Source organism: Amphiprion ocellaris, chromosome 10 (assembly GCF_022539595.1).
Source record: "Amphiprion ocellaris isolate individual 3 ecotype Okinawa chromosome 10, ASM2253959v1, whole genome shotgun sequence".
Classification (NCBI taxonomy): domain Eukaryota; kingdom Metazoa; phylum Chordata; class Actinopteri; family Pomacentridae; genus Amphiprion; species Amphiprion ocellaris.
The window spans coordinates 28,027,349-28,280,269 of record NC_072775.1 but is presented as its reverse complement, the minus strand read 5'-3'; the positions used below and the strand labels follow the sequence as shown (position 1 = coordinate 28,280,269).

Sequence of the window (252,921 nt, the reverse complement as noted above, 5' to 3'; positions counted from 1 at the left end):
CTCGGGCACATGACCACATAGCAGCCCGCTGTTGCTCGAGCGCAGTGGAATTGATGGATTTGTCCTTTACTGACAGCACTTAGCACATTGGCTAAACTGAGTCCGGATTTATTGTGATTTTGTGACGCCATGACTCAGCTCCCCATGACATCTAACAATTCAAACCATTAAAACCTCAAAAATATGCCACTTTGGGTTCAATCGTTGACAACAAATGGACCGAGGTGAGTAGCAGAGAAGTTTAAGGATGGAATAAAACCCAAACAAACATGGAGTCTGAGCCCCATTAGTTGGCAGGTTTTGGGGTTTAGAAAGTTAACTGGTTTAAAGTACGACATAGAATACAATGGAATGCAATCAAAATACCTTACATTTAAAATTACTACAGTGGGCTTGGCCCATTGCAGTACAACAATGCCTTTGACATGTTTGCAGCCTACAGAAGCCTCAACGACAAGTCCCTTGTGGATGGCCTCAACTTCAGTCTGAGCAACATGCAGTATTCTAACCAGCTATTCCAACCAGTCATGGGTAACTAAACTCATCAAGATGTTATTTATGAATGCAATTTGCAATTTCACACTTCCAACAATGAAAAAGGATCAAAATCGTTGCAGCAGAACCAAAAAGACTGTCTGTCTTGGCATTTAAACTTATGGTCTTCAGACCTAAAAGACTCAAGTCAAAGATTTCACTCGGCTACCTCAAGAGGCTTTATACAAAACAGATTTCAATGTAACTTTACTGACAACACTTAGCACATTGACTACACGGTGTCTGGCTTTATTGTGATGTTGCAACAGCGTGACTCAGCTCACCATGACATTAACTATTTGAACCACTAAAACCCCCAAAATGTGCCACACTGGGTTCAATCATTGACAACAAATGGACTGAGGTGAGCAGTAGAGGAGTTTTTGGATGGAATAAAACCTAAACAAACATGGAGTCCGATCCTTGTGACAGCAGGCTTCAGTCAAATATATCACAGCGTATATTTGGTTTCCTCTGAGAGGCTGTGACAGTTAGATATGATTCATCACTGAGGCCACCATGCAGCAAACAGCCGGGCGCTGTGTGGCAGTCGATCGCCTGGAACCTGGTCCAGATGCTTGTTAACAGAGGGAGAGTAATGGACCACATCACCCGGCTCGCTACTGATGCAACACAGGGAGGCTGGAAAATGGAGGACGCTCCCCCAACACTCCTGTCACACATATAGTAGCTCCACTGTGCAAAAAGACTTATTGGACTCGATTTCCACAGACATCTGCCAGATATTGATGACCTAATCTACAGCAGGACCTTTGCCATGTACAGTTAGTCATAGGAAAGATTCAATGCTGACGGGGATTTTATGCGCCAGAAACCGACGCAGCTCGGCGGATGAGTAAGTTCATTTCTGTAGTTATATTAGCTGATGAAGGAGTCACTAAGTGTAGGTTCATGCCCATAGTTTCCTGGTATAGTCTGGTTTACAGTTTTATGGTTCTTCCCGTAAATCGCTGGAAGTCCCCCCCCCCCACCAGAGTTGTGTAGCGGAGCAGTCATGGGAACTGTGGTTGAGTCTTAATTAGAGAGGCTGCGATGTGTCTGTGTGTCGATGAGCCGAGCTGGATTAATGACACCAGAGTAGCTGAAGTGGTTTCATGTGTTTGAAATATGATAATTGCAACCTAGTACCTGTTGGCTCTAAGAGATAAAACCAGTATTAGAGTTTCGAGGGCAAACAAAACATGACAACAATCAAAAACGAGAAAAGTTCATGATCTAGGACATCATGTGAACATCTCGCTGCTGTAAATAAAGCAGAAATCCAGCAGCAAATACAGAAAAACAGGCTTTTTTCACAGTTCCTGTTCACAAACCACTTTGGTCCGAATCCAGAAAGACGAGTCAGACAGTAAAACTAAGAAAAGTGTTCCCACAAAAGCCTCAACTGAGTCAGAGGACTTTATAAAATAGCAGCCTCATCTCATGTGGTGTCTTTTAAAGACTCACTTGCTGAGGTTAGCTAAACACAGCTGTGGCATTTCAGGACAAGCAAATGTGTACTTGTCTCAACAATAAGCACTTTGGTTCTTGAATTCCAAACTTTTTTTTGTACTTTTTGCTTCAGCTGAAATGTGGGAAAATGCACTTATTGAAAAGAGAAATGTTCTTTTTCTTAATCTTATTCTTCCCAAATTATACTTAACGCAGTTTTGGAAGCATCATAGATTAACTGAACTTACATAAACACAATCAGATATTCAATCTTGTCATTGTACAGTATACAAATGTACAGGTTCTCATTGTTTTGTGTCATGAAATAATGCAACAGACAGTTCAAGGCATCAGTTCAGGTGCATGTGAAGCTCATTTATCTGAAAAAATCAGCATATTTCTGACTTTTTATGATGAGGATCGAATGAAAATTAATTATCTTGCCTGCTTTCTTTGTTTTAAAGCTACAATATTCCGTATTTTACAGAAAACAAAGTTGTCACCCAAATATGCATTGTTTTAGTGTCTTTCAGTTCATTCTTTTTTGAAAAAGTGTAAACTCAGCACACTCATCAATCAGGCAGCTGTTTCAGTCCAAAGCTTTGTGTGAAAAACCCACACAAGCCCACCGAGAACTAAACCGCAGACGAAGCATTAGCAACCAGCTGTTGAACATCGCAAAGCAATTAGTCAGTCTCTCAGGAATTTTCTGTTCTGTGACTGTTGCAGCCAAAAATGCTTGATTTTTCAGGCAGCATGTGTCAAAATTTTGGTTTCATCTTGTGAAGTTTGATGGGATTTTTGGCATCAAATTGCATAAACTGTGAAAACTTCAATGGCAGCAGCATTTTAAAAAGAACAACAACCTTGCAGTGATAAAAGACAGAAAGTAAATACTAGCTTTTGGTTCCAGTTGTAAGTCTTTGGTACATCTAAAAATAAACCTTTGATTAAAAATAGCAGCCAAGGAACTTGACTACATTAAATGTGGAACTTTACATTAACTTTACAGAATGCATTGTTTGCAAAAATCCATATTTCTTCATTCTTTTTTAGTATTTTTTTTTTTGGCAAATGACAAATGTTCACTGTCATGGTCCAGTTATATACAAAAACTTTGTTGATTAAGACACTTCTTGTGGAAAAGATGTTTTAATTTTTAAAAAGTTGAAAGTAGCAGCAAATTTTGAACAGTTTTCTTTGATTTCCATTCATCTTACTGTCCGGCATTTTGGTTAGTGGCTAAAAAGACAGATATTTGGTATTGGTGGAGACCAAAACTGAGCTAAAAAGAGATCTAATATTGAATATAAATTCATCAGGTAGATATAAACACAACTGCAAATAAATACGAACATTAATGTTACATTTAAAGGCTGTTTTATGTTGACTACATTAAAAAAATCATTTTTTTACAGAACATATGTGCATTGTTTGCAAATATTTGCAACATTTGGTGTTAAAGCAATTCAGACTTCGACTGTTTGCTCATCTCTGCCATTTAATGTGCGCTGCGACGTCACGGGATGTGTCATACTCCAAATATACATTTCATCTGGACACTTCTTGTAGAAAGGTGCAGTAATTTTGAAAAAATGAAAGCTCTTGGAAATGTTTCACTGTTTTTCTTGATTTTGCTTTAATTTCTATGATCACGTAGCTATTGATTAGTAGCTATACAGCCAGATGTTTGGAGCAGGTGGATACCAAAAAAGAGCTAAGAGGAGCAGAAGTAATGGACTTCACATCATCAGATGAACAACATAACTCCAGATGAATGCCCTCCTCTATCTACCTTTATACTGAATATATATATACTGTTGTTGCATTACACTCACTCTGTTTCTGTGTCCTTTCTCCGAGTGTCCCTGGTCCCTGAGCTGGATGCTTCAGATCTGTGGTTGTTCTCCCACCAACTGGTCTAGTCTCCATCATGTCCACTGTGGGATGCTGTTGCTGACCTTCCTCCAGCCCACTGCTTCCTGCTGCCCATTTCCACCAATCTACTCTGCATTGCACTTACTATACTTGATGTGCTAACCTACATACTGTTTGAATTTTGCTACCAGCTATATATGTTATATATTTAATGCCAGAGCCATACACCATAACAGTAAACCATAAATCAGTTTCCATGTTAGCTTGTACTTTGTATGTATTATCTGTCTTATCATACATGTATCAAATTGTGCGTCTTATGTTCCTTGTTCCCCACCTCCCTCTTCCCCCATCCCTCCCCCTCTCTACCTCTCCACCCTTCTACCTCTCTACCCCTCTACCTCTTCTGTCCCTCTCAACCCGCCGGCCAGCAGGCTGATGGGTCCCCCCACATAAAGAGCTGGGTTCTGCTCAAGGATTTTGTCCCTGTTAAAAGGGTGTTTTTCTTGCCACTGTCATCTTAGGGCTGCTCTGGGGGGTTCAGGCATATGGATTCTGTAAAGTGTCTTGAGAAAATTTGACTGTGTAATATAATGTATGTAAATAAAATTGAATTGAATTGAATTGAATTGAATTGAATTGAATTGAATTGAATTGAATTGAATTGAATTGAATTGAATTGAATCAAATTGAATTGAATTGAACTGAATGCTAGCATTGCTTTGTGTCTGTAGTACAAGTTGTAGGTCAGTTTTTGCTAAGTCAGTGAGCTAGAGTTGTGTTACACTTTAGCTATGCTGCTCAAAATCAGGCAGCTTTAATTCTAGGTGCCTTTAGGTTTGGCAAATAAACTGATTAACTGAGACAATCCTTTATTATGGCCCAAATGCATGTCTGTTTTAGAAATAAAACTAATAAAAGATTCTTTAGAAATATTTCAATGAAGAATGTCGAATAGCGCTGAACAACATTTAGCATGCTATATAGTTCAATTTGGGCATTTTAAAGACCCACATAAGAAAACAAACAATAATAAAAAGTAGTTTTACATTCCTCTATATATCTGAATTAGTGCATATTTGCTTTACAGTGAGGGGTTACTATCATATCAAGCCAAAGTAACATCACTGAGCCATATGGAATTAGCATCAAGCATTTCAAGCTTCATCTGAGATCTGATTTGCAGCCCTGACACTGGTTTTTACTACATTTATACATAAATTATGTGAGATTTTTATTAGTCTGAGATGGAAAATAAGTGCTGTAAATCAGTTTTCTGGGTAGAAATCCCCATAGGTGCAGCATATATCAGGTTAGGAGAACATATTTGTAAGAGAACAAAATCTCATAAATGTGACTGGCCTTGCATGAAAGACAATATCAGAACTACGTCACTGGTTTCACAATGGTCGCTTTTGTTTATATAGGACGCATGAGAGTCCAGTATCCCAGGAACACAGAAAGTTGGCTGGAAGGTGAAAGTTTACACTTCTCTGAATAATTTGTGCCTCAGGTCCTTCATTTTCAAAACACTTTAATCCTGTGAAACCAATTTTGCGGCTTGTGGTACGCCAATAAATCATCATTTACTCTATTTTCAGGTCATTAACCTTTGTTTTTCTAGAGCAAATTGAATTAGGACTCTTGTGCTGCTCTACCAGCCACCCGCTTCACATTCTCACACATTCACACCTTCGAAACTCACCACATATATGTACCAGTGGCTGCTCTGAAGCTTCACATCAGCTTTCTTACCTGTTTAAGCTGTATATTATTTTACAGTTTTCTGGAAAAACCAACAACGTACATAATAAGGCATCTGCTCACCTCTGAGTAATGTCTATGTAGAGTTTCTCAAAGACATCACGTCTATCAAACTTTCCTAGTAAACTGATGAAGATGTTAATCACCAACCATCTCTTGACTAGGATTCAACAAAATCCACACATAAATTTCTGAATAATATGTGCAACTGTAGTCACAGGAACATCAAGCTGCTTGGAGATGGTCTTATAGCCTTTACCTTTAACATGTTTGCCTATAATTTTCTTTCTAATCTCCTGAGACAACTCTCTCCTTGTCTTCCTCTGGTCCATATTTAGTGTGGTACACACCATGTCACCAAACAGCACAGTGACTACTGTAACCCTATAAATAGGCTGAATGACTGATTACAAGTTTGTAGACACCTGTGATGCTAATTAGAGGACACACCTTGATTGAACATGTTCCTATGGTCACATTATTTTCAGTCTTTTCTAGGGGTACCATCATTTTTGTCCAGGCCTGTTTCATGAGTTTATTTTTTTAAATAATTTTGTTAAACCACGGTTCAAAAGCAATGTCTGATTTTCATTGGTTAATTTTCATAGAATTTTTATTTATTATTAATTTTGTCACATTCAAATTATTTCTGCGACCATTGTAGGTTTTTCTTTAACCAAGGGGTACCAACAATTTGTCGACGTGTGTGCATGGTGCGTCGAAATGGTGCGTCGCATACAGTCGAAAGACTGTATGCTTCTTTACACAGCGAGCACACTTAATTTATTGGATATCTCACAAATTAATGCAGCGTAAACATCCACAACAGCTGCTATACATTGACTGGAAGATCGACACACTGTCACAGAAATTATTACAACTTTTCAGGAGTTTTGCAGCCCTCCGAAAACCTCTGACAACTGCTTCTGTAAAGACAATTTCTATGCCGTCTTCGCTGATCTGTTCACTTGTCCAGCACTAAAAGAACAACTGAGAGCTTAAGTTGCATAGCCTTTACCTTCCAGAAAATTAATTGAAGCACTATAATTTCAATGATTTTTCTTTTAGCCCAGTAATAATAATATAGAAAATCTTCCACTTGGAACACCGTTAGAGTGGTTTTACCTGTAATATCTGCTCAATGCATGTTCAGATATTGGCCATGAATGCAAAACATTTTATTTATTTTTTTCTCATAATGTTTGCCTTGGACTGGCACTGAACTCTACATTTTTAAAGCTCCTGTTGGTGCCAATCACAGAAAAAAATCAGCCTCAATAAAAAATAAAGGTTTTTTAGTTGGTGGAATATCAGAATTACACTTGTTAAAACAAATTTGCACCAGCATGTAAGTGGTTTGCATTGTTCTATCAAAGCAAAATTGTACTATTGAAGACCACATGTACATATCAATGAGCCTGCAACATTTCAGGACTTCGACTACATTACTTCTCAAGTTATGACTCTTCAAACATTATTCTACAGAAATCAACGCCACAACAATCAGCATGACCCCATCTTCTTTAAGAATTTTTACTCGAAAATTAACATTACCTATGACTTTAAATTTTACACATGATCAACTCAATCAATATTCACTACTTCAAAGAAATCTGTCATTCTGAAGGTGGTCAGGCATGGAGCATTTGGTAAATTAAGGCGGAATAATCCTTTGTAAAGACAATTTCTCTACTATATTTGCTGATAATGTTCACTTGTCCAGCTGAGAACTTTTACTTCCTAAACCTTTACTGCGATAACTGCTGGAAAACCATCAGAAGAGACAGGAGCAAATACATACATCACATACAAGGAAATTTGTTTAACAGAAGAGCATATTCTTATAAATTTTCTCTCTGGGAGGTGAATCTGACTGAAGAACTGCATATGTAGTAATGAATAGATGCATAATAACCAAGCAAAATGTTCTGATTCTGCTTCAGCTGAGAAACTTATACAGGAGCTGCCAGGAGCATTTATTTATACTGAGGGAAGCTGCTGACCTGAAGCTGCAGATGAGCACAAAGAGCCATGCTGTTGTTATTAGAGGTGAATGATACCGCTTATTTCTCACAAATCAAGTTGTAATTCTCAAAACTCAAAACTTTTAGACAGATCTTCTTATTGTTGGTCACTATGTAGCATGAACCTGAACAGACTGATCCAAGTCACATCCTCTTCTTTGAAGATGAGCTTCTACTGTACCTTTTAGAACACCGTGCTGCAAAACTAAACTGTCACAAAAACTCATTTGTTGAAGATTTATCAGGATTTTTATCAAACAGTAACTTACTTACATACTTCAACACACTTCTATTGACTGATGCAAAAATATAAACACTAGCACGGACAATACTCTAGTTTTTAATGATTTTTAGTAATTCCATTGCACTTTTTTTCACTTTTACTGTACCCAATTCATAAGATTTACACTAATTACAGCTTTAGCTTATATCAAAGTCAGCTTTATTGTCAATTCTTCAATATCTACATGACATACCAAGGACTGAAATCATGTTACTCTCTCTCTCTTCGTGCAACAGCAGACATTAAATAAACACTTAGAAGGTTCTGAGATTTTAAAAAAATCATATAAATTTAGAAATATAATATAAAAAATAGATTTAAAAAGGCAAAAACTAAGTAAATTCAGAACTAGAAAGCAAAAATCAGGCAAACTAAGAACAAAGGAAGCAAAACTAGAACTAAGCAACAACTAAGAAAAGCAGAAGTGAGTGTAATGTAAACATGACCATGAGATAAAGTGGCAGATAGTTTTTACATTTGCTCTTTTAATTCATTTACTGTAAGATCTTCTGCACTGTGTGAACTTTGTGCACTTAACAATAACTGCTGCATGGATGCTGCTCTGTTAGTCTAGAGATGAAAAACTGCTTCTCAGCTCCTTCTGGGGATATACAGCTATGGTCATTATTATTAAAATCATTATTATCATTTATTAATGTTGTCTGAGTCTGTTTATTAAACTAATTAATAAATAAAATGCTACCCATAATATAAATTCTCCTGAAACTGGATTTTTTATTTATTTATTTGTAATGCGTGTGATAATAAATAGGAATATTGCGAGGTTATGCATTGTTAAAAAGTTAGCATTTGGCTAACTTTCATCTGCATTCACAATTAAAACAAGCACAAGTGACAAAACAGCACTAAACAAACACACAATACAAACTTTCACACAGTAGAACATCCCACACAAACTCACGCTTCATGTGAATGTGTCAAACAAATCAACAGACATCCTCAAATCCATAACCTGGCACAGATTTTAGCAGTTACTGCAGAATACTTCTTCTTATTCAACTAAGTTCACATCAGGTTCAGGCTTCACAACTTTTGAGTTGGATTCAGAGTTCACTGTGTTTGATTTGAGGATTACTGAGTCAATAATTAAGCAACAAATCACAGCTTTGGAGGTGGCGGAGACCAACTACCAGAAACAAGAATGTAAACAAGCGCCAGTGTGAATGATGTAATATTATGGGCTGTTCTGGCAGAGTTGTCTTTTTGTCAAGATGCTGTGAGATGTTCAAAAGTGTGGTTTCGGATGTCGTCAAATACTTGGGCTAAAATCATCAGTTGTCTTGCCCAGAGCTCATTACATCTCTCTGGTTGGGCTGTTTTCATACCAAAAATCACGTAATTTGAACCAATTTTAAGAGTTTTTCTTTCCCGACAGTGTCACTTATTTCAGCTATTGCTTCAAAACACAACTTTTGTTAACCACATAATCGGTACTCGACTCTATTGCTTCACATTTACAGCTGAAAAACGGTTTTAGGAGTTCATCATTTCTCAGTTTAAGGCTGCACAATATCATTTTGGTGCGATGTGCACATTTGCAATAGTTGCATGGCAAGAAGTGTTTTATGGCTCTTATCCAAGTTGTTTTATCCTGACTAGATCCTTGCTTGTGTTGTATCTGGTCTCAGGTGTACGTCGCTTTGGATAAAAGCGTCTGCTAAACGAAACTGTAGAATTGTAGAAGCACAAATTACCTCAAAAACATCATGTTACAGCTTTTTTTGCGTTTTTTGCAAAAACACAACACACTTAATTCTTGATTACTGTGACTAATCTGCAAGAAAAGACTGTCAATAACATTTATTACATTTTAAGGTTTTTTGGCTATGTTAAGTTTTGCTGTTTCTAAACTTTATCTACAAAACGATACGTTTTTTGACATGCAGGCTTCAAACGTGCATGGTGAAACAAGCAAAGAACAGAAGAAAAACATTATAAAAGAAGATTTGGTTGCAAAATCTAGAGCAATGTCAATCACACTGAAGTATTTTGCCTACAGAAAGGATGATGTTGATGAAACCAGGTTGCCGTCTGCAGCATCTTGCAGTCACCACCATACAAAGCAACACAACTGACTTGTTCAACCTTTGAAATCATGACTACAAATCCCAGAATGATGAGATCTGAATGTCATGCAAAGCAAAAAATATATATTTTGAATGACTTTGCCATCTGAGAGAGATTCCAAACTGCTTTTCTATCTTTTATTTATTTATTTTATTTATTTCTTCGTTTATTTTTGTAGGAACAGGGCACAATTAAAAGTAACTGCACCAGAGTTAGAGAGCAGCTAATTGGCATCTGTTGCTCCTGGGCAGAATCAGAAAAAGAAAACAACCACAGAACAATAGAAACCCCGCATAAAACAATACAAAACTTATACGTACATCAAGGTGAGATAAATAAAACTAATAAACACAATAAATAAAAGGTAATTATTGGTGACAATTTTGTGCTTGGGGCTGATTTTGATGCAGATGTTCTACAAAATCACCCCAATTATTCATAATGATTAATCTTTTTGAACAGAGTTGTTCAAGTCATCTGGTTAAAATTCCTGCATTTTTTTTAAAATAATATATCTTGCAGAAAACCTGAATATCAAAATGAAAGTTTTTTTCAATGTTATGCAGCTCTACAACAACTGACCCCAAACCTCATAATATATCTTGCAGAAAACCTAAATATCAGAATGGCAATTTTTTCCAATGTCGTGCAGCCCATTCCCAAACCTTCATCATTTTTGTAGCTAAACTGAACCGAACTGCTGCGTTATGCGTCATGGTATAAACAGATTTTACAACTGTGTTTTTAAAGTTTTAGAAGACATAAAAAGTTGATATTTCCTGCCATATAAGTGCATCACACAGGAAAATGTTCAGCTCTGAAGGGCAGTGACAAACAAAGCATTAGGTAATTTATTTTGAGGACTTTTTTTCTACATTTCAGGAAATTGGACTTTAGCATGACAACTAAACGAACTGTGACTGACAAAAAAAAGTAGGTTCAAAAACTGTACAAACTCCATGTTGAGCTCAAACAGGAAGTCAGAACTAAACAAAAGGACAATGAAGGTGCAGAAACACCTGAGGACGGTCCGATCACGTCCAGTCTGGAGGCTTCAATGTGGCTGATGAAGACCACATGGCTGAAAGCTGTCATCTCCTTTCTGAACCTGTCAACTCGATGTGTCGGTCAGATTCCTGCAGCCAAGTCTGAGAGAAAAAAAGCTGCTTGGATACACTTTTTCCAGACCAGCAGAAAAAAAACCTGAAAATGAGCCGAACAATAAAGGTCCGGGGGTCCAGCGGTATTTTCATAAATACTAACTTATTCTGTTGCAATGTGTAAAATTAAACATTTTAACTGTACTGAAGTACACTAAAAATAATTATTTTTGAAATCCTTGTTAATGTGGGGCTGCACAGTGGCGTAGTGGTTAGCACTTTCGCCTTGCAGCTAGAAGATCCCTGGTTCGCGTCCCGGCTTTCCCGGGATCTTTCTGCATGGAGTTTGCATGTTCTCCCTGTGCATGCGTGGGTTCTCTCCGGGTACTCCGGCTTCCTCCCACAGTCCAAAAATATGCTGAGGTTAATTGATTACTCTAAATTGCCCGTAGGTGTGAATGTGTGAGTGCTTGTTTGTCTTTGCATGTAGCCCTGCGACAGACTGGCGACCTGTCTAGGGTGTCCCCTGCCTTCGCCCGAGTCAGCTGGGATAGGCTCCAGCCCCCCCCCGCAACCCTAATGAGGATTAAGCGGTGTATAGATAATGGATGGATGGAATTCAATATTAAAGCTAAGACTCTACAATATTATATATGCTGTAAAAAAAAAAAAAAAAAACTGTGACAATCTGGCAGCAAGAGTCAATAACTGGAGAAAAAGCTGTGAGAACATTAACAAGGATCCATCCATCCATTATCTATACACCGCTTAATCCTCACTAGGGTCGCGGGGGGGGCTGGAGCCTATCCCAGCTGACTCGGGCGAAGGCAGGGGACACCCTAGACAGGTCGCCAGTCTGTCGCAGGGCCACATACAAAGACAAACAAACACTCACACATTCACACCTACGGGCAATTTAGAATAATCAATTAACCTCAGCATATTTTTGGACTGTGGGAGGAAGCCAGAGTACCCGGAGAGAACCCACGCATGCACAGGGAGAACATGCAAACTCCATGCAGAAAGATCCCGGGAAAGCCGGGACGCGAACCAGGGATCTTCTAGCTGCAAGGCAAAAGTGCTAACCACTACGCCACTGTGCAGCCCTAATATTGAATTCAGTCAGGTAATTTGGATTATATATATATATAACATTGCAGGGTCTTGACCTTAGCTTGGATCGACATCTGTTGCTTTAGACGTGCTATAATCAATGACGACATAATTAATGGTGAAACCGGCTACGTTAGCTGGATTTAGCATCGCTAGTTAGCTTTACACACTGCAGTATAAGACAGACTCTGTTAATCAACCAAAGTGAAAGATCAATAAAAAAGGACTTAAATGGTTTACTTGTCAACAATTAAACTTAAAGAAGTATAAATAATTTAGGTATAAATGGTAAAACAAACAAAAAAAGGCAAAATGTTTGATTACAATGGGATGTCATGTAAAATGTGCTTTTCACCACTAATAACTTTCACTAGTTTTTCTTTAAATTAGCTGTTCTGTATTGCATTTAGCATAAAATCCTGCTGATTAATGCTCATTTTCTGTTCTAATGACTAAAACTTCCCCATGTAAAGACCTGCAGCTGCTCTACACTTTAAATACTTTAAAACTTTCCTGTAAATGTTGAAGTTCAGCATTGGACCTCGACTCCCTGACGAAGACTCGCTGCTAAAATCCCCTTTGATTATTTTCATACATCTGACTGGTCAGATCATCGGCGTGTAGAACTGCAGGTGGGTTTGTTGTGCAACTGAATTGTGAAAATTCTTTGATGCTTTTAGGATTTTGAGAGGCAGTGTAAGTCAAAGTAAACTCAGTGGGAGCAGGTGTATAACACGTTTTCATGTTGCACAGAAAAAAAGATGTGTTATTGGATCACCATTCAGGCTTGTCGTCTTGGTAAGAGGTTTGAAATACTGTTAACTTTAGTCACGGCGAGTACAAATGGTGGTTTTAGAAATGTGCATTTCTAACAGTCTTTATTATACTAGAATTTCTACTACTTTCATATATTTCAACTTGCTATAGACAAGATACAAGCTGTTATCAGGGAAATCTTCACTGTTTAAGAGTAAAAGCACACATGCTCAAAATAACATATATACAGTATTTATTGTGATTTTAAAGTTCCTCTAAAATATTTTACTTTTTACACACAGAGCGTTAATCTCTGAAGCCCAAAACCTGCTACTGTGTTAAATTTTCTTTAAAATTAAGTCACAAAATTGAACCATAAAAATAGAAATTTTGACTTTCCAATGAACTAATCATCCATTATGAGCTGCTCCATTTGGATAATTAATCAAATCTAAGCTTAAAATTGTGCTATTCCGTCAACATCTTTATATTCTACATGTCTCATTAAAAAAATCACCAAAAATTTTAAGTTTTCATTAATTAGATTCTGTAAAAAGCTAAAAATTCGGCCATGAAGCCATGACTCACTCAGCTGTGATTAACAGTCAGTCACTCAACAAAAATTCAGCAACTTTTCAGCTGAATTGCAGGCAGTGTTTACACAGAGCAGATAGTAAAACAACAAATAATTTACATTATGTAGATCATTTTTTCTCAAGTATTGGTACCTGTTGTTTACATTTTTTTTGTAAAATAAGGAAACCAAGAAATTCAACTTTTGTTGTTTTCATGATTTATGGCATTATAACTACATGACATTGCAAAGAAGACATTTGAGTTTTGTCTGCTTCTAGTCATAGTTGTTTTGTTTCCATAGAGGTGCAGGACTTTATATTGCAGTGTTTAGCAAAAAACAATTTTTTGGAATTTTTGACATATTTTGATTCATGATGGACATTTGTTGCTTATTAGGACAGGTTTTATGTCACTTTAGCCAAACTGTGTGTCATTTTGGACAAGTTTCGAGTGATTATGAGCAATTTTGTTGAGTCATTTTTGACCCTTTTGCAGCTCTCGATAAATTTTAAGTCAGTTTGGAAAATGTTTCATTTTTGACAAATTTCGAAGCATTTTTTTTGTTTTTGCTTTAACAGCTTTTTAGCTTTTCAGAACATGCTTTTATTATTTTAGACCAAGTCTGGGTAGTTTTGGGCATATTTTAAGTAATTTTGGATACTGGTTAGCCATTTAATTTTATATCATTTTGGACTTTTGACATTTTGGATAGATTTTAAGCCAGTGTGTAAAAAGTCTGATTTTTGAGAATTTTGGTGTTTTTATTTATTATATATTGACTTCTTCTGATCACATTTTTGAAATTTTGAACCAAGTTTGAGTCACTTAATAATTAAATCACTTTGGATATTTTCTGCCATTTAGAAAAGATTTAAAATCAATGTGGACACATTTGATATAATTTTGGACTTTTTGCCATTTTGGAGAAATTTTAAGTCAATCTGGAAAATGTCTGAGTAATTTTTGAGAACTTTGTTTTTGTTTTGTTTTTAATTATATAATGACTTGTTCTAAACACAGTTTTTGTCATTCTGAACTAAGTTTGAGTCATTTTGGACATATTTGAAAAAAATTTGGATATTTTTTGCCATTTAGGACAGATTTAAAGTCAGTGTGGACAAATTTTATATCATCTTGATATTTTTGACATTTTAGATACATTTTAAGCCAGTGTGGAAAATGTCTGAGTAATTTAAAAGAACTTCTGTGTGTGTGTGTTTTTCCTATACAGTCATGGAAAAAAAAATATTGGACCACCCTTGTTTTCTTCAATTTTTTGTTCATTTTAATGCCTGGTACCACTGAAGGTGTATTACCTGAAGAATGCAATGAACAGGACAAAAAAGTGTAGCTGATTACATACTGCTTTATATATTTGATATGCTTAAGCTTAATTGTATTCCCAGGGTATAGAAAAGGCCATTTCATGTCCTAAGCAGCGCTGCACATGCAAAGGCCTACAGTGGTTTCCTGCTTACATTCAAGCCGTAGCAAAACTCAGAAGCTGTCAGCTCTCACATAATGCCTAAAACAAAAGAATTATGTTAAGCCACTAAGGCAGCCATCTTGGCACTGCTGGAAATTGGTATGAGTGAGAGACAGGTAGCGAAAGTTCATTACACCAAGAAAAAACAAGCCAAACATGGTACTACCAAATTGCTAGCTGGTTGTGGCAGGAAATGTCTTTCTACTCCCCGAGATGACCGTGCACTCATCCGTTCCTGTGTCAGGAATCGTCGTCAGATCTCCAGGGACCTTAAAAATGAGCGGGCACTGTGTAAAAATACATGACTTGTTCAGCAAGGACAGTTGGAAACCGACTTCTTGAAGCTGGTCTGAAGTCACACATGGCGTGGAAGAAGCCCGTCATCAACGAAAGGCAGAAGAAAGCCTGATTACTCTTGCTGGGGATCACAAGGATTGGACTGCTGATGATTGGGCTAACGTTCTCTTCAGTGATGAATCCAATTTTCAGTTGATGCCCACTCCAGCCAACTTACTGGTTAGGAGGAAGCCAGGAGAAGCCTACAAACTAGATTGTCTTGCACCTACAGTAAAACGTGGGGGTGAATCAGTGATGATCTGGGGTTGTTTCAGTATAGGTGGAACAGGACAAATGTAACTGTGAAGAGCAAATGAATTGGGGCTGCTCTTGAAAACAGTCTTCTTCCATCAGCTGGAAACCTCTTTCCTGCATCGAATGACTGGATTTTCCAAGACTCTAATGCCCCTTGCCACACGGCAAGGTCAGTTAAAGCCTGGATGGAGAACCAGAACATTGGAACTATGCCTTGGCCTGCTCAATCACCAGATCTAAGTCCATTTGAAAACCTGTGGAAAATCATCAAACAGAAAATGGAGAACCACAAGCCCAAAAACAAAGCAAATTTGTTTGAATTTGTGCAACAGGAATGGGTTGCTGTGACAGTACAACAATGTCAGAAGCTGGTGGACAGCAGCCAAGACGCATGGCTGCAGTCATCAAAAACAATGGTTATGCAATCATCCTGTGTGTATCATGTGACTAAAACAGACAGAAAAGAAAACATGGAATGCCTAAAGCACTATTTTGGCAGTACAGCTATTGATGTAAGAACTTAAGTGATTTTGGTTATTATCAAGAAAACCATGGAAAATGGCTAGATATCAGCTCTTAAACTCTTATGACCTATTTTTGTTGTTATCATTGTATTTATCCAAACAAATGCACCTTTAGTTGTACCAAGTGTGACCAGAGGTTGTCCTGGCCACTGTTGGGCACCACGCTAGCGGTGTAGGTATCACGATTGCTGGGCGGTGCCATGTGGACCTTTATATCCAGGTGTGCGGTGGTGGCGCTTGCTCTCTTCCGCTTCTCGCTTGCTCCCGTGGTGGCTGTGGCTCGGCGTGGCAGTGTTGTTGGGCGAAACGGTCTCTCTTTTGTTTGGTGTGTGACAGCACAGCTTTTGTGATCGTCGTCGAGGCGCGCTATCTTCTTCTTACACATGAGCGGTCTGCTGTCTTCTCCTTTGTTTGTGCGTCAAGGCACATGTTGGTTACACGATTTCCACTCCTTTCAGCATGGCCGACTGCTGGGGCCAGGGGGAATTGGAGTGATCCGCTGGAGCCCTGCTGTGTATGGCTACCTGCCTGCTCTGGTATGTAGTCGGCATGTTGTCTGCCTGCTCATTTTTCTCACTCACCTCCTCACTGATTAATGCTAGCATAAGTTCCAGGCCGTGTGTTTGAGCTGTATTTCCGAGGCTCACACCCCCCCGGTCGCCTAGGGTTTGCTGCACCTGGTATGTATTAATTTGGTTCTCCCAAAAGATTAAGTTGGTTTTATTTAATTAATTCATTAAACTTCAGGTTTGTGTTTTTTTAGCAGCCCGGTATAACTGTCTGACCCGCTACCTACCACCACTCCCTGAGCTGCACTGCCTTTTTGGTTCTTTGATTCTTTTCTTTTGTACAATTTTGGTTTTCATTTGTTTTCCTTCTGTTGTGTTTCCGTTAATTGTAGTTCTGGTTGGTTAGCTTGGAGCGGACTCCGCCTTGGTCCAATACGGCTGATTGCTGCCTGGGCCTGCTCTGTGCAAAGGCCTGATTGTGTCATAGGCTGTCCTGGGACCTATATGATTGCCCATGCCTAGTGACATGGGCCCAATGTTTTAAGGCCTCATGAATTAATTTGTTTTCTTTGATTTTGTTACTTGGAAATTAATTTAGTAATTTCCTTTTGGGGGGGCTGCACAGTGGTGTAGTGGTTAGCACTTTCGCCTTGCAGCTAGAAGATCCCTGGTTCGCGTCCCGGCTTTCCCGGGATCTTTCTGCATGGAGTTTGCATGTTCTCCCTGTGCATGCGTGGGTTTTCTCCGGGTTCTCCGGCTTCCTCCCACAGTCCAAAAATATGCTGAGGTTAATTGATTATTCTAAATTGCCCGTAGGTGTGAATGTGAGAGTGATTGTTTGTCTACATATGTAGCCCTACGACAGACTGGCGACCTGTCTCGGGTGTCCCCTGCCTTCGCCCGAGTCAGCTGGGATAGGCTCCAGCCCCCCCCCCCGCGACCCGCAAGGATTAAGCGGTGTATAGATAATGGATGGATGGAATTTCCTTTTGGCATTTTTTTCATTTATCGTATTTGGTTTAGTTTTCTTTTCTGCAAGTTTATTTAGTGTCATTTATTTAACTGACTAGTTTATTAACTGTTTCTCTTTTTTCGTGTTTTTAATTATGTTTTTTAATTAGATTGTTACTCCCCCTTGCCAATTTTAATGAAGGTGTTAAATTGGTGTGTGACATTGTTATTTATATTTTTGTTTATCTAAATTTGTTAATAAAATTGGTTTAATTGGGAACCGTCTCGCCCCTGTGGTATTTGAACCTGTGTGACCTTGTTTCGTAACAAAGAAATAATAAAAGTAAACCTTAGCTAGGATTTCCGGGGTGTAATTCCCAGGTGACATTGTTGCAGTTAATATCTGGTATAACCCTATCTTGCCACACAGGTATTAAAATGAACATAAAATTGAAGAAAACAAGGGTGGTCTAATATATTTTTCCATGACTGTATACTGACTTGTTGTGAGCATGTTTTTGTAATTGTGGAACAAGTTTGAGTAATTTCAGATATATTTTGAGTATGTTTTGCAATGTTTTGAGTAATTTTGAACAAATTTTGAGCTGTTTTGAATAAATTTCTGACATTTTTGACAAAGTCTGACTTGTTTCAGGCAAATTATGAAGAATAATGATACAGAAAGCTCCACAGTGCAACTTGACAGGATTAGACCCTGCAACAAGTTTGTCACAAATGAAATCCTGGAAGTCTGGTTCTGTGTTTTTAAGACATGCAGCAGTTGCAAGGGGGAAATGCCATCGTAAGGATGGCATTGACTGCCTTATTTCACTCACTGTGACTCTTCCAGGGCATAAAAAAACACCACACAGACATGTTAATGGGGGAAAAACCTGAGAACATAAAAGCGCACATGGATCCTTCCCTCCTCCTGAATTGCTGCTCACCTTCTCCTCCTGGCAGGACTAAACATTTACAAGCAGGTGTGGATCTGTGAGAAACTTTGACTGAGCGCAGATGGCAGGAAATTCCAGTGAAATGACAGTGGCTCGGTCCAAAACCACAGGACAGAGTGAGCAGAGCCGTGGACCAGATACAACAGCAGCAGCAGCACCTATAGACCCGATTTATACCACTGGCCTGCCAGCGTCTTGAAATAGGATCGGCTTCACAAGGTGTCTGGTAAAACTCTTCTGCGATGGTCTGGTCTGGTGTGGTGGGTATCTACTGGCTCCAGTGTGTCTTTCCAAACAATTTTTGGGTGGTATTTGGTCAGAGGAAGCTTGTAAAAGCACAATATGTTTCAGATCTAGTGGTTCATTAGTGCTGATGTTTGGTGAAACATCAGTATTTCAGCCGGGAGATCAGTCTGGACTCTTCTGCGGAGCTGATGTCATGGGAGAGTCCCTCAAAAATCCCTTAAAGTATCATTTTTGTTTGGATTTAGAAATATTACAAAATTAATTAATTAATTAGCAACATAATTAATCTATTACTGGTGTCTGTCACATCCACATTAACTTCTGTCCCACTGGCTTGTTTAACCCCTTTACATATAATTTATTCTTCCTGCTTTCTCTTAAGTAGCTGTAAAAATCATCTTATTCCTCAGAGACCGACAGTCTCATCTCTTTCCAACTCTTCAGTTTAACATATGTGATATCTTTGGAATCTGTAAAATTAGTATGTAAAACTTATTTTTTGTTTTTTTTGTTTTGTGGATTTAAATAACTGGATGCATAACCGGTTTGATATGAGGTTAACTCTATGCAATTTGTCATTCAGCATTTGATTTATGTGTCTTTCTGAAAACCTGCAATCTGTTTCTGAGGTTTACTTTTCTATAGTCATAGAAAAAACGCTGTTCACTTGCTATTAGAAAATGAATTTTATGGTATTTGGCATCGTCAAACAAATATATTGAACCTTGTTTACACAGAAAAAAACTGCAGCTCAGATGCAAGAAAAGTTGCATTACTGTTGCTTGGTTTTAAACTTCATTATTGAAACTGTTTCCCATGACGTTCTTTATTAAAATGTTGCAAAAAACATGAATACAGAATAAATAAGGCCATTACCATGGCATAATGATGCAAAAAACTCTGTTCCAAAGCTGTTCTTCACTTAGTTTAGTTTCAAAAGCTATTTTGAATGAGGTTTTCTCACTTCTTGAACAGAAATGGGCTGAACAAACAATGAAAATATTGCTAAAATTGCAATTTAGCCAAAGGCATTATCCAAATTAGAGGTCGACCGATACATCGGCCGGCCAGTGTTTTTGGCCGATATATGGACTTTTTCCAAAATCGGCCATCGGCCGATTTTTACAAATAAAAAGCCGATTTGTGATCAGGCACCCGTACGGGCAGCTGCCGCGACCGCTTTTCCCTTAGAAGGACCCCCGGCACTCAGTGAGCGGAGCGTGAGCGGAGCGTGAGCCAGGCAACAACAAGCCTCGCTCCACACCTGCTTATACAACAGATAAGAGATTTGTTTCTTGGTAAGAGAGAAAATGTAATTTTGATTTAGCCTTTAAAAGTCTTTTCTGTGTGATCATCAAACTGTAAAAGTTAGCCGTTTAAGTTTTAGCATCAGCCTCAGGCATACAAGCAAGTGAAAAAGTGAAAGTAAATCTGTGGATGCACTGTGTGTATGTGTGTGTGTGTGGTGAGCGCCTATGCCCAGAGCGAGGCTGCTGCACGTCCCTCATCTGCACACCCAGCGTCCGTATGTTTATATTATCTAATTATACTAGCAGCCTCGTGGGTCCCATATTAGTGGGCACCTCTGATTTCCACAGACACCTGCAATAATCTCTTCAATCACACTGCTAACGGTGTCATGTCATCCTATCTAAACACTACGCTGAGCCATCACACATCTACCCTGTTTCTTCCCAATCAATGTATAAACTTCAGTTCAGTGCCAGAAGTGGAAACTAAGTACTACATTAGCACTATACATGAGTTAGTCTTAGTTTGATCCTGAAATGGAATATAGTGGTTAAGAAAAATCTGTGTAAATAATGTGTTGTGCAAGATTGCTCACATTTCATGTGAGAAAAAAAGCTAAATACTGACTATATAATACAATTATTATCATACTGTAAGACTAAAATAGTGACACAAACTTTTGTGTTTTATTTTGTGGTTTATCTAAAGATTTGTAATGTTTAACTGCACTACGTTATTTAATTTAATTAGCATTTGTTACAGTTTTTATTTTGTGATCATGTTTATCATTTTTACTTGAACAAGCAATTGCACTTTCAGGTTACTTTTTAATTGTATTTTTTGTAAACTTTAAGTTTTTTTATGTTATTGTACTTTTTCACTTTTTGTGTTCAATAAATGTTAGAGTTCTACTAGTGTATTTAATTTGTAATATATACATGTATATACTTTTAGTGTTTAAATTGCCTTTTGTAAATGTGCTTTAAAAAAAAAAAGGATATCGGCCTTAAAAATCAGCTTCTACAATCGGCTTTAGCTATCGGCCATCGGCTGAAAACTTTTTTAAAAATCGGTATCGGCATTGGCCTTTGAAAATCCCATATCAGTCGACCTCTAATCCAAATCATGAGCCACAATTCATAGATAAAGGTCAAATGTGTCACAACATCCACCTTTAAAAAAAAAACTTTATTATTATTCTATTTTTTTCAGAATCTTATTATTTTAACTAATATTTTACGATACCGTGTGCATTAGTCTCCAAGTCCTTTTTCTGGTATCACTTTTTATATTCTATGTAGTTTTCCAATCAGCATGTAAAGCACTTTAAATACCACCCATTTGTTTTGAAAGGTGCTATATGAATAAAATTTGATTTGATTTAAAAATTAAGCGTAGTGTTGTAATCAAGGCAGCCTATAAATCCTATCCTTTAAGGACACATGATTGTTTGGTACAGATCACAATAAAAACCACATCATTATTTTAAGAATTTTGTTTTGCGGTAAATAAGAAATGCAAAAATTACCGTTAACAATAAAAATGTGGCTTATATCACAGTATCTATCAAAATTATTGCAATATAAGCATATCATTTAGCTTTAAAACACAATTCAGGCTTCAATGCAGTCCTCTGTCATTTGCAGCTGTGTGACATATGCAACATTCGGTTCAGGATGAAACTTGATCGGTTTATTTCCTGCATCCAAACAATTGTTCATGTACATCGTCACACTCGCCTACTTCGACACCTAGTTCCACTCTGACTGCTTTAGCCGCAGTTGCTGCAGCTGGGTCATGCACCAGAAACTGGGCAGATCTTTTTTTTTTTTTTTTTAAGCAGCTTCAGATTCTGCAATTTCTCTGCTCAAACTGTTCAGGTCAACCAACCAGCCAACAAATGCGGCTCACAAGAAATTTCTACAATTTTACCTGCTGCTCAGCTGAAATCTTTCGATGTGCATGTTGTCCCTGTGCACACATTGATTTTCTCTGGCTTCCTCTGATAGTACAAATGCCTGATAGGATAATTAGTGATTCTATTTTGGCCACCTTTGTGCCAGCCCTGTGACAGAGTGACAAACTTTACCATCTCTTGCCTGTTGTCAGTTGTAAAATGTTTCAAATGGAAAATGAATTACAAGAATGTTAATTTATTTTCTTATTTCATCAGCTGTATTAAAAACCTGACTCTAAAACCAAGTTACATCCTTAACATGTTGTCTCCAAACAGGCAGTAACACTGATGCAAGTGAACTTTGAAGAAACAGTTCAAATGTAAATGGAAATTAGGCTATCACAAGACAAAAAGAAAGCACAAAAACAAACTGCATTAACAACAGAAATGCATGTTTACATGGTTTTAGGTATTTGTGTAGGCATGCAAGTGAATGTATTAAAAGGAAAAGGGGGCCCACTGAGGCTGCATATCTGAGGGGTCCAAACCGCTGCTTCCTCCAAAGGACAGTGAAAGTTTTGGAGTCGTATTGCAAATACATGCAGAGGAATAAATGAAGCAGAAAGTACAGTGAGAAAGAGAAAGAGGCATATTAGGTTACTCAAAAATGAATTAATAGTTTAAACACGCACTTGTTCCAATCGTTACAACGCTCCAAAACAACCACTGAAAACTCACACTTTACTTCCAGCAGAGCCTCTGCAGCCTTCGACCCACTCCTGCTTCTATTTTCTCTTAACAAAAACTTTGAAATGTAAATTCATTTTCCTCTGAGAACCGATGGAATGTGGCAAGCTGTGTACGTCTGTTTTGCAGATTCTGCGAGGCATCATTAATCTTGACAGATCTCTTTAATTTAACTGCAATATTTGTTATGCTTGTATGTTAGTCTTAGGTTCCTCCCAGGAATAATATTTAAACTTTATTGCAACAACTCCCTCTGCATCGAGTCTGGTCCTCTCTTTAGTGTCCCAACACAAACTAATGCAAAAACAGTACATCATGTTGCAGCTGGCCATCACTGCATGCCATGTAAGAAGTACACTCTTAGTTTGACATAAAAAATTTCTTGTTGTCGCAGGACAGTTCCTCTTTGTTGTTAAGTTTATGTAGCAATCTGTTTGCAGGGATCTTGTTTATTGCTGCTACATTGATTTAGTCAAGCTCTTTGCTCTCTTTGCTTCTTGTGCTGCTGCAACTCCAGCCCCCCACTGAAGGCCTCATGGGAAATAAAGAGAATAACTTTATTGTGTTATTCTTTATGAAAGTCTTGTGTCTTCATCTGCAAAATTACTTCAGAAAAAAAAACAATAGCTGGCAGAGGCTGCCAAACTCTCTCAACCTGAAGACAAACGTCTCATCCTTAAAACTGCACTGACTTCAATTTTTTTTCTTTTGTCAAAGTGGAATCAAATGTTAATGTGAAACGTGGAAAAGATCACTTCACGGAGGATTATCACCAGCTCTGCAGCTCACCATAGCTCTCAGAGGTGTTTTGATCTATTTGATGAATCATTGTTCTGGTTTTTACAGCCTTCAGCTTCACTGTTTTGATTCACTCTTGCTGCCTTGTGCTGTTTTAGTTGCAGCTGGGTATTTTTAAGTGCTTTAAAAATACAGCAAACACTACCTGCTAAGCAACAAACAGCAGAAAGTTAAAGACAAGTTATCTGACTTCTCTCAGGAGTTGGTGGAGACCAAAAACAGAGCAAAATGTAGAATGGATATTAGATTTATATTTGTTCGTGAATGAAAAAATTATTCCACATTTATGCTGATGTTGTTCTGTGTCTGTTAGATGTTTACAATAACATTTTTTAAGGAAATATTACATGTTGTTTTTTCAGCTTGTTTTGCTGTCACCTAGTGGCTAAAAAATAAATAAATGCATAAATTATTAAAGTACATTTCTAAATAAGTTGCATGAATTTTTATTTTAAGTGAAAATAACAATTTGGAAATGGTGTTTTATTTTTTCTTAAGTTGTTTTTTTGGTGTTACTGTGGCAATATTCGATTAATTATTTGGACCCCGACACCTGACAGCAACAGTTTTAAGGTAGTTTTAAGTTACTGTCCTCAATCTGTTGAGTTCCTTGATTATAGATACTTAATTTCCATATTGTGTTTTATAATAAGCTGGATTTATGCAACTAAATACAGCAATTGCATACACTTTTTGCACATAAAACACGTTCCAATATGTCCCATCCACCCCTCTAATGCACTTTTTCAATACAAGACCAAAACTCCAAAAGTGATATGAAACATTTCAGCTAGAACTACCTTTACTTTTCATTCAGTTTGCTGCTATAATACTTTTAAACACATACCCATTGTTACTTTCATCAAAGGATCTGAATACAATTTCAACAAATGTCCAAATCCATGTCTCATTCAGCAAAGACCAAGAAGAAGAAGAAGAAGTCTTTGCCCGCAACTACATCTGCATTTAGACAAACATACACTCACTCACACACACACGTTTATTCAATAAATTTGTTTCATGTATTGTGCGAATAACCTCAAGCAAGAATCTGGAGTTTATAACCATCCAGTGGAGATAAAATACCCTCCATGTATTAACTGGAACTCCTATTATCCCTCTGATTCATTAAACTGTGCTAAGAAGAAAAGCTCTGCAAGTTGAAATAATTTCCAGAGTAAACATGATTTAAAAAAGACTTTGGCCTGCACTTAATACACACCAGAAACAATGTTGAAACAGTTACCTCTGATACTTGCAGTGGGTCCTATTACCCAGCTGCGTCACCCCTGGGTGTTACAAAAGAGCACACACCTCCGGCCAGGAATAATATTTCTGAACCGGACCGAAATGAGCTCTGCATGTAGGGCAATCACTGTTAATGTCCGTGAACAGTATGCGGGGAACTGGACAGCTGAGAAAAACAAATGACGAGCCATTTCATCAGCATCATAAAACAGCAGTTCGGACAAGCATGAGATTGGATGTGACAAATCCAGACTCTGGGCTGTTTTTTCAAAGACACACTAACAAATATTTACATACAAGAAAGCAAAATTCATTTCTTGCCTCACGCTAATGCATCCCATATGGTGAATTCCTCAGCTGCTTTGAACCCTTAATGAAATACATTAGGTCATATTAATGGAACTTTAGCAACAAAGCTTGTGACTCTAAATAACCTCTGTGGGCCACCGCAGGGAATTGCAGTAATGAGTCGTTTCCATCCAAATGTTGCTCAAATTCTAATCAAATCTACAAAACCCTCAACAAAAGAAGTTTTGAATCAGCAGATTTTTCCATCAGCATCGATACGTAATCAACTGACTCTGACACGACTGCTGGTATCTAGCCGCCCAACTGCCTACTTGAATATTTAATTGGTGTCTTTTGCATGCGGCATTTTTCATTTTCTGACAATTGTGTTTATTATTTTGGGGGTTTTCTTGCATTTTGGGAAACACCCAAAGTTAGAATAAAGCCTTGATGACAGCTTTGCACAGTATCTTGAAGAACAGGTTCCAACTCAAGACTACCTCCAGTTAAAATTAGGTTTTTTCTTAACATGTCCATATGGTGTTTTTTATATGCTAGAAGATGCATGGTGAACAAAATAAGCATGGCTGAGCATTTCCATCTTAAAGGGAAATGAAGCACTCAGTCAAGTTAGCATAATTCACTACGTGTTTCCACTCTATTCAGAAGGTACATCATGAAAAAAGTAATCATTTAAGCAGGAAAAACAAGATTATTTTGTGACTTTTCCCCAAAGGTAGCTGCCATCTTGGAGAACAACAACCAGTGACATCACAGGGTTGGATTGCTTTGCAAGTTCAGCTACAAGGTGGTAAAAGACAGACAGTGAAAGACACAGCCACAGATCATCAGAAGACTAAAGGGAAGCCACTACTGCATTACTACTGGGTGTAAAAAATTTCCTTTCCAGGATTAAAGCCATGGGTAAAACAGTTCACTATCATAATCTGCTGCTGATGGGCTGCTAGCTAACTGAAGAGAAAGATCCTTCTGATGTACTCTGACTCCAGGGTTTGTAAGGAACACTTTTTGTTTTTGTTCAGTGAACCAACAGACTAAAGCCTAATGCTGTCCCATTGGTGTTCAGTTTCATCGGCTATAATGTTGATCTGCCAACCATCCAACATACTCTGAAAACAGCCGTACAGTGGCATCAGTTCGCTGCAGGAAAACATTTAACAACAAACTAAAAAGAGCTGTATTCACTGACATCTGTAGGCATTTGATAAGAACATCATCACTTACAGCAATAAAGTTAAACACACTAGATGTTTCTCAGTGCAAAGTAGGACAGACTCTCAAGTACGGACAGAGAAGTACAAACTCCCGAGAACAGGAGATCACATCTTGGTCCATGCGCGATTGGGACAGCCTTGTCTCTTTATATTTTAATGTATAAAAAATGAATATGTAGATATTTTAAGGTTAAGACCATTACAGTCTTTAATGTTTTCGAGACATTGATTTTTTGACAGCACATCAGTGGATCGACAACTGAATACTGAAGCATTAGAAAAACTTGCCAAGGACACCCATGTTGAATAAGACCACATGTTTTATCTGAACATACCTGGACAAAGACTACATTGAGAAGAAGGCAGTGGAGTCCAGCAAGCTATTCGTTTTCTGGCCCAACAGACTAAAGCCTGACGTTGTCCCACTGGTCTTCAGTTCCACCAGCTATAACCTTGATCTGCTGACGGTCCAACATACTCTGAAAACAGCCATGCAGTGGCATGAGTTCACATCAGAGAGATGGTGCTTAAAAAAAACTCTAAAAAGAGTTGTTATTCGCTGACATCTGTAGCTGTTTGATACGAATACTATCACTGATGGCAATAAAGTTCAACACAATGTCTCTGAATGTCTCTCACAGAACATGTTTCACTCTGAACAACCTTGTCCTCCAGCCGACAGATTTCCATCGCATCTTTGCAGCATGAAAGTTACCTGATGCGAGCTTGGCTAAAAAAACATCCGAAAAACTGTATTTCTAAAAGTAGTCATTCATCAAGACTCACTTTAGCTAATCCTAAGGTATTTCCAATTCCGTAATCTTAGTCATATTTCTTCCCTTTGCAATGTGTGCAAAAAGCCTTTCAGCTCGCTTTTCCTGTAAAAAAAAAAAACACGAAAAACCGTCAAGCAGCAAACTAAAGTTACCTTTCCATGGTTTCCACATCACTGTAGCTCAAATGCTTGCACCAGTGGGATTACAACGGTCTACTCTGGTCCGTAAACTTCGTCTTGCTCAATTTTAATAGAAACACTTTCCACACAGTTCAGAAATGCTTCAGTGTATTGACTTGAGTTTGGAATACTACATGGAAACCGTGCAATGGTAACTTTAATTTGCTGCTTGACAATAGCTTTTCATACTTTTTTTTTTTTTTTTTGGTAAGCAAGTTGCTCATCGTGGGGTGTTTTGTTTACCAACCTTGTAATATCACCGGTTGTCGTACTCCAACACGGCAGCTGCCTTTGGAGAAAAGACATTGAACAATCTTCTTTTTCCTGTAATTTGCTTACATTTTTTAGGTTTTTTACATACCTTCTAATCAGGGTGGAAACACATATAGTGAATTATGCTAAATGGGCTGAGTGCTTTATTTCCCCTTTAAGACTCTCAATGAAGCTCCTGAAGTATAATGAACCATATTAGGGTAAACCCCAACATAATTTCCCTCCTGACAACTAGATATCATCTTTTAACTAAGCCATTTATATTTTTTTTCATTTGCAAGCATTTTAAACTGTTTACAAGAGTCATATGGAAGGTTATTCTTTTTTTTTAGTTATTTATCATTATTGTGCAAGATGATTTGTTTGTTTCATGGAAATAAATATTCTACTTATAACTTTGATAACTCCCCACAGAGGGGAGTTTACGTGGGTTAAATCAATGACCAGAGAGGGATTCTGACAGAAATCAAAAGTTAATTGTTAAATTTCTTGCTTTCGTAATTTGTTTGAGACCATCAGTTGGGCGGTGTTTAGGTGTAGTTGTTGGTATACCACAAATAGCCCCATTAAACTACTACAGTAATCCATTTATGGCAGGAATCCCTTAACTAGGCAAAGAGAAACAACAGCCAATCATTTCTTGAAGAAAAGACGAACAGTGAGTCTGGAGAATTTCAAAAAAATGTAAAGTTTCCTCCAATTACCGCTGTGACAAAACACATTCTCGTAAAGCAGAACCAAGAGTTCCCTCCACTGCTAAAGTTAATCAGAGCCTCAAAAACCAACAATTAACAGTAACTCAGATTAGAGCTGACGTCAGTGTTTCCCAGAGTTCCAGCAGCAGACACAATTCAGCATCAGCTGTTGGAAAGGGATTCATGGTGGAACTGCTGCAAAGAAACGACGACCGAAGGAAACCAAGAAGAAGAAGAGAACTGTTCAAAGCAAGACACAAAATAAATGAATGAATTACTTCCCACAAGTAAATGAACATGACTGACTGTGATAATGGCCTTAAAAATGCTCCACTCAAAGAAAACATCCCTGTAGAGAAAATCGCTTGGTTTCAATTTGGATAAATCTGACATATGAGCATATAATTTTACTCTATTTCAGGTAATTTTTGGTCTCACTCCTGTCTGAGCTGCTGCATTGCCATAACTAAGTGGAGACTAGAAGGTTCTCTGTGCACAAGTGACTAGCTTAGCCTGCATGTGAGGTGCTTCTGGAACATTGCTAAATTATACTGTCAATAAGCAGAATTTGGCAAATGAAGTGTTTTGGGCACAGTTTGATTCATGTTTTGCTACCAAGAGATGCACTGAACTCTTGATTATTTTAAGCTATATTTTGATGCAAATATTTTGTACATTAGCAAGAGTGTAGCACTACTTGGAAGTGAAAGTGGTGCTCTTGTTTGTTTGAATGTAATTTTGACCTTAAGTCAATAGATAATTGCAATATAATAGCTATAATCCGTGAATCAGGGAGGATTGGTTGTGATTTTGCGGGTTAGGGAGGTTTGCTGGTGCCACTATTGGAGACTTATTCCATTTAACCAGAACAGCTACCACAACATTGTGCCATTCAATCTGGTTTGGCTTACTGGGACCATCATTAGTTTTTCAGTAGGACACTGAGCCAGAACCTCCTCCACACTCTGTTTGACCAAGAGGCAGAGTGATGGAGTGCTGCATCAGATGACCTCCACAGTCATCCAACCTAAACCCAGCTGAGATATTCAGGATGAGTTGGAGTGCAGAGTGAAAGAAAAGCAGCCAAAAACTGCTCAGCATATGTGGGAACTCCTTCAAGACTGGTGGAAAAAATCGAACTCCTTCAAGACTGGTGGAAAAGCTTTAGGTGTCAACCTCATGAAGCTGCCTGAGAAAATGAAGAGTGTTTATACTTTTTTTTGGTTCCCTAAATGTGTTATTTCTTAGTTCTGACGTCTTCAGTTCTGTTCTACAATGTACAATAGTAAAAAAAATCCTTGACTAAGTAAAGGTCTGGTCTGGGGGACGGCATGGCTCAGTGGGTAGAGTGGCTGTCTTGTAACTGGAGGGTTGCCGGTTCAATCCTCGCCTAGAGAGCTAATGTCGAGGTGTCCCTGAGCAAGACACCAAACCCCTAACTGCTCCTGATGGGTTGTGGTTAGCGCCTTGCATAGCAGCTTCTGCCATCAGTGTGTGAATGTGATGTATAATGTAAAGCGCTTTGGATATTGTTTCCGGCATAGTAAAGCGCTATATAAATATTTACTATTTTTTCTAGTAAATGTTAGAAATTTGTTAAAAATGGCATCAGCGTTCATTGGAGCTCAAATTAACATATTCTAATAACTTTTATTATCGGAGTATCTGTCAACAACCACAAAATTAGTGTCATAGAAAACTAGCAAATATTCACGAGATTAGTTTTTTTGGCATTTATGCCTAAAATAACACTTGAATGATGATATTGTGCAATTTTTTTGATCAACAAGGTTGCCTAATTTTAAAACATAACTACACAGCAAAAATAAATAAATAAAAATAAATCAGTAAAAATCGCTGGAAAGTACATTTGTAATGCATTTTTTCTGGCATCATTGTGTCCAGAAAAAATACATTAAAAATAGTCAAATAATGTTTAGAAACTGTAAAAATGGTAAGAAGAGAGACAAATACCAGAGAAATACCTAAATTTTTAGCTGATTTAATTAGGTAAAACAGTGTAATTTCATGGTCATTCACTAAGAAGACAAAAGCACTGTTTGTAAAAATACACATTTTTGATGTGGACATTATGTAGGCTACAGCTTTGATCTGTTTTTTTGTTGGTTTCTTTGTTTTTGTTAGAGTCAAGGCATAAATTAATACTTTTTACATCCAATATAAAAGATATATCCGTAATTCAACAAAATAGGGAATACTGTAAAATTACAGTTTAATTAATTTCTCATTTATTAATTTTTCTTTCAAACAACAGCAACTTCATGAAAAACAACAGTGTAGTTTTGCAGTTCAACGGTGGAAAAGAACATATAACTATTTCTACAAATACAGATTTGTGACGTGGAAATCCGTTACAGTTTTGGTCTGTTTTTTATGGATAACATTTAAATGAATATTTTCTAATATTTGACTAGGTATTATATGCAATTTAACAAAGCAGGTAAAAAAATATATATAATGGTGAGCAAATAATTAGTAAAAGTAGTCATTTCTACAATGTAATCGTTGCTGTCAAAGTCAAATTTATTCATGAAGCACATTCAGGTCTGAAAACTGAAGCTAATGCAGAGGAAACTTAAACCTTCATTCTTTCTAACAGCCACCAGGACACGAGACTCCTCTGGGTGCACAAAGAAGTTAGATTGCATAGAAGTCTATGAGAAAATTACTCTACTTCTGACTTGATTTGTTTTCTCAGTAAGCATGTTTCTGATGAGTTCATGGTCTCAATTGTTAGTTTCAAATCTAGTTCAATACAGCATGATGTTTGTTTTGTAAGTTATGGTCCTATTTAGTGGAAAATGGACGATGACGTTGGGTGTGTTTTAGGGTGAGGCTACCTTGTGATTGAAAAGTTCACCGCTCACTTTTTCTATCTGGTTTCAAAAGAACAAAATGGCAACAGAAAAACGGAAAACTTGAGGCTTCAAAACGGGAACCTTATGGTGGCTGTGTCCATCTTTTATATACAGTCACAGTAAGCTGCTTGTACTCCAGCCACGGGTCGTTGTTCGGGGGGGAGGACGACCCCTTGGGAGTTAAAACCGACCATATGTTGCAACCGAATGTCACATTTTGAATCCATTGCTTACATTTTTGAAAGTCATCAATAGATAAACAGTCCACTAAAACTGAAATGCTTTTGTTATTTTCTTCCCCTGGCGTGAAACTGCAGCGAACATACAGTACGACTGCCAGGCCAAACAAATATTTTAGGTTGAAACAAACCTTGGCCCGCTGCTGCTGCTTCCCACTCGTAGCACCATGCTCCATTTGAACAAACAATCCAAGCATCTGGCGAAATAATCAGTGAGTCATTGGTATAGATCAACAACCTGATCAACCTCCCAAAGGGTCATTAATGCAATTCTGCCAAACAAGTCTTGTTTATTGCCCTTTTAATAGCCTTATATATAACATTAAATGAGGTAAATAGTAAAAATTAACCGCCTCGACCCTCACTGCACACGCCAACAAGGCCTGAGAGTTTAAACTCGGCAGCTCAAGCTCCATCCATGTTGGTGATACCAGGAGACTAATGATTAAAACAAGCCTCCTCGTCTGTTTGACTCTCAGCGAGCCTGATTTCCACCCCCTGCGCAGCACTTTTCATTCCAGCTACATTACATAAATCAGCGGACTGCCGAGGAGTGGAAATGAAGAGTCCCATAAGTAATAAGAGGGAAAAATATCACCAGGCACCATTCTGCTATGAGCTCACTACGGTGTATAGCTGCCTCTGTATTAATTGCCTTCTTGAAATCCTTGTTGCACAATCAAAACAAGTTCTTGTGTAAAACAATAGTATGGAGGTAAAATTAGACTTCACAATAAAACTTCCTAGCAGCAGTGTGAGAAGCAGTTTCTCCTTGTTTGTCATCATTTCACATTCCATATTTACATCCACCAAACAAGTCATGTCCATTTACAGCAACAAAAACTAGTTAATCCTCCATCGTGCTGTCACAAGGAAACAAGTGATATTAGAGGATTTAAAACGTTTTCTGTAAACTTTCGCGTCTAACAGAGAACATAAACAGCGCAGTAGGGTGTTAAACTCGCTGACAGAGCTGTGAGAGACGCCAAAAGTCGGTTTCGGTGCAGTAAACTGCTGTTATCAGCTCTTTCTTACCGTTACTGTCGGTGGATCTACTCAGCTGCTCCTGACAAGCTCTCTGCTGCCTCGCGGTCTTCTTCTGCTGCAGCTGCACGCGGAATGGACTTCCCACCGCTCACGAGCTGCATCTGCCGTGCTGCGCACGCACACGCACGAGACCTTTTTTAAGATCCAGAATTGATAATATTTATTTGGAAAAGTCGCCGCTATTATATTAATACTGTTTTTTAAGCATCTGCTCTGTAGTATTGTGTCTCAGTATTAGAATATTTCAGCAAATGTAGGCTATATATATTTATATCTCCACGAACTTGTAAAGACTGCGCATGTCATGGCAGTCTTAAGTTTCGAATTTTAAAATCTGCTCTGTAGTATTACGTTTCAGTATTGTAAAATAGTTAAGGCCTTTGTATGTGCCATGATTTAGACATGGCACGGTTTTAGTAGATAAAAGAGTGAACTGTTGAGGTTTGATTATTATTCATTCATTGAACAGGTGTTTAATGAAATACAATAAACTGCCATTAATGATCTGAGCCAGTGTTGCTCTTATAAAATGTTTTATACATATTTGTTCACAAGTCAAAGTCATCAAACCATCTCCTGATGTGGATCTTCAGGTATAAGATGATTTATTGTACAAAAAATGTTTACTGTTAACATGTTTGCGAGTATTTCCTGCACTCCTGTGTCGTTGCGTTAAAGTGAGCAGAAGTCACATTGTGTAAAACATCATCTATTGATTGTTAACACCTGCTGCTCACTGGTCAAAGCAAGACGTTACACCTAAAATAGCTCCAGCTCCAGATGTTTGCAAGAAAGACCATAAATCACTTCAGACAAATTAATCTCCCAAACCAATCCATAATAAAGAGTTTTATGGCTCTTTCCCTGCGTATGGTTTACCACTTTCCTACATAATAACTGACAGTGACTTAATATCGAGCGTCACTTCACTTCATGATATTTTTATTTCCAGCTGTTTCCCTGTAATTTTGTGCTCGGTGTGTTCGAGGTGCACAGTTCTGACCTTACACTGACCATATTCTGGTTTTCTGGTTTGCACAGCTTCCACCGGCATCTTTGTCATCGCCAGCTCTGTTTACTTTAAACCGAAGTAAAAATTAATGACGCACGTCTCATCATCGCCAGCTCCGAGTCGCAGGAGGTAGTCTTCTCCCTTGTTGCTCCCACATTTGTACACATCTGGGCCGTCCTCGCACAGCTAAGACTGACAGAAATACACATAGGGCGCAAGCAAGCAGAGCAACCTTCCATCTGTGTGTGTGATTGTACGTTAAAAATGCAAGTCAGAGCTTCACTTTTGATTTCCGAGATGATGCATGGGACTGTAAACAAGTCTTCTGGGACGCTGCTCCAAACAGAGCCAGATGGACAAAAAACTATTCACAAAGGAACATATTCTCCGTGAAAAATTGGGACATGGGTTTTTCATCGGCTAATTAGATCCAGAAAGCAGCTGGTATTAGTCTCTTCTGATTGCTGCCCTTTCTCCAAAGTCATTCAGAAATCTCGACGATTGAAGACGTGGCTCACATAAAGCATTAATCCAGTATAAACTGGGCATCCTTTAATGATCTGAGGCTCATTTTCATCTCAGCCAATGATGACACTGAAATTACAGTTTGTAGAGTGAAATGAGAACTTAAATTTACAAGACTTTTTTGATGAAAGGTTTTGTGTTTTGTAAAAGTTATTAAAAGATTCTGCAGACATTCTGATTTTATTACCTGGAGGGTGGGACCCACTGAGAGGCTGCAAGATCGATGAAAGAGGTCTAAATGTGATGAAAAACAAAGGAAATAAGACACAAAAAGAAAACTTTGCATGAGCAAAAATATTTTTTTCTCTTACTACACAAATGAAAATTTCTTAGTTTTTTTCACTTTTCTCAGATTTTTCTTTACATTTAATTTGAAATGCTGATAATTTTACCTCTTTTGGCTTCTAATTTTTTTTTATTAGTCCTAGTTAAAGACGTATAGGTATAAAAAATTATTGTCTGATGAAAGGAAAAGACATGTTCAATCTGTGACAAGGGTTAGGAGGCAATATGGCCTAATTTTTAAGCCAAAAATGTTTGGGAAACACGGCGATAAAATGACAAAAAGAAAATGAACTGGTGTAATAATAGCACAATTGCAATTGCCTTGTAATTTGAACTTCCTTTGTAAGACAAACTCGCATAGTCCTGTCACACAAATTAGATTATCTTTTTTTTTTTTTTTTTTTTTTTTTTTACATTTTGACAGCTTTACTTTTATTGTGAAATGCTGATGATTTTACCTCTTTTGGCCTCTAAAAGCATCCTATTTGTCCTAGTTGGAAACATTTCAGTGGAGAACATCGTTGTTTGCTGAATGACAAGGCATGTAAAATGTGACAAAAGTTAGGGAGGCGGCTTCATCTGTAAGCCAAAAAGGTTAGGAAACCCTGTCATAAAGTGAAAATAATTCAAATAAAACAGCTGTAATTAATAACACAATGGCATTTCTCTTGTAATACAAACTCCTTCATGAAGACAAAATTCCAAATTTCTGTTACACAAATGAAATGATCTCTGTTGTTTTGCACTTTTCTTTAAATTATTTTTACTTTTACTGTGAAATACTGATAGTTTTTCCTATTTGGGCCTCTAAAAACATCCTATCAACTTTAGTCAAAAACATTTAAGTAGAGAAGATCTTTGTTTGGTGAATGACAAAGTTATATACAAGCGCTTAAAAGAGTTGATAGGGCTTCATTTTTAAGACTTACAAGCCAAAAAGTGAAGCCCTGGCAGCTGGGTCAGAGCCTTAGAGTCTCCCATAGTCACGAGAACCCTGTTGAGCTGGGCCAGGTACTGGATGACCATCACCTCATTAGAGCAAGGAACCGCCTCATTTTGGTTCATATTTCCACATAGAGTTTTTCTTCTGGAACACAGCTGAGACATCAAATACTCCATTTGTCTTATTCCTTCTGGGACGATCTCTTGAGGGAGCCCATGTATTACCTCTTCATGTAGCAACTTTATGTCGCAACGTCTTTAATGAATACCAGAGTTTCTGGGGAAATAATTCTTAAGCAGTAATATAGAGAAACTTCATTGCCGAAGGGTTGCTCTTCCTTTGGTTTCAGCAAAGAGTCGACCTTTTCAATGATGCCGTGTATCGACTCTGCTCTAGAGAAAATGCGGAAAATTGAGGCCTTAGCAAACTGCCTGGTGAAAACGTCTTAATTTTTCCGAGAACTCCAGTTAGAGGAAGCTTCTCACTAGCTTTGGAACTCGCTGATTTTTCTTCTGTACTGAGAAGTTCTTCCATTACTGACTGGCTGATGTCTTCAGACACTTCCTTGGTTTGGTCATGTAGCAGACAATGATTCCACTTGCCATCACTTATCACATATTACATATCTGGTTCCCTTGGTTACCGGATATGACGTGGGTGCACTCTTCCGGGCCCCTGCAGACTTGGGGTGTGCACCCCTACTTTGCGGTCTCAGTCTGCTGTGCCTAGTCTCCGTGGTAAGTCAACCAGTATAAGCTCTGCTAGAAAAATGCTAATTAAGTTTAACCTCCGTACTGAATAATTTCTTTTGTGTTTTTAGCATTCTAAGTCTCAGTCTGCCGTGTCCAGTCTCCCTGCGTTATCTGGAGTTTACCACGTGCGCAACTGTGAGAGAAAAAAGTCAGTGTGTTTTATCAGCTCCTGCAAATAAACAGCAGATTTGGTGCCAAAGGAGAACATGCTCAGTGCTTGATTGTCCACACAATGCAAGATAGAGAGAGTATACAACCGCTACTCTCAGAAATGTTCATCACATCGTAATTAATGTGTCATATTAACAGTCAGTGGCTCCATCAGTTCATCCACTGCTTTATGAATGACAACTTGTGGTATGTTGGACATCAAGCTGTCCCTTAGATTTAAGGTAGGAATATCAAGGAGTTTTGGTATCCTTGGTGTTCCCTCTAGTTCTTCCAGATCTTCAGTGTTCTGTAATTCCTCTTTGGGCAGTATGACTTGGTGTTCTGGAGCTCAAGTTGTGTCATTGTTTGTTCCATTTTGTGAGCAAACAAACTATATCACTGAGCCTCTTCGCAGGGGTTGTATATTGTTTGAACACATCCTCATCATAGGACATGTTGGAAGATGGAGAATTTACATTTTTCGTGACTTCTTCCACAAAGGTTTTGGGAAGGGTTTTCGCCAGATTGGACGCAATTTGTACCTCTGTCAGTTCAAATGCATTGGTTTCAAGCAATGTTCTCAGTGACTTGGTGCAATGAGCAATGATCTATGAGCTCCAAGAGAAGCTCAGCCAGCAGTACTTTTTCAAAGTCAGGAGAACCAGATGCCAACAACCTCTGGATCTGTGGTTCCACACAATCCAAATATGATATCCAAAGTTTCCACGCTTATATCTGATTCCATTTGTTTGCTCGTGGTGATTTGTTTGAGTGTTAACTGTTGGTATAGTTCGTTGGCTTTCTCTCGACTTTGTCCCAGTTTTCTCTCCAGGTTTGTCAATGGAACTCGCAGTAATCAGATGAACCGAAAAGTGGAAACTGATGCTGTCTGACCCCTATTTAAATGCAGTTTTTAATGCATTACGTCACAAAATGAAGGGCTCTGACATCATGTATCAAAGAAACTAACCGTTCAGTCAGCCCGGTCCCCTACCAGAAACTGTCACTTAGCAACTGTTGGTATACAGCAGCAGCACCATTCAGCAGGAAAAACTGCAAACGTCTCGTCCACTGAAACAAATTATTATTATTATTATTATTATTATTATTATTATTATTATTATTATTAATAATAATAATAATAATAATAATAATAATAATAATAATAATAATAATAATAATAATAATAATAATAATAATAATAATAATAATAACAATAATAATAATAATAAAAATACTAAAATGAAGTGAGAGTCTGTGAGAGTCTGTTCCACACATCGACCATTTCTTGAGTAGCTGCGTATCGGAGAGAAACTGGACAAACAGCTGTTTGCTACACTTCTGCCGATATATTCCAACAAATCAACAAATGGAGAGAAAATAATCGTCAGATTTTTACAAAGATCAGATGGAGAAACATTTCTGTTTCACTTTCAGTATGAGTCAGAACTACTGTACATCCAGTCAAATCTGAGTTTTTTTCCCACATTTCATTAGTTCCACATTTAATCAACAATATCCGTCCTGAAACACCAGACAGAGTCTTTCCTCTGAGTTTATTGAATACCTGAAGCATCATACAACAAAAGAGATTCTTCTTAGTTAGTTTAAAACATGTTCATGCCATTTTGGACAAGTTGCTGTTATTTTTGGACAAATCATGCCATTTTTACCAAATTTGTGGTCATTGTGGACATCTTTATCTCATTGTAGACTCATTTTGAATCATTTTGGACAAATTCAGAGGTGTTTTGAACCTATTCAAAGTCATTCTGGATCAATTTTGGACCATTTTGGACAGGTTTATGTCAACATGGACAAATGTCGAGTAATTTTTGAAATGTATGATTTTCGACAAATTCTGAGCTTGCACTAAATTTTTAAAAAATGTCCAAATTGGCAGACACCCTTCCAAAATTATTTGAATGTTTTACAAGATCACATGAAATTGGTTTCAAAGTAGTGTCCAAAATAACAAAATCTTTCCCACAACTGCTCAAAAGGTGTCCCAAATGACACAAACTTGTCCAAAATATTTTTGTCTGTAGTGTCTTCATCAAGACACTGGAGATATTGATTCTTAAAATGGTTTTCCAGCTGAGATGTCTTCTTTAAGGGTTGAAATAGAAAAAAATGCATCTTTCTGTTCCACAAATGAAAAAAATCTGTGTTTTGGACTTTTCCCAGATGTTTCTTGATTTTTACAGTGAAATACTGATAATTTCACCTATACTGGCCTCTGAAAACATGTCATTTCTCTTACTGGAAAACATTTTAGTAGAGATCATTATTGTTTGGTGGATGACAGAAGACATACGCAATCTGTGACAAGAGATTATGAAGAAATATGGCTTCATTTTTAAATCTTACAAGCCAAAATGGTTGGGAAACACTGTCATACAAGACTTAACAGTTGTAATTAATTGTGGAATTGCGTTTCATTAAGGTGTGCTGGATTCAGGGTCCTGCTGGGTTTACCTGTGTCCACACCTGTACAACAGATGTCCTCAGTGAGTACCTGCCTCTGTAGATCACCTGACTTTTTTATGTCACCTTCCTGCACACCTGTTACTCATATACTCACTATTATATGTGTCATAGGGTTGTTGCATTGACCCTATTTCCTAAATGCGTTATTTATGTGTGTTTAAAAACCCCATTAGGTTCCAGAAACATCTCATCTGTCACTATATGGAAGAGCCTCTCCAACAACCTTCATCTTCTCGTTATAAACACAACTTTATCTGTGCATGAATCTCTGCAGGAGATCAGAACAGCTGCTGCTGCCAAAACCCCACATTATCCTAATGCACCGTTATTTTACATAAAGGCTTTTTGTTTCAGGCTGGAGAGAACAAAAGCTCACAGCTGCATGTGTCTTACATTTTGTAGTCTGACAGAATGTTTGCATACTTCATGAGGACACACAGTAATCAGTATTCAGAGTGTAACTTACCGTGTACAGGACGGTGTTCTTGCTCATTATTTCTACAGAGTTCCTCTTAGCAGTAGTGACGCAAGGTCACACATTTGTTTATATAACACAACTGGAAAGGTTATAATATCTTGACCCCTGCCACATTTAGCTGTTTCACATTATTCCCAGTATCACCAGTTATTTATTTTTATACTCACACTGCCACCTCCTGGTCAGCTGTAGTAACAAACCAGAGTTCTGTTTCTTTATTTTCACAGCCACCAATATTTAAATTAACATGATTTTATCACAATAATCAGTTAAATCAGTCAGAAAAATTAAAATATGTTAGCTCAGCAGTTATTATCATTACTATTGTTGTTGTTGTTGTTATAATCAAGGGGTTCCATCCAGAAAGTGGTCTTCTAGTTTATCCAAAGTTGCAAGAAATTCCAGCCTTTTTTTTATATGATTTTAATAAAATATAAACTGTATTTTATAAGGTTTTTCCATATTTGATAGTATAAGGTTTTGCAGACATTATCACTTAATCACCTGTAGGATAAATAGGGCCCAATACATAGTTGCAAGCTAAATCTAGTAAGTTCAAAATAGCAAAAATATGACTTTATTCAAGTTTTCAGTGTTAAAGTCTATAACTTACATTTATTTTGTAAGGCAAAATTAGATATTTCTATTACTTAAATCAAATTACATCTATGTTTTCCTGCTTTTTCAATTTTTTGCTTTACTTTTAGAGTTGAATCATTTTAGTTGAAAATATCTTTGTTAGGTGAACTGCTCAGAACTATAAGATATGCAAGCTGTGATTAAAGGTCATAAGCAGACAAATTTAAAGTTTCTGTGGCTGAAATGAGTGTCTGAATATCTCCATTGATTAATAGCCTTTAGTAAGATTTTAAAAACATATTTCTGATAAAAGAATTACACAATATCAAATGTTTTTAAACTAGTTTCTGATCTTTTTGTTTCCTGTTTTATTGAAATACTGCTAGTTTTACCTCTTCAGGCCTCTAAAAATGTCGTTTTATTCTCTGTAGGGAAGATTTTAGTATGAAACAACATTGTTTAGTGAATCACAAAGTGAAGTGGTTGGGAGAACACGTGGATTCTTTTTATACAGAAATAAAGGCTGAATTATAGGCAGGTAAATTTATAAAGCTTCTTTGCTTCAATGAGAATCAGTAATGTTGCCGTGTAACAGGTGTTTTCTTTCTTTCTTTCTTTCTTTCTTTGTTAAATTGACGTTTTTTTTTTTAAAGTACAGGCTGTGTGGGTAGTGTAAACATTTGTGAAAATGACAGAAAAACACGGTATAAAATGTAAATTAATCACAGCTGCAAAGATGACTCATAGGCTGATTGGCATTAAATCACTAGCTACAACAAATCTGAGCACTAATATGTGATCAACTGAACAAAAACCTACATACATGTATTTAGAGCATTCATCAGTGGCTCGTTAAAACATGACAATTGCTGCGCAAATGATATGTAGAGAAATAAACGTGCCTTTTAAAAAATTTATAACATATTCTTGTTTTATTCGGTTTAGCAAAGAAGTAAGACGTAAAAAAATGTGTTTGTGATTTTAAAGTGCTAATTTACGACTGCTTAAAAACGTGTTCGCTCGTTTGTTGAAAGTAACGTTAAAAGCAAGAAAAATACGAATCAAAGCCGAAATCTTTGCAGGCTTTATTGTGAAGGCGGACGGACTGGTTTTCAAAGACAACAAGCGAGTATGTTTTAAAAAACAGCGTATTCCGGATCAATCGGTGTTCTGTATATAGGGGAAAAGATACCGACTCCGCCCGTCCGGACAGCGCAGTAGTGCACAACCAGCACCTCCGCCGCCACTACGCCATTCACCCGTTACATGAGCTCGGCGGCTAGAAGAAAGCTAGCTCTCTGTTCACGGGGGCGAGCAGCTTGTGTTCCAACCGGACGACCTAAGTAACAATTTGAGCGATTTTCCCGAAACCAAGATATTTTGCTCGTAAAGGTCGTGGTGAGTATTTTGTTCCCAGACATTTTTATTTTTTCCTTCCATTTTGTTTTGTTCTTGGATTTTTTTTTTCTCCGGTGCTTTTTCTATTTTGCGAATGGACAGGACGCAATGTGCTGGCTAGCAGGCTCGCTAGCTTAGCTAACTTGGAGACGCCCCCCCCCCCCCCCCCCCCCCCCCAAAAAAAAAAAAAAAGCCATAAACGCTGAATGTGGTTTTTGGATGCACCGTAGCAACAGTTTCATCTTTTTTTGCAAGTTTGTGTTGCTTTATTTTTGTAGCGTTTATTGTGAAGACTTTTCCTTGACTGGACTGATGATTTTTGGCACGCTTTTCAGCCAGCCGGCTAGCGTTAGCGCCAGCTAACTCCGTTGGTTTGATAGCCGCAGCTTCATCCTGATCAATGATTTATTACCGATTATCGACTTCACGTGTATCTAAATCTTTGCAGGTTTTGATTTTTGCAAGCACATGAACTGGTTTTACTGCTGTGTCTTTTTTCATGCCTTTCAAATTAATGGTTGGCTAACGACAGCCTGCTAGCCGGCTTTGAGCCCCCAGGCTAGCGCAGGGCCTGTGTTCACACTGTAGCCTGGTGGTGGCGCTGTCGGGGTCCAGGCGGGTGTGTTGCGGATGGTTTCAATAGTATGTCTGCAGAGCCGAGGGCTGTACGGAGAGGGCTGTTTGTTTTATAACGTTTTGTTCGTTTAACGTTTAAACATTTGTATTTATGCATGTCAGGAAGTCATAGAGCTAATTTACCTTTGCGTGTCTGTGTATTTAACTTTTATTTTTATTTAATGTTATTGTATAAAATAAATATATATCTGCCTCCATAGTTGTCCGTATGTATTGCCTCTTTCCAACCTTTCATATTGGTCTATTTGAGATCTTGACACGACAAAGGCCATTACAGATTGTCCAGATGCAAATTGTTAAGGAATTAATTCCAGGCTTCTTCATGGCAGGTATTCGGAACTTCATAAACATGGACCGTCAAACGATAACCAACCATTTCCCGGCACTCAGAAAATACTTCACTTCCGTGTATCGGTGCACCTTCAGAATAAAAGCATGGCTCAAAACACTCAGTAAAGGCGAACAAATTTCATGTTGCTTAACACGATTCTTAGTGCTATTTGGGTGAATTAAACCTTTAAAATCTTAGGTAGGACACGAAGTAGTACTTTGTGTGGAATACTCGATGTGGTCCTGAAAGTACAGCCTCCGGCTCTGTAGACAAACCTATTGGGGCCAAGTTGAAAGTGGAAAACTCATTGAAAAAACTTTAAATTCTATGTAAATGTTTAGTGAAATCATCCTGTAAAGCGAGCGCGAATAGCCTTTTAAGTTTTCCATGCTGCTTAAATGAAGATGAAAAATCTAAGCTCTAGAGGTTTCTATATGGTTAACGATGATGATGATGAAAGCACATATTTTTAGTATCATGTCCCTCATCAAATTATATGTAATTTGTATATGTGAAGGCGGTAATTCCTGATGATTATAACATGTCATTTCAAACTGGCACACCTGTGTTTAAAGCTTAAATAAATGGGACTACCCATGATTGCAAAAACTCTCGCATCAGTTGTTTGTTGAGTTTAATAATGTTGCTCAGCTAGTCGTACTTGTGGAGACGCCCCAGTCTGTTGGCAGTCTGACACCTTGGTTATCGTCACTCGCTTTGTGTAACCTAAGAAAACCTCAGATGACTTGTTGGTTTGACGTGTTCTTGTTAAAAGGTTGAAATCTGTAGATGTTACTGTCAAAAGGGCCTCAGCTGTGTTGTTGATGCAGTATAAACTCATTTTAAGGAGCTGCTACACACACAAAACACATGTAGACCGACTGGGGCTAAACCAGTGCACATTTTTAAATTTTTTTTTAATCGATGGATATCAATGTAATGGTTCTGTTTTCAGTCCCAAGATTCTTCTTCAAGTCTTTTTAAACTTGAAGCTGTCATTTACTCTCCCACATGATTTATGTTAAAACTAATGCATTTAAACATGTGTTAGGGTCTAGTTGTAGTCCCAAAGTGGCTAGCTGCAATAAGATTTTTTTTTTTGGAGTCGCTGTTACTGTGTTTGCCTCGTCACTGACTCCTGTACACACTCTGACCAGGTAAGATGGTACACGATAACTCTGCTCAGCTTGACTGAGGTGTGTTTTCTGTCACCTCAGTATAAATCGTGAGGGGTGAAGGTCGAGACACCAGCCCAAACTGAAACCAGCCCCCAGTGTCACACATCAGGCAGACGACATCCCTGCACACAGACGATATGGAGTGAGTGATGAATGTTACAGCCCCCCATGTCAGCCGGGGGGCTACTGTTGATGCTGTTTTCATGTTTACCTCACACCTCAAGGCTCTGGGATTCACACCCTTTGTTGTCTTAGACTATTTATTTGTCCCATTTAGTGAACATATGGATCTCAGGATGTCATTTATAGGACACTACAAGAACTTCTATATGTAGCCTTGACGATCCAACTAAACATGGTATTATTAGTTCTTTATTGATGGAGATGGATAGCTTTTCTTGTCAGAAATTTAGTGTCTTTATACAAGATTTAATGAGACTGGATCACCTAGACTGAGGTTACATAATGGAGCTTAAATGTTGTGGTCTGTTCTTTGCAAATGATGCATTATAGATAAATAATACAGATTTTTGAATGTATGTAACTGCAAAATGAGAAAAACAATTGCCTACCTTAATAAAAGCACCAACAGACTCACCCAAATTACCACATAATCAATTCTGAGGTGAGGATGTAAAGTGCTGCGATTTTTTTTGTTTGTTTGTTTGTTTGTTTGTTTTATCTGCCAGCTCTAAACTCTGAGCGCATCAAGCTCAAGCATGAGAAAATTAGAATTTTGTGTTATAAATGCCACTTTTAAAAGGCCTTTATGTTTGTGCAGCACCTGTGTGCTTGTATGATGGTTATTGTTAACTGTATAATGGGAACTTAGGGTCAACTAATTAAACTGCATGCTGTTCCCAAATCCTTTGAATACCCGCCTGATGTCTAGAGGATTAGAAAAAGAGCAACTATTTTTTTTTTTGTCCATGAAAACCCCTCATTCTGCATCTTCAGATGAACACCTGTGAGAAACGGATCAATGGTTGTGTCGATACTTTGCAGGAATGAATTGACCAACAGCAGCCACTTATAACCAGCGGCGCCTCACACAAAGATGTCCCCACCTCATTCTTTCCATCAAATTAATCAAGACGGATGATGAACATTTCTCAGATGCTTTTGTTTTACATCACGCTACTGTTTAAACCACATAGCAAAGCTGCGTTCGCATTTTTTGGATGTTACCTCTCATTTACCGGAACTGCCAAAACAAAGACCTATTTATTTTTTCATGAATTTAGAGGTTTATCTGCTACTGTACATTTAGCTCTTTGTGAATGCAGTTTTTATTTTACTAGTTTGGTTTGAAACATGATGTTTTCTAATGAGCAGGAATCATTTTTGAAGGTTTTGCAGGCTTCTAATGTGATCTGAATGCTATTTTTCAGTGTTTTTTTTTTTTTTTTTTACAGTGACGTAGTTTTTTTTTTTTTACATGGAGGAAATAATACAACCTTTAAATGTTAACCAAAGAAAGGCTGATGACAATTTAAAGCATCAGAATAACAGCAGTTTTGCACTTAAAAAAAGAATAAACAATAACTTCTCTCCAAATCTGTTTTTGTTTCAACCTTTATTTCCCAGGAAACCCTGCTGGCCATGTATGCTGTCATCCTGATTCACAGTCTCTAAAGTCAGAGAATCCACAGATTCTAATGGCAGGAGCAATTCAAAACTGTGAGCATTTCCTCTAAATCTGCAACTGTGTGTCTTGTGTGTCTTTTCTGCCAGCCGTTCACCCTCATCCTCCAGCCTGATGGCGAGCAGCAACGTCACCAACAAGACTGACCCACGCTCCCTTAACTCCCGGGTCTTTATCGGCAACCTCAACACCCTGCTTGTCACGAAGGCTGATGTCGAGGCCATCTTCTCCAAATACGGCAAGATCGTTGGCTGCTCTGTCCACAAGGGCTACGCCTTCGTACAGTACGCCAACGAGAGGAACGCCCGAGCTGCTGTCGGCAGCGAGGACGGGAGGATGATCGTCGGACAAGTACTTGGTGAGGATTCGACCTTTGAACTTTATGTTTAAAGGTCTGTTTATTACAGTCCTACAACATGGACTTCAGTTAGTTTCCCTCGCGACTGTACTATCAACCACATCCTTGAACACAAACTTCAAGCTTAAACACAAACTTCAGTGTTTTAAGTTTGTGTTGAAGTAACAACTTTATGTGAATTCGATTCTCCAGTTCATGTGTTACCTCGACACTTGTACAGCAAAACTGGTTTATCCTGTTCGTAATATTACAAGAACCAAAGAAGGAAGACCAAGATAAGGAAGAGCAAAACTACCCTGCTCTGACCTTTAATGCTCTCTGTAATCATTGTTCCATTGTTTTGGGAACTGTGTTTTTGCTACAGATGGCATCATTGTTTATGATCGCAGCACACCTTCAGGAGATGAATCAAAATATAGGTTAATGACAGCCGTGAGATTGATGATATTCTAATGAAAAATCAGTCAGTTGACAGAGAAAATTAAAGGCATGAAGGTTCATCTTCAAGTACCAACCATGCTTTCATTATGATTTAAAACGCAAAATTCAAAATGAGAGGCTTCCACTACTAGTTGAAATTAATTAATTTTGACAGTATTACCTCATAAGGAACAGCACATTTGTCAGTCACATATGCATATATAACATAAGGATTATTTTTAGGGTTCCAGAGAGCAACCAAACTTCTGCTGAGTATTATTAATTTTTAAAAAATTGGTTGCCCTAGTGTTCTTCACATTTAACAGATCTGTTTGCGTTCATCTCTGGGTGACGAGAGCTACCTTTACTCTAAATTCCACATCATCCTTATGGAAAAGAACAATAACAGTGATCTGCACCCTTTTTTCTCTCTACAATTGTTTACGTGGGAGGTTAAGAAATTGTGAATGTGTATGGGGACAGACAAAGGTAAAATCAGGGTGCGCCTAGATAATGTGGTGGTTCGTTTAAGTGGAACAATGCCAGCGCATTGGCCTTATGCCCTGATTCGTGGACAGATAGTTGGCATGATTTACAATTGAGCATATGAGTGTTGACTTTGGTGCACATTGTTTTCAGACAACACCCAGCACGAAGCAAAGTGTGAACTGGATCTGTAATCTGCTCTGTTATCTCTAAACTGGTGGTAAAAATGCTAATGCCTTTTTCTTGTAATCTAATCTTTCCGCTTGCTTTAAGTGTGTGTACTTTAGGGCTAGACCCAAACATCCGAATATTCGGTCGTTACGGTTGTGTCCTAATAATTACTTTGAAATCCGTATATTCGGATCATCCCCCCCCCCCCGTCATTAATCAGGCCTGAATATCCGGAGCCCAGAAATTGCTTTTCGGGCAACGCCTAGCGTACTTACAGGTAAATCATGTTTGGTTTTGACAAGCGTCTCTCACAGTGCCAGGAACTAAATTGGATGGTTTGTGCGTCACTCTGTCTAATTAATCCTTCACCTGTCTTTTCTCAGACATCAACTTGGCAGGTGAACCCAAACCACACAGATCAAAAACCACCAAGCGCTCTGCTGGAGACATGTACAGGTTAGTTTCACTGATGTTATCTCTTCAGTGCTCCACCTGTAAGCAGCGCCTCTCAAGAACGAAACCACAGAAGAGTGTGGTTGAAAAAAAAAAATGTCACCTTACTGGATAAGTCACTGGAAAGAATGCAGCAGGAGTGTTGTTTTGTTGCTTCCTTACCGTAACTCTTATTGTTTTCTTCTCTCTGAACAGCAGTTCCTCATTTGACCTCGACTATGATTTTCAAAGAGATTACTATGACAGGTGAGTGAAACCTCTGAAAAGAAGCCCTTTGTCAGAAGGACTAATCACATTTTTCTGCCACTTGTCACTCAGTAGTTTCCATAAGTGCACTTAAACATGTTATCTACACAGCCCGTAGTTTTTTTTTCTGTCAGAACTGTCAGTAACATGTAATGTCTGTATAAATCGGTAAAGTTAATATATCACCACAGCTGTAATCCCAATACAGAGTACTTGTGTTGAGGTTTTTAATGACATCTTTGTCTTGTGTCTGGTACAAGAATGTACTCGTACCCGTCCCGCGTCCCGGCTCCTCCTCCTCCTCTGTCGCGGGCCGTGATCCCGTCCAAACGTCCGCGGGTCAGTCTGAGCGGAGGAAGCAGCCGGAGAACCAAGAGTAGCTTCTCGTCCTCATCCAAGAGCAGCCAGAGAACATCTTCATCCAGAACAAGTGAGTGTCTGGGCTGCCCCGTGCCACATGTACAACATTACCTGAAGCTTTATAGATGTGTTTTTTTAAAAATCGGGTCAACAAAGATGTGAAAATCAACAGTGACTTTATAAAGTCTCTAAAGAAAAATGGTTACTAAGACCTAAAGCCTGCTCTGTGAAGCAAGTTCCACATCCCTGGGGTATCTTTTCTTTAACTGTCTTCACTAAACTTTCCAACTTACGAAGCTGGTTATCAACTCTTTAAGTCCACCAGGGTGTTTGAACCTGGATAGAACCAAAACCCAAACATTGACAAGTTTACTGGCACCAGAGTGGCATATCTTGCAAGCTATTACAATACTGCTCAAAAGTTTGGGGTCACCAAGACGATGTCATGTTTTCCATGAAAACTCACACTTTTATTCATGTGCTAACATAATTGCACAAGGCTTTTCTGATCATCAGTTAGCCTTTCAACACTATTAGCTAACACAATGTAGCATTAGAACACAGGAGCGAGGGTTGTTCGAAATGGACCTCTGTACTCCTATGTAGCTATTCCATTAAAAATCAGCTGTTGCAAGCTAGAATAGTCATTTACCACATTAACAATGTCTACACTGTATTTCTGATTAATTAAGTGTATCTTCATTGAAAAAAAATGCTTTTCTTGCAAAAAGTAGGACATTTCTAAGTGACCCCAAATTTTTGTTTATAAATAAAAAGACTGAAAACACATAACGCAGACTAAAAGTAGCTGCAGTCGCCACACCAGGGAAGAAAGCTGCAAAAATAAAGGTGCAAACTGTCTAAGTTAACAGGCTTATTAATATCACTACCAAATTAGGGCACAAGTAGATCTGACTATAGCGACAGCTGTGTATTCTATTAAATCAGTGTTTCTCAAATAGTGCCCCTCTGGGGCGGCGCCGAGTCATGTCAAGGGAAGCGCTTGAGACTGGGAGGAGAAGGTCCGTCTACACGGAACTAATTAGCTGAACTATTGTTTTAGCATCAGCCTGTTTTTCGCGGCGTACAACAATACTGAAATTGCGCTGGCTCATAGACTATACGCACTGGCCGTTCGGACTCGGAAGTACAGACTCCCGAGAACGGGAGAGCACATTGCTATTGTGCAGTCGGAACACCAGCATATTTGATCACGTCACATACTCGGCTCATCTACTCTGATTGTTTTTACCAGCGATGTCAAACATACGGCCCATGGGCCAAAACCAGTTGTCTTGATCATAAAGTAAAATACTAGATTGTTCAGTTGCAGATACATGTGACTGTTTTGTGCCTTTGTAGATGAACTGTGATATGGCAGTTACAATGCATGTGTAAATGATGAACTGAGGCATAATCAGGGTTCCCAGGTGTCCTGGAAAACCTGGAAAATGATTGACCAATTTTCCAGTCATAGAAAACATATGGAAAATGAGAAAAAAAGGTCAAATGTCCTGGAAACGGTTAACTTATCCTGGAAAAATATTTATCCTCCCCCTGTCAATGCAAATGGGTTAAAAGTTATGCGCATGCATGTCTGTTGTTGCCGTATCTTCTCGGCAACATTAAAGCCTGTTTTATGCTTACCGCGTCCACAAGGTCCATGCGGCTCTGTGCGGAAAAATTGCGTCATTTTAGCAGCTACGCCCCCACGAGCAGCCGTTCTCATACAGAAAATTTCATCACGGTGACATCGCTCACTACGCCTCCTAAGTCTTAGTGGGTGGTAGACTTGCAGACATGGCAACGTAAATTTAGCGTGCACGCGCTAGTAAGCAAACATGGCTAAATTAGCATTACAGCTATCGATCAGTTAATTTGACTTTATTTTGTAACTTTTAAACAAATCAAATGCAATTCAGCGGGCTTGACAGGTTGATTATACAACAAAAATGGGCAGTAATAGACAGTTTCAAATGTGTGTTGTCCTCTTATTGCAGGAGTAAATGTCAACAGTGAGTATAAAAAACCTGAGCTGTGCAGTACACTGACATGAAACAAAGGAAATAGGTTTTCAGTGATTTATTGAAAATATACAAATATTTTTTAAAGAATTGCACCAGAGAAAGTAAGAGAGAAGAGAAAGTTGAGTTGGGAATTACCCAGATGAACACTGTAACTCCAGTTTGTCATGCTAGTGAAGTGCTACGCTGTAATCTGTGGGTGTGTTTGCATTGTTCTGTGATACATTTGTCATAATTATTTTTAATAGATAAATTATAGCCATAGACTGCACATCAAATGTCTTAGTAATAAATATAGGAACAATCTGGGTAAATGCAAGTTACAACTGTAGTAAAGAACGCTTCCAAAGAATGAGGGGGAAGGGAATGTATTAGTGAATGACGTGATAACCTGTGTCTGTACCGGCTGGAAAAGTCCTGGAAAATAATTTCAGGGAAAGAGTGGGAACCCTGATAACAGGCTACTGTTGAAATTGAATTTGTTTTCCATAAGAAATTTCAGGTTCATAATGTTTTGTAAAAAAGATAGTTCATTAAATGTGAACATTTTCAGAATGTACTTCTTTTGAACTAAAACAAAGGGGAAAAGTTGGAGTTGTGGTTATTTATAGATTATTATGCTGTGATTTTACTGGTGGGGCCCACTGGAGATCAGATTGGGCTTTATGTGGTTTGACACCCCTGAGCTTTACTGTGAAAAACGACAAAATGGAGTCAGATAAAATAACACAGCCCTGCATATTCACATTTTCACAGTGTGTGTGTGTGTGTGTGTGTGTGTGTGTGTATGTATGTATATATATACATATATATATGTGTGTGTGTGTCCTTCGTAGTCAAGTTACTTTAGTGAAAAGTGTTAAATACTGGCGAAAGACTGACGAAAAGATGGGAAGCACACACTAGCTGGCAGTAATTGAATGTTTACTGTGAGCACTGATTGATTAATTTGAGTAAATGTGATTGACTAAAAAGTCATAATGTTCATTAATTTATTCGATAAATGATCCAGATGCACTTTATCCTCTTCTGAAAAGGTTGGACTTTACTTTGTGGTTAAATGGTTGAAGTAAAGTGATACAGGTGCATTTAATCTGTTGGAAGATGTGATGGATACAGAATAAATATTTAATCAGATAGTTCTTTCTTGAGAACTGATTGCAGCAAAATATTCAGCAACACAAGAAAAGCACTTAGAGAGTGCAGTACTCCGCCAAAGGTGCTCAGTCGTAACATTTCCAATGGCTGAAATCTTGAAAAAATTTGTGGCAGAAATCACGGCAACATAGAATATGGCCATTTAATACAGATGTACCTACTAAAATGACGTTGCGCTGAGCACTGGCTTGTGTTATACATGTGTACGTTTTGTAGCAGGCGGCGGGAATTGATGAGACTCAAACACACCCACAATTGAATTAATTATTCCTTGTATAACGTCGGACGGATAAGTCCCAATAAGTCCGCAGCAGTCGATATGTAGTATGACCGCAATCATGTGATCTTCAGAAGGCAGCTGACGTGGCATTCACTTGTTGTCAGAGTTACAGTTACGCCGTGCCGCTATCTTGCAATGATATAGAAATCTTTAACAAGTCCGTGGAACCAGACTATAAGCCACATTAGGGACACATTAGTCCTTATTCTGCCTCAATCATCAGGGCTTTCTGCTCAACCATTTTGTATTTGCTTGAAACTTTGTCATAAACTTTGGATATTTTAATATCTGTAAAATTTTAGCTTGATATATCAAAAACATTCTGAGATATATATTTTTGTTAAAATTACTCATCTTTGTTCACTTTCTGCACATTTTTCTGCACATGGACGACAGTAACTCAGGAAATTTCTCCTGTTGTTGATTCGGGATCAGCAAAGTAGATCAAACAAAAAAAAAAATAAGCCAACATGACAAGTTGCATCTTCCAGCGCAAATTAACCAAATAAATTGATAATGCAGAAGGCAACTAGTCAAACCATGTTTAGTTGCATGTCAGTCAATACAAAACATCAGCAAAATACAAAAAATCAGAGATAGTTGAGCACAAGTTGCTCTAAAAATGTGGAGATTTGAGACTAAATGCAACACTTCTGACAAAATCCTCAAATAGACCTAAATGAAGTTAACCTTAAAAACTGCTGCACATTTAATTGTATGAGGATGTCAGAGTTTTCTTCCTGAGCCTGACATATTGAAAATTTGAGTTTTTGACCAAAATGTGCAGTTTCAAGACCTCGTGAGAAGCATTTTCCTGTATTTTCCGACCCTTGGAAGACGATGACTTACCGAAGAATCGTCAGTTTTGGAAATTATGTGTTTGAAGTGTGTTGAAAACGAAGCACTTAGATGTCTTTATAACTGACCTCCTACCTTCATTTTCTCTCCAGTGAAAGCGGACGAGCTACAGACCATCAAGCGCGAGTTGACCCAGATAAAAAGCAAAGTGGACGACCTGCTAGAGAGCCTGGAGTGCATGGAGAAGGACCACAGCAAGAAGTCGGGTGAGAAGGAAATCGCATGTTTGTAATGACAGCCGATAAATGCAGCAGTATTTAACTGTAGGACACTGTAAAGTAAAACCTCCAGTACAGAATGACCTCAAAGTTGGAATCCCACTATGAATTTTGACCTGCTTTTATTGATCTTTAACTACAGAAACCTTCAGAGCTGCAGTTTCTTTGTCTCCTTTAACCTCATTAAATAAAACAGATGATTGTTTATGAATGTTCCTTTTTGTCTGGCAGAAGCTAAGAGCATAAAAACGGAGCCGGGAGAGGTAACTTCACCTCCTCACCCGAGCAACAAGAAGGACGACGGGGTAAAGAGGGACAGGGAGAGCCAGGACTTGAATGACTCAGAGGAAGAGGAGGAAGAGGAGGAGGAAGAAGAAGGAGAGGAGGGAGACCTGCTGGAGGAGGAAGAGGTGAGAACAAATTTGAAAAAAATGTTGGCAGCTCCAGGTTTCATAAATATGATACATGAATCGATTAATTCGTGTCGAAGCGAGTATGAGCAGAAATATTGCTAATTTGGTGAATTGAGCAGTTGTTGGCCCTCAGAGGAGATTTTCTGACTATTTTCATGGCATCAGGGTTTTAAAAGAATCAGGTTTTGTTCCACTTATTTTTAGTGCTGGGACTTTAACGAATTAACTTCGATGAATTAATTACAGAAAAAATGACACATTAAAAGAATAACGTGTTTAATCGCACCTTTCTCGGTTCTCTAATTTCAACTTCAGCTTTATTGTCATTCAGCATTGTAGGTAGTTAACAGTTAAACAAAATTCTCTCATCCGGTCACATAGCAGAAATAAAAGTGTCAATACTATACAAAAATTAAGAAAAAATATATGGCAATTTTAAAAAGACTGAACTAAAAAAGACAAGCATACACCAGACATAATCATACGTGCACACAAATTTCTGGCACACTGGTAACGCTGATGCACGCTCCAGTCCAGAAGGTGGCGATAATGCACCGAAATTCTGTTTGCTAGCCATGAAGAAGATACACAGGACGCACTGAGTGATGTCAGCGCACAAGAAAGTTCCGTGAACTGTGAAGGAAGACTGAATTGAGCTTGTCAGGCAGAAAGTTTTCTTTTAAAAAACTTCCCGATGGCAGCTTGGATGAAAGCGTGGTTGTGTGCAAATTGTGCAATAAAGAGTTTTCTTATCACCACAGCACTTCAAGCTTGCTGTTAGCACCAGAGCTAACGTTAGCTGCGATGGCCCTGGTACCGGCAAACTGTGTAGCCATCCCATAATAGACCACTTTTCAAGACACTGAAAGTGCTTGACTTTACAAAAAGTCTTAAAATGTTAAATGTAATTGCACTTTGAGTTTGCAGTAATCTGTTAATGTGGTGGACAGATGAAAAATGCAGATAAATATAAATGAAACAAACATTTTTGTTGTTTAAATTCACGTATACGCCTATTCATCAATTCAGTCCTCAACCAAAATTTATTTGAGTTATTAGCCACGATGAGTGCATCACTTTATCCGCCTCTCTTCTTACTCTGATGCACCCATCACTTTTGGAAGGGGGTAAATCTGGACTAATCAGACCACATGACCTACTTCCATTGCTTCAGAGTCCAATCTTTATGCTCCCTAGCAAATTGAAGCCTTTTTTTCCGATTAGCCTCACTGATCAGTGGTTTTCTTAGAGCTACACAGGTGTTTAGTCCCAATCCTTTGAGTTCCCTTTGCATTGTGCATGTGGAAATGCTCTTACATTCACTGTTGAACACTGCCGTAAGTTGTACTGTTGATTTTTTTTATGATTTGATTTCACCAAACATTTAAGTGCTCGCCAATCGCTATCATTTGTGTTTTTATTCTGACCACATTTCATCCTGGAAGATGATGGTTCACTATCCTTCCAGGTTTTAATAATGTTGTTGGACGGTTCTTAACCTGATTTTAGTAGTTTCAGAAATCTCCTTAGTTGTTTTCTTTACTTGATGTAGGCCAATAATTTGACCTTTCTGAAAGTAATTAACATCCTTTCCATGACCACAGCTTCTTACTGTGTCAGAGTTAAATAACTTGTTGCCAGCTGAAACATAATCACCCATCCAGTAATTAGGATTGGGAGATTCTTACCTATTTGCTTAGTTAAATCCAGGTGGTGACCTTTTTTTTTGGCCAGACAGTTTACAAAGCGTTTGTTTGTGCTGATGGAATCCATCTACTTGAATGTTGCAGATGTGAGTTTAGGTGTAAAATTCTTGCACTTCAGCTTCAAACCGTCTTTTGCTCCCAAACTGTGCAGGTGAAGAGTCAAGAGAGGGGGGAGGAGGACGAGGAGGAGGAGGAGGAGGAAGAAGGGGAGCATGTGGAGGGAGACGACGATGCCGACAGCGTGAACGGCGATGAGGACTCGTAGGACGACGGCAACGCATGCAGCGAACTCGCAGCTTCCAGTAGGAACTCGGACTCCTGTTTTAACACTCATGTTGAAGATAAAAAAGCAAACATGTACACAGACACACACACAAGCATGGTGCGCTCACTCTGTTCAAACATTGTCCCCTCTCTTTCTTTCTTTCTTTTTTTCTTTTGATGAACTTTTTGCCCGTTGTCCGGTATCACTGTAACAGGAAGAACTAGCTGTAGGTCTGTGTTTTTCATTGCTTGTCTTCAGGTGAAGGCAGGAACATCAACTGTGAATGTTCTCAGAGACGACAGCTCGACGGACATGTTTTAAACGCCGGGATGGAAAATTCAGCTCCAGAAAAACGTTTTAAATTTTCAGTGTGTTCCTTTTTTCTCATCAGTGAGTTTGAACTTGTGTCTGTATGTTAATGTCAGTTTTTTATACTGTCAGTTTCATTTCAACTGTAAAGGAATAACTTGCAATAAAATATTAAAATCCAGTGCATGTTTATGTTTTCTTTCCCACTTGCATAAAGTTTATTACATTTGAGGTTGATTTTCTAGCTTTGGCTTACAGTGAAGATAATCCAGTCATGCTGACAAGTTGGAGTAAATCAGGTTATTCAGGTTATTCAGATGTATTTAAAAAGCAAAACAATGGCAGGTGTTGAGATAATAAATGTAGGGAGTCTGGAAACAGCCTTCATTACTTAACAGAGCTCAACCTGCATAACTGGTTGGAGTGGATGTGTGACATTTCAGATGTTGGCAGATAATTTGTTTACTGCAGTTGTGATTGTCTAAGGGCTTGTTTTGTTGCACTGTTGAACACTGGAATTGTTTTTTACAGAGATCCCAAGAGCTTAACATACTGCAACCCATACAGACCTGCAAATATAGAAAATAGGTCACTAATTTGGCTGCACAATGGTGTGGTGGTTAGCACTTTTGCCTTGCAGCTTGAAAATCCACGTCCCGCCTTTTCTGGGATCTTTCTGTATGGAGTTTGCATGTTCTCCCTGTGCATGTGTGGGTTTTCTCTGGGTACTCCGGCTTCCTCCCACAGTCCAAAAATATGCTGAGGTTAATTGAGTATTCTAAATTTCCCATACGTGTGAATGCGAGTGTGATTGTATATGTAGCCCTGCGACAGACTGGCGACCTGTCCAGGGTGTCGCCTTCCTTTGCCCACAAGTCAGCTGGGATAGGTTTCAGCCCCACAGCGACCCTAGTGAGGATAAAGCGATGTATAGATGATCACCAATTTGACAGCACAGGAAGAAGATGTGAAAAGTAATACAACAACCAAATCCTACAACGTATTAGGGTGAAAAAGTGCATCTCATATAATTAGAATATGATGGAAAATGTTCAGTAATTTTCATCAGATAATCACAAAGTGAAAAATATGTATATGTTTTATAGTCAGTACAAAAACTGAAATATGTCAAGCCTTTTATTTGTTTTTTTACTTTAACAGCTCACAGCTGATGAACCCCCCCAAAATCAATCTGAAAATATTAGAATATTTCACAGTGATGTCATTGAAGAGCCCCTTGACACTCCTGCCAGTCCTAAGAAAAGTTCTAAACATCTAATTAACTCAAAATTCTCAGTCTGTTTCAGTATACACAAGCAGTCTTAGGAAGACTGATGATTTGACAGCTCTCCAGAAGACAGTCACCGACATCATTCACAAGGAGGATAAGACTCAAAAGCACGCTCAAAAGCTGAAAGCGCTGCTGTTCATTGAGTGCTGTGTCAAAGCCCATCATCTCAAGTCTTTGCTTGAAATGATGGTCAAGAAAACCCAAGCTGGAGCCAGAACATTCAGAACCATCAAACATGGGGGGGTCGGGGTCTGAAGCAACTGCCCCTTTGTTGGAGGGAGAGACTACTCGAAAAGGTATACTTTTCTCTCTCCTACGTTTTTACGTGTCTCTCAGATGTTGCTGTGGAAATACTTGTGTAGGTATAGTTGATTTACATAGCTGATTTTAGTGGGGTTGAGATTGTGAGTACTGTAACTAACATTATGGGACACACCAGGTGTGTGTGTTGCATTCATTTTAGTTTACATTCATTTAATTTAATCACTTTATGTGTATTTGAAGCAGTCCACAATTATCAATGCTTCTCTTCTAGGCTGCCATGTCCCATGTGTGAGTCGTCCAGGTACCTTGTTAAATACCTGGTGTGTCCCAGAAATTAATGTTTGTTACAGTAACGTTAACACTACAAATTCACTTCTCACAACCCCAAGCCCACTAAAATCAGCTGTGTAAATCAGCAAAACCTACACAAGTATTTTCACAGCAGCATCTGAGGGCCACATGTAAAAACTTAGGAAAGAGAAAAGTATACCTTTTCAAGTTGTCTCTCCAATTTCAGTAAGATTTAAACAACTTCGATCCGTGTATTAGACCGCTCTAAGCCACAAGTTGTAGTGGGAAAACCACGGCAAGCTGTGGATCAGGAACACCAGGACAAGCTGAGGATCAGGAACACCAGGACAAGCTGCGGATCAGGAACACCAGGACAAGCTGAGGATCAGGAACACCAGGACAAGCTGTGGATCAGGAACACCAGGACAAGCTGCGGATCAGGAACACCAGGACAAGCTGAGGATCAGGAACACCAGGACAAGCTGTGGATCAGGAACACCAGGACAAGCTGTGGATCAGGAACACCAGGACAAGCTGCGGATCAGGAACACCAGGACAAGCTGCGGATCAGGAACACCAGGACAAGCTGTGGACTGGGAACACTACAAGGTGCAGCAGAGAGGTGTCACTCCACGGAGTGGTGTTACCCCGCAGAGGGCCCTACAGCTCCCTAGTGGCTCCAACTTGTTTAATCCACCTATACCATGGTCCCAGAAAACTGAAAACATTAAAACAAATATTGAATGATTTTTCTAAACTTGCTAAATGTGCTTAAGTATAGGAACATTTCTTTGTTGTTCTACTACTTTTGTTTTTAGGTGTTAGCAAAAAATGTCAAGAGAAATAGAGAGGCCCCACAATGTTTTTTTTTAATTCACAACCCAAAAAACAACGAATAAATATTTCTATTCTTTGTTTTTGCGGGTGTTTTGTCTCTTGAAGCATTTATCTTTTGTGTGTTTCTGTTTCGTAGTACGTTTCTGTTTGCAGTCCGTTTCTCTTGTGAAGTGCGTTTCATTTTGGTAGGTGTTATGTCTCCTGCAGCATTTCTCTTTTGTAGGTGTTTTCTATCTTGCAGCATTTATTTTTTGTGGGTGTTTTTGTGTCTTGCAGGGCGTTCCGTTTTTGTGCTGCGTTTGCACCCCTCGGCCACCGTAGGATTGGACTGTTTCTCCTAACCACAAATCCAAAAACAAAGCAAATTTGTTTGAATTTGTGCAACAGGAATGGGCTGCTGTGACAGTACAACAATGTCAGAAGCTGGTGGAGAACATGCCAAGACACATGACTGCAGTCATCAAAAACAATGGTTATGCAATCAAGTACTTCCTCCTGTGTGAATCATGTGACTAAAACAGACAGAAAGGAAAACATGGAATGACTTAAAGCACTGTTTTTGACAGCATAATCAGAATCAGAATGAGTTTTATTGCCATTGTTCATGAGGTTCACAAACAAGGAATTTGACTCGGTGCAATGCTGCTACATTAAACATTTAACAAATAGTAGAGATAAAAATAAAGATAAAGTAAATACTATAATAAAAGCTAACATCTACTATAATAAAAACTAACATCTAAGTACACTGTACAACAAAAAAGTGACTAAGTGAATAAAGTGACCAGTAGCAGCAGGTGGTGGGGGCCACCACGTAGTGCAAATATTGTAGTGCAAAAATAGTGATAATTGTTGATGAGTTGGTGCTGAGCTGCTGAACATAGGCACATGTGTGTGTGAGGTAGAGTCATCTAGTGTTCATCAGTCTGATGGCAGAGGGGAAGAAGCTGGTCATGTAGCGGGAGGTTCTGGTCCGGATGGACCTTAGTCTCCTGCCTGAGGGGAGGGGGGTGAATGTCACAGCTATTGATGTAAGAACTTAAGCAATTGTGGTTATTATCAAGATAACCATGGAAAATGGCTAGATATCAGCTCTTAAATCAAACTCTTATGAGCTATTTTTGTTATCATTATATTTGTCCAAACAAATGTACCTTTAGTTGTACAAGGCATTAAAATGAACAAGAAATTGAAGAAAACAAGAGTTATCTAAAAAAAAAATTTCCATGACTGTACACGTACTCACATGTACAGTCATGTACATGTGAGTACACGCATTTTCTTGCAAAGTATGTTTTTGGTTGTGTTAGTTCTCAGCACAGTTTAGTCCAAAATTATATTTGTAAAGGAGTAAACCAAACAAAACTGCTTTAAGTCAAGCTTCTTCCCAGCCTCCTCAGCACCAGACTGTGGTGTCAGATTGGCCTTTGTTGACTTAGCAGGAGGTGCAGTTTTATCACGGGAGTCAACAACACGATGCCACAAACAAGATTATTTATAAGTTTTATTGGTTTTTTAGTTTAAGTGCACTGTCATCTGCTCAACAGATAGTTTACAGTCACATTCCATGCACATCAAAACAAGGTAACAATCCTGAGCTGGGTTGTGTGTCTCTTAACTAACGTTGGCTGTTGTGGTTTACTGTCGATGTCGGCTCAGATTCGTTACACCCAAATCTGGAAATTTCTATTTGCAGACACTGCTGTGGTGTCAGAGGGAATGTGTTTAAAAACTGGAGAGACAACAGAAAATGTGAAAACATTTGATCACAAAAACAAGAAAAGGTGGTTTCAAAATGAACGTCATTAGATTCTTCAGCTCAAAGTAGTTATCAGGTATAAACATGGTGCAAAAAGATCCTTAAATAATTTTAAGTTCTGCAAAACCACTTTTTAAACATTTTGACACTCAAACGTGTCATCATTGTGTCTTCATTGGGTCTCAGCTTCGTCTCTGGACTCTCTCAGGCTGTCTTCAGGATGTACAGGATGAAGATGCTCAGCAGCAGCGGCAAAGCTGGCAGGGAACAAGACAGAAAAGGCGTTTGTCAGAAAACATCTGTCAGGGTTTCTGCACTTTGCAAGTAAGAATGCAGTCATAAAAGAAAAAACTGATAACAAGGCTCATCATTATCTATTTTGTTTTTCTTTTGTTTTTTTTTTAAACTTTTATCATTTCTACATAAAAAACATCAATGCAAGTAAAATATTATTGCTGAATTAACAGCACTGGCAGAAAACTGAGGAATAAATCTGCTATTGTTTTTTATTATAGCCACCAAACAAAAGAAGATACTTCAGGAGAATTGATTTGAACAGCTGTTCTGTAGCTTTCAACCTCATCAGATTTTCTTCAAAAGGCAGATTTTACAATTGTTTATCTACAGTTTCCACTACTATTAGAAAAACTTCACTCTGAAAGCTCCAGAGCAGCTTCCACATCTATTTAGAGGGAACCTTAAATCACTCTGTGTCAGTCTTTCCCAAAATTATTTCTACAGTTTTGACCCTAAAAATGTGTTGTTGTTTTTTTTAAACAAACTTAAAGGACATGATCTAATCAATTAACAGTTAAAGTGAAGTGTGGGAAGTTTGCTTAATGTGGACCTCTGTGAATCAAACTACCTGATTTTATATATTAATGGTAGTCATACTGTTTGTGGGCAGGATTGTCCAGGTTCCCTATTAAACTGACTATCTAAAGCCCTAAGGCTTGCAGTGTGAACATGAACTTGCAGTGTGTTATTTACCCTGAGGGAAAAGGGCTCTGTTTGCCCCTGACATGGTGGTGGGAGGAGTGGTGGTGGGAGTAGTAGTGGTGGTGATGTTGTTGTTCAGGTTGCTGGTTGGATCGAGGAGGTTCAGAGGAGGGGTGGTCACGTTGGCGGTGAAGGGCCCGAGAGTACCTAAAGAATGAAACATTGACAAATGTGTAGGTGAGTCACTAAAGATCAGAATGAAATGGCATTTAGACAGCAGTTCATTCTTGTTTTTTCATTTACAATTGTAGACAGTAACTGTCATGGCATCTGTGCCTGTAACATATCATATGTGGACCTATTTACATGGATAAATATTCAGTAAAGATTACAGTGTACAGTCTGTGCTAATGTTTGTCCACTTACTTCCGTTTACACTTCCAAACCCGAGTTGGATGGCAAAGGTGGTGGCCGCATTCCTTGCCATGGAGGCGTTCACTCCGGGGACGTGAAACACACACTGGATCCTTGTGTCTGTTGTCAGGGATTGTATTCCTGTCACATTCTGAAAAGGTAATGTCATGTGAAGTTGAATTACAGATATTTGTGTGTTTTGGATCATTTTCAGGATAAATCTGGAGAGCTTTGGTAGCATGTTTAAGCACAGTGACCACAAAATCTAGATACTTGTCATTACCACCATGAGATTGCAACTAAAACTGAAAATACAATCTTGACTGAACAGTTTGCAGAGTCTGTGTATTTGATTACTGGTTTAATTTGTATGATTTACATGAGGTTTGTTTCCTGTATGAAGAATGCAGTAAATACAATATTTATTATAAGGGAAGTTGAGGCCTCACCCTGTTGATGACAGTGAGCGTTCCGTCGGTGTTGTTTCTCTGCACTACCTGGAAGATGAATGTCCCATTGACCCCATTAGTTGTGCCCCTTCTACCACAGGCATACAGCATACTGGTACCCTGAGGAAATAAGAAGTGCTGAAAGGTTAAGATGGTTTCCTTAAAGTGAATTCAGGGGTGAAATTTAACATCACAAACATGGAAATAAATCGCTATAGTTAGGAAAAAGACCAGACAACAGTTCAGATTCCAGCCTTTCTCATTCTGTCACATGTCTATGTCATATTTCAGCAGATGTTTGCATTTGGGTGAGTCACTATTGACAGAGACCAATACAGGAATGAATAAAGAAACAAGTCAATGTTACTTCGATGGTTACATGGACATTACTACAGAGGGAGGCTGATGCTGTATGGATGTAGTTATCATTAAACTTGATATTAGATAGCAGATATGTGAACTCTCCATTACTTTTAATCTGGGTGAAATTTTACTGTCTCAGCTGTGATTAAGTCAAATACTCAGTCTTAGGATAAAAACCTTGTTGGGACTATCAACTGTATTCAAGTCAGTCAGGTCCATTCATTCTTCTTTATATAGCATGTGTATAAAAACAACCAGTGAAACACAGTTCTTTCCAGTGGGAAAGATAAGACTGCCACTGTGAATTAGCCCAACAAGTTTAAATATTGTTAGTTTAAACGCAAGACACTTGTGCTCAACACAAGACACTTGTGTCATTAGTGTCATTTTCAAAACACAGACCTTTTGGTAAAAGTCAGTTCTAAAAGTGCACAAATAAAATCTAATGTTTAGTCAATATTGTTGCTAAAATTAGATCCAAATGTTCTTTTTGTAGAACATATGAGCAATTGTCCAATTCTGCAAAAAAAAAAAAAAATTCCAGTGATTATTGCACTTTTCTTGTTTTTACTTACTTAATTTTGCCAGTTTTCAGCAAATGCTAGCTCATTAGCTTTGCTGGGTAGAACTGTTTAAATTTGTATGATTTCTACCTCTGCAATGATGAACTGAACTTGAATTAGTGTTAGCTGAGAACGGCACAAATATTTGGGGAATAACTAGTGATAAGTATGCTTTACTTATAGCTAATCCTGCCAGTTTTTAACAAATGCTAATTTGTTAGCTTTGGTAGCTAGTGACATTTAAATTTGTATAATTACTGTCTCAGTAATGTTGAACTGAACCTAACTGAATGTTTACTAAGAAGGAAAAAATAGTCAAATATTTGGTGAACAACTTGTGCTCTAATTTTCTTTAATTATAGTGAATTTTGATATTAGCCACTTGTTCTTGTCCTTTGTTGCTTATTGTTAATATTACCATTAAATGTCATTCACTAGATAACATTTTTTACTTGCGTTTAACACAGGAACCTTATAATGTTTGTAATATTCTGTGAATACAATCTGTAGTTTTGCTTAATGAATTTATTTTGCTGTGCTACACACAGGGTCTGATCTAAACTTTACATAAAAGTGAAAGTATCTTTGTGTGCTGTACCTGAGATGCACTTGCAATGAGTGCCACTCCAACGTAGGCATCCCCACTGATTGTTCCACTCACTTCGAAATACAGAGTGGTGCCATTTGGAGGCATTGGGGGGCTGGCCCTCAAAGATGCAAACAGGCAAGTGTTGTCTGTTGCAGGGTCACAATCTTCTGGTATCTCCACACACAGTTTAGTGGCTCCACAACCTGTCCGAGTGATGGTCAACTGGTAGACACACAAACAGACTCAAAGTCACAACGCAGTTAACTGTCTCCAGTCATGTGGAAACATTTAAAATGGCTTGTATTTTCTGCACCTTTTTTTTTCTTTTACCTCTACTGCAGACAGAACATATTTAAATGAGTCATAACTTTTAGCTGATTGTGGTTGTGTATGTGTTTGTTTTCATGTGTAATATTGCAGATATAGAGTGTGACTGGTGCTGGCTGAATTACAGAGGAGGTGGTGGTGGGGGTGGGGGTGGTGGTGGTGGTGGTGGTGGTGGTGGTGGTGGTGGTGGTGGTGGTGGTGGTGGTGGTGGTGGTGGTGGTGGTGGTGGGGTTGTTAACGTTGCTGGCTGGGTTGGAAAGGTTCAGAGGAGGGGTGGTCACATTGGCGGTGAAGGACCCGAGAGTACCTGAAGAATGAAACATTGTCAAATGTGTAGGTGAGAATAAGAATAAGAATGAAATGGCATTTAGAGATAATTTAATTCTTCTTAATTTACAGTTCTACACAGCAGCTGTCTTGGCATCTGTACTAGAAACATATCAGATATGGACCTATTTCCATGGATAAACATTCAGAAAAGGTTATAGTCTACAGTCTGTGCTCATGTTTGTCCACTTACTTCCACTTATCATTCCAGACCCAAGTAGGAGGACTGTGTTCCTCACCATGGAGGCGTTCACTCCGGGGACGTGAAACACACACTGGATCTTTGTATTTGTTATCAGGGATTGTATTTCTGTCACAATCTGAAAAGGTAACGTGACATGAAGTCAGATATGTTGATGTAAAAATACAGCAAAGTTAAGCTAAACAAATTAAATATTTAATTTGAAATCTAACCCTTTAGGGAAAAAAGCTTTGCTTTATTTTAATTACAGACATCTGTGTACTTTGGATGAAAATTGCTTTTTTTTATTTGAATGGGAAGATTTTGTGAAGTTTTGGATGATCTTAAGGATAAATCTGAAGAGTTTTGGTACCATGTTTAATGATGTTGACCACAAAATCTGGACATTAGTCATTACCACCATGAGATTGCAACTAAAACTGAAAATATAATCTTGACTGAACAGTTTGCAGAGTCTGTGTATTTGATTACTGGTCTAATTTGTATGATTTACATGAGGTTTGTTTCCTGTATGAAGAATGCAGTAAATACAATATTTATTATAAGGTAAGTTGAGGCCTCACCCTGTTGATGACAGTGAGCGTTCCGTTGATGTTGTTTCTCTGCACTACCTGGAAGATGAATGTCCCATTGACCCCATTAGTTGTGCCCCTTCTACCACAGGCATACAGCATACTGGTACCCTGAGGAAATAAGAAGTGCTGAAAGGTTAAGATGGTTTCCTTAAAGTGAATTCAGGGGTGAAATTTAACATCACAAACATGGAAATAAATCGCTATAGTTAGGAAAAAGACCAGAAAACAGTTGAGATTCCAGCCTTTCTTGTTCTGTCACATGTCTATGTCATATTTCAGCAGATGTTTGCATTTGGGTGAGTCACTATTGACAGAGACCAATACAGGAATGAATAAAGAGACAAGTCAATGTTACTTTGATGGTTACATGGACATTACTACAGAGGGAAGCTGATGCTGTATGGATGTAGTTATCATTAAACTTGATATTAGATAGCAGATATGTGAACTCTCCATTACTTTTAATCTGGGTGAAAATTTACTGTCTCAGCTGTGATTAAGTCAAATACTCAGTCTTAGGATAAAAACCTTGTTGGGACTATCAACCGTATTCAAGTCAGTCAGGTCCATTCATTGTTCTTTATATAGCATGTTTATAAAAACATAACATAATCATATAGTCGCTTTCTTTATACAGGAGAAAATATATGTCCCAACTAGCTACAGATATATCACTTCAATAGACTTAGAAGGCTCGTCCAAATGAGGGAGAAAAAATAAGCCAGATTTTTTTAGAAATTTGAAAGACACAGCCAATGTGTTGTTAGCAAACTGGTAAGTTATGTCATGGAGCATTCAGGCAGGTGTAGGCAGGCTCAGAAGCTCAATAATAACATATGATCACAGATGTTACATGTCTATGTCATTTTTATCAGATGTTTGCATTTGGGTAAGTCACTATTGACCAAAATCAATAAAGGTATAAATAAAGAGACAAGTCACTTTGGTGGTGACACTATTACAGAGGTTGCATAATAAATGATGCTATATGGATGATATCCTAATTCTCTGTTAGTTACATCTGGATGAAATTACACTGTCTCAGCTGTTGTACCAAATTGCTTTCCAGTGGGAAATTAACATTACCATTGTGAATGAACCTAATTGAGGTTAAGCTTCTTTATGATGGGAATTTACCAGAGTGATTTAATATTAAAGAGGAAGACCCAACAAAAATACTATTCATAATACAACTTTACCTGACTATGATAAGGCTTAAGACCCAACAGTGTTATTAAAAATGGACATTAAACTAATTGAAAGTTAAAGTTATGACTCTTCAAAAATAAAATTTACAGATATATTCATTACAAGTCTGTATGAATGAAAACTAGTGTCCATTTCCATAACACAGAACTATTTGTTTGTTTTTACTTAAGTTTGCCAGTTTTTAGCAAGTGCTAGTTTGTTAGCTTTGCTAACAAAAACTTAACATTTTTATAATTATTATCTCATTTATTTTGAAATGAACTTAACTGAATGTTTGCAAAGGAAAAAATACTTAAATAGTTGAAAAACTTTACTTGAAATTTTTTAACTTAGAATTAATTTCACCGGTTTTCAGCGAATGCTCACTCATTAGCTTTGATAGCTAGAGCTGTTTAAACTTGCATAACTGCTATCTCTATAATGCTGAACTAAACTGAATATTAGTTTAGAAAGAACAAATGGCTAAATGTTTTGTGAACAACTTGTACTTTTAGTTTTTTTGTTTTACTTACAGTTAACACTGCCATTTTTTTAACAAATGCTAGTTAGCTTTGCTAGCTAGTTAGCTTTGGTAGCTAGAGCAGTTTAAATTTCTATCATTTTTATCTCTGTAATGCTGAACTGAACTTTACAGTGTTAGTTGAGATAAATACAACTTGTCAAATATTTGGTGAACAATTTGTACAGTATTTTTTAAACTTTTAGTTAATTTTGCCATGCTAGTTGGCTCACCTTGTTATCTAGGACAGCAAGAGACAGAAACATGTATGATATTGAATTATGGCAGGTAGAGGTTTATGAGGGCATTCTAATCAATGCCGAAGTTCAAATTCTATTAGTATATAAGTAAAGTTGACCAGCATCTAATCTGACTAAATGTCAGTTAAGAAATATACAAGTCAAATAGTGACTAATGTAATATTCTGTGAATACAATCTTCATTTTTGTTTTATGATTGTATTTTGTCTTGTTACGCAAAGGGTCTGAAAAAATAAAGTATTTTTGTGTGCTGTACCTCAGATGCATTTGCAGTGCGTGCCACTGCAACGTAGCTATCTCCACTGATTGTTCCACTCAGTTTGAAATACAGAGTGGTGCCATTTGGAGCCCTCACAGATGTAAACAGGCAAGGGTCATCTGTTGCAGGGTCACAATCCTCTGGTGTCTCCACACACAGTCTAGTGGTTCCACAACCTGTCCGAGTGACGTTCGCCTGGTAGACACACAATCATACTTAAAATCACAGGACAGGTAACAGCTTCTGCTTATGAGTAAACACTTTATAACAGCTGGTATTTTCTTTGATTTTTACCTCTACTGCAGAAAGAACACATTTAAATGAGTCATAACTTTGAGCTGATTGTCTGACTGGCTGATTGTTTTCATGTGTAAAAATGTAGACTCGAGCTCAGCCAGCCCCTTAATTCCAGCCAGCACAACTGGTGCTGGCTGGAATTAAGGGGAACTGCACCATTTTTATACAATTTTTCTGCTCAGTTTTACTCCCTTTGTATATGTATATTGAATATTATGGCTTTCAACATTCAAGCTTTTGAACATTGTTTTACAAAAAAAAAAGACTCTATTTCAAAGTAATGTCAGTTTATCACATTCACAAATCCACCCGTCAAAGTTTTATGGGAGAATGGCAAAGAGAAAGCCAGTGTTTGGGGGAAAAAAGCTCATATTCAATTTCTAGAATTTCCCAAAAGGCTGCAGGAGGAGGTTCTTTGGTCTGAAAATGTAGTTTTTTGGCCTTCAGACTTGACAATATTTTTGGTGGACACAAAACACTGCCCATCATGCACACACCATCCACACTATGAAGCATGGTGGTGGCAGCATCATGATATTGGGATGCTTCTCAGCAGGAGACCCTGGTAGGCTTGTCAAGGTAGAAGGTGAAAAGAATGCAGCAAAGTATAGGAAAATCCTGCAAGGACAACGTGATGCAATCTCATAGAGAACTGCATCTTGAGAAAAGATTTGTTTCCAGCAAGACACTACACTGAAATGGTTTAATGACAACAAGGTTAATGGCATGGAATTGCCAAGTCAGAGCCCTGACCTGAATCCAGTTGAGAATTTGTGGCTAAAATTAAGACCTATGTATAATAAGTTATGCTTTTAAACTGAACAAAGTTGCTGATGGAAAAAGACCTAAGACATTATCAATTCAACAAATTTATATATAAATATAAAAGCATCCACAGAAGTCCAAACTCTGGAGATGGACATATTAAAGTAATACAAACTAAGAAGAATCATAACTATAGTTATAGAACCCAAAATAAATACTTTAAATATTTAATATTCTCCAAGGAAAACTGGGACATTTGTACAAATATGTTAAAACAATACAGAATTAAACTAATTTAGTGGTATTAAAACTCAGCTTTTATTGTAGATGGTAAAGTTATTTACTTTAAATATCAAATTCAGAGGCCACTTATAGCATTATCTTTTTAATCTAAAACTCATTTTGACTTGTAGGTGTACAGTTTATTGGTACGGTGGTCACAGTGATATGGTGCTACATGCTGAGAGGATTCGTTTCAATTAAAACTTACTGGTATGTTTGACAATGACAGCTGAGCTGATCCTGGTGCCACAAAAACCATGGCTATGGAGACCAATAGGATAAATGCTTGCTTCATTCCTGTCAGGAGGGCACAAAAAATACACAGCAAAGAGTAAATAAAAGTGAACAGACACAAAATTCTACTTTTAAATAGTTGGTCATAGTATTAATAGGATTTCTAGTATTTAAATTTGTTGGGATTATTCATGTCAGCGCAATGTATGATTGTAACTCTGCTAAGGTTTGGTTCAGTGAAAAGATAAAGACTGAACTGTACAGAAAACAAAACTATTGCTCTATACACAAATCCATACAATACTACTAAAAAAGCACAAAAACATTATAAATAAACTCACAGAAACTACCATTATCCTGAACACTGTAACATACATTACCAGTCAAAAGTTTGGACACACCTTCTCATTCTGTTATTTTATACATTGTAGAATAACACTGAATACATCAAAACTATAAAAGAATACATATGGAATTATGTTGTAAACAAAAATGTGTTAATCTTCAGTATTAATTTAAAATGTTGAAAATAATACAAATAAATAAAAACCATTAAATGAGAAGATGTGTCCATACTTTTGACTGGTAGTGTATATAGAATAAATACTAGTTAAATACATCATTGTGGCATCTTTCTGAGGCTTTTGAATAAAATTAAATGCCTGAATATTCAAATAACAGAACCAATATTTCAGGATGCTTTCAGATTATTTCAGGGAAAGCCAACGTTATTTAATAATCATATTCTGTATGACGTAATAGATAATCTTTTCACATTTACTAAAATTCTAAAAATGAACTTATTCAGCCTTTATAAATGAACTAAAATCCAAAAACAAACAAACAAACAAACAAACAAAAAAACAGTTAAAGGCAACTATCCAGGAGAATCCAAGTATAAACATCTGAGGGACTTACTTGATGCTGTGAGTCTTAAATGCTGAATGTTTGCTGTTCAGCTGTTTCTGCTCTTCTGAGTGCGTTTGATCCTTGTGGGAACGATTTAAATCGCCGGACGTCAGCAGTGATGCTCAGCAATGCAGGTGATGCAGGAAGGAGGAGGAGCTTTGTTACAGCATCCTGAAAGGGGCGGGGCTGTAAGAGCACACCTGTCTGACTCCTTACCTGCTGCACTTCCTTTTTTGTTCACGTCACTGAGGCACCTTCTCAGAAATGAGCCTCATGACTCCTGAGGGGAAAAATGTTTGTTTCTGTACAAGGCACTTCCGTCTGGAGTTTTTTTGAATGACTGATTTCAGCTCAAAGTTGAGGTTATTGAACGCTGCCATCCACAAATAAACAGGGGACGTGAAAGTCGATATTTAGTCTGAATCGAATTAAAGTGATATAAACTTACATATGAAGCTAAATTCAGACTACAGAGATTTTATTGTTCAAATGAAAAATGTGAGTATAATTGAGATTATAAGATGAGTAACTTGATTAACAGCATATCTTTTTCATAAACAAAAGGAAGGGATTTCAAATGTAGCACACTCAAAGTGCTGAATAAATGCATTCGGACAGCATATGTTTTAAAAAAGAAATATAATTTGATAAAGTTTTAAAGTCTGAATTACTGTCAGAGTAAGTTTTATGATATTTTTCAGTAAGATTTACGATTTTTTTGATCGTAAAACTCTCGCTTGGCAGTTCAAACACATAACAAACCTTCATTGTAACAGCGTGGAATGTGATCCATCTTTGCCAAACAAAATAGACAATCCGGTGTCACAAGTTAATAACACTGTGTCGCAGAGACAAACGGGAGTGTTTGATGCTTTTATGCCAATTTATATCTTGACTCAACATTCCTGTCTGGGTAGTTATGTTGTTTCTGGCTTCAGTTTTCCCAAAAGCAGTTTTGACTTTGTTTCGGAATGTTGTTTGTTGTTGATCGGCTCATCCCGGGTTTGTCGCTTAAATGCAAAGCAACCAAAGAATACACCACAGAAACAGCAATACACCAAACCATACTATGTGACCAAAGTCACATAGGAGGCTGCTGACCTTTGAGTGATAGTCAGCTGTGTTAAGGACAACAGTATTTGTCAGACAGAGAGCTCACTCCAGCCGAGCGGGGGGTCCTTGCCAAAGGACTGAACTTTGCAGTCACACCAGATGAGTTACCGGTGGTGGACTGGGTGACGGCCACAGAATCGGCCATTAGGAACAATAGGTTGTCAGAGACAGAGGCGGAACAGATCAGGTTTAAGGTGTCGGCAGCACTCTCCAGTGCCAAGTTACCCCCGTCCAACATCTCCGCACAGGAGAAACGGGCACTGATAATTCTGCAGAAGGATCCCAACATCACAATCCTACCTGCAGATAAGGGGAGATGTACTGTTTGTCCTTAACACAGCTGACTATCACTCAAAGGTCAGCAGCCTCCTATGTGACTCAGCAACTTATGAGACCCTTAAACGAGACCCCACCAACACCTACAAACTCAAAGTGGTTAACTGCCTGCAAAAACTGGAGAAAGGTAAGATCATCGACCGGGCCCTGTACTACAAACTCTATCCAGGCGATGCTATCCCTTGCATATACGGGCTGCCAAAAATTCACAAAGAGGGCGCCCCTCTGAGACCAATTGTAAGCAGCATCAACTCTGTGACGTACAACATTGCTAAGTATCTTGCCACCATCCTTTCCCCATTGGTGGGGGACACCCCCCACCACATAAGGAACTCGATGGACTTTACAAACAAGGTCAGGAAAATCAGCTTAGACCCTGAGGAAACTATGGTTTCATATGACGTGACTTCACTTTTTACTTGCATTCCCACTGGAGATGCAATACAGACAGTAAAGAGAAAACTGCTGCTTGACAACTCTCTGTCTGAGAGGACCAACCTCTCCCCCGAACAGGTGTGTGACCTCCTTAACCTTTGCCTCAGCACCACTTATTTCCAGTACAACAACAGTTTCTACAGGCAAAAACACGGCTGTGCCATGGGATCCCCTGTATCCCCCATTGTAGCTAACCTGTACATGGAAGAAATGGAGATTGTGGCACTGAGAACATTCAGTGGCCACTCCCCAAGGCACTGGTTCAGATATGTGGATGACACATGGGTCACCATCAGGAAAGGTGAGGTCGAACCTTTCACAGAACACCTCAACTCGGTGGATAAAAACATCAAGTTCACAAGAGAGGATGTCCAGGACAACTGTCTGGCGTTTCTAGATTGCGTGGTACGCATTGAAACCAATGGGGAACTCAACATTGGGGTCTACAGAAAACCCACTCACACAGACCAGTACCTCCTGTTTGATTCACACCACCCACTAGAACACAAGTTGGGGGTGATCCGTACCTTACAGAACATCCCATCAGAAGCGGATGGAAAAAGAAGGGAACACAAGCATATTCACTCTGCTCTTCAAACTTGTGGCTATCCAAACTGGGCTTTTATCAAAACAGCAAAAAAGCGCAGGGAGGATAAGAAAGACGAGGACCACAAAAAGAGAAACAACATTGTCATTCCCTATGTGGCAGGAATTTCAGAGAAACTCAGGAGGATCTTTAACACCCACCAGATCCCAGTACACTTCAAGCCCAGCAACACTCTGAGGCAAAAGCTGGTCCATCCCAAGGACAAAATTCCAAGGGAGAAACAGAGCAATGTGGTGTACGCAGTGCAGTGCAATGAGGAATGCTCTGACCTGTACATTGGAGAGACTAAGCAGCCATTACACAAGCGCATGGCACAACACAGGAGGGCCACGACCACAGGCCAGGACTCAGCAGTCCACCTCCACCTCAAGGAGAAGGGGCACTCCTTTGATGACCACAAGGTGCGCGTTCTAGCCAGAGAGGACAGATGGCTTGAGAGAGGGGTAAAAGAAGCCATTCATGTCAAACTAGAACGGCCATCTTTGAACAGAGGAGGGGGCCTCAGACACCACTTGTCTCCCACTTACAACGCCGTTCTTAGAGCCCTCCCAAGGAGGTGCAGCCATCTGTCCCACCTGCAGTCAGGTGACCCCCAACCACCCTCCTAGAGGGCTGGGAGGGGTAACGACCGCCCATCAAAGGCTAACGACTCACATTAACACCTAACGAGTCTATTGGTTTCGGGTCTTTGTCCACTTGTTTTTGCCACCACCCTCCTGGTGGATAAATATCTGGTACTCCCCACCAGGCTTTCAGAACTGAAGAAGCCTCTTGGATGAGAGGTGAAACGTTTTCGACTCACACGAGGTTAGTCCAGTTGCCATAACTTATGCTTGCTTGAGACTTATCATGACCTGGATGACTGAGAACGTCCACAGATTTAGTGATCCTTAATCAAACAAACTGCAGGGTTAATGTGCACACATTGACTGATGTTCTGTTTGTTCTGCCGGTCTGAAGTGTTTGATAAGGTAAGCAGTGTGGTGGCGTATATGTGCACAGCAAGGAGAGACAAGACAATGACCAGGAAAAAAAGACAGCAGGAAAAAAAATGACACTTCCCTGAATAAAGACCATGTGATTATTGTGTATATGTGAGTATAATGTGCTTTTATGCAGGAGTATTTTGAAATATAAGTGTAGTGAACACAATGGCGTAGCTATAAAAGTAGCAGGATATCTATGGAACATGCCAGCAGTAAGGCTTTATGGATGGCAGGGTGAGTCAGTTCACTGCTTTGGCCACCACAGAATGAAGCCTACTGGTTTTTTGCTATCTCCATCCATCCATCCATCCATCCATCCATCCATCCATCCATCCATCCATCCATCCATCCATCCATCCATCCACTTATCTGGGAGCAAAATACTACCACCACCATGCTTTACGATAGTTTTGGTGTTTTTGGAGTTCAGAGCCTTCTCCATTCATCCACCCATTTTCTTCCACTTATCCAGGAGCATAATACTACCACCACTGTGCTTAACAGTAGGTTTGGTGGTCGTGTGTTTAGGGCCTCAACTTCTCTCCTTCAAACATATATCTGGTCACTGTGTCCAAGTAGCTACACTTATAGAAATGGCATAAAAAGGCAGGAAAATGTATGCTTAGGCTTTTTGGATGGCAATGTGGGTCTGTTCACCACTCTGGTCCATGCTAAAATGTCTCAACACCTACTGGATGCAGTTGCAGATCACCAGAAGAGTAGGCTTAATGAATTTTTGCATTCTCATTTCATCTATCCATCCCTTTTCTTCCACGTGTCCAGGGTCCTGTGGGATCCCGAGCCATTCCAGACATCTCTGTTCCCAGGTTTTTCAGTTCCTCCTGGGGGATCCCGAGGCATTCCAAGGTCAGATGAGATATATAGTCCCCCCAGGGTCTGGAAAAAAAAGTCCTACAAACTATTAGCTGGTTTGCCATGAAATTTTGTGTATCTGTGTCCCTCATAGTACATTCTGAACAAGTCAATATTTTTAATATGTCCAACAACTACCAACAGTTCCATTAGCTTCAGCCCCAACTTGTCTTTAGAGCTATTGTTAGCATCATAGACTGTATATAAAAGATGGACATGGAATCACTCATTAGATTGTTGACTGCTGTTGTGATGACTCGAGTTTGACACTTGGCAGTTGCCATCATGGTCTTTTATATATACAATCTGTGGTTAGCATGCTGCTAAACATCCACTGATATATACATGAAGGTACAGTATCTTTGTTAAATGACTATTCTGGTTTATTTTCACTTACTCTGTTTCCCCCTAATAGATTGTGACTCTGAGTGTGATGCTAACATTGCACTCTCTGTCTTTCTTGCAAAGATTTGAAAAATCTAGGAGTGACACAAACCAAAGTGTAAACAGCAGGAGGGAGCACAGGAACAAAACCAGTTTCCATAGGTATGGTGACTTTCAGGATGTCCTGTTTTTGATTTTTGATTTGATTCTCCTCATCTGTGCCAAATTCGAATTAAGCTGGCCAACCGTCTAACTAAAATGACTTGTGTGCTCTATGGGCTAATTTGTTGTGGCATTTAGCTGCTGAGTTTAAACATGCAAATGAACCAACCATCACGCTCAAATGAATATACAGGATATAACTGGATGGAGAATTCAATGCAGGTAGAACAAAGTGGATTCCAGGCACCTGATTGAAGTCTTTACTTTTAACCAGGCTTAAAAAACACATTTAAGATGACTCACATCTAAATGCTGTTTTGAAAGCCACGGGAATGCACTTACACAACTCCTAAATTTCTCGAATCTCCATAACAGAGTGCAAAGTTAGGATCACACTCATGGCATTGTTATTAGCACAGTAAGTGCAGCAGGTAGAAATAAACTGAAAAAATCCTTTAAACACTAATAAACATTAGGCATGTTTGCATATTGATGCTAGCATTTTGTGTTTGGTTTTTAGCCATGCTAGAAGATGTAAATTCAGTTGGTCCACACTAAAATATCCTTATAGTGAAATGAGTTTTGTAGTGTTGAGTCTCAGGTGAAGTGTAATAAATCCATTAGTATTCAGTTTGTCCACCACTTTGGTTTGTGACGGTTGTAGTACAGTAGGTGTAAAGATCATGTCTATCATGGCAGTCTTCAGTTTTCAATGACTTGCTAATTTTTTTATGATGCAATCATGAAAAGACGTGTTTTTGTCAAAAAACTAACAAAAATTTCAATTTTATAGATTTATTACACATCTTCTGGAAATATGACAAAATCTAAATCAAAAATATACATACAGGATTTTTTATATTTGGTTAAATGTCCTTTGGCCATTTTCGCTTTTGGTAGCCGTCCACAAGCCTCTGACAAGCTACTGGTTGTATCTTTGACTATTCCCCTTGACAGAATTGATGCAGTTAAACTAAATATGTTGACTCTCTGACAGATTTGTGTCTTCATCACAATCCACAGATTCTTGACGGGTTTTAAGTCAGGACTTTGGGGAGACCAGTCTAAAACATTAATTCTAGCCCACTGTAGCTATTCCTTAACTATTTTTGATGTGTGTTTGAGGTCACTGTCTTGTTCGAAAACCTAACAGCATCCACGACCCAATGAAGATTTAAAGTTTTCCTGAAGAATCTGGAGGTAAGTCTCCTTCTTCGTTATCCCATTTACTTTGTGTAAAGCACCAATTCTAATGGCAGCAGGACAGCCCCAAAGCACAATGATGCCATCACCATGCTTGACAGTAGGTTTGGTGTTTTTTGGGATAAAAGACCTCACCTTCTCATACACATATCATAAACATATTTCTAGTCACTGTGGCCAAATCACTCAATATTTGTTTTATCTGTCCACAGAATTTTCTTCCAGAAGGCCTTTTTATTTGTCCATGTGATCAGCAGCAAACTTCAGTCGAGTTTTAAGATGTCTTGCATGTCAGCCTGTCAACTCATGGTGATGTAAGACACTGTGGACTCTGGTACCTTTGTTTCAACACCTTTTAATTCAGAGGGGTTCTTGGGGTTAAAGGTCACACCTTCTGTCCCCCAAATATATTTCTGGTCATTGTGGCCAAATAACTCAATTCTGAAAATGCAGGAAAGTGTATGTTTATACATGTACTACAGACTAAACAAAAACATAAACATATAACATAAATCTTGTTGTTGTTGACTTAGAGAAAAAGTTAAATGTGTCTTTTCTATTGTTAGAAAAGGGTCATATTTAGCCAAGTGTACACAAAAAGGATTTGAGCTGCTCAGCTGGTGACAAATTCTCAGCCCCTGAGTTAATCCACAGCCTCGTCAGGTGTGGCTGTCAAGGATGATGATCAGATAGTGTGACTAAAAATGGCCACCAAAAATGGCAGCTTTACTGAAATGACACGATGTTACCCCCTGCACAAAACTGCTGGCCTTAGGTAGTTCCTTCAGCAACAGGTTGCTATACCAACCACGCAAGAAGGAATCCAACCATAGGACTTTTTAACACTGCCACTCAAGTGCAACAACGTGATGTTACACTGGTTTTTCCCTCTATAGCTTTTCTAGTGTTATAAGATAATGTGGCATTGTTGCTCTATAACTTTTAAGTACAATTAATCACACCATGTCATTGTAGATATGTAATTATACCTTTATTTTTATCTTTATTTTACTTTTGCATCGTCTTGTTTCTTACTGTGCTTAATTCGCGTCTCTCTGAGAATTTCTCCAATGAGGGACCATAAAGTTTATTGTACTTTTTGTTATCTAATGACCAGAGAAAAATGATAAGGGGGCTGTTGGCATACTGGATGGACGTGTCTGACTTGATTCTGTCCCCCAAAATGTCCGCCAGTGTCACCAAGCCCTTCAGGAAATACATTCCACAAACCAGCATCAACAACCTGATCAACTTAATACATCGCACATGTGACTCATTTCTGCCTTTTTGATTTCTGGTCTCAATCTGCTCATTATCATTCAACATACTTGGTTGTCCCATGATGTCCATTCAGTCCAGAGATGCTGTGTCATGGAACAACAACCCATATGCTAAAAATAATCGACAGACTTTTATAAAATATTATGTGCTACACTTATATTTGAGTTATAAGTAAATTTTTAAAAAATAAATAAATAAAAACAAACAACCAGAACAAACCCCTACACATGATTCAATAACAAACAGTAGATACATTGTTCTCGGCTCCACTCATTTTTCTCTCCATTCATCGCGAAACTCTTCCTCATTCTTATGTACTAACCATCATCACCTGTGGTTTTTAAACACATCAGGCATTTACCTTGAAAAAGTACATGACGTGAAGAAAAATATTTTAAAACCATTCATTTCCTGAAGTTGATTGCATGTCATGAGACACTACGTAGTTTTATTTTGGCTGCTGTTTCCAGTAAACCAGTTTTACATTGCTGTAGAAATGAAGACAACCTCCCAGCCCGCTGGCTCTTTACTGAATGATATAGTCTCTACTGAGAATCTGTTTATACACACTATTCATGTTATATTATAATCATGAACAAAAGTTCACATGCACTTTTAAAGACCATATATATCAGTGCAGTCTTGGGGTTACAATTACTCCTATTACTCTTTAGTATTCGTTGTGGAATTATTGAAACACATGCACCTTCATCACAAAAACAATCAGGAATTTTGGTTCTTTCATAGATTTATTATAGGTCTTCTGGAAATATGGCAAAATATACTGGTTCAAAAATATACATACAGCATTTCTAAGATTTGGTTAAATGTTCTTTGGCCATTTTCACCTCAGTTAAGCACTTTTGGTTTCTATCCACAAGTTTCTGGTTGTATCTTTGACCTCCTCTTGACAGAATTAGTGTAGTTCAACTAAATTTGTTGACTTTCTGATACAGACTTGTATCTTTATCACAGTCCACAGATTCTTGATGGGGTTTAAATCACAATTTTGGGGAGGCCAGTCTAAAACCTCAATTTTAGCCAGGTTTACCTACTTCTTTACCACTTTTTATGTGTTTTTGGGGTCATTGTCTTGTTAGAACACCCAGCAGTGTCTGAGACTCAACCCTCTGTCTGATGATTTCAGGCTTTCCTGAAGAACATAGAGTTAATCTTTGTCAATGCCTCTTAATCTTTTAATCTGGAGGTAGGTCTCCTTCTTCATTATTCCATTTACTTTGTGTAATGCACCTATTCCACCGGCACCAAAACAACCCCAGAGCATAATACTGCCACCACCATACCTGACAGTAGGTTTGGTGTTCTTGGGGTTAAATGCCTCACCTTCTCTCAAACATACACTATATTGCCAAAAGTATTCGCTCACCCATCCAGATAATCAGAATCAGGTGTTCCAATCACTTCCATGGCCACAGGTGTATAAAATCAAGCACCTAGGCATGCAGACTGCTTTTACAAACATTTGTGAAAGAATGGCTCGCTCTCAGGATCTCAGTGAATTCCAGCGTGGAACTGTGATAGGATGCCACCTGTACAATAAATCCAGTCGTGACATTTCCTCACTCCTAAATATTCCACAGTCAACTGTCAGCTGTATTATAAGAAAGTGGAAGTGTGTGGGAATGACAGCAACTCAGCCACCAAGTGGTAGGCCACGTAAACTGACGGAGTGGGGTCAGCGGATGCTGAGGCGCATAGTGCCATGAGGTCGCCAACTTTCTGCAGAGTCAATCGCTACAGACCTTCAAACTTCATGTGGCTTTCAGATTAGCTCAAGAACAGTGCTTCAGCAGAGAGCTTCATGGAATGCTGCATCCAAGCCATACATCACCAAGTGCAATGCAAAGCGTCGGATGCAGTGGTGTAAAGCACACCGCCACTGGACTCTAGAGCAGTGGAGACGCCTTCTCTGGAGTGACGAATCGCGCTTCTCCATCTGGCAATCTGATGGACGAGTCTGGGTTTGGCGGTTGCCAGGAGAACGATACTTGTTGGACTGCATTGTGCCAAGTGTAAAGTTCGGTGGCGGGGGGATTATGGTGTGGGCTTGTTTTTCAGGAGCTGGGCTTGGCCCCTTAGTTCCACTGAAAGGAACTCTGAATGCTTCAGCATACCAAGACATTTTGGACAATTCCATGCTCCCAACTTTGTGGGAACAGTTTGGAGCTGGCCCCTTCCTCTTCCAACATGACTGTGCACCAGTGCGCAAAGCAAGGCCCATAAAGACATGGATGACAGAGTCTGGTGTGGATGAACTTGACTGGCCTGCACAGAGTCCTGACCTCAACCCCATAGAACACCTTTGGGATGAATTAGAGCAGAGACTGAGAGCCAGGCCTTCTTGTCCAACATCAGTGTGTGACCTCACAAATGCGCTTCTGGAAGAATGGTCAAGAATTCTCATAAACACACTCCTAAACCTTGTGGACAGCCTTCCCAGAATAGTTGAAGCTGTTATAGCTGCAAAGGGTGGACCGACGTCATATTGAACCCTATGGATTAGGAAAGGGATGTCACTGACGTTCATATGCGAGTCAAGGCAGGTGAGCGAATACTTTTGGCAATATAGTGTATTTCTGATCACTGTGGACAAATAGCTCAATATTTGCTTCTTTTGTCCATAGAACTTTTCTCCAGAAGGCCTTTTCTTTGTCCATGTGATGGGCAGCAGATTTCAGTCGAGCCTTAAGGTGCCGCTTTTAGAAGGAAGAGCTTCCTTCTTGCACAGCAGCCTTTCAACACATTGACTCCCGTGTCCCAGCAGCTTCTTCTTCATTGCAGACCTGCTTTTTGGTGAATCTTGGTTGACTCTTGACCATCCTGACCAATTATCTCCCAGTAGCAGGTGATAGTTTGTGTTTTCATCCTGATTGTGGCAGAACTGTACCATGAACGTTATACTTACAACTGTTTGCAGAGACGGTTTTGAAATGTCATCTCAGAATGACTTTCCTGATTTGTTTAAATCATAGATTTGCTTGTTCAGATCTTTGCTGAGCTGTTTAGACTTTCCCACTGTAGTGTTTGTGGCTGAGTCTGATGACTGTGAATCAAATGGGTTTCTTTAAATTGCCTCAGAGAAGCCAGCAACTGTAGCCAGTCTTCTCATGAGAAGTTAAGAGACAATGCCAAGAACAAAATTCGATTAACACAATTTTCTGCATTACCAAAACTGACAATTCAAGTTGCTGTATGTATACTTTTTGACACAACAGATTTTTTCAAATCATGCCAGACAACCTATAATAAATCTATGAAAGAACCAAAATGCAGGATTGCTTTATTGTGACAAAAACTCTACAGAGTTCCCAGGAGTCATTGGAAATGCAAGAGTACCATGTAATCCAAGATCTTTACAAATGTATGTATATTTTTGTTTAGAATAATATAAATATCTGTTGTTTCACTGTAAACCAGCTAATTGAATGTTTTATTAATGTATTGAAAAAAGTAATGACACTGAAAAGCAAAAACCAAAACCCTTTCAACATTAGAAAACAAAAGACTAAGTCAACATTACACTGGCACCACCTTTGGTAAATAGAGTCGCTGGGATTTTCACAAAGTTCTTATTGATTTTTCTGACTGAACTCATGACAACTGTTCAAGTTCAGTGGTTTTTAAGGTGTTTTAAGGTTGTTTTTCTTTTGTTCTTTTTTCCAAGACAGAAATGCAAATATGACTCAAATGATGTAACAACACATCATTCCTGTCACTGTAAAGCTGACACACCCTTTAATAATGTCACCGGATGAAGTAGTGAAAAAATTAGGCCAACAGAGAATAACTAAAAATGCCTCGGTGGGTTTACTTTTGTTCTTTTTTGAAAGACTTGTGATTTGCAAATTGCACTACAAACTGTAAATTTATTCTTTATATTGTTTGTGAAAGTTAATGTCATTACTTCTAGTCTATTTAGTAAATATATTTAGCATAGGGAAATACAGAATATTAAATTAAAAATATTCTGAACTAAAAGACAGACCATTCATATGGATTTAAACAATTGATTTGCAGGTTTTGTCAGCATGTTATTTAAATATATAAAATAAAAGCAATATTTCGCAGACAAATGCCTCCTGTGTTATATTGTTATATATTATTATGTTGGATTATTATTATTGATTTATTAATGTTATTTTGCTGATGTAGTTGGTCGCAATGGAAGCAGTTTTCCTGCTTTGTATGCAGCGTGGTGTGATATTTTAATTTAAAGTTGACCTTTGTCGGCAAAATGTAGTGGAAATAAAAAGTACTATACTTTTCTTGTTGAAACAGAAATATAAAGTGGCAAATAATAGCATCCTTCAGCATCTAAGTGAGTGTAAATTATCTTATTACACCAAACCTGCGGCATTTGTAGAGGATAAATAACAAAAATAAATGATATACAGCAATGTGTCAAAGCACAAGGCCTAAAAGATGCCTTACATTATAAATATAAAAATTAAAACTATAGAAACCAGTGTTACAAATGCACTTTATGAGATGATGTGATCTGTTTTACACTCCAGCTCTCTGTCTCTCCCCTGTGGTGATCAAATGTTAAAGCTCAGAAAATATTCATTGAAATCAGTCAGCTGTGTTTTAAAAGCTAAAAAAGTTTTTTTTCAGTCAAATGTATAATTTTTCTGTTAAAAACAACAGATATTGTGGAGGTGAAATTAGTGAGAGCAGAAAATACACATAAACAGACACTTTAATAAATCTTAATAATTTATTTGTTTGATAAGAAACCAGCACCGTAGAAAAGAGCCCTTTCTCATATAAAAACATATAAAATATCATCAGTGGTGAAGACAGATTAAAGTATACCATCATTAAGACGTTAAAACAAACAGGGATCAGGTGATTTAATTAGTGAAATCATTATTATTATATATCTTTCTGTATTTCTTGAAATATAACAACTCAGAGTCATGTTGTCTATTTTTTAATGATAGACAAACAATATCCAGCATATCTGTACCAAAGGCTTCCAAACAACCCTGATAGTTTTACCCTGAAATACCAATAATATAAAGTAACAGACACCATGTAGAGTAACACATGTTAAGGTTTTAAATAGCTTTCTTTTTCAAACAAAATTAGGAGCCAATAGCAGTAATATGAACTGTGTTTTACTGGAAATCTGCTGGTTGTTTGTGGCGTAAACAAACCAAAGTCACCAAATCTTCAGCATCCAGTGATTTAAAAAAAGAAGGAAGAAAGATCCGAGAACATCTGTCTGACTTTGGAAATTCCAGATTATTAACACAAACATCTATACTCTTAGTCACACAAACAAATTTCCACACATTAGAATTACTTTAAAGATGGTCTAATAACATAATATCTACACGTCACGATTTTAAAGGCTTGTTCCACCCACATTACAGAGAAACCTGCAGATCCTGTAGTCTTTTTGTTGTTTTTTTTTGTCTGTGTAGCAGATTTCTGTTGCCATCATAAAACAGTGGAGGTGAATGTGATAGCGTTTGTGCTGCTCACAACACTGAAAACAGAAACTCTCTTGGATAAATTAACCCTCTGGCACCCAAAAACCCGCTGGAGGGTTGGTTCCATAGATGTGCAGGACTTTGTATTGCAGTGAAAAATGAGCCCACAGAGAGTAAAAATGTGACTGAAGCAAAAGAAAAAAACCGCCAAAAAGTGTTTGGGGTTCAGAGGGTTAACAGTAGAATAGAATAATAATAATAAGAGAATAACCTGCTAACTGCTTTTTGAAACTCCAGGTTATCAAAGCTGTAAACAACAAAATAAGATCCATTCATCAGCTTTGTGTCAAATGTCATGTTAAACATTTAAAACCTGCAAATAAAACAATTGAAATGTTTTATTTCCTGTCATTTGGGTGAAAACACCCCTTAAAATAACTACTGCTGTGTCTGAGATCACTCCTTATTTACTGCATAGTGCGCTACTTTTACTGTCTTGTCAGTATATTTATCCACTGTACAAAACATACAGTACAAAATATACAAAAAAAACCCCACAAAAAACCGTGTTTATGGCTTTAACACTACTTTCAGTGATATGGTAGCAACCTGTCCATCACAAGGTTGCCATGGCCTAAAATGTACCCGGTTTCATTGTCTATTTTACTCTAAATAGGACTGTAATTTAAAAATATAACACCATGCTGTACTGAAGGAGACTTTAAAGTAACATTTGAGACCAAAAAACTATGAGGAAAATATTTACTGAGGCAATAAATCAAGTGAGAAAAGGGTCATTTTCTCAGACAACCTGACTTCTTTTAGCAACCAGAGGAGTCACACCCTGCTGGTTATTTGATAGAATGCAAGATGGCGCCGTGCCAGCGGCAGCTAGTTACAGCAGCTCCGGTTAACTTTAGGTCTGTTTAGTTATTTTTGTAGTTTTCTTCTCTTTTTAAGTTTTTCTTTTCAGCAAGTAGGGTGACGCTTTTGTACGGGACAGACATGGATGTGCAAATAGCGTTTTCCCTACTTTGTTTACTACTGTTTTCGGAACTTTTTAAATCCGCATCTGGTGACCCGTTCAGCCATGGCTCCATTGTTTACAGTCGGGAACAGCTGTTGGCGCTGAGCCAGGCCAGGCCGCCGTCGTGGGAGAGACCAGACATCCCAGCTGAGCTCCGCAGAAGGAGGAGAGGATGCCGGGCAGGACTGAAGCGTCGGGAGAAGAGGAGACGCTACAAGCCGTCCGTTCCATCTGTGATTATGGGGAATGTGAGGTCTCTCCCGAATAAGATGGAAGAACTGACGGCGCTGACCAGGCTGCAGTGGGAGTATAGGGAGAGCAGCCTCATGATGTTCACGGAGTCATGGCTGAACGAACTCACTCCGGACTCACTTTTAACTCTGGACGGATTCCATCTGGTCAGAGCGGACCGGAACGCGAGGGAGAGTGGTAAGAGAAAGGGTGGGGGCCTTGCGATGTATGTGAATGAGAGATGGTGTAATGCTGGACACATTAGCGTTAAAGAGCAGCTCTGCACTAAGGATGTAGAATTACTGGCGGTCAGTCTGCGTCCGTTCTATCTGCCCCGGGAGTATTCACATGTAATAGCCATTACTGTGTACATCCCTCCCTCGGCTGATGCGGCTGCAGCCTGTGAACTCATCCACAGTGTAGTGTCCCAGCTGCAAACATCTCACCCTCAGTCTCTTATCATCATCTCAGGAGACTTTAATCATGCATCGCTCTCTGCCACTCTCCCCACGTTCACCCAGTACGTGACCTGCCATACCAGAGACAATAAAACCCTGGACCTGCTGTATGCAAACATCAAGGATGCATACAGCTCCTCACCCCTCCCCCCACTGGGCCACTCAGATCACAACCTGGTGAGACTGCAGCCCATTTACATACCTATGGTGAAGAAACAACCCCCCACCACCAGGTATGTGAAGAAGTGGTCTGACGAGGCCACTGAGGCGCTGCAGGACTGCTTTGAGACCACAGACTGGGATGTGCTGTGTGGTCCACACGGGGAGGACATTGATGCACTGACAGACACTGTTACGGACTATATCAACTTCTGTGCAGAGAACATCGTACCGACCAGGAAAGTACGGTGTTTCTCTAACAGCAAACCCTGGGTGTCCCTGGAACTGAAGGCCCTGCTGAAGGAGAAGAGGAGGGTCTTTGGATCTGGGGACAAAGAGGAGCTGAGGAGGGTGCAGAAGGAGATAAAGAAGAAGATCAAGGCGGACAAGGCCAGCTACAGGACCAAGATGGAATCTCACCTGCAGGACAATAACACAAGGGAGGTCTGGAGAGACCTGAGATCCATCTCTGGTTACAGCAGAGGCCATGAGAGGGGAGCTGCAGCAGGAGGCCAGGAGTGGGCCAATGAGCTGAATCTGTTCTTTAACAGATTCGACTCTGCTCCCACTCCTCCCCCCTCTCATCAAAGCACCGACCAGCCAGCTCCTTCTTCACACCTCAGCTCTCTAGCACCAACACCACCAACAGCACCCCTCCTCCCATCCCCGTCTTCTACCACCTCCGGACTCCGCATACAGCCCCATCACCCCTCCTCGTCTCACCCCCCACCATCACCCCTCCCCCTGCCACCCTCCCCCTGCCTCTCCATAACAGCTGATCAGGTGAGAAGTGAACTTAAAAAGATCAAGACCAGGAAAGCTGCAGGTCCTGATGGAATCAGCTCCAGACTCCTTAGAGACTGTGCAGACCAGCTCTGTCAGGTGCTGCTGCACATCTTTAACCTGAGCCTGAGTCTGGAGAGGGTTCCTCTGTTATGGAAGACTTCCTGCCTGGTTCCTGTCTCTAAGACCAGGAACCCCAGGGAGCCTAACCACTTCAGACCTGTGGCCCTCACTTCTCACCTGATGAAGACCATGGAGAGGATCGTCCTCAAGAACCTCCGTCCCCAGGTGAGCCAGTATCTGGATCCACTGCAGTTCGCCTACCAACCGAACATTGGAGTGGATGATGCAGTGGTCTACCTGCTGCACAGATCACTGACTCACCTGGAGAAACCCAGCAGCACTGTGAGGGTCATGTTCTTTGACTTCTCCAGTGCTTTCAACACCATCCAGCCTTCTCTGCTTAGGGTGAAGCTTGAAGGAGCGGGAGTAGACTGTCACCTGGCTGCTTGGACCATCGACTACCTCACCAACAGACCACAGTACGTGAGGCTTCAGGACTGTGTGTCTGATGTGGTAGTCAGCAGCATGGGGGCCCCACAGGGGACAGTGCTCTCCCCCTTCTCTTCACCCTGTACACATCGGACTTCCACTACAACTCTGGGAGCTGTCACCTCCAGAAGTTCTCCAATGATACAGCCATTGTTGGGTGCGTATCTGAAGGGGACGAGCGGGAGTACAGGATGGTCATCTCTGACTTTGTGGACTGGTGTGAGCGAAACCATCTGCAGCTCAACGCCAGTAAGACGAAGCAGATGATCGTGGACTTCCGCAGGAGGAGGACACCCTGGACTGCACCGGTGAACATCCAGGGTTTGGACATTGACATGGTGGACACATGCAAATACCTGGGTGTTCACCTCAACAACAAACTGGACTGGACACACAATACAGAGGTCCTGTACAAGAAGGGCCAAAGTCGTCTCCACCTGCTTAGGAGACTGAGGTCCTTTGGAGTGTGCAGGACTCTGCTCAGGACATTTTATGACTCTGTGGTAGCGTCTGCTATTTTCTATGCAGTGGTCTGCTGGGGAGCAGGGAGCACTGAAAGGGACAGAAAGAGACTAAACAGACTGGTCAGGAGGGCTGGTTCTGTCCTGGACTGTTCCCTGGACTCCATAGAGGAGGTGGGTGAGAGGAGGATGTTGTCAAAGCTCACATCCATCATGGACAATCCCTCTCACCCACTGCATGACACTGTGGGGTCTTTAAGCAGCTCCTTCAGCAGCAGACTGAGACATCCACCCTGCAAGAAAGAGCGCTATCGCAGGTCCTTCATCCCATCTGCTATAAGACTTTACAACATCAGCATCACTGGCTGATGTTAACATAAACTGGACTATATCATTACCACCCCAATCCATAAAATTTGCACTGACATTCTTGCACTGCACATCTCTGCACTTTTAAACTTTATTTTTATTTTTATTTTTTCTGTTAAAAAATTTTGCCACCCTTGTATATATTGTAAATAAAGCTGCTGTAACAATGTAAATTTCCCCTGGAGTGGGGAGAAATAAAGAACTTTATCTTATCTTATCTTAAGGCACTCCTGCACTGACTTTGCTTTTTAGACCCTGAGGCAGGCCATGACTGTACATTGTAAAGGAGTAGAGTCATTTCAGAGGAAAACTCAAGAGTTTTCAGCAGCACTTAAAGGTTAATGCTAATATTAGCCTGGTAACATGGTCTCATAGGAAATGCTAACAGGCTAATATTTAGCAGGTATGTTTACTATGTTCACCATCTTTGTAAGTTACTGATGTAATGTGTTAGAATGCTAATATTTACCCATTAGCACCAAACGCAAAGAGCAGCTAAAAGTTGGGTTGATCGTTGTTGCTGATTACAATGATTCAAAGTATCTGAATATTTGTGTACTTTAATATAGCATCTGATTCAGTTTATTTAGTGTTTTTAGTATTTATCCTCAGTAATTTATTGTGCAGTTACTTCTTAAATCCAGGTGTCTACGAGATGTGTTCCGATTTGTTACTGCACAGCAGCAGCAGAAACATTGTGAATTCAAAGCAAACTTCCCTCTGAGACATTAGAGTCTTATCTCAGACTTGATGGCAGCGCTAAAAGTAAAGTCGGAGGCTCTTTAAAGTCATTAGAAATATCTGCTGTGGATCATGAATATCTGCACAGAAGTCAATCCAATGGTTGTGGAAATGTTTTAGTCTGGAAAAAAGTTGTGGATCGATGGGATTGTCAGCAGATGACAAAAAAACTAAAAGTTGTCACTCTTGAGTAACACAAATGCCGCAAAAACACCAAAATCAACATTAAATGGATCCTAATAATAGGTATTAGAGTTACTGTCCAATGGATTTTGTTCTCAAGAAGAGTTTGGGCGATTTAATTAAAGCTAGAGTGTACGACTTTTACATATAAACAAATGTACTGTCTGGTGTATTCAAGCTCATACAACCTAGTTACTTAATTCTGATTGAACTTATCAGCACCAGGTAGATATCTGTATTTCACAGTATACTGGAGTTTAAAATCTGTTGTTTGTGAACAAACTCCTGCCCTGACACACTGGTACATTTTACATGAACCAGAGGGCCATACTATGAAGCAAGTTCACCAAATCTGGGCTTTCTTTTTTAGGCCAGCTTAACAAAACCTAAAATTAATTTACATAAAATGATTCATTTAAGTGCTTCGTAGTGCAGCCTTTAACAGACATCGGCAGTGTTTGTGTAGTTACTCTCACAGCCAAAAGGGGGAAACAAAAGTTCCACACTGCAACTTTAAACTTGCAGTGTTTTCTTTGGTGAAGTTTTTGACTTTTTTTTTCCATGCATGAAGAGCTGCTAGTCCTGCCTTGTTTATTTTTTTTTAGATTAGCTCAGTGTGAAGTTTGACTTTTTGTGAAAATGGGGAAACCACTGGAAAGCAAAAACGAAAGCAATTGACACAAAGATCCTGTTGTGAAGTCTGTATTTGCTCCATTAAAAATAGCCGAATTAGCTTTTAGCAGCTCTTGTTTGCAATGTATCAGTACACGTACCCACTGGGTTACTGTAATACTGGAGAAAACGGGTCATTCCACCTTAATTCACCAATGCCCCACACCTGACCATCTCCAATTTGACTGATTTTTTTCTTTAAAGTGGTGAATAGTGATTGAGTTAACCATGTGAAACAACTGGGCTCACAGGTAACATTAGTTTTTGACGTAACGATCCTTAAAGAGGGTGGATTCTTGTCGATTTTTGTGTTATTTTCTTGACGCCAATTGTCATAGCTTGAGAAATAATATAGTTTTAAAACATGCTACAAATGTAAAAAAAAAAACAAAAAACAAACAAACAAAAAAAAAACCCAAAGTAATTTCAATGATTTTCAATGACTCGTGCCATTCAACGTTTAAAGCTGCTATTGGTGCCAATTAATAAAAATCAGCCCCTTAGGATGAAAAATAAAGGTGGACATGTTTTTGACCAAATTTGCACCATCATGTAATGAGAAAATCATGGTTTTCCAACTTATCATTCACTTCAATCAATGTCATATAATCAATTTAAATATTTAATACTGGCAGCATATTCTACATTTTAAAGCTCCTACTGGTGCCAATCACAGGGAAAAAAACGCAGCCTCTTAGGGTGAAAAATAAAGGTTTGGACATGTTTTTGACCAAATTTGCACCATCATATAATTAGAAAAATCATGGTTTTCCAACTTAAAGTGCTTCGATTATTTTATAAAAACTCGTCCCATAAGAAATTACGTCACATAATCAATTTTCAATATTTAATACTGGCACCATATTCTACATTTTAAAGCTCCTATTGGTGCTTGTTTTTGACCAAACTGGCTCCATCATATAACTGGTTTGGGTTGAACCATTGAAGACCACATGGACATATCGTTTAACCTGCAAAATTTCCAGACTCTAACTACATTATTTCTCAAGTTATGGCTCTTCAAATGTTGATCCACAGAAGAAATCGACATGACCAAACGTTCTTTAAGGATTTTAACAAATATTACCTATAAGCCCAAATTTTACACGTTTTCTTAACAACATACACTGCATTCAAAAGTCCATCATAGCCCATCCATTAACCATCAATTAGCCTTTCAACGTGATTAGCTAGCACAATGTACCATTAGAACACAAGAGTTATGGTTGGTGGAAATGGGCCTCTGTATCCCATGTTTTCATTCTACATATGTCCAATGACAATAAAGGCATTTGATTTGATTTGATGTAGATATTCCTTTAAAAATCAGACGTTTAAAGCTGGAATAGTCATCTACCACATTAACAATGTCTAGACTGTATTTCTGATTAATTTAAATTTATCTTCCCTGAATAAAACAGTTTTTCTTTTAAAAAAAAAAAAAAAGGACATTTCGAAGTGACCCCAAACTTTTGAACAGTAGCATAAATATGCATGGGAAAAAAATCAGATAAATATGAGATGGTCAAGGGCAAACTTTTCCTAAATTTGGAGGGATGACCCAAAACTTAAAGACGTGATTCACTGACTTTCGTTCTCTGTGGACTGGAATTAGCGCATCTGTTGATTCTGGTAATATCATGGATGAATCTAAATATAGAGTCCGTCCTCCAGCAGAGCGTTGGATCGAGGTCGAGATTCTCTCCGGCTATTTTCATGTCCTCGTTCTCTGTCACTTCCTCTCCTCTCCCTCCTCCGACTCCCTCCATCCTCTCTCTTCATCCTCTCCTCCTCCACCTCACCACCTCCCGCCCTTTCGAACTGCCTCCTGGTGCTCTCCACCCGGCTGCCTCTCCTCTCCTCCCCCCTGTGGTGGCTCGTCTTCGGTGCCTCTCTTTCTGGATGCTCCCTGCTTGTCTCGTGGCTTCGATGCAATGCCGTTTTTCCGCGGTCTTCTCTCTTTGTGGCTCTGTCAGCCACCCTGCTCTCCGGTTTGTCCTCTCTGTTTTTAGTCAGCTCTGCTCTCCAGTCCGTCGCTCCTCTCTCCTCCTCTTCTCGCCTCCTCCTGCTCTTTGTCCGGTCACCCTCTCTGGTTTCGTATCTATCACTCCTGGTGCTGTGCCTCCTCTCCTCTTTATTACCCTCGGGCTTGTCCTCCCTGCTGCTCCTTCTCCTTCCACTTTCTCTGTTCTCAAGGTGCATTTTTAAGCTCCGGTCATCTACTGATCTGCTCTTAACTTCTTCCTGCTCTGTTTCCGTCTTATTTTTCTCTTTTTCCTTCCTGTCTGCTGTTTTGTTCACACCGGTTTCTTCTTTCGTCTTGTCTCGCTTGCTCTCATGTTTCTCTTTTCCGGCTGTTAATCTATTCTCGGCTTCTTTGTCTTTCTTGCTTCCTTGCTGAGATTGTTCTTTTAAAACTTCTTCTTTGGAAGTTTTGACACTCTTCTCATGTTTTGGCTCCTTTTCCTCTTATTTGCTTTCTTCTTCTTCTTCCTTTTCCTCTTTCTTTGAGTCATCTCCTTCCTCCTTCGTCTCCTCTTCCTCCTTCTTCTCCTCTGATTCTGCTTTCTCCTCTTTTTTCTCCTTCTTACTTTTCAGATTTTCCTTCTCTGCCTCTTTGCCCTTCTTCAGTTCCTCCTCTACTTTCTTGTCCAGCTTCTCCTCCAGGAGATCCAGCTCCTGTTCCAGCTCTGCCAGCTTCTTGGGGTCGGACTCCAAGTCGTCGTCAACCTCCACCTCCACCTCCACCTCCTCAATCTCCTCGTACTCCTCCACCTCGATGCCGTCCATCGTCTTCTGCAGCTGTGTCTTCACCTTGTTCAGTTCCAGGAGGCCGTCTTGGAGGTCTTTGCACACCTCCCGGATCTTGGCGGCGAACTTGGTTTTGGCACCTTTGCGGAGCTTGTGGGAGTCTTTGGCGAGGAAGAAAACGTCGAGAGCCAGGAAGAGCGCTGACATGACGCCGGTGGTGACGCTGATGGCCTGGGCAGCTTTGGCGACGCCACCTGCAGCGCCCAAAACCTGTACGGTGCTGATGAGCTTGTCGGTGTTGATCATCAGAGCTTTTCCAGCTCGGCCGCCCTCCTTCATCACGTGTTTGATGTTGTGGTTCAGAGCCTTTTTGGCCGCACTTTCAGAGTATTTGCTGAAATCCCACTCCTCCAGGGTGTCCATACCTTCCTACAGCAGAGAGACACCAAAGGAGGTTAAATATTCTCTCAGAAAGAAACAGTATTTGTTCAGGAATTCTCCAAATAAATTAAGTTTAATGTCAAAAACAAAGCTGGTGGTGAAATAATAAATAAATATTCTGACATTATTTTTTAATTTTTTTGAAATATAGTGGTATTATTGCTGCAAAACTATTTATAAATGTTGTTGTGAAGCACGGAGATATGGGATCCCAGAATCAGTCATTTATAAGGGCTGACTGTGATCTCATAGTAGGGGGTGTTGAGAAACATGGAGGTATGAGATCCCAGAATCAGCCACAAGGGGGAGACTCTGGCAGAATAACAGCTAAATAAGGGAACATTGTGATATTATAACCTGTGATTTATAACTGATTCATGCTATAACCTAATAAATGTGTTAAAGCTAACACAAATACCTATTTTTATAATCTTTGTTTAAGAAGTAACTAAGTCAGAACAGCAACTCACTGTGAAAAGTGATGTTTTTGGTTACCAGGGAAACTGATGTTTTTGATAGATATGACAAATATGAGGAACTAATGCTTTATTAAATGGAAATGCTTTTAGAGTTTTGATTACTATAAAACTGAGATGTATTAGAAAGAGTTTTGATTACTGTTAAACTAAGGTTTTTAACTTAGTAATGAAGTGAGAAGTCAAGAGCTAAGGTGAACTGGGGTCAAGTGTTCACAGTAAAGGTTATTAACCTCGAAATAGACGTCAAGGATTTTTGTGAGTCTGACATCTGTTTCCTGACCGGAGGCCTGCTCTGAGCTGCAGATGGAACAAATACATTAATAGAGAAGTGAGACTGAGTGGAAGGGTCCAAACAGTCCAAACAGTTAGTTTCAGTTCCTCAAACATGGAGGGGTCTTAGGATGAGTTGGGGGGGGCTGGTGGAACAGTCCAGAATAGATGGTTTTAGTTCCTCCAGAGCACGCGGAGGCCACGAGGTCAGTGGATGGGAGCAGTGCACGGAGGGAGATGGATGCTGTCATCACGTATGTTAATTAAGTGTGCAGTCATTGCATATGCAAAAGGTTCAGTTGTTGTATAAATTGCACTGGATCGAGACACGAGTTGGGAGTCGTTGCGAGGTGGTCACTCGTTGCAAGCCAGGGTAGAAATGCTCTGAGCAAAGGGGATTTTACCACGTAACTCGGACGGGGATTCAACATGATCTGCAAAGGAATATCTGTTCTATTGGAATTATGGACTGAAGGACTGCTCTTTCTGCACTGTTTGAGGATTACGAAAGACTGTGATCTAAAAATAACGCTGACTGAAGGAGTATAACTGAACTCTACTATTTCCAAAGGATTAACACCAGAATGGATTAACAAAGTTTTTACTGGCCCAAAGAACAAAAATGGATACAAGCAGATCTAAATCTGGACTGAACCCCCTCCACCTCCTCCCTGGAGCAGAGCCCAGCGGGGCGTCGGTCTTCAGGTGAGCAGCCGGTTCTGATCACACCGTCTGCTCTCCCCCTCCAAATTACATAGTTTGGGTGATTATTGCTCTTCTTAGATAAAAGCATAGTTCCAGTTAGGGGTCATATTAGAGGATTGTTATAGAATTAATGTTTAATTGGTTGTCTGATGATTTATGGGCTATTGCTATTTTCCTGCTGAAATTTTATAATAAAGCATTTATCCTGCAATTAAAGTTAATAGATTGGAAATTCTATTTATTTTTATCATGATGATGAATTAACCACATATATCTTCTCAGTTTGTAAAAAGTCAGGTTATTGTGTGCATTACATCTAAAACTGGTTCTGTCAGATTACCTATTCGTTGGGGCCGGGGGTGGCCTTTTTTAAACTTATCCTTGGGGTTATCCATTCCTTAACCTCTAAATTTAAACCTAGCAACTTACCATGTGCAGAATCCGATGAGAGAAAAGTTGCCGTTAACAGACATGACTGGTAATTAATTTGACCATTCGAAAGTGGCTACTCAGTTGAGTTAGTTATCAGAGGAAGCAGGATAGGCGTCTGGATGGAGACAGTTAGAAGCTAGGCGAATTTTCTCACTTACCAGCTTAAAAACGTTCCTCAGATCCCATCTGGGTTGTATCATATGGGCTACGGGAACCGGACCCGTTAGATGGAGAGCTGGTCCAGTAATTCTCTGATAGTTAATTAATTAATTAGATTGATTTAGGAGGTTACTGGCCCTAGGATTCGACACCATTTAATACAGATGTACCTACTAAAATGACGTTGCGCTGAGCACTGGCTTGTGTTATACATGTGTACGTTTTGTAGCAGGCGGCGGGAATTGATGAGACTCAAACACACCCACAATTGAATTAATTATTCCTTGTATAACGTCGGACGGATAAGTCCCAATAAGTCCGCAGCAGTCGATATGTAGTATGACCGCAATCATGTGATCTTCAGAAGGCAGCTGACGTGGCATTCACTTGTTGTCAGAGTTACAGCGACGCCGTGCCGCTATCTTGCAATGATATAGAAATCTTTAACAAATCCGTGGAACCAGACTATAAGCCACATTAGGGACACATTAGTGCTTATTCTGCCTCAATCATCAGGGCTTTCTGCTCAACCATTTTGTATTTGCTTGAAACTTTATGTCATAAACTTTGGATATTTTAATATCTGTAAAATTTTAGCTTGATATATCAAAAACATTCTGAGATATATATTTTTGTTAAAATTACTCATCTTTGTTCACTTTCTGCACATTTTTCTGCACATGGACGACAGTAACTCAGGAACTTTCTCCTGTTGTTGATTCGGGATCAGCAAAGTAGATCAAACAAAAAAAAATTAAGCCACCATGACAAGTCGCATCTTCCAGCGCAAATTAACCAAATAAATTGATAATGCAGAAGGCAACTAGTCAAACCATGTTTAGTTGCATGTCAGTCAATACAAAACATCAGCAAAATACAAAAATCAGAGACAGTTGAGCACAAGTTGCTCTAAAAATGTGGAGATTTGAGACTAAATGACCCAAAAGCAATGCAACACTTCTGACAAAATCCTCAAATAGACCTAAATGAAGTTAACCTTAAAAACTGCTGCACATTTAATTGTATGAGGATGTCAGAGTTTTCTTCCTGAGCCTGTCATATTGAAAATTTTAGTTTTTGACCAAAATGTGCAGTTTTAAGACCTCGTGAGAAGCCTTTTCCTGTATTTTCCGACCCTTGGAAGACGACGACTTACCGAAGAATCGTCGGTTTTGGAAATTATGTGTTTGAAGTGTGTTTGAAAATGAAGCACTATGATGTCTTTCTAACTGACCTCCTACCTTCATTTTCTCTCCAGTGAAAGTGGACGAGCTACAGACCATCAAGCGCGAGTTGACCCAGATAAAAAGCAAAGTGGACGACCTGCTAGAGAGCCTGGAGTGCATGGAGAAGGACCACAGCAAGAAGTCGGGTGAGAAGGAAATCGCATGTTGCATGTAATGGCAGCCGATAAATGCAGCAGTATTTAACTGTAGGACACTGTAAAGTAAAACCTCCAGTACAGAATGACCTCAAAGTTGGAATCCCACTATGAATTTTGACCTGCTTTTATTGATCTTTAACTACAGAAACCTTCAGAGCTGCAGTTTTTTTGTCTCGAGTGCATCCTTTAACCTCATTAAATAAAACAGATGATTGTTTATGAATGTTCCTTTTTGTCTGGCAGAAGCTAAGAGCATAAAAACGGAGCCGGGAGAGGTAACTTCACCTCCTCACCCGAGCAACAAGAAGGACGACGGGGTAAAGAGGGACAGGGAGAGCCAGGACTTGAATGACTCAGAGGAAGAGGAGGAAGAGGAGGAGGAAGAAGAAGGAGAGGAGGGAGACCTGCTGGAGGAGGAAGAGGTGAGAACAAATTTGAAAAAAATGTTGGCAGCTCCAGGTTTCATAAATGTGATACATGAATCGATTAATTCGTGTCGAAGCGAGTATGAGCAGAAATATTGCTAATTTGGTGAACTGAGCAATTGTTGGCCCTCAGAGGAGATTTTCCAACTATTTTCATGGCATCAGGGTTTTAAAAGAATCAGGTTTTGTTCCACTTATTTTTAGTGCTGGGACTTTAACGAATTAACTTCGATGAATTAATTACAGAAAAAATGACACATTAAAGAATAACATGTTTAATCGCACCTTTCTCGGTTCTCTAATTTCAACTTCAGCTTTATTGTCATTCAGCATTGTAGGTAGTTAACAGTTAAACAAAATTCTCTCATCCGGTCACATAGCAGAAATAAAAGTGTCAATACTATACAAAAATTAAGAAAAAATATATGGCAAATTTAAAAAGACTGAACTAAAAAAGACAAGCATACACCAGACATAATCATACGTGCACACAAATTTCTGGCACACTGGTAACACTGATGCACGCTCCAGTCCAGAAGGTGGCGATAATGCACTGAAATTCTGTTTGCTAGCCATAAAGAAGATACACAGGATGCACTGAGTGATGTCAGCGCACAAGAAAGTTCCGTGAACTGTGAAGGAAGACTGAATTGAGCTTGTCAGGCAGAAAGTTTTCTTTTAAAAAACTTCCCGATGGCAGCTTGGATGAAAGCGTGGTTGTGTGCAAATTGTGCAATAAAGAGTTTTCTTATCACCACAGCACTTCAAGCTTGCTGTTAGCACCAGAGCTAACGTTAGCTGCGATGGCCCTGGTACCGGCAAACTGTGTAGCCATCCCATAATAGACCACTTTTCAAGACACTGAAAGTGCTTGACTTTACAAAAAGTCTTAAAATGTTAAATGTAATTGCACTTTGAGTTTGCAGTAATCTGTTAATGTGGTGGACAGATGAAAAATGCAGATAAATATAAATGAAACAAACATTTTTGTTGTTTAAATTCACTTATACGCCTATTTATCAATTCAGTCCTCAACCAAAATTTATTTGAGTTATTAGCCATGATGAGTGCATCACTTCATCCGCCTCTCTTCTTACTCTGATGCACCCATCACTTTTGGAAGGGGTTAAATCTGGACTAATCAGACCACATGACCTACTTCCATTGCTTCAGAGTCCAATCTTTATGCTTCCTAGCAAATTGAAGCCTTTTTTTCCGATTAGCCTCACTGATCAGTGGTTTTCTTAGAGCTACACAGGTGTTTAGTCCCAATCCTTTGAGTTCCCTTTGCATTGTGCATGTGGAAATGCTCTTACATTCACTGTTGAACACTGCCGTAAGTTGTACTGTTGATTTTTTTATGATTTGATTTCACCAAACATTTAAGTGCTCGCCAATCGCTATCATTTGTGTTTTTATTCTGACCACATTTCATCCTGGAAGATGATGGTTCACTATCCTTCCAGGTTTTAATAATGTTGTTGGATGGTTCTTAACCTGATTTTAGTAGTTTCAGAAATCTCCTTAGTTGTTTTCTTTACTTGATGCAGGCCAATAATTTGACCCTTCTGAAAGTAATTAACATCCTTTCCATGACCACAGCTTCTTACTGTGTCAGAGTTAAATAACTTGTTGCCAGCTGAAACATAATCACCAATCCAGTAATTAGGATTGGGAGACTCTTACCTATTTGCTTAGTTAAATCCAGGTGGTGACCTTTTTTTTTTGGCCAGGCAGTTTACAGTTTGTTTGCGCTGATGGAATCCATCTATTTGAATCCTCATCGCCGTTCACGACAGCGTGAACAGCGATGAGGACTCGTAGGACGACGGCAACGCATGCAGCGAACTCGCAGCTTCCAGTAGGAACTCGGACTCCTGTTTTAACACTCATGTTGAAGATAAAAAAGCAAACATGTACACAGACACACACACAAGCATGGTGCGCTCACTCTGTTCAAACATTGTCCCCTCTCTTTCTTTCTTTCTTTTTTTCTTTTGGTGAACTTTTTGCCCGTTGTCCGGTATCACTGTAACAGGAAGAACTAGCTGTTGGTCTGTGTTTTTCATTGCTTGTCTTCAGGTGAAGGCAGGAACATCAACTGTGAATGTTCTCAGAGACGACAGCTCGACGGAGATGTTTTAAACGCCGGGATGGAAAATTCAGCTCCAGAAGAACGTTTTAAATTTTCAATGTGTTCCTTTTTTCTCATCAGTGAGTTTGAACTTGTGTCTGTATGTTAATGTCAGTTTTTTATACTGTCAGTTTCATTTCAACTGTAAAGGAATAACTTGCAATAAAATATTAAAATCCAGTGCATGTTTATGTTTTCTTTCCCACTTGCATAAAGTTTATTACATTTGAGGTTGATTTTCTAGCTTTGGCTTACAGTGAAAATAATCCAGTCATGCTGACAAGTTGGAGTAATTGCAAAGACCTCAGGTTATTCAGATGTATTTAAAAAGCAAAACAATGGCAGGTGTTGAGATAATAAAACTAGGGAGTCTGGAAACAGCCCTCATTACTTAACAGAGCTCAACCTGCATAACTGGTTGGAGTGGATGTGTGACATTTCAGATGTTGGCAGATAATTTGTTTACTGCAGTTGTGATTGTCTAAGGGCTTGTTTTTGTTGCACTGTTGAACACTGGAATTGTTTTTTACAGAGATCCCAAGAGCTTAACATACTGCAACCCATACAGACCTGCAAATATAGAAAATAGGTCACTAATTTGGCTGCACAATGGCGTGGTGGTTAGCACTTTTGCCTTGCAGCTTGAAAATCCACGTCCCGGCTTTTCTGGGATCTTTCTGTATGGAGTTTGCATGTTCTCCCTGTGCATGTGTGGGTTTTCTCTGGGTACTCCGGCTTCCTCCCACAGTCCAAAAATGTGCTGAGGTTAATTGAGTATTCTAAATTTCCCATACGTGTGAATGCGAGTGTGATTGTATATGTAGCCCTGCGACAGACTGGCGACCTGTCCAGGGTGTCCCCTTCCTTTGCCCACAAGTCAGCTGGGATAGGTTTCAGCCCCACAGCTAGTGACGGTGAAATCGAAGCTTCATGAAGCAATGAACCACTTTGACACAATTGCATCAAGAATGACACACTGCTTCGAAGCATTTGACACAACCAGAAGAGTGACATCTGCTGGCTTTGTGTGAGAACTGCATCTAAATGGAAAAAACTGAAAAAGCCTCAGGACTGCCTGTCTGACACTGCTTTGTACTTGCAATAAATATTTTAAAACGGTATATATGTATGTTTGAGTGTATGTATATACACACACAAACTATCTATATATATCTATATCTACATATCTCTATATATATCTATATATATCTATATATATCTGTATCTATCTATCTATCTATCTATCTATCTATCTATCTATCTATCTAAATAATGTGATAATATGTGTGTGTGTGTGTGTGTGAGAGAGAGAGAATCTCTGTGTATGTATCTATCTGTGTTATTTAATGTATGAAATGCAACTAAATATATCTAAACTAAATTCTACCTAAATGTACACTCTAAGAAATTTCCCTGTAAATTTCCAGTAAAGAGCTGGCAGCTAAAGTTGCCAGCAGCGCACTGTTATTTTACAGTAATCCTACCGTATTCTACAACAACAGTTTAATACTGTAAAAAATATTACGGTATTATGCTGTTTAGAGAGCTATTTCCTGGGGCTTTCAAAATGAAAGCCCCAGGAAATAGCATAGCATAGAAATGGCTCAGACAAGAGATGACTTTTCAACATTAAGCTTTTATTAAAGCCAACACTGTATCAAACATAGTTCAGAAACTGACCTATCTAACCCATTCAATTTTAGTAACATACAATCATTTCCTCATGCTGAACAGGTTCCCATTGTGCATGTTCTAGTTCAGGTACACTGAATTTGGTTTCCATTTTTCCTGAACTGTAACAAAAGATTCCTATATATCACTTAAATTATTTAATACTGCATTGAACACATTCAGCAGCTAACAAATTTCAAGAAATTGAAGTCTTGTAAAATACAATCTATAAAAACAACTAATGATGTTTAACAGGTTGTCAACAATCTGTTTAAAAATTGCACATCACATTTCAGGTACCCTGCCTTCAGAATCAGTCTTTCATAACTCTTGATCATGTTCAATAAACACCAAGTCATGGAACAAACCTGGAACTTCAAAACTGAGACACCAGGACTGAAGTATTTTATACTGAACCAAACACAATACTGAGACTTGTTACCTTAGAATGACAGCATGAACATCTGGTTGCAGACTGGGCTTGTCCTTTGTGAAAGTGAGGTTCTGTGTGGAGAGGTTCTGTGGGTTTACATGAAGTCCCACTCAGAGTCCATTAGTCTTTTTATAAAGGTGACTACATGGGGATTTACAGTAGATGCCTTTTTCTGGAGCAGCTCCCCGACCTCTTGGACATCACCTTCTCCTGGCTGCCTTTGTTCCCCTCTCAGGGTTGATTACCAAGGAAGCGCCTACAATGAAATGACAAAGAAAGAGTATATTAGGTGTGGTAGGCAAACATCCCTTAAACTCAAAATGGAACTCTGTCACATTCATCAAAAAAACCAAACAAACTAACCAAAAAAAAAAAAAACAGGAAACTAAAATTATTAAGCAAAACAGAGGCTTCCACTTATAACAGCTGTTTAGTTCAGTACACATTTAAATCTAATTTTTGCAGCCGTTTGCATAACAAGCAAGTTTACCTTTCCTAAGTGGAGAGAAAAGCAACATGACACATCCTACAAACCTTTTAAAAACTTGAAATTACCCAAATGGTGGAATGCAGACAAGTACATGTGGAGATTTGATAACAGATCAGTGGAGCATCATATTGGATATTTGATGGAAAATTACATGAAAGACAGAGATAGCTAACCTAACCTAGTTGGATCTGGTTGCTTAGAAATTCATTTTCCTGGTCTGGTTTAAAAGAAAGAGCCAAAGTTTTGTCCACTCTGCAGCCAAAGGAGAGTATGCTAGCTAGCTAGCTGCTAGCTAACAGTGTGGGAAACGTTAGCATTCATGCTAGCTGCTAGCTAACAGTGTGGGAAACGTTAGCATTCATGCTAGCTGCTAGCTAACAGTGTGGGAAACGTTAGCATTCATGCTAGCGACTCGTGGCTAACACCAAGTAGTAACTAACCTGGCTATATTTATGTTACTGTCAAAGAATAAAACATAAATAAAATAGACTGACAGAATTAAAAGTAAGGCTGACTTTTTAATAATCACAGTTACCTTGTTAAGTGAACCGGAGCAGGATGGATCAGCTACAGGTGGTCCCTGCAGGTCTGAGGGCCGAAAATCGTCGTCCTCAGTTCTTCCTTTTCTCCACATCTTCCCTCAGTAATGAGTAAAATCACTACAGAATATTTTAAACCTATTTCGTCACTTCTTTGTGTTGGCTGTTTGCTAAATGTGGTGATGTGCAGGAAGATTTGCCGAGACGAGTAACAGTCGGACTGCAGCAACAGTCACATTCAAATCAACCCAAACCAGAAAAATACTGTAATCTGCTGTAAGACTGTACGGTAGCTTGCTGTTAATATTTTGTTCTTGAAAAACACGTGAATTTACAGTATTCAGCTGTATTTACAAAGAACGGTATATTACTGTACAAAATATGCTGTATTTTTACAGCAATTTGTTACAGTGTATACTCTCCTTAACTTCTTTCAAAATGACAAATGACAAATGCGCTAGCATAATCTCTTCTCAAAAACTGTTGAGGAGTGAATCAGACCCCTTTTAAGACCTGGACAGACTGAAATGTCCAACCCCTTCAAAGTTCCCGCGAAGCACCGCGACACACGCTGTGACGTAACGAGGCCTCGCTCTCGGTAGTCACGTGATTGTCGGCGTGCTGAAACAGGGATCGAAACACTGTCTCGGGACACTTTCGCTTCAAAAGCTCGGCACTGTGTCGAGCAAACTGGCTCGAGCGTAACATCACTACCCACAGCGACCCTAATGAGGATAAAGCGATGTATATGTCGCTGTTGATTTATGATCGCCTGTCACTGCTGACGATCCGAGACTCATTGAATAATCTACCTGTCATTGTCAGCAGTGGACATTCAAAGACACCTCCACCTGTCCTGACGTCTATACCACCATACCTGTGGCGTCCTGAATGCGTGTTGTTTCGCAAAAAGAGACACAGGAGACGTGGAAAGAGAGGAGGGATCTCTGTCAAATTCAGGGCTTACCTGGCTACCTGTTCTGTGGATTACCCTGGGCATCTCTGGAGTAGTTTGTTTCGTCATCGTGCGGTTTACGACATCCAGCGCTCTCTGCAGTTTCGCTACCGGTGGCTACGTCCTGCTAACCCCGTTGCCGGTCACCCGCTTCCGTGTTGCCGGCCTGTCAGAGTCCGGAGCCGGGGATTCACGCGAGGGAATCTCCGCCCACTGCATCGTGCTGTCCTGCTGCCTGAGAGCCCCGTGGCCGTCCGTACAGTGCTGCTCAACGCACGACTGCTTGCAAATAAGACTTTTGTTGTGAATGACTTCATCTCCACGCATGATCTGGATTTTTGTTTCCTGACAGAGACTTAGCTTAAACCAGGTGATAACAGCACCTTCTCTGAGCTTCTCCCCCCCGGCTATTCCTATCTCGGCACGCCGCGGCTCTCTGGTCGTGGTGGTGGCCTGGCCACTGTGTATAAGCACACTCATATCTGTCACCCAGTGTCTCCAAAGCATTACACCAGCTTTCAGCTACAGTTATTTAGGTTTGAGCTGTCCTTTCCTGTACTATGTGCTGTTGTCTACCGACCACCAAAATCCAATAAGGATTTTATTCAGGAGTTTTCTGAATTCCTAGCTAAGTTTGTACCAGCATATGACTATCTACTAATTTCTGGAGACTTCATTATTCATGTTTGTTGTCCGTCCAGTCAATTTGCATCTGAATTTCTTGGTCTCTTAAACTCTTTTAACCTGGTACAATCAGTAAATGGCCCCACACACCAGCTGGGTCACACTCTGGACCTTATGATCTCCTGTGGACTCTCTGTTACTCTCAGGGAAATATCCCAGACCTGCATCTCGGATCACCTCCCCATCCTGTTGGATTTCTTAGCTCCTACACCTGCACCTAGACCTACTGCTTCAGCCCGTCAACGTCGGATCATCACCTCCTCCACAGCTGAGCAGTTTGCTACTGCTTTTATGAACAGCATCCTATACACAGAGGCTGGTATGGCCTCTACACCTGACTCAGATGATTTAATTTCCTTTTTTCACTCCACCTGCTCTGACATTTTGGACATTATTGCACCTTTTAGGAGTAAATCTGCTAAAGTCAGATCAGATCCCTGGCTCAATGAGACCACTCAAGCCCTCAGACAGTGCTGTAGGCAGGCTGAGCGCCGGTACAGGAAAGACAACCTTCATGTGTCTCAGCAGATACTGAGGGAGAGTCTGGCTAGCTATCAAAAGGCAGTGAAAGAGGCCAAAAGTGAATATCTGTCTAACATAATCTCTACCAGCTCTAACAACCCCAGAGTGTTATTCAGCAAAATTCAGTCTGTAATCAGCCCCCCTGGCAGCACCTTGATGAATGTGTCAGCATCTACATGTGAAAGGTTTTTACAACATTTTGTGGACAAGGTGGCTGCAGTCAGGATGGGCATTGACAGTAATGCTCATGGTGCTGATATATACATTCCTCCTGCACCCTCTGCTGTTTTTGAGATGTTTGAACCTGTGTCCCTGTCTGCACTTTCTGAAGTGGTTCAGGGGATGAGACCCACTAATTGTCCCCTAGACATTATGCCAGCTAAACTGCTCAAACAGGTCTTCAATACAGTGGCCCCCTCTCTGCTCGCTCTGATAAATACCTGCCTTAGTGCTGGATTTGTCCCAGCTGTCTTTAAACATGCCGTGGTCAGACCACTTCTTAAAAAACCCAACCTTGATCCTGCTGTTTTATCTAATTTTAGACCGGTCTCTCATTTGCCGTTTTTATCTAAGGTTTTAGAAAGGATTGTTTTTATTCAGTTGCAACCTTTTCTAGAATCTAACAGTATTTTAGAAAATTTTCAGTCTGGTTTTAGAACGCGTCACAGCACAGAATCAGCTCTCCTTAAGGTGCACAATGACATTTTACAATCTCTGGACACTTAAAAGCCAGTACTCCTGGTGATGTTGGACCTTACAGCAGCTTTCGACACTGTGGACCACTCTATACTAATTTCTCATTTAGCTCATCATGTTGGTCTGCAGGGTTCTGTTCTCCAGTGGTTCAGCTCCTACCTGACAGACAGGACTTTCTCTGTGATGCTTGATGATTACTCATCTCTGCCTGCCTCGCTGTCATCCGGGGTGCCACAAGAGTCCATCCTTGGACCAGTTCTGTTTTCATTATATATGCTGCCGCTTGGAGCCATAATCGCTAAGCATAACCTGTCTTTCCACCTATATGCTGACGACATCCAGCTCTATCTGCCTGTGCTCCCCAATACTGCATCTGCTCTGGACTCTCTACATAGCTGCTTATCAGATATTAAACATTGGCTGGCCCAGAACTTTCTTCATCTGAATGAAAGTAAAACTGAATATATCCTCTTTGCCCCCTCCGATCTGCACCTCAACATACTGTCCGGTTCACCGCTGAGTTTCCCCATCAGTAATACAGTAAAAAACCTTGGAGTCATTTTCGATAGCGAGTTGAGATTTGATAGGCAGATTGCTTCCGTTGTCAAGGCTAGCTTCTTCCAGCTACGTCTCCTCACCAAGGTCAAGCCCTTCCTTTCTAAACGCGACCTGGAGAAAGCCATTCACGCTTTTATCAGTTCTCGTATTGATTATTGTAACGCACTCTATTTTGGTGTCACACAATCATCACTCCGTCGACTACAACTGGTTCAGAATGCAGCTGCCCGTCTGTTAACCCACACATCCAGACACACTCACATCACCCCCATCCTCTCCGCCCTCCATTGGCTCCCGGTTCATCATCGTATCGAGTTTAAAATTTTAACATTTGTTTTTAAAGCCCTTCACGGCCTAGCTCCTTTATATATATCGGAGCTTTTAACCATCCACCACCCCAGTAGAGCCCTCCGGTCGTCGACACAGATGGTGCTGGATGTGCCCAGGTCCCGGTATAAGCAGTGGGGTGATCGATGCTTTGCTGTAGCCGCCCCTAGACTCTGGAACGCGCTCCCACTCGAGCTCCGCGTTATTACCAACCTGTCGCTTTTTAAGTCTAGATTGAAAACCTATTTATTTAGACGTACTTTCGAATCCTAGGACTGTTTTATGGTTTTTATGCTTTTATGCTTTTCTTAGTTTTGTGTTTTTATGGGTTTTATGGTTTTATAGTAATCAAAAATTGCGTTTTATTATTCTGTCTGGAAAGCACTTTGGTCTTCTTCTATGTTGTTGGAAAGTGCTCTACAAATAAATTTTTGATTGATTGATTGATTGATTGATTGATTGTATAGATGATCACCAATTTGACAGCACAGGAAGAAGATGTGAAAAGTAATACGACAACCAAATCCTAAAATGTATTAGGGTGAAAAAGTGCATCTCATATAATTAGAATATGATGGAAAATGTTCAGTATTTTTCATCAGATAATCACAAAGTGAAAAATATGTATGTGTTTTATAGTCAGTACAAAAACTGAAATATGTCAAGCCTTTTATTTGTTTTTTACTTTAACAGCTCACAGCTGATGAACCCCCCCAAAATCAATCTGAAAATATTAGAATATTTCACAGTGATGTCATTGAAGAGCCCCTTGACACTCCTGCCAGTCCTAAGAAAAGTTCTAAACATCTAATTAACTCAAAATTCTCAGTCTGTTTCAGTATACACAAGCAGTCTTAGGAAGACTGATGATTTGACAGCTCTCCAGAAGACGGTCACCGACATCATCCACAAGGAGGATAAGACTCAAAAGCACGCTCAAAAGCTGAAAGCGCTGCTGTTCATTGAGTGCTGTGTCAAAGCCCATCATCTCAAGTCTTTGCTTGAGATGATGGTCAAAAAAACCCAAGCTGGAGCCAGAACATTCAGAACCATCAAACGTGTCCAGGAAATCGGCCACAGGTGCCGAATTCCTGTTGTCAAGCCTCCAAATACCCAGCAACATCAGAAGCATCTTACCTGGGCTAAGTAGAGTAAGAACTCTTTAAATCAAGGTCCCAGTGTCTGAAGGAAGAGTGGAGAGCTACAGGATGAAAGTTCCTTGAAGTCCCGTGTGAAGTTTCCACAGTCAGTGATGATTTGGGGTGCCATGTCTGGTGTTAGTCCACCTACATAATCAAATCCAAAATCAATGCAGCCATCTCCCAGCAGATTCTGGAGCACTACACACTTCTGTCTGCTGAAGAATTTTTTTTTTTTGGAGATGGAGATTTTGTCTTCCTGCAGGACTGGCATCTCCCCACACTGCCAAAACCACGATCAAATAGTTCACGGACCATGGCATTACAGTGCTAGATTGGTCAGCCAGCTCACCAGATCTGAACCCCATAGAAAATCTGTGACATGCCATGTTGCTACAGCAGTTTGAACCACTTCCTTCAGTTAATATATAATCCAAGTTTAGGTGAGAAAATATTCCTAGAACAGTGTGTGACAACAGATCTTTCAGCTTTATTGCATGAGGTTAATGGAATATGTGCTACACTGTTTGCTTTATAAATCATCAGAAAAGTGTGAGGAAGACCTCTCATAATATCCTTAAACTAAATACAAAGCCTTTCAATTCCTTGTTTTGGAAAACCACCAGTGCAGTTTTTTGGTTTAGAAGTGATATTAAACAAAAAAAAGTTGAATTGAATACTGAAGATAGTGGCTGATACATTTTTTACCACTGCCCCTTTGTCCCTTGATGCCCAAAGTGCCCTTTTGTCAAAGTAGTTTTTTTTTTTTAATTTTGTTTTTGTTTTTTATTTGTAAGTGTGTGTGTGTGTGTGTGTGTGTGTGTGTGTGTGTGTGTGTGTGTGTGTGTGTGTGTGTAGAAGTATTTGAAGCCCAAAATAATAAATAAATTTAAAAAAATAAAATTAATAATAATTCAGATCTACCCTCGGTCGGTCACACGATCTACGTAGACGTCCCTCACTGCCCAGACACCCTGTAGCTCAGCGCTAGCGCCGCTAGTCTAGAAACCGGAGACCCGAGGGAGGACATCAACAACTGTAACTACAAATAATAAAGGGCAGATTATCAATCAGCGCCATGGAGCAAATCCATGGCTATGCAGTATATGTCTTGAAAAGGTATGAAATTCAAAAAGAATGATGACCACATCAGGGTTTGAACCACTGACCTTCTGATCAGGAGTCCAGAGACTTAACCATTGCACCACTGTTCCCATATTATAATCTCAATGAATATGGGTTGTTACAATTCAGCCAGTTATATTGTAAGGTATGTTTCTGTATGGTGTTTCAAATTCGTGTTCCATGTGCCCCCCTTTAACTTTGAGCACCTGCCCATCCAAAGGTCTCTGCAGGGCCCTGCTGAAGACTACAATGAACACAACAAAAAAATGCAGCTGATTACATAATATGTCCTATTTAACATGCTTAAGCTTAATTGTATTCCCAGGGGTATATAGGAGGCCATTTCATGTCAGAAGCATCACTGCACATGAAAAGGCCTACAGTGGTTTCCTGCTTACATTCAAGCCGTAGCACAACTCAGAAAATGTCAACTCTCACATAATGCCTAAAACATAAGAATTATGTGAAGCCATCTTGGCACTGCTGGAAATTGGCCTGAGCAAGAGACACGTAGCGAAAAAAGATCTCCAAGACAGCCGTTCATTACACCAAGAAAAAAGCTGAACATGGTACTACCAAATTGCTGGTTGGTCGCGGCAGGAAATGTCTTTTTACCCGATGAGATGACCGTGCACTCACCTGTACCTGTGTCAGGAATCGTCAACAGTGCCGACTCATATTCGGCCTTGGAGGCAAGGACCTTAAATATGAGTCGGCATTGTCGAGAAATGTGACTTGCTCGGCAAGGACCAACTGTCCTTGCCTGTACTTGAAGCTGGTCTGAAGTCGCACAGGGTACAGAAGAAGCCCTTCATCAACGAAAGGCAGAGGAAAGCCTGGTTACTCTTTGCTGGGGATCACAAGGATTGTACGGTGGCCGAGGGGTGCAAGCGCAGCACAAAAACGGAATGCCCTGCAAGAGACAAAAACACCCACAAAAAATAAATGCTGCAAGATAGAAAACACCTACAAAAGAGAAATGCTGCAGGAGACATGACACCTACCAAAATGAAACCCACTTCACAAGAGAAACGGACTGCAATCAGGAACGCATTCCAAAACAGAAATGCACTGCAAAACTATGGAGGACTAAAAGTGCGAAAATTAAATAAATAAATACATCATTAAATAATTAATTACATATGTCATTAATTAATTAAAATTGGAATTAAATATTTCATTAATTAATTAAAATTGGAATTAAATATTGCATTAATTAATTAAAATTGGAATTAAATACTTAAATGTGTTATTAAATAAATATATCATTAAATAATTAAATATGTCATTAATTAGTTAAAATTGGAATTAAATATGTCATTAATTAATTAAAATTGGAATTAAATACATAAATGTGTTATTAAATATGTCATTAATTTATTAAAATAATTATTTTAAGTAAAAAACATATTTCATTATTTCACTATTTAATTAATTATTTCATGGTCCTTGTGTTGCAGTGGATCATGAATTTATTTTATCTGTCAACCTCGCCCGTCAAAGTCCGTGGGCGGGACTAACGTGAATCTAGTCTAATCCACTGCTTTTGTCTGCCTTGAAACCGGAAGTAGAAGAAGTCTTTCTAAACATGGAGGCTGTGTTTGAGGGAGAGTCGCTGTGAACTTTCTAGAGAGTTGGTGAGAGATATTTTAGACCTTGCAGAGTATGTGGAAGCAGGACCTGCTGACCCCGAGCATGTAGCATGTAAAGCAGAGGAATTTATTGAAGTTGTTGAAGTTATTTCCACACTTTCCGACCAAGATGTTGACCGTAGAGTGACTGCAAATTTAGAGGAAGTACTCCGCCAGTTTTCTGGTACCAGGGTGCAACAGGAGCACACACAGGGACCAGGGCGTTTGGCATACCGAGGGAAGTTCTGGAACATCACGTTCTTTGTGGATTACCAGCCTGTCAAATTGCAGCGATGCTCGGAGTGTCGAGCGCTTTTCCTTTAGGACCTACTCGGCGCGGCACGGCTCCGCTCGTCTTTGTTTAGCCGCGATTCCACAAGCATCTACTCGGCACGGTACGGCTCGTCTCATCTTTGTTTGCGAGCGTTTCCATACGGACTAATTTTCAGCACCTTCTCGGCTGAGGTTCCCAGCGAGCTGAGATGAGCCGATAATGTGGCGTTTACATAGCACAGCCCACTGATTGGGCAGGGAGTGACGACACACAGACCAACTCCAGCACGAAAACAAAATCCTGCATTAAAAAACGACTGTAAACAGCGACGGTGTGCATTGCTCTTCACGAAACTCTCTGTTCTTCATAATTTTAATATGACAGCCAGACCTGTGCCGTGGGTGAATGAAGAGGTCAAGACTTTGTCTTTGGTGGTGGACCAAAGAATACAGAGAGAGCTGGACGGAGAAAGTTTATCAGGAGGTCTCTGAGCGGATGGCCGCTCACATATACAGTAGACTGTATATAAAGAGGACAGAAGCAGTGTAGGGAGCTGAAAAAGCTCAAAAGTGACTATCGGTCCACCCAGGACCACAACGGCCGGCGTGGGTCAACCAGGAGGTGTTGGAAGAGGTTTCATGAACGCTATTTACTGGCACCGCACCGCCAGCAACAGGAGGGAGACTCATCCGCTGCATTGTTGGAGACGTTCGAGGGCGGTGAGTGTTTTGTGACTTCAAGAAACTTATACATCATTTATTCCATTGGTGGCAAGCTTCTTTTAAGCAAACAAATATTTTTAGAAAGTAACGTCGTTGTCTCCTGTAGCAGACAATAAGATAGCTAGTTAGCCATCGGCGCTAGCTAGTTAGCCATCGGCGCTAGCTAGTTAGCCATCGGCGCTAGCTAGTTAGCCATCGGCGCTAGCTAGTTAGCCATCGGCGCTAACTCCGTGCTCTGCTTGTATTTCGTGCTGCTGTTTCTAACGTTTAGCTCTCAGAAGCTAATACTTCAGTCAGCATGCCGTGTTTTTCTTGTACTTAGGGTGAGTGTTTATTTCTGTTCAAGAATCCCTTTCCACATGCGAAGCCTACTCCACCTCCGTCGCGGAGCCCCCATCTCCCCTGCCTCCTCTCCACCAGCTGCAGCGGCTCCTCTCCAGCACCAGCACCAGCTCGGACACCGACACCAGCACGTCACAGCAACGTCTTATCACCGGTTGTAGATCATTTGACTAAATGACTGTTAAGTTTGTTCGCAATGAGCCACCGTACTTATGTCTCTGACGTCTGTTGCAGCTCAGCCAATCACTTATACACACTATGCTGTGCGCGGGTTGTTGTTGTCATGTGGCCAGGATGTCATCTCTGCAAGCTATCTTTTAGCTAAGTGTTCAGTCAATAAAGTGTGACGTTTTGCAACATGTGTGATCCTTGACTCACACAAAGGAACAAGTTTCAACATGGTGTCAGAAGTTTAACGGACTTTTCGCCTGTGAGTAGCTGTTTCGCCGGACAACCTGTTGTTTTCATGCTGACGCGATGGCGGACAGATTCCGCAGACCAGACCCCGTCGTGTTCAATGAAGATGTCGCCGAGAATTGGCGTATTTTTGAAAGGGAGTATGATATTTTTGTTGCTGCCGCACACTCCGATAAACCTGCGAAGACAAAGGCTTATATTCTCCTCAACCTGGCAGGAGCGGAAGCCATTGAACGAGAGCGCTCGTTTGTATATGCAGCGGAGGTTCGCGCACCCGGCCCGGACGGAGCCGTCATCATCCCAGCGGAGTCCAGAGAGGACCCAGAGTGCCTGAAAAGAAAGTTTAATGAAATCTGCAATCCTCAAAGCAACAAAACAATGGAAAGACACAAATTCCACTCAAGAAATCAAAGGCAAGGTGAGAGCATTGAGTCTTTCATCAGTGATTTAAGGATCAGAGCTAAAAGCTGTCACTTTGGAGATCTAGCTGATGAGCTTATCTGTGACAGGATTGTTTGTGGCACCACCAGTGACTCTTTAAGGAAATCTCTGTTGAGAGATAGTGACTTAACACTTCCAAAAGCCATCTCAATATGTCGCATTCATGAAATGACTGAAGAAAATAGCAAGACACTGGCTACGCATGCTACCAATGTTGATGTAATAAGACCGGTTTCTAACAAAAAGTACCAGCCAAAGATTACACAGATCATCACAAAATGCAACAACTGTGGAAACAGTCATACAGCTAAGCGAGACAAATGCCCTGCTTTTGGACAACAATGCCACAACTGCAAGAAAATGAACCACTACAGGAAGTGCTGCAAGTCAAGGCCGCAGAGTCAGAACAGGCCTAACCCAGACAGAAAGCCTTTCAGACACCCTGTACACGAAGTGACGATAGATCAGTCCACACTAAAGGAAGACGAGACATTTTACGTTAATGGTGTTAAAGTGGACAATTATGTTGACTGTGTGAACTCTGAACCTCAAGAGCAGAATGAAGGCTTTGTTACTATATACATAAATGACAGACCAACTGAAATGAAAGTGGACACTGGAGCAAAATGTAATGTGATGTCTCTGCAAACATTCAGCCAGGTCAATAATGGTGAGCAACTTGCTAAACAAAAGAAAATAACAAATCTCGTCGCTTATGGAGGCACAAAAATAGAGACAAAAGGCAACATTACACTGAAGTGCTTCTTAAAGGAGCAGCACCACTTTCTGCCTTTCTTCATAGTAGATAAAGATGTGACACCACTACTGGGATTCTGTGCATGTGTGAACATGGGAATCGTGAAAATGAGCCCTGATGTCCATCACATTTCCACGGAAAGCAATAAGGAGTTCAGCACACAGACATTCTCACAGTACAAAGACATTTTCAGTGATGACCTTGGAGAACTGCTAGTCACATAATCCATGACAGTGGACCCTGATGTACCGCCTGTAGTCAGACCAGCACATCGCATCCCAGTTGCGATGCAGGAAAGAGTCAAAGCTGAACTTGATCGTATGCAGAACGTTGGTGTCATAACTCCGGTCAGTGAGCCCACAGACTGGGTCTCATCAATGGTAGCAGCACATAAAAAAGACAAACAAGACATCAGACTTTGCATCAACCCCAAAGACCTTAACACAGCACTAAAAAGGCCTCACCACCCTATGCGGAGTGTTGAAGAGGTTGCCGCACAAATGTCAGGGGCAACAGTGTTTTCTGTGCTAGACGCAAAGAATTCTTTCTGGCAGATACGTCTTGACAAGAAATCTTCAATGATGACAACATTTAGCACTCCTTTTGGACGCTACAGATTTCTTCGCATGCCCTTTGGTATCAGCTCAGCAAGTGAGGTGTTTCAGCGTGCAATGGATCAACTGTTTGCAGGTTATCCATGTGCAGTCATTGTTGATGACATCATTGTCGGTGGACGTAGTGTAGCTGAACACGATGCCAACTTGAAAATAGTGCTTGAACGAGCCAGAGAGGTCAACCTCAGGTTAAATCCACACAAATGCAAATTTCGCTTGGACCAGGTCCGCTATGTAGGCCACATCTTCACAAGCGAAGGCCTGAAAGCGGACCCATCCAAAACTGCAGCAATCACTGACATGCCTGTCCCCACTGATGTTAATTCACTACAACGCTTCCTTGGCATGGTCAATTATCTTGGCAAGTACATTCCAAACTTCAGTGACATTGCAGCACCACTGAGGAAACTGACTCACAAAGAGACTGCTTGGTGCTGGTTTCAGCAGCATCAGGAGGCATTTGACCGCCTCAAATCCTGCCTGTCCAGTCCACCTGTGCTAGCTTACTATGATGTCAGAGAACCGATCACACTCACCTGTGATGCATCATGCTATGGACTTGGAGCCGCTTGCATGCAAAATGGCAGACCTGTTGCTTTTGCATCGCGCATCCTCACAGAAACTGAAACACGATACGTGCAAATAGAGAAGGAACTTTTGGCTGTTGTGTTTGCGTGCACAAAATTCAAACAATATGTGTATGGAAAGCCCATAATCGTGGAAACAGACCACCAACCTCTGGTGACTATTCTCAAGAAGCCCATTCATGCAGCGCCTGCCCGCCTTCAGAGAATGTTGCTTCAACTGCAGAGCTACGACATCAGCTTGGTGTACAAAAAAGGTAAACACGTACTTAGCTGACACTCTTTCAAGAGCTCCAAACACACAAGGCACCCAGAGCCCAGCTGAAAGTGATGCTTTTCAAGTCATGTCTGTGAGTTATATCTCCACAGCCCGTCTGGAGGAACTCAAAAAGCACACAGCAGAAGATGAGACACTGCAAATTCTCAGTGCAGTTATCCAGCAAGGATGGCCCACCAGACAAACCCAGCTGCAGCCTGCCATCGGATCCTTCTTTCCTTACAGAGATGAACTAACAGCGGAGGATGGAATTGTGATGAAAGGTCATAAGGCAGTCATCCCCACATCTCTGCGTAAGGAATACATAAACATTGTACACAAAGGTCACCCAGGTATAGAGGCGACCAAACGCAGAGCAAGAGGCATATTTTTCTGGCCTTCACTATCAAACGACATCACAGAAGAATTGCTGTCGTGTGTCGTGTGCAACAGCACAAAGCCTCATCAACAAAAAGAGCCTCTACACCCTCACACAGTTCCAGATATCCCATGGTCCACAGTGGCTACAGACATTTTTGAATGGCATGGCCAACACTATCAAGTGCTTGTGGATTCATATTCTGGATGGTTTGAAATCGACCTCCTTCGTGACCTCACAGCGACATCTGTGATCACGAAACTGAAAAGACATTTCTCAGTTCATGGAACACCACACACACTCATTTCTGACAATGCTAGACAATACACCTGTCAACAATTTAAAGACTTTGCCAAACAGTGGGATTTTGTCCACACCACCAGCAGCCCTGATTTTCCTCAGTCAAATGGCCTAGCTGAAAGAGCAGTACGCAGTGCTAAGCAGCTGATGGAAAAATCTCACAGAGACAAAACTGACGTTTTTCTTAACCTACTGAACTTGAGAAACATTCCCCGTGACCCAACACTAGGCTCACCTGCGGAACGCCTAATGTCACGACAGACACGTGCAGCCATCCCTGTATGTACTAAACTACTGGAACCAACTCCAAGGGACACCCAGCAAGTCCATGCCCAACTCCTCAATAAAAAGGCTACTTCAAAGCGCTACTATGACAAGTTGAGCCACCCACTGCAGCCTCTGGCAGAAGGACAAGTGGTCCGAATGCAAACCCCAACAGGATATGACAAGCTAGGAACTGTCAAAGAGATAGGTAGAGAGCCACGCTCCTACACCATCCAGTTCAACGGGAAGACATATAGGAGAAACCGCCGTCATATTCTTCCTGTTGCAGAGCCGCCACCATCACAGCCTCAAACAGAAGAACCTGACTCCCAGGACACTGACTCTTCTACAATGGACTGTATTCCCCCCACACCGCATCCATCTGAGCCGGACCCCATACAACCACATACTATGTCCCCTTTACAGCCCAAACCTATCACACATGTCCCCACTGAGAACAAAAATGCTCAGTACACAACACGTTCAGGGCGCATCTGTAAACCCAACCCAAAGTACTTATAATGAAGAAGAAATAATGTTTTCTGTACAATATGGTTTATGTGGTTATCAGTAATTTTGAAAAGTTGTGTGTACTGAACAATTGTGCTACATTTCATCCATGCACTTGGTAATGCACTATGTTTATTAGTGATGCGAGGACTTACCTGTTAAAGTGATATGTTTGTCCACTTTAAACTGTTTTCTATTACAGACTTCAGCTTACTTGTTTACTTGAAAAGTCTGTGTCGTAAATATACACCTGAAGTTTTGTTATTGCTGTTTAGTATATAGGGTGTGAGCTAAAAGGAAAGGATGTAGATCATTTGACTAAATGACTGTTAACCCTCTAAGCGCCAAAGTCGCAATATTGCGACAAGCAACATTGCTGAACATAACAAGCTATAGCTGCAAATATGGTGCCTCATGTGGTTACTACTTAACACCAGGAGATGGCGGACATCTGGAGCTTCAATCTGAACATCATTTCTGGGCGTGTTTTCGTTCAAAGTTTTGGAGTTTATAGAGTTTGAAAACCGCCTCCCGGTCGAGGAGACGAGGGTCGCAGTCGGAGCGCAGCAGAGCGCACGACAGCGCGAGAAAACTGACCTTTCTGAGAGGTTTGTTCACTGTTGACAAAGTACTTCGTCAAGTAATGGCTGACTCAGATTCTGAAGAGGAATATTCACCCTCTGATGAAGACGTTCAGTCGTCCAGTGAGACAGAAAGTAACGCTGCGTCTGTGCGTAACGGCAGCGACTCCGTGCGCCATGACAGTCCACAAGCAGCACATCCTGGAGCCGATGCTTTGCTTCACCGTGGTGGCGTGGTGGGTGTAGCAGGGGTGGTCAAAACACCGCTAATAGTGAGGTGGGTAGCGGGGATGGAAAAAACCGCGGAAATACGCGGGAGAAAATGCACTGATAATAGCGGCGGAGGCCGCAGTGGCGTTCAGGGCCCCGCCGTAAATGACGATCATGATGGCTGGGTTTGCTTGAGAGATGGGGAACAGTATCACAAGTGGATCAGACATTTAGATGAGCCTGCTGGGTATCGTGGAGACAGGAATCTGACAAATTCTGAGCCAAGCAATGCCATCTTGATCGATAAACATCTGTGAAAATTATGTAATCCATATGTCCGCCGCCGGGTGACGTCATAATATGCAAATTAGATGAGTGAACTTACTCCCATCACAAACTTTGGATCATACTGATGATTTTACTCATTTACAGTATGCCTTTATCTCTAATCATTTTCAAGTTACAACCTTTTGAAAAAGTGATATCAAAACTGAATATTTTCTTGAAAAAACTGTGGCGCCTAAAGGGTTAAGTTTGTTCGCAATGAGCCACCGTACTTATGTCTCTGACGTCTGTTGCAGCTCAGCCAATCACTTATACACACTATGCTGTGCGCGGGTTGTTGTTGTCATGTGGCCAGGATGTCATCTCTGCAAGCTATCTTTTAGCTAAGTGTTCAGTCAATAAAGTGTGACGTTTTGCAACATGTGTGATCCTTGACTCACACAAAGGAACAAGTTTCAACACCGGTAAGACACGGTAAACAGAGAGCATGGTTGATTTTCGCATTATTATTACTACAGGTGTAAATGCCTGCAAGCATGATCAGAACAGTGAGACCAATGACCAAGAATTCAGGCAGGTGTAAATGCAAACTGTGCAACATGCCAGCTCAGGAACGCCTGATGAAAGCTACATGTAGCTACAGTGACACATAAACAGAACACATGCAGCTGCATTTATTTTCCATTGACGTAACAAGTAAGTCACTCTAATTAATTTACGTTCTGGTGCAGTGTAGTATTGCAACCATTCTTCTTATAGTCACTAGGTAGCTGTGAAACTGAATGAAAATATACATAAAAATGAGAAAAAACAGCTGTTCTTACCAACTCCAAAATGTGCATAGGATGAAATGAAGTTCACACCACGTTGTTTTTGTTTGTGGTGGAGGAGTTACTGCTTGTGCTTTGGTTAAAGCGAAGAGTGCCAGAAGTTTATTAAAGTAGCAAAGACATGATCATGATTGAAAATGGATGGACGGGTGGCTAAACACATCACATCATAGCTGTGGAGTCCTTCCAGCTCCTGGGGACTACAATCTCTCAGGACCTCCTGAAAAAGGCTCAGCAGAGGATGTATTTCCTACGACAGCTGAGGAGACATGGCCTGCTACAGGAGCTGTTGATCCAGTTCTACACTGCAGTCATCCGATCTGTCCTGTGCACCTCTGGATCAACCACACAGCAGGACAGAAACAGACTACAGCCTATAGTACGGACTGCAGAAAACATCATCAGAGACCCCACTCAACCTGGACATTTGGACTACAGAGCCCTGTACACAAAAATCACCACTACTGTGTTTATAGCAATTACCATTTTGCTAATGTGTTCATACATTCCAGTCTAGCTGTACATTTCTGTTTATATTGTGTTCTATTTTACTATTTCTTTTTCCTCCCTGTTCCTCTTTCTATTGTTTCTTTATTTTTTATTATTCTATTCCATATTCCTAGGATGACACCAACAGCCGAAACCAAATTCCGTGTATATTGTGTACTTACTTGGCCATTAAAGCTGACTCTGATCACTTTTCTGTCTTTGGTCTAGGCAAGAGGAAAGGGGGCCACAGAAAATTGGACCTTCCTAGCGTACTTGTGGAGATGCAGGCTGAGGAGGAGTGGAGTCATGCCCAGCATGATGAGAACATCTGGTTGCTCCTCAGCGAGGCAAGAGAGAATGAAGCGGCCTTGCGGCAGGAGGAGATGGTCCAGAATGCTGCCTTCAACCAGTCATTCCTGGGTGTGCTGGGGCAGCTGGGGTAGCTGGGTAGGCAGTGGGCAGCTGGCGAGTGTGAGCGAGTCCACCTCCCATAGACTTGAGATTTACAAGTGCTGGTCATAAAATTAGAATATCATGAAAAAGCTCGTCTTTTGGACAACTGTCAGGTCAGCAGTCTTCCCCATGATTGTGTAGCCTACAGAACTAGGCCGAGAGACCATTTAAAGGCCTTTGCAGGTGTTTTGAGTTAATTAGCTGATTAGAGGTGTCTTCAATATTGAAATTTTCCACAATATTCTAATTTTCAGAGATAAAAATTTGGGATTTTTGTTAGTATTCAGGTATAATCATCAAAGTTAAGAGAAATAAACATTTGAAATATATCAGTCTCTGTGTAATGAATGAGTATAATATACAAGTTTCACTTTTTGAATGGAATTACTGAAATAATGAACAACTTTTTTCATGATATTCTAATTATATGACCAGCACCTGTACTTGTATATAGTTTTACTTTTAGCCCTCCACTGTAGCAGAAGCCCACCACAGTTTGTACTTTGCACATTGTAAATAGTTTTGATTTTGCTACTGACTAATAAACTATTTTGTGACTTATGTGATTGCATCATAACTTCTCATTTTGTCTGTTAAGACACTGGTAGAAAAAGAGTCAACAGTCTGAACCAAACAATTCTATATTCCCTAATAATGTATTTGTGTTTAATGGGATTAAACATGTTTTACCACAAACTCCTTTATGGTTCATAAGTCCGGTGACTGAATTACACCAAAGCAATACTGATTTATCAAACTGGAATTTTCTTAAAACAGCTGTTTTAATGTTTTGGTGTTTAATTTATTTAATCTTGCTAACCTTCACAAACAAACAATAGCATAGACACATCTACAAAAGTTTATTGTCAGAATTGCATTAAAGAAAACAATAGCGGTCCGGGGACCGAAAAACAGAAGTATAACAAGAAGAATAACTTTGCATGACACGTACTGCATCAGTGCATCCTGTACATCTCTGCCCTCCTCCTCTACACCTTGTGCCACTGCAGGCTCATGTGCTGCTGCTTCAGGTAAATCCCATGAAGTCTCATAAGAGAGCCATCTGAAACACATACACAGCATACATATTTGAATACCTAATAGCGATAAACTGCAGCCATTACAGGGTCGTTCACAGGACTGATACACGATAGCTAGCGAACTAGCATTAGCTTACCCTCATATGTCGTCTCGTTCATATCCTCTTGTCTTCGGCTTGATGCTGCTGCATCGCCTCCCAAACTCTCCTGTGTCTCCTCAGTGTTTCGATTCGCCGCTCTCAGCTTTCTCCGACTCTTCTATTACGCTGAATCTGACAGAAAGCCACAGACCGAGCAGCAGGTGTACTATCGCCTCCATGTACATTGTTGCATTGCGTTTGTGTGGCACAGAAATGACGGTAAGGGACTTTCGGGCCGCCGTGCTATGACGACTCAACCCACGATGAGGTGGTACTCAATGTGATGGAAAAACAACTAAACCGAGACGAGCCGTGGCGCGCCGAGTAGGTGCTAAAGGAAATTTTGTCTTGCACCGCATGTATCAACATTTGGGAAAGAGTACCGAGTCTTTAGCGGTTGCTAATAAAGTTTTATTGAGTATCCAAACCAACGTAGAGGTGAATAGCGCCACCCAGTGTATCGGAATGTGTTCACAAGCTCTGCATCAATCCATTATCTGGAATCGATTTGCCTTGACTTGATGTGCAGGGTAACCAATCAGGTGTTAGGATCCGCCGACCGACTTTGACGGTGAGGTTGACAGATAAAATAAATTCATGATCCACTGCAACACAAGGACCATGAAATAATTAATTAAATAGTGAAATAATAAAATATGTTTTTTACTTAAAATGAATTGGTATTTTAATGAATTAATGACATATTTAATAACACATTTATGTATTTAATTCCAATTTTAATTAATTAATGAAATATTTAATTCAAATTTTAATTAATTAATGACATTTAATTAATTATTTAATGATGTATTTATTTATTTAATTTTGGCACTTTTAGTCCTCCATACCCAACAGAAACGCGCCACAAATAGGAAAACACAATGGAGGGGATTCCACAACGGAAGTGCTCCAGGTCACTAGATAGCAGAGCTGAGTTTCAACACCAGAAACAGATAACTAATTTCTCTTTCCTACGTTTTTACGTGTCTCTCAGATGTTGCTGTGGAAATACTTGTGTAGGTATAGTTGATTTACATAGCTGATTTTAGTGGGGTTGAGATTGTGAGTACTGTAACTAACATTATGGGACACACCAGGTGTGTGTGTTGCATTCATTTTAGTTTACATTCATTTAATTTAATCACTTTATGTGTTTTTGAAGCAGTCCGCAATTATCAATGCTTCTCTTCTAGGCTGCCATGTCCCATGTGTGAGTCGTCCAGGTACCTTGTTAAATACCTGGTGTGTCCCAGAAATTAATGTTTGTTACAGTAACGTTAACACTACAAATTCACTTCTCACAACCCCGAGCCCACTAAAATCAGCTGTGTAAATCAGCAAAACCTACACAAGTATTTTCACAGCAGCATCTGAGGGCCACATGTAAAAACTTAGGAAAGAGAAAAGTATACCTTTTCAAGTTGTCTCTCCAATTTCAGTAAGATTTAAACAACTTCGAGCCGTGTATTAGACCGCTCTAAGCCACAAGTTAGAGTGGGGAAAACCACGGCCAGCTGTGGATCAGGAACACCAGGACAAGCTGCGGATCAGGAACACCAGGACAAGCTGAGGATCAGGAACACCAGGACAAGCTGTGGATCAGGAACACCAGGACAAGTTGAGGATCAGGAACACCAGGACAAGCTGCGGATCAGGAACACCAGGACAAGCTGCGGATCAGGAACACCAGGACAAGCTGAGGATCAGGAACACCAGGACAAGCTGTGGATCAGGAACACCAGGACAAGCTGTGGATCAGGAACACCAGGACAATCTGCGGATCAGGAACACCAGGACAAGCTGTGGATCAGGAACACCAGGACAAGCTGTGGACTGGGAACACTACAAGGTGCAGCAGAGAGGTGTCACTCCACGGAGTGGTGTTACTCCGTAGAGGGCCCTACAGCTCCCTAGTGACTCCAACTTGTTTAATCCGCCTATACCATGGTCCCAGAAAACTGAAAACATTAAAACAAATATTGAATGATTTTTCTAAACTTGCTAAATGTGCTTAAGTATAGGAACATTTCTTTGTTGTTCTACTACTTTTGTTTTTAGGTGTTAGCAAAAAATGTCAAGAGAAATAGAGAGGCCCCATAATGTTTTTTTTAATTCACAACCCAAAAAACAATGAATAAATATTTCTATTCTTTTTTTTTGCAGGTGTTTTGTCTCTTGAAGCATTTATCTTTTGTGTGTTTCTGTTTCGTAGTACGTTTCTGTTTGCAGTCCGTTTCTCTTGTGAAGTGCGTTTCATTTTGGTAGGTGTTATGTCTCCTGCAGCAGGTGTTGTAGGTGTTTTCTATCTTGCAGCATTTATTTTTTGTGGGTGTTTTTGTGTCTTGCAGGGCGTTCCGTTTTTGTGCTGCGTTTGCACCCCTCGGCCACCGTAGGATTGGACTGTTTCTCCTAACCACAAGCCCAAAAACAAAGCAAATTTGTTTGAATTTGTGCAACAGGAATGGGCTGCTGTGACAGTACAACAATGTCAGAAGCTGGTGGAGAACATGCCAAGACACATGACTGCAGTCATTAAAAACAATGGTTATGCAATCAAGTACTTCCTCCTGTGTGAATCATGTGACTAAAACAGACAGAAAGGAAAACATGGAATGACTTAAAGTGCTGTTTTTGACAGCATAATGTCACAGCTATTGATGTAAGAACTTAAGCGATTGTGGTTATTATCAGGATAACCATGGAAAATGGCTAGATATCAGCTCTTAAATCAAACTCTTATGAGTTATTTTTGTTATCATTATATTTGTCCAAACAAATGTACCTTTAGTTGTACAAGGCATTAAAATGAACAAGAAATTGAAGAAAACAAGAGTTATCTAAAAAAAAATTCCATGACTGTACATGTACTCACATGTACAGTCATGTGAGTACACGCATTTTCTTGCAAAGTATGTTTTTGGTTGTGTTAGTTCTCAGCACAGTTTAGTCCAAAATTATATTTGTAAAGGAGTAAACCAAACAAAACTGCTTTAAGTCAAGCTTCTTCCCAGCCTCCTCAGCACCAGACTGTGGTGTCAGATTGGCCTTTGTTGACTTAGCAGGAGGTGCAGTTTTATCACGGGAGTCAACAACACGATGCCACAAACAAGATTATTTATAAGTTTTATTGGTTTTTTAGTTTAAGTGCACTGTCATCTGCTCAACAGATAGTTTACAGTCACATTCCATGCACATCAAAACAAGGTAACAATCCTGAGCTGGGTTGTGTGTCTCTTAACTAACATTGGCTGTTGTGGTTTACTGTCGATGTCGGCTCAAATTCGTTACACCCAAATCTGGAAATTTCTATTTGCAGACACTGCTGTGGTGTCAGAGGGAATGTGTTTAAAAACTGGAGAGACAACAGAAAATGTGAAAACATTTGATCACAAAAAAAAGAAAAGGTGGTTTCAAAATGAACGTCATTAGATTCTTCAGCTCAAAGTAGTTATCAGGTATAAACATGGTGCAAAAAGATCCTTAAATAATTTTAAGTTTTGCAAAACCACTTTTTAAACACTTTGACACTCAAACGTGTCATCATTGTGTCTTCATTGGGTCTCAGCTTCGTCTCTGGACTCTCTCAGGCTGCCTTCAGGATGTACAGGATGAAGATGCTCAGCAGCAGCGGCAAAGCTGGCAGGGAACAAGACAGAAAAGGCGTTTGTCAGAAAACATCTGTCAGGGTTTCTGCACTTTGCAAGTAAGAATGCAGTCATAAAAGAAAAAACTGATAACAAGGCTCGTCATTATCTATTTTGTTTTTCTTTTGTTTTTTTTTAAACTTTTATCATTTCTACATAAAAAACATCAATGCAAGTAAAATATTATTGCTGAATTAACAGCACTGGCAGAAAACTGAGGAATAAATCTGCTATTGTTTTTTATTATAGCCACCAAACAAAAGAAGATACTTCAGGAGAACTGATTTGAACAGCTGTTCTGTAGCTTTCAACCTCATCAGATTTTCTTCAAAAGGCAGATTTTACAATTGTTTATCTACAGTTTCCACTACTACTAGAAAAACTTCACTCTGAAAGCTCCAGAGCAGCTTCCACGTCTATTTAGAGGGAACCTTAAATCACTCTGTGTCAGTCTTTCCCAAAATTATTTCTACAGTTTTGACCCTAAATATGTGTTGTTTTTTTTTTTTTTTTAAACAAACTTAAAGGACATGATCTAATCAATTAACAGTTAAAGTGAAGCGTGGGAAGTTTGCTTAATGTGGACCTCTGTGAATCAAACTACCTGATCTTATATATTAATGGTAGTCATACTGTTTGTGGGCAGGATTGTCCAGGTTCCCTATTAAACTGACCATCTAAAGCCCCAAGGCTTGCAGTGTGAAAATGAACTTGCAGTGTGTTATTTACCCTGAGGGAAAAGGGCTCTGTTTGCCCCTGACATGGTGGTGGGGTTGTTAATGTTGCTCGCTGGGTTGGAAAGGTTCAGAGGAGGGGTGGTCACATTGGCGGTGAAGAACCCGAGAGTACCTGAAGAATGAAACATTGTCAAATGTGTAGGTGAGAATAAGAATAAGAATGAAATGGCATTTAGAGATAATTTAATTCTTCTTAATTTACAGTTCTACACAGCAACTGTCTTGGCATCTGTACTAGAAACATATCAGATATGGACCTATTTCCATGGATAAACATTCAGAAAAGGTTATAGTCTACAGTCTGTGCTCATGTTTGTCCACTTACTTCCATTTACCATTCCAGACCCAAGTAGGAGGACTGTGTTCCTCACCATGGAGGCGTCCACTCCGGGTACGTGAAACACACACTGGATCTTTGTATTTGTTATCAGGGATTGTATTCCTGTCACACTCTGAAAAGGTAATGTGACATGAAGTCAGATATGTTGATGTAAAAATACAGCAAAGTTAAGCTAAACAAATTAAATATTTAATTTGAAATCTAACCCTTTAGGGAAAAAAGCTTTGCTTTATTTTAATTACAGACATCTGTGTGCTTTGGATGAAAATTGCTTTTCTTTATTTGAATGGGAAGATTTTGTGAAGTTTTGGATGATCTTAAGGATAAATCTGAAGAGTTCTGGTACCATGTTTAATGATGTTGCCCACAAAATCTGGACATTTGTCATTACCACCATGAGATTGCAACTAAAACTGAAAATACAATCTTGACTGAACAGTTTGCAGAGTGTGTGTATTTGATTACTGGTCTAATTTGTATGATTTACATGAGGTTTGTTTCCTGTATGAAGAATGCAGTAAATACAATATTTATTATAAGGGAAGTTGAGGCCTCACCCTGCTGATGACAGTGAGCGTTCCGTCGGTGTTGTTTCTCTGCACTACCTGGAAGAAGAATCTCCCATTGACCCCATTAGTTGTGCCGTTTCTCCCACAGGCATACAGCATACTGGTACCCTGAGGAAATAAGAAGTGCTGAAAGGTTAAGATGGTTTCCTTAAAGTGAATTCAGAGGTGAAATTTAACATCACAAACATGGAAATAAATCGCTATAGTTAGGAAAAAGACCAGACAACAGTTGAGATTCCAGCCTTTCTCATTCTGTCACATGTCTATGTCATATTTCAGCAGATGTTTGCATTTGGGTGAGTCACTATTGACAGAGACCAATACAGGAATGAATAAAGAGACAAGTCAATGTTACTTCGATGGTTACATGGACATTACTACAGAGGGAAGCTGATGCTGTATGGATGTAGTTATCATTAAACTTGATATTAGATAGCAGATATGTGAACTCTCCATTACTTTTAATCTGGGTGAAAATTTACTGTCTCAGCTGTGATTAAGTCAAATACTCAGTCTTAGGATAAAAACCTTGTTGGGACTATCAACCGTATTCAAGTCAGTCAGGTCCATTCATTGTTCTTTATATAGCATGTTTATAAAAACATAACATAATCATATAGTCGCTTTCTTTATACAGGAGAAAATATATGTCCCAACTAGCTACAGATATATCACTTCAATAGACTTAGAAGGCTCGTCCAAATGAGGGAGAAAAATAAGCCTGATTTTTTTAGAAATTTGAAAGACACAGCCAATGTGTTGTTAGCAAACTGGTAAGTTATGTCATGGAGCATTCAGGCAGGTATAGGCAGGCTGAGAAGCTCAATAATAACATATGATCACAGATGTTACATGTCTATGTCATTTTTATCAGATGTTTGCATTTGGGTAAGTCACTATTGACCAAAATCAATAAAGTATAAATAAAGACACAAGTCACTTTGGTGGTGACACTATTACAGGGGTTGCATAATAAATATGCTATATGGATGATATCCTAATTCTCTGTTAGTTACATCTGGATGAAATTACACTGTCTCAGCTGTTGTACCAAATTGCTTTCCAGTGGGAAATTAACATTACCATTGTGAATCAACCTAATTGAGGTTAAGCTTCTTTATGATGGGAATTTACCAGAGTGATTTAATATTAAAGAGGAAGACCCAACAAAATACTATTCATAATACAACTTTACCTGACTATGATAAGGCTTAAGACCCAACAGTGTTATTAAAAATGGACATTAAACTAATTGAAAGTTAAAGCTATGACTGTTCAAAAACAAAAATTTACAGATATATTCATTACAAGTCTGTATGAATGAAAACTAGTGTCCATTTCCAAAACACAGAACTATTTGTTTGTTTTTACTTAAGTTTGCCAGTTTTTAGCAAGTGCTAGTTTGTTAGCTTTGCTAGCTATAACTTAATATTTTTATAATTATTATCTCATTTATTTTGAAATGAACTTAACTGAATGTTTGCAAAGGAAAAAATACTTAAATAGTTGAACAACTTTACTTGAAATTTTTTAACTTAGAATTAATTTCACCGGTTTTCAGCGAATGCTCACTCATTAGCTTTGATAGCTAGAGCTGTTTAAACTTGCATAACTGCTATCTCTATAATGCTGAACTAAACTGAATATTAGTTTAGAAAGAACAAATGGCTAAATGTTTTGTGAACAACTTGTACTTTTAGTTTTTTTGGTTTACTTACAGTTAACTGCCATTTTTTTAACAAATGCTAGTTAGCTTTGGGGCTGCACAGTGGTGTAGTGGTTAGCACTTTCGCCTTGCAGTGAGAAGATCCCTGGTTCGCGTCCCGGCTTTCCCGGGATCTTTCTGCATGGAGTTTGCATGTTCTCCCTGTGCATGCGTGGGTTTTCTCCGGGTACTCCGGCTTCCTCCCACAGTCCAAAAATATGCTGAGGTTAATTGATCATTCTAAATTGCCCGTAGGTGTGAATGTGAGAGTGTTTGTCTGTCTCTATATGTGGCCCTGCGACAGACTGGTGACCTGTGTAGGGTGTCCCCTGCCTTCACCTGAGTCAGCTGGGATAGACTCCAGCCCCCCCGCGACCCTAGCGAGGATTAAGCGGTGTATAGATAATGGATGGATGGATGGATAGTTAGCTTTGCTAGCTAGTTAGCTTTGGTAGCTAGAGCAGTTTAAATTTCTATCATTTTTATCTCTGTAATGCTGAACTGAACTTTACAGTGTTAGTTGAGATAAATACAACTTGTCAAATATTTGGTGAACAATTTGTACAGTATTTTTTTAACTTTTAGTTAATTTTGCCATGCTAGTTGGCTCACCTTGTTATCTAGGACAGCTAGAGACAGAAACATGTATGATATTGAATTATGGCAGGTAGAGGTTTATGAGGGCATTCTAATCAATGCCAAACTTCAAATTCTATTAGTATATAAGTAAAGTTGACCAGCATCTAATCTGACTAAATTTCAGTTGAGAAATATACAAGTCAAATAGTGACTAATGTAATATTCTGTGAATACAATCTTCATTTTTGTTTTATGATTGTATTTTGTCTTGTTACACAAAGGGTCTGAAAAAATAAAGTATTTTTGTGTGCTGTACCTCAGATGCATTTGCAGTGCGTGCCACTGCAACGTAGCTATCTCCACTGATTGTTCCACTCAGTTTGAAATACAGAGTGGTGCCATTTGGAGCCCTCACAGATGTAAACAGGCAAGGGTCATCTGTTGCAGGGTCACAATCCTCTGGTGTCTCCACACACAGTCTCGTGGTTCCACAACCTGTCCGAGTGACGTTCGCCTGGTAGACACACAATCATACTTAAAATCACAGGACAGGTAACAGCTTCTGCTTATGAGTAAACACTTTATAACAGCTGGTATTTTCTTAGAGTTTTACCTCTACTGCAGAAAGAACACATTTAAATGAGTCATAACTTTGAGCTGATTGTCTGATTGGCTGATTGTTTTCATGTGTAAAAATGTAGACTCGAGCTCAGCCAGCCCCTTAATTCCAGCCAGCACAACTGGTGCTGGCTGGAATTAAGGGGAACTGCACCATTTTTATACAGTTTTTCTGCTCAGTTTTACTCCCTTTGTATATGTATATTGAATATTATGGCTTTCAACATTCAAGCTTTTGAACATTGTTTTACAAAAAAAAAGACTCTATTTCAAAATAATGTCAGTTTATCACATTCACAAATCCACCCGTCAAAGTTTTATGGGAGAGTGGCAAAGAGAAAGCCAGTGTTTGGGGGAAAAAAGCTCATATTCAATTTCTAGAATTTCCCAAAAGGCTGCAGGAGGAGGTTCTTTGGTCTGAAAATGTAGTTTTTGGCCTTCAGACTTGACAATATTTTTGGTGGACACAAAACACTGCCCATCATGCACACACCATCCACACCATGAAGCATGGTGGTGGCAGCATCATGATATTGGGATGCTTCTCAGCAGGAGACCCTGGTAGGCTTGTCAAGGTAGAAGGTGAAAAGAATGCAGCAAAGTATAGGAAAATCCTGCAAGGACAACGTGATGCAATCTCATAGAGAACTGCATCTTGAGAAAAGATTTGTTTCCAGCAAGACACTACACTGAAATGGTTTAATGACAACAAGGTTAATGGCATGGAATTGCCAAGTCAGAGCCCTGACCTGAATCCAGTTGAGAATTTGTGGCTAAAATTAAGACCTATGTATAATAAGTTATGCTTTTAAACTGAACAAAGTTGCTGATGGAAAAAGACCTAAGACATTATCAATTCAACAAATTTATATATAAATATAAAAGCATCCACAGAAGTCCAAACTCTGGAGATGGACATATTAAAGTAATACAAATTAAGAAGAATCATAACTATAGTTATAGAACCCAAAATAAATACTTTAAATATTTAATATTCTCCAAGGAAAACTGGGACATTTGTACAAATATGTTAAAACAATACAGAATCAAACTAATTTAGTGGTATTAAAACTCAGCTTTTATTGTAGATGGTAAAGTTATTTACTTTAAATATCAAATTCAGAGGCCACTTATAGCATTATCTTTTTAATCTAAAACTCATTTTGACTTGTAGATGTACAGTTTATTGGTATGGTGGTCACAGTGATATGGTGCTACATGCTGAGAGGATTCGTTTCAATTAAAACTTACTGTTATGTTTGAAAATGACAGGTGAGCTGATCCTTGGGCACCTGGTGCCACAAAAACCATGGCTATGGAGACCAATAGGATAAATGCTTGCTTCATTCCTGTCAGGAGGGCACAAAAATACACAGCAAAGAGTAAATAAAAGTGAACAGACACAAAATTCTACTTTTAAATAGTTGGTCATAGTATTAATAGGATTTCTAGTATTTTAATTTGTTGGAATTATTCATGTCAGCGCAATGTATGATTGTAATTCTGCTAAGATTTGGTTCAGTGAAAAGATGAAGACTGAACTGTACAGAAAACAAAACTATTGCTCTATACACAAGTCCATACAATACTACTAAAAAAGCACAAAAACATTATAAATAAACTCACAGAAACTACCATTATCCTGAACACTGTAACATACATTACCAGTCAAAAGTTTGGACACACCTTCTCATTCTGTTATTTTATACATTGTAGAATAACACTGAATACATCAAAACTATAAAAGAATACATATGGAATTATGTTGTAAACAAAAATGTGTTAATCTTCAGGATTAATTTAAAATGTTGAAAATAATACAAATAAATAAAAACCATTAAATGAGAAGATGTGTCCAAACTTTTGACTGGTAGTGTATATAGAATAAATACTAGTTAATACATCATTGTGGCATCTTTCTGACGCTTTTGAATAAAATTAAATGCCTGAATATTCAAATAACAGAACCAATATTTCAGGATGCTTTCAGATTATTTCAGGGAAAGCCAACGTTATTTAATAATCATATTCTGTATGACGTAATAGATAATCTTTTCACATTTACTAAAATTCTAAAAATGAACTTATTCAGCCTTTATAAATGAACTAAAATCCAAAAACAAACAAACAAACAAACAAACAAACAAAAAAACAGTTAAAGGCAACTATCCAGGAGAATCCAAGTATAAACATCTGAGGGACTTACTTGATGCTGTGAGTCTTAAATGCTGAATGTTTGCTGTTCAGCTGTTTCTGCTCTTCTGAGTGCGTTTGATCCTTGTTGGAATAATTTAAATCGCCGGACGTCAGCACTGATGCTCAGCAATGCAGGTGATGCAGGAAGGAGGAGGAGCTTTGTTACAGCATCCTGAAAGGGCGGGGCTGTAAGAGCACACCTGTCTGACTCCTTACCTGCTGCACTTCCTTTTTTGTTCACGTCACTGAGGCACCTTCTCAGAAATGAGCCTCATGACTCCTGAGGGGAAAAATGTTTGTTTCTGTACAAGGCACTTCCGTCTGGAGTTTTTTTGAATGACTGATTTCAGCTCAAAGTTGAGGTTATTGAACGCTGCCATCCACAAATAAACAGGGGACGTGAAAGTCGATATTTAGTCTGAATCGAATTAAAGTGATATAAACTTACATATGAAGCTAAATTCAGACTACAGAGATTTTATTGTTCAAATGAAAAATGTGAGTATAATTGAGATTATAAGATGAGTAACTTGATTAACAGCATATCTTTTTCATAAACAAAAGGAAGGGATTTCAAATGTAGCACACTCAAAGTGCTGAATAAATGCATTCGGACAGCATATGTTTTAAAAAAGAAATACAATTTGATAAAGTTTTAAAGTCTGAATTACTGTCAGAGTAAGTTCTATGATATTTTTCAGTAAGATTTACGATTTTTTTGATCGTAAAACTCTCGCTTGGCAGTTCAAACACATGACAAACCTTCATTGTAACAGCGTGGAATGTGATCCATCTTTGCCAAACAAAATAGGCAATCCGGTGTCACAAGTTAATACCACTGTGTCACAGAGACAAACGGGAGTGTTTGGTGCTTTTATGCCAAGTTATATCTTGACTCAACATTCCTGTCTGGGTAGTTATGTTGTTTCTGGCTTCAGTTTTCCCAAAAGCAGTTTTTACTTTGTTTCGGAATGTTGTTTGTTGTTGATCGGCTCATCCCGGGTTTGTCGCTTAAATGCAAAGCAACCAAAGAATACACCACAGAAACAGCAATACACCAAACAACGGGCAGCATCTGATATTGCCACAGCAGACAAATCAACCTAGAATGAAATAGGATGAATTATTAGATGTATTCAGCTCAGTGGTCTGTAAGTGTATAACATACACAGTATATAGATTTTTTGTTTCTTTCTGATTTTGCCACAAAAACCCCTGAAACTATATTTAAACCCTCCTGAGTGTGTCTTTGCTGAGAACCAAGCCCGATCAAATTTCTTTTGTCCTTCCCAACTTTCTTTAGAAGACAATATCCACCTGCTTGACAACAGAAACTCAGCACAATGGAAAAACTGATTTCCCAAAAGATACTTCTTTACAAACAATGAGAATAATGCCCCATCAGGCAGAGACTTCAGTTTTTGTGGCTATTAAATATACATTAAAAGAAGTTTTAACTATGAATTCTATTTTCTTTTTTGCAGTTGGAGATCTATTGAAAATTTGACAGAGGAATTTCCAGCAGCAGGTCAACACCTAAGCACTGACTTTCTAGGCCAAATGTCATTCTATATTACTTTTCTCAGTTTATATTTTCAAATGTTACCCAACATCCCTTCATTCTCAAGTTCAGCTAAAAGGCATCTGAACCATAAATCTCTAAAACAATTCATAATACAGTCAGAAATATGTAGTATTTATGAAAAACTAATTCTGGTAGATGCTTTGGGATAAGTTCTTCCTTCGAGAAGCTAGCAAAGGATATTCAGTTTAAAACAGGTTCAACTAACAGTGATCCTTAATCAAACAAACTGCAGGGTTAATGTGCACACATTGACTGATGTTCTGTTTGTTCTGCCGGTCTGAAGTGTTTGATAAGGTAAGCAGTGTGGTGGCGTATATGTGCACAGCAAGGAGAGACAAGACAATGACCAGGAAACAAAAGACAGCAGGAAAAAAATGACACTTCCCTGAATAAAGACCATGTGATTATTGTGTATATGTGAGTATAGTGTGCTTTTATGCAGGAGTATTTTGAAATATAAGTGTAGTGAACACAATGGCGTAGATATAAAAGTAGCGGGATATCTATGGAACATGCCAGCAGTAAGGCTTTATGGATGGCAGGGTGAGTCAGTTCACTGCTTTGGCCACCACAGAATGAAGCCTACTGGATTTTTGCTATCTCCATCCATCCATCCATCCATCCATCCATCCATCCATCCATCCATCCATCCATCCATCCATCCATCCATCCATCCATCCATCCATCCATCCATCCATCCATCCATCCATCCATCCATCCACTTATCTGGGAGCAAAATACTACCACCACCATGCTTTACGATAGTTTTGGTGTTTTTGGAGTTCAGAGCCTTCTCCATTCATCCACCCATTTTCTTCCACTTATCCAGGAGCATAATACTACCACCACTGTGCTTGACAGTAGGTTTGGTGGTCGTGTGTTTAGGGCCTCAACTTCTCTCCTTCAAACATATATCTGGTCACTGTGTCCAAGTAGCTACACTTATAGAAATGGCATAAAAAGGCAGGAAAATGTATGCTTAGGCTTTTTGGATGGCAATGTGGGTCAGTTCACCACTCTGGTCCGTGCTAAAATGTCTCAACACCTACTGGATGCAGTTGCAGATCACCAGAAGAGTAGGCTTAAGGAATTTTGCATTCTCATTTCATCTATCCATCCCTTTTCTTCCACGTATCCAGGGTCCTGTGGGATCCCGAGCCATTCCAGACATCTCTGTTCCCAGGTTTTTCAGTTCCTCCTGGGGGATCCCGAGGCATTCCAAGGTCAGATGAGATATATAGTCCCCCCAGGGTCTGGAAAAAAAAGTCCTACAAACTATTAGCTGGTTTGCCATGAAATTTTGTGTATCTGTGTCCCTCATAGTACATTCTGAACAAGTCAATATTTTTAATATGTCCAACAACTACCAACAGTTCCATTAGCTTCAGCCCCAACTTGTCTTTAGAGCTATTGTTAGCATCATAGACTGTATATAAAAGATGGACATGGAATCACTCATTAGATTGTTGACTGCTGTTGTGATGACTCGAGTTTGACACTTGGCAGTTGCCATCATGGTCTTTTATATATACAATCTGTGGTTAGCATGCTGCTAAACATCCACTGATATATACATGAAGGTACAGTATCTTTGTTAAATGACTATTCTGGTTTATTTTCACTTACTCTGTTTCCCCCTAATAGATTGTGACTCTGAGTGTGATGCTAACATTGCACTCTCTGTCTTTCTTGCAAAGATTTGAAAAATCTAGGAGTGACACAAACCAAAGTGTAAACAGCAGGAGGGAGCACAGGAACAAAACCAGTTTCCATAGGTATGGTGACTTTCAGGATGTCCTGTTTTTGATTTTTGATTTGATTCGCCTCATTTGTGCCAAATTCGAATTAAGCTGGCCAACCGTCTAACTAAAATGACTTGTGTGCTCTATGGGCTAATTTGTTGTGGCATTTAGCTGCTGAGTTTAAACATGCAAATGAACCAACCATCACGCTCAAATGAATATACAGGATATAACTGGATGGAGAATTCAATGCAGGTAGAACAAAGTGGATTCCAGGCACCTGATTGAAGTCTTTACTTTTAACCAGGCTTAAAAAACACATTTAAGATGACTCACATCCAAATGCTGTTTTGAAAGCCACAGGAATGCACTTACACAACTCCTAAATTTCTCAAATCTCCATAACAGAGTGCAAAGTTAGGATCACACTCATGGCATTGTTATTAGCACAGTAAGTGCAGCAGATAGAAATAAACTGAAAAAAATCCTTTAAACATTAATAAACATTAGGCATGTTTGCATATTGATGCTAGCATTTTGTGTTTGGTTTTTAGCCATGCTAGAAGATGTAAATTCAGTTGGTCCACACTAAAATATCCTTATAGTGAAATGAGTTTTGTAGTGTTGAGTCTCAGGTGAAGTGTAATAAATCCATTAGTAATCAGTTTGTCCATCACTTTGGTTTGTGACGGTTGTAGTACAGTAGGTGTAAAGATCATGTCTATCATGGCAGTCTTCAGTTTTCAATGACTTGCTAATTTTTTTATGATGCAATCATGAAAAGACGTGTTTTTGTCAAAAAACTAACAAAAATTTCAATTTTATAGATTTATTACACATCTTCTGGAAATATGACAAAATCTAAATCAAAAATATACATACAGGATTTTTAATATTTGGTTAAATGTCCTTTGGCCATTTTCGCTTTTGGTAGCCATCCACAAGCCTCTGACAAGCTACTGGTTGTATCTTTGACTATTCCCCTTGACAGAATTGATGCAGTTAAACTAAATATGTTGACTCTCTGACAGATTTGTGTCTTCATCACAATCCACAGATTCTTGACGGGTTTTAAGTCAGGACTTTGGGGAGACCAGTCTAAAACATTAATTCTAGCCCACTGTAGCTATTCCTTAACTATTTTTGATGTGTGTTTGAGGTCACTGTCTTGTTCGAAAACCTAACAGCATCCACGACCCAATGAAGATTTAAAGTTTTCCTGAAGAATCTGGAGGTAAGTCTCCTTCTTCGTTATCCCATTTACTTTGTGTAAAGCACCAATTCTAATGGCAGCAGGACAGCCCCAAAGCACAATGATGCCATCACCATGCTTGACAGTAGGTTTGGTGTTTTTTGGGATAAAAGACCTCACCTTCTCATACACATATCATAAACATATTTCTAGTCACTGTGGCCAAATCACTCAATATTTGTTTCATCTGTCCACAGAATTTTCTTCCAGAAGGCCTTTTTATTTGTCCATGTGATCAGCAGCAAACTTCAGTCGAGTTTTAAGATGTCTTGCATGTCAGCCTGTCAACTCATGGTGATGTAAGACACTGTGGACTCTGGTACCTTTGTTTCAACACCTTTTAATTCAGAGGGGTTCTTGGGGTTAAAGGTCACACCTTCTGTCCCCCAAATATATTTCTGGTCATTGTGGCCAAATAACTCAATTTTGAAAATGCAGGAAAGTGTATGTTTATGCATGTACTACACACTAAACAAAAACATAAACATATAACAAATCTTTCTGTTGTTGTTGTTGACTTAGAGAAAAAGTTAAATGTGTCTTTTCTATTGTTAGAAAAGGGTCATATTTAGCCAAGTGTACACAAAAAGGATTTGAGCTGCTCAGCTGGTGACAAATTCTCAGCCCCTGAGTTAATCCACAGCCTCGTCAAGTGTGGCTGTCAAGGATGATGATCAGATAGTGTGACTAAAAATGGCCACCAAAAATGTCAGCTTTACTGAAATGACACGATGTTACCCCCTGCACAAAACTGCTGGCCTTAGGTAGTTCCTTCAGCAACAGGTTGCTATACCAACCACGCAAGAAGGAATCCAACCATAGCACTTTTTAACACTGCCACTCAAGTGCAACAACGTGACGTAACACTGGTTTTTCCCTCTATAGCTTTTCTAGTGTTATAACATAATGTGGCATTGTTGCTCTATAACTTTTAAGTACAATTAATCACACCATGTCATTGTAGATATGTAATTATACCTTTATTTTTATCTTTATTTTACTTTTGCATCGTCTTGTTTCTTACTGTGCTTAATTCGCGTCTCTCTCCTGAGAATTTCTCCAATGAGGGACCATAAAGTTTATTGTACTTTTTGTTATCTAATGACCAGAGAAAAATGATAAGGGGGCTGTTGGCATACTGGATGGACGTGTCTGACTTGATTCTGTCCCCCAGAATGTCCGCCAGTGTCACCAAGCCCTTCAGGAAATACATTCCACAAACCAGCATCAACAACCTGATCAACTGAATACATCGCACATGTGACTCATTTCTGCCTTTTGATTTCTGGTCTCAATCTGCTCATTATCATTTCAACATACTTGGTTGTCCCATGATGTCCATTCAGTCCAGAGATGCTGTGTCATGGAACAACAACCCATATGCTAAAAATAATCGACAGACTTTTATAAAATATTATGTGCTACACTTATATTTGAGTTATAAGTAAATTTTAAAAAAATAAATAAATAAAAACAAACAACCAGAACAAACCCCTACACATGATTCAATAACAAACAGTAGATACATTGTTCTCGGCTCTACTCATTTTTCTCTCCATTCATCGCGAAACTCTTCCTCATTCTTATGTACTAACCATCATCACCTGTGGTTTTTAAACACATCAGGCATTTACCTTGAAAAAGTACATGACGTGAAGAAAAATATTTTAAAACCATTCATTTCCTGAAGTTGATTGCATGTCATGAGACACTACGTAGTTTTATTTTGGCTGCTGTTTCCAGTAAACCAGTTTTACATTGCTGTAGAAATGAAGACAACCCCCGTTGGCTCTTTACTGAATGATATAGTCTCTACTGAGAATCTGTTTATACACACTATTATATAATCATGAACAAAAGTTCACATGCACTTTTAAAGACCATATATATCAGTGCAGTCTTGGGGTTACAATTACTCCTATTACTCTTTAGTATTCGTTGTGGAATTATTGAAACACATGCACCTTCATCACAAAAACAATCAGGAATTTTGGTTCTTTCATAGATTTATTATAGGTCTTCTGGAAATATGGCAAAATATACTGGTTCAAAAATATACATACAGCATTTCTAAGATTTGGTTAAATGTTCTTTGGCCATTTTCACCTCAGTTAAGCACTTTTGGTTTCTATCCACAAGTTTCTGGTTGTATCTTTGACCTCCTCTTGACAGAATTAGTGTAGTTCAACTAAATTTGTTGACTTTCTGACACAGACTTGTATCTTTATCACAGTCCACAGATTCTTGATGGGGTTTAAATCACAATTTTGGGGAGGCCAGTCTAAAACCTCAATTTTAGCCAGGTTTACCTACTTCTTTACCACTTTTTTATGTGTTTTTGGGGTCATTGTCTTGTTAGAACACCCAGCAGTGTCTGAGACTCAACCCTCTGTCTGATGATTTCAGGCTTTCCTGAAGAACATAGAGTTAATCTTTGTCAATGCCTCTTAATCTTTTAATCTGGAGGTAGGTCTCCTTCTTCATTATTCCATTTACTTTGTGTAATGCACCTATTCCACCGGCACCAAAACAACCCCAGAGCATAATACTGCCACCACCATACCTGACAGTAGGTTTGGTGTTCTTGGGGTTAAATGCCTCACCTTCTCTCAAACATACACTATATTGCCAAAAGTATTCGCTCACCCATCCAGATAATCAGAATCAGGTGTTCCAATCACTTCCATGGCCACAGGTGTATAAAATCAAGCACCTAGGCATGCAGACTGCTTTTACAAACATTTGTGAAAGAATGGCTCGCTCTCAGGATCTCAGTGAATTTCAGCGTGGAACTGTGATAGGATGCCACCTGTACAATAAATCCAGTCGTGACATTTCCTCACTCCTAAATATTCCACAGTCAACTGTCAGCTGTATTATAAGAAAGTGGAAGTGTGTGGGAATGACAGCAACTCAGCCACGAAGTGGTAGGCCACGTAAACTGATGGAGCCGGGTCAGCAGATGCTGAGGCGCATAGTGCCATGAGGTCGCCAACTTTCTGCAGAGTCAATCGCTACAGACCTTCAAACTTCATGTGGCTTTCAGATTAGCTCAAGAACAGTGCTTCAGCAGAGAGCTTCATGGAATGCTGCATCCAAGCCATACATCACCAAGTGCAATGCAAAGCGTCGGATGCAGTGGTGTAAAGCACACCGCCACTGGACTCTAGAGCAGTGGAGGTGCGTTCTCTGGAGTGACGAATCGCGCTTCTCCATCTGGCAATCTGATGGACGAGTCTGGGTTTGGCGGTTGCCAGGAGAACGATACTTGTTGGACTGCATTGTGCCAAGTGTAAAGTTCGGTGGCGGGGGGATTATGGTGTGGGCTTGTTTTTCAGGAGCTGGGCTTGGCCCCTTAGTTCCAGTGAAAGGAACTCTGAATGCTTCAGCATACCAAGACATTTTGGACAATTCCATGCTCCCAACTTTGTGGGAACAGTTTGGAGCTGGCCCCTTCCTCTTCCAACATGACTGTGCACCAGTGCACAAAGCAAGGTCCATAAAGACATGGATGACAGAGTCTGGTGTGAATGAACTTGACTGGCCTGCACAGAGTCCTGACCTCAACCCCATAGAACACCTTTGGGATGAATTAGAGCAGAGACTGAGAGCCAGGCCTTCTTGTCCAACATCAGTGTGTGACCTCACAAATGCGCTTCTGGAAGAATGGTCAAGAATTCTCATAAACACACTCCTAAACCTTGTGGACAGCCTTCCCAGAATAGTTGAAGCTGTTATAGCTGCAAAGGGTGGACCGACGTCATATTGAACACTATGGATTAGGAAAGGGATGTCACTGACGTTCATATGCGAGTCAAGGCAGGTGAGCGAATACTTTTGGCAATATAGTGTATTTCTGATCACTGTGGACAAATAGCTCAATATTTGCTTCTTTTGTCCACAGAACTTTTCTCCAGAAGGCCTTTTCTTTGTCCATGTGATGGGCAGCAAATTTCAGTCGAGCCTTAAGGTGCCGCTTTTAGAAGGAAGAGCTTCCTTCTTGCACAGCAGCCTTTCAACACATTGACTCCCATGTCCCAGCAGCTTCTTCTTCATTGCAGACCTGCTTTTTGGTGAATCTTGGTTGACTCTTGACCATCCTGACCAATTATCTCCCAGTAGCAGGTGATAGTTTGTGTTTTCATCCTGATTGTGGCAGAACTGTACCATGAACGTTATACTTACAACTGTTTGCAGAGACGGTTTTGAAATATGTCATCTCAGAATGACTTTCCTGATTTGTTTAAATCATAGATTTGCTTGTTCAGATCTTTGCTGAGCTGCTTAGACTTTCCCACTGTAGTGTTTGTGGCTGAGTCTGATGACTGTGAATCAAATGGGTTTCTTTAAATTGCCTCAGAGAAGCCAGCAACTGTAGCCAGTCTTCTCATGAGAAGTTAAGAGACAATGCCAAGAACAAAATTCGATTAACAAAATTTTCTGCATTACCAAAACTGACAATTCAAGTTGCTGTATGTATACTTTTTGACACAATAGATTTTTTCAAATCATGCCAGACAACCTATAATAAATCTATGAAAGAACCAAAATGCAGGATTGCTTTATTGTGACAAAAACTCTACAGAGTTCCCAGGAGTCATTGGAAATGCAAGAGTACCATGTAATCCAAGATCTTTACAAATGTATGTATATTTTTGTTTAGAATAATATAAATATCTGTTGTTTCACTGTAAACCAGCTAATTGAATGTTTTATTAATGTATTGAAAAAAGTAATGACACTGAAAAGCAAAAACCAAAACCCTTTCAACATTAGAAAACAAAAGACTAAGACAACATTACACTGGCACCACCTTTGGTAAATAGAGTCGCTGGGATTTTCACAAAGTTCTTATTGATTTTTCTGACTGAACTCATGACAACTGTTCAAGTTCAGTGGTTTTTAAGGTGTTTTAAGGTTGTTTTTCTTTTGTTCTTTTTTCCAAGACAGAAATGCAAATATGACTCAAATGATGTAACGACACATCATTCCTGTCACTGTAAAGCTGACACACCCTTTAATAATGTCACTGGATGAAGTAGTGAAAAAATTAGGCCAACAGAGAATAACTAAAAATGCCTTGGTGGGTTTACTTTTGTTCTTTTTTGAAAAACTTGTGATTTGCAAATTGCACTACAAACTGTAAATTTATTCTTTATATTGTTTGTGAAAGTTAATGTCATTATTTCTAGTCTATTTAGTAAATATATTTAGCATAGGGAAATACAGAATATTAAATTAAAAATATTCTGAACTAAAAGACAGACCATTCATATGGATTTAAACAACTGATTTGCAGGTTTTGTCAGCATGTTATTTAAATATATAAAATAAAAGCAATATTTCGCAGACAAATGCCTCCTGTGTTATATTGTTATATATTATTATGTTGGATTATTATTATTGATTTATTAATGTTATTTTGCTGATGTAGTTGGTCGCAATGGAAGCAGTTTTCCTGCTTTGTATGCAGCGTGGTGTGATATTTTAATTTAAAGTTGATCTTTGTCGGCAAAATGTAGTGGAAATAAAAAGTACTATACTTTTCTTGTTGAAACAGAAATATAAAGTGGCAAATAATAGCATCCTTCAGCATCTAAGTGAGTGTAAATTATCTTATTACACCAAACCTGCGGCATTTGTAGAGGATAAATAACAAAAATAAATGATATACAGCAATGTGTCAAAGCACAAGGCCTAAAAGATGCCTTACATTATAAATATAAAAATTAAAACTATAGAAACCAGTGTTACAAATGCACTTTATGAGATGATGTGATCTGTTTTACACTCCAGCTCTCTGTCTCTCCCCTGTGGTGATCAAATGTTAAAGCTCAGAAAATATTCATTGAAATCAGTCAGCTGTGTTTTAAAAGCTAAAAAAGTTTTTTTTCAGTCAAATGTATAATTTTTCTGTTAAAAACAACAGCTAGTGTGGAGGTGAAATTAGTGAGAGCAGAAAATACACATAAACAGACACTTTAATAAATCTTAATAATTTATTTGTTTGATAAGAAACCAGCACCGTAGAAAAGAGCCCTTTCTCATATAAAAACATATAAAATATCATCAGTGGTGAAGACAGATTAAAGTATACCATCATTAAGACGTTAAAACAAACAGGGATCAGGTGATTTAATTAGTGAAATCATTATTATTATATATCTTTCTGTATTTCTTGAAATATAACAACTCAGATTCATGTCCATTTTTCAATGATAGACAAACAATATGCAGCATATCTGTAACAAAGGCTTCAAAACAACCCTGATAGTTTTACCCTGAAATACCAATAATATAAAGTAACAGACACCATGTAGAGTAACACATGTTAAGGTTTTAAATAGCTTTCTTTTTCAAACAAAATTAGGAGCCAATAGCAGTAATATGAACTGTGTTTTACTGGAAATCTGCTGGTTGTTTGTGGCGTAAACAAACCAAAGTCACCAAATCTTCAGCATCCAGTGATTTAAAAAAAGAAGGAAGAAAGATCCGAGAACATCTGTCTGACTTTGGAAACTCCAGATTATTATCACAAACATCTATACTCTTAGTCACACAAACAAATTTCCACACATTAGAATTACTTTAAAGATGGTCTAATAACATAATATCTACATGTCACGATTTTAAAGGCTTGTTCCACCCACATTACAGAGAAACCTGCAGATCCTGTAGTCTTTTTGTTGTTTTTTTTTGTCTGTGTAGCAGATTTCGGTTGCCATCATAAAACAGTGGAGGTGAATGTGACAGCATTTGTGCTGCTCACAACACTGAAAACAGAAACTCTCTTGGATAAATTAACCCTCTGGCACCCAAAAACCCGCTGGAGGGTTGGTTCCATAGATTGTGCAGGACTTTGTATTGCAGTGAAAAATGAGCCCACAGAGAGTAAAAATGTGACAGAAGCAAAAGAAAAAAATCGCCAAAAAGTGTTTGGGGTTCAGAGGGTTAACAATAGAATAGAATAATAATAATAATAAGAGAATAACCTGCTAACTGCTTTTTGAAACTCCAGGTTATCAAAGCTGTAAACAACAAAATAAGATCCATTCATCAGCTTTGTGTCAAATGTCATGTTAAACATTTAAAACCTGCAAATAAAACAATTGAAATGTTTTATTTCCTGTCATTTGGGTGAAAACACCCCTTAAAATAACTACTGCTGTGTCTGAGATCACTCCTTATTTACTGCATAGTGCACTACTTTTACTGTCTTGTCAGTATATTTATCCACTGTACAAAACATACAGTACAAAATATACAAAAAAAACCCACAAAAAAACTGTGTTGATGGCTTTAACACTACTTTCAGTGATATGGCAGCAACCTGTCCATCACAAGGTTTCCATGGCCTAAAATGTACCCGGTTTCATTGTCTATTTTACTCTAAATAGGACTTTAATTTAAAAATATAACACCATGCTGTACTGAAGGAGACTTTAAAGTAACATTTGAGACCAAAAACCTATGAGGAAAATGTTTACTGAGGCAATAAATCAAGTGAGAAAAGGGTCATTTTCTCAGACAACCTGACTTCTTTTAGCAACCAGAGGAGTCACACCCTGCTGGTTATTTGATAGAATGCAGGTTAAAGGCACTCCTGCATTGACTTTGCTTTTTAGACCCTGAGGCAGGCCATGACTGTACATTGTAAAGGAGTAGAGTCATTTCAGAGGAAAACTCAAGAGTTTTCAGCAGCACTTAAAGGTTAATGCTAATATTAGCCTGGTAACATGGTCTCATAGGAAATGCTAACAGGCTAATATTTAGCAGGTATGTTTACTATGTTCACCATCTTTGTAAGTGCCTGATGTAATGTGTTAGAATGCTAATATTTACCCATTAGCACCAAACGCAAAGAGCAGCTAAAAGTTGGGTTGATCGTTGTTGCTGATTACAATGATTCAAAGTATCTGAATATTTGTGTACTTTAATATAGCATCTGATTCAGTTTATTTAGTGTTTTTAGTATTTATCCTCAGTAATTTATTGTGCAGTTACTTCTTAAATCCAGGTGTCTACGAGATGTGTTCCGATTTGTTACTGCACAGCAGCAGCAGAAACATTGTGAATTCAAAGCAAACTTCCCTCTGAGACATTAGAGTCTTATCTCAGACTTGATGGCAGCGCTAAAAGTAAAGTCGGAGGCTCTTTAAAGTCATTAGAAATATCTGCTATGGATCATGAATATCTGCACAGAAGTCAATCCAATGGTTGTGGAAATGTTTTAGTCTGGAAAAAAGTTGTGGATCGATGGGATTGTCAGCAGATGACAAAAAAACTAAAAGTTGTCACTCTTGAGTAACACAAATGCCGCAAAAACACCAAAATCAACATTAAATGGATCCTAATAATAGGTATTAGAGTTATTGTCCAATGGATTTTGTTCTCAAGAAGAGTTTGGGCGATTTAATTAAAGCTAGAGTGCACGACTTTTACATATAAACAAATGTACTGTCTGGTGTATTCAAGCTCATACAACCAAGTTACTCAATTCTGATTGAACTTATCAGCACCAGGTAGATATCTGTATTTCACGGTATACTGGAGTTTAAAATCTGTTGTTTGTGAACAAACTCCTGCCCTGACACACTGGTACATTTTACATGAACCAGAGGGCCATACTATGAAGCAAGTTCACCAAATCTGGGCTTTCTTTTTTAGGCCAGCTTAACAAAACCTAAAATTAATTTACATAAAATGATTCATTTAAGTGCTTCGTAGTGCAGCCTTTAACAGACATCGGCAGTGTTTGTGTAGTTACTCTCACAGCCAAAAGGGGGAAACAAAAGTTCCACACTGCAACTTTAAACTTGCAGTGTTTTCTTTGGTGAAGTTTTTGACTTTTTTTTTCCATGCATGAAGAGCTGCTAGTCCTGCCTTGTTTATTTTTTTTTAGATTAGCTCAGTGTGAAGTTTGACTTTTTGTGAAAATGGGGAAACCACTGGGAAGCAAAAACGAAAGCAACTGAGACAAAGATCCTGTTGTGAAGTCTGTATTTGCTCCATTAAAAATAGCCGAATTAGCTTTTAGCAGCTCTTGTTTGCAATGTATCAGTACACGTACCCACTGGGTTACTGTAATACTGGAGAAAAAGGGTCATTCCACCTTAATTCACCAATGCCCCACACCTGACCATCTCCAATTTGACTGATTTTTTCTTTAAAGTGGTGAATATTGATTGAGTTAACCATGTGAAACAACTGGGCTCACAGGTAACATTAGTTTTTGACGTAACGATCCTTAAAGAGGGTGGATTCTTGTCGATTTTTGTGTTATTTTCTTGACGCCAATTGTCATAGCTTGAGAAATAATATAGTTTTAAAACACGCTACAAATGTAAAAAAAAAAACAAACAAAAAAAAAAACCAAAGTAATTTCAATGATTTTCAATGACTCGTGCCATTCAACGTTTAAAGCTGCTATTGGTGCCAATTAATAAAAATCAGCCCCTTAGGATGAAAAATAAAGGTGGACATGTTTTTGACCAAATTTGCACCATCATGTAATGAGAAAATCATGGTTTTCCAACTTATCATTCACTTCAATCAATGTCATATAATCAATTTAAATATTTAATACTGGCAGCATATTCTACATTTTAAAGCTCCTACTGGTGCCAATCACAGGGAAAAAAAAGCAGCCTCTTAGGGTGAAAAATAAAGGTTTGGACATGTTTTTGACCAAATTTGCACCATCATATAATTAGAAAAATCATGGTTTTCCAACTTAAAGTGCTTCGATTATTTTATAAAAACTCGTCCCATAAGAAATTACGTCACATAATTAATTTTCAATATTTAATACTGGCACCATATTCTACATTTTAAAGCTCTTATTGGTGCTTGTTTTTGACCAAACTGGCTCCATCATATAACTGGTTTGGGTTGAACCATTGAAGACCACATGGACATATCGTTTAACCTGCAAAATTTCCAGACTCTAACTACATTATTTCTCAAGTTATGGCTCTTCAAATGTTGATCCACAGAAGAAATCGACATGACCAAACGTTCTTTAAGGATTTTAACAAATATTACCTATAAGCCCAAATTTTACACGTTTTCTTAACAACATACACTGCATTCAAAAGTCCATCATAGCCCATCCATTAACCATCAATTAGCCTTTCAACGTGATTAGCTAGCACAATGTATCATTAGAACACAAGAGTTATGGTTGGTGGAAATGGGCCTCTGTATCCCATATTTTCATTGTACATATGTCCAATGACAATAAAGGCATTTGATTTGATTTGATGTAGATATTCCTTTAAAAATCAGACGTTTAAAGCTGGAATAGTCATCTACCACATTAACAATGTCTAGACTGTATTTCTGATTAATTTAAATTTGTCTTCCCTGAATAAAACTGTTTTTCTTTCAAAAAAAAGGACATTTCGAAGTGACCCCAAACTTTTGAACAGTAGCATAAATATGCATGGGAAAAAAAATCAGATAAATATGAGATGGTCAAGGGCAAACTTTTCCTAAATTTGGAGGGATGACCCAAAACTTAAAGACGTGATTCACTGACTTTCGTTCTCTGTGGACTGGAATTAGCGCATCTGTTGATTCTGGTAATATCATGGATGAATCTAAATATAGAGTCCGTCCTCCAGCAGAGCGTTGGATCGAGGTCGAGATTCTCTCCGGCTATTTTCATGTCCTCGTTCTCTGTCACTTCCTCTCCTCTCCCTCCTCCGACTCCCTCCATCCTCTCTCTTCATCCTCTCCTCCTCCACCTCACCACCTCCCGCCCTTTCGAACTGCCTCCTGGTGCTCTCCACCCGGCTGCCTCTCCTCTCCTCCCCCCTGTGGTGGCTCGTCTTCGGTGCCTCTCTTTCTGGATGCTCCCTGCTTGTCTCGTGGCTTCGATGCAATGCCGTTTTTCCGCGGTCTTCTCTCTTTGTGGCTCTGTCAGCCACCCTGCTCTCCGGTTTGTCCTCTCTGTTTTTAGTCAGCTCTGCTCTCCAGTCCGTCGCTCCTCTCTCCTCCTCTTCTCGCCTCCTCCTGCTCTTTGTCCGGTCACCCTCTCTGGTTTCGTATCTATCACTCCTGGTGCTGTGCCTCCTCTCCTCTTTATTACCCTCGGGCTTCTCCTCCCTGCTGCTCCTTCTCCTTCCACTTTCTCTGTTCTCAAGGTGCATTTTTAAGCTCCGGTCATCTACTGATCTGCTTTTAACTTCTTCCTGCTCTGTTTCCGTCTTATTTTTCTCTTTTTCCTTCCTGTCTGCTGTTTTGTTCGCACCGGTTTCTTCTTTCGTCTTGTCTCGCTTGCTCTCATGTTTCTCTTTTCCGGCTGTTAATCTATTCTCGGCTTCTTTGTCTTTCTTGCTTCCTTGCTGAGATTGTTCTTTTAAAACTTCTTCTTTGGAAGTTTTGACACTCTTCTCATGTTTTGGCTCCTTTTCCTCTAATTTGCTTTCTTCTTCTTCTTCCTTTTCCTCTTTCTTTGAGTCATCTCCTTCCTCCTTTGTCTCCTCTTCCTCCTTCTTCTCCTCTGATTCTACTTTCTCCTCTTTTTTCTCCTTCTTACTTTTCAGATTTTCCTTCTCTGCCTCTTTGCCCTTCTTCAGCTCCTCCTCTACTTTCTTGTCCAGCTTCTCCTCCAGGAGATCCAGCTCCTGTTCCAGCTCTGCCAGCTTCTTGGGGTCGGACTCCAAGTCATCGTCAACCTCCACCTCCACCTCCTCAATCTGCTCGTACTCCTCCACCTCGATGCCGTCCATCGTCTTCTGCAGCTGTGTCTTCACCTTGTTCAGTTCCAGTAGGCCGTCTTGGAGGTCTTTGCACACCTCCCGGATCTTGGCGGCGAACTTGGTTTTGGCACCTTTGCGGAGCTTGTGGGAGTCTTTGGCGAGGAAGAAAACGTCGAGAGCCAGGAAGAGCGCTGACATGACGCCGGTGGTGACGCTGATGGCCTGGGCAGCTTTGGCGACGCCACCTGCAGCGCCCAAAACCTGTACGGTGCTGATGAGCTTGTCGGTGTTGATCATCAGAGCTTTTCCAGCTCGGCCGCCCTCCTTCATCACGTGTTTGATGTTGTGGTTCAGAGCCTTTTTGGCCGCACTTTCAGAGTATTTGCTGAAATCCCACTCCTCCAGGGTGTCTATACCTTCCTACAGCAGAGAGACACCAAAGGAGGTTAAATATTCTCTCAGAAAGAAACAGTATTTGTTCAGGAATTCTCCAAATAAATTAAGTTTAATGTCAAAAACAAAGCTGGTGGTGAAATAATAAATATTCTGACATTATTTTTTCATTTTTTTGAAATATAGTGGTATTATTGCTGCAAAACTATTTATAAATGTGTATGGAGAGTTGTGTGTCTGTAGTGAGATTAGGGAATCTGCAAATGTCTTTTCAAAAGTTGTGTGTCTGTTAATCTGTATTAAAATTTGTAAACGTAATAAGATTTGTCCGTGTGTACAATGACATTAATATATGAAAAGTCTAAGTATTTGGCTTTATCACGTTTACGAATTTTAATACAGCAGATTTTTACTCCGCCAAGGAACGTGGTGGAGTTATGTGATGATTGACATACGTTTGTCCATCTGTCTGTTTATCTGTGCACATTACTCGAAAATGGACCAATGGATTTGGATGAAATTTTCAGGGAAGGTCAGAAATGACACAAGGACCAAGTGATTAGATTTTGACAGTGATGCAGCTTAGAGTCTGGATCCATAGATTTGCTAAAGATTTTTGTATCATTGCGAGATAACGGCACAGTGTCACTGTAACTATGACAACAAGTGAACGCTACGTCAGCTGCCTGCTGATGATCACATGATTGTGATCCTACTAGAAATCCCCTGCTGCGGACTTATGAGGACTTTTCCATCAGAAATGATAAATGGAACAACTGATTAAATTGTGGGGTGTTTCCGAGTCCCATTAATTCCCACCGCCCGCTACATATTTAGGTCACGTGATTCGGTATCCGTACATAACGTACACGTGCATAACACATGCCTGTGCTCAGTCCAAGGTAATTTTTTTAGATTTCATCCGTCAGAAATGATAGAATGACTGAGCAGCCTTAGTGGAGTCCTCTGCTGCCTGAGTGCTTTTCTTGTTTTCCACATTTGAAAGCCTAATTACAGGCACGCAACTTTTGAAAAGACATTTGCAGATTCCGGTTTGCATTGACAAATCTCAGTACGCGTTATAAATTCTTTTAGACATTTACATATCTCACTATGGACATACAACTCTCCAAACACATTTATAGTTTTGCTACAATAATACCCCCATATTAGAATATGTTGTAATAGTCCTTAAATTTCCTTGGAAGGTGGAAACAGAATAATTTTAGCATCGTAATATGATTCAGTTCTATTCTTGCAACCATAGCATTTCAGGTTGTATTGTATTTCAAAGTTATGCTAAAATTGCTAAAAATCTCAAAATATCAGACATTTCTCCTAAGAAAAGTTATTAGATGTAGAAATTGTAGCATTTCAATTCAAGACACTGAAGCATTCTAACTGTTGTCATTAGGGCTGCAACTAATGATTATTTCAATAATCGATTAATCGGCCAATAATTTTTTTCGATTAATCGATGAATCGGATTAAAAAAACAACACATTTTTAATTTCCGCCACTTTATTCAGAAAGAGAAGATCTGGACTGACAGAGCAAATAAGATCATTGTAGCGAAGCCTTCGTCTTCAACCATCGACAGAGGCCTCGTGTCAGTGACCATCATGTTGAGGAGTCAGAACAGCTGCTTGCTGTGGTGGACATGATGTCTTTCTCATCATGAAGCCTGTCATTTTTTGCTGTTGATGAAATGAGAAAGATAGTATAGTTTGAGTATGTATTATAGCACAATTTACAACAACTCAGTAATTATCTTGTTTTATTTGCAGTATTAGGTTAAGGCATGTAAGTAGTCCAAAGAGCAAAACACAAAGTACGCATGCACACGCACGCGCGCACACACAGACAGACAGACAGACAGACAGACAGATAGGACAAGCACCATAAAAAAATACTTCATTACATAAATTGAGTAGATGTAATAAGTTACTTTAACCCCTGTTTGGTCTAAATGTAGTTCATCCTGCCTCACTCCAAAACAGACCAGTGTCTTCACTCAGACTTTGTCAGAAAATTGAGAATTGAAAACTTGAGGCTTAATCTTTAAATTATTATCACCGTTGTGGGCAAGTTACGTTTATTTATAAAGCATATTCAAACTCTGCTTAAGCTGATTAAAGTGAAATAAAAAGGTTCGCACACACACACACACACACACACACACACACACACACACACACACACACACACGCCCTATCACTGTCATTAATCAGCTAACAAACGCTAGCATCAGGAGAGCTACCAGAGAGACTAACGTTACGTTTCCTCACTGTAAAACAGAACAAACGTAGGATAATGTAGTGACTTACCTGCTGTTGAGCTCCTTCATCCTCATCGGAGACTCCAACGTGTTTCCGTTTCAGGTGCTGCATCATCATCGTGGTGCTCCCGTACATCATATCACTTTTGTAAAGCTTGCATGTTACGCGTTTTTTGTTTTGTGAAGCGTGAAATGCTGCCACACTTTTGAGGACTTCGGTCTAACTGTTTTCTCCGTGTCGGTCATGTTTCGTTGAAATTACTCTGAATTTAGTTTCGCTTTGCCGCCACCTCGTTCTATTCAACTCGCTCTATAGGTGGAGTTATTTAAAAAAAACAAACTTTATTTCCGTCAGCCAGCACTGACAAAGCTCTGCAAGTGAAGTAGACGCTCCGCAACATGGCGAGTGACGCATGAATCGCGCGACACAACGAATTGATAATGAAATTCGTTGCCAACGCTTTTAATAATCGATTATTATCGATTTTATCGATTCGTTGTTGCAGCCCTAGTTGTCATTACTGTATAATGTCCATATACTTTTATTCACATATGAGCAGGATTCACTAAGTTAAAACTCACACTTTTAAAGGCATTTTAATGCATATAATGCAATATAACATCTATTTCCCATCATACTGACCGATTTATGAAGAATATCTGAAAACCAGTAGGAATGTATAATAGTTTTTAATAAAATGCATGAATTTACAGATGTTTTTATTGAAGTTTTGTCATAGTTTACCTGTAGCATTTATGACAATATTTCTTAATAACATCATTAATATGATTAGCTAAGAAAGTGACCCTCCAGTCTAGTCAGCTGATTAAAAACACAACAAAACACCAGTTAAACTAAATGAGCACTTCTCACGACACAATTAATAATTCTCAAAGTAAAGATCAACAGTTTAAATCTAGACCATTGTTTCTTTGTGATATTTCTTAGCTGGCACACTGGATCTGGAACTAATAATTAATTAGAGCATTGATAGAACTTTAACCAAGTAATGAATCAAACTGTTCGGGTTCTAAAATGTGAACTGAATATCTGAGTTTCGGTCTGTTAGCAGACTAAAAACAAGAAATTTAAAGGTGTCACATTAAACTGTTTTGTTGTAATCGTCGTACTTCTCCAGTTGGATGCTTTATGGATTAACTGTGTAACTGTAAAAGCAGCCGACAGATCACCTGACAATTAAAATATCTTATATACAGCATCAACTTTTTAGTCTTTTGACCATTTTTTGTGGACCTGCATGATGCTACCAGCTGATAGATTTGTGACAACTTCAAACCCATGTGATTAAACTTCATTTCTAAATTTAAAAACCAACATTTCCTCACCTGCACGAACTCCATGCACTCTCGGATGTCCTTGATCTCCTCCTCGTAGCCCTGGATCATCTTCTCTACCTTCTTCCGGTCCAAGTTGGAGTGAACTGTGTCGGTGATGTTGGCCGTTGCCGACGTGATGCTGCCCGCCGTCGCCACGCTGATCCCCACGGCCGTGACGATGATGGAGGCACCGAAGGTGAAGGGCGCCAGGATGAGGCCGGTGATCGTGGCCACGCTGCCAGCCACGCTGGCCACGCCGCCGCCCACAGCTGCCGTCACCGTCTTCTTGTGGAACTGATCGGCGGCGTCGGCCAGAGCCACGAGCTCCAGGATGCGCTGCTGTAAGGATGCCCCCCGCTGGTTGAAGAGACGCACAAAGAGACGGGCGGCCATGTAGACTCGATCGGCCGCCTGCTCCATTGCCCTGACGACACAAACAACCTTTAGCTCTTGTTGCACCATTTACACATTAAGTTCCCAAAATATTTTTCACTGTAAAACTGAAATTCTAAAGTTGACAGTCAACAAAATGAAGCAATAATAAAATAAAAAAGAATAAAAATAAAAAACAAAACAAAATCTAAATCTAAACATATAAAAATCTAAATCTACCTAAAATATAAGCAAATAAAATGTAAATGTAAAATACAAAATTTATAAAATTAAAATAAATAATAAATACATGACAAATAGTCGACAATAAAACTGAAATCAAGAAATAATAAAGTTAAAAAAAGGATAAAAACATAAATCTAAACATATTTTTAAAAATCTAAATATAAATAAAATATGAATGCAAAATAAAACATTTATGAAAATAAAATAAATAATAAGTAAATAAAATTTTAAAAATGATAAAAATAAAAACATATTAAAAAGTCTAAATCTAAACACAAAAATTTAATCTATATAAAATATAAATATAGTAAAATATAAACGTAAAATACAAAATTTGCGAAAATTTAAATAAATAAATAATAAATAAATGACAAATAGTCAACAATAAAACAGAAATCAAGAAATAATAAAATAAAAAAGAATAAAAATAGAAAAAATAAATCTAAACATATAAAAAATAAATCTAAATGAAATCCAAATATAAACAAATAACAAATAAGATAAAAAGACTAATATATATATATATATATATATATATATATATATATATATATATATATATATATATATATATATATATATATATATATATATATATATAAACATGTTAAAAAAAATCTAAATAAAACATAAATGTAAAAATGCAAAATTTATGAAAATATAAATAAATAAATAAATAAATAAATAAATAAATAAATAATAAATCAATATAAATATCTAAAATATAATATAAAAAATATAAAATAAAATAAAATAAAATAAAATAAAATAAAACGACCCCTGAATTTCTCTGGACTCTCTAATAAAATTTATAGTGGACATTTGAATAAAAAGTCACTAAAATAAGAACTTATAATTACATTTCTTCATCCTCTGCCTGGAAATTTGAACTCTCATTCCACTCGGTCCAACCTGGCAACCAGCAGCACAGAAAAACAATCAGTGTGTGGATGAAACACATCAGCCTGTTTATTTTTTTAATCTCTTTTACATTATAAGTATTACTACAAACAAGGTGCAAAACAGCTCATTTTCTATATTTGAATTACTTAATACTGACCTTTGACTGTGTTCCACCACTCTATCAGTTCATCGGGTTCCTGAAAAGAAGGATCTTTGTTAACATGAAGATGACTTATATACTTCATCTAAACATATATGCAGTAAAACACACCTGCTCAGTTTCTGCTGGGTTTTCTTGAGTCGGATAAGCTGCCATCTCCACCTGCTGAACCTCCACTGTGTTCTCCTGGAAAACAAACAATAACACAACTTTTAACACTCAAAAAGCTCTGTCTGTACAGTATAGTTAACACATGTTTATTTTCCCATAGTGTTCACTAAAACACAAAACTGTGCCTTTTTATTAATAACATTAACTCTATGGCACCTTTCATGCACAGCCGCAGCCCAAAGCAGGACAAAACCAATATTAGGCCGAGAATAAATAAGAAAACAACAACAATAATTCAAATATTTTCAAGAATTTCCTTCAGGATTAATAGTTAAGTTGCATCTTCTCTTGTGTTTAATTATAAGTTGATAAAACATTAAAATTAAAATCATCAGGTCAATTGTAAAAAAAAAAAAAAAAAAAAAAAAAAAAACACCAAAAAACACCAAAAACTACAAATGAAGAGCTTAGAAAGTTGATTGAATTGAAAGGAAGATTATAAAAATGAGTCTTAAATTAAAAATTTTGTTATTCTATTAAAGCATTTCTCCAGATTAATTGTATGGAAATTCAAAGAAAGAAAGACAGTATAAGATAAGAGACTTCTTGCATACAGTACAAAATGAGAGCACGGGAATAAAAACATCTTCCAAACCCTCCTTTTATTTATCTTTTTTGTTTGAATCAAGCTGCAACTAATGCTTACTTTCATCGTTGACTCATCTGTTGATTCATTTGTCAATAAATTAATTAGTGATTTGGTCTGTATGTAGTGAAAGATGTCAGATAGTGTTTCTCAAAGCCAGAGACCTCGTCCCAAAATGTCAATATTCCCAATATTCCATTTACTGTCACAGAGGAGATAAGAAATCCAAAAATATGTAAAATTTGTTAAAAATGTTCAATTAACTAAAAAAACAGGTCTATTCAATTACAGATTTTAACTTTTGTTTTTGTGATATTTAATGAGAAGTTTTGAAGCATCAAATTACAGTTTTGTGAAACTGATGCGAGTTTGCATGTTCTCCCTGTGCATGCATGGGTTTTCTCCGGGTACTCTGGCTTCCTCCCACAGTCCAAAAATATGCTGAGGTTAATTGATTATTCTAAATTGCCTGTAGGTGTGAATGTGAGAGTGCTTGTTTGTCTTTGTATGTAGCCCTGTGACAGACTGGTGACCTGTCTAGGGTGTCCCCTGCCTTCGCCTGAGTCAGCTGGGATAGGCTCCAGCCCCCCCATGACCCTAGTGAGGATTAAGCGGTGTATAGATAATGGATGGATGGATGGATGAAACTGATGCTGCAGAAAAAGGATTCAGATTGAGAGAAAATCTTCAAACTGCATTAAAATATCGTGACTGAACATCACTATACTGACCTGCGCTAAGTTCAGATCCTGCAGCTCAACAGTCTCTTGAACCAAAGGCAGCTTTTCTGAACTCTGCGGAGGGAAAAGGAGATTATTATTGCCATGAACTAAAAACATCCTAGCTTTTATTAATAAATCCACTTGGATTATAGGTAAATAATGTAAATTATTAAGCCTTTGTTTTGTTTGTTGACAAGAATAAATACCTGTGAAGGCAAAATAAGTTTGGGAATTCTGGGAAGAGTTGTCTTGACTCGGAACGACACAACCTGTGGGAAAATAAAAAAAAACGAAGAGTGAAAGGTTTAATTAGCGGGAGAAGGTTTTAAGCATCAAACCTGAGAATTCAAACTGCAAAAACAAGAGATAGTATGAGTAATTTTTTAAAGTTATGTTATTAAAAAAACATCTATTAAAACTCTACTGTTTCATTCCATCTCAATAATTAAATATTTAGAACAATTTCTGCTCAACCATCTCTGCCCTCTGTATCTTCTCTAGCATAAAATCTGAATATTTATGCAACAACAACAAAAAGCCTGCCAATCCACTTTCAGCACGTTTTTTTCACACATTAACATTTGAGGGTGTTTGAACAACAATATCTCAGGAACTATTAAAGATAAAAGACCGGAACTTTTAACCTTGTTACTCATCATGTCATTGATTCACAATCTGCAAAATCGGACAAGTAGATCAAATAGTCTCCGATTATGGATGATTTTGAGCAAGTTGTCTTTTGTTGTTTTCTTTTTTTGTTGCTGTTGAAATGTTCAAAATAAACTTAAAAAAAATAAAACAAATAGTTGAAATTTGTACAAAATTTGAAGCCATCATGAAAAGTCCCATTTTTGAGCACAAATTTCCAAAAAAATTAAAAATGCTGAAGTTAACTAGTGACATTTTCTGAACTATATGCAGCAACACATCACAATAAAGCAAAACAAAACTTTTAATATAAAAAAATGGGGTTGAACAGGTGTGACAAACTGTACAATAAAAACAAAAATATTGCCACCAAGTCTAATCCAAGAACAGATTTATGAAGCTTCAAAATGTACATTTTTTTCAAATATAACTCATAGAAATAATCTTTAACAGTTCCTGAGATATTGTCATCCAAACATAGTCTCAAATTTAAAAGTTTTGAACTTGCTGAAAGTGGGTCGACGGGCGATTACAAATAAAGAAATCTCAATGTTAAATTTTACAGATGCCAATTTAAATATTGTACACTCCCCGGCAAGAAAAAAGGTTTCCCACACACTAGTATTTTGTTAAACCGCCTTTTGCTTTGAGAACGGCACTCATTCGCTCTGGCATCGTTTTGTTAAGCTTCTGCACTGTCACAGCATTTATTTCTGTCCGGAGTTGGATCCATTTTCTACCAAGATCTTACATTGATGATAGGAGAGTTGGACAAAATCTTCTCCAGAACATCCCAAAGATTCTCAATTGGGGCTGAAGTCTGGACTCTGTGGAGGCTAATCTATGTGTGAAAATGAAGTCTCATGCTCCCTGATCCACTCATTCACAATGTGAGCCCCATGAATCCTGGCATCGTCATCTTGGAACATGTCCATGGCATCATACTCCACTGATGGAAAGACCTGGTCATTCAGTATATTCAGGTAGTCAGCTGACCTCATTCTTTGGGAACATAATGTTGCTGAACCTGACCAACCCAAGATCATAACTCTAACCCCCACAGGCTTGTATGCACTGGTCATGATGAGTGCATCACTTCATCTGCCTCTCTTCTTACTCTGATGCACCCATCACTTTGGAACAGGGTAAATCTGAACTCATCAGACCTTCTTTCATTGCTCCAGAGTCCAATCTTTATGCTCCCTAGCAAATTAAAGCCTTTTTTTCTGATTAGCCTCATTGACCAGTGGTTTTCTTAGAGCTACACGGCTCTTTACTCCCAATCCCTTGAGTTTCCTTTGCATTGCACATGTGGAAATGCTCTTACATTCACTGTTAAACATAGCCGTGAGTTCTTCTGTTGATTTCTTAGGATCATCTAAGAGTTTGTTCCGACCACATTCGTTGCAAGCATTGGATGGTTCTTAACCTGATTTTAGTAGTTTCAGAAATCTCCTTAGTTGTTTTCTTGCTTGTTGCAGGCCAATAATTTGACCCTTCTGAGACAGATTAACATCCTTTTCATGAACACAGGGCATGTCTTCCAACATGGTTGTTTAAGAAATGAGAAGCTCCTCACTGCATCACCTAGGGTTAAATAAGTTGTTGCCAAATGAAACATATTCATCTCTGCAGTAATTATCCAATGGAAGGCTCTTACCTATTTGCTTAGCTAAATCCAGGTGGCAACTTTTTTTTGGCCAGGCAGTGCAGTTCACAACAAAAGATGATGATTAGACATAAAACAACTCTACTTCTTTCCCTCTCATCTCTGGATGTTTGGATAGTTAACAGCATCTTACTCGTCTTTTCTTCTTGATGGTCCTCCTGCGTCTCAGTCCACCTCCCTCTGGTGCCACCAAACCTTCCCCTTCCTGCAGAAAAATCAGAGTTTAACAGCTTTAACAGAAAAAAAAGATGACTCAGAAGTTAGCAAACTTGTGCTATACCAATTATTACGATTATAAAGTGATTTATTTAAAAGTTTTCCTTCTACATTGACTAAAAATCATTTATAATGAAGAATCCTGAACTAGTATCTTCACTAGTGCTCTCAGACTGTATTAGAGTCGACTTCGGTTACTACTTTAAATTGTTCCAGCTACTACTGACTATATGAAAGTAGAGATAAATATGTTTAATATTATTTCTACCTGCTGCTCCACAGTTTTAGGAGTCCTCTTGAACATTCCAACAAATGCACCTTTCCTCTCCTGTTACACAAAACAAAGTATATAGCATTTATCTACTTATTAAGACACATAAAGGTGACAATCTAATAGAATATCTCACCTTTGTGGCGCCTGTAGCTTCATTAAGATCGTCGGTGCTGCCCAACAATTCACCATGTGCTGAAAGATCCTCCTTTAAGAATAAATAAATGCAATTGTTTGACAATTTTTTGTTGACCGATTGAGAAACCCCTCACAGAGCAGTTCACATATCTTCAAATTCTCCTTTAAAGCAGTTTTTTTGAGCATTTAATTCCAAATTTGTGCTCGGTATAGCTCAACAGGACAAACCCCCCCCACCCCCACCACCACCACCACCACCACCACCAAAGCAATCTCTTTATTTTTGTTTGTCATTTTCCTAACAGCTCTGCCTCTCAGCTAGTCACTTTCTGACTTTGTTGTGGCGGCTCTTCACATAAAATCACATTAAAAAAACTATAGTTTTAGTTTTAACACCACTTGATAGTGGTGTTAAAACTAATACTATAGTTTTTCTGTGCAGGTGTTTCATCCCACCACTGAGGCAGATCTGTAGGCTTTTTAAGTGTGTTAAAAGTGGGAGAAAAAACATGATTCTTGGGCAACAAAATAAGGAAAAAATGTAAAATAAATAAATAAAATCTAGCATTTTAGCTTGTTTGTGACTAGTGTTGACTGCTATGTTAAAGAATTATGATTAATGAGTGCAGTCAGATTAGATTTTATGTGATTTTATGTGAAGAGCCGCCACAACAAAGTCAGAAAGTTCAGGTTAGAAAAACATCTGATTGCTGATTTTTCACTTCAGTGGACTGATTGAAAAAAAAAAAACGGCATTAACCAGCCAAAAGCCTCTAGTTCCACTTGAAATAATTTGAGCCTATCGTTGGCTTTTATGCTTAACATGATCACATATCACTTTCCTGCAGTTCTGTAGATATTAGCACAATGATCATGTGTTTATGCTTGAATGTTTGAAGTTTTTGCCTAAAAATTTCTCCTCATTAAGGTTTAAAACAGCGAAACTTAACCTCTTGATAAGTTTAAGCATGCAGAACATTTTATTTCTCCATTCCAGCTCATGTTATTGGCCTTTTTATGCCTCAGTGTTATAATCTAGAAAATGTCAGTGAGTTTCCTCCTGCCTCCTCAGACTCTAAATATCTCTCACCTGTTCAGTTTCTGGGAGGCTGTCGCAGCTGGCTGACAGGAGCTTTGAGTCGCTGAGGGGATCCTGGAAAGGACAATGAGCTTCACCATCTTAACTCAATCCGACAACATGCTGTAGATACTTTATTTGTGCTTGTCAATCTGTTTTACATCACATCTCAAACCCCCAAAAGCTTAAAATGTACAGCAATTTAAATAAATGCGGTTTGTAAAGCAAGAAAATTATGTTAAGAGATCAGCTTCAGGTTTACTGGGATCAGAAAACAGATCAAAGGTTTCCAAACACTCATTTGTAATAATAATTAATAAGAATTTAATTGAATTTGATTTACAATTTAGCTTGTGAGTCAGTTTCTGTTGCAGGAGAAGAATTTAAATTTGTAATGTCAATGTGATGTAGGGTCATGTTGGGGGCTTATTTTGTACAATTATAATATTATATGCACGTATTCTTTCCACCTACGGTAATTGCAGACAACATCATGTCTCTCTTGAAGTGGAATCAAATTATTATTATTATTTTATTATTATTGTTATATCTTCTTTTATCATGACCATCCACTGGCAGATGCAGACATTAAATAAAATGCTTTTGAAATGTACATGTAAGCATGTTTATGCTTCGGTTGTTTATTTTTCATGGATGGACGGCGCACGCTTATGACGTTTTATTCTTGCGCATTCACGGAGACTCACGTACATCGTATTCTGAAAGTCAGCTTGCATGTTCATTGTGCAATCTGCACAGAGCAAACTTCACATCATGTCCAAAGATTATTAGATTCATGTCATACAGTGTAGCAAGCTGTGAACTTAGAAGATTGTTAAAATTGCACAGTGCGTAGGGGCCTTAACATTCTTTAGACAGAAATGAAAGAATTATCAAAAGAGCTTTTGCTATCTATGTATGGCTAAACAGATAAAATAAGAACATCATGAATTGTTGCCTTCTGGATGAAAACCCTTATGCATTTTATGCTAATTAGAGACATTTGAGGGAATATTTTCTGGAGGCGTACAGGTGTGAAATCCCAAAGTAACATTATAAATTTAGTTCATGTACAGAAACTAATGTATATAATGTTACAGTTTTTTGTCTTTATGTTTTGCAGTAAGAACTAAAAAGTGACAGATGTCAGAGAAGAAGCAAATTGAACTATTTTAAATAAGATACTGACGCAGAATGTTACTGTGACAATTTGTCGTTTTTAAGAGTCTGAGAAGCTGAAAGAATGCAGTTGAAAACCATGAACACATAAAAATACACAAAAGTATGTTTGTTTACCTGAGTAGCGATGGAGCGAGGAGCTGGTTTAGGTGACTTTTTGAAGATTCCTGCAAATCTTCCTGTTTTCTCCTATAAAATGTTAACACACATCAATAATCAATAACAGAAAATCTTTAAAAAACATGCAGTGATTGTGACAACATCTGTACCTTAGATCCGGTTGCTTCCAAAAGGTTTTCACAACTAGACGATAATTTTTTGTCCTCGCCGGTGTTTGATTCCTGAATAAACAAAACACAAGATAAAAAATTAAAATACATACAAATTTGCAGCTAAAATGAAATAGTTTATTATATTGTAATGTTTATGTAAAGGTCTTTACTGCACCTCATCAGCTGGTTTCTGAGTTTTCTTAAACATCCCACTGAAGATGTTTTTCTCCTGAAATTAGACGTTAAACACTGAAGTAAGTAAAGTAACAGTAAACAGGACAGCAAAAAGTAAAAAAAATATACAGCCAGAAAAGTTGATAATCCATCTATTTTCTTCCACTTATCCTAATTAAAAAATAAATTCAGGAGCTTATGTTTGGTCTGTTTGAAAATTAGACATGTAGAATGAAGTGGTTTGATAAAATATCACAATTTTAAGCTAAGATTTACTTAATTTTCACAACAAAACAGCAAGATTACACAAAATTTGTTCAAGGATCACCTCAAAGTTAAAAATCAGGACATCCTCCATTTATTTATTTTTATATTTACAGTGATGCCATTTTGGCTTTTTTTTTTTTTTAAATTTAAAGATAACATGACTTTCAAACCCATCATAGGTAATAAAAAATAAAATTTACCTCATCTTATTGATTTAAATGAATGTCTCCAAGCATAAATAGTGTTCTAACATCTGTAATTTAAGTAATAAATTCAAAAAAAAATTGTGCTGAGAAGCGTATAATTTTATTTTATTTTTACAGTTTTTGCATTTTTACTGGTAAATGGAAAGTCTTCATCTTTAACACATTTTTGAATGTTTATATTATTGAGATTTTTTTTTTAATTACTCAAAAAAAATCTGTATATTGTACCTTGTGCCCACAGGTGTTACTATCACTGGGAAAAAAATGGTGACTCCACATACTACAAATATTTTTAATTTGTTTCCATACTTGTCTAATCTCTGCTTTGTGTAAACACAACCTGCAGTTCAGCTAAAAAGTTTTAGAATTTTTGTCATGTGACTGTTAGTTGCAGCAAAGTGAGTCTTGACTTCGAAGTTGTGCTGAGAAGTGTAGAATTTTCAAAAAAAAATTTTTTTACAGAATCTGTTAATGGACACGATTATCTTTAGCACATTTTTAAATGAGACATATAGAATAATGCCTTTTTGCTAAAATATCGTAATTTTCATGGCAGAACACAACATTTAATTAGTTCAAGGACCTTCTGAACACTGACAATGTGATGATTCTGTTTTTACAGTTCTGGCTTTGACAAGTTGTGTTATTTTGGCATTTTTTAAAGATAAAATGCCTTTCACATGTGCTGTGTTCATTTTATCTGTAGTGCAGATAATAAAATTCAAGGAACGCATTTAAATATCTTCCAGCTCGGTACCTTTGTGTTGTCGTTTTCAGCCAAACTGTCATTGCTTGCAGACATTTCCTTGTCCTACGATGGAATAAATAAATAAAACACATAGTTATTATTAAAATGTGTAAAACAACAGACAGCAAAACCATCTCTAACGCACTCACTTCTGCTGCTTCGTCGTCTCTGGATGCTTTGGGAGTTTTCTTGATAAGTCCACCGAACAGCCCACCTTTCTCCTGATAAACAGACAGGATTTAAAATAGATTACTTAATTAGGATTGTTGTTGCACTGAGTTACTGTATTGTATATGGAGGACTAAAAGTGCCAAAATTAAATAAATACATCATTAAATAATTAATTAAATATGTCATTAATTAATAAAAATTGGAATTAAATGTCATTAATTAATTAAAATTGGAATTAAATACATAAATGTGTTATTAAATGTGTCATTAATTCATTAAAATATCAATTCATTTTAAGTAAAAAACATATATTATTATTTCACTAATTAATTAATTATTTCATGGTCCTTGTGTTGCAGTGGATCATGAATTTATTTTATCTGTCAACCTCGCCCGTCAAAGTTGGTGGGCGGATCCTAACACCTGATTGGTTACCCTGCACATCAAGTCAAGGCAAATCGATTCCAGGTAATGGATTGATGCAGAGCTTGTGAACACATTCCGATACACTGGGTGGCGCTATTCACCTCTACGTTGGTTTGGATACTCTATTAAACAAAACTTTATTGGCAACCGCTAAGGACTCGGTCCTCTACCCCAAATGTTGATACAGCGCAGCTCAAGACAAAATTTCCTTTAGCACCTACTCGGCGTGGTACGGCTCGTCACTACTGTACTGGACTCGGCTCGACTCGGTTTAGTTGTTTTTCCATATAATCTCATCGTGGGTGGAGTCGTCAGAGCGCGGCGGCCCGAAAGTCCCTAACGTCATTTGTGTGCGACACAAACGCAACACAACAATGGACATGCAGGCGATGGTTCACCTGCTGCTCGGTCTGTGGCTTTCTGTCAGATTCAGAGTAATAGAAGAGTCGGAGAAAGCTGAGAGCGGCGAGTCGAAACACTGAGGAGACACAGGAGAGTTTGGGAGGCGATGCAGCAGCATCAAGCCGAAGACAAGAGGATACGAACTAGACGACATAGGCAGGTAAGCTAATGCTAGTTCGCTAGCTATATATCAGTCCTGTGAACGACCCTGTAATGGCTGCAGTTTATCGCTATTAAGTATTAAAATATGTATGCTGTGTATGTGTTTCAGGTGGCTCTCTTGTGAGACTTCATGGGATTTACCTGAAGCAGCAGCACATGAGCCTGCAGTGGCACAAGGTGTAGAGGAGGAGGGCAGAGATTTACAGGATGCACTGATGCAGTACGTGTCATGCAAAAGTTAGAAGTTATTCTTCTTATTATACTTCTGTTTTTTGGTCCCCAGACCGCTATTGTTTTCTTTAATGCAATTCTGACAATAAACTTTTGTACGTTTTGCAGATGTGTCTATGCTATTGTTTTATTTGTGAAGGTTAGCAAGATTAAATGAGAAATTAAATGTCAAAACATTTAAACAGCTGTTTAAAGAATATTCCAGTTTTATAAATCAGTATTGCTTTGGTATAATTCAGTCAACGGAATTATGAACCATGAAGTAGTTTATGTTAAAACATGTTAAATCCCATTAAACATAAATACATTACTAGGGAATACAGAATTGTTTGGTTCAGATTGTTGCCTCTTTTCCTAAAAGTGTCTTAACAGACAAAATGAAAAGTTATGATGCAATCACATAAGTCACAAAACAGTTTATTAGTCAGCAGCAACATCAAAACTATTTACAATGTGCAAAGTACAAACTGTGGTGGGCCTCTCCTACAGTGGAGGACTAAAAGTAAAATTATATACAACTACAGGTGCTGGTCATATAATTAGACTATCATTAAAAAGTAATTAAGTAATTCCATTCAAAAAGTGGAACTTGTATATTATACTCATTCATTACACACAGACTGATATATTTCAAATGTTTATTTCTCTTAATTTTGATGATTATACCTGAATACAAATGAAAATCCTACATTTGGTATCTCGGAAAATTAGAATATTGTGGAAAGGTTCAATATTGACGACACCTCTAATCTGTTAATAAATTCAAAACGCCTGCAAAGGCCTTTAAATGGTCTCTCAGTCTAGTTCTGTAGGCTACACAATCATGGGGAAGACTGCTGACCTGACAGTTGTCCAAAAGACGAGCTTTTTCATGATATTCTAATTATATGACCAGCACCTGTAAATCTCAAGTCTTTTGGAGGTGAACTCGCTGACACTCGCCGGCTGCCCACTGCCTACCCAGCTGCCCCAGCACACCCAGCACTGCCTGCACCAGCTGCCCCAGTACACCCAGGAATGACTGGTTGAAGGCAGTATTCTGGGCCATCTCCTCCGCTGTAAGGCCGCTTCATTCTCTCTTGCCTCGCTGAGGAGCAACTGGATGTTCTCATCACGCTGGGCATGACTCCATTCCTCCTCAGCCTGCATCTCCGCAGGTACGCTTGGAAGATCCAGTTTTCTGTGGCCTCTTTTCCTCTTGCCTAGACTAAAGACAGAAAAGTGATCAGAATCAGCTTTAATGGCCAAGTACTTACACAAAATACAATTTGGTTTCGGCTGTTGGTGTCACCCTAGGAATATGGAAAAGAATAATAAAAAAACTATAGAAAGAGGAACAGGGAGGAAAACTAAATAGTAGTAAAATTAAATAGAACACAATATAGACATAAATTTACAGCTAGACTGGAATATATGAACACATTAGCAAAATGATAATTGCTATAAACACAGTAGTGCAAAAAGCAGAGAATGCTGCTCATAGTGAAAAAAAAATACTGTACATGTCCATTGGAATACTGACTATTGTCCAGGTGTGTAGGAATGGCTCAGCTGTTTATTACAGTGATGGCAGTGGGGAAGAAACTGTTTTTGTGTCTGGTGATTTCTGTGTACAGGGCTCTGTAGCGCCTGCCGGAGGGGAGGGGGGAAACAGTTTAGGGTGAGTGGGGTCTCTGATGATGTTTTCTGCAGTCCGTACTACATGTTTTAGTCTGTTTCTGTCCTGCTGTGTGGTTGATCCAGAGGTGCACAGGACAGATCAGATGACTGCAGTGTAGAACTGGATCAACAGCTCCTGTGGCAGGCCATGTCTCCTCAGCTGTCATAGGAAATACATCCTCTGCTGAGCCTTTTTCAGGATGGAGTGGATGTTCATCTCCCACTGCAGGTCCTGAGAGACTGTAGTCCCCAGGAGCTTGAAGGACTCCACAGCTATGATGTGATGTGTTTAGCCACCCGTCCATTGATTTTCAATCATGATCATGTCTTTGATACTTTTACTTTAATAAATTATTGGTACTCTTTACTTTAACTGAAGCACAAACAGTACCTCCTCCACCACAACTAAAAACAACGTGGTGTGAACTTCATTTCATCCTGTGCACATTTTGGAGTTGCTAAGAACAGTTGTGTTTTCTTATTTGTCATTGTTCTATGTATACTTTCATCCAGTCATTCAGTTTCACAGTTACCTAGTGACTATAAGAAGAATGGCTGCAATACTACACTGCACCAGAATGTAAATTAATTAGAGTGACTTACTTGTTAAGTCAATGGGAAAAAAAATGCAGCTGCATGTGTTCTGTTCATGTGTCACTGTAGCTACATGTAGCTTTCATCAGGCGTTCCTGAGCTGGCATGCTGTACAGTTTGCATTTACACCTGCCTGAATTCTTGGTCATTGGTCTCGTTGTTCTGATCATGCTTGCAGGCATTTACACCTGCAATAATAGTAACAATAATGTGAAAATCAACCATGGTCTCTGTTTACCGTGTCCTACCGGTGATAAGACGTTGCCGTGATGTGCTGGAGGTTGATGTTGACAGTGTCGGTGTCCCAGCTGGTACTGGTGTTGAAGCTGGTGCTGGAGAGGACCCGCTGCTGGTGCTGGAGAGGAGGCAGGGGAGCTGGGGGCTCCATGACGGAGGTGGAGTAGGCTTCGCACGTGGAAAAGATTCTTGAACAGAAATACACACTCACCCTAAGTACACGAAAAACATGACATTGTAACTTGTGAAAAAAAAATAAACCTGTAAGACCACTAGCTTAGTTCGTCATGCTGACTGAAGTATTAGCTTCTGAGAGCTAAACGTTAGAAACAGCAGCACGAAATACAAGCAGAGCACGGAGTTAGCGCAGATGGCTAACTAGCTAGCGCAGATGGCTAACTAGCTAGCTTATTGTCTGCTACAGGAGACAACGACGTTACTTTCTAAATATAATTGTTTGCTTAAAGGGCACTTGCCACCAATGGGATAAATGATGTAAAAGTTTCTTGAAGTCACAAAACACTCACCGTTGTCGAACGTCTCCAACAATGCAGCGGCGGAGTCTCCCTCCAGTTGCTCGCTGGTGCGGTGCCATTAAATAGCTTCCATTAAACCTCTTCCAACACCTCCTGGTTGACCCACGCCAGCTGTTGGTCCTTGGTGGGCCGATAGTCACTTTTGAGCTTTTTCAGCTTCTCCCTACACTGCTTCTGTCCTCTTTATATACAATCTTCTGTATATGTGGGTGGCCATCCGCTCTGAGACCTCCTGATAAACTTTCTCCGTCCAGCTCCCTCTGTATTCTTTGGTCCTCCACCAAAGACAGAAAAGTCTCGACCTCTTCATTCACCCACGGTACAGGTCTGGCTGTCATATTAAAATTATGAAGAACAGAGAGTTCCAGGAAGAGCAATGTACACCGTCGCTGTTTAGTTGTTTTTTAATGCAGGGTTTTGTTTTCGTGCTAGAGTCGCTCTGTGTGTCGTCACTCCCTGTCCAATCAGTGGCCTGCACTATGTAGACGTCATATTATCGGCTCATCTCAGCTCGCTTGGAAACTCAGCCGAGAAGGTACTGAAAATAGTGCCTGGTACCAGGCACTAGTCCTGATGGAAAAGCTCACAAAGAAAGACGAGCCGAGCCACACCGGGCCGAGTAGATGCTTGTGGAATCGCGGCTAAACAAAGACGAGCCGAGCCGTGCCGAGTAGGTCCTAAAGGAAAAGCTCTTGACGCTCCGAGCATCGCTGCATTTTGACAAGCTGGTAATCCACAAAGAACGTGATGTTCCAGAACTTCCCTCGGTATGCCAAACGCCCTGGTCCCTGTGTGTGCTCCTGTTGCACCCTGGTACCAGAAAAGTGGCGGAGTACTTCTAAATTTGCAGTCACTCTACGGTCAACATCTTCATCGGAAAGTGCGGAAATAACTCCAACAACTTCAATAAATTCCTCTGCTTTACATGCTACATGCTCGGGGTCAGCAAGTCCTGCTTCCACATATTCTGCAAGGTCTAAAATATCTTTCACCAACGCTCTAGAAAGTTCACGGCGATCCTCCATCAATGCAGCTGCCATGTTTAGAAAGACTTCGTCTTCTACTTCCGGTTTCAAGGCAGACCAAAGCAGTGGATTAGACTAGATTCGCGTTAGCCCCGCCCACCGACTTTGACGGGCGAGGTTGACAGATAAAATAAATTCACGATCCACTACAACACAAGGACCATGAAATAATTAATTAATTAGTGAAATAATATGTTTTTACCTAAAATGAATTGGTATTTTAATGAATTAATGACACATTTGAAAACACATTTATGTATTTAATTCCAATTTTAATCAATGACATATTTAATTCCAATTTTAATTAATGACATATTTAATTATTTAATGATGTATTTATTTATTTAATTTTGGCACTTTTAGTCCTCCATAATTGTAGGGCTGGCCCGAATAGCAATTTCTGGGCTCCGGATATTCACCCTGATTAATGACGAATATCCAAATATTCGGATCAACCGTTATTGTAGTGATCTAAATGTTATCTGTACTCTCTACTGTATTTTTTACTCTGGTTGTCTTTCATGTTTCTGTTGGCAAATGAATACTGTAATGTTTAAATGAAGGTATAAACATATTTAATCTCATGCAAATGTGTTTATTATATGTTTATTTTTAATTTGATCATGATATGTGATGTTTCCTACATGTTTATCTGTCTTGCTGTTATGATCAAACCAAAACTGAATTTTATTGACCAAAAATAAAAAAAAAGTGGTGGGTGTTTATGGTTTAGCTAGGCTCCTTAAATTTCATTTAGCGTCCGTGTTTCAAAGCATACAGTAATCGACTGTATGCTTTGAAACACGGGCGCTAAGTATTTTTCCCCGTAGCTGGCTCATATCAGCACAACATTGAAAAAAAAATCCAGTTCTACTGCCTAGAAACATGCTCTGGATTCTTTAATTTAGCAGAATTAGTTTTATCTGAGTAACTTAAAGCTAAACGCGGGATGAAATTTGAGTTTTCTCTTAATTTGTGTCTTCAAAGACACTCTGTTAGAGATCAAACAGGCAAATATGGCGATGTAAGAAGGACAATGTAGATTCAATACATTCACTAGAGAAAAGATCAAAACCATGACAAGAAAGAACAATCAAAGCTCTGAAAGTGAGATTATGAAGAGGATAAGGGAAGGGAAGACACTCAAACTGTTAATGAAGCAGGAGAAGAGTTTCTTTAACAGGTTTCTGTGTGGTGCTGCATTCACTGACCTCGTCAAACAGGTTCTCGATGCTGGCCGATCTTTTGAATATTCCAGCAAGGCCTCCTTTTTTCTCCTAAAATACAAACACACTTCAGTTATTTCTACACAACGTTTACTGCATCTAATAACACAACGATTTTAAACATCAGATACTGATGCAGTGGCTGAAAATGACCATTTATTTAAGTACTATCTTAATGTCCTGTTACATTACACAGTTATTTTACATATTAAAGAGCCCATATTAAGCACAATAATTTTATTTTTTGGGTGTACTAGAATACCTTTAGATGCTTTAATGTTAAAATAAACACATTATTGTTTTCATACTGAACACTGAAGCAGCATTTTTTCACAGTTTGTTTGACACGCTTCGTTTTAGTTGGTTTTTAGTCGCTTTAAGGCCTTTAAGGTCTGCTCTGATTGGATGAAACTGAGGAAACCTTATTTGTGATTGTAACCCCTGATCTCTGGGTGAAGAGATATAGCTCTAGCAGAAGCAGAGCTAGTAAGTAAATTATGCTAAACTGCGAGGAAGCTGCTCATATTTTGTATGAGGTTTGAAACTATCTGTTTGGCAAGAGATATGCAAATATGTTACACGATAATGTCAATAAGTAACGGAAGAAAAGCCTGGACATCAAATGAGGCATTTCAGGCTGGTTTTCTGTTGCAGACAAAAATTCTCCTTGACATGGAATTTGGGCCTTGAAAGTTTGCAGATCCTTACATGCACAAAAAAGGTATAAAAATGCACCAAAGGGAAGGAAATACTCCCAAAATCAGAACTTGTGCTCTGTAAAACTCACGTTCAGTTTATAAAATATAATGCAAATGTTCCCACAGTGCGCAGAAAATGATTATATAACCTTTGTTTCTCTAAAAAAATAATAATCTGTTGGTTCTGTAAGAACATTTTTTAAACATTTTCTAAAATCAAGTTGTATGTTTATATTTTGATTGCAGCAGTTAGTTTTTTTCTTGTTTCAAGCTACAGACATTCATTTAATATTTGTTTTGATTGAGATATTGCGTAAAGGAAAACATGACTCTAGAAGCCATTCTCTTTATTAATAGCACTTTATACTTTAAGTATTTTAAGTACATTTTATGCGCTTATACTCTACTTTTACTTAATTAGGATTTTAAATGCAGGATTTAACTTGTAATAGAGTATTTTTATAGTGTATTATTACTACTTTTACATCAGTGTTCGCTATTAAAAATGTAAACGGTGATCATAATTTTCTTTTTAAACTGGTCTGGTTTAATCTCTTTGGCTTTATTAACACTTAAATCACATTTAGATTAAATAAAGTTGAATTAAATACTGGACGAAACCTCAAAAGCGCACAGAGAACTGATATCATCTCACACAATCTGATCAGGTCTCACACTGACGTGAGAAAAACCGCTGAGACAGAATAAGTTTTTAAACTGAAACACCTTCGGGACGGTCGTGCCAGTCAGATTCTCACTGCTGCCAGAAAACTGATCTTCAGCGTTTCCCTCAGACTCCTGAATTCAAAACAAAACAAAAAAAACCCAGTAAAAAAACAACATCTTTCTCTTTTACAGGTTGTTATATTATTGTTGTATTATACCTTCTCTGCTGTGACGCTCTCTGCCGGTTTCTTCTTAAACATGCTGCTGAAAATGTTTTTCTCCTAACAATAACAAATTCGTGCCAGTAAATGTTCCAGCTGCAGACATTTGATCCACAAGTTTTATGACATTACACTCACCTTGGTGCTGCTATTCTCAGACAGGTCATCATTGCTGCCCAACAGCTCTTTCTGAGCTTCTCTGTCCTGAAGTAGAAGAAATTTATGCTGCATGAAATGGAAATATTTAGAAACCTTTTTTACATCCAGAAACACTCATTTACCGAAGACTCCACCTTTTCCCCTGATGATTTAGGAGTCTTTTTGAGGAGTCCGCCAAACAAACCTCCACTTTTCTCCTGGTGAAACAAAGAAAAAAGCTGATGATGGGGATTTTTTTCTGGACTATTTTTGCATGTTTTTATGATCCATATAATAACTGATCCAGTCCAGTGATAACACTCCCAGTTTAGGGAAAAACACTCAGCAGAAAGAAGAGATAATGTGACACTATATGTGATGGTTTTATCATTTATTTATTTCTAAAGGCTGATACATTTGAGCTTGAATCTATATTTCTGTCCACTTCTGAGTGAATTTGCTGTGCTTTTAATACTCTGTCAAGGAACGCTGTGGAGTTATGTGACGATTGGCCTACGCTTATCTGTCTGTTTGTCCTCCTGTCTGTCCGTTTGCAACATTACTCAAAAACGGACTAACATATTTGAGCGAAATTTTCAGAGAAGGCCAGAATAACACAAGGACCAAGTGATTAGATTTTGGCAGTGATGCGGCTTATAGTCTGGATCCACGGATTTGTTAAATATTTCTCTATCTTTGCGAGATAGCGGCATGGCGTCACTGTACCTATGACAACAAGTGAACACTACATCAGCTGCCTGCTGACGATCACGACTGCACTACAAATCAACCACTGCGGACCTAACGGGACTTATCCGTCGGAAATTATACAAGGTCCCATTCAATACGAGTCCCATCATTTCCCGCTGCCTGCTACATATTTAGGTCACATGATTTGGTATGCGTACATAACGTACACATGCATAACACAGGTGCTCAGTGCAAAGTCATTTTTTATTAAAGATTTTATCTTTCGGAAATGATACGATGACTGAGCAGCCTTGGTGGAGTACTGTGCTCTCTGAGTGCTTTTCTTGTTACAGATGTGTTCCTCCTTACGACTTACGAGAAATATATTCTCAGTGTTACATATTCTTTTTTGAACACTGTGTTTTCAATATTTCGAAATCCAAGTGTAATTTTGTTGAAAAGCCGTTGATCAACTTGGATTTTTACTCACTGTGGGCACATTTATCACTGCAGTATAAAGTCCTGCACCACTAAGGAAACAGAACATCTATGACTCGAAGTAGAGAACTTAGAAATGTTGTCTGTGCAGTATAACACAATTATAATGCCATAAATCACAAAAAAAACATTAAAAAGGATTTTTTTTTATTGCTCACTTTCCCAAAATCCCCAAAAATATACATTTGAATCAGTATGTGCAACATTTTTCCAAGCACCCAGAGGTGTTACCATCACTGGGAAAAAATGGTGACTCCACATACTAAAGATATCTTTCAATTTGTTTCCATACTTGTCTGCTATCTGCTTTGTGTAAACCCAACCTGCAGTTCAGCTGAAAAGTTTTTGAATTTTTGTCATGTCACTGTTGGTCGCAGCTGAGTAACTCTTGACTTCTAAGTTGTGCTGAGAAGTGTAGAATTTTTTATTTTTTACAGAATCTGGTTAATCTAAATGGTTTATCCCATCATAGCGCTGGCATTACGATTTGCATATTCACTTTTGATTGGCAGTAGATTTTAAACCAGATAAGATAGATTGATCATTCTTTTTGCATATAAAATCTGGGGAGTTACACTAACATTTCACACATTCACCATTCCCACACATTCCTGTTTCAGTTAAGAGAAAAAAGTTAAAGTTAAAATGATTAACATTATTGTCTGTCTTCAGCAACCGTCATGATGTCACTCTTAGTTTTACTTTGTCAGAAAAGAATGTGACACAGGCTGTAACAGCAACTCACTGTGTTGTTATGGAATAATATTAGTGTTGGACTATTTGTGACCATTATATATTTATAATGCAACTCTGTCAAAGATGGTATGTTTTACATCTGAGAAAGACATCTCTGGTTTTTACTTTGGTACATATCAGTCCTGAGTTCATGGAGAAAAAGAATAATGGAGTAGAGAAAATGTGATTTGACATTACATTCTTGCAGCAACAAGAAGTACAAGACAAGATGTGTTTCATAACTTATATAATTTCCCAGAGGTGTAATGCTTTGTTGCATGTTTTGTACTTGAAAATTCCTCTCTGTTGTAAAGTTAAACAGATACTAAAGGACAAAGTATTGTAAAACAGTAAAATGTTCCATCTGTAATTCATATCTTAGTTGTTGTAAACATTAAGGGACCAAATAAGAAGCTGTTTTATTTATTATATATATTTTAAATGAATTGGCCGATTAATCAGTTATCAGAAATTTTTACTGCCAAATATTGGAATTGGCATCGGCCTCAAAAAATCCCTACTAAACAACACGTTGGTCCTCTTGGTAGGAAATTTGAATACAAAAAAACCAAGACGGAACAGTCGACCAACATCCAGTAATATGCACACTCTGCAAGAAAAAGTTTTCTTTTCACTGAAGCACTTCCAGTTTAAAGTACTACATTAACATGAAGCATGTGTTAGTCTGGGAGTCTAGCATGAACCTTTTAAGGTGTTTAATAAACACCTTAAGTGCATAAATATTCTCATCTTTCTTGAGTCTGTTTGCGCATGCAATGAAATGCGATTAATATAGATTAAAAATTGATAATATTTAATTGTGATTAATTGACATTAATCCAGAGCAACCCTGTGATTAATCTGATTTTTAAAAATTTTACTCGTTTGACAGCACTAATTTTAAGCAATTTATTGTAGTAGTTAAGACATAAGTCAATACATATTATTAAAACTTGGGATATAAGGGTTATATTGATGTAAAGCAAATAAAGATACTCCAAAAAAATTGCACTACAGTATGTAAGAATATGTCCTGGCAGACTTGCGCAATGGTAGGTTTTAAAGGGTTAACAAGCATTTAAATGAGACATGCAGAATAAAGTGATTTTGATGAAATACCATCATTTTCACAACAGAACGAAAGTTCTGTACCTTCTGAAAGTTGACAATGAGATGATTCTGTCTGTTTTTACAGTTTCTGGCTCTGATAAGCTGTGTTATTTTGGCATTTTTAAAGTTAAAATGCCTTTCAAATGTGTTGTGTTCATGTTATCTTATGGATTTAAATCAATGTTTCTGAGTGCACATAATAAAATTTGAGGAACATATTTCAACATTTTCCAGCTCGGTACCTTGCCGTTTTCAGCCAAACTGTCGTTGCTTGCACACAGCTCCTTCTGACAGTCGTTGTCCTACAAATTAGTAAGCAAATAAATACATAATTAGTATTAAAGTGTGTAAACCAGCAGCCTCCAGTAAAACAGACAGTGTATCTGACTCACCTCTGCAGCTTCATCGTCTCCGGATGCTTTGGGTGTTTTTTTGAGAAGGCCACCGAACAGCCCAACTTTCTCCTGATAAAGACAATAAATGACAAAGAGCAGGATAAAAAAGGACATTATTAATTTAGCATTGTTGCTAACTAATCTGATAACTAAACTGTTTCAGATTAAACACTGATGAACTTGGATTTTAACTCACTGACCTGTTTGTTCTCACATAAATTCTCCTTGCTGGCTGAGAGCTCAGAGTCAGCATCCTGCAAACAAAAAGGCCATCAAAGTATTGACACCAAAAACAGATACTGACGAGATGAATATGCATTGAAATTTTTCATCTTCTGAGTCGTTCAGACATTAAAGGCTGCAGATCATTTAAGCACTATCCTCAAAATTAAGAAAATATTTCACTATTTTTTGTACACATTGTTATTACACAATTCACAGCTAATTAGGAAGCTGAAAGGGTCAAAAATGATCAGTAGATAAGTTTAGGGCTATTAGGGTATAACAGTGGAAGCTTGTCCTTATAATTTATGCAATTACTCAGACTTCCTACAAGATCTCGTTACTGAAATTCTAGGAAATGTTTTGAAGTACAGATGCGAGCAAACACAGTTGAACAATCAATGGCCACATGTGATAGCGTTTCAGTGAAAAAACTAAGAAAGGTTTTTTAAAACAGCCTTTAAAACAGATTGTATCTGCACCAACAATTAATCATGTTTGTTGAGGGTCAAACCTGCACAGAACTAAGACAAGGTTCAGTCCTGCTAAAAAAAAACAACTGAAAACACACTGGTGGAGGTCATTCAGAATTATAACTTATAAAATTGTGACCATTTTTTAAAGCTAATTAATCAAAGTCCCACAGTTTGTCTTTTAGGTTTTCAGCTCAAAATACTGCAAAGATGTTTCATTCTACCATGACTGCGTAACTCTAGTTTTAAACGGCTGTTTTGCTGAGAAAACCTAAGAGCTGGAGGAAGAAAGCACTGTCTGCATCTGCTTGAGTTGAATTTCCTCAATAACTACACTTGGGTTCAATTTTGGGGTACATTCACTTGAGTATTTCGATTTTATACGACTTTATATTTCCACTCCACTATATTTTTGTAAAAAATATTGAACGTTCTATTCTCCTACGTTATCTGTGCGTTTAAAGATGATGATTTACACAATTGATAATAATAAAAACCTTTTGAAACACAACATTTTAAATTATTAAACCAGTGGTTTCAGCACTTTTTGGCTTCTGACATCTTACAAAATGCAGTTTGTAGTCAGCGTCAGTGATTTTTCTAAACTTCTCGCATGGTTTCATATCAATACATGTTCAAATGGTCCAATATCTCAACAAAAATCAAAGATTAGAGGAAAAATCCAAGAACAGCAAACACATTTGCGTTGCAAAACTTATTTTTTTCTTCGTTCTTCTCCAATTAATCATCATATGATCCCTCAGATGTATCTGATGTCTCTGTATAACTTCAGGAAGAAAACCCTCTGTATCTGCTTGAGGTGGACAGTTACTGTGTTACGTAGCATCTGGATCAAATTTTTACCTGCCTAACTAGTTGTGAGGAGCTTCATATTCAATTAAAAAAACTGTATTTGTTCCCTGGGGGAAATTTAAGGCACACAGAGCAGTTGGACACATCATGTTAAACATCTGTATAATAATAGTAGCAGTCATATGGTATTAAAATACGATAAAAATGGAAAATGCTGAAATAATAAAGTAAAATGAATACATGAGGTGCTAACATGTTTTAATATCTTATAAATGGCAAATAAATGCTATAATATCTTCATATCTTAGCATTTATTTTACATCTCCGACCACAAATGGCAATAAAAATGGATTTTCATGATACGGGACCTTCAACTGTTAGTCATCAAAAGGATATCCATCCATCCATTATCTATACACCGCTTAATCCTCACTAGGGTCGCGGGGGGGGGCTGGAGCCTATCCCAGCTGACTCGGGCAAAGGCAGGGGACACCCTGGACAGGTCGCCAGTCTGTCACAGGGCTACATACAGAGACAAACAAGCACTCTCACATTCACACCTACGGGCAATTTAGAATGATCAATTAACCTCAGCATATTTTTGGACTGTGGGAGGAAGCCGGAGTACCCGGAGAAAACCCACGCATGCACAGGGAGAACATGCAAACTCCATGCAGAAAGATCCCGGGAAAGCCGGGACGCGAACCAGGGACCTTCTTGCTGCAAGGCGAAAGTGCTAACCACTACGCTACTGTGCAGCCCTCAAAAGGATATATCACTGATTATTTAATATTTGTTTATCTATATTGTTTACTTTCTATTTTATTTGTAAATATGTAAATAAATAACTATAGGAGTGGGGTACTGAGTGACTGATGGTCGAGACGGAGAAGGGGTAGGGGTCCTTTTCAGATATGTTGGGTTATTATTTTTTGCTTTGTTTTGTTTTGTTGGTTTTTTTTTTTTTGAATATTTGAATATTTTGTGGATTTTTTTTCCCTCATGTCCGAAATTAAATCATTCATTCACAAAGACATCTACGTAATTAAGTAGATTCATAAAGGACATATTTTTTAAGAACAATCCATTCAGTTACCTCCTCTGATTGAGCAGCTTCTGCAGGTTTTTGTGGCTTCTTGAATATTCCTTATTATTTTATTGGAGTAAATGTTATATAACAAACTGGCTAAGTGATTAATGATTTTTCTTTTTCGGTAGCAAGAAAACAAACAAATTTATAAAGTAAAAGATAATAATACTTTGACTCACAATGCATTAAAAGCTTCAGAAGTGACAGCTAAATATGTACACTACTGGCCAAAAGTTTGGAAGCAAGGTCAAATATGCAAAAAAAATAAATAAATCATAGTTTCATCATAGGTGCAATTTGCAACAAAATGAACATGATTATTATACAAAGAGTCATTCATCAGAATACATTTTTTACTATAATTATCAGGTATTTATATCTGTACTCTTGTTTCTTTACTCAGCTGTTTCTTTCTGTGGTACTTACAGAGATATGGACACAATTGAGATTTACTGGGATTAATGTTTGCAAACTCTTAAAAGCCAAAGAGCTGAAGTGAATAATGCAAACTGTGATTTGTTTTTTACTTTTGCACTGAAGAGCTCAACCCTAAAACTAAGCTCTTCTTCTCTTTTATTAACATTTATTCACCAATTGTCTGGTAGCATCAATGTATACCTAAAGATAAACTGAGGAAACTGGCGCAAATCAATGAAACAAAAGTCTGATCTTGCAGTAAATGCATCTCAAAATCCATAGAATTCATACTGTTTTTTATTGTTTTGACCTTTTTAAGAAAGACTTTGTGAATAGAAACTTGAAACAGCTTCCAAACTTTTGGCCTGTAGAGTAAGTATGTAGATATGTTACCTCTTCCAGTCGGGAGCCTTCAGACAGTTTTGGAGATTTCTTAAACATCGCACTGAAAACATTCCCCTTCTCCTGAACAGACAAAGACAAAAACAATTTGTCATGTTTGCATAATCCATTAGACATCATCAGGGAAATTTGGCATCCGACACAATAGCTAAATGTTTTGTAGAATTTGTAAACTACCCTTATTTTGGTGTTCTCTGACAGACTCTCACTGCTGGCTGACAGGTCAGTCCACTGCAACTCTTTATCCTGAAACGACACAAAATGTGAAAAAAAAAACCCTAAAAAAATAAATCTGAAAGTCGACATCTTGTCCCCTGAATAGATTTTTGGACAAATCGCAGCAACAAACTACTAGAGTCCACTTAAGAAACAATAATCTAAAATGACAAATGTACCAACAGGGAATGCAATGTTAATGTTATTATGCAGCACACTGGGTAAAAGGAAATATTTTTAATGACATAATTATTGCAAATTAGCCAAATGACAACACAGTGCTTATTTACAATTTTTTCTTATGCTATAATAACTCAAAATTGACCTCTAAAATGGGCTTCTACATTTTCACATTTCATAAATAATGGACCTAGTACTGTTAATGTTTATTAGGAAAAATGTGTAACAGTATTGAAAATTATTCTTACTACATTATTAGAGTTGTATTAGCATATCTGTTCTAATTATGCATCTCATTAAATGCCACCCTGCTCCATGTTTCTGTGAACAAAAAGGGCTTCAAAAACACACCTGGATAGACAAACTGGACTAAAGTCTGTTGGCATTTAGTTTGGGAATTGTACATCATTTATCCTCTGTGATTTTGACTTTGTTGCTTTCTTCTATGTATTTATTTATTTATTTGACATTTATTTAAAAAGGCAAAATGTTTGAAAACTGGTTCTCATTTGCAAACATCACCTGACCAAGAGGCCCCAGTAGGAATAAATACATCAAAAAACATAAAACAGATATACAATCCTCAGGCCATCAGGCTACTAAATCACTGAGTCACCTGCAAAATCTATAAATAGCAATATTTTGCACATACCTCTGACCTGTTCACATATGACAGTATTGAATGAGATGCTAACATTAGCACATAGAATTTATTTTTTAACTTATTTTATTTTTTATTTTATTCTATTTAATTTAAGGAGGCAGAGCCTCGGTGGAGTTTTGTGACGATCGCCGTTGTTTTGTCTGTCTGTTAGGAACATTACTCAAAAACTGACTTTGGATGAAATTTTCAGGGAAGGTCAGAAATTACACAAGGACCAAGTGATTAGATCTTGGCAGTGATGCAGCTTATAGTCTTTGTTAAAGATTACTGCAATATTGCCAGATAGCGACACTACGTCAGATGCCTGTTGACGATGACATGATTGTGATCCTACTACAAATCAACCGCTGCAGACTTATCGGAATTTATCCGTCAGATATGATACAAGGAACAATTGATTAAATTGTGGGGGTGTTTCAAGTCCCATTAATTCCCGCCGCCCGCTAAATATTTAGGTGATGCAATTTGGTATCCATACACAAGCATAACAAACGCCTGTGCTCAGCGCAAAGTCATTTTGTTTGTGGGTACATCTATATTAAATGGCCACATTCTATGGTGCCATGATTTCTGCCACAAATTTTTTCAAGGTTTTAGCCCTCGGAAATGATACAACGACTAAGCAGGATTGGCGGAGTACTGCGCTTTCTGAATGTTTTTCTTGTTTCATTTGAATGAAGGGAACTCGCAAAATAGGAATTTCATGACACAGAGTAACCACTGTGTTTCGGCTGTGTATTGACAATAAAGTTCTTGAATCTAAAAACTATACATAGAACAGAAATACACAAACGAGAAACAAAACAAAACCTGAGAACTGAGTAAATGATACTAACTAGAAGAGAAGGGAGGAGCTGTTTCTGATAATTTAATTTACAACTTCTGATGTTGAACTTTGCCTTCCTGTGTTCAAACTCTTCAGGATTATAATTTAATCCAAAAAGTGGATAAACAAAGCAGATGACAACAAATTTTCAATTTCATCATTTCCCACATTACCTGCCCAGGTGTCCCCTCTCCAGGAATCTTAGGAGATTTGCGCAGGATGCCGCTGAAAAAACCTTTCTCCTAATGAAACATGATGCAAATTAATTTGTCAGTGACTTTTACATAATGATAATAATAATAAAGTTGCGTCACAATCCTCTCCCTGCAGAGATTAACACGTCTCAGCTCACCTTCGATGGAGCTTCATTCAGATTAACAGTGCTGCTGGACAGATCTCCATGCAGTGACTCTTGGTCCTAAAACACAAAATTAACAGCTTCTTTATCTTCTTTAATATAAAGTGGGGTGCATTATTAGATTTTTTAAAATGATTCTACCTCATCGGTTTGAGCGGCTTCTGCTGGTTTCCGCGACTTCTTGAAAATCCCGCCAAAAATTTTTCCTTTTTCCTGAAACAGCACACACACCCTCAGTTATGGAAGATTTACTGGGGTCAAGTTCAGGTCAATGAGAGGTCACCTAGTAGGTAAATCTACTGGAGATGTATGTGTACACTGCAGTTAAAGATAATGTTATCTGTCATAGCAGCTACTGGAACACAAAGCTGCTTACCCTGTTTTCAGACAGACTGTCGCTGCTGGCAGATAGATCACTATGAGCACTCAGAGTCTCCTGAAAAACCAAAATAATGGATTATAAAGTTCAAAAAAATATATTAAATGACAATAAAGCAGAAGAAAATTCTTGATTCTGTCCCATTTCCAGCCTTTATGCTAAGCTAACTGTTGGCTGTAGCTTCAAATTTTGAATACAGATATGAGAATAGCAGTCATGACAGTGCATTTCCCACAATATCACACAATTATTTTTACATTTCAGATCTGCATTTTAATAAGTAGAAAGTCATTTATATGCAGCTTACCTGTGCAGACATCTCATCTGCTGGTTTGTTGGATTTTTTAAGGATGCCAGAGAAGAAGCCTCCCTTTTCCTGTAGAGAAATGCGGCAGAAAACATGCTGACTAACACTTTTATAATGTATAAAAATCTATTTTTAATTCTGACTTAACCAAAAAAAAATTAAATATGTGGATGTTATCAAATATTTGCTGCATGTTTTTTTGAACTAGAGCTAATTCCCCATAAAAATTAGAACATCTTAACATAAAAAGTTCATAGTTTTGGTTGCTTTTATTACACTCAACGCAACTCGTCGTCTCCAAGCACTGCAAAGTTTCTGTTGTTAAAGCCGTTAACGTACAACTTACGTTGGACTGTTCTGATGTTTTCCCTTCTTCTTCTGCATGCTCGGTATCACTGTTTGCTTTACTGACCTGGCAATGTATGCAAAAATGATTACAAAGGCAGGAAATGATTAAAACTGGAAATTTTATGAAGAAAAACAGCAGGAAAGTTGATGATACCATCACTGCTGGAGAAGATAATTTCTCTTTGGGTGTTTTTCGGAACATTCCAGCGAGCAGACCTCCTTTGTCCTGAAAAAAAGGGTGAAAGATAAAAGGTGTACCCATCAGAAAGCAATCTCCTTATAGTTTTACTTGAATAAAACCTGAAAATCTAGAAAGCATTCATGATTTAGCTTATACTTTACTATCAGGGATGAATGATGATGGATTTTTGCTGGTATCAGAAATGCGGAAATTTTATCTGTTTGTTTTGGCTGATGCAGACCTATGCACAGACCTTTTCTACCTAATTCCAGAGAACATTAAGTGTCCCCTGTAGTGGAATTAACATTTTATTACACCTAATCTTATCGTAAAGACCCAATGTAGATGCAGATGCTTTACAAACGCACACATTCACTGGGAAAAACAGGAAAACTATGTAGATTTACCAGCAAAACATAATTTTTTCTTTTTTTGCAGCATCTTCCAACTAAACTGTAAACTTTTAGCCTGACAGGTGTTTATTCAGGGCCAATGCCGATGTAGATTTCATTGTGCATCACTTGTTACTATGTGGCTCCCACTGAAAAAAAACGATTATCTTGTGCTTGTTTTCAAAGTAAACTCGTTCTTAAAAGAATGATGATGCATGATTTAGTTTGTTTGGAAAGGCAGAAGCAGAACTTTATTGTTAACAGGAGCGTATTGTTTCTATTTTGTACCTGTTTGGGTTCTGCATTTTTCTCTGGCTTGTTTTTTTCTGCAGATTGTTCCTTTTCTGAGCCTCCTTCCTCTGCCTTCGAATCTGGACTCGGGTCTCTGCTGGCCTGAAAGAAGAGACAACTATATGATTATTCTATGGTTTGAACAATGAAACCAGAATAGAAGAGAAATTAACTTTTAAATTCAACTCCACTCTGCAGCGGTCCACTACTGTGTGGATGCCGGCATCCACTGTTTCTTTATATGTAAGACAAGTTGCTCAAAATTACGTTTGCTATCAAACAAATTTGTATCTCAGAATCACTGAACAACTTCTAACAGATATCTAAATTTTTTAAAGGTCTACAGGTGTTTACAAATGTTTTGTAATTGATAAAAGTATCTTTCAATTACAGCCTGAAATTTGTTTTTTGACACAAAATTGAGCAAAATTTAAAGAGCTCTAAGGTTTTGGACACTTTCTTGATTTTTGAAAGTTTATTTTGAACATTTCAACAAAAAAAACAAACAACAAAAGACAATGACTAAGGAGTGGGAAGAATTTGAAAAGAGAAGGTACTTCTTTGCACTAAAACAAAGGGGAAAATTTAGAGTTGTCATTATTTATAGGTTATTATGCTGTGATTTTACTGGTCACTTGAGATCAAATTGGGCTGTATGTGGCCTCTGAACAAAAATGAGTTTGACACCCCTGACATATGCTGACACATTCAATCATGAAGCTTTTAGTAAACTGGCTCTCAGGTATTTCACCTCCGGCTATAAAGGCGTTCACGAGAAAACAACATAACAAGAACTGTTTAGAAAATTTGATATAGCGACTCCAAAAACTGAGATATTCTCATAACCTGAACAGAATAAGAAGTTGAAACTACTAAAGATACTCATTCTATCCCACACACTCCTATCATAAATTCTATTTATATCTTTGCTTTAATTATTATTTTTTTTGTCTGACAAGGATGAATATGATTCACATAAAAGAGAAACAAGTAAATTCGGATTGTTTCTGCTACCAAAGCAAAGAGAAGAGGAGAGAAAACCAGTTAATGCCCAATGAGGTGATCAAAATTAAGCATGTATGGATTATTTTTCTAATAAAAGACATCAGAGAGTTTTGTTTTTATTTACAGTTGTTCTCACAGAGCTCTTTGTGTTACTTCTGAGATGCCATAATAAAAAAGGAAGGAAAAAGCTTCAACAATCTAAGATAAATCCTGCTGGAAATTAAACAATCTTTGTGCAATTACTGTGGAGCGTCTATGTAGGTATCTGGTGTGATAAACAGCGGAGGTAACAAAATTATAAAACAGATAGCCTGGAGCAGAAAAACAATAAATCACATCTTGCTCTTTGGTTTAAATCATGTCTCAGTTGAGATCTTGTAAGGATGATGCAACAGTACTTCCAGGTTTCAGTCTGATCCTCAGAAATTAATTATGACTTCTAAGCTGCACATATCTGAAATTCTAAGTTTTAGGTGTTACAGATTTTTGTAACACCTAAGTGATAAAAAGATCTTTAAAATTTGTTTAACATGAATTAAAACAGCAGTGTACTACAGTTACTGTGATAATCTGTCCTGGTTATAAGTTAGTCAGCTTTACAATGCTGGAAAACCAGACTTAAGCCAAAATACAGCTGGATAACCCACTAATTATGCTTTAATAAGAATAACGATAGTAATAATAATAACACATTTTATTTATAGGCGGCAAATAAAAATGAGCAGCTGATGGTATCGATCATCAGGATGTATCCAAGAAGTCTTAAGCAAGTAAAAAGGTCATTTTTGTCAGGGCCCCCACCTCCATCCCCGCTTCAGCTCCCGCCTGACCTCTGTTCCTCCTTCTCTCTCTCTCTCTCTCTCTCTCTCTCTCTCTCTCTCTCTCTCTCCCCCTCTCCCTCTGATGCCTGGCGGAACTGTTCTCCACAGCTGCCGCCACTATTAATTATCCGTCATCCTCAGAACTGCGGGCAGCTGTGGTGCGGCACACCTGAGAATCATCCTCGCAATAAAAGCCGGTCTCACACTCCACACTCTGCCAGATCGTAAACTCTGCTATAGCAATCGCCAACCAGCTGCCCGGTTCTCCAGCCCCGCTTACCCCCTGCAGTCTCCGGATTCTCCTCCTGACCAGACCTCTCTCCTCCTGGACTCGTTCCCCCCCTCCTGCTCCTGGACCCCAATCTGCTGAGCTCCAGCCCCTGGAAGGATTCCGCCAGTTGCGCACCTCTGTCCCTGGAAAACCCAGCCTGCCGCCTCCCTGGAACTAGGCTCTCCTGCCCGCTCTCCGCCGCCAACCAGCATCTACCACCGAAGACGCCAACCGGACAGCCGATCCCTGGTACCATCACCCTCCTCCCCCATCACTTCCCCGTAGTTAGTCACTCAGTCTTCACACTCCCTAGCCCCCCTCAGCACTCCATCCAGAATTACCATTGTATAATAAATCCGTCTTTGATCCAGTCTCGCCTCCTCTGTGTGCTCTCTGCTCGGGTTCACCCCTCGCCCTAACAATTTTAACCACAGACAGCGACACATTTGAATAAATTAAACATGAAAGTTCCAACCATTTAACCTTTTGGAAAATAAATGTCACCATTTCATCATGTTATCCTTTTAGACATTGTGTAATATTTCATCACAACTTTCATACAAATTGTTAAACAAGAAAAGCACTCAGAGAGCGCAGTACACCGTCAAGGCTGCTCAGTTGTTGTATCATTTCCAACGGATGAAATCTTTAATAAAAAATTACCTTGTACTGAGCGCAGGCGTGTGTTATGCATGTGTACATTATGTACAGATACCAAATTGCGTGACCTAAATATGTAGCAGGCGGAGGGAATTCATGGGACTCAGAATCACCCCCACAACTTAATCAGTTGTTCCTTGTATAATTTCTGATGGAAAAGTCCCGATAAGTCCGTAGCGGTCGATTTGTAGTAGGATTGCAATCATGTGATCGTCAGCAGGCAGCTGACGTAGCGTTCACTTGTTGTCATAGTTACAGTGATGCTGTGCCACTATCTCGCAATGATACAGAAATCTTTAATAAATCTGTGGAACCAGACTATAAGCCACATCACTGCCAAAATCTAATCACTTGGTCCTTGTGTCATTGCTGACCTTCCCTGAAAATTTCATCCAAATCCATTAGTCTGTTTTTGAGTAATGTTGTGCACAGACAGACAAACAGATGGACAAGTGTACGCCGATCCTCACATAACTCCACCGCAACTTCCTTGAAATATGATTTCTGAGGTTACATGGATCGTTAACCTTTAGCGATCAAATTCTAACAAGTGAACTGATGAGTCCAAGAGGACGCTTGCACCAAAGTTAAAGAAATCTCCTCAAGACGTACAAGAGATATCACAACAATGAGAGGGACAAACGAATGTATGGACAATCTGAAAACATGATACAGCGTCCTCCACGAAGAAAGTTGCAGAATTTTTTGTTTAAAAAAAAGTTAAAAATGTACAAGCAGCCACCACCAGCAGAAAACACCAACCCACCGAGGTGGGGCTTCATACCTTTGGTGACGACTTGATCTGCAACCCTTTCATTACTCCCTTCAGAACACCCTGCCAACCACAGTCACATGTCACAAAGCAGCTAACAATACACACAGGGAAAAACAGCACACACTAACACACACACACACATACATACCGGTTTGCTGCCAGGAGCCTGTTTGACTGGGGCCTCGTCGGTTTTCTCCTCTTCGTCAAAGGTGTGGATCATGTAACTCTGAGGAAAACAAAGTAAACTAAAGTTAAAAACTAGCCGAAGTGCTAGCAGCAGAAAGGCTCTAAAACATCATACATGTTTATTGCATAATCAAGAAATTGTACACAGGTATTTATTTAATAACTTACACCAACATAAAATGAGTCACAAACAGCAGCTTTTATTATTTTTTATTCTGCTGAAGGCTTGTTCACATCCACACACACCCAGGAACCAGTTCAGCAGGGACACCAACACTGTTTTACTGGGGGTTTTTTGCATAAAGACTCGCTTCTTATTGTTTTGAATGTTTCTTAGGCTTTGTATTTATTTATATTTTGCATTTAAGAGACAGAAACAACACTAACACTGCCAATGCCTTTTTTTCTTTTAGCTTCTAGTTGTTCTGACAAACCAATCATTGCTACTTCACATTAAACACATCAGTATTATAATATCAGTGCAAGGATGTCGCCACAGACACTAGATTTAAAACTCTGTATACTAGGAAATGCAGGCACTGATAGCCTTAATCAGCACTGTGTGAACTTGTTTGGCCTGAATGTAACGTTTAGTTATTTAAATGTGAAGTCAAGCTTTCATGTATGTAATTAGGTCAGAGGGTGAGTGTTTCTGTACAGAGATCTCTAATGCAGCTAACAAAATACCTGTTCCAGGTGGCTAATTTATGTTTATTTTCAGTCAGACTTGTTTTAAATATTCATGATTTTTGTAAAATTGCAAAGTGGTCGTGCTTTTTGCTTCAATGTCATGGTAAAATTGGTGTAAATTGAAATGTTTTAATTATTTGGAAGCATAGACACCGACTACTTATTTTATTTTTATTGCTAATTTCTACAGGGACTGTGCACAATAAAAAGCATTCACACCAGAGTGAGTTAGCAGCTAATTTGCATCTGTATTAGGTAAGTAATACACAAAAAACAACCAAGGAAAAATTAGTGAAGTAATATAAAATGTAAAAGTCCATCACAGTGAGATAATAAATAGAATCAGTAAATACAATAAATAAAAGGGAATTATTGGTGGTGACAATTTTGTGCTGACTTCAGCCAAACCTTGGGGCTGATTTTAAACACAAAGAGCCTCTAATGTTTGCAGGGATGGACTTCCATTGTCACACGGCCGAGGAAGCAGACTGACGAAAAGCTGTTGTTCTGAATTGTGCAACCCAAACACCTCTAGTAAATGCTCTGGTCCTACCTGCACTTATTGTCTCTGATTGGAACAACGTATTGTGCATTTCTGCTGATAAAACATCACATATCAAACAAGTAGAGCACTCAGAGTGCATAGTACTCTGCCAAGACCATTCATTCCCTGACCGTGCGCATGTGTTGTGTACGTTATGCACGGATACCAAATCGCGTGACCTAAATATGTAGTGGCAGCCGTTAACTGGGACTCAAAAACACCCCCACAATTTAATCAACTGTTTCTTGTGTCATTTCCGATAAGTCGGCAGCGGTCGATTTGTAGTACAATCGCAATCATGGGATCGTCAACAGCCAACTAACAAAGCGTTCGCTTATTGTCATAGTTATGGTGACACCACACCGGACGCAATCTCGCAATGATACAGAACTCTTTCACAAATCCGTGGATCCAGACTACAAGCAACATCACCGCCAAAATCTAATGAGGTGGTCCTTGTGTCATTTCTGACCTCTGAAAATTTCATCTATGCTCTGGTCCTACCTGCACTTTTTATCTCTGATTGAAACAATGCATTGTGCATTTCTACTAATAAAACACCACATATCAAACAAGAAAAGCACTCAGAGAGCGCAGTACTAGGCCAAGACTGTTCATTCCCTGACCTTGCACTGAGCACAGGCATGTATTATGCATGTGTACGTTACATATGTGTAGCAGGAGAGTCTTGCTCTTAATTCACTGAGGGTTGTCAGCCAATCGGGTCTCGCTGACCTAGTATAAAGCTGGGTGGTATATCTCTTCACTCTCTCTCTCGCTCTTGGAGGCTGAGGACACGCCCCTTTCGGTCACTTCACTTCCGGTCGTTTCGCTGCGTCGGCTGCCGGCTCCAAACATTTCAGGTGTCTCGCTGGACTGTTCAGTACAGTGTGTGAGTTGCTGCGGGTAGGTCACTGGTCATTTGTTACGCATGGTTCATCTAGGGCAGGGTCCTGTACGCATGTTAAAGGCCTCTGATATAGTCATAGGAAGCTAGGCGGCTAACCCGCTTCTGACGTGCCCCCCCTTCCCTGTATGTGTGTGTGTGGCTCACAGCCTTCTGGGGGTACGTGGTCTGCTTTTTGGAGTAAGGCATTACGTTATAAATTTGCTTTATTAACCTGTGTCTTTTGTGTCCCGTGGGTGTTTAGTGACCATTTGGCCCTGTTATCCCACTGCTGCTTTGCCGCAACTATGGTTTGCCTGGGTTGCCGCAGGCTGAGTTGCTTCGCTGCTAACCGCAGCCTAGCTTTGAGGCTACCTCTGTCAGGCCTACCTCCTCACTGATCAGCGCAGCTTGGTCGCGTGGTTGCCTGACTGGTCACCGCTCAGCATCGACAAAGCAGCTTGGTTTTATTGTTGTTGTATATTTTGCACCGTTCAATTTTTATGTCGAGCCTCTGGCTCTTGTTATTTTAAACCGAGTATACAGTGGGGACACTCTCCTACCCTTATTTGCTAGGTTTTGTTATTTCTTTTCATTTGGCCTTGTGGCCTGTATTGGTTTAATTAATTTGTTTAAATTCATTATTTTGGTGATTTAGTAGTTCTTTTGTGTTCTGTATATTTTTGAACACAGTATACGATTTCCTTTGACTTTGTTATTAGGTATATTTTGTAGTTTAATCTTTGGTTCTTTTTGTTGTTCAAGTGTTCCCACTAATTGTGTTTTTATTTCAGAGGCTGAGCACCCATGGTGGTGTCTTCGGTGGCGGTACCCCTTCCCGTGTGGCTTGTGAACTCTGGTGGGTTTTTTTTGGTTTGTCCTTCACGTGTGTGTGCAATTTGTCTTTTCACCTGGTGCCCTTCCCCTGGGATCTACTCCTTCCCCCGCTGACACTGATCCACCCTGTTGCACTTCCCCTTCCCTCTTTTTTTTTTTTTAAGTATATTTGTTTCTAACTGGATTTTAATTGTTTGTCAATAAATTTATTGAATTGTGACCGAACCACTTCTCTTGCCTCAATGGTACAACGAACTTGTGTGCCTCTTAAGGTAACAATCAGAGGTAGAATAATTCCTTGGGTGCAAATACCAAGGTGGCGTTGTCAGCAACTATTTAAAGCTGTCGGGTGAATTCACGTCCACGTCCTGACATTTTTGTCTAGCCCCCCACTCGCCACATACAGATACCGAATCACGTGACCTAAATGCATAGCGGCTGCCGTTAATTGATGGGACTTGGAAACACCCCCACAATTTAATCAATTGTTCTTTGTGTCATTTCCGATAAGTTGGCAGCGGTCGATTTGTAGTACGATCATAATCATGTGATCATCAGCAGGCAGCTGATGTAGCATTCACTTGTTGTCATAGTTACAGTGACGCTGTGCCGCTATCTCGCAATGATACAGAAATCTTTAACAAATCTGTGGATCCAGACCGTAAGCTGCATCATTGCCAAAATCTAATGAGGTGGTACTTGTGTCATTTCTGACCTTCTCTGAAAATTTCATCTAAATCCGTTTGTCTGTTTTTGAGTAATGTTGTGCTCAGACAGGCGGAAGGATTCACAGAAGGACAAACGTACACTGATCGTCACACAACTCCGCCACATTCCTTGGTGGAGTAATAATAATCACCAGAAACTATATGATGTAGGTGCATCGACTGCTTACAGTGAACGTCGGCGTTTTCTCTTTATGGCTCTGTCGAAACATCCCGGTCAAGACTGACTCATTGCTCTATGACAAAGAAAGCAGGTATGTATAAAGAGAAAGATGCCGTTTATAAATCAGACCAGTTAACAGCTGCAGCTCTAATACCTGTTTGAAGTCGGCTTCATCTCTGGGAACTTCTTCAGTTTCTGGTTGGACAGTTTCTCTGAAGCTCTGAGGAGGAAGAGGAAGGTGTTGACTGGACAGTTCACGAAAACAAGCGAGGAGGAGGAGGAAGGTGGCATTTCATTGTGTTTACCTCCATGTCCTCAGCCTGGACCCTCCTGCGCTGACTGCATCTGGTTGCATTGTTCAGTTCCTGCACAAAAGCAGACAAAGCGCCCAAAAGGGAAACAAAGAACAGCTTAGAACCCCTGAGGAGTTCTGTTCTCAAACTACAAACTCACATAAAACAGACACTTTAAACCTGAGTGTTAGTACAAAAGGTAACTCCACGTTTAGCTCAGGAAAAAATTATTTTGCCTCTAGCATGTTCAACTCATTCATGACAACTGACTGCAACACGGTCACTCTCTTGAACCATAACATGAGCTACAGGAGTAGTAGAGCCCCCTAGCGGAACAGCATCCGACAAGCATACAATAAAAGAGTAACAATCTCCCTCTCTTAAAAGAAAACTGATAATGCATACTATAGTACTTAGCTAAACTGCCAGCAAACATTTGATTAGAACAGTATGACATCAAGGATTTTAGTGAGTGAGGAACAACTCATTAAAAAGTTAATTTAACAGTCAGTCCAATGTCCTTCATTGAGCCTTAAGCAGCAAGGTTGAGGATGCTTCCTTTTTGGTGTTGTTTCGGACCACAGCACTTGATGAATCTTTCTATTTCGAATCAGTTCTTTCATCGAACTGATTTCCAAACATAGTCTTTTCTCAGTAACAAAATTAGTTGACTTAAGTGAATCAAGAAGACAGAAATTATCAGTGACAGATTATTGGTACAGGATGAGTAGTATTACCAGCATTAAGTTCAGAGGACAGGGTTGACAGAAAAATGGCATTATCAATCCCCTCATACATAGCTAGTGTTTCATCCGCAAGTGTGCTTCTGACAATTCTCTCAATCCTCTTTGTTGACTGCCATGAAATGGGAGAGAACTGCCCATTTTTACTCATCAAAACAATGAGGTGCCCACCTTGAGTACCACCATCTGAAAGTGACTGTCTTTCCCAAGGTGTTGAAAATTTAGCTCTCTAGGTTAGCTCTCTAGGCCACTGTCTAAGTTAGCTCTCTAAGCTATTCTGCTCTCAGCTCTCGTAGGAGGCGGTCGCACTTTTCTTCGCTCCGCAGCTATCTCTGTTCCTCCCCATACCCTCATGTTTCCCTGCTTGCTGCATTTCTTCATCTCGTCTCGTCTGTCTGACTTGGAGCGATCGCTTGGCACTGGACCTTCGAAACACCGATCATGGAATTGATTAACTGGTCTCTCAACGCAATTGACAAGATTGTCGCCACAAAGAGCACAGGCCTAGGGGAGCCTACCTGCCCGGATGGGAGTTTCGCCTCTGGTTACGTGATCGACGCCTGGGGGAAGTGGAAGGGGATCATGTGCCTGGCACCCCTATCCGTGGAGGATGTGGAAGATGTTTATATATTCAGATTTATGATGACAGGCCTGCTGATAATTGGCTTGTTCACTGGCCTGAGCTTCTGGAAAATCAGGAAGACCGCAGACAGAAATGATGTCCAAACTCTGCTGGTCTATGCAAACGATCGGATCACGGCTGCCGATGCTCGGTATGACAAACTCAATCGTAAGATGAACAATTTGCTTGGTGTGACTGTTGATTTGAGTTGCACATTGGAAGCCATCAGGGTGAGAATCGCTACAGCTGGGGTCTAAAATTGTTGAGAGCAGTAGGGGAAAGGTGAAATTACTCCTCTCCCGCCTAAACTTGAAGATAACTGATTACATTCTGGCGCCCCTGGAACAATAACAAACTCCTCTGGAAGTTCCATGGCCAAGAGATAGCTCTCCTACACCCCCCCCCCACCCCCCCCACCCCCCACCCCCCACCCCCCACCCCCCACTTTCCCAAGGACACCTGTTGACTTTTGGACCGGGCCAACCGAGGACGTCTCCATAGCAACCTTGCTGTGTTATCACGCTCCCACCCTCGCGAACTGAGACACCGGAGGTCTGAGACGGAAGAAGATGGGCTACACGCATACACAAACATTCGGACTCATGAACTGAGGACTGAGCTAAACATTCGCACACATGTCCTTAGTGGCCTCTGGCGGTGGTTTAATAAAAATGTCTCTAGACAGTTCCATTTCTTGTAAGAGGACTGATTTTATGTGCACTGAGTCAAGTTCCCATTGTCTTTGACATATCGCTGCCACTAGGAGTCTCAGTGACTCTGAGGCTCTTCATATTCATGAATAACTTTTCCAAGCCTAAGCTGGTGCACCCTGACACAGGTGCCTCCATGCCTGACAAAAACACCTGCACCATCCTGGCCAATGACCACTCCAGGCCCTTTCCATTCTGGACAGTCCACAATGTTGACACAGTAATGACCAGAGCTAGTATAGTCCAGTTTGACAGGCTGGTTGAACATCACTGCACTGTCATTTTCCATGCCCAAGACTGTCCCTGCCCTTTTTAATGATGTTTTACTCAAAAGCAGGGCAATGTTAGCAGGTACCACTTCGGCTTCTATGTTACAATATGTATTGCCAATCTTAGCAGGAATCTTGACTCTTTTCACTGAGTAGACTACTTTTCCATATCCAAACTTGAAGGGCCTGTTACTTTGTGTTTCTGTTTTTCTTTCTTTCATCTTTCATCATCTTCACACTTGCATTTCATAACACAGTACTGTAGTTGTCTTGCCACTCACGTCCACAGACTGTTCTAGTGCATGCAGTGTCTATTATTGCTGAGCCAAAACATTCAGTTGTAGCAGAATGAGTGCTGCAGCTTCGCTTTGGGTTGGCTGGTGTTTTGCTCCTGTGAATTGCTTTAACCAATCACGGCAGGAGGACGCACTATAAAGCTGGGCAAGGGTTACTCACCGTTCTCTTGCTGTGATGTCAGGGGCACGCCCCGCTCCCCGTTTGCCTGTTTACTGTTGCCGACAGGTATGGTAGCAGTTGTTGCATTGTTTGCCCTTTGTTTAAGGCTGTGTTTGTTTGTCGTGGTTATAGTAACCGTTTATTTTTATAGAGTCACTGTTGGGCGTCCATAGCCGGAGAGCTGAGCCGCTCACCGGCTGCTGTATGTCCAATTCGAGCCGTGAGCCGCTCGCAGGCCGTTACTGGTAGGTCCTCTTTGCTTGCTATCCTGTAATTTGTTTATGCTGCATGTGTGTAACAGCTTGTCATTTTAGGCTGTTACCGTGGCTGCCGGTTGCTCCCCGTTCCCTCGTGGTGGACAGATTTTACTGATTGGCATGGCCGCCATTTGTCTGGAGCTGTGCTAGCTACACTAGGTCACGAACGCAGGAGACGCTGCTGCCTTGCCTCCGTGGCTCTGTCTTGCAGACGTGGGTCTGCTTTGCCGACGCTGACGGTCGGCTTTGTCTACTTTCAGTCGGTTATCTGTTTCTGCGTTAATGCTGTGGGTGTTGGGCTGCTTCAGCTTGTCTCTGGGGCCACTGACCAACCGTTGTACATGCTGCTTATTTTAACGTTAAGAGTGCATGTGTGAAAACAGGGTTTAATTTTTCTTTCTTTTCTCCTTGTGTTTTTTTTTTTTTTGAGTATTCACTGCAGTCACGTGGCCATTTGTTTCTGTTAGGCATTTTCTTTGTCTGATTTATGATTTGTTTGTCACGTGACCGCACTTGATTAGTTGTTTTGTATTATCAGTGGATTTTGTTTAAGTTATGTTAGTGTCTATTCAGCAATTCTTTAATTGAATGTTTCAGTTTTGATAACTTGTTTTTTTTTGTTATGTTAAGTAGTTTTCTTCAGTGCTTGTAATTATTCTGTTTTGTTAATTGATTTACGGAACCCTGTTAATGAAGGTCCCCGTCCCTTGTGATTTGCAGGAGCTGTGGGCCTACGGTGGTGGGGACTGGGGTCTTCGGGTGGTGGGAACCCCTTCCTGTGTGGCGTGCTGTTCATCCCCTGGTTGTTTTGATTTCTTCACTAAGGTGTGTGTATGTGTGTCTGTGTGTGTTCATGTGTGAGTGGGGTGATTTCTTTTGGGCTCCCAGGTGACGCTCATTGGCCCAAACCCCTACCATAGAGCCACAGCTCTGATTAGACCCCACAAGCCTTCATTTAACTATTCTGTGTGAATGGATTAATCATTTTAAAAATGGTTTTTAAAGTGACTATCTTGGATATTGTTAAATAAAATTTGTCCTTTTTGCCTTCACTGGAATCACGTCTCCTGCCTCATCTGTAGAACGAACCTGAGTTGCCTTCTCCTTAGTAGTGGTTATAAATCTCTGGGTGAAAGTCCCAGGGCGGCATTGTTTGGCCAGTGTCTACATTCAGTAGGTGTAGCACCCTAGTTTATTCCATTCCCCTCCATTCGCCACACAGTCATGAATATTTCTGCATCTGTTGCCGATTCTTTAGTGTACAGAGTAATATTACACTCTTCCACATGTGTTTTGTCTTCAGTTATTGTAAAACTCTCATGTCTGTGCAGACAATCTTTGGCCCAATGAAACGTACTTTGGCACACTGCACATTTCGATCGTCGTCCATACTTATCCAGTGGGTTTGTACCGAGATGTGGAGTTTCTGGCCGAGTGCTCTGCTGCCAGGACTTGCCTTTTTGCCGCCGCTGCAAGCACTGTCTCCTGATGAATACTTTCTGCTGCCGCACTCGTTTTTCCGCCAAATATTCTCTTCAAAGCAGACTTCATTGAAGCAAATGTTACGTCTGTGCATGCAGTTACAGCAAACTGCCTGTCCATCGCATCCAAACACGCAGTGTCGAACAGCTTAAATGCTAAAACAGCGTCAGGTAGTTCCATTTTGTACTTGAGTAGCGCTGTTCGAAATCAATAATATAGTCTGCCATGGACATGTTCACTTCTTTTATAATGCGGTCAAAATCAGAGTAAGCTTTGTAGATCCTGTCTTTTTCCTCTTTTAGAAACAAAACATACAGTTTAGCTAGCAAAGTGGCCATTCCAGTGTCTTTATTTAGATCGTACTACTGGAATTTCCATCGCCGTGTCTCACGCCCTCCCTGATAGCGCCAAGGCGATGGCCAGAGCCTGCTTTTTCTCCTCTAGATTGGTAACTCTTGTCCAGATGTTGACTTCATTCTTCCAGCTTTCGTAGGGTTTTCCTTCTTTAAATGTAGGCGGAACTCTGTAGTTACTAACCATCCTCTGCTACCAATGTTAGTACAAAAGGTAACTCCACGTTTAGCTCAGGAAAAAATTATTTTGCCTCTAGCATGTTCAACTAATTCGTGACAACTGACTGCAACACGGTCACTCTCTTGTACCATAACATGAGCTACAGGAGTAGTAGAGCCCCCTAGCAGAACGGCATGTGACAAGCATACAATAAAAGAGTAACACTGAGAACATTCAAAAGGAACATTTGTGTGTAATGTACCTTTTCTGTAGGTCTGGGTGGAATGACGGGAGTTTCAGGCAGTTTCTCTTTTGTCTCTCGTTGCTTCGCGTTTCCATCAGTCTGAAAAAATAAAATAAAAACAAATAAGAAATTGTTGGACTAAAAAGCAGGCTGTAGCAGGATGGTGGCTCAAATTAATTTTAAAATAACAATAGGACACTTTTTAGTAAAGAAGTTCTTTAGTAAACCATCAGCTGCAAGTGAAAAAAAAAACAAACACAGTAATTACCTGTTTGTTTTCCACTGCTGAGCTCTGTAGTCTATATTGTGTTTGACTCAGTTCCTGCACAGAAAACACAAAACTGCTGTACAAACCCAAATCAATCTCACTGAATTTTTCTCCTGATTTCTTAACATGTTTCAATAACATAAACTATAAGAAAAATGTTGAGGAAAGATACAGGTAAGAAGCGTTTTTCGTTCTTAGGAGGTTTTGATGAAAAGAACTCAAAGTACAGATGTTTTAATCTGAATTGGATCTTTAACAGGTCAACAAATTGAGCACCTTTTTTACCAATAACCTTACATGTACATACAAATATGCTCTTTCTAACTTGGCTTACATCCAGTGTTGCCAAGTCAGTTTATTATAAGCAACTTTGGGCTTGTTTTTCCATAAAGTCACTTGCAAATCTCATCAGTCGCGGGTTGTGGGTTTTTGGGCTTGTCTTCTAAACGGCAGTCTCTTATTTGGACTTGCTTGACTGCCTGTATGAACCCCTCCTTATTCTCTCCCAGTTCTCCGCAATAAAGCGAAAGTAGTTTGTCCATTTCCAAGACCCGTCCCCCATTTCTTGGTTACCGCCCCCCTCCCCATACTCACAGACATGCACAACCACGCCTGAGAGTATGTCAGAGAGAGAGACGGTGACAATAAGCGGGAAAAAGTGGGTGACATATGGTAAAAAATATCATGAAAGGTGGGAGGAAGAGAGTACATTGAAAGACTTGATCCGACCTCAGGTGGGAGATAATTCAGCGATTTTGCAAATGTGAGATACTCGCTAACCATGCAGATTTACAGCATGCTTGCACCAAAAAGCACAGAAAAGCTCTGCACCCAGAGTAGCTCAACAGGTTGAACGGGCGACCCAAAAGCAGCCATGGGTTTGAATCCAGCCCTTTGCTTCAAGTCCTCTCCTAATTCCTGTCTCTTTCTCACTGTTAATAAAGCCGAACAAGGGGAAAAAAATAACAAAAAAGTCCATGAGGCTTATGGACATTGGTTTCACCACTACAAAACAAACAAATGAACTAAAGATAGCCACTTACATAGTCTGTCACACGTAAGTTAATCAAAGTTTTTGTGTTTACTGTCAATTTACTGTTGCTTATGCATAATGCATATGTCTTTTATTGTAATCAGAGTTTAAAAATTTTGGTTATTCAAAGTTTTTATGTTGACTGCGTTTACTGTCAATTTACTGCAAGCAAAAATAAATGTATATATTTGTGCTGTTATCAAGAGGCCTTTGATTCACACAATGTGGCAGTTCAGCTGTTGGGTTGGGCTTGTTTCCATTGAGCTGGTGCTTGTTTCTATCGCGAGATCTGGCAACACTGCTTACATCAGCTGTGATGTTAAAATGCTGATAATTCTAGTGAATAGTGACACAAACTACCACATATTCATCTAAAATATCTTTAAAAAGTGACCATTTTGTGTTCCATCACACCTGCTTAGTTTAAGGTTAACTCAATGAGACATGAAGAACAAAAATCAACTGTCATATAAAAAATGACAAAGAAACGCATCTATAAGTTGTCAGTTGTGCCTTGGACCCATCATGGTGCACAGTGAAGTTTAGTGCACACAATACAAAAAAATATAAAAAGATCATTACATCATCTCTTGGTCGTGGAGGAACCACAGGACCTGGTCTCTCTGCTTCATTTCTTTTGACCTGTAAACATAAATTATCCATCATATATGTAACACATTATTAACTTTACCAAAAGCTGATGAAAGGTTTGGGTTTATTACACTACCTCTGCAGGCTTCGGAGGAGCCTTGGGCTGCAAATAGAAAAGAAAACAAAAAGATACTGTGAATGTGTTTTATACACTACCATTCAAAATCTGGGGTCACCCAGACAATTTCATGTTTTCCATGAAAACTCATACTTTTATTCATGTGCTAACATAATTGCACAAGGGTTTTCTAATCATCAATTTGCCTTTCAACACCATTAGCTAACACAATGTACCATTAGAACACAGCAGTGATGGTTGCTGGAAATAGGCCTCTTTACCCTTATGTAGATATTCCATTAAAAATGTCCAGCTAGAATAGTCATTTGCCACATTAACAATGTCTAGACTATATTTCTGAGTAATTTAATGTTATCATCATTGAAAAAAAAACTGCTTTTCTTTCAAAAATAAGGACATTTCTAAGTGACCCCAAACTTTTGGACGGTAGTGTACATCAGTGGTAGCCAAACCGAACAACCGAACCTCCAATGTAAGCTAAATAATACTGTTGCATTCACAGTTGTGCAGAATAAAAAGCAGATTTTCAGAAAATATTTATTCTAAAATAAATAAAGAAGATGATTAATTACACCTAAATGATTTTCTGTCATTTTCTGCAAAAGAAATTCATTTTCTATGAGGAAAAAACAACCAAAACAAGCCGGTTGCTGGTCTTGTTTTCATGTTAAATAGAGATTAAAGAGCTTAATACACATACAAAACATTTGTAATGTACAACAGAGCAGACAAAAACTAGCTTATTTAGCCATTTTAGTTCAGTTTAGTTGCCTCAGATTGCGTTGTTTCACTGTGGTGAACGCTGAGCTACAGCAGAATTTCTTAATTTCAATTTCCATCACTGCTCTGAGATGGGAAGTCATGGTTCTTCCTGAATAGAGGAACTTTAGGAGACCCTTTAAAGAAATTTTAACCAGCAACAACGGAATTCTCAAGAGCTGAATGTAAAGAAACAAATCTATTTTTTTAAAAAATATTTTGTTATAATATTTGTTTTGTTTTGAAAAAAAAAACAGAAAAAGGCACAGATTTCTATCAAATAAGGTGATACAGACTAATGATCAATCCTTTTTTCGGTTGTATTTAGTCATTTGGAGCCAGAAAAAAAAACCTAAAAGTGTGTTCTGTTACCATTATTTGTCATTACTGCACTGTGCAAATGTTTTATGTGTTTTTATATGTTTAAGTTCTTTACCATTGGGGAGATTTCTGTCCAAAATTCAACCAAACATGCATTTAAAGTCACAAAGAAGCATCCTGCAGTAGATAATCTGGCCCCAGTGCAAGAACAAAACTATGTATAATCATATCTTGTAGCCTTATTTGGATTATGTGTTGGGTTTTTTTCATATTATCATATCATATTATTTCAGTGCATTTTTTTGTGTTCCCTGTAAAGATTCTCACCGGGTTTGGTTTCTTCTTGACTTCTGGCTTTACCACACACGCCTCCATCCTGCCTGCCAGAGAAACACAGAGAAAGATTTTTAAAAGAGTTTAAAAGACCAGTAAGAGGTTTAAATGGGAGCATTTCCACTTTAAAAGCACCTCTGAATACAAACTGGAGCATTTAGCAGCAGTACTAAGCTAATTTAAAATGTTTAACAGCAAATATAGCAAAAAAAAGCACAAGTCTAATTAATAACATAAAAAACAAAAAAAACTATTTTTAGTTATTATAGTGCAATGTTTAGGAATGCACTCATTTGTTTTCATTGTTTGTCGAATTTGATATTTATTTTATTGTTAGGCAACCTGTAACTTTGTCAAGGTGTATATACATAAAATTCATCATCTTCATCTTAATCTTCTTGTTCTTCGTCTTGGCCTTTTTCTTCTTTGTCTTGGTCTTCTTCTTGGTCTTCTTAGTCTTCATCTTCTTCTTGGTCTTGTTCTTCTTGTTGGTCTTCTTCGTTGTCGTCGTCGTCTAGTAGTAGTAATAGTGGTAGTAGTAGAAGTATTATTATTATTGCTGGCCGCTTTTCAATTTTATACAAATAGAATATGTCCTCTTCAGCAGTTTTAGTATATAATAGTAAAAGTAATAATAATGACAACAGTAATGACAATAACAATACTACTACTGCTAGTAATAATATAGTATCGCACATAAAAACGTTAATGTAGTTCACAAATTCACGTATGTAGAAAATGATGCATTAGTGCATGACAGTTTTTTTCCAAATACAGTTTTAAAAAATTTGTTTTCTGTACAATCTTACTAGTTACGCTTAAACATTAACTTAGTTTTTTTTCCATATTTAGCCATAAATATTTATTGCTGCACAAAAATCTTTTAGAAACATTTTAAACCATATTTTCACGCTCAGGCTGCAGCATTTTCCAGAACCATTTCCATCTGCAGTTAGCAGTAATGTTTTGCAGCTGTCAGCGGCTGCAGCATTTCCTTTATAAAATGAAATCTGGAATAGTAAAGTCGGTCAGCAGTTCGTAATCAAGTATTTCGGTAGAAAAAGCTGCCTTTTAACAGCATTTCGGTTTTTTTTGACTGCACTCGGGACACAGTTCTGGTATCATGAACACTGGTTCACTGGCAAATCTTTAAAGAACAGAACCTTTGTTAGTTTATGCGTCACGTGTGTGATTTTCTTACTAAGACATGTCAAATATCTGCCATGTAAAAAGTTCCTCCTGTAACCACAGTTCTCTACCAGTTTAATAAGGAGGAAGCAACAGACACAAAGCAGGTTTTCAGTGGAGCTGACAGACATTTTGCATGATGTAAATACTGATCTGCAACAGCTGAAAACATACAAGTGATACCATTAATAACAGCTGTGTCTCATTATGTGTGCTATAATGTTCCTAAACTAAACAAAATAGAGCCAGTCATGTCACATTATCATGCATTTGGGTAAAAATGTTAGGTAGTTACTGAAAAATCTTTCAAGTAGGACAGTAACTAGAGTCAGCTAAGACACGCCGTGCTTCTGTGAAGGTTTGCATGCAAAAATACAGCAGAAGTGACACCAGAGGCTGCAGAAAGCCATCGCACTGCAGAGAGAAATAGGATCCAGAGTCACAGGAGGCTGGAACAGAAAAAAGAAGTTTACAGTTGATGAAAGTGCAGCCATTTTTGCATCTAAAATAGCTGAAGGACCTATTTATGTTTGTTGTTCCTGTCATCGATGGCATTACCGATCTTCAGTGCTGGAGATGAAGGTAGAAAAGCACACAGCAAACCAAGACATAAAAGGTATTCTAAAGATGATGTTGGAACTCATGGCAAATCTTGGGTGTGCATTACCTGCCATACAACACTCAAGAGAGGAAAAGTCCCAACCCAGTCATGGGTCAATGGATTGGCACTAGATGTCATACCGTCAGAATTGGCAGGGTTAAGGTCTTTGGAGCTGAGACTGATTAGTGAGAGAATTCCTTTCATGAAGCTTGTAGGCTTGCCTAAAGGAGGATAGAAAGCTATCCATGGAAGTGCAGTAAATGTACCATCCAAACTGCAGCCACTCATATGCCTATTGTCTAGGCTTCCAGATACAGCTGAAGTAGTGCCTCTTAAGCTTAAGAGAAAATTATGCTACAAGGGCGACTATATGCATGAATATATTCATCCCAAAAGAGTGATGGAAGCACTGAATTGGCTGAAAGAAAACAACCCTCTCTACCAGAATTCACCTTATGCCAAGACTGGGAAAATCAGTGGCAAGACGATGATCCACACTTGTGGGAAGCGATAGCAAAAGCCAATCGTGAAGAGATGGAAGTTGTCAACAGTTTGCCTGCATCACGAGCTCCTCCATCACCTCTACCAACCAGAGATGACTACCCACTCTTGAGGCATTTAGCAAAAAGGCATAACCTGAAGATAAGAAATGTGCCTGGGGATGGCAACTGCTTTTTCCATACGGTTTCCATCTCCTCCCAACAGCTGGAATACAAGCAATAACTACACTACAGATATAGGCCCAGCTGATTGAATACTTGGAGGCCAGAGTTCAAGGAGTACTACTTGGGCTTTCTGCAGATTTGTAACAGTCCATCTCTGTCACCCACACACAACAGTCTGAGTCAACAACAGAAACAAGAGTTTAACCAGTACATTGATAGCCTGCGAAATGGCGCATGGTCAGACAACTTAGCTGTTCAAAGTGTTGCTGATATGTTTGACATCAACATTGAAATCATCAACACCATCACTCCTGAGTGGCCACATAACATTCACCCCCAACACCGAAGAAGTGAGCATACAATAACAACTGGACTGATAGGTGAGTTGCATTACGTGGCATTTCAGAATGCTGAGGAAGAGTTCACACAGGAGTGAGAAGCAAAGGAGAAGAGGCACCAGGTGGAAGATGAGGAAGATAGAATTGCCTTTTAAAAGACAAGTACACTGAGAGGCATGCCATTTGACACTCTGTTGCAGAAAGAGCAAGTAGCTGATGGTGACTGTATTTTTTCTTTGGCACCAGGAGAGAGCCAGAAACCCTGCCCTTTTCTGACAGACAGACACTTTGAAGAACTGGCAAATCCTTCCAAGTATCTTTTTGGTTGTGGGGGATTATCTCTGGATAGACAAAAGAACATATCTCCCAGACAATACTTTAATCAGCGGCTTTTGAACAAAGACGGCAGATTTGCCAGTGAAATTGACTATCTATTTGCAGCTCAGTATGCAGTCTAGGCCAAACAACTCAGTGATGACATCCAGATTTCTCTGAGACAGACTCGAGGTCAGACCTTCCAGGATAGGAAGATAAATGCTGGTCTCATGAAGGTCTCTGGCAATGTTCATGCTATGCTTTGCACCGACACTGCTTTCAGGTTTATGAAAAACATCAGAGGTTCTCCTGCATACTGGAACACTGTGTTGTTAGATCTACTGGCTATGGTCAGGCAACTTGGAATCCCTACATGATTCCTAACCCTCTCAGCAGCTGACATGCAGTGGCCAGAAGTCATGCAGAGTATAGCCCATCAATATGGAATACAACTGACAGCTGATGACATAAAAAATATGTCATGGGAAGAAAAGTGCAGCTGGCTTAGGTGCAACCCAGCAACTCAAACACTGACTGGACATGTTTTTCAAAGAGTTCTTTGGTGGAAAGGCTCATCCAGTTGGCGAGCTTCTGGACTACATGATACGTATTGAGTTCCAGGCCAGAGGTTCGCCACATGCACACACCATCCTATGGATAAAGGATGCACCGAAACTAGACAAGAACAGTGATGAGGAAATTATCGCCTTTCTCAACCATCACCAAAGGCCATCTCTCTTCCAGGAGAAGATGAGAGTGACTTAAGGCAGCTTGTCCTCTCTGTGCAGAAGCATGTACACTCAGCAACATGCCAAAGAAGAGGATCATGCAGATTCAAATTTCCCCATTACCCCTCTGCTGAAACTGTAATTGCTTAAGAACCTGATGCAGACAACCCATTTGCACAATGTCTAATCAAAACCAAAACACACATCTTTAACAGAGTGTGCAAAGTCATGGAAGACAAAAATATTCCTGAAGATATTTCCTTGGAGGTTTTGCTGCATATGGCTAATGTGCACCCACAGCTGTACCAGGAAGTGGTGAAGTTGATGAAATTAGGGAAACGGGTGGTGGTACAGCATCAACCTTCCAAAAGGTGGATCAACCAGTATAACCCAAAGATTCTCCAAACAAACAACATGGACCCGCAGTTCATAATGGACCCATATTCCTGCATTATGTATATCACCAGCTACATGATGAAAAGTGAAAGAGCCACGAGTGAGCTGCTGAAAAATGTGGCAGAAGAAAACAGAGGAGACGATTTAAAATCAAAGCTGAGAAAGGTCGGGTCATCATTCCTTAACAACAGGAAGGTCTGTGCCCAGGAGGCTGCTTAGGCTACTTTCTCTGCCACGGAAAAAGGCCAGCAGAAAAGTGGTGATTGTCAACACAGCACCCAAAGATAAACGAGTATCTATGTTGAAGCCTCAAAAGATCCTCCAAGAAATGGATGATGATGATGAAAACATCTTCTGCACATCTCCCTTTGACAGGTATGCTTCAAGACCTCATGATCTGTAGGACATGTCCTTGGCTGAATTTTCAGGCACATACACAGCTGACACAAAACATGATCCTGATGAGGCAACTGATCACATACCTAATGTACTACATGGCAGTGATGGCAATGACACTGGTAAAAATGAATCAGATTTTAAAGAAAATCATGACAACCTCCCAACAATCGTCACTCTATGTAATGGGCTGGGACACATGAGGAAAGGCAAGCGCCACTGCATAATACAGTGCCACAAAGAAAAGAAAGAGAGTGAAGACAAATACAGGAACTTGCTCATGCTGTATTATCCATGGCGAGATGAAGATGCTGATCTGAAAAGTCAATTCCCCTCCTTCAAAGAACACTATTCAATTGAATTCAATTCAATTCAATTTTATTTATATAGCGCCAATTACAGTCAAATTGTCTCGAGACGCTTTACAGAACCCATATGCCTGACCCCCAGAGCAAGCCAAAAGGCGACAGTGGCAAGGAAAACACCCTTTTAACAGGGAAAAAAACCTCGAGCAGAACCCGGCTCTAATGTGGGGGGACCCATCTGCCTGCTGGCCGGACGGGTTGAGAGGGACAGAAGAGGTAGAGAGGTAGAGATAGAGGGATAGAGATAGAGGGGTAGAGGGATAGAGGTAGAGGACTACAGGTAGAGGGTTACAGTTGGTGGGAGAACAACCACAAATCTGAAGCATCCAGCTCTGGGACCAGGGACACTCGGAGAAAGGACACAGGGAGAAACAGAGTGAGTGTAATGCAATAATGGTATATATAGTAAATACATAGGTAGTTAGAGAAGGGCTCAGTGCATCAAGAGAGGTCCCCAGCAGCCTAGGCCTATAGCAGCATAACTAGGGGCAAACTAAAGGGACGTCAAGAGGGGAAGTCAGTTTTGCAAATGAAAACACCAGCTCACCCCGTCAGGGTCCCCCAGTCAGCCCTAACTATAAGCTTTGTCAAAAAGGAAGGTTTTAAACCTGGTCTTAAAAATAGAGAGGGTGTCCGCCTCCCGAACCCAAACTGGGAGCTGGTTCCACAGGAGAGGCGCCTGATAACTGAAGGCTCTGCCTCCCATTCTACTTTTAGAGATTCTAGGAACAACAAATAAGCCTGCAGTCTGAGAGCGAAGAGTTCTGCTAGGATAATATGGTACTATCAGGTCTTTAAGATATGATGGAGATTGGTTGTTAAGAGCTTTATATGTCAGAAGAAGGATTTTGAATTCTATTCTAGATTTAACAGGAAGCCAATGAAGAGAAACCAGTATAGGAGAAATATGATCTCTCTTGCTAACTCCTATCAGTACTCTGGCTGCAGCATTTTGGATCAGCTGTAGATGTTTCAGAGAGCTTTTGGGACAACCTGATAATAAGGAATTACAGTAGTCAAGCCTAGAAGTAACAAATGCATGGACTAGTTTTTCTGCATCACTCTGAGACAGGATGTTCCTGATTTTCACAATATTTCTCAGGTGGAAAAAGGAAGTCCTACAGATTTGTTTTATGTGTGAATTAAAGGACATGTCCTGGTCAAAGATAACACCGAGGTTCCTCACAGTAGTACTGGAGGCCAATGTAATGCCATCCAAAGTAACTATATGCTTTGAAAGCAATTCTCTAAGATGTTTGGGGCCAAATACAATGACTTCAGTCTTGTCTGAATTTAGTAGTAAGAAATTATAGGTCATCCAGGTCTTTATGTCCTTAAGACAATCTTGCAGTCTGCCTAGCTGATTAGTTTCATCTGGCTTCATAGATAAATACAATTGAGTGTCGTCAGCGTAACAATGGAAATTCATACAGTGCTTCCTAATAATATTGCCTAAGGGAAGCATGTATAATGTGAACAGTATTGGTCCTAAGACAGAACCCTGAGGAACTCCATGATTAACCCTAGTATGCTCAGAAGAGTCATTGTTGACATGCACAAACTGGAACCTGTCTGATAAGTAGGATTTAAACCAGTCCAGTGCTGTCCCTTTAATGCCAACAGAATGTTCTAGTCGCTGTAATAAAAGTTTGTGGTTGACTGTATCGAATGCTGCACTAAGGTCCAACAAAATAAGTATAGAGACCAGTCCATTATCTGACATTATGAGAAGGTCATTAGTACCTTTCACCAGAGCTGTTTCTGTGCTATGATGCACTCTGAAGCCTGACTGAAACTCTTCAAACAAGCTATTCCTTTGCAAATGTTCACATAATTGATTTGCAACTGTTCTTTCCAGAATTTTAGAGAGAAATGGGAGGTTGGAAATTGGTCTATAGTTGGCTAAAACATCTGGATCTAGAGTGGGCTTTTTAAGTAAAGGTTTGATCACAGCAACCTTAAAAGCCTGTGGTACATAGCCTGTTACTAGAGAGAGATTAATCAGATCTAACATTGAAGAATTAATTAAAGGTAAAGCCTCCTTGAACAGTCTAGTTGGGATCGGATCTAAAAGATGTTGATGGTTTGGATGTAGAAACTATTGAAATTAGTTCAGAGAGATGTATAGGAGTGAAAAATTCTAAATATCCATCTGGTCTTACAGCCAATTCTAAAGCATCTGTACTCGATGATACATCTGTGACATTTGTAGGAAGGGCCAGATTAATTTTTTCTCTAATTGTAATAATTTTATTTGTAAAGAAGCTCATGAAGTCGTTACTGCTCAAAGCTAAAGGAATACAAGGTTGAACAGAGCTGACTCTTTGTCAGCCTGGCTACAGTGCTGAAGAGAAACCTGGGGTTGTTCTTGTTTTCCTCTATTAAAGATGAATAATATGTTGTCCTGGCATTACGAAGAGCTTTTTATAAATTACTAGACTATTTTCCAAGCTACATAAACTTCCTCTAAATTAGTGGAATACCACTTCCTTTCCAGCTTTCGGGATGCCTGCTTTAAAGTCCACAGCTGGGAATTATACCAAGGAGCAGGTCCTCTCTGAGGTATAACTTCTTTCACTATGAACATGTAAAGCACACTGTTCATGCTAATGAAGCCATGTTCAGTTGTAATGCAGAAGAACTTGAAAGAGCCTATGATGACCTACAAGAGAATGGGTCCCCCAGAAGATGCCTGGGATGTTGTAGCTCCCAATGTACAGTTCTAACAGACTGAACAAGCTGACGAAATAGTCCAAGAAAGGGAGCTTCCAGAAGAAGACCAGCTTAATAATGTTGACCTAGTGCCTCAGTCACCATCTAGTGATCGTTCTGAGCTCCATGGCCGCTTTACAGCAGAGCTCAATAAGACCCTGATGAAACCTCAGTAAAACAAAGCAATGATGCGGTCCCTGAACAACAAGCAGATGAAAGTTGTCAGGTTTCATCGAAAGTTGTGCAACGATTCCATCTTTGCTTTGAAACTTGACCAACCCATGCCACAGTACACAGTTTTCCTCAGTGGACCTGGGGGAGTCGGAAAGAGTCATATCATCAAATTGGTTCACTATGAAACCATGAAGCTTCTTAAGCCACTCTCTGGACATTTCCAGCCCGATTAACTTCCGGTTCTACTGACTGCATTCACCTGAACAGCAGCATTTGGTATAGAAGGGATGACACTGCATTCAGCTCTTGGCTTTAGCTGTGGACCAAAAACAATAAAAACTACCAACCAGCAGGCAATGAGAAGCTGAACAAACTCAGGTCATGGCTGGGCAAGCTGAAGCTCCTAATCATAGATGAAGTGTTTATGGTTGGAGCCAACCTCTTCTACCACATCCATCGACGGCTTCAGGCCATATGTGGGAACTCTAACCCAGATTCCCGATTTGGAGGAGTTAGCATTTTGGCCGTGGGTGACCTTTTCCAGCTGCAGCCTGTTTGGCAAAATCATGTCTTTTGTCTCCCATCTGATAGCTATGCCCGACTACATGGTTCACTCTGGGAGGAAAACTTCACCTTGATGAAACTAACAGAGCATGAGGCAGAAAGAAGACCAACAGTTTGCGCAGCTGCTGATGCAAGTAAGAACAGCTGCATGTACACAGGATGACATCACCTTGCTGAAGTCCAGGGTCATTACCGAAAACAGACAACAGCACCAAAAACAGACAACAGCTACCCAGCAGAAGCCCTCCATGTGTTCAAAACAAACAAATAAGTTTGCAGTAAAAGTGTGAAAATTGACATTAAATAATTAAATAATTAAATATAACTATAATGACTTATCTTTGTTTTAACCCTTACAAATCTGGGGGGACAATTTCACTGAGGTTCGTTTTTGACTAATTCTGATTTTACCTTTATATTTCAACTTAAAAACTGTTGATCTTGCTTTGCTTGGTGTCTTTTTTCAGCACAACCTCACCTGTGTGATTCTACACATATATTTAATATAATGTATGAACACACTAGACCTAAAATTGCAGAAAAAATACAAAGTCCGAGTAGGAAAAGGTTAGATTTTTTTAATGTGGACACCATAAACATGTGTAAAGAATCCTTTTCAGAACTTAGAATACAAATATAAATTGTTCATATCATAAAATAATGTGCAAATTTAGCAATCAACACAGTTATATGCCACTATTTGCATTCAAATGCAGGAAATTTTTAGGTGCTTTTGCACAACTATTTACAAAATCATCAGGACTCACAATAAACTTTTACATAAATGAATTTGTGCCACTCCAAAAAACTTTTTCTGTCCACCACAGTCTCTACAATGGCAAAAAAACAGCCAACGGGCTTTAGGACCATGGGGAGAATCTGGAGTCCTGGTGTTCTCCATTGCTGGAATATCCATCCATCCATTATCTATACACCGCTTATTCCTCACTAGGGTCACGGGGGGTGCTGGAGCCTATCCCAGCTGACTCGGGCGAAGGCAGGGGACACCCTGGACAGGTCGCCAGTCTGTCGCAGGGCTACATATATAGACAAACAATCACTCACACATTCACACCTACGGGCAATTTAGAGTAATCAATTAACCTCAGCATATTTTTGGACTGTGGGAGGAAGCCGGAGTACCCGGAGAAAACCCACGCATGCACAGGGAGAACATGCAAACTCCATGCAGAAAGATCCCGGGAAAGCCGGGACGCAAACCAGGGATCTTCTCGCTGCAAGGCGAAAGTGCTAACCACTACGACACTGTGCAGCCCTTGCTGGAATATGTTTATTATTATTATTATTATCATTATTATTATTATTATTATTATTATTATTATTATTATTTTACATCTGAAGCAAAGTTTTCATTTTCTGTGCATCTTGTGTCTTCTCTGTGTCTGGCAGAGTGATCTGTGGCCAAAGCCAGTGAAGGACGTGCTGCTCTCTGAACGGAGCTGAGAGCTGCTCTCCCAAAGAGTTATAACTATCCCCTGACTAAAGAAAAATGATAGAAAGTTCCAAATCCACACTTTGGCCATCTCTCCTCTGTGTATTTCTGAAATATTCCACTCTTTACTAGTAACACAGAGACGCTCTTACTGGGAGTGTGTCTGTGCAGCCGCTCCCAGTCAGTGTCTCTGTCCGTCCCCCAGCTGCTCCCAGTCAGTGTCTCTGTCCGTCCCCCAGCCGCTCCCAGTCAGTGTCTCTGTCCGTCCCCCAGCCGCTGCAAGTGTTGAGCATCTTTGTCCCAGGTGTCCCAGCAGGGAGTCTCAGAGCTGTTTGCTTTTCACACGTCTCTCCCAAAGAGTTACAAACTATCCCGATGTTTCTCTGATTGTTTTTGTGTCGGCTACAGAAGGCTTCACAGAATCTCCCATTTAGCCGTGCACCACACAAAATGAACGAAATGCGCTTGCCTAAAGTTCGCTCAAAAGTACAGCATTTATGATTGATCATAACTCTGGTTTTACTTGGCCGATCAACACGATTCAAAAACTGGTAGACAGTTCAAAATCCGTACTTCATTCGATTACAAAGTGGCGCGGCATGTCAATTGACTTCTGAAGGTAATTCACAGACATGGCGGGAGGTAATACGAGAGTTGCCGCTAATGTTTACTCCACTCTTACATTATTCTGTTGCTCACTGTAATGGTAGTAGTAGTTGTGAGATGTAGAGCAATGGGATGTTCATTACAGTTTTGGAAGACTTTTCTGCGTTTACCTTTGACACATTTTAGTTTCTCACACGAGAGAACTTTCCCTTCCCTGCAGTGTGTGTGTGAGGACAGCTTCCGCTTCAGAGGCTCTGCCTCTGCCGCTTAACCAATCAGAGGGCGGGGGGTGGATAGTGCTGGAGACAGAAGGCAGGAGAGAGAGAGGGGTAGCTGCATCTGAGCCAAAATAACCCAGTTTTAAATTGATTTCTTCGTATCGGCCCGTCGGATTAAAAAAAGGCCGATATACGTCAAATTTCCAAATATCGGCGCCGATAATCGGCCCGACCAATAATCGGTCGACGTCTATAGTTTCCACTCCCACTGGCATGGACCTGCACCATTGATAAAGTCCAAGGGAAGACGCTGGATAAGATCATTGTCTCCATGTAAGGAAACGGAAACTTCGTGCCAAGCCAAGGATATGTTGCTCTCAGCTGGGTCAAAAATCTGAATGGTCTGTTTCTACCTGGTTGTGATGCGAGTGCCATCCAATTTAACCCATCTGTACTCGCAGAAATGAACCGGCTCCGACAAGAATGTGCATCCAATACTCAGATAAATGCTGTGTCAGCTACTACCAATGCTTCCTTGAACATCTGGTTCCTCAACATTAGCTCTTACTTGGAACTCCAAAAAGACCTGAAAACAGATGAGACAATCCTTCAGGTAGATGTCTTCTGTTTTGTGGAAAAATTCTTGACGCCACAGCAGCAGGTTGATTTGGCCACCATCTCTGGCTACACCAACATTTATTTCCAGCCTGCAAAGCCTCATGAAATCCCTACCGACAAATGTCCTAATCATCACCATGGGGGATTTTAACATCGATCTCATTGATTCCCCTCATCACAAGATTTTGACCATCACAGAGGATTTTGGTTTTGCTCAGCAAGTGAGTCCCCACCACAGACTATGGTACATTATTGGACCACGTGTATGTCAGCAAAAAAGACTGTGTACAGGTGGACGTTGTAGATACCTATTTCTCAGACCACGATACAGTGTGTATTTCTTTGAAACTATAATTTTTTTGTTCATTTTGTTATTTTTCTGAAGTGTTTGTTGCAATTACACATTTTATAGGAAGGTGTACTTCCTTCATGTGCATCTGTCTCTCTGTACATCCATATTAAATGGCTACATTCTATTTTGCAGTGATTTTTGATCATTAATAACTAGTAAACAAATGCTGCTTTTATATAAAAATTGCTGCATTTCTGAAAATGCCATATGAGGGAATGAACAGCCTTAGCGGAGTACTATGCTCTCTGAGTGTTTTTCTAGTTACCAATGTATTTACTATATATACACTGTTATTGCATTACATTCACTCTGTTTCCCCCTGTGTCCATTCTCAGAGTGTCCCTGGTCCCGGAGCTGGATGCTTCTGATCTGTGGTTGCTGTCCCACCAACTAGCTTAGTCTCCATCATGTCCACCCACTGTGGGATGCTGCTGCTGACCTTGCTCCAGCCCACTGCTTCCAGCTGCCCATTTCTGCCGATCTACTCTGCATCGCCCTTACTATACTTGATATGTTCATCTACATACTGTTTGCATCTTACTACCAGCTATATATGCAGCATATTTAATGCCAGAGCTTTACATCAAAACAGTGCACAAACTGCGCTGGCTGTTGTGGAAGTATGGACTCCCGACAACGGGAGAACGCATCGTTAATGTACAATTGGAACACCGGCATACTTGATAACGTCACCACCTTGACTCATTTGCTCTGATTATTTTTACCAAGGTTATCAAACATATGGCCTGTGGGCCAAAACCGGCCTGCCAGATGGTCCATTTCGGCCCAGGGACAACTTTTATAGAGAAGACATAAACTGTAAATTTGGGGCCTGACAGAAAAAAAAATTTGAGAACCACTGCCTTAGGGTTTGCTTTGGGGTTTCAGGCATATGGGTTCTGTAAAGTGTCTAGAGAAAATGTGAATTGTAATTGGTGCAATATAAATAAAATCGAATTGAACTGATTAGGTAGCTGACCATTTTCTTGGTTATTTAGTTCATTATTTGGCCCTTAAAACACATAAAAACTGTGAAAAATGTCCAAATAACAGCTCAAAATCCCCTAATATTTAATTACTACTATGCAAGAAGAAGAAAGTAGCAAGCAGCGAGTAATTCTTACATTTTAAAACCTTTATAATCAAATGTTTGACATTTATTCTAGAAAAATAAGAGTAACCAACTATGAAGCTGTTTGAAAATGCGTCTTCTTTTGATCAGTTAATTGACTAATCATCACAGTTTTGATATTAAGTAAAGTAGAATAATGAAAAAGTCACTGCAGGATGGAAATAATGCAATGCAGGTTCACAAATCAGCTTTATATCACTTTTACATGCTTTTATCACAGACTTTTAACAATAAATTCAATGACTCTGCCATGAAACAAACATTTCCCACTAGTACATACACATTATCTGCCATTTGGGCAATTTTTCTAGTTAGAAATTTGTATTTTTTCATATTTTATTAAGAGCACTTGAATGCATCGTTCAAGTGCTCTTGAATGAACAATCATGGGGCTGCAGTTCTCAAAGAGACCAGAAACTGAAAAAGATGACTTTAGATATAAGTAAATTTAAAAAGTTTGAGCGATTTAACATTAAAAACAAAGCTAACAAAGGCTGCACTGCACGACAACTGAGCATATTATGTGCACATTCAAGGATATTTAAACATATCTAAATAAAAAAATTCAAAATGTGACTAAAAAAATACATTTAATTTAATGTCATGTACTGACATTCAGATACATAAATTAAGTAACTTCTGCTCATACATTTAATGGTACAAGTGCTGTTGATTATTTAAGTCATTAAATATGCTTTTTCTATGTTTATTGAGATGCTCGGCCAATTTTAGTTTCAAACTGATGACAAACCAGTATTGGGAAAAACATCATGCTGCTGCATTCAGATGCAACTTGCCATAAAGACAGGGGTGTTAAACATGCGGCCCACGGGCCAAAAGCAGCCCTCCAGAGGGTCCAATCCGGCCCGTGGGACGGTTTTGTATAGTATAAAAATAATAGAGAAGACATCAACTGCAAATTTGTAAAACTGTAAATTTAAAATAATTTCTAGACCTTGACAAGTTGCTTTGATCATAAAATATAATACTATATTGCTATTTTTTATTTTTTTTGTCGTTTCGTGCCTTTTTTGTAATATTTTGTCTTGTTTTTTGTCTGATCTTTTGTTGTGTCATGTTTTTGTCATTTTGTGTTTTTTTGTCTCGCTTGTGTTTTTTGTCTTTTGTCATTTTGTGTTTCGCTTTATATGTAGTTTTTTGTCGTTTTGTGTCTTTTTTTGTCTTGCATGTGTTGTTTGTCCATTTTTTGTCACTTTGTGTCTCGTTTTTGTAATATTTTGTCTTGTTTTTGTCCTTTTTTTGTCTGAGTTTTGTCATTTTGATCATAAAGTAAAATATTATATTGTTCAGTTCCAGCTACCTGTGACTAAATGTTTTGTGCCTTTGGAGATATAATATGTAAATGATGAACTGAGGCATAATGTTTTTGAAGTTGATCTTATTTTTGTTAAGAAATTTCAGGTTGTTCATGATGTTTTGTAAAAAGATAATTCATTAAATGTGAACATTTTTAGAACATACCTTTTTTGCACTAAAACAAAGGAAAAAATATGAGTTGTTGTTATTTATAGGTTATTAGGTTATGATTTTACTGGTCATTTGAGATCAAATTGGGATGAATGTGGCCCAAGAACTAAAATGAGTTTGACACTCCTGTTTAAAGAAACTGAGGCATTTATCACAGGTGTCTATATCCTGAATTCACAATATCAACTGGAGAGCTGCAACAGTTAATTGAGTGATTAGTCCCAAACTATTAAATTAACCATCAACTATTTTCAGAATTAATTGGTTTAAGTAATTATTGTTAAAAGAAAAAAGTCAAAAGTCTCTGCTTTCGGTTTCAAAACTGCATAATTTTTTTCTACTTTGTTTGCTTTTCTTAGAGGAAGTATTAATAGAACTGAATAAAAATAGAATGTCTTTATTGTCATTGTAAATGTACAACAACATTGAAGGTGTAATCCTAACATAGGTGTTGTAAAAAAAAAAAAAAAAAAAAAAAGGTTAAAAGACTGGGACAAAGAATTTAAAAACTAGAAGAAAATATAAAATAAACAGAATTAAAAGAACAAAGTGCCTTAAGTGCCCTGGAGTGCAATTGAGAAATAAAAAATAATTTAAAAAAAAACATTTCATCCACACAAACAATCATCAGTCATTTTACATCACTGGATTAGATAGAAATATGATGATATGATATTTATAAGAATAAAAAAACTGCCAGTCAGACTTTCTACTTGATTACAAAAACATATAAATATGACAATTAACTGAGTAAATCTGATTTGGGAAATACTGATCAACACTTTCACAAAAAACAAGTAATGGATTAATTGAAAAAAAAACAGATTAATCAACAATTGAAATAATCATCGATCTCAGCCTCTGACATTAGAAAAAAACTTTAACTTGGCTTAGTGTGCATTTAAAACAACGTATAAGAACTGTAAAATACAAAAATAAGACTAGTTTATTCAGCAAAACAGCACCCAACAATAATAGTATATCACAATAATAATTTAATTATGCTCATTTTGTGTTAATATTTATGTGTAGAGTGGGTACAATCATTAATATTAAAATATATAATAATAATAGGATATAATGTGGCATAAAATTGGTAATTTATAAAGTCAGGTACCATAAACTTGTAGACTAATATTCTAGTAACTAGTGTGTACTATAATTTATGCTAACATTATCTGTGTTTTCGTTTTACCTACTGAAACCACCTGTAGGTGTAACTGGTTTTATTTCCAGTATTCACAGTTTTCTGTTTGTACTGGAAATAAAACCAGTTACACTTTCAGCCCGATGTTTCCTAGATCCTGAAATCACTTCTGTTCTGATTTACTGCACATGCTAAAAAAACCTTCTAGCTAGCTCGCTAACAGTCCAAAAAAAAACCACAAAATCGACTCGACATTTAACGCAAACAGACAGTAAAATATAAAATATAAACGTGTGAAAACTACCAAACTAAACTCCGTTGATGTCAGACTGACAGTTTTTTTCACCTACCGGAGTTTTGGAGACACTTGAGAGACGCTTCGCATCTAATTCATGGAGAATATTGTCCTTCAGTGTCAAACATACCCAGGAGTTTAAACTCACCACACCCTCTGAACATCTGCACTGTGGCGCATTCAAGGGCCACGCCGAGGCTCGGACATCACATATTCCACCTCAACTCAGCGCTTTCTACCTTGTTCTTGCAGCGTAAAGTAAAAATAAACTAAAATAATAACATGTAATAGTATATAATTCAGATATTTTACTCAATAATTTTATATAAATGTGATCACTTTTACATTTCTGAAAAAGAGGTACGTTTCTGTCTCTATTTTAAAAAGTTTTTGGGATAAATGCTTGTTTTTTTTCTTTTTTTTTAAATAAATTTTAATTAATTAAATTATTTGCTGAGAGGGAATATTTGTATTTGTCGGGTTTTCCGTGTACTGTTTTGCTTAGAATTTTGTAATTTTGTGTATTAATTTTTAATCAATCAGGCAGTTTGGTATTTTGTGAGGTCTAAACCCTATTTGTTGAATTAGTTAGGCAAATTTATATTGTAAATATTAGTCCTAATGAGTCTTAACCTATCTTTTAAACATTTTTCCTCTTTTATTATTCAATGTATGTCTATTTAGTTTTATTATTAATATACATTTTATTCTTATTTGATGAGATATTGATCAATAACAATAATAATATTCAGATAAATAAGTATAATATTGTTGAGTTTTAACTTTCATATTTAAATTTGTTCGGTAAATATGGAACATTAGCCTTATTTCTGTACTGGAGAGGACTTGACTACCTAAATTTTATTTATTTATTTTTCCTCTTTTATTATGCCATGTATGTCTATTTAATTTATTATTAATGCGTATTTATTTTTATTTGATAAGATACTGATCAATAATAATCAGATAAATAAGTATGATATTGTTGAGTCTAAACCTTCATATTTAAACTTAAACATGGAAGCATTTTGGCTCAAAGTCTGTTGTTTCAAATTGGCAACATAAACGACACTGTCTTGTCTTGAGTACCTTAATTGTACATTTTAAATATTTTTCGGCTTTTATTCTACCATGTATGTCTAAGTTTTTCTACTATTTATGAGTATGTGCATACAGTGTTTATTTTGGATGAATACTATCACAAAGTTGGCAAATTTGCTAAATAAAAATCTATTTTATTCAATCTTGCATATATTTCTTGACCAGATATTGATTTTGGATAATGTTTTCATTCTAGTTTACTGTTTAACTTTTAAAAACACGTTAAACTGTGATATAATTGAGAATTTTGGCTTCTTTTGTTAAATGAAAGCAGAGGGTAGAAAAGATACTCTCAAAACACATATTTCTGCTGTTTACAGTTTTTCTCAGTTGCTTTGGTACATTTCTTGAATCATTCTCGACATTTGCAAAACAGTCAGTGCATTTCTCAAAACAATTCGTACAATTTGCAAAGCTCCATGGATTACCTGCAAAAGCCAGTCTCTTGCTCAAAATCCTTAGTTCATCTCTCAAAAGTAAATATCTGTGTCAATGAACATGTCATTGCCATCAGAATGACAAGTCCTTGTGTCATTGTGTGTGGATAAGACAGTCAAATTGCTTAGTCATGTTGTCATTATAACAGTGAACTCTGGAGGGATGTTCTGATGTAAACTATGGCTAAAGTTTTGATGACGGCTATTGTAAATTGTAAGTTACACCTTAGTGTATGTGGGAGATTGATTGCAAGAGACTGGACAAGATTCACATTTACGCTGTTACTGTTTGTATTGTAATCTGTTGACACACCACGTCATTGCGATACAGAATAGAAAACCGCTGCATAGCACAAAGAAAAAACATAGAAAAGTAGAAATGTGAACACAGGACAATCTCCTAAGGGAAAACTGTACATGCAGTGCTGTAGGAATTACAGTGCAGTCGTCCTACACCTCCTGACGTTCCGGTCTGTTGGGCCACAAATTCTCATCTACGTCATGAATATCTTCTCTTGCACTTTTGAGGGATTTCAGAAAATCCCAACCCTTCACACGTTTCCCTTTGTTAGAAAAAGTCAAGATTCACCTGGGAGCAATTTACGAACTCAGGACAGATTTAGAAAAAAAGTCTACTGGAAATGTATAAAAATATCCTTGACATATTATGACAACTTGTTCAACCATTTTGCACATAAAGACTTATGCAATGAACTAATGCCTAAATGGTGTTGGAGGTGAGACTATTCAACAGAGACCCATTATAATACATTTTGATCAACATGACAAAAGCAACTGATAATGTAGGAAACAGCAGAGAATTGTACAGAATCATTTGCATGGATGTACCAAAGCATTTGCAACTTGCTCAAAGAAATGAGAAACTGCTTTTTTAATGTGCACAAGTGACACAATGATGTGAAGATTGAACAAGTCGTTTTGAGAATTTCAATTTTGATGTGAGAAATGTACCAAAGCAACTGAGAAAAACGGTAATGAGGCAGAAAAACAAAGATGCAATGCTAGTTTCTGTACAGTTAGGTATGATAATAATAATGATAACAATATTTGGCCTAATGTCAAGATTCTGTTTAGGAATTTGTCAAATTATTGAAATATTTCCTCATGAAGAGAAGAATTTTCACTGACTGTGACAGCAAACATAATTTTAATAAAAAGGCAAAAGGTAAATTTAAACACTTGAATATCAACAAATGTAAAATATGAACAAACAACAATACGTAAATACCTAAATAATAACATAAATATTAATGCAGCTCCTGCTGCATACATCAGCTGATGATGTGCTCTCAGGTGTGTTTAACTCCATGCTGACTAATCCACATTTCCGACACCACGCAAAGGCAACATTGTTTACCTGAACAAAGCATCTTAAATAAACCCAAACACGCCCTGAGAGCTTCTGCACCACAAAAACCTCCCAGTCAGACTACCTGCAGGTGTCCTGACACTCTAAAACATCTCAGTAACCAAGACTTCATCAGATCTTTTCTACAAATTCACCTGGGAGAGGGGCGGGGCTAGTGTGTGGGTTACCAGTGTGACTCTGACTCATCAGTTTCACAACATGATTATAAATTCTGACAAACTGATGATGTTTGCTCCAAAAATAGAAAAGAAAAAATGTGGGAATCATCTTGGAGGGAGTCCAGACAGTTACACATATCATCAGAAACCAAAACAGAGACAGATAGATAGATAGATAGATAGATAGATAGATAGATAGATAGATAGATAGATAGACAGACAGACAGACAGACTTAATGAAATGATGAAATTCAAGGTATCCAGTGGTTCATACACATTACATTTAAGAAAAATATGGAAAATAACATGTACAAAAAGGTGCAACATTGTGCTGGTATTATACAATAAAAAAGAACATTAAAAAGTCTTAGTGTAATAATAATAAGAATAATAATAATAATAATAATAATAATAATAATAATAATACTAATAATAATAATAATAATAATTATTATTATTATTATTATTATTATTATTATTATTATTATTATTATTATTATTATTATTATTATTATTATTATTATCTAGAAGGGATATATTGTATTATATTATATTGTAATATATTATTCTATATTATTCTATATTATATTATATTATATTATATTATATTATATTATATTATATTATATTATATTATATTATATTATATTATATTATATTATATTATATTATAAAGCACCAAATAATAACAATAATAATAATTATTATTAGATCCTGCTGATAATGATGATGCTTATAATACTATGAATAATATAACAGAATTTGATAATAATAACAATAACAATAATATTATTTTTGTTATTATTATTACTATTATTAATAATAATTTGTTACTTTTATTATTATTATAAGCATCATCATTATTATCATCATCAGCATCTAGAAGGGATTATATTATTATTATTATTATTATTATTATTATTATTATTATTATTATTATTATTATTATTATTATTATTATTATCATATTATATTATATTATATTATATTATATTATATTATATTATAAACACCAAAGAGGTGAAATATGAATTTTTATTTACAAAAGCAACCAAAACATTTTTAAAAATGTGATTAATTTTGTCATTTTATGCTTTATTCTTTTCAGAATAAAGAAAAACTCTTTATTTCTATTCAGGTATATATATTGAAATCTGTATCATGTAAATCTGGTGTTCATGCAAATAAAATTGTGTTTCAAAGATTCCTTCACACTGCCAAGAAAATAATTCACATGGACAGAATAAAAGAAAAGTTGTTCTTTATATTCCCCTCCCAATAATTTATAGTTAAAAATAATCAACCAAAAATAGTTATTATACAATTAATGTTATTTTTGTTATATTTTCTTGTGTGTACCAACTTTTCAGTGTTTAGTTCTAAAAAGTTCAATTTAACAGCTAAAAGTCTGTTTTTTTCAGACTTCCCCTATTTTTTCTTCTCACGGTGCAGCGGTGACGTCAAAGTTTACTCAAAGGTGTGGTCGGTACATGGTGACATCACTGCTGGGCGTCGTTAAGGGCGACGATGTGTGTGCAGAACCTGGACCAACACCTTGAGTTTTGTTCATGCCTGTGTGGCTGTTTGTCATGCTGATTTGAACTGACACCAACATGTACCAAATGATACGGATCAATAAACACGGGTTTCTCTGCATTGTCATGATTAAATTATAATTTTTTAAAAAATCAACTTTGTAGTCTTTAGTACAGTAATAGCAGTGAAGATATTAAAGCTAGCCACACATGCGAGTTCAGTGAAAAACAATTTAATGTTTGCCTTAAAAGACCCAGTAATTGTAATTTGGGCTTAACTGTAAAATGTAAACTCCTGCTCAGAACTTTAAAAATATTACTGTAAAACTTTACCATTTAATAATAATAACATTCATCTCCTCATCAGTAAAATATAATACACCAGCCTGGTTTGAATGTAAACAATCAATAAAGTGAAACAAAATTGCAATAAAGTCATATTCTGGCTAAAAAAGTTCATTATTACGCTAAAATATGCTGATCTTGGATTATGTCTGCCTATATCTATGATGTCTTGCACTTATTTTCAGGACAAGACATGTAAACTAACTGAAAAATGCGAGTAATTTTAAAAATAAAATAGGGAATAAAAAGACAGTTGTAACAAGCATCCATCGTCTACATTCGTCATGGAAATCTCTGAAGAAAAGCAAACAGTGCAGAACGACATTTCAGACAATGTTATCTTGAGTATTAACTGAGCAAATACAAACTCAGAAGCTGCAGAGCTGCAGTAGAAGGAAATAAAATGTTTGCTCGTGCACATAAACACTTCACAAAATGCACAAATGAAAGAAAATGATTGTCTAGTCTTTAATTTTACATTTATCACATGTGGACAGTATATTGCACATAGAAGATATCATTGAATAATCAACTCCACCTAGAACTAGAATCAGAAATAAATATGAGTTCAAACAGACCACAGAGGTGACACCATCAGAGCTTACAGAACTTATCAAACCTTGACTCTGAGATAACAGTTTTGACAAAATAAGTGGAAGTGACAAGTTCTCCTCTGGACTGATTTAGCTTTTACCATCCTGGGATTCCAGTCACTGAATGAGGAACCATTTTACACATTAAAACTATTAAAAATGCTTTTAACTGGAAACCAGAATAAAAACTAAAGGCTAACTTTGTGGGAATCTTTAAAGATCAACATGACAGTCAGTTTTCCTTTCGTGTCAGTGAGCTTTTTACGTTTACTACAGGACTGCATTGCTGTTCACAAATTCCCATAATGAATTTAAAACCAGTTGCTCTACTAAAGTATTCAGCCCCAGTTGCTACAACAACATCTTACACCCAGTAACACCCAAGTTCAACTACAGCCGAGCTAGTGGAACCAACCGACAAAGCTAACGTTGGTTTAGATTGAAGAGTTTTAGAGTAAATTTAAAAACGTGGTTCACAAAATGCTGTTTAATAATTAGGTAACCTGGGAAGAAACATGCTATACCAGAAATTCCAAAAACAAAAGCCAAAACATTGAACTAAATAACCAAATAATGTCAGTTAGCTTAGCTTAATCAGGTATTTCCCACTTGTCCTAAACTGCATGAAAACAACCAACCCTGAAAGAAATATTCTTACATGTATACTTAAATTAAACCACATAATGTCTACATTTACATAAGACTGGCAGTTAAGTTGATCCTATCACTTGCTAAGAATGGTTGCACAGGTCATCACTTTTGGCACTGCAGATGTTTCACACATTGTTGATGTCTTTCTAAGTTTTAATTGGCAGCCCAGTTTACTTTAAAGAATCATGATTTTAAGACATGTTACGATTAAAGGAAAGTTTTTACATGGTAAAATTTACAAAATCTTTAAGCCATTGCTACTTCAAAACACCCCACATGAGTTCCCAAACCTCACAGATGTGTGAAAATGGTTCAGTGAAGCCCAAACAGCCTGAAAAACAACAGAAGCATACAGTTATTAGCATCATGCTGTATTTCTAAGGCATTATAAATAATAAAGGCACTTAACCATTTCACTATACAACACAACCTCTACACCTGGTCAGAAAAAGTCTCAGTGTTTCAGTATTAACTGATACAAAGCAACACTTTGAGTCTAGAAAATACTTACTGCACCTATTTCTTTAATCAAATCCAAATACATTATTTAGTTAAATCTCCGAATCCCATCAACTGAGAAGACAATGTGCAGTTTCACACAGTGGCACAACTGCCAGAAAAAACATATATGACACAACATCTACCACAAACGTCAGTTACCCCCCAGTGTAGCATAAATGCTGAGAAGTCAGTTCCCTGATGGAAATTTTTCAATATTTTACTTTCTGTTTCATCAAGAATGAAGTTTCTTCTTTGGAAATTCAAAATATGAATGACTGTAGTTTCACCTTTTAAGAAGCTGGCAGCAAACACTTCATAAATATCAACAACAGAGCAGTATTTTGGTGATTTGGGTCAATGCTTTGAAGAACATCAACAAACTGTTGGACTGGGAATCTGACAATGATTTAATCTTCCTTATAGAACCATAATAGTTAGAAAAGCACATTTTCAGAGTGCAATTTGGTGCCAAGACCAATGTTGTATCCCACAGTTATTAAGAAAGCTGATCCCGATCCACACTAAAACTTAATGAATATTTCCTTTGGCCTTTTCGACTTCTCCAAAAGGTTTTGTGAATTTTGGTCAGGTAATTTTTGCATAATTTTCTTCACAGACAGACAGACAGACAGACAAATATAAGAACAGACATTAAAACAAACGGCGCTGAAAACTTACCTCTGCCTTGGCAGAGGAATTAAACAAGTTTAAGGCATTTCCTAGTTGTAAAGTGTCAAACATATTCTCGGTTCTCGTAGTCCTTTTTGATGGCTTTTTTAATGCGGGCGATTTCATCTTCCTCTTCGTCTGAACCCTCATGTTTTTCTTCTTTCTCCTTCTTTTCACTGTCCAAAGCTTCACCATCACTGCCAGCATTGTTTTCCGGCGTGGTTGCCTGCAGCTCCTCTCGTATCGAGTTGAGCTCCACCAGACCGTCGTGCAGCTGTGTAGCAACATCTCTGATTTTGCCAGCGAACTCTGACTTTGCTCCTTTCTTGAGTTCTTTGGAGTCTTTGGCCACAAAGTAGATGTCCATACCTACGAAGAGTCCAGTGAGCACGCCGGTGGCCATACTGGCAATCTGGACGGCTCTGGCTGCGGTGCTGCCGGCCACGTTGGCGATCTGCACCACACGCATGATCTCGTTGGCATTGATGAGGATGGCTTTTCCCGCCATGGCGCCGTCTTCATAGAAGTTGCTATTGAGCACGGGAAAGTCCCGATTGTATGCGTGTTTCTTCATCTTGATCAGGTCGAACTTGCGCAGGTTCTCAATCCCCTGCTTGATAAACTTTAGGCACTTGTTGAGGTCGAGCATCTTCTCCTGGTAGTCCTCTACAATCTTCTCCACCTTCTTGCGGTCCATGGAGTTGTTGACCTGGTTGGAGATGCCAGCACCAGCTGACGTCAGACCTCCCGCTGTGGCGACACCCAGTCCGACCGCTGTCACGATCAAGGAGGTTCCCATGGTGACGGGAGCCAAAGCGAGGCCAGCGATGGTGGCGACGCCTCCGATGGCGCTGGTGGAGCCGCCGGTGATTTGAGCGATCTTTGTCTTCTTGTTGAACTTGTCCAGGCCGTCGGCGATGCTGTTGAGGTCAATGACGTGCTGCCAGAGGCTCTCGGCTCGCTCAGAGAACAGTTTGTTGAAGACACGGATGCCCTTCTGCACTTTCTCTGCCGTCACAGCAAACGCCCTGAGAAGCAAAAGTTGAGGAGAAACAGGCAGCAGTGAGTCTGAGCAGAGGAGACATTCTTCTTAAGATAATTGTGGTTTCTTTTTCCCAGTTTTTTAAAATAACCAGCTCAAGATTTCATCAACCCTTTTGGCAGAAACTGATTGGAAGCCAAGTAGATAATCTAGATTACTCTCCATAATCCACAGTTTGCTCTCCCAACAGGGTAACAGGATATTATTATTGGCACTGATTTCTGGGAAACTGCTTCTCTAAATGTCATTTTTCTGTGAAATTCTGTTGACCTCCCACGTAGCCCATGAGCACATTTTGGGTGCAGATATATCAGTCAGCACATAAAACTAACATCTGTATGATAAAATATCAACTGGAAATATGAATGAAACCATCTGTAAAGAGACCAAAAACAAGATTTAGTGAAATACATCAACACTTGTGTGGTTGTTTACTTACTTGGCCTCTTCTTTCTCCGTCATGTCATCATCTTGAGGCGTGTCCTCCCATGCTGATAAAATAGAAGAAATAAAGAATGACTTTTCATCATGTTGTGTGTGACCACAAGTATGTGGACATGAGAACATGACATTCATATGTGACTAAATTCAAAACACATTAGCATTAATCTACTGCCAACAGCCTCCACTCTTTGGGGAAGGAGTTTTAATAGATTTAGGAACTTTGCTGAAGGAATTTGCTCCCATCTAGCCACAAGAAGGTGAGTGATGTCGACCAAAGATTCTGGGCTAAAGGCCGTCCACACCACACTCATAAAATCATTTATTTATTTAGGTGGATTTGTGCACGGAGAAAACTGCACACATACTGTCGAAAATTTCAAGCATTAAGGTTTCACTTCACTGGAACTAAGGGACCCAATTATAAAAATAGCACAGTGAAGTACTAAAGCAGAGGTGTCCATATATATTTTTGATCATATACAGTAGGGTCAGTGGTTCAAAAACTCAATAATTCATCTCTTGACTCTCACAACAAAAAAACTAATAAAGCTAAACACACTGAGAGGCATGTAACTAGCAACTTACGGTCCACTGTGTTCCACCAGTCCATAAGATCCTCCACATCCTGAAAGGCACCATTAGGTTTGTAAGCCACTTGCATTTTTACAGTTTTCATTCAGATAATGAAGCAGTTGACTGCTTAAATGTAAATGTGTCAATATATTTTCCTTTAAAGACCAACCTGACTGTCTTCAGGGTGTGCTGGGTCAATACGGAAGTCTTCCAGCTGGTCAAACAAGGATCTGTTTGCACCTTCATTCTGAGAAAACAGAAATAATACAGCTTAAAATGCATGTGTCAGTACCAGGACTATTTTTTACAGTGTGAAAGAAAGTGTATGTTATTGTGCCACTGAGACAGAGAAACAAAGTGTCTGAATTTAAATGAACTTATGAAGCATTGCTTTTGCTAAGTTTCACTTTTTTAGATAGCTTTTGCTCATTTGTGGAGGAGGAAGTGACTTTAAAAGGTATTCTGATACATTTCTGCTGTATTTGCAGAAGTAAAAGGACCAGAATCTTCCACAGACACACTGAAAAAGGAAGCAGAGCAACAAGTCTGGGCACATTGCAGCCTAATCTCTCCTCATCGTCTGTGCTGAGGGCAAGTAGGAACGCAGTGAGGTGGGGGTAGGTTTCATGTCAACAGTGGAAAGGGAAAAATACAAAACACATGTTGACTCCATTAGTCTCTGTTGGGAGCTGAGGGGACACCCTGGAGACAAACATTGCAAATGACTGAAAGATAGAGGTTGTATAAGGATGGAGGAGGGGCGAGGCGACCTGTTGTAATCCTGAACCACAATGAGATGACAAATACACTGACACAGACTGGCAGAGAAAAGACCGGAAGTTTATTTTAGCTTTAAAGCTCAGTGGGTGTGAGCTTTCCGTCTTTTTCAGAGAAGCACAGAAACATATGTGTTTAATTTCCTCTACCTCTGCCGTGTTGGCTGCAGCTTCGTCTTGTCCATGCTTCTGTATAACTTTGGCCTGAAACCAAGAACACAGCCAGACACAAACAGAGTTACAGCATTCAAAACATTGATCTACATTTCTGATATTAGTTCTCATACAATGATATTATTCATTGAAGAAAAACAAGAGAAAAAAAGTCACAAAATAAGTTACACAATGATTTCTTTCACAGTTTCTCTGATTTTCAGAAGCTACATAACTAGTGCAGTGACTTGCTCATAAAAGTAGGCTGCGCTAGGAATTTCAGCTATGTAAACTCACTAACCTGCCAAAACAACAAGGCAAGACTGAATAAAGATACCAACAGCAACTAAAAGCACAATAAATGCTGCAGCTTCCATACAGATTATAAAGGTCCTCTGATACATCTGATGATATTATGTAAATCACGTTTTAATCTTTACATTTTTTCTCAACTAAACTGAAATACGTCAGACAGTGCTGTCCACCACCATCGATAAAAAACTGATAGTGTTTTATCGACAGTCTCCCCCGACAGCCTCTTCAACAAGGCCAGAGACTCTCAGTGACACTGCCCCTCTCCCCCCACCTTAGACATTACATTAACACCAACTTTAAATAGGTGTTATAGTGATTTCAGGATCTTATCACTATCCAGTGTTGGGATGGTTGTTGTGCTGTTCCACTGCAATGTGTTCGGCCAGAAACACGAGGAGATGCCACTGTAGTTTGACGTCTTTATTGAGCACTGCCTCACATATAACACATTCAGTTGAAGTCGAAAGGTATGTGTGTGTGTGTGTGGTTCTACAAAAGAACAAACCAAGTTTTAACAATGAAATAATCTCACTCAATATGTATACAGTAACATAAATTAAATAGCAACTTCTCTGTAAACTAGCCCAACAATCTAAATAAATGCTCAAATTAACAAGGTTACAGCCAATAATAAATTCAAACATTTAAACTGCAACACAAGAATACAATTCTACACAAACAGTCATAGTTGACAACTCACGTTTCAAGAACGCACACAACTCCATCTATGCATATTCTGTGCAGCTCTGTATCTCCCACAGCTTCAGTCTCCTCTCCACTACAGTCAGATACGCTACCAATAGCCGGAACATCCTATTGGCTGTTGGCTGAGGTGTCATGAGGGGTGAGCATGTCACTCACAGAGGGGGCAACCTGGCTCACAAGAACGCTGCAATGAATCCTTTTTACAATAGGATAATTATTATCCTCTTACACATTTCAAGTTCTTGTTTACACTCCACACCATGTAACCTTCTATAATCTCAGGTGACTAATTTGCACATTCCTCTACACTGGAAATACTTCTGGTACTTTATGTCTTTTATAAAACCTTTAAACACTTTCTGCAACTTACTACTGACTTAAAACACCTTCTTATTGATCATATTACTCTTCATACATACAACTATCAACTTTTTTTTTTGCGTTTAATCTTTATGCTACTGTTTATGGTATTTGCACTAAAACACCAAGTCAGATTCCTTGTATGTAAAAAGGTACTTGGCAATAAATCCTTTCTGATTCTGAACAGTTTGGAGGGTTATGATAAGAAGCACTAAAGCTTCAGGTGTTGTGTTGCTTTTCTTTTTTATTTTATCACAAAGATTTTTTTTTTTGTATAATTCCAAAGTTAATCTGTGCAGAATCCAGCTCTAATATGTGATACAGAGTCTGATAGTGACTAGAGGTTATTCTATATTATACCAGTCGATGCTGCTACAACTCCATTGCAGCAGTGCAGCTTAATACCATCCAAAAACCAAAAACCACATCAGCTCTTCAGTATACTGACAGCTTGTGGAACGAAGCTGTTGATCAGTCTGGTAGTTCTGCCTTTGATGCTCCGAAAACATTTGCCTGATGGCAGCAGTTCAAAGAGCTTATGGAGAGGGTGTGCGGAGTCCCTGACAATGTTCAGTGCCCTGCTCCTGCAGCGGCTCTGGAAAAGTTCTTGAACAGAGGGGAGGGAAACTCCAATGACCCTCTCAGCTCCCTTGACAGTCCTCTGCAGGGCTTTACTGTCTGACATACTACAGCTAGAGTACCATGTTGAGATGCTAAGATACTAAGGGGTATTACTGAGAATATAGCAATTTTCTAAATTGCAAATTTTGTGTTTTTACTTTCAGTATGTCCTGCAGCTGCAGTCACAAAGCACATATTGTTTCATGCATTACTCAAACAATAGGAACGTACTATTTGCTAATATATTCATTCAGTCTAGAGCAAGGGTCGGGAACCTTTGTGGCTGAAAGAGCCATGAAAGCCACATATTTTAAAATAAATTTCGGTGAGAGCCATATAATATTTTTAAACACTGAATACAACGAAATGCATGTATTTTTAAGTAAGACCAACAATTTTAGAGTATAACAAGAAAAGCACTCAGAGAGTGCAGAACTTGGCCAAGACTGTTCATTCCTTGTGTATTCAGAAATCACGGCAACATAGAATCTGGCCATTTAATATAGATCGACCCACAAACTAACTAAATAAATAAATTTAAAAAATTACCTTGCGTGAGCACAGGCATGTGTTGTGCATGCGTACGTTATGTACAGATACAGAATTGCATGACCAAAAAATGTAGCGGGTCAAGTGAATTGATGGAGGTAACTGACACAGCATTCACTTGTCATGGATACAATGACGCCGTGCCGGCCGCTATATCTAGCAATGGGAAATCCTTCACAAATCTGTGGATCCAGACTATAAGCTGCATCACTGCCAAAAGCTAATCAGGTGGTTCTTGTGTCATATCTGACCTTCCCTGAAAATTTCACCCAAATCACATCCGTTGCACACAGACAATCAGATTGACAAACGTACGCCGATTGTCACATAACTCTGCCGTGTTCCTTGGCGGAATAATAAGTCTCTGAATTTATTCTTTTTAATAATGTTGTTATACTGAAGCTAACCTATCATAAATAAAATACTTCTCATCGTTAATGTGACTTCTGGTGCTGCATGGTTTTGCTGATGGCTTTGTAGTTTGGTTGATACATGGTGAGGTTAAGCTTCATACAGGCGTTGAGGCTTCCATCCGTTAAACGTGATCCTTTGTTGGTCTTGATGTTTTTTAGATGTGAGAACAACTGCTCACATGTATACATAGAGCCAAACATGGTCAATACAGCAATGCTCACACGCTGCAGTGTGTGGTATTTGACAGGAAGCGTGTTCCAAATGTTGACAGTCAGCTGGTCTGCGGGTTAAAGTTTTTTAATTTCTGTCCACTTGTGATTGCTCGCCAGCTCTGCTTGCTGTTGTGCAAGTCCTTCCAAATCTTCATTCAGTGACTTGAACTTATTCACCCACATGTCTGAGGCCTTCAGGTCAGCAAGTTCTAGCTCAAAATCTCTGATGGAGACACCAGGCATGTACCTCAGGTCAGCCTTGTCCATTGCACACTCGAGTGGATGAGTGATGAACTTAAAAAGACGAGTGTGCTCACAAGATTCGCCAAAGAGTGTTTTGAATGACTGCAGGAGATTAGATGTGAAGCCAGCTGCTGGAGATCAAAATGTTGAACGGAGTCACTTGTTGTGCAGGCAAATTGGCTCCGTTTTTCAAAGTGTAGTGAACGACTTGTTTCAATATCCATGATAAAGAGTTCCAGCTTGTTGAAGGGATAAGACTGTATTTCCAACGCCTTGCATTTTCACATTGAGCTGGTTCAGATGTTCAGTCATGTCCACAAGATAGTAAAACTTGACATCTTTGACATCAACATCTTTCATTTCAAGAAAAGTCCAGATTTCACTCAGGCAAGCCCCTTCCCTCTTGACAACCAACGCACATTGCTGTGCAAATGCAGACCGGGATAATTATTTCCAACTTCATTCAGCAGTGTTTTAAACTGGCTGTAGGAGCCAATGAGCTCGTTTCATCATAAATATGAACCAATCTTTGTTCCAGGTGTTCCACCCGGAAGGACAAACAGTTCTGACTGCCGAAGAAGCCGCCGAAAAAGCCGGTAATGATGAATTGTTTGTTTTAGATAGAAACTGTTAGACTATAATTGTTTGGAGTAATTAAGCATAGATTATTGGAACCGCAAGCATTGGTCTCAGCTCTCTTCATCAGATGTGGTAAAGCCGCTGTGTTTATCCGACCGTCAAGCTGAAAGTGCTGTCATGTGACCACGTAGTGGCCCGCTGTTGCTCGAGCACTGTCATGTGACAATGTTGTGGTCTGCTAGTGACCGCCCACCATCCGTGCGATTTTCAGATGCGGTGCATTGCCATGCAGGAAAATCGCATCTAGTGGACACGCGGCTATAGTCCTCTTCGTCATTGTTCATTGGTTACAAGAGTTATGTGAAACCTCTGGATTCGCACGATAACCCCAAGACCCACCTCTTTTCACACATAAGCCAATCACAGTGGTCATTCGCCCCCCTGCTCTCACACACATTGGCCCACCTTCTTCTTCTTTGGTGTTCGTCTCCTTTCTTCTTCTTTTGGAGTTAATGTCGGTTGGCAAACCAGCTCATTTGCGCATGACTGTCAACTACTTTGCTGAAGTGTGGAGCAGAAGTTTGTCAGCAACAAAAAATATTAGGGCTGGGACTTTAACGTGTTAATTTCGATTAATTAATTACAGCAAAAGTAATGTGGTAAATAAATTAACGCATTTAATCGCACCTTTCTCAGTTCCCTAATTTGTGGGACACCAGTAACACTGATGAACACTCCAGCCCAGTAGGTGGTGGTAATGAACCTAAAGTATGTCTGTATCTTACGGTCTATGGTCTGCAGCCATGAAGAAGATACACAGGCGTAACGTCAGCGCATTAGGAGGTTTGGTGAATAGTGAAGGAAGACGAGAACACATTGTGCTTGTTGGGAGGAAAGTTTTCTTTTAAAAAACTTCCCGATGGCAGTTTGAATAAAAGCGTGGCTGTGTGTAAGATGTGCTACAAAGAGTTTTCTGATCACGGCAGCACTTCAAGCCGACGGTATCACTTCAATGTAAAACATATTGCTGTTTGCACCAGAGCTAACGTTAGCTACGACAGTCCTGCTAACGGCTAATGGTGTAGCTATCCCATAATAGACCACTTTAGAAGACACTGAAAGTGCTTTAGTTCACAAAAAGTCGTAAAATGTTGAATTTCAATCGTTATAATTGCTTTTTGAGTCTGCCGTAATCTGTGAATGTAGCAGACAGATGAAAAATACAGATATAGAGAAATGAAACAAACATTTTTGTGGTTTAAGTTATTACACTGCCAAAGAGGCAGAACCTCGGCAGAGTAATAAGTTAAACCACAAAAATGTCTGTCTTTTAATAACAATTATAAACTTTTAGTTTCTGAAAAATAATTTTGTTTATAAATAAAAAATGATATTCCTAAAAAAAGAACCATCAAAATGACACCATTTATCAGATCCAGAAACTATGAAATCAGAATGAATCTATGGATTTTCAACTTTTTGAAGGTCCTTGAACTACTTATGCTTTTGCCATGTGCCATACAAAATGCGATTATCCATCGGTATATTGTTTTCTTTAGCTCACTCAGTGAAAAACTTGAATAAAACCTCCCCTCTTGTTGACCCTTTCATTGGCAAAACAGCAAGACTTTCCTCACGCAGTGTGTCACCGGCAGCATACCTTGCAATCACAATGAACTGGGATAAATGGCTTACATCTGTTGACTCATCCAAAGAGAGGGAAAAGTATGGCGCTGCATTTATGTCCTTCACTTGTGTTTCCTCCACTTGATTTGTCATTTGCCTTATGGTACGATCGTGAACAGTTTTTGTTGACAGAGGTATGTCTTTTATTTGTTTCATTATCTTGTCTGTATCCGAAAAGTCATCAAAAAGCTAATTGGACACATCAAGCATGAATGTTTTGGCATACTCGCCATCTGTGAATGGCTTTCCGTTCCTCACTATTGCTAAAGAACCAGCAAAGCTAGCCAAATTCCAGTCACCTTGTCTGGTCCATACATGGAGTTGCTGCTAACTAGTGTGCACTCTGCACAGTAGCTCTTGGCACGCCTTCTTCCTGCTGGATATTTCGATGCAAATGTAGCATGGCGTGTGTCAAAGTGCCGCTTTATATTTGACCGTTTCATCTATGAAATTTTATCAGTGCATATTAGGCACACCACTGAACCTGCTCTCTCCACAAAGGCGTATTCTTCTGTTCATTCATGCTGAAATGTACAGTACATCTTTTTTTCTTTTCGCCATCTTCTTCATTTTTGATGGAAAACCCTTTTGGGGTTTGCTCTGCATAAAATAGCTGACTATTTGATTAAAAGGAGGGAAGTTTACTTCTTGACCTCACAACGACCCATGTAGGCTACCGCGTTATCCAATGAAAACAGAGTTTTGATGTCGGACCCTCCTGTATCCCAAGGACAGCTGTGACTGTCTCCAGCCACCTGCAACTCTGAGCAGGAGCGGTAAAAAAATGGATGGATGTACTAAAATGCATGAGAACGTTTTATATTTTGAACATTATTTTTAACACTGTGATTTCTGTAATATTTTAATTTAAAATGTCAGCAGAATTTTTCATTACTTATCATCTTAAGAAATGTCAGCTAAGATTTATCTGCGAGCCAGATGCAGTCATCAAAAGAGCCACATCTGGCTTACGAGCCACAGGTTGCCGACCCCTGGTCTAGAGTGTGAAATGAGCGGTCATCTGCCTGTGATCTCTCAGTGGCTGAAGCTTGTTTATACTTGCACAAGACTGGACTGTGGGCCGACTTACACGTAGTAGGACATCTTGGCATTTCTGACATTGTATGTGTTGTGGCACACTTTACAGTATGGCAGTATGGGCTTTGGAACACACTTTATGTGGAAACTTGCACTGCCTTTGAAATTACTTCCTTTTTCAATTATTTGCTAAATAATAAAACCTTAAACTTATTTAAAATTGATTGGTAAAATTTTTGACAGCCATAAATTTTGCAAACTTAAAGTTGCTTAATTACTGCATACATTTCAAAGGTAGCGTACATGTTATAGTAGTATCAACACTGCCAGCCTAAAGCAAGATTGATAAATCCACTACAGCATGTGCCTCATGTGATGAACATCCTGCATTGAGACTGTACTGCTCTGTCTGCACCGTCAAGTAGCCCTATGTGGTTTATAATATATTTATGCTTTTTCATCACCAGACTATGGAAAATATACTGTACTGACTATTGTATGACTTGGAGGCAGTTTACTAGGAAATAAAAACCACAAGCCATTAAAATGTTCTGTCTGCAACAAATTTCTTTAAACAGCAAATTTCCAACAACAAAAAAGGTTTGAATAAAATATCACTATGAGTAGATTTCCTTTTCTATAAACAGAATGAGGAAATGTTGCCAATTATCTAGCCTACATCTGGCCTGCTGCAAATATGCTCATACTAGATCTAGCAATAATATGTTTACTGACAGTGTGTTTTTGTTTATGTGTGTTTGTTGAGCTCACTTCTCATTGTGCTTATTAGGAAATGCAAGGACATTTGGCCAGAGTACTTTAAGCAAGGAAAAGAATCTCCACATGGAAAAAGATGAGTTTGTACAAGCCACATATCTGAATGTTACCTTGACTCGAGGCATGAAGGGGTTGTGCTTTTTTGGTTTCTTGATTTTGGTCTAAAAAGAAAACAAAAAACAGGATATTGCTATTTTGAGGAGCTCAGATACTGAACATTCCTTTAAATGAACATTTGTTCTGACACTTATCATTGCCAAAAATCTATATAAAATCTGTAAATCAACAAGCACAAAGAGAGTAGAAAGAATTTATCTGAAAGACCTCCACTGTTTTTTCTTTGCCTTCCTCTTCTTCTTTCTTCTCTCTGGATGAAGACTCTTCATCTTCTTTCAGCCATTCGTCATCAGATGCAGCCTGATTACTGGCCTGAAACAACAACAACAACAAAAACACCACACTAAAGTGTCAACATCACAATAAAATATGATATCTTATGCTGTTAACGAATTATGTGGGCTGTTGTGTACCTTTGCTGCAGTGTGCAGCATAAATGGATTATGGCGCTTGTGCTTTACCACCTTGGTCTGTAAAAAAAATTGAACAGTGACAATGTGTTAGTTGATATGAGAAGCAATAACTGGACAAACGGCAGTTCATTCCAGCAGTGATTTGTGTTGGAATGAAAGCACAGCATCTGGGCTAGGTGTGTTGTTACAGTAGTCACAGAGCTTCAGCAAAAACCACTGCTCTGAAAATAAGTGCATGCACACATCTGCATTAGTTGGTTAGTCTGACTTCAAAATCATCAATTGTTATCACTGAAAGCTTTATAAATTCTACTTTAAATCCCTCAAGCAGCAACCTGCCAGTCACGACAAACTCATTCTGTGCAGCTAAACATTGTTGATGCTGACAGAAACTCATTTTAAATTCTAGTTTCAAAGTCTTCTAACGTACCCAATATACAGCAAAATCCTTAAATGAAGCCATTAAAAACAGTCTTGAAATAAACATTATACAGGTTTGTTAGAGAGCTAGAACATTATAAATATATATATGTGTATATATATATATATATATATATATATATATATATATATATATATATATATATATATATATATATATATAATAAAGACTGTTAGTATGAAATTTTTAAAAAACTAAGGATCTACTTAAGGGAAAACGAAAGTGTAATATTACACGTTGACAGGTTAAATTGAGAGGTTACATATCACTAATAATAAACATGATGTCTCTTAAACCTCAGGCCCGATCCACATGTGCACAGGTGTTATTTAAAACATAGCCTTTTCTTTGTGTTTTGACTTTCTGTCCATACGCGAATGCTGTTTTAGGTCACTGAAAAGAAAGATATCCACAATCTCAGTTGATGTGTAGGCAGGAAAAAATGAGTTTTTGTCTTATGATATCAGCATTTGTCACTGTTGTCTGGTTGTATTGTGTTCAATTATGTGGCGAAAACAATGCTTGCTAACAGAACTTTTTTACATGTTTAAACATAAATGTACAGTCAGTCTATGCTGAGAAACAAAGGCCTCAATGCACCATTGTTGGTAGGTTATAGATAACAGTACCGGCTCTTTCTCAGGCTTCCAACTGGCTGCTGTGGCTTTCAGGTTATATCCCCGCCTCTTGGCGTTCTCTTGTCAGAGCTTAAATTGTGCTGAGATTCTTTTTTGAGAACAAAGAGGGGAAAACCCAGTTTTTAAAAATACCTGTGTACGAGTGGACTAGGCGTCACTCTGAGAATAGCCTGAAGGTGTCACATGTCTTAAAACAAGAAGGAAGCAGGCACTAGAAGAGAAGTTGGAACCTGGCAGAACAGCTGAAACAAATAATCTCTTTTCACCTGCATGTAGCAACAGGTGAGGGTTCATACCACACAACGTTTTAAACAACGACGAAAAATTCTCACTCACACAAACCTAAATATATACACATGTAAATCAATCCATCAAGCTCTGCATAACCATTGTGTAATTCAGTATCACAAATCAATGCAGACAGACTATAGATAAATTTGTTTACATGCAAGAAAACTTTCTAGGGTTAAAACTAAACCTGAGGGTTAGTATTGAATCTTATGTAACCCATAATGACGACACAACAAACTTACTGTTTTGCTCTCTGGAGGATTCGTCTCATCTCCATCTTTGGTCATAGCAGATTCATCTTCTTCCTTTGCTTCATCCTCCATCTGATTTTGCAGGAAATTAAAAATATTAGTTAATGAATCACTGAACTACAGTGGGTTAGCTAAGATATTATAACAATATTCAGTCTCAAAACTAGATTTTTTACACCAAAAATTTAAACAGCTCAGGGTTGCTTCAGAGTCATTTTAATTCCCCTCATCATATTTGAATAACATGGATATTAGAGCATGATTGATCCCTCAAAATCTTGCTGGTTTGTTCATGTGTTAAACTGGGATTTAAAGTGATAACAGAAAAACATCAGTGTCTTAGCAGATCAGGTGAAAACAGCCTTTCAGTGTTAAATGCTGCTGCAGGCATCACTCTGCACAATGGAGGTAAAACATCAAGAAAAAAACAATAACTTGACTGGAGAGAAGCTTTTAATTTAAAGTTTTATCTTGTAGTTTCGAAACTCGAAACCTCCACCACAGTTGATATGCATTCAAAATAGTCTAACCCTGTGACTGTGTGTACATACCTGGTGGTTTTTCTTCTGCTTTTGTCTCGGTGCTCTGTTCATCTCCTGAAATAAAATCACAGTAGTTTCCTAAACCATGAGTGCTACACACATTTAATTGAAACGGCCACAACTCCCTTAACACTGACAGCTCACCTCCTCTGATGGTCTGGCAGGTATTACAGGAGCTTCTAAAGGTTTTTCTTTTTTCTCTTTGGTGGTCATGTCTTTGTTATCCTGCAGAGGACAAAATTAAATTGTGTCTCTCAACTGAAACGGAGCATCTGAAACATCAAAGTGATACGTTTTCATGTATATAAACCATGAAATTTAGCAATTTGAGAGTCTTCTAAAAGCACATTTTGCAGTTTCAATGCTCACTAAGACATCACTTGACATACCAATTCTAATAAAAAGTGTAAACATCTATAGACAGCTTACACATCATTTTGTAAATTTGACAGCCGTACCTTATTATCCTTAGCTCTTCTTGGTTTAACTTTGTTGTACGTGACCGTCCCCTTCATCTCCTGCAACACAACACACCAGAGACAGACAGAGCAGAAGTCAGAATAGCCTCACAGGAGCAACATTTCCACTGAGTTGTGTCTGACTGCATGCAAACCTCTGCTGTTGGTCTGGGTGGGACCAGTGGCGTTTCACTTCTTTCCTTCCTTTCTTGCTGGATCATGTTACTTTTGACCTGAGAAGGACACACAGAGTCAATGAATGCACCAGAGCAGGAAGACGAGGAGGTTTTGACGGCGATCAGGCAGATGAGGAAGATGTGGTAGAGATATAGAGGAGGAGGAGCATGAGGATGCAGGGTATTTTTGACAGAAGTTGATCAGCTGTGTATATGTGTGTGTGGTGAATGATGACTCATTATGTGATGCAATAAATAGACTGACCGGTTTTAGCTTCGCTTCCACTTGTTTCTCAGTCTCCTTGAGTGTCTCTGTGTCTTCTGTGTCTTTCTGAATAAAGCACAGAACCATTAGCTTTAAAGCTGCATTAGTGTTTAATGAACCATATTGTCACTTTTCAAAAGCTGTTAGGATTTTTAGATGGAGTTTATTTACCCTTCCATGTGAGCAACTTACATTGCATCTATATGGCTCAAAATCAAGTAACACTCTTTTGAAACTTGCTTTAGTTGTGTCATTCAACAAACAACATATGCATTAAACTTTTGTAAGGGCTGCAGGACCTCTGATGGTAAATTTTCCATCTAGAATGTTGAGAATGGTAGAAAAAAATACACCCTAAACCTTCAAAACACATCAGCACTGTATGGAAAATGGTTAGATGAGATGTAAAAACTCTGATTTGTAGTTAATAGGCAAAACATGGAAACCCACTGACATACTCTCCTTTATTAGTACAGCACCTGTTGCTAAATGGCTAGAAGGTCCTAAATAAACCAAAATCGCCACCATCACCACCATTACAGTCTGACTACGTAACGACTACTTTCACCATCACCAAACACATTCAACAGTATAGTTACTTCATGTGCAGCTCTGTATGGGTTCAGTTTGGACATGGCTTCAACCATGGTGTTCTGAGAGGGAGGACACATCATCGGAAGGTTTAACTGGACAAACATTTAGATTTAGAACCGGTTTGAATGGCACAAACCACATTTTGATAGGAGTAAACTGCCATTTAACTGCCAACAGGTAAATCAGTGACTTGATTCCAGTCAGTAATGATATGCCTCCTAATGAGAAACTTTAAGGATTAAAGATTATTCATTTTCTGAGCAGACTAACTGTATTGCAACAATTATTTCTTCTCAGTTTCCTTTATTTTATCTATTGTGTGAAACCATTTCCATATTTATTAGTTTCCCTACTCATTTAATCCTAGTTTTTCCCAGTCTACAGTGCCCTGGTGGCCTCAGACTTCACCATAAGCTGTAGCATATCCTTGTTTTGAATCTGGTTTTGCCATTTCTCTCTCTCCAGTTACTTTCTTAACTCTTCCTGTATTGACATTGGTAATAAAGGCATAAAACTGCCCCCTCAAGTAAATACCAAACGGAACTTTCTAGTTTCCTGTGACATTTACTTGCAGACTTAAGGTAAGACAAAGTCAGCAAAACCAGACAAGATAGATTAGCAGGTAGAGTCTGTGAAGAATACAGCTCGTCAGAAACTTAAACCAGTGACTCATTACTTTCATATTTTGCTATCATTAATACCTCAATGTCACGTACAGTAAGTATGATGGAGAAAGATTTCTAACTCAAAATATTGAGGCTTTCCCTACATGTGGCAGGTGTTTCTTGAGTTAAAAAATAACCAGTTAAATGTCAAATTATTTATGTCAAAGTGTGAAACCGGAACAAGTAAAAATATCAAAGCACCTGTTTGTTGCCCTTTGACTTCTCACTACTCACAGTTGGATCCTCATCATCTGAGCCAGTCTGCTTCTCATGCTGCACAGAGGAGACATTAATCATTATTATATGAAGAAAAAATACAATACTCTTAATATTTTTTCTTTCCTATGTCTTTATCACAATCAAAATTAATCTGAACTCCTCTTACTTTGTTTGCAGCTCGAAATGGATTCAGCTTTGTCATCGCTTCAGCCAGTTTACTCTGAGGATAACACATAGAAAAAAAACCAACATAAATAATACGAACAAATGGATGTTAAAACACGGAACAAAGCCAAGAAACTTACAACTTAAAACTTACAAACCTGTTTGTGACTCAGCTGGTTATCTCCGTTGTCTGTCTCCTCATCATCAGTGCTGGAGCTCTTCTCCTGCAGATGATGTTAATTTTATTTGTAAAATGACAAACACTAGTAAAATAACCCACTGTGCATCACTCCCAAAATTATTCTAACAAGATTTGAGGCTTTGCAGCTCCTTATATTATTACATTTAAGGTAGCATGATAGTAAAGATGACATGACATTAGCCACTTCTCACCTCTTTGTCAGTGTAGAATGCACTCTTCATCACTGCACTGAAACCGATCTGAAATCAGGCAAAAACACTGTTACTGTACATAGTAAATAATAAAGCTTCAAAAAATCAAAAACTTGTGCCTCCTTTTGGCCAGAATTAAAATATTTCAATACAGACCAAAACCATTTCCAAAATACATAGTGGAGATTCAGTTTCTTTGGCGTAATAACCAACCTGTTTGGCTTTAGGCTTGTCTGCAGTAGAGCTATTCTCATTTGAGTCTCCTGAGTGTTCAGTCTTTTCCTTCTCCTGATACAATACAAAGCATGTTAGCAATCAGAAAGCAGAACTGTGAGCGTAACATACAGGCTGGTAGAGTACTCAGTGTAATGCATTATTTACTAAGAGAGAAACTGACCTGAGATGAGGAGCTGAAAGGATTCTTTAAGATCCTCGCTGCCACTCCACCCTGACAGAGAATTCAAAGCAGTTTAGGTTACAGACTGATATTATCTGCTGTACTGTTGATGCTGTGCAGGTCCAAGTGAAGCCAGAAGACAAGAGGAAGGACATGAAACAAAAACTTCATCACTTACCCTTGAAGGCTTCTCTGCGAGGCTGTCATTGCCGGTGAAGAGTTCACCATCCATAGACAAGTCATCCTTTACAAAGAGAAACGGCACATATTCAGAATGTACGAAGGATGAAAAAAGGCTATCAAGTGTTTTATTTTGAAATGAAACAATCAGGGCTGTCACTCAATCAAATTCTCACTGGTTGACAATTGTATGCGTCACTTTTATAAAAAGAAAAGTGCTACAAAGATAGCCTTACGAGATTACTCTATGTTTTTAGCTGCAGGAAAACTACATCATATGTGGACACTCCTGCTTTTGGAGACTATGGAGTCCAAACTACCTGACACAAAGTCTAAGAAGTTGTAGGTGTGGCTGCATTTTTTAAAAACCGACAGTCAAAAAGTTGATTGCAAACACAATGAGCAGTAGTTTGCATATCACAGCTCAACAAGCATCAACGTTTCAAATATAAAATAATCTATGTTGGCTAACTTCCTTTATATACAGCAACTGTTCTTGTGCTGTGATCATGAGTTGATGTAGTTCTATTTTTGGAAACCAATAAGGGTAGGTGCCAGCTGCTCTGCTCCAAGTCTGCTCACATAGTTTCAGTAAAAAAAAATATATTACTTAAATTTAAATTAAAATGATTTAGCTTTTAATGTTTACATATAATTCCCATTAAATTTAGGCTAAGAAGGCTAGCAAGTAGAATGCATTCACTGCTAATCACTGCAGGGTTTGGGGCAACACAGACAGCAGGAAATATGAGAGAGCAAGTTCAGAAATTAAAGACCTCTGGGTAAAATGTGCACCTAAAGTTACATGAATGTGAAACATGAGCTAGGTGTTGACTGGTTTCCTTTCAGTTTATCCTGAATAACAAAAACAGAGCAGTTGTTAACTAGAAAACAACACAGCACTGAGCTTGGATGAGCATGTTGACACCAAACAGTCAGAAAGAAAAAAAACAAGCTGAGCTGCAGCATCAACAAGTCAGAACAATGATTTATAAAGGGACCAGGCATGTACATTTTTACAATTGCATTTCTAATTATTCTTCCTTGTGTTGCTTTCAGGTGTGTGTCTGTGTAGTTTCTCATTCATCCAGGTCATGGTTATCCAAAGTTGTTTAAATCAATCCAACTGGACTTTAAGAAGGTTCCTTGAAGACGTTTCACCTCTCATCCAAGAGGCTTCTTCAGTTCTGGTGGTGGTTGATGTTGCCTCAGCTTATAACCTCTGTGAGGTGTGGTCAGTGTTATTCACATTCCGACGACCATTGCCAAGGCCCATCTGGCTCCTCAACGATGATCGTTGGGAGCCAGGGAGTGACAAAGGGGGTCATTGAAATGCGAGTTTCACCACCACCAGAACTGAAGAAGCCTCTTGGATTTCAGGTGTGTATTAATGCCAAGTTGAAGCTATGTAATAGATCAAAACTGGCCTGAAAATGTCCCTTGAAAGTAAAAGAAATAGATGGATGGGGAAATTAACAGTTAATCACGACATCCAGAGTTGGATTTCTGGACTGAAACTATTTACCATTATAAATTATCTTAACCGTCGTACCTGTGACTGAAATTTGGCACCTTTTTTTTTTAACACACCGCTGAAGATTCCTCCTTTCTCCTGAGAAAATAATAGGAAGCCAATGTTAAATATGGTAAATTTTTTAGGGTGAAGATGTTGGTACTGTCAGTTGAGGATGGAGGTACTTAAAAACTTTAAAAAATATCACCTTTGTGTGGTTCTCGGAAAGATCTTCAGTGCTGCCAGAGAGCTCATCGGGTGCAGACAAATCATCCTGAAGATGATAATCAAATGCCAACCAATTAATGTTATTCACATGCTAATACTTCACAGTAACAAGCTGCAACAATTCTTAAAGATCTCCTACCTGAGATTTTGTCCTGGTTCCGAAGGGCTTTGGAGCTTTTTTAAACAATCCACTGAACATCCCACCTTCCTCCTAAAGGAAAAAAGTCACATTAAAAATGACAATTTGACAACATTTTCACATACTGGTTTCACACAGAAGCCTGAACTACCAACCAAATCACTGTTTGATGCAAGTTTACTGGTTGCAGATGCATCATGTAACTTTGTATTTTGTATCTGAGATAGGTATAGTTTGAAAGTTGACTATCAAACTATTTAGTTCTTGCAGATGGACTTTTTTGTCAAAAGCAACTAGCGACAAATCTAGCGACTTTTTCTGGTGTTTTGGAGACTGACGTGAAAGCTCGTATCTTTCTGCAGTTATTTTTTAGTTTTATTATCCCTTATTAATCCCACGAGTAGAAATTCAGATTTTCGCATCTCTCCCCAATTGGGATAGTCAGAGCGACGGGTCAGCTGCGGTACAGCGCCTCTGGAGCAGGAAGGGTTAAGGGCCTTGCTCAAGGGCCCAACAGCGGCCGCATCGGGGTTTGAACCTCTGACTTTCTGATCAGTAGTCCAGAGACTTAACCGTTGCACCACTACTGCCCCAGTTACTGTCCTAAATGAGCAGCAGGTGCTGATGTGAGCTCCTTCCCGTCCCAAAGCACTCACTAGCTGTCAGTCTCACAGTAACCCCGCAGCAGTCCCAGCTGCAGTCTGATTAGAGGAGACCCACACCACTCCGTGTCCAGACGTCAAAATGAATCGCATGTGCGCAAAGCCGCATGCAGATCCCATCCTGGCTTACAGAGCGGGATGTAAATGAAAATGTTTCTCCACTGTCATACTAAAATAAATCACTGCATTTGACTCACACAGCTTACATTTCAAAAACATATTTTGGGTGTTTTTCACTCTCTTTTTGTCTCTCCACAATGCTACTCCTCTCTCCTACAACATCCATTACAATTACATGCAAATGGCCAGTTATGTAAATTAGGCGAAGACATCATTTAGCGACTTCTAGTGACTTTTAGGACAGCCAATAGCTACTTTCCTTACTGAGGAGTTGGCAGCTTTTACAAATCTTACCTTAGTGTTACTGTTCACAGAAAGGTTGTCACTGCTGTCTGAAAGCTCATCAGGTGCACACAAATCCTCCTGAAAATATAAAATGTCTTAGAATTAATACTATTTATATGTTTTAGAGCAACAAGCTGCATCAACGGTTTAAATCTCTCACCTGAGATTTGGTCCTTGCTCCAAAGGGCTTTAGAGGTTTTTTAAACATTAGGCTGAACACCCCACCTGTCTCCTGAAGAAGAAACAGTCACATTAAAACTGAAAATTGAAAACATTTACCAATTAGTTTAAGAAGCAAAGTATTTCTTCAGGGTGATGATTATAGTCAGACAGTAAAGGGTTTCACACACTTCACACGCACACTATCATCATATAAATAACTGATGTATCAAGGTTTACTCAATGAGGGTTTGGTTATAGAAACATCTCATGACTTTGTGCATTTGTTTCTAGATGCTTACTGTTTAAGAGTTGATTATTAAAATATTTGGAGTTTGCGGCTTTTACAGTTCTCACCTTAGTGTTGCTGTTACCACAGAGGTTATCTCTGCTGCCTGAGAGATCGTCAGGTGCAGTTAAATCCTCCTAAAGAAGTAAAACAAATGTCTACCAATTAACATTATTCACATGCTAATATTTTACAGTAACAAGCTGCAGCAACAGTTTAAATCTCTCACCTGAGATTTTGTCCTTCCTCCAAATGCCTTTGGAGGTTTTTTAAACATCCCACTGAACATCCCACCGGTTTCCTGAAGAAAAAAAAAAAACTCAAATTAAAAGTCCACTTTGAGAGAATCACACATTCTGGATATTATGTAAAGCATCCTTTAGTTTACAGAAACATCCCATGACTCTGTGTCTTTGTTTGTGATGCTTATGCTTTCAAACTTGTCTGTTAAATTATTTGGTTGTTGAAGTAGGAGTTCACAACTTTTCCAAATCTGACCTTAGTGTTATTGTTTGCAGAGAGGTTGTCGCTGCTGCCTGAGAGCTCATCAGGTGCAGTTAAATCCTCCTAAAGGAAAGAAACAAGTATTTGACCACACAATATTTACATCAGCATAGGAACAAATGAGACAAGAGAGATCCACAAAAATTACCTGAGATTTTGTCCTCGCTCCGAAAGGCTTCGAGGGCTTCTTAAACATCCCTGTGAATATCCCTCCTGACTCCTGGAAGTCACAAAATTACATTGAAATCCACACTGAATGATGATCTTACTGAAGCCATTTGTTCTTGTGCAGTTTTTAAAGGCAAATTAAATTAAATGAACAGTTCCTTTGTATTTTGAACTGATGCAGCTGTCACAACGACGGGCAGGGATTTAGAGTGCCACACATTAGCTTGCACTTCTTCCAAACAGCTGATGCATGTTTTTGTCCTTCCAAACACACAACAAAAACTGTCCATTCAGTCAGTCAAGCTCCACAGAGTTACGGGGGGTCAAAATCACCAGCATGCTCTGGGTAACACTACAGAGGTTCTCACTATTCTTTTAGTGTTCAATATTACAACATCTTGATTAATTCATTTTTCAACTGTTCACTGAAAACACAGTTATTGATAAATATTCAACAGTTTAAACATGTTCCATTGGACAGATAGTGATGTGTTTTCCACTTCTAGCATTAGTCAGTGCAGTTAAATACACTGAAGTTCTGAAAAGATTTAGAAAAATATGTAAGTAATTACAATCATACTGATGTTGAAAGATAGTGCATGCCACCTTAAAATTGCAACTGCCATCCGACTAACATAAATATATGTTAGATATGAGACTATATTTGCATCAAATAAGACTTTAACAATAAGTTAAACTATATATGAACACACTGCATGAGTTGCAGTCATCCTGCTTGTGTCAGGATGTCGCTGACAAACTTTTCATCTAATTTTACTATTTAAAATGATAACCAGAAGCAACTTGAGGGCTTCTGATAACATCTCAATCATATATGCTGTGTTGACTTCAAAAAAACTATTGTCTGAAGGTTTCAAATGCTCATTTTGGAATATTTTGAAAGCGTCTGTCAAATATATGTTAGCTTTGTCTTCACTATTAATAAATATCTTTGGTTTATATTGCGGTTTGTGATGCTGGACGTTAATGTAACATACCACTATTAAAAAGGCTTAGAAACATGACACTCCTAAGTGGTGCACGTTCTTTAAATATCACGAAGGAATGAAACCATTATCATTCAGATAATCAATTAATTGTGTTATGGTGAATTCAATATTTTAAGGTTGGACAGACGAAGCAAGTGGTTTGAATGTTCTAACATTTGACACCAAATCACTAATCGATCAATTAGAGAAAAATAATTATTAGTTGCAACTCTAGAATAGTTGATTGACAAAGATGTTATTTACTGTATTGAAATTCAAATAAATATGATAAATGTTGATTATTTTCTTGTTAGTGTATAAAAAATGGAACTGATTTTGTCAAATGTCGCATAAAATCTTATCTGTATTATTTAATGTTATTTGTTTGTCATGTATTCCAGCATTTTTCCTCATTGTTCAGAATTAAATGCTTATAGTAGCAACTCACGTATGATTTTTTTAATGATCATTTAAAGAGACTCACCTTTGTGTTGCTGTTCTCCGATGGATTTTCATTACTGTCTGAAATGTCCAGAAGATCCTAAAGCAGAAAAAAATAATCTGTCGGTCTCTTAGTGATGAAGCACAAAAACATTTTTTACATTTCTGGCAGTTTTCCAGGTCCTGTGGAGGTAACAGAAGATCATGTTTCACCTGTGAAGGCCTGCGGACATGTCCAGGTCTGGGAGAACGTTTCAGGATCCCACCCAGCACACCTGATTTATCCTGAAGAGAAGAGTACAGAAAATGGTTTAGTTCAAAGTCCAACGCTATTGATTCATGCAGGAAAAAAACTAAATATCACACGGAGAAGAAGGTGAACTCACCTTTGATGCCTTGTCTGTTAAACTGTCACTGCTGACTGACAGTTCAGGGTTTTGTAATGAGATGGAGTCCTGTTGAAAAAAAAGAAATGAAAATTTTCTGCAACACTTAGTTTCTTAAAAAGGCAAACAGGTGCAAACATTTATTTTTGTCTGATTTCAAGTAAATTCCAGCTCATTTAAATATTCATTCAACCAGGAGTCATAGATATTGAATTTACAGTCATGTAAAACCAAAAAAAATTTAGAATTCTTCATAAAGAAGAAGCTAATACCTCCAAATGTACCAGTAATTTGTCGATCAATTAACTTATGAATAAACTGTTTTAGTTCTAGTTAAATATGTGATTAAAAAAAAAACAAACAAGACAGTAAATTCTGCGAGCTACTACAAACCTGCTGCTGACCCTCTCTGGCAGATTTGGTCTTCTTAAATATTCCTTTAAACACTCCTCCTTTGTCCTGAAATAATTGTAAATATATCATTCTAGATGCTGAAAACACTGGTTTACACCCTGAAGATATTTCCCCAACTTCTCATTTATCAGAACTGATTAAACATAAACCAGGGAAGTGACACTTCATGCTCACCTTGTTGTTGTCCGTCAGACTGTCATTGCTCTTTGAGAGTTCACTGTTGGCTGATAAACTGTCCTGTAATGTCAACATAAAGCTTGGGTGAACATACACAAAATTAAATATGATTAATCTTCTGTTGTAATATTGAGATTTATAAGAAGAAGAAATGAAGAATGAAGTTACGATAATTTTATCGCTCACCATATCATCAACATGATTACATAAAAGTCTTAAAAAGGACAAACAAGAGGATATTAAAGATTTTTGCGACAGATATTTCATCAGTGCAGTAAAAGACAATAACATGTATATAAATTCCATTTATGTAACAATAAGACAGTTAAACAAGGTAATTTGGCATAAAAATTAATAGCATTTTTTTTGCCAATTGAGGAACATTTTTAAATGAGAAAAAAAATCTATTATCATAATAATTTATAAAAAATCATAAATTATTGCAAATCATTTTCTAAATCCAAAATTGCCATTAAGTCCTGCCTATTGAGCTACAACACTGACTGTAATGCTCTCACACAAACATAATTTATAAAGGAATGTCGATGTTGTAGGAAATCGCTATTTGACAAGTTTCTATTAACAGATTCATTTCTGGCTTTAAAGAATAGAAAGTTATCATATTAAAATGACATCACCTCTGCTTTGACAGATGATTCTGAAGACTTTGTAGATTTCTTGAACATCCCACCGAATAACGCTGCTTTTTGCTGAATGAGGAGAGACGAAGAGACAAACTTTTAATTATAACCAATATGGATCTCAAATAAACAAACAATACCATGAAAGGAGGTGAGTCTGCAGCATAAAACTGTCTCTGTTGTGTGAACTAAAGTGGAAAAGATGCTGAGAGTGTCTGTAAATTCACTCCTGACACCTCTCGGTCCAACTTCATGTTTCAAGTCTGGAATCGAAGGTGGTTTCGTGTCTGGACTTGAAAATTTGATGAAAGTAAATTCAGAGTGATGATTTGCATAATTAAGCATCATATAAAAGGACACAACACAGCAGTGCTTCACAATGTTTAGGCTTCTGATGTCTTAAGTAAAATCTTTGTGATGTGAGCAGTTACCAGATTCTTTAATTTCAGTCATTTTTACACAACTGACTTTAATAGATTCAGTGCAGAAATTTATGAATAAATTAACAGTATTTCATTTTCTGCATCCCTTCAACCATCTTCTGACCCCCTTGTATAGTGAGGACTCCAGCTGTACCTCTTTTGTGCTGAATATCAGATCAGAAAACGCCCAAATAAAGCATAGGCTCTCTTTTTCTTCTCTGTTCCCATCTATTGCAGTAGATAAACAGACAAATCTACTGACTGAATGAATGAATTGCCTTAATGTCTGCTTAAAGTGAACAGTACATCTTGAGATATTCTATATATTTCTTATTCTCAACAAATCCCACAAAACCAACAATGCTCTGCTCCTGTTAGCATGTTCTGTATGAGAATCGAAAGGCAGATCTACTTAACACTTTGTGCCACAGAGCAAATAAAAAAAAACACACAAATCTATGAGCCTCACTGTTAAACTGGGTGACAAGTTTGCTCAATATTGTGAATGTGGTCATTGTAGGCTAGTTTGAGTCAATGCCAAATACAGCATCCGGCTGATGTAAATATTCAGTGAAACAGTGGCTCTATTAGGCATTTAAATGAAGTCAACCTTGCCAATGATTAAATTGTTGTATGAGCTTAGAACAGCTCAAGCAAAGAGAAATAATTATTTTTTTGTTTAATCCATCTAATTAAGTTCCATATTTAACAATAAATACATAACATTGCAATTTTAAAATCAGTAGTTTAGTCATTATTTCATGTTTGTTTGTCTGACAATAGAAACAGAATAAGTAAGTAAAATTTATATATATATAGCACCTTTTACAGATACAAAAATAACAAGGTGCTTTACAACAAAAATAAAACAAGGATAAAAACAAAAACAATAATGCTAAAGGTAATAAATGGTTAAAACAGGGGAGCAGCAACTAAAATAAAGTGCATCAAAACATAAATAAAATAAAGAAATTACAGGTCAACCAAAAGCCTGTCGGAATAAAAACGTTTTCAGCTGCCTCATAAAAGCTCCAGAGGAGTCGACCGATCTCAGCTGCAGAGGAAGAGCATTCCACAGTTTTGGTGCAAGAGCTTAGAAAGCACAGTCACCCTGGGTTTTATTCTTGGATCAAGGGATATCAAGTAATTTTTGTTGGCCTGACCTGAGAGCTCTATTCGGGGCGTATGGATGAAGGAGGTCAGAGATATACTGTGGTGATTGGCCATGTAAAGCCTTAAAAGTTAGCACTATTTTAAAATGTACACGAAAATTGATCGGGAGCCAGTGAAGAGAGGACAGGACTGGGGTAATGTGGGATATCCGGTTAGTTCCTGTTAAAAGATGAGCAGCTGCATTTTGGACTGTTTGAAGACGGTTAAGAGAGGATTGATACAAACATGTAAAAAGTGTATTACAATAATCGAAACGGGATGAAATAAAAGCATGTAAAATCATCTCCAGCTCCACTTTGGATACCATGGATTTTAACTTGAATTGTTGCACAGATGGAAAAAACAGGAACGTGTTAGCTGGCTTACATGGTTATCAAGTGACAGAGACTGATCAAAAATCACACCTAAATTTCTAATGCATGGTTTAACACAGTTTTTTAATGGCACAATATACTGTTTAATGGATGGTATCCATTTGACTGGGGCAAGTATAAGGGCTTCAGTGTTACTAGTATTTTATTGAAGGCAGTTGTCAGACATCCAGATTTGAATAGCCTGCAAACAGTCATTTATGATTGATAATTTGTTGCTCTCTCCGGGTTTGAAGTAGTAATATAGTTGAATGTCATCAGCACACAAATGATAAGCGATCCCACTAAATCGACTAATTATCTGACCAAGAGGCTGCAGGTAAAGTGAGAAAAATATTGGACCCAGATCAGAACCCTGTGGGACACCACAAGACAGAGGGGCTGTATCACACATGAATTGGCCCACTGAAACACACAACGTTCCGTGAGAAAGATAGGATGAGAACCAGTCCAAGGCAGATCCTGAAATACCCACCAACCGCTTTAGCCTATCTAACCGGATACCATGATTGACAGTGTCAAAAGCTGAGTTGAGGTCAAGAACTACTAATAATGAGCATTTGCCATCATCTGCTGCCATCAGAACATTATTAGTGATTTTAGTAAGGGTTGATTCTGTTGAACGCAATTTACAAGAGCCAGATTGGAACAGGTTGTACCTGCCATATATGTCTAGAGCAGCTGTAAGCTGCATGGCATCAACCTTCTCCATTATTTCAGAGACAAACGGCAAATTAGAGATAGGCCTTTAATTATAATAGGCCTAATATGTTCATCAAAACGGTTTTATAGGAAATTTTGGCAGTGATACGGTTTATAGTCTGGATCCACGGATTTGTCAAAGATGTCTGTATCATTGCGAGATAGCGGCACGGCGTCACTGTAACTATGACCTATGTGAACGCTACGTGAGTTGCCTGCTGACTATCACATGATTGCGATCCTGCAACAAATCCACCACTGTGGCTTTATCGGGACTGTGCAGCCTTGGTGGAGTACTGCGCACTCTGAGTTGTTTAATACGGCAATATTTTCCATTTTTGACCCAGTTTTTTAAAAAAAACATTTATCTGAGAAAGTATTTGATGTACAAAGCTAAAACGTTTATTTAAATAGCCATGTTTTGCGCTATAAAAATGTCATGAAAATCAGGATGGCCAAACAGAAACTGTTCTAAAAATTTGTTCTCTTTTTACAACTCTTGCACATAAATCAACAAGATATAACATTGATTTCTTACACATCTTCGTGTTTAATAATATCATGTAAACCACTGGCCTTTTCCACCAATAATGTTTTTTTACTGCATTAACAGAATTATGGGATACCTGTAGATATGTAAAAAAGAAGAACAACAATAATCAATAAATGAGTTGACAGTACAAAATTAAAGTACGTGTTTCTCTGGGTTTATTGGAAACATTAGAGAAACTTACACAAGTCAACAAATTAATTGAGGTTTTTTATTATCATTCTAATGCAGAAATGTGAAATATTCCAGCTGTACCTTCCTATAATCAGACAGCAAACAACTCAAACGAATTAACAGCTTTGACTCCATCTGTATATATATGTAAACTCATCATGTTGTATGTGTACATAGCCACATGTAAACTCGCTATATCATAACTGTACTAATTTATATTTAAATTTCACTATGTCATAATGTACTTATCCATATGTAGATTCCTCGTACCTGGTATATTATCTCTGTGAGACCTTATTTTAAAATTATATTTTTCTTTTATAGTCCTGTTGTACTTTTTTTTTTTTTTTTTTTAATACTATAATTATTTGTGCTTCTGGGCTGCACAGTGGCGTAGTGGTTAGCACTTTCGCCTTGCAGCGAGAAGATCCCTGGTTCGCGTCCCGGCTTTCCCGGGATCTTTCTGCATGGAGTTTGCATGTTCTCCTTGTGCATGCGTGGGTTTTCTCCGGGTACTCCAGCTTCCTCCCACAGTCCAAAAATATGCTGAGGTTAACTGATCATTCTAAATTGCCCGTAGGTGTGAGAGTGATTGTTTGTCTCTATATGTAGCCCTGCGACAGACTGGTGACCTGTCTAGGGTGTCCCCTGCCTTCGCCCGAGTCAGCTGGGATAGACTCCAGCCCCCTTGCGACCCTAATGAGGATTAAGAGGTGTAAAGGTAATGGATGGATGGATATTTGTGCTTCTTTCTGTCTTTTCTGTATCCAGCTGCTGTAACGTGAATTTCTTCAGTGAGGGATTATTAAAGTTTATCTAATCTGATAAGATAATTTTAATGCTTAAATTAAATAGATAGATATTTAGATAATTTAAATATTTTAACTTAAAAAATATATATATATATATATATATATATATATATATATATATATATATATATATATACAATTTTTAAAATCTTTTTTAATAGAAATTAATCTTCATTGTAGATATACTTAAATTGTGAGTGGAATTTTAAGTGGTACATTAAAACGGGAAGTCAAAATTAGCTGCTGCAGCTGTATTCTGGTTTTGTAATGGGGGGGTGGGGGGGGATTTGCCCCCGGACCCACCCAGCAGTTCACACCGGCCATGTTCACCAAAAATAAAGCTTTAAAAATCAACGACTGTGTGTCCACATGCTTCTGAACTGCTCTGTGTGTCTGTATTTTGAGATTTTCTGCCTCACAGGTTCTCTTTTAGTCGGTTAAGGAGAACAAAAACTGGTACTTTATGGGGAAAAGAACAAACTTTGAATCAGTTAGTTACTCACAGCGACGCCTCCTCCTCCTCCATCACACTCCAGGTCTAAATCCAGGTCATCGTATCGATCCTGTCACACAGTAAGACACATTTTTAACGTTATTGACGAGGTATTGTTTTAAACGTGAAATCACCGTTAAAATGTTTAACGGCTATCGTCGGTCAGCGCGTCGAACGTTAGCCGTTGATTTAAAGTTTACCATTTTAAGCTAGCTGCTGTTTCCTCGTTTAGTGTCGTTATTCGCCAGTTAAACGATGTTAGCAGGTAAAAAAATAAACTTAAATAAAAGTATAAATGTCCTCTGTGTAGGTCGTCGTCCTCTCTGTGTTGTTACCGTCGGCTTGTTTTCACTCGCTCCGGTGTGTAGTTCACGGTCCTCCCTGCTCGGTTAAAAAAAATAGATGAGACACATCTGTGTTTTCGTGAAACTGCTATTATAACACTGCAACCGGATGAACTAGTTCTCTTTCTTTAACCTGTGTGATGCGGTCCGGCAGAGGGCGTGTCCGTGTCACCTGGGAATTAATACACCTGGTGATCCGTTCAGGAGCGGCTCGGAAACTCCCCTTTCACTAGAAGGTAAGACCGAGACCACCAATGTTTGCAAGTGCTGCGTTCAAAATTTCCCCCCAGAGTATTGGTATAAAAACACAGAGAATCAAAGTATAGGCCTATTGAAAAACCAAAAGTGGAAGTATTGAGTATGCATAACAATAATATAATAATATCGTCTTATATTAGTTGGAAAGTGTTCGTGTATTTGCATTTTATATGCCAGTTTATACTAAACCTCCACTACATTTCAGAGATGCATATTTTGCTTTTTATTCAACTAGATTTGTTTGACATTGTAGCTATTAAAGTTTAAAACATTTAAAAAGAGAGAGGGAGATAATAATCATTCATTTTAAGCTCAAAGTGTCTGTTGTGGCTAAAGTAACATTATTCAAAATTTTATGACAAAATTAAAGAATGGAAAAGAATAACAAAAATAATGTGCGTTTGTGTTGTTTATTAAAGTTTGATTATATCATTAGTTTCCATTGATTTTAAGCTCTAGTCCCCTCAGATGTCTGAATTTAAATGATCCAAAGTTTCACATAAAAATGAAATATTACAAGAAAACAAACAAAACAATATTAATTTGCGTAACACAGCTTTATTCACCTCCGATTTTTCTTGTGTCACTTTTGAGAGCTTGAAACACAATTAAACTGGCTTCACGTTGTATTTACAAGTTAAAACTAGTTCCACCTTAAACAGCCACAACAGTGAAATGCTGTTTATATTTTATTTAAATAATGTAAAATTTTTTATTTTGACATTTCCAGTGCATTTTGCTGATAATACTGTGGACTTTACTTTTACACAAGTAGGATTTTCAATCCACAGCTCAAACCGTGATAATAGGAGCTATACATAAGAAAAGAAAAATGATCAGCAACTATTCTAGTAATTTATTAATTGTATTAACCTATTAACCATTTTACAAACAAACAAACAAACAAACAAAAGTAAAAAGACTAATTGTTCATATTTTCAGACTTCAGCTTTCCCTGCTTCATTTCACTCTAATTATAGACCATGGGGCATGCCTTGAAAATAAGCCTAGAAAAAGATGCTATTTGACCATCAAGGGAACTAAGAAAACAGATTTGCTCTAGGCTAATTTGGAGGTGTTCTTTCCAAAAAATGCAATGTTTGCCACTGTAAAGTTGCACATTAACCCTCTACAGGCCAAAAACAGAAAATAATAATTTTATATCATCGGATAATGGCAGGTTGCTCAAAACACTGTAGTTAGTGGATATTTTGGGGTGGGAGCTTCCAGAAAAAGTGCTTTTTGCCTCCTTAAACTGAATATTAACCCATTTCAGGCCAAAACATGAGCACCAATGCAATTTAACACAACTTTAATCAACGGATTTCATCCTGAAATGGAGAGGTGATGAATTAGGAAGTATAGATACCCACATTGCAAACATTATACCAAAAAACCTTACTTTTTGAGTGCTCTGGTCATCATTTGATGGAGCCAGTACCTCAAACTTCTGCTGAGGTCCTATGTTACAAACCGGTGTTAACCCAGACAGCCGGGTCATAACATCCTATCTTCTTCCCACTGATAAACATATTTTTTTTTTCTCAGGGGGCTCAATTGTCCTTTTCCGTCTTCGTTTGATACTTTCACGTAAGATGCTTTGGGGTCTGCTTCCTTCCCTTGGATGTCAGATAAACTCTATCCTGTACAATGGAGTCCAATTACTTCCTGCTCTCCTCAGTTCAGTGGTGGACACCTCATCTGTTTCACCTGTACAAGGCCAAAAAATTAACAGAACCCAGTGAACACTCTTTGAAACTGACTTATCATCAAGATCCTTTTCAGATGGACGCCAGTTCTGAACTGGAAAAGGACTATCTGATAGTGCCCTATTCAAGAAAATAGCTGTTAAATATAAGTGGGGATTGCATCCTGATCATAGTCTGTAGAATTTTTTGATTCCAAATTTTCTGGAATGATTGTTTCTGCATCACTGCCAGTGTCCTTTCAGTAGTTTCTGGCTCTGTTTCAGAATTTTCAGAAGTACCAGGGCATGTGCACAGTGATATATGACCTAAGGAGTCGATTCTGTTTCACACAACACTAGCTCACAAGTTCTCTTTCGTGGCTTCACAAAGACTAGTTGTGGAAACCTGCGCACTAGACACTTTTTCAGCTGAACATTAGTATAGCTAAAGTCACTCAGAGTCCTTTTTCAGTGACACAAACATTTTGGTTAGTGTATCCATTCCTAAGACCTCATTTGCATTTATAAGTTTTGGAATGATAACTGTATCACAAAACTCATTAAATCTGTCAGTTTCTCTCACACTCTTCCAAGTTACCTGTTTCCAACTGTCCCCTAATGCCTTTGGTATATGTCTAATAGCAACTACTATAGTATTTTGCTTCTTTTGCTAACAGATCTACACCATCAATTCTCAACAACAATTAAAGATGACTCTTTTTTGCGGCTGCTGTTTTTAGCAGATCTGCAGCATTAAAGGTTTCACACTGAACCGACCTTGCTTTTTTCGTTTTCTCTAATGGGATTCACGGATGTATTGTTCTTAGTTACAAATCAGACACAGTTCAGGGGAAAAGTCTTTGCGGTAAGCCTGCCTAGATCTGGCAGTATCCATTGAGCACATACGATTTGGTCTTGGTTCACAGGTTGATGAAGCAACGCTATCTTGAAGTTGAAGTCAATACCAGCACATTAGGCCTACATTCCTTTGTTTTGCTGCATGTATGTACCTGCTCAACACTGTTGCCATCACAATCAGTGCCCTGTGCCACATGTTTCTGGCATTTAACTACTAAATCCAGGACTATGCTGTGTTGTATGCCATCTCCATCTATCCACTGGTCAGTGCACTCCACCATTTTTGGCAAAACTTGTTTGAGAAATTAGTATAATAGGTCCATTTTCTTCAGGAACAACATGAATACAACACACAAAGGAGACTGCCATCATATTTGTTTTACACACATTAAATGAGTCATCTGGGTAATCCTCAGGTATCTGAGCCATCCTATTGGCTAAGAGGCTGTGCAGAGCCACTAAGTGGGAAATATCCAAATCACAACTGACTTGATTTGGATGTGATAATTAGGTGGCCATTACTAATTAGTGTGCAAGTAAATTTTGGCAAACATTGCATATTAATGTTTAAACAGACAAACTCTAACACCTAAATGAAAATTGTGTAGTTCCCTAATGGGTCAGCTAAAACTGAACATTTTTCCAGCATGCCCCATATTAACAGATGATACTACAAGTAAATCAAGCAAATGCTGGATACTTATTCTAAATTAAAAATCAATTATTGTCAATTTGTAACATTTCATGAACGTTAACTAACACAATTCAAATAGAAAAATAGCCGTAAAATCACATTAGTGATGATTTCTTATTTAACATTAACCTTCTTTAATCACTTCATTTCATGAAAAAATGTTCTGTAAGGTGAAAACTAAACACAATTCATATTTATGGATTTATTTATCAGTCTAGCAGCTATAGAATCAGTGAATGTATTCATAGGTTGACTTGTTTACATCTTATCCACGCAGCCATGGGGACAAATATTGTTGGAGCATATAGATTCTGACATGATGACTACATATTGATGGTAAACAGCTGCAACAACTTTATCCTTTGTAGAAAAATACACTACCATTCAAAAGTTTGGGGTCAACCAGACAATTTCATGTTTTCCATGAAAACTCACACTTTTATTCATGCGCTAACATAGTTGCACAAGGGTTTCCAAATCATCAATTAGCCTTTCAACACCATTAGCTAACACAATGTATCATTAGAACACATTAGTGATGGATGCTGGAAATGACCCTATGTACATATTCCATTCAAAATTAGCCATTTCCAGATAGAATAATCTTTTACCACATTAACAATGTCTAGATTGTATTTCTGATTAATTTATTGTCTTCATTGAAAAAAATGCTTTTTCTTTCAAAAATAAGGACATTTCTAAGTGACCCCAAACTTTTGAACTATGGTGTATATGTAACATGGGAATAAAAGCTCTAATTGATTGCATAATTACACCAGAAATGGTAGCCTCGCCTTACCTGACAAACTACTTAGTGCTGGAAATCTACCAAAATATTACAAAGCACAAACACATATATCTACAGAAAACAACTTCCCAGACTGACTGAAGGAAAAGAGATGCTTTGAAATACACTGCCTGGCCAAAAAAAAGTCGCACTCTTGGACTGCCTTTAGCTTTGAGTATGACACGCATTCACTGTGGCATCGTTTCAATAAGCTTCTGCAATGTCACAGCATTTATTTCTGTCCAGAGATGCATTCATTTTCTACCAAGATCTTATATTGATGATGGGAGAGTCAGGCCGCTGCACAAAGTCTTCTCCAGCACATCCCAAAGATACTCAATGGGGCTGAGTTCTGGACTCTATGGAGGCCAATCCATGTGTGAAAATGATGTGTCATATTCCCTGAACCACTCATTCTCAATGTGAGCTCGATGAATCCTGGCATCATCATCTCAGACTATGCCCGCGCCATCAGGCAAGAAAAACTCCCTTGATAGAAAGACCTGGTCATTCCGTATATTCAGGTAGTCAGCTGACCTCATTCTTTGGGAACATAACATTGCTGAACCTGACCAACCCCAAATGATAACCCTAACTCTCACAGGCTGGTAGGCACTAGCCATGATGAGTGCATCACTTCACCCACCTCTCTTCTTACCCTGATGCCCCCATCACTTTGGAACAGGGTAAATCTGGACTCATCAGACCTTCATGACTGACCACATTTGTTCCTCGAAGATGATGGTTCACCACTATCCTTCCAGATTTTAATAATGTGTTGGATGGTTCTTAACCTGATTTCATTAGTTTCAGAAATCTCCTTAGTTGTTTTCTTCGCTTGATGCAGGCCAATAATTTGACCCTTATGAGACAGATTAACATCTTTCCCATGACTACAAGATACAGTGGGGATCGAAAGTTTGGGCACCCCAGGTAAAAATTTGTATTAATGTGCATAAAGAAGCCAAGGAAAGATGGAAAAATCTCCAAAAGGCATCAAATTACAGATCAGACATTCTTATAGTATGTCAAAAAAAGTTAGATTTTATTTCCATCATTTACACTTTCAAAATAACAGAAAACACAATCATGGCATCTGCAAAAGTTTGGGCACCCTGCAGAGTTTATAGCATGCACCGCCCCCTTTGGAAAACTGAGACCTGACAGTGTCATGGATTGTTCACAATCATCGTCTGGAAAGACCAGGTGATGTCAATCTCAAAGCTTTTAAATGCCCAGACTCATCTGACCTTGCCCCAACAATCAGCACAATGGGTTATCTAAGCAGTTGTCTAGAACACTGAAACCGAAAATAGTTGACGCTCACAAAGCAGGAGAAGGCTACAAATATAAATTATATGCAAATGTGTTTAATGTATACATTCATGTAACATCGATTGTTGTATTTATTGTTGTTTTTGTATGTGTTAGGGACCCGGTCTGCGAATTAGCTGTTAGCTATTGACCTATGAACATGGCATCGGTTATTGTAACAGTGCTTCTTGTTCTGTCCCTATTAAATAAACGTATAAAGAAATAAAATAAGAAGCTAGCAAAGCGTTTTCAGATGCCAATATCCTCTGTTCGGAATGTAATTAAGAAATGGCAGACATCAGGAACAGTGGAAGTTAAAGCAAGATCTGGAAGACCAAGAAAAATATCAGACAGAACAGTTTGCAGGATTGTGAGAAAAGCAAGTCAAAACCCATGTTTGACTGCATGATCCCTCCAGAAAGATCTGGCAGACACTGGAGTTGCGGTACATTATTCCACTATAAAGAGATACTTCTACAAATATGGTCTTCATGGAAGAGTCATCAGAAGAAAACCTCTTCTACGTCCTCACCACAAAAATCAGCGTTTGGAGTTTGCAAATGAACATATAGACAAGCCTGATGCATTTTGGAAACAAGTTCTGTGGACCGATGAGGTTAAAATAGAACTTTTTGGCCGCAATGAGCAAAGGTACGTTTGGAGAAGAAAGGGCACAGAATTTAATGAAAAGAACCTCTGTCCGGGAGTGCTCCGGGAGTACGGGGTAACTGTATTAGGTGGTCACCTAATACAGGCTGTCCGTTCCCTGTATGACCGGTGCCAGAGCTTGGTCCGCATCTCTGGCAATAAGTCGAACTCGTTTCCAGTGAGAGTTGGACTCCGCCAGGGCTGCCCTTTGTCACCGATTCTGTTCATAATTTTTATGGACAGAATATCTAGGCGCAGCCAGGGTGTTGAGGGGGTCCGGTTTGGTGACCTCAGGATTCCGTCACTGCTTTTCGCGGATGATGTGGTCCTGTTGGCTTCATCATGCCGGGACCTCCAACTCTCACTGGATCGGTTCGCAGCCGAGTGTGAAGCGGTTGGGATGAGGATCAGCACCTCCAAATCCGAGTCCATGGTCCTCAGCCGGAAAAGGGTGGAGTGCACTCTCCGGGTCAGGGATGAGGTCCTGCCCCAAGTGGAGGAGTTTAAGTACCTCGGGGTCTTGTTCACGAGTGAGGGAAGGATGGAGCGAGAGATCGACCGGCGGATTGCTACGGCCTCCGCAGTAATGCGGACGCTGTACAGGTCCGTCGTGGTAAAGAGGGAGCTGAGCCGAAAGGCGAAGCTCTCAATTTACCGGTCGATCTACGTTCCTACCCTCACCTATGGTCACGAGCTTTGGGTAGTGACCGAAAGAACAAGATCGCGGGTACAAGCGGCTGAAATGAGTTTCCTCCGCAGGGTGGCTGGGCTCTCCCTTAGAGATAGGGTGAGAAGCTCGGCCATCCGGGAGGATCTCAGAGTAGAGCCGCTGCTCCTCCGCGTAGAGAGGAGCCAGATGAGGTGGCTCGGGCATCTAATTAGGATGCCCCCCGGACGCCTCCCTGGTGAGGTGTTTAGGGCAAGTCCCACTGGGAGGAGGCCCCGGGGAAGACCCAGGACACGCTGGAGAGACTATGTCTCCCAGTTGGCCTGGGAACGCCTTGGGGTCCCCCGGGAGGAGCTAGATGATGTGGCCGGGGAGAGGGAGGTCTGGGCTTCCCTCCTAAAGCTGCTGCCCCCGCGACCCGACCCGGACCAGCGGTAGAAGATGGATGGATGGACCTCTGTCCAACTGTTAAGCATCGGGGTGGATCAATCATGCTTTGGGGTTGTATTGCAGCCAGTGGCACAGGGAATATTTCACGACTAGAAGGAAAAATGGATTCAATAAAATTTCAGCAAATTTTGGATGCTAACTTGATGCCATCTGTGAAAAAGCTGAAGTT

General features: G+C 38.8%; 6 protein-coding genes and 2 long non-coding RNA genes across 31 annotated transcripts in view; 2 read left to right on the top strand and 6 right to left on the bottom strand.

The window, feature by feature from the left end:
• Positions 1-32,526, bottom strand: part of LOC111573211 (zinc finger protein GLIS1-like) — a 110,065-nt gene extending 77,539 nt beyond the window's left edge. Inside the window, exon 1 of the mRNA XM_023277246.3 lies at positions 32,372-32,526. The gene's annotated coding sequence lies outside the window, so the exon portion shown is untranslated. The remainder of the gene's footprint in view (positions 1-32,371) is intronic.
• Positions 32,527-40,824: 8,298 nt separating this feature from the next.
• LOC111573208 (heterogeneous nuclear ribonucleoprotein C) lies at positions 40,825-96,249 on the top strand. 7 transcript variants are annotated; one of them, XM_023277241.3, is made up of 9 exons: positions 40,835-40,995; positions 43,180-43,282; positions 44,875-45,143; positions 46,604-46,676; positions 46,872-46,919; positions 47,180-47,349; positions 51,692-51,805; positions 52,049-52,227; positions 54,088-54,691. In XM_023277241.3, the coding sequence occupies exons 2-9, from the start codon at positions 43,278-43,280 to the stop codon at positions 54,199-54,201; spliced, it is 972 nt and encodes a 323-aa protein (XP_023133009.2). In that variant the 5' UTR covers positions 40,835-40,995; positions 43,180-43,277; the 3' UTR covers positions 54,202-54,691. The 7 variants fall into 7 exon arrangements, with proteins under 7 accessions (XP_054870331.1, XP_054870330.1, XP_023133009.2 ...); XM_023277239.3 differs by having other exon boundaries at positions 46,869-46,919; positions 52,052-52,227; XM_023277238.3 differs by having other exon boundaries at positions 46,869-46,919.
• LOC111573209 (integumentary mucin C.1-like) lies at positions 58,685-68,549 on the bottom strand. Its single transcript, XM_055014354.1, has 11 exons — positions 68,424-68,549; positions 67,480-67,568; positions 65,925-66,122; positions 63,689-63,808; positions 63,117-63,243; positions 62,722-62,903; positions 62,279-62,491; positions 60,755-60,874; positions 60,318-60,456; positions 59,943-60,098; positions 58,685-59,209 (listed from the first exon to the last, which is right to left on the bottom strand). Exons 2-11 carry the CDS (start codon positions 67,564-67,566, stop codon positions 59,157-59,159), a joined length of 1,395 nt encoding a protein of 464 aa, XP_054870329.1. The 5' UTR covers positions 67,567-67,568; positions 68,424-68,549; the 3' UTR covers positions 58,685-59,156.
• Positions 88,325-209,313, bottom strand: LOC111585752 (uncharacterized). Of its 10 annotated transcripts, none has more exons than XM_055014351.1 (45): positions 209,216-209,286; positions 193,404-193,452; positions 191,994-192,020; positions 191,849-191,908; positions 190,234-190,287; positions 189,984-190,064; positions 184,682-184,741; positions 184,531-184,596; positions 184,384-184,449; positions 180,494-180,571; positions 180,355-180,405; positions 176,811-176,915; positions 176,104-176,175; positions 175,948-176,013; positions 175,602-175,670; positions 175,292-175,351; positions 175,057-175,128; positions 174,910-174,975; positions 174,731-174,799; positions 172,849-172,917; positions 172,663-172,734; positions 169,455-169,508; positions 169,252-169,323; positions 169,102-169,161; positions 165,970-166,044; positions 165,827-165,892; positions 165,686-165,748; positions 165,528-165,599; positions 164,089-164,154; positions 157,584-157,655; positions 157,444-157,497; positions 156,215-156,268; positions 156,037-156,108; positions 155,885-155,956; positions 154,601-154,663; positions 153,509-153,580; positions 153,370-153,429; positions 153,019-153,090; positions 150,775-150,837; positions 150,578-150,640; positions 149,201-149,275; positions 149,087-149,126; positions 148,887-148,938; positions 147,418-147,832; positions 88,325-90,069 (listed from the first exon to the last, which is right to left on the bottom strand). In XM_055014351.1, exons 1-45 carry the CDS (start codon positions 209,248-209,250, stop codon positions 89,359-89,361), a joined length of 3,885 nt encoding a protein of 1,294 aa, XP_054870326.1. In that variant the 5' UTR covers positions 209,251-209,286; the 3' UTR covers positions 88,325-89,358. The 10 variants fall into 10 exon arrangements, with proteins under 10 accessions (XP_054870326.1, XP_054870327.1, XP_054870328.1 ...); XM_055014352.1 differs by lacking the exon at positions 88,325-90,069 and adding an exon at positions 128,791-129,968 and having other exon boundaries at positions 209,216-209,285; XM_055014353.1 differs by lacking the exon at positions 88,325-90,069 and adding an exon at positions 128,791-129,953 and having other exon boundaries at positions 209,216-209,284.
• Positions 116,389-117,751, bottom strand: LOC129349823 (uncharacterized). Its single transcript, XR_008602961.1, has 2 exons — positions 116,725-117,751; positions 116,389-116,610 (listed from the first exon to the last, which is right to left on the bottom strand). It is a non-coding gene; the product is annotated as an uncharacterized LOC129349823 (long non-coding RNA).
• On the bottom strand, positions 119,839-127,253 carry LOC111573205 (putative ferric-chelate reductase 1). Its single transcript, XM_023277235.3, has 7 exons — positions 127,126-127,253; positions 126,171-126,268; positions 124,618-124,815; positions 122,006-122,125; positions 121,434-121,560; positions 121,101-121,220; positions 119,839-120,363 (listed from the first exon to the last, which is right to left on the bottom strand). Exons 2-7 carry the CDS (start codon positions 126,264-126,266, stop codon positions 120,311-120,313), a joined length of 714 nt encoding a protein of 237 aa, XP_023133003.2. The 5' UTR covers positions 126,267-126,268; positions 127,126-127,253; the 3' UTR covers positions 119,839-120,310.
• LOC129349824 (uncharacterized) lies at positions 157,943-158,933 on the top strand. Its single transcript, XR_008602962.1, has 2 exons — positions 157,943-158,593; positions 158,705-158,933. It is a non-coding gene; the product is annotated as an uncharacterized LOC129349824 (long non-coding RNA).
• A 5,257-nt stretch (positions 209,314-214,570) lies between the features above and the next one.
• apol1 (apolipoprotein L, 1) lies at positions 214,571-245,504 on the bottom strand. Of its 9 annotated transcripts, none has more exons than XR_008602983.1 (40): positions 245,246-245,504; positions 245,056-245,115; positions 240,346-240,417; positions 239,705-239,767; positions 239,510-239,575; positions 239,117-239,185; positions 238,944-239,015; positions 238,774-238,830; positions 237,281-237,352; positions 237,127-237,195; positions 236,858-236,929; positions 236,697-236,765; positions 236,341-236,412; positions 236,190-236,258; positions 235,114-235,185; positions 234,955-235,020; positions 234,786-234,845; positions 233,232-233,297; positions 233,054-233,104; positions 232,870-232,944; positions 232,657-232,704; positions 232,422-232,487; positions 232,265-232,318; positions 232,081-232,152; positions 231,220-231,306; positions 230,621-230,686; positions 230,336-230,412; positions 230,180-230,255; positions 229,866-229,946; positions 229,731-229,775; positions 229,171-229,251; positions 227,558-227,614; positions 227,352-227,456; positions 227,138-227,188; positions 219,526-219,579; positions 218,769-218,846; positions 218,612-218,651; positions 218,022-218,073; positions 216,550-217,568; positions 214,571-215,701 (listed from the first exon to the last, which is right to left on the bottom strand). XR_008602983.1 is itself a non-coding variant. In XM_055014467.1 (40 exons), the coding sequence occupies exons 2-40, from the start codon at positions 245,076-245,078 to the stop codon at positions 216,605-216,607; spliced, it is 3,417 nt and encodes a 1,138-aa protein (XP_054870442.1). In that variant the 5' UTR covers positions 245,079-245,115; positions 245,246-245,504; the 3' UTR covers positions 214,571-216,604. The 9 variants fall into 9 exon arrangements, 8 of the variants coding, with proteins under 8 accessions (XP_054870442.1, XP_054870441.1, XP_054870443.1 ...); XM_055014467.1 differs by adding an exon at positions 239,894-239,921 and having other exon boundaries at positions 214,571-217,568; XM_055014466.1 differs by having other exon boundaries at positions 214,571-217,568; positions 245,246-245,503.
• Positions 245,505-252,921: the final 7,417 nt, after the last annotated feature.

Coding starts and splice junctions, on each gene's coding strand:
- LOC111573208 (XM_023277238.3), top strand. Junction 45,144..46,603: donor GATCGTCGGACAAGTACTTG/GTGAGGATTCGA, acceptor GTCTTTTCTCAG/ACATCAACTTGGCAGGTGAA. Junction 46,920..47,179: donor CAAAGAGATTACTATGACAG/GTGAGTGAAACC, acceptor GTCTGGTACAAG/AATGTACTCGTACCCGTCCC.
- apol1 (XM_055014466.1), bottom strand. Junction 240,418..245,055: donor GAGGAGGAGGAGGCGTCGCT/GTGAGTAACTAA, acceptor CTCCTCATTCAG/CAAAAAGCAGCGTTATTCGG. Junction 237,196..237,280: donor GAGCGAGGACAAAATCTCAG/GTAATTTTTGTG, acceptor TCTTTCCTTTAG/GAGGATTTAACTGCACCTGA.
- LOC111585752 (XM_055014344.1), bottom strand. CDS start 209,250: ATGCGAAGCGTCTCTCAAGTGTCTCCAAAACTCCG. Junction 180,406..180,493: donor AGGCTCCTGGCAGCAAACCG/GTATGTATGTGT, acceptor TGTGGTTGGCAG/GGTGTTCTGAAGGGAGTAAT. Junction 172,918..174,730: donor GAGAGGGGACACCTGGGCAG/GTAATGTGGGAA, acceptor GTGTCGTTTCAG/GATAAAGAGTTGCAGTGGAC.
- LOC111573205 (XM_023277235.3), bottom strand. CDS start 126,266: ATGAAGCAAGCATTTATCCTATTGGTCTCCATAGCCATGGTTTTTGTG. Junction 124,816..126,170: donor TGTCATTTTCAAACATAACA/GTAAGTTTTAAT, acceptor TGTGTCTACCAG/GCGAACGTCACTCGGACAGG. Junction 122,126..124,617: donor GCACTGCAAATGCATCTGAG/GTACAGCACACA, acceptor TTATTTCCTCAG/GGTACCAGTATGCTGTATGC.
- LOC111573209 (XM_055014354.1), bottom strand. CDS start 67,566: ATGAAGCAAGCATTTATCCTATTGGTCTCCATAGCCATGGTTTTTGTG. Junction 63,809..65,924: donor GCACTGCAAATGCATCTGAG/GTACAGCACACA, acceptor TTATTTCCTCAG/GGTACCAGTATGCTGTATGC. Junction 60,875..62,278: donor TCATTGCAAGTGCATCTCAG/GTACAGCACACA, acceptor TTATTTCCTCAG/GGTACCAGTATGCTGTATGC.